At 28.9% G+C, this 266,763-nt stretch overlaps 2 protein-coding genes across 2 annotated transcripts; one reads left to right on the top strand and one right to left on the bottom strand.

Annotated features, from left to right (window-relative positions):
* Window positions 1-26,422: 26,422 nt before the first annotated feature.
* Window positions 26,423-259,493, bottom strand: LOC135957484 (uncharacterized). The gene is made up of 7 exons (XM_065508236.1): window positions 259,390-259,493; window positions 156,943-157,794; window positions 27,347-27,424; window positions 27,104-27,285; window positions 26,854-27,052; window positions 26,685-26,791; window positions 26,423-26,607 (listed from the first exon to the last, which is right to left on the bottom strand). Exons 2-7 carry the CDS (start codon window positions 157,010-157,012, stop codon window positions 26,485-26,487), a joined length of 759 nt encoding a protein of 252 aa, XP_065364308.1. The 5' UTR covers window positions 157,013-157,794; window positions 259,390-259,493; the 3' UTR covers window positions 26,423-26,484.
* hdly (hadley) lies at window positions 140,824-144,130 on the top strand. The gene is made up of 7 exons (XM_065515849.1): window positions 140,824-141,140; window positions 141,278-141,365; window positions 141,814-142,231; window positions 142,307-142,452; window positions 142,522-142,602; window positions 142,876-143,004; window positions 143,073-144,130. The coding sequence occupies exons 1-7, from the start codon at window positions 140,937-140,939 to the stop codon at window positions 143,321-143,323; spliced, it is 1,317 nt and encodes a 438-aa protein (XP_065371921.1). The 5' UTR covers window positions 140,824-140,936; the 3' UTR covers window positions 143,324-144,130.
* Window positions 259,494-266,763: the final 7,270 nt, after the last annotated feature.

The following is a 266,763-nucleotide window of genomic DNA, read 5'->3' as shown; positions in this document are numbered from 1 at the left end:
ATGAATTTGATTGGAATTGAGAACAGAAATCTTTTCATTTTCGTCTTATGTGGTTTCAGAATTTTCCGTGTGGCATCTCTAACTAGAATAGAATAACACTTCTTTAAAATTGATTTAGATTTTTTTAAGTAAATATTATTTTTTGGTCACTAAAATACTGTCTAAATTAAGATTTCGAATATTTTTTAACCCTCATCATGTACAAAGTTTTGTACCCAAAGATGGTCTATTTTGACAACGTGTATCTCACCTTGTGTTCTAACACACAAGGTGTGTTGTATTTAAATACAGTTTGAGTTTTACAGTGCTACATAATTTGTCTTAAACAATAAAATTATTGGTAGGAAAATGCACAAAAGAAGCTCCAATTGCCCCGCATCGGAATTCTAGTTTTTGCAAGACGCTGTTGTTTGGTTTTTTTTCACAACAATAGAGTGAAAAAAAAACCAAACAACAAAAGTCAGCTGTCAAAAACATATGGTAGTTTATGAAACTTAAATAGAAAGAAGTATCATTTAAAAAAGCACTGAGAAACTCATTTTCGTATTTAAATATAACTTAAATATAATTCATATTTAAATACGAAGTCAAAAACTGGCTCTTAATGTATATATCCTCCTCTACGATTCGTTCTCACATCATTTAACAATATGGCCAGTACTTTAGAAGATTCATTTGACCACACTGAGCAACGGAAATCAAAACGGCTTAAATCAAGGGATTGCTGTAATTAATAGATTTATTTTATGAGTATTCTCAAAGTAATTTTAAATTGTTTGCGCTTTATAACAGACAATAAAACTGCAAAAAGTTCAAGGCTAACAATGCAAAATAATGTTTTCAAGATATCACCTTTCAGAATTTTTAAATGTAAAAATAAAATCAAATCGGTTCAAATTTGCGAAAATTTTACTGACTATAGCAACGCTTCAGACAATATATTGATAGTTTAACTCCTCCTCTACTGATGTTTCAGGTTTCAAAGATATCCGACCAGTTTATGGTAATAAGTTTATTATCATTTAAATTGCGCTAGGTCAAGCTTAAAAACCAACCAATGCATAACAAGTAGTCCGACTCTCTATTTTTTAAATTAAGCCAAAATATCTAAATTTTTATACTTTTTTACAATTATACTTAATGGAGGTATTCAAAATGTATTTTTAATTTGTTTTTGACACTTAATTTTATTTGTGATAGAATTTAACTAATTAAGCAGAGCTTTAATTTTAGTTTGTTTGATTTTCAATCAATTTTATTTTCATATTATTTTAGTGTAGTAATTGTCACTAATGTCTGACCACTTGGCTGATTCCAATTTATATAATTTGGGTCATTTGACACGTATGTGCTTTTGTAATGCAGAGTGAAGTCAATTGGTTACTTTATATATCCCATTTAATCTAATGTGAAGACAATTGTCACTTAAGTGTCTCTAAGTAATCTATGATGTAGTCACTTTAAATATTTATTTTGTACTGCACTTTTTTGTTAGTAATTCGTACAAATTGAAGTAACATAGCGGGAAGTCAATAGTCACTTTAGTATCTCTTAGTAACCTATAGTGAAGTCACTTCAAAACGTTTATTTTGTACTGCACTTTAGAAAGTAATTATTTTAGCCACCAAAAGTAATATATTGCAAAGTTGGCGGAGGAAGATTTATTTACAAGAAATCGTTAATTGGACTGTCTACGATACATCTTTTTAACTGACAATTTGAGGCCAATTAGCACCCTTACATGTTAAAATAACTAGTTATGTAGCTGATGAAGTTACCAGTTAGGTAGCTAGCAAGGTAACTGGTGCTATGTAACCAGTACGTGATTCCAATGCGTTGACTACTTCTGACCAGCTATCAGACAGTCTTATTGTAATCATGCACGATGTAAAATAACTGGTCACTTAGCAAGTTATATAACTAGTATTCATCCTAAATGATAGGTAAAATCAATAGTTCGGGGCAGTCTCCTAAAACAGCTGGGACATACTTAGAGTTAAATGGATTGAAATTAAAAAAATCGTGCAAATATTAATAAATATATTTAAAATTGAACTAACGCCCCAAACTATTTTTGGGGATTTATTTAATATTCAGTAATTGGGGAGTACTTTCATTGTCCCCAATTTTAAAAATGAAATAAATCCCTCAAAAATGAACTAAGTCCCTAAATTTCGTTGTTGGTTTTTTCTGTATAAAATTTTGGGGCTTTAATTCATTTTCGGCTTGGGGACTTTGTTTGTAGCGCCAATGTAAGAGTGTTTTATTCGGCAGTGGTGAATCATACCATCAAATTGTGTTAATAAAATATTTTTATGATATAGTGGTATTATGGGGACATAGCCCAACCTCCCCCCGATCATATAAAAGTTGGTAGAAAGGTTTAGGTTCATATAAAAGATTCAATACGATATTAATTACACTGTGCAACATTAAAAAATAACTTGGCAAATGACCTAGTGCACGTTGTAGGTTTGGGTGAGTGTATTACAAAACCGGTTTTAAAAGTTCCAATATACCCTCAAATATCCGAGATATGGACGAAAGTATATTTTTCTGGACCCGCAAATTATGAAAATATGTTTATTTAAAACATATTTTCATTCGTGGTGAATGTGTATGAATTGACACAATCGAATAAAACATACTTGTGTGTTAAAAACGTCCTCATGCATACATATTTGTGGAAATATTTGAAAAAATAATTGACAATCACATGGAATTTAGCAAACAATTTTTGTCTTAATTACCTGGCCAGTGTACAGTGAATGTCACTTAAAATCGTACACCATCGTAGTCAAATTTTATTCATTAGTTTTAGAAAGTTGATGTTTTGGAAATATTTTAAAAAGCTATTTTTATATTGTGTGTGCTATTACCTATCAGAAAATTGGGTATAATTTTAATTGCCCTTATCCACAAATAAAAAAATTGGGTAAGACTGTCAGTGCCCAGAATATCAACGCTTCATTTAAAATCGTAAGGCACTAAAAAATAGCAAATGATACCCTACAAAGTATTAGGATTATTTAATATTAACAATTTTTTTAATTTTTAAAGTTTTAATTGTAATTTAACATAAGTGTACGAATTTAAGTGAAATATGAATTTTGTGATGTTCTTTAATTTTCATCAATATTTTTTTAACGAATTGAGGTTTTGTTAACTTTGTTGTTGAAATACATATTTTTTGTTCCAATTAATAAAATGACTTTTAATTTTTTATATAATCACCTACTATTGCCTGTATAATTTCATAATATTTAAAAAAAATATGTTGTACGATTTTGAGTGACACTCACTGTATATACTTTTTGATTCTATAGCCAATATTTCGATGTTACATTTTTTGATGGTGGGTATTAAAAATTTCAAAATATTTGTGTCCGTGGCGCCATCTAGCGTTTTGTAGTTACGTATATGTAATACATTATTAGTGGAGACATAAACCTAACAAGAAAATGAATGAGAACACATTATAAAAACTGTTACTAAGTGTAAAAAAGAAACAGTGTTTTGTTGGTATTTAATTTCGCAATTTATTTGTTTATTATTTATTTATTTCATTATATTCATTCAATTACAATTACATACATTCTTTAGACATCTAGAGATAGTGGAAAATGTTCTTTTAATATAGTTTTTATTATTGGTTTTGTTTTATCTATATGATTCTTTTATTTAAATTGTTTTTATATTTTTATATTTTAAGTAGTACATTTAATGTATGTTTTTTTTTTTTGTTTATTATTATATTTTTTGTTTGTTTCAATACTTTTGTGTATATTGGTAGTATATAAACATTTTTTAAAGTGGTTTTTGTTAAGTTTTATTTTATTTTTATTTTTTTTGTTGTTTTATATAATTCCTGAAATACTTTGTTTTTTTTTTTTTTTTGTAAATGTTTAGCAAAGTTTTTTTTCTTTTCTTTTGGTTTATTTAATGTTGTAATTAATATACATATATTTTTTATTTATAAATGTTTTTAGTTTTTGGTTTGGTTTGTTTTAGTTTCTTTAATCTTTATCGGTGTAATTATTTTTGGGTGGTTTTAGTTAAAGTTTTCTTTGTTCTTGTTTTTTTCTTGGTTTTTCTTTTCCATAAATATTAGTTTATTTGTTGTAGTTTATTGTGTTTATGTTTTTGTTGTAGTAATTAGTTGTATTTGTAGCTGGATTAGTTGTTGTAAGTGGTAGCAGTAGAAAGTGTATAATGTCGGTGGGTGTTAGGACCATTTAAGAGTTCTTTGGTTTTTGTTTTTAACAAATTTTTTTATTTTTGTATTTGTAAAGTATTTGAAGTTTAAAGCATACAAATGTTTACATTTCCTTTTATATATGTAATTCTTTATTATTATTTATAAATATTTTATTAAATTTTAAACTAACATTTTGTTTTGGTTTAAGCAACATTTTATTTTATTTATTGTTTACAATATTAAAAAAGCCATTTATTTATTTATTTGTTTTTTTTTCAGTTTATGTTTTTTATATATTTTTGATTAGGGTTTTTTCCTGTTTATTACCTAATGACATATGTATGTCCGTACATTAGGGTGGCCCTCTTTGTATGGAGGAAAAATAAGGGGTCGATGTTTCCAGCTAAAAATAAAGTTTAGTTTGTTTGTTTGAGAATATCAATTCTCAAAGTATTTGTCCTGGCTTCAGTATTTGGTGAGCAAGATCAAAGGAAAAACTCGTACAAGTCCAAAAAAATATACAAAGTTGCCAAAAATATTTAGTTTGAATTAATACGTTATAAACCTCATATAAATTCACCGAAACGATTCTTTCCGTTTCTCGAAATTCGTTCTAGTTCTAATTATATTTAAATTTTTCGAAATCTGTTTTCTTTCCGATCATATATTACCCACATATATGTTCAAGGCAATTACAATCAAAATAAGCGTAATTTCATAAGCTTTCCATTGGTATATAACACTTTACATTATGTTATAAAACAACATTTCACTTCGAAATAAAATTGTTATTTATTTGTCAGGTTTTCTTTGTGACAAAAAGTTTTAATGATTTTGTTTATTTTATGGGATAAATGAAAAAATGTGTTTATTACATAAAATAAATCGAAAAAATTTTAGAGTATTGTGGTTCCATTAGTACAAATATGGTCCAAATTTTAAATTCTATAAAGGGTTTTTTTAAAAAATGTTTAAGTAAAATTGTGAGTTAGACGTTTCTATACATAATTAATGATAACTCAAAAACGGTTAGTCCGATATTATTAAAACAAATTTAAACTTACATAACCTTAAATCCGTTTATATATTGCGTTTTAATCGGCTCAGTAGTTTCAGAGTTATAATAACAAACTGAAACAAAAAATATATTTTTTTTTTGGTTTTAAAAAAATCACGAAAAATCGAAAAAGACAGAAATGGTTTAGGTTTATTACTTTATCGCAAAGCCACATATAATGGCAACAAATGAGATATTAATCATAAAAATCTATTGATTCTTTTCGAATTTATTCACAATTAAGTGAATTCGCTCATTTTCACAAAATTTTAGTTTTTTGTTTGATATACATAAAATTGAGTTCTTCTTTCGATTGATTGAATTTTGAAAACATTTTCCCCATGCTATGCACAAATTTTCACATATATATTGCGTTTCAATTGGCTCGGTAGTTTCGGAGTTAGAATAACAAATTGAAGCAAAAATTATATTTTTTACGTGAAAATAGCATTTTTTTGTTTTAAAAAAATCATGTAAAATTGAAAAAGGCCGAAATTGTTCAGATGCATGGCTTTATCGCAAAGCCACATGTAATAGGAACAAAATGATATATCGATCATAAAAATCGATTAATTCGTTTCGAATTTATTCACAATTAAGTGAATTCGCTCATGTTCAGATCGCGTACTTTGAGTGTAAACTTTACATGTGTTTTGTTTTTGTTACAATAACTTGCAAGCAGCAGGATTCATCCAAAATCATGGAAATCGGGTACCATAAGAAACCGAGAGATCTTGAAAGACGATTTTGCATGTCTGAACGCTATAAAAGCAAATCATTTTTGTGCCAAATCATTACTTGCGATGAAAAATGGATCCATTAAGATAAGGCGAAGCGTAAGAGATCGTATGTGAAGCCCGGCCTACCAGCCGAATCGACACCAATGCCATATATCCATGGCGCTAAGGTAATTGACTGTATTTGGTGGAAGCAAATACAGAGAAATCTGACCAGACTATCACAGGGAACCTGTACCGAACGCAACTGTTTCGTTTGAAGCGAGCATTGGCCACAAACCTTGCCCGCTTTGACAAATTTGTACATTTTTTCATATAATGCGTACAAAATGTTATTAACATATCAAATGTAAATTTTGAATTCAAACACATACTGACTTAACAGAAATTTTAGTGTAACAGATTTTTGCACGCATTATATGAAAAAACGTACAAATTTGTCAAAGCGGGCAAGGTTTGTGGAACTTCTGAGGAGTAAATAAAGGCTATTTATATAAGTATTTGATACTGTTGAAAACATTATGACCTGAGGATTGATATTTTAGTAAAATTAAATAATTTTATAAAATTTTGGGACTTCATTTACCTTAAAAACTAAAAAACTTTCATATGGTGATTTTCCACGAATAAAAATATAAAATTTGATTTAATGTAAAATTTTAACGGTTAAAGATATCATAACAAAATTGGGAACTAATTTAGATCCAAATGTCCTTAAATTAATGACATTATAATTTTTGACATTTTTTATTTTCAAATACCGAAATTCCTAAAACGGGGAAAATGTGTTCCAAAAACTGAGTTTTTTTAGAAAAGTGCCTACTGTGACGCTATTTACCGTGTGATAGTAAAACAACTTTCTAAGTATTTAAACAACATATAGGGTTATACAAATACGGAACTTTTTCGAGGATCGGTGCTTTGCCTTTTTAGAATTTTTTACTGAAACCTAAATATTTTTTTTAAAATTGTCCAAGTTTGGATAGGTCTGGGGGATACTGTGTCCGCTTAAATGAGCCCAATTTTACTTTAAATGCTTTTGCATTAAGTTTTCTTTCCGGAACATATAAAAATTGTATATAGTCCCAAAGAAAATTTGTTTCTACAAAAGAAAAAATATAGGGACTTTTTTAGGAAAAATCGTAAAAAATTAGGCCCATTTTACATGTTCCAACTTTGGATGCGTGTAACTTTTTACACGGACGAGATAACTGTTACCAAGTTTTTTTTATTTTATTTAGAATTTTATTGCCAATATAGCTGATATTTTGAAAAAAATTCGACACTCCGTAGGGCCGCCATATCTAAAAAACAAAAAAAAATCGAGCAAAATTAAAAAAAATAAATAAACCTAAATATCTCTTCAACTGAAGGAGATAACCTACACATGTAAGCGTATGAATTTTTGGGGATTTTTTTAAAAACTTTTAAAACCCGAGGTGACCAACTTTGAGGGGGCACAAACTGGCCCGTATTACCCCTAGGAAGCTGAACAAATGTAATTCAACTCAAAAAGACCTCAGCTCTAACCATGTGAAATTTTGTAATAATATCTCCAATAGCTCCCGAGGTACCGAATTATTTCCAAAAAAAAAAGTTTCTAAACCACTGTGCGATGCAGATCGCTATCTCTGGGATACGCTTCTTGGCCTCAAAATATATGGCCGATACTTTGAATCAATTTATATTGAACAAATGTTTCAAAATAAAATCTAAAAATTTTAAATTTGAAACAATAACTACTTAAATAGTTCTATGTCAAAAATCCAAAAATTTTAAAAGTTGGTAATTCTGTACTTACAAGATTAGTCAGGTCTCGTTTTATGCGGAATCAAATTTATGCGATATTTAAATTATTTTTTTTTAATTTTAAAAGATTTTGAAATTTTAGAAGCGTTTTAAAGCTTTTTTACCGTTTTTAAATTAAATCAAGTTTGCATCACATAGTTTGTTCTTTACAAAACCAAATTATTAATATGGATCCAGATACGGAAAGAGCATTAAAGATTCAACGCGATCTGACTGATCTGTTTTCCGGATATCAAGAGTTGCATAAGCAACTTAAAAATTTAAAATCGCAAAGTTTAATGACAAATTATTTTGCAAGAAAAGAAATAATTGAAGCACCTAAAAATTCTTTGATCTCGTCCCCTATTCACTAGATTAATTCTAGTGATGAAAATGATATTTTACCATATGATGACAATATGATTATATCAGTTAGTGATGAAAGTGACATTGAACCAATTCCAAAACGACGCAGACAATTATTCAGTGATTCAGATTAATCATACATATTTACAGAATTTCCTTAAAAAATGTTTTATCTCATTTTTTTGGATCATTTTCACTTTTTCTGTAATTAACGAATTAATATTATATTTTTTATTGTTTTTTTTAAACTTATTTTGTTTTTATTGTTTAAGAAAATTAAATAAATATATTTTTGTTGATTTTTTATGCGATTTTGTTCTGATTAAAAAAATTAAAATCTGAATTTATGCGGTTTTTCAGAATTTTGGAAAGAATCATTAGTTTTTATATGAAGCTAGAGTATCGTTTTATGCGAATTCTATTTATGCGATTTTTTTTGGAACGCATCTATCGCATAAAACGAGACCTGAGTGTATATGACATTGTAATCGCCTTTCAAAGACTTTTCATATGATACCAATATTTCGTATGGAGAAAAATCATAAAAAACTCTAATAAAGGAACCTTTATAGAATGATGCAGCTCACCAAATATTGAACCTATAAAAACAATTTTAAGAATCTGTATCTCAGAATGAATTTAACTTTTATTTTAGTTGAGAACATCCACAACTTTGTTTTGGGGATCACTCTAATGTATATATATATGTTTTTATAATTATGTATGTATATGACTTTTTATAAGATTTAATTTTTAGTTTTCTCGTTTATAGAAAAACATTTATATCAAAACTTTTATTTTATGTAAATCTTTTTGTTTTTATTAATATAACTATAGTTTTATGTTTTTTATTTTCAAATAGGTTTTTTTGTTTGTTTGTTTAAATATATTGTTATATTGTTTTAAGCGTATTGTAATTACAAAGTCATTTAGAATTTGTTTGTTTAATCTAATAATATAGTTTAGTACAATATAATAGATATAATATGTGTTTTAAATATTTTCTTTTCAAAATTATTTATATAAATGTATGTATAGTATATTTTAAGTTTAGGCCAACTAAAAGAAAACTTTTATTTTTTTATAAAATTATAAAGTTTTAGAGTTTATTTTTGTATTAGTTTTGTGTAAGCTCATGTTGTATAAATAGATATTTAGAGTTTTTCTGTTTTGGTCAGTTTGTGTTTAATTAAGAAATTATAGTTATTATCTATTAAAGAATTATGTTTGTCTTCAAACTATTAAAAAAAATTACAGATGCTTAAGTTTTAGCAGAAGTTTTAGAACAAATAATCTAAGTTGATTATACTCCATTCTTTTTGGATTATATAACAATTTATGTAGAGATTTTTTTTAAAGAGAAAGGATGTACTACTCTTTTTCATAAACAATTTTAATGTTGAAACCATTGGTTGGTAGTTTTAGACAAACACAATCGCTTATTTGACTGTAAACAACAAGAATATCAACTGAGTTCATTAAAAACTATCCAACAAGTAACATAAATCACAATAAAATACTGGTCAGGTTACATCCAACCAAGAAAGTATTGTTATATAATCCATGTCCAATGTCCTCTTTGAACGTTAAAAAATTAAGTTTAATATTTTAATTTTGGAAGTGATCTAAATTGTATCAGATATTTTGATATTTCAAAATCGAATCGTATCATGTTTGGCTACCGATATTTCTAAAATATCCTTCAGTTAGACCACAAAATTTTGAATTTGTATAATTAATATGCTTTACTTTTTTCAAGGTCTTTCGATTATTTTTGTAAATTGGGTCAACCCAAAATTAACTTGATCCTTAAGATATAATAAAATTAAATACAAATTTGGAGAAGTCTGTCTGCATTTTGACTGTTTAATATTGTTGCGAATTTAAATTAGCGATATTTAAATTTAACGGTCTGTAACGACTGCTTGCAACAAACATGTCCATCGGTAGAGGCTTCTCAACAATGTTGATAGCACGCATTGTTTGTAAGTAAGGCAACACTAACCCCCATTTTCTCAATATCTGGTTATCGTTTTTCATAACGATAAACCTGTAATTAACATTTTTTTGTATGAGAACTGTCAGTTTATCGTCACGATAAAAAATAACCAGAGATTGAGAAAATGGGGGTAAATGTTTAAACTGCTAACATTAACATTGAAATTGCTAAAAGCTCTGAAATTCAAATTCTAAGTTTTGTCCGCTCAGATCATTCATGGAGCTACTCGAAGGGAGTTGGCGCTGTATAAATAGTGGCAGCGGTTTTAGTTTATTTAGCGCTGTTAGAGTTAACATCAACTGCATTTGTACATTATAAAGTGTATAATTCTGTGAATTATAAACGTGTATAAAAACACTGAAAGACTATTTAAACTGTTGTTGTGTAAATTTGAATAAATAAGGAGTTGTTACAATTTTAAACTACTAAACTGCAATCAAAAGAATTAGGTTTATCTAAAGGAAATAAACCAACGTTTTTAAAAGGTAAAAACGTAACACTATGTTTGTGATTTGCACCATGAAAATATGCCAAATATATCAAACTACAATGAGCTAATTAGTCCAACTCAATTCCACATTACTTAATATATTTTTTTGTTGGAGGAAATTTTACATCAAGGATAGAAAATTAACCCTTAAATGCATGATTTTTACCTTTATTTTTCAAATATTTAGTTGATTTTTATTTATTATATTTCCTTTAGCTTTAGTTTGATTTAGAATTTCATTAGCTGAAACTTTTCGTACTCCATTATATTTTTCTGAATTAGAATCTGAATTAGTATCAAGCTTGTATTCGTATAAAATTAAGTGGAACTGGAATGTAGACAATTGGCAACAATATGCATTAAAGGGTTAAATATTTGTTCGTACACACACAATTAATTGTAGAAAATTCTGTTATACAAAAAAAGTTTCTATAGAAAATCTGTAATACACATAATGTGTTCGATAAAAAATATGTTCTATATAACATAAAAAAGTATGAAAAACATTAGACCAGACTCAGCTATGATGAAAGCTACTGAATGTAAAGTGTGTCTCTAAAAATGTTGACGACCAAAAAACAATTTGACAGCTGATAGTTTAGGGTGAATAGAAATGGAGTATTGCATGACAGAAGAACGTGTTTTAATTGTTCAATAATATTTTAAAAAATTTAAGACTTGACTGAGTTCTTTCTGTCAAAATTTGATGATTTCGATAAGGATGTCATATAAGGAGTGAGATCAAAAAAACCTTAACACACGTTTTAACTTAAAACTTTTAACCCAAGTATTATTTAAATTTTATTTTTTTATCAAGTTACCTTTGAAAATTATGTCAGTTATTATGTTTAATCATCATCTACGTTCATTTGTTGTTAATCTGATTAAGATGAAAGACGAGAACAAAGTGCGTACTAAAATTATTAAATATTTTCAACAACAATAAATTTCTTATCCCCCAACAATAAATTTCAGTGAATTTATCAAATTAAAAAATTGGGAATTTAGCATAAAAACAATTTTACTAAAATACTAATTTTGTATTCCCGAATAACCTTTTAACGATAAAATCCAATTTAGTTCTACAAAAAGTTGGCCAAAGATCTATCGTCAAACTGTTTCCAATGTTATTAAACAGTATCGGGAGAACTTGTTCGTTTATAAAAAAACCTGGTTCATGTAGAAGGAATGGTTCACATGATGTTTCTAAAGCCAATAAATAGAAAGCATTTTCAAAAGAGCTCCCAACACATCCGATAAAGACAGAGCATGAAAATTGAAGTCAAATTTTATAAAAAAAAATATACCTATGGATGCTTGCGGGTCAATTTTTATGTTGCTGATGCTCGAGGGAATGTTGGTCTAGAGTGGTATAAGAACAATAATGTGGCATTTGCACCAAGAGAGGCAAATCCTCCAAACAGCTAAGGCCAGTGGAGAGATATTGGACTCTAATTAAAAGTGAATTGAAGAGCACAAAAAAGGTGGACAAAAGTGTGGTAGATTTTAAACGGTACCTGGTACTATAAAAACCTTAAAGGTCCATAAATTCATTACTACTGATTAGAACTATAAAATCAAAACTGTAGGTTTAGTGGTTTTTTTATTAACATTTATGTACGCTAAGATTTTTTCTCACTCCTTATATATCATTAAATTTTTATATCATTTGGGGGCTTCAGAAAGTGGATTTAAATAGACAGAAGGACATGTCTGTATGGACTTCGCTATCTATAACAATCCAGATTATATATAATTTGTGGAAATTACAAACTTATATACATATTTTCTAACCACTCATGGTGATGTTTATACCCTTCACTGTATTTTCTATATAATTGAAATCTTGCGTATATTTTGGGACACCTTTATAAATAATCTATAACCATCAAAGTGATATCGTTCATAAATGAAATCTATTTCGTAAATCAGCTGCCTTCGAGAGTTTTGCGGCTAACTCTCGCATTGGATAATGTTTGGCGTCGTCTAACTGTACCGCTTTACAGTTTCTCGAAGTGTGCATTGTCCACATGCAATCGCTTTTTGGTTTTCATAACCTAACTTTCTAATAAATGATTTAATGTTCCAGCTTCCTATATGAAGATATAGGTCGACTGGGAACAAAAATCAACATGGGATAACTTGGCAATTTGAGAGTTTTTTAACTCCGCCAACCAAACTTAAATTAAAAAAAAAATAAATGAAATCTCTTATTTAAACTATTATCCAAAATTTTCAAATTAATTGCAAATTAAAAAAAGTAGAAATAATTTTTTAAATTCATGTTACATATTCATTATTATAGTGTACAATTTAACAACTGAAACATAATTGAAATATGTATATAGATAAATAATATATGTATGTAGATTAATGTATTGTTTTGGTGATTGTTAATAATTTATTTATGGTTAGTTTTTTTTTGTAGATGTGTTTTTAGTTATTGTTGTTGTTGTTATTATTTTAAGGGATAACTAAATCCCTGATATTGTCTAACTACAATTTTATTTTATATGCTTATATTCAGATAATACAATAATTAAATACAATTGTTTTATTATTTCAGTGTTTTTTTTTAATATATATTACTAAAACTTAATAATAAAACACTAAATTAATATGTATTGATGTTTAAATATAATTGTATTATGAACGACTCACTTCATACTTCATAGGGAGAGGAAAAATATGATTTTGTTACCCCCCCTCAAAATGTGTCCTAAAATATTTTTGATTTAGTGATAATCGATCATTTGAAATCTATTAATTAAATTTAGTTTCAAAATAGTAAAAATTCTGGAAGAGCAAGCTTGGACATGACGAACCCTTTTAAATGATATACCATATTATATGTGTTGTTTTGGGAGAAATTACATACAGGTAAGCCTCCATTTACGCGGTACTTTATTTACGCGAATACGATATAACGCGAACTCAAATTAGCAACCATTTTTTCAAATACTCGACTTTTTTTACACGATTTTTATATAATGCGGCAATAAACAACAAAAAATGAAAAAACGAAGCGAATACCAGATTTCTTTTTTGAAAATTTCGTTAATTTTTATGAATTTTTTGTTTTGATCTCTTTTATGTATTAGAATATTTTGTTTTTTTAATTGAAATTTTTTCCTTAATTTTCGATAAGAAATAATTTTTTTAGTTTAGTTTTTTTACTTTACTTTTGTTTTAAATATGTTTTTAGAATTACAAATAAAATAAGTTTAATTAAAGTATATATCGGCGCCTTAAAAGCAAACGGACGTAACTACTTATTGTTTGGTTAAATAATTTTAAAGTTATTACAAAGTCGCCAGACCATTAACGTGTTTCAGGCCACTTGAACAAAAAATTTAGAGAAAAAAATTAATATATTTCGAGAAAAATTAAAATAAAAGCTAATTTTTATTTTAAATATATCCGTATTTACTTGTGTATGAGTTTTTGTCTTCGTAGGATACCGTTAACCTATTCGCAGGTATGACCAAAAAAAAAAAAAATTTAACGGCCGTTTCGAATCTCCATTTTCAAATTTTTTAACATTTTGTTAAACAAATTTCAGAATTTTTTGATCATCAAATTAGGATTTATTGAGATCATAATAGGGAATAAAAATATGAAAAAATTATGTCAATACCTCTTACAGTTTTTCCGTACCTGCCATTTAAATTTTGCGATTTTCAAGAAAAACTAATTTGTTGTCCATATTTTGGCGAATGAGCCCAATTTTTTAACCAAATTTTGTCATTTATATCTCATTACAACTATAATTACTTACACATTTCGATTATTTTGCATTCAGTAGCAAAAGTATTTATTTAGTTGCAAAATTTTTACAAAAACTGAAAAATTTGCATTTTTTCCGAATTTTGGCGATAATACAGTTTTTGGATCATTTTGACCCGAAGGAGATACAGGGTTAATTTCCAAATTTTTTTTTAATATAATATTCATTAATATAAATAAATCTACATATTTCTAGAAAACAATGTAGATAGTTAACGAGTTTCACCTATTTATTCCATATAAATAGTAAAATTTTGCATATATCTGAATTTTGATCTCGATGCGCGTCCAGAAATCGTTGTCCGATTTGGCTAAAATTTTCAGCATTTAACTTTTAGGCCTAGTGTCACAATATTCCACCCGGCACTCTTTGAAATCTAAAAAAAAAATCGGCAGTCACTCTAATGTACATACATATGTGTTTTCTATTTAACGCGATTTTTAGGTCCCAATTTCTTTTTTGTTATGTGACTGATGTATTGTTTTACGCGAAATAAAAAAATATTGGCCCCACAAAAGCATTTCGTTCTAAATTAGAACCTCGTTTTACGAGAATTTGATTTACACGATATTTTTTTGGGCCCAACAAACCGCGTAAATGGAGGCCTACCTGTATTTTAAAAAAAAAAAACTTAAATCATGAATATGTTGAAAATATAGAATTCTAGAACGGTTATCACTAAACTCAAAAACAATGGCTTATTTTTTTTTTTTGGTGGTGGGTGTAGTTAGGGGTTTACATGAGTCGGTATAATGTATTTTATATGTACGATTATGTATTGAAGTATTTATTGATATGTGTATATTTATGTATGAATTTATGTATAATGTGTAAGAGTATTTGATTGTAAAGAGGATTATGTTTTTGTTGATATATTTATTTACTTCTTGTTTTGTGTATGGAGTAATTACCTTTTTTAGAATCTAAATAACTAATGCTCACTTGGTGCAAGATTTTTACAACTAAAAATTTTATATTTTTGAAGTGGATACTATTAAATCAGATTTTTTTATTTCTGATCTTACTTTAAAATTTAATTTAATTCAAATTACCTTTATGAAAAATCAGATTTTACTCAAAATGGCAATTTTTGAGTTATAACGTTCTAGCACAAAGTGAGCAATATGTTTTTATATATGTAACAACACTCATTTCATTTATTTATCTAAATATTTTTTTTTATTACTGGTGTATATTTACTGAAAATATGTACTTGTTAGTATTTATGTTATTTAAATTTGAATAAAATAGTTTTATTGAAATAAATTTGTCTACACTCTCCAGCAATTGTTAGCAGTAGATTGTGAAGTTCTTTAAATGATTTATTATATAGGTAACTACAATTTGAAATAACTAGAGTCCGAACAAATATTCGGTTTCGGATTAGGGCAAAACTCGCTCTAATACTGAAGTTTTGAATACAATTAATAAAATACAAAATCTTCAATTTTATTGTAAAATATATTTGCAGCTCATTTTTAATTTTTTTGTTTTTGATTAGGCCGTATAAAGATTTTCTGGCCGAATATTATATTGGGTTTCGGCCTGAAAACCGGTTTCGGTCGTACTCTAGAAATAACAATTTTCCATTTATTAGTCTACTTTGGAGGATTTTTAGTCAATAACGATATCTCTGTTTAAACAAGTAGGAGAATTTACTACTAGAGGTTATTTAAAGTGAGTTAGGACCAATTTTTGACTTCGTATTTAAATACAGATGTTTCCCGCTTAAGTGTAGAAACACAAGCTTGCGGATTTTAATGCGGCTGATGTTTCTTAGAGAAAATGCAAATTAAATGAAGCGGTGCGGATTTTATTATCATTTGTATGTATTTCATAATGCTTTACTGTACACAGAGAAAACTGATTCGTGTTGGCAACCGAATTTGTTGCCAATCAAAATTTTAGAAGTGGTATCAAAAGTTTGGTTACTTCAACCGAAATTCTTCTTTATCAACTGACTTTCTGTTGATAGATTCGAAAAATTCTATGTGTGCAACCGAATCATTCGATTGGCAATAAATTCGGTTGCTATGACGAATCTTTTTTCTCTGTGTACACTTCAACAACATTTGGAAATATTGCAAAGATAATTCCGATATTAATGACGTGTTTTTCAAACTGTAAGTTTGGAATTCGAAATACATACTTTCAAATCACAATGTATTTAGCATACATATACAAATATTTTGGAATTGAGTTATAGGGTCATTTTACTGGATTGCTAATCGATAATACTCACGGTCTGTTTGGCCGTAAGGTACATATCGACAAGAACATGACTGCTGCATTTTTTATATTGTCATTCGTACACAGAGAAAACAGATTCGTAATGGCAACCGAATTTGTTGCCAATCAAATGATTCGGTTTCATACATAGAATTTTTCGGTTATAGCAACTGAAAATCATTTGATAAAGAAGAATTTCGGTTGAAGCAACCATGTTTTTGATACAGGTTCTAAAATTTTGTATCCACAACTGTAAAATTCGGTCACCAAGGCAGAATCATTCGATTGGCAATAAATTCGGTTGCCATTACGAATCTGTTTTCTCTGAGTAAATAAGGCAAACTCTACTGCAAGCTGTACTCATATTGTGTGGAAACACGTCTGCAATTTCTTGCAGTAAGTTCGTCGTAATAATTTCTACGAACTACTTTTGGAAGCAGACTTCCGCAAGTTTCGGTTTGAGTACTTGCAGAAGTAAGTGTCTTGCTAGTGGATACTAGACAAGCCTCTAAAATAAAACTTTTCAAAAAAATCCAATATTGGCTTTCAAACAAAACAAAATATTTGAAAATTCATTGGCACACTATTTCAAAAGCCGTTAAACTGTATAAGGAAGACTTGAACATTGAAATAAAACCTGAAGCAGGGATAAAAACGTCTAACACATATTGTTAAGGCAAAATAAGTCTAACTCTTTCGAACAGCACCGAACACTTCTATCAGAAAAGCAGCTCTGATTATTTTGTGCTGATGATGAAACTTATGTACTGGCAGACTTTTCAAGATTTTTATGTGGCTGATGGACGAGGCAATGATCAAGAACAATACCGCCAATTGCGTCAGGCACGATAAACACAGAATTATTATTAAAACAGCACAGAGTGGCCCGATTTCCATTATGAAAAAAAGGCCCTTGAGTGGAATTTAAACCATAGTGCCTATTTTGGAACACGGTATGCAAATCCACCCAACTGCCCAAAACTTCCAATTTATATATTTTGGGTCATTTAACACATATGCTCTCTGTAGTGCAGAGAGAAGTCAAGTGGTTACTTTATATATCCCAGCTAAACTGGCATGAAATCAATTATGTTTATTTGATTTTGTAAAACTAGTGAAACGTCAAACTTCATAAGATTTGTGTGTAATTAAGCGGCGGCATGCAATAACGCCCCACGAAATAATCCCCCAAAAATAAAATGAAATAACCCCCAAAAAATTAGTACAGAGAGCAACAACAACGAATTTTGGGGAGTTATTTAATTTTTTGGGGTATTATATAATTTTTATAATTGGGGGTTATTTCATATGAAATAATACCCCAAAAAATCATTATGAAATAAGTCCCCATTATAAATTTTGGGGGATAATTCAATTTTTATACCCTACACCACCATAGTGGGGAGGGTATTATGCGTTTGTGCAGATGTTTGTAACGCCCAAAAATATTAGTCTAACACCCACCTTAAAGTATACCGATCGACTTAGAATCACTTTCTGAGTCGATTAAGCGATATCCGTCCGTCCGTCCGTCTGGTTGGCTGGCTGGCTGGCTGGCTGGCTGTCCATGTAAACCTTGTGCGCAGAGTACAGGTCGCAATTTTGAAGATATTTCGATCAAATTTGGTACATATTATTTTTTCGGCTCAAGGACCAAGCCTATTGAAACTGGCTGAAATCGGTCCACTATTTCACCTAGCCCCCATACGAATGTCCTCCCGAAATTGGACTTTATCGGTCATAAATGTTTAATTTATATATGTGTCTACACAAATTTCGCTCCAAATAAGTTTTATATATACTAAATTCATGTCACCAAATTTTGTTACGATCGGTCCATAATTAGTCATAGCTCCCATATAGACCCGCTTCCGAAAATCACTTTAACGTGCATAAATCGCTTAAAAATGTCGGTATACACACAAAATTCAACATAGTTAACTTTAATATAGACATAAATCACACGACCTAATTTCATGGTGATCGGTCCATAATTGGTCATAGCCCCCATATAACCCCACTTCCGAAAATCACTCAAAAATATAAATTATTGAAATTTTAAAAGAAAAATTTTTTAAAAAATTTTAATTTTAAAAAAAGGTCTACTTTTTTATAGGAAATTTGTCTGCTTTAACTTTTTTAATAAGAGCTATAAGGTTTAATTTCAAACCAGTTTAGCTGAAATATTAATTGTAAATTACTGTAATGTTTTGTAACCAATCGCCGCAGGCGAAAAATTGTATAAAAAAAAATAGCTCGATTTTTTTATTTACAATTCAATATTTTAACAAATCTCATTAAACCCAAATATATTTCGTATTCAAATACAGCTACAAGCATTACTTTTATTCCGTGCAAACATCTCAAAATATACAGTTAATGCTATATAAAGTTAATGGCAGATGCTATTTCAAATGTCTGCCAAAATTGCAACTGTCCATGTTGTTGGATTACAGTTCAGGAAACTATACAAGTATTAACACAAATTTTTATTTTATTTTGTCAAAAGTAAATACAAACATTTGGGGGATTCAAACGGTCTGCTATTAAGTTATATTGTCATAACGTCCTAATATATTATGATAGTTTAAACAAATTGTTGTTGTACTTCAAACAAAAAAAGGGTTATTTTATGATAAAACAATAAAAATAGTTCAAAAAGTCTTTTAAGTTTAAAACTTTTTTGTTTTTAAAAACAACAAAAATTTGTTTAAACTATCGGATATTATGACAATATGACCCAATAGCAGACTGTTTGAAACCCCCAATTGTTTTTGATCACCTTCACTGTGTTTGGGGACTTATTTCATTTTAAAAATTGGGTTTCTTTTTCATATGAAATAAGACCCCAATAATGGGGTGTTATTTCATTTCTGTTTTGGGCATTATTTCATTTCGTTGGGGTCTTATTTCATTTTCAAAATTGGGGTTTTATTGCATATGAAATAAGGCCCCAAATTTTTGGGGAGTTATTTCATTTAATTTTTGGTGTGTTATTTCGTGGGGGGTAATTCATGCCACCAATTAAGCTAATTTTCGTCATGGAAGATTTGTATATCTAACCAAAATTGTGGTGGAGAGTATAAAACTACACAGAGAAAACAGATTCGTGATAGCAACCGAATTTAATGCCAATCGAATGATTCGGTTGCAAACATAGAATTTTTCGGTTCTATTAACAGAAAGTCAGTTGACAAAGAAGAATTTCGGTTAAAGCAACCAGTCTTTTGTTACCCCTTTTAAAATTTTGTAGCCACAACTGTAAAATTCGGTCACTAAGGTAGAATCATTCGATTGGCTACAAATTCGGTTGCTATCACGAATCTGTTTTGTCTGTGTACATTTATTTTATAAAATTTAAATATTAAATAAATTTAATAATTATTTTTTAAATAACTTAATGAATTGATGTCATTACTAATGTCAATTGGTAGATACTATGTAGATACTCAATTATCAATTAAATTTCAATAATTTTTACAGTTATTTCAATCAAGAGGAAAAATTAAAAATCTTTTTTATGTTTCATATTCAATTAATTTTATAACATAAGTAAGTTTATGTATGTAAATGCATTGTTAAAAATTAAAAATAATCGCTTTTATTGAACTTAATAAATTGATGTCGTTACTAATGTCAATTGATAGAAACATTATAAATGCTCAATTATCATTACAAATGGTTTTACATTTCCATCATTTTTATATAGAGAAATATATTGTGCGTTAACGTATCAAATAAATAAATTTCTAGCAATTGGCATTAGTTAAGCATTATGTATTGTATTTAAAATGGTTTTAATGTTTTGTATAAAACCTACCATGTATGTATATGTTTATAGTTTTTATGTTTCTAAATAAATATTTGTTATTAATTAATTTTTCTATAAAGTTTCCATAGAAAAAATTCTTAAGTGTAGAAATGCTTAATAGTTTCGCCACAATAAAAATAAAACTCTTCATTTTTGTATACAAAAATCCCAGATTCTATTGTTAAAGCTCATTTTGATTGAAGAAAGTCTTTTATAAAGCTCAATAAATTTAACTGAAAAAGTAATCAAATTAAGGAATTATCAAAATTAAATTTAACGTAACTGGTCCTTAAAAATGGTAATAAACAAAATATTTTATTTTAGGTTAAATTACGATAAAGGAAGTGTTTGTTGTATAATGACAGCCAGGACCAATGAAAGGGTTTATGTAAAATTTAGGAGGACGTTGATGATGTGTTCAAGACCAATGGAATTCTTATCTGGAAAAAAATAATAATAAAATTTTTATTTTAGTCTAATTGTCGTGAGTTTTTAAGGGTCTCTGTGTGATAGCAGAGACTCTGTTATTGGTCTTAAAGTATAGATTTGATAGAGAGAAGAAAGTCAAGTTACAGTCAATTTAGAATTGATTTGGAAATTAAAGAAACGAAAGTTTATGCTGAAAATAAAGGTTTTCAAATAAAATGTTATGTTTAAAAAATGTTTAGGTTCAAAAGTATTAAATATAGAATCTGAGAGTTTTGTAGAAATTAGTTTTATCTCGCTGTTTCTGTACTTTACACACGATTTTATACATTGTCAGAAATCTTGTATCTTGTAGTTATTAGTTTTACTTACTAAATTTTTGCATTATTTTTAATGAAAATTATGTATATGAATTAACCAACAATTTATGGATGTCATTGTATATGTTTGAAACGAATCGAATATAGAGAAAAAAACTTCAAACTGTGGATCAGAATTTCCTCTTAAAATCTTCCTATTATGTTAAACACTTTCTACCAAAAATTGGGATTATCAGATATAGTATGACGTTAAGACGTTAAAAAAATAAATAAACACGAACAAGTAAATTGGTGTTTTCAGTTATTGCTAAATATTTATTTTCTCATTTAGCAAAAACTAAATCGTAATCTTTACTCAGGTTGTTGCAAAATTCCCTGAAACAAAACTAATCACATAAGTGATTGTCAATATGGGCATTTACTGGGGTCACAAACGTTCCTTCGTACGCTTTTGATTCATCGAGTTTAAGTTTTCATAATGATAGTTATAAACCTGTGTTAACGAACGTACGCAAAATAGAAGTCAACTTTGGCTGACAGTAGTGAAATTTATAAATCTGCGAAATTGAACGGAATATTTAAAAGCGGTTAATTTATTTTAAAAGTGTGTTAATTTGGGTCTCTATCCGGTATTTACATAATAAAATATCTCTATTGGTTTTTGTTTAATTGGCTTAAGTACCAATCACGAATGTTTTTGTTTATTATTATCAATGCATTTTCCCATAAATGCACGCAGAGAAAAAATATTGTTGTGTATGTTTACTTTAACCATTTCAATATTGTTAAACGTTTTTTAACAATTTTATAGTCCCAGTAACTATTTACATAATTGTGGTAACTATAATAATAAATTTACGATTCACATGATTGTATCAACCATATAAATGGTTACAGTAAACAACTATATGTTTGTGACAACCATATTTATGATGAATCAGTGTATCATAATATGTTGTTCTCAGATTATGATATCCATAAGCTGAGAGCAACATAATATGGTAAGTTCTTCATCATATAAATGGTCGTAAATTAACCATATTATAGTTACCACAATTATGTAAATAGTTACTGGGACTATAAAATTAATAAAAAAATTGTAACAATAGTGAAATGTTTACAGTAAAGATGCACAACTATATTTATACCCTACACCACCATAGTGGGGAGGGTATAATGCGTTTGTGCAGATATTTGCAACGCCCAAAATATTAGTCTAACACCCACCTTAAAGTATACAGATCGACTTAGAATCACTTTCTGATTAAACGATGTCCGTCCGTCTGGCTGGCTGGTTGTCTGTCCATGTAAACCTTGTGCGCAAAGTACAGGTCGCAATTTTCAAGATATTTCGATAAAATTTGGTACATATATTTTTTTCAGCCCAGGACCAAGCCTATTGAAACTGGCTGAAAACGGTCCATTATTTCACCTAGCCCCCGTACAAATGTCCTCCCGAAATTGGACTTTATCGGTGTTTAATGTTTATTTAACTTATACATGTATCTACATAAATTTCGGTCCAAATATGTTTTATATATACGAAATTCATGTCACCAAATTTTGTTACGATCGGTCCATAATTAGTCATAGCTCCCATATAGACCCGTTTCCGAAAATCACTTTAACGTGCATAAATCTCTTAAAAATGTTGGTATACACACAAAATTCAACATAAATAATACCCATAAAGATATAAATCAAACAACCTAATTTCATGGCGATCGGTCCATAATTGATCATAGCTCCCATATAAGGCCCACTTCCTAAAATCAGTCACAAATATAAATTATTGATATTTTAAAAGTAAAATGTTTTTGCACATTTACTTATTATTATTGACTAATTAGGGACCGATCATTGTAAAATTTGGTGACATGAATTCGGTATATATAAAACTTATTTGGAGCGAAACTTGTGCAGATTAGGGTGGCCCTAATCGCCAGGCCATTAACGTGTCTCAGGCAACTAGAATAAGAAATGTAGGAACAAAATTAACATATTTTGATAAATAAAAAATAAAAACTCATCTTTACTTAAAATATATCCATATTTACTTGTGTATGAGTTTTTGTCTTCGTAGAATACCGTTAACCTATTCGCAGGTATGACCAAAAAAATAAAAATTTTTTAACGGCAGTTTCAAAAATCCATTTTAAAATTTTTTAAAATTTTGTTAAACAAATTTCAGAATTTTTTAATCATCTCATTGGGATTTATTGACAACATAATAGGGAATAAAAATGTGAAAAAAAATATGTCAATACCTTCTATAGTTTTTCCGTACTTGCGATATAAATTCTGCGATTTTCGAGAAAAACTAAATTGATGGCCATATTTTGGCGAATGCGCCCAATTTCCTTATTGTTATTATTTTTAAGTAAAATATGTTCAGAATATTATAGTCCAGATAATTCTAAATATACTCTGAAAGTTTTACTAAAATTGGAAAACCTTAAACCTTAAAACGTGAAGGTCAAAGGCAAATTTTTCAATATTTGGAATTTCTCTTGGACAGATATCGAAATGTTGTATATTTTAGGGCCGATTTTGATGAAACTTAACAAAAATATAACACAAAGCCTAGTCTTTACAAAAAAAGCAGAAAAATTAAATTTTACCTTTTATAGCACTTGAAATTACCCCAAACTTCTAAAACCATAAAAAATATGATTTTAAAAGTTTGGGGTCATTTTAATCCCAAATGCCATTAAGGGTTAATTTCCATTCTTGTGCTGTTATTATAAACCCTAGAGTTTATGTTATAATTTTCTTAAGTTTCATCAAAATCGATCCAAAAGTAAATAACATTTCTATATCTTTAAATTAGAAATTCCAAATTTTAAAAAATTTGACATTTGACCTTCACGATTTAAGGTTTAATGTTTTCCAATTTTAGTAAAACTTTCAGAGTATATTTATAATTATCTGGACTATAATATTGTGAATATGATTTACTTAAAATTCATAACAGTAAGGAAATAGAGCTCATTCGCAAAAAAATGGTCAAATAATTGGTTTTTCTCGAAAATTTCAAAATTTAAATCGCAGGTACGGAAAAACTATAAGAGATATTTTCATAATTTTTTAACATTTTTATTCCCTATTATAGTCTAAATTAATGCCAATGAGATGATCAAAAAATTCTGAAATTTGTTTAACAAAATTTTTAAAAATTTTAAAATGGAGTTTTGAAACTGCCGTTAAAATTTTTTTTATTTTTTTTGGTCATACCTGCGAATAGGTTAACGGTATCCTACGAAGACAAAAACTCATATACAAGTAAATAGTGATATATTTTAAGTAAACATGAGGTTTAATTTAATATTTATCAAAACATGTTCATTTTGTTCCGAACTTTTAATAACTTTAACATTTTTTGAAAAATTTCGGTTTTTTATGTCTCATTTGAACGACAATTACGAACACATTTCTATTCTTTTAAATTAAATTGCAAAAGTAATTTTTTAATGGCAAAATTTTTACAAAATCTGAAAAAAATTCATTTTTTCCACTTGTAAATGCATCTCAAAACTTCAGAGGGCTTGCGGCATGTCTTAACCCCAACTGATTTACCTAACATTTTTTCAGGATGATTTTTTTACTAATGTTCACCAAACTGAGGGGTGAGAATGGCCAAAATCCAACTTTCGTTTATTAAGGGCCACCCTAGTGTATATGTATCAAATTATATCGAAATATCTTCAATAAAACACGATGATTATTAACATTTTATTTCTCTATCCTCGCTGACTAGTCGTAGGAAATGCACATATATATTTTGGTTAGTTTTTCTGAATTTCAATTTATATTTTCTCAATATTAATAAGATTTTCTCAATAAAAATTTGTAATTCTTCAATTTCAACTTGAAATAATGAGTAAAAAATCTTTAGTTCTAAATTTTGGCAGATTCTTCAGTGAATCAGGAGTATATCGATTCTGGTTTGTTTTTATTATTTTGAATAACTCCAATAACATTTCAAACATCAAACTATTCTCCGATTATCCAAATTCTTGCAAAGCTGCATCAAAATTATAGAAAATTTTGTTTAGGGCTTGAGTGGATTACTTTCAGTTGCATGAAGTTTTTACTCTTGAAAGTTTTGGACCTGTCAAATATATTCAGCAAGTGCTACAAATTAAATTTGTGTAAAGCTTTTTTAAGCTTTGAATGACTTTCTGTATTATTGTTTTTATGAAACGAAATTAAATGAAATGAAAACACTATTGTAAAGCTCTTAACTGAAAAAAAAATCTTTTAAGCCTAACAAATATCTAGTTTTAGATGGAATTATGATTCCTTGGTGTATTGTTTGCTAATAAATAATTTAACTAAGTAACAATAAGCAACAAAAAAAGGCAAAGCTGGAAACAATTTAACATTTGGAAGATTAAATTGCAAATAAAGATTTGTATTGTATAATATCTATAACAGCAGATTTAATGTAAAGCATGATATGTATTAAACAAGATATTTATGTAACAAAAACTTAAATTGTATATAAAAAATTGTTTAAACTTGCAACTTATCTATAACTATAGTTAATTGTAACTATTTGTTTTTGTAACTGAACTTTTTTATTGTATTCAGTTTCAACTGAAAACTGTATACCTCAAGCATTTTTTTTTAATATTTTTTTAATTATTTTACACAACATTTTTCTTGCGCTAAAATATGGCAATATAAAGATGAGATGGCGGGGAGTTGTTGGAAATTTATATTTGTATGTAACTTTATAATAGTTTATATTGCTTTAAGTCATAATTTTCTTTTTAATATTTAACATTTTTCTTAAATATTGAAATTTTGAAATTTGTTTCCACATCCATACATAGCTGTTGCTGTGTTGCAACTGCATCATCCCACCACAATCTTATAATTTCTTCTTGCTGCTTCGTCAATATCCTGGAGGCATTAATGCCAATGTGCGTTTTTTATGTTTTTTACAATTTGTGATGATTCTCGGTTTTTATTTTTTTTTTGTTCGATTTTAATACTAAAGTGAGCGAGAAGGATGCAAATTTTGATGGTAATGATGATGCCACATATACATACATTCATTCATTGCTGCTGCTGCTGATGTTGCTGCTAATAATGTATGCAATTTCAAATTTCTTTCTAAGATTTCTGACTTATTTTAAGTGTATGTATATTCTTTTCTTATTCTTTTTTAAATATGTGTTTATATTCTATGCGGTCTCTCGTTTTTTTTTTAATTTTTTTATATTTTATCTTTAGCTAAATCTTGACTACACACTTTAGTATTTGTTATTTCAATTGTTTATTTCATGACATACTTCCATATAATCAGGATCATGCATTATGCCCTTTATCATGTCCTTGAGCATGGTGTAACGTGGAAATATGGGATATAATTTTGAACTGCCATATTCTTCCTGTAACGAACCCAAATAAATTAAATTAATTTGTAGCTACACAATGTTGATTTGTTTAGTAAATGGATTTATTTTACCTTTAGAACTCTTATGAGATGTCTTAGGCCTAAATATTTTTTTAATAATCTATATAAATCGTTAATTAGTTGAGTGTTTTCTAGTTCGATTTGTGCGGTAGTTAAATCTGTAAAAAAAATAAATATTTTTACTGAGATATTTCTAAAATTAATAAAAACCATTTCTTACGTTCCAATCTTTCCATGCGTTCTCGTTTCTCGGCTGCCTCCTCGGCCAATTTCGCTGAGGTCTTTACGCCCTCTCCAGATTTTTGAGTTTTTTCCATAATAGAACAAGCACGCATGACATAAGAGGGCACTGTTTCTTGTTTTTCCTGGCGAGGTATATCAACTAAAGCCCAATATTGTGTTTCCAGGCGTATGACATCCTAAACAAACTAAAATTAATATCTTTTTGGATTTTATGACAGAAAATTTACCTTTATCATTAACTTGAGCATGGGATAACGCTGGAAAATATTACGTTGACTTTTCGAATCTCCATATTTATTCATGAGATTGATTAAAGCCTGTTTGGCTGTGTCATAGGACTCTTCCAAACGTATGCGTAAATTTCGAAGTCTTTCATTTGTTTCAATGACTTCCTCGCGGCTCATACCACCTGCAAACATAAAGAATTTTCAATAAAAGTCGTTTGTATACCCTACTCAGTAAAGTCTTACTTGGTGCTCCCTCATCTTTGACATCTTGCACAATGCGTCGAACACTTTGGGTAAATTTTCCCACAAAATTTGTTGTAGCTGCAATTAAAAAAAAAAATAAGAAAAATTATTTAATCACTCTACTATGTATATAACTGAATGTAAAAATGAAAGTCTATAAACTACTAAACGGATGGTTTTATAAACATCGTCTTCATTTGTAACTGGAAGAAACTAATTATTTTGACACTGAAATTGGGCGTGGCAATATCTTGCGATCAATAATAGTTAGAGCTTTAAACATTTGAACGATTTTTATTTGTTTGCATTTGTACTAATAATTATTTTAGAATATCTGGAGAACTGTAACTGCGAAAGTCCTTCAAACTTCATGCGAATAAATTTCAAATCACCACACGAAGTTTATCGAAAAATGGGCGGGATCGGAACAATAGGGATAGCTCCTACCATAGAAACCAAATAGTAATTTTCGAATATCTATAGAAATATACTTTCGAAAGTCTTCAATCTTTGTCCGAATCTCTTTCTTATAATTTAATGTTGTTTGAAAGGAATACCTAAAGAACTAATAAGTATTCTATCTATCTATCTATCGAATATTTGAAGAACTGTTATTGTTAGTGTGTTCAAACTTCATGCTAATTACAACTTGTTATTATAACTCCGAAACTACTGAGCCGATTAAAATGCAATATATAAACAGATTAAAGGTTATGTAAATTTTAACTTTTATAAGTTTACTTCAATAATAATATCGGACTAAACCTTTTTGAGTTTTCGCAAATTATCCGGAAAAAAATTCTAAACAAATTCACAATTTCAGAAAAAAAAAAATTTAAAAAAAATCTATACATAGAATTCAATTTAAATTTAAAAATTATTTTATATATACTTAAAAACTACAAAAAGATCCGTTCCCTCCGTTTATAAATAAATAAATTTAATTTTGTATAAGTTCTTTTAATAGTTTTTTATTTTACTACGATATAATAATATAAAATATATGTAAATTCTTTGTTACAATTATTAAAAAAAAATATTCGGAAATTGCTTCCAAACACTATCATTTATAGAAGAAACGTAGCAACTTTGAAGCATTAACCAATTTAATCTACGATTTATTTGGAAATAGTCTGTCTATTGCTAACAACAAATTGAACGTTTATTGCGAGCAGTCAGATCATTATGCCATTGAAAATCGCATTCACGAATTAGAAACAATATTATTTTCATTTCAATTATAAATAAATCTTATGTTAAATTAAAACCCATTTCATTCATACGTAGTGACGAAGATATTTTATTTTTTTGTTGGGCACCTACTGGGAATCGAACCCAGGCCATCATAAACCAAAACATTTCTTACTAAATATAAAACACCACCGTTTAGCTTACTCAGCTAACAAACGCATCATTAGTGCTGGCTCTAAAAATAAACACTCTCGGTTGATTTTTATTGTGTGTGAGAGCGAGCGAGTGAGCGATAACGATAACGACAACGACAAGCATTGTGTTTGAGTAGTTGTAGTAGTTGTTGCTGTGCTATTTGTGGTGCTTGATTGATAAACAATGTGTTTGTTGATTGGGTGTGTTCACTGAAGTACTTCTTTAGTGGTGCTTTAAAGGGTAAAGTGTTGCCAACATTAAAATAAATAAATGAATGAATGAGTTTTAACGCGTTGAGTTTAAAACAAATAACATATTTATAACATGTATATTTACAGTTGCCCATAGAGATTTTGATGTAAAATACAAATATTTTATATAAAAAAAATAAACGAAATTGCCAAAAAATTATAAAGTTTATTTTCTATTAAATTCTTACAGAGTATTAAACATTTAAATGTTAGTGCTTGTACCCCTATTTTGATATTTAGGTTTTAGTAAAAAAATTTAAATCATTATTTTTAATGTCATATGGGCAATTCCATGTCATTGTACGTGACATTTGTACGCCTATAGAGTGGAATAGATTTTGCAAAAATCTGTAGTACCCTCTGCTCCATTCAGAGGGTACTACAGTATTGGCCATAACTAAAGCACCCCCTCAATATATTTTTTCAAAACATAATTTTTTTGATAAAAAATGCTTTTTTGAATTCTGATTTGTATATATTTTATTAACTTATATTGTTAATGTTCATATAATATTCATTTAGTAAAAGATAATTTTATGAACAATTAATTTAAAATGATAAATCATATAAAAACACAAAACAAAAGCACCCCCTTATAAGATGTTTAAAATTTTGACTACGTTACTGTATAATTGCATTGTAAATTGACGGGACTGACAACGAATGGATTTCAAAATTCCAGAAGATAAAAATAAAGGAAGGCGTAGTGTGTATTACAGTTTATTGTAATAAAAACAATGGCATAGAAAAGTACTTCAGTGAATTTAAAATTAAAGTTATTGAAGACTGGAAGACGGGTTTATCACGACATGAATTGAGTAAATAATTTTCAATTAACAGATCAGTTTTTTCAGACTCATTTCAAAGTTTTTGCAGACTGGTCGCATATCAACGGTGCATTCTGGAGGACGTTCGCAAACAAAAACACGATATTATGATTCCATGATCAAAAGAGCAATTCAAAAATATCCTATAGCATAATCTAGTCAAGTATGAAAAATTTTAAGATTATGCTTTAGCGAAAGAACAATCCGTTGAAGAGAAGTAGATGTCGGATTATTCAGTTGATGACCAGCAAAAAAACCCATTATATCAGCTAAGAACAAGAAAGCTAGACTGGAGTTTGCCAAAGCGCACATCGACTAGAGTGTCCAAAAATGGATGACAGTACTGTTTACTGATTAATCCAAATACAACTTAAAAAGTTCCGATGAAATAAGGCGTGTACGCAGACCAAAAGGAGAAAGACTGAATCCTAAGTATTGCAAAGGAACAATTAAACATGGAGGAGGCAATGTAATGGTCTGGGGTTGCTTTTCTGGTCAAGAAATTGGGCTAATTCATAAAATTGATGGGATTATGGGTCGGTTGATGTACCATGATATATTGAAATATGTAATGTTGCATTATGCCAGTGAAGAGATGCCACTTAAAGGGAGCTTCCAACAGGATAAAGATCCTAAGCACATCTCCAAAATTTGTAAGACTTGGCTACAGAGCAATAAAATTCAAGTTATTCATTGGACTCCTCAATCTCCCAATATCAATCCTATTGAGAACTTGAGGGATATTGTTAATATGAAAATAAAACGTGAAAATTGCCGAAATAACGATCGGCAATTTTCACGATTTATTTCAAGCCGTTAAGGACTATTGCAAGACAAGATAAAAAACTTAATATCTTCTATGCCTAAGTGATGTGCTTGTGTCATCCAATGCAAAGGATTTGCAACAAAATAGTAATTAAAATTAGGTGCTTTAGTTTTGTCCGTTTAATTTTCTACCTTAAAATATTTTTTGATTTTATGTTACCACTTATGGAAAGATTAACTTTAAAAGTATTTGTTTATCAATAATAAACATATTAACAAATGAAAATAATACATAATCGAAATTTAAAAATTTGTTTTTATAAAAGAAAATATAATATGAAAAAAATTCCCTGAGGGGGTGCTTTAGTTATGGCCGATACTGTATATTTTTAAAAAAAATAATAACTTATTTCATTGTAACATTATAACATTGTTGTCAAAAGTATGGAGCGAAATAAGAGTATATCGTACATGACATAAAACGCAAATTTCTTTGAGGTGTAAGTAGAAATATGCGAAAATTTGCGAATCGTGAGAGGTGCTATGTTTTCTTTTAATTTCTTACACTAAACCAAATATTTTTTTTAAACCAAAACTGCACCTATAAGTCGCCAATTCACTGCTTTTTTTTTATCATTATAAGACATACCAAATATCAACAATATTTAAAACAAAGTATTTAAAAAAGTTGCACACTAAGCTAACGATAGGAATATCCAAAAATATTTCCCAAGTTCAATATAGTCATGTTAAATTGCTCATAAGTCTAATGACTGACTTGGATACTGACTTTATACACCAAGATTCTTGAACGTATATTTTGTTACGTTTTTACCTTTTAAATACGGTGGTTTATTTCAATTAAATAAACCGGATTCTTTTAATTCCAAATAAAAGTGACCAGTAGTTCTAAAATTGTAACAACTTTTTATTTATTCAAATTTAAATAGTCACTATATTTTACTACTCGCAACTAAATGTCTTAATGTGAAACGGGTCTTGTATTACACAATTTAAAAACACACTGGTAATACGGTTGTTGTTAACTCTAACAGCGCCAACGATCCACTGACTCACACACAACTCGCTGTTACTATTTATATATACAGCATCATCTTTTAGAAGTCTCATGTATAATCTAATGGAAAAAACTAGAATGTTCTAGTTCCACAATGATCTCATATAGCTTTTAAAACTACCTTACAGTTAATGCTGTGATACTTACAAAAAATGTTAATAACAGCATGCTATCAACATTGTTTATAAGTAGAAGTTTCTACTGATGGAAATGTTATAAACATGAAACAGCCTTTATATCAGACATACATACATTGATAGTTATTGCAATTTTCGTAAGATATATGAGGCCTTCGAAAGGTTAATTTCGTTATATCAACATCTATATCTACAAATGTCCAATAACGCAGCACTTATGTTGTAACTGTTCGGTTTTCGGATTTCCCAAGAGTTAAAATGGTATTTTGTCATCTAAAAAGCAAGTGCAGAAAATCGGTTAACGTTTAGAGGTTGCACATTTTATCTGAATATTTTTAAATTTATAAATTGAAAATCTAAACTATTTGGAATGTCATCAAAATGAAATATACAGGCTGTCAAAACTACTGAAATGACTTAAATTGCATCTAATGAATTTGTTATTGGTGTCATCAAGTTTTTATATATATGCACGTGTGAAGTTTATGTGTGCCTCAAAACCTGCAGATATTCTCCAATATCTGGGCAAAAGCTTCAGATATGCTGGGACGACTCAAACAAATTGTTATACATTGCCAACTCAAACACATTTGGCCGATTCACAAGGTATCCTATCATATCATATTGTAATAATGTTCTAATATTTCACGACTCGGACGCTCAAATACAATACAAATCATCTTACAGAACATGTGTCGCACGTGACATTAAACTAGAATCAAGTGATTTTTTGTTCGATCATTTATAACACTAAAATATTTTAGTTAATCGACCTCTTATATATTATTTAATTTATTTTCTATTTCTTATTAATCTCTATTTATAAACTTTTTAGATCATTTACCATTAGAAAATTAAAAACATTTAATTACACTGTCCAACAGCATTTTTGGAACAGAATAGCGACCCTATAATTCTGAAAGGTCATGTTGAGTAGAGCATTTTTGTTGAATAAACTTATAGTCCAGCTGGTCTGAATTTTTTTTTACAGTGGGTCAAAGTTTTCATTTTTTGATCGAAGGAGCAGTATACTAAATGAAATGTTGTAAGTTAATATCTGAGAGAATTCTTATGGTCAGAGTTATATTATGGAATTTTATGGGGATAATTTTTGTGGAAGATCTTAACCCTTTAGCTCCTCTCTTTAGGGGTCAATTTGACCCTTTTTTGAGAAAATCAAATAAAGTCCTTTCAAAAAGGACATTTAAGGATTAAAATATTCTACGGAAATTTTTGCCGGAAAATTTCAGTGGGGGTCACCCACTGAAACTAATTGTAAATAAAGTTGTAAATAAAGCTCTTTACGCTTAATTCGCAAAATTACACAACACCTTGGGTCTCACATTTTTTAATGAGCTGAATGAGCTGATATTTAAAATATAAATAGTTCTAGAGAAGATCTACAAAAAATATATATGGGGGATTTCATGTCAAGTGAACCAACTTTTGAAATCGATGTCTTCCGATCGGGATGAAATTTGCACCAAGGTTAGACCTATTGGATAGTAACTCAGACACAATTTTTCAACAACATCGGTCGAGAACTCTCTGAGTTATAGGGGGTAAAATTTTGACAATTTGGTCAAACAGGGGTTTTTTCTTATCCATGCAACTTATTACCTATTGTTCTTAGCAAAATGTGTTCCAAATAGTATAGATAGCTATTTCTTCGATCTTTCGAAAAAAAATATTTAAAAAAAAAAATAAAAAATTTTTAATATTTTTTTTCCGAAATCAAAAAAGTTTTTGATTTCGGAAAAAAAATATTAAATTAAAAAATATTTTTTAAAATACGCTATTTTTTTTTATTTTTTTTTTTTCTTAAAATAAAGTTTAGATATTTTCCTTGAACACCTACTTGGTCGCTTAGTGGGATGCGAGTGGGATATCTATCAAAATAAATATTTTGTAACTCAAAACATAAAATTTTTGACTTTTTTTGCAAAATCAAAAACTTTGTTGACTTTTTTTTTTCAAAATGGACCCTTTTTTAATCTTTTTTTTTAGGTCAAACAAAAGCTTAGATATTATCCTTGAAGACCCTTTTGGTCGCTTAGTGGGATGCGAGTGGGATATCTATCAAAATAAATATTTTTTAACTCAAGACTTACAATTTTTGACTTTTTTTTTTGCAAATACGATTTTTTTTCCAAATGGGCCCTTTTTTTAAAATTTTTTTTTGTAGTCAAAAGAAAGCTTAGGTCCATTCCTTTAAGATATTTTTAGTCCCTTAGTGGGATGCGAGTGGGATATCTATCAAAATAAATATTTTGTAACGCAAGACATACAATTTTTTAATTTTTTTTTGCAAAATCAAAATTTTTCTCCAATATGGGCCCTTTTTTAATTTTTTTTTTTGCTCAAAAGAAAGCCTAGGTCCATTCCTTTAAGATATTTTTAGTCCCTTAGTGGGATGCGAGTGGGATATCTATCAAAATAAATATTTTGTAACAATTTTTTAATTTTTTTTTGCAAAATCGAAATTTTTTCCAATATGGGACTTTTTTTTTTAAATTTTTTTTTGCTCAAAAGAAAGCTTAGGTCTTTTCCTTTAAGACCTATTTTGTCACTTAGGAAGATGTGAGTAGGATATCTATTAAAATAAAAATGTTGTAACTCAAGACATTCAATTATTGACTTTTTTTTTGCAAATTCGAATTTTTTTTCAAAATGGGCCCTTTTTTAAAAATTTTTTTTTAGTCGAAAGAAAGCTTAGGTCCATTCCTTTAAGATATTTTAGGTCCCTTAGTGGGATACGAGTGGGATATCTATCAAAATAAATATTTTGTAACTCAAGATATACAATTTTTGATTTTTTGGCAAAATCAAAAACTTTTTTGACTTTTTTTTAAAATGGGCCCTTTTTGCAATTTTTTTTTTTGCTATAAAGAAAGCTTAGGCCTATTCCTTTAAGATGGTTTTGATCGCTTAGTGGGATGCGAGTGGGATATATATCAAAATAAATGTTTTGTAACTCAAGACATAAAATTTTTGTGTTAAAACATTTATTTTGATAGATATCCCACTCGCATCCCACTAAGGGACTAAAAATATCTTAAAGGAATGGACCTAGGCTTTCTTTTGAGCAAAAAAAAAAATTAAAAAAGGGCCCATATTGGAAAAAAATTTTGATTTTGCAAAAAAAAAATTAAAAAATTGTATGTCTTGCGTTACAAAATATTTATTTTGATAGATATCCCACTCGCATCCCACTAAGGGACTAAAAATATCTTAAAGGAATGGACCTAAGCTTTCTTTTGACTACAAAAAAAAATTTTAAAAAAAGGGCCCATTTGGAAAAAAAATCGTATTTGCAAAAAAAAAAGTCAAAAATTGTAAGTCTTGAGTTAAAAAATATTTATTTTGATAGATATCCCACTCGCATCCCACTAAGCGACCAAAAGGGTCTTCAAGGATAATATCTAAGCTTTTGTTTGACCTAAAAAAAAAGATTAAAAAAGGGTCCATTTTGAAAAAAAAAAGTCAACAAAGTTTTTGATTTTGCAAAAAAAGTCAAAAATTTTATGTTTTGAGTTACAAAATATTTATTTTGATAGATATCCCACTCGCATCCCACTAAGCGACCAAGTAGGTGTTCAAGGAAAATATCTAAACTTTATTTTAAGAAAAAAAAAAAAATAAAAAAAATAGCGTATTTTAAAAAAAAGTCAAAAAAGTTTTTGATTTCGGAAAAAAAATATTAAAAATTTTTTATTTTTTTTTTTAAATATTTTTTTTCGAAAGATCGAAGAAATAGCTATCTATACTATTTGGAACACATTTTGCTAAGAACAATAGGTAATAAGTTGCATGGATAAGAAAAAACCCCTGTTTGACCAAATTGTCAAAATTTTACCCCCTATAACTCAGAGAGTTCTCGACCGATGTTGTTGAAAAATTGTGTCTGAGTTACTATCCAATAGAGCTAACCTTGGTGCAAATTTCATCCCGATCGGAAGACATCGATTTCAAAAGTTGGTTCACTTGACATGAAATCCCCCATATACATATGTAAATTATCACTTTTAGGTCAAGAGTTATTTAGGTTTATTTATTTATTTTTTTTAAATTTGTTCCATCTTTTTTTAGTTTTTTAGAAAATGATTCCCATAAAATTCCACAATATAACTCTGACAATAAGAATTCTCTTAGACATTAACTTACAACATTTTTTTTCAGTTAGTATACTGCTCCCTTCGATTAAAAAATGAATTATAGGGTCGCTATTCTGTTCCAATCAAAAAGTCTCAATTTGTTGGACAGTGTTATTAAGTTTATATTTCGTTGCTGTTTCCCACACATTTTTGTTGAATTTGACATTGCCTTCATACATGTTTGAAACGCATGACATGACAATGTTTGATAAGACACTTGTCACCATGTTAAAGAAGTCACATTTTGCAGGCTTTTAAGATAAATTGAGAACATATTGTATGATTTACAGACTAACATCGAAGAATTATTTAGTCATTATATAATTGTTAGTTTAATAAGTACAACAAGTCAATAGTAAGTTTTCTTTAACTAAAAACCATTTTAATTATTGGAATTCCCTTAATAAATCATAAGTGGGTGTGTTTGTATTTTTGATTAATATTAAATTATTTCCCATTTTTTTTTAACAATTTCCTATTAAATTAGTTGTAATTTATTTATAAATCAAATGTATTTATTTATGAGTTCTCCTCTATTGGTTCATTAAGAAATTCCAAGTGTCGTTAAACTTTGCAATAAAACATCTTGGTGATGCACTGAAAGAAAATTGTATATAAATTTCATATGTGTGACAAACTCTTTATTAACTAACATTTGTATGGAATCTTCGTTAAAAATATATTCTTTCAAAGAATTTGTATGCAAAAAAATATAAAAAAAGATAGTAGTTTTAAATTTAAAGTATTTTTCTCAAAGTACTTGTTTTACACAGTCATTACTTATTTTTTCATTTCACTTTACTCATGCCCAAAGTGCAATATATCACTAGTATTTTTTTTAGGAAATTCTATAAAAAAAAATTAGAGATAATTTTTGCATACAATTTAATATTTAACTGCGGCTCTTTTCATATTCCAAAATGCCAAATGGCATGAAGCAAGAACATTTTAATCTTTTGTATTTTGTATTAAAGTGATGCTGTGGGAAACCCCACAGACATAAGAACTTTGAACAGTTCTGTATTTCGAAAATTAATTGTTTAATCGTTTACAATTGTTTTAGTTGTTCTTGTAGGATCATGAAATAAATAATGGTTTATAAATAAAATTAAGCATTTATGACAAACCACATGGGAAATGTAGGAAATCAGATGTAGTTGGGAATTTTATTGCAGTTTGTATGGGCGAATTTCAAGTACACTACAGTGAGATTCATTAAATTCGATTCTAAAACAGTAAAACTTGACAAATTTATCGTCCCCTCAATAAAACAATAGTGTATAAGCATATACACCATTATTTATTATTTCTTCTACATATATGTGGTCAAAATTTGGTGAAATTCTACTTGCACAAAGTGGGTGAAAAGATCAATTGAAATATTATTTTTGTTCCAGATGTCTACTAATACAAAAATTTTAAGCTCATTTATTTCGAAATAGCAAACAAAATTATAAACTAATGTTTTATTAAGGGGACGTTATATTTCTCGAACATTTTTTTGGTAAATAAATTTGTGTTTAAATTTTTGTGTAAAAAACTGATTTTGAATTAGATATTTTCTTCCGTTGTAACCATATTCGAATTCATTTCTTAAGGGCATACAGACGGCCAAGTCTATATCGTTATTGAATTTTATGACGACTGAAAAAGAAAAAGGTTCGTTATCATCTCCCCCCTTTAAATATTTCTACATATCAATATATTTTATTTCTTTAACAGGCTTTTAGAATTATGTATATTTTGGATCCTGTTTGTAGAAATCAACATTCCGTACACCCAATTAAAATGGCAATCATGAATTATACCTCAATATATCGGTTTATTATTATGTTGGTAACGCCCAAAAATATTAGTCTAACACCCAGCTTAAAGTATACAGATCGACTCAGAATCACTTTCTGCGCAAAGTACAGGTCGCAATTTTGAAGATATTTGGTACATATAATTTTTTAAGCTCAAGGACGAAGCTAGAGTGTCCAAAAAACCGGCAAATTTAAAAAAACCGGTTTCCGGTTTAAACGAAAAAGTGTGTTTTTGAAAAAACCGGTTTCGATTATGGTCCTTTAAAAAACCGGCTTCGGTTTTTGTCTTCAAAAAAACCGGTTAGCCGGTTTATATTAAATGTTTATTTAATGGAAATTTTGCATTTTTGAATTCTTTATGCAATTATTTTATATATTTTACGAAATATTGTCAAATGCTACAATTTTCTATAAAATAAATCAATATTTTTAAAAATGGTTCAAATGGTTAACCGTCATACCAAAACCGGTTTGTCAAAAAACACGAAACCGGTGGAGTTTACAAAGATGAAAAAACCGGTTGACCGGTTTTGGATACTCTAGACGAAGCCTATTGAATCTGGCTGAAATCGTTCGATTATTTCACCCAGCCCCCATACAAATGTCTTCCCGAAATTGGACTTTATCGGTCATAAATGTTTAATTTATATACATAAGTATCTACATAAATTTTTCTCCAAATAAGTTTTATTTATACGGAATTCATGTCACCAAATTTTATTATGATCGATCCATAATTAGTCATAGCTCCCATATAATACCCGCTTCCGAAAACCATTTCAACGTGCATAAATCTCCTAAAAATGTTGGTATACAACAATTCAACATAAATAACTTTCATATAGACATAAATCACATGACCTAATTTCATGGTGATCGGTCCATAATTGGTCATAGCTCACATATAAGGTCATCTTTCGAAAATCACTCACGAATATAAAATCGTGAAATTTTAAAAGAAAAATGTTTTTGCTCAATTACTTAGTGTAGATCACATTTGGTCAAAGTCTGGTAAAAGGTTTATTGAAAACATACCAGAGTATATAAAACTAAATATTTATTGTTGGGTATTCCCTGCATTGGAATTTTAGAACAAGTAGGACAATCCGAAATTTCGACATAAAATGGGTTAAATTTGGAAGGACATATTAAGGTCCTTGGCCCTGTTAAGACCATGTGCTATGATTGATATAAAAAGCTCTTTTGATTCAGCAATTTTCAAGCATTACAACAATTCTTAATAGTAGAGGACAATGAATTCTCTTATAAAGTTTTCCAGAAACAATAGTTTGTGCAGGTGTTTGTAACGCCCAAAAATATTAGTCTAACACACACCTTAAAGTATACCGATCGACTTAGAATCACTTTCTGAGTCGATTAAACTATGTCCGTCCGTCCGTCTGGCAGAGTATAGGTAGCAATTTTGAAGATATTTCGATCAAATTTGGTACATATTATTTTTTTCGCCTAAGGGCCAAGCCTATTGAAACTGGCTAAAATCGCTCCATTGTTTCACCTAGCTCCCATACAAATGTCCTTCCGATATTGGACTTTATCGGTCATAAATATTTAATTTATATATGTATCTTCACAAATTCCGCTCCAAATAAGTTTTATATATACGAAATTCGTGTCACCAAATTTTGTTACGATCGGCCCATAATTAGTCATAGCTCCCATATAGACCCGCTTCCGAAAATCACTTTAACATGCATAAATCGCTTAAAAATTTTGGTATACACACAAAATTCAACATAGTTAACTTTAATATAGACATAAATCACACGACCTAATTTCATGATGATGGGTCAATAATTGGTCATAGCTCCCATATAAGGCCCACTTCCAAAAATCACTCAAAAATATACATTATTGAAAATTTAAAAGAAAAATGTTTTGTTCTTTTATTTAGTGTAGGGTATTATATGGTCGGCCTTCACCGACCATACTATCTTACTTGTTTTTTTTATAAATTCTACCCTTTTTGGTATCATATCATGAAAATCAATTCAATCATTGGGATTTTATAACACTAATTTTAAAATTTTATTAAAAAAAAAAGTAAAATAGTAGTATTTTTTTAGACTTTTTCTATTTCAAAGCTACAGACAGCCTCAAAAGTGAGTAAACACCACAAATTATTTGATGTTTTTTAAGATAATGAAAATCTATCCATCGATTCAAATTTAAAAATTTCGATTTGTTGGAGATTTTTTTGTATAATTGATTTGGGCTATAATGATTTTCATGATCTTTAAAAAATCAAAAATTTTCACTAGTGTTTATTCTTTTTTGAGACTCTCTGTATACAGATATATATATCTTTGAAATGTAAAAACACGAGTTCCTTAAAAACCTTTTTCTAGGAAACAAGAAGTAATAGCATTTTTTCGGCCAAAATAATGAACATTTTCTCAATTTTCAAATCCAAAATCGATTATTTTCGGTCCCGTAAATGATAAAGCTTTGAAACTTTTTAATATATTTTGTTTGCTCAACTAACAGGGACAATTTGAATTAAATCGGTAATAAATTGTGCCACATATTGTGTAATGTTGAATCAATTGTGAAATTTTATTTCTCAAATTTGATTTTAGATGAAATTGCTCCATCTTAATATTGATATTTTTTTGCATGATTGCTTCATCTTGAAAAAGTTTGAGTTACGAAGTGTCAACCATCGATTTTAATTACAGCTAACATTTCCACAGTATAATTACTTATAAAGTGGAACAAATTATTTGACAGTTTTTTTTTGGAAAAATGCTCGCGAATATGTACAATATTGATTAAATTAACTAGTGTGTGTAAAGAAAATTTATTATCAGATGTTTCTTTTTTGCTTACTGACTGACTATTGAAAAAAGAAACGAACACCTGTTTTAATTACAATTCTATAATATTAAATTTCACACTCGTAACAAATTAAAATTTTCTAATTATTTATAGATGTGCATATCGTCACCCTAATAAAGTATTCTAGGCAATTTTTTGCGTTTAAATTTCACTAACAAAGTTGTAATTTTTTATTCCAGGGGTCTAAAAATTTGCTTGAACATGTATATACTTTGATAAAAAGAACCATAATCGATTTTGAATTTATGTGTAGTTACTTCCGTTTGCATTTAAGGTGACGATAAATATGTATAAATCATTAATATTTTTTTTTGTTTACATAAAACAGGTCTGAGATTTTCATGCATTAAAATACGTAAATATGCACATAAAAAATGCACAATAAATCGAAAAATATGCAGCAAAAATAGAAATAAATGCACTATAAAACGTAAAATATTCACAAAAATATGTATTAATAGGGAATAATCCACTGAAACTAAAAAAAATAATTTTAAAATGCCTGTTTTTTGTTATTATAATACATATACATATCGCACACCCATTTCAAAAGTGACACAACTCAAAATTAATTTGTCGGGTTATATAAACTCGAAAAATGAATTTTACGCTAAAACTGCACAATATACTTGTTTATCTATACAAAAGATATCAGTGTTTTCTGTTGTTGTTAACTGTGGCTAAAAAAAATACTAATGTCTTTCATTATGTTTCAATTGGTATATATTTATTTTCGATTTCTGAAAAATTAAAATTTTGAGTTGTATCACTTTTGAACTGGGTGTGCGATATGTAAGTAATTTAAAAAAAAAATTATTGCAAGTTTAATAAATTAAACAAAAAATATGAAAACCTTGAAATGAACATAAAGTGTATTCTTTATCAAATTATACCAAGACGCAAAAAGTTTTTTAAATTAAAAAATCGTAAAATATGCAAAAATATTCAATACAAATCTTAATATATGTGCATATACATAATATGCATTTATAACAAATATGCAACATTAATTCGATGCAATTTCACCATCTGATTCACAAAAGTAATTGGTAATTGCATTTGCATGAAAATCGCAGCCCTGTTCATAACCTATAATTTGTTACGATTAGAAGTATATAAACAATAAACGTGACTACGTCATATTATACTGCAATATGGGAATTTCAATAAACTTTGTACTCTGATAGTTAAAACAGACTCAATTTATTTTATTTCTCAAAAGTAACAATATAAACGTAAAATGACGTTATCAATGTAAATAAAAAAAGTCTTGATTCAATTCAACTGAACCAAAAATAAAATAAAAAAAACAAGAAAAAAATATTTCAAATTAATTTGCATACATGTTTAGTACTATTACAGTGGGTATGTCATTGTATTCTTTGTTAATGAATCATTGAAAAAATAATATTTATTTATCATTATAATTTACATGCTCACCTCAAGCTGTTTGTTGAACAACAATCTGGCAATATCTTTTGAAGATGATACAAGAATACGGTAAACAAAACAAAGTGAAGAGCATACAACCGATAGAGAGACAGAGAGAGATAGAGAGTAAGTACTTAGTTTACTAAGTTTACCATGATCGAGCATGAATTATGTTTTGTTTTTCATTTTTTGTTTGTGAGTAGTGTTAAAGAAGAACATAGTAGCAGAATGTAAACGGCAAGCGAAAAGCGTACAGATTAAGGGGGTGTATTACAATTTTTATTAAATAAAAATAAATGTTTAAATATATTATCTTAATAACAAGCAATTGTTATAATTGTTAGCTTTTTTATAAACATATGTATGTATGTTGTATGTAGGTATTTTTTCCCATTTAATTTAACAACAAAAAAAGAATGTGTTTGTCGCCTAACGCTTTCATTGTGTTTTATGTCAAACAGAATATTGTTGTTTTTTATGAGAAATTTTACGTTTAAACATTTGCAATTTGTTGAACATCAAGTCAGTACGATTTTATAATCTATAAAGTCAATATCTAAAGTGTCGGTGAGTGGAAATCGCGCGCGATTTTAGTCGACAACATTTTGGATATATTTTTTCCCTTTTTTTACTTTGTATCTACATATCTGCGTTTATCATTGATAGTGTGTGTGGGTAAACAAAAATACGAGATTAATTAATTGTATATTGCCATTAAAATAAAAGATATAAAAAAGTTTAAACGATACAATATTATTCAATTCAGTGAGAATGAATTATTAATTAATTATAGTTTATTTATTTACAGTTTATTGTTGTGCCAAGTGTAGTTTTACACAAAGTTTTATTCAAATGTTTATAAATATTGAATTACAAAAATTGATTTGAAAAAAAAATCCAAACAATTATAAAATAATCTGTTAATTAAATCTTTGATGGAATTTCAAATTATATATAGAACCTAATTATAAAAAATTAAATAAATTAAAAATAAAAATATTGTTTTGTTTTGTTTATCTTATTTACAGAAAATTTAAAAACGTGCTTGTTATAAATTAACAATTTTTCAATATTACTACAAAACACAACTCTACTCAAGTTTTGAAGGTAAGCCAGAAGAAGTTGTTTAACAATTATATTTAAACATTTCAAAATGCATTTGTATTTACCAGTATCTTTACTTTTGTATAGTATTGCATTGTTTGCACATGTTTCAAGTTTTAAATGTTTTGCATTGTAAATTTGATTCAGTTGAAGTTGTAAAATTAATGAGTTTTTGAAGTACCTAAGTATGTATGTTCATTGTGCTCAATTGTTTTTCTTAAGAAAAACAATACTTTAGTCACGGGGTTTGCAAATCACTTTATCTTTATTATTATCTGTGGTCTTCACGTTTTTTTTTATTTTTTCATATAAAATTTGATAATAGATTGATCTGTCTGTATATCATACAAATTTGCAATTTTAATGAACTAACATGAATTGCAAGTTACTGTCCTTCCATGTGGAGAATAGCTGTGGTACTAATAGTTTGATATATAAAGGTATGGTAAATTTCAGCTATTGACTGTAAAGGGATTGGAAACTGATTACTGATTTTTTGTCGAAATTTTCCTTAACAATTTTGCATAAATGTGACTGAATTTCATTGATGCAGCATTAAGTTTCCATCTTCAGCACACAGGGTTAAATCTAGAGTTGGGCATAATCGTTCTTTATACTGATTGGTCGTTTTTTTTCGGAACAAATAAATGTTCATTTCTATTCTGTGGTATTTAACTGAACTGAGTGAATGAACAATTGCTCTGTTAATGTTTTTTAGCAGTGAACAAAACGAACATGTCACTTATGATTGAACAACTTCACAGGTGCTACGAACTAAGTCCCCTAACCGCAAATGTATTAAGGCCCCAAAATTTTATATAGAAAAAACCAACAACGAAATTTAGGGACTTAGTTTATTTTTTGGAGATTTAATTCACAATGAAATTATTCTGTGGTGTATCAAAAATTGTCTTCGCTCAGAAAAGTTTTTTTGCGCAAAAGTTTTCTCCTCTGGGGTGTATCAAAACCGGCTTCGCTCAGAAAAGTTTTTTTGCATTGCGCATTCTGGGCGAAGTCGGTTTTTGATACACCCCAGAGGAGAAAACCTGTGCTCCCGGCCGAATTTAATTTCATAAAAACTGTTCGGTATGGTGATTGATTTAAAACCTTGAGGGTCGAAGTGTTAGTGTTTAACGATGTCTGCTCTGTCGCTTTCGTCGCTTCATTATCATCACTTAATACATATTTGGGGTATTTCCATTATGTATATTGATAGACTCCACAATATTGGTTTAATGAGTAAAATCATAAAGAAATATCCCCCAGAAACGTTCTTAAGTAAATCCCCTTCTCTATGACTTTCCATAAAACAAGAACAGATAAACATAAATTCATTCGTAAAAATTATAGCAGTGGTATTTTTTTTTATGAAATTTTATATGTTTAAACATAAAAGTTGGAAAATTTGCTTTTTGGGAACAAACTTAGGGCCTGCAATGACATGCCAAATATTGTCTAGTAGAGATGGCAAATGGGACTGGATTTTTTGAATCCAATATTCATAAAAAAAAAATTTGAATTTTGCTTCGCCAAGCTATTTTGTGCTATTTAATACGAGTATCAGGCCTGTCACAGAATTACATTCCATTCCGATCGAAAGTGGAATTAATTCCGTATTTTGGTTCTTCAGGAAAGGTAAAACGAAAATTTCTTTCGGAATGAAACCACTTTCAGTTTTCAAAGTGGAATTGATATTTATTTGTAATTATTTGTTTTTCTAAAATTTTTAATCAATTTCTGTACCAAAAGCTTCCTTTTTGATTTAATATAAAAAAATGTTGTGAAATTTAAATCAGAAATATAGAATTATTAAATATTTTTGGATTTAATAAATTACACGGAATCTGAAGAACCTAAAACGAAATCGATCGGCGTAAAAAGTACGGAATTGAAACCATTCCGAACAAAATGTGTGACAGGCCTGTATATGCGTAAAGCATTTCTGTACAACATTATTTTTATTATCGATATAAAAGCTCTTATTTATAGTAATTCTGGCACTGAAAACAAGTTTTATCAGACATAGGATCAAAGTAGAAAATTTTAATTTTTTGTCCACTTCACGATCAGTGGAATTTTTGTTTGCGACCCAACAAAGTATATAAATTGTGGATCGTTATAGATATCAGAGTCGATATAGCCATGTCCGGCTGTATGTTGAAATCACCCCACCCCAAATAACTGATATACCTGATTCATACATCAATAAATCCTCTGTATACCATGTTCGGTTGCCATTTAAAATCGAGAAAACAAGACTGAGATAGAAGTAAAAAACAGGATAACTTTGATTTTTGACCTATTTTTGATCTAATTTTTGATTACTAAGTCATTAATATAGACAATATAGATATCTAAAAATATATACTATTTCAAAGACCTTTGCATCGATGTGTATAATATATAGTAAGTCGGACCTACAATGAGTCTAAATCAGCAAAAAAATTTTAACACGAATTTTTTTTTCACAAAAATTTTTTTTGTTTAAATGTTTGTTAAAAATGTTTGTATTAAAACTTTTATCACAAAAAAATTAGAAAAAAACCCGAATATTTTTTGTCATAATATTTTTTTAATTTTTAACTTCTAAAAAAATTTTTTTTTTTTAAATTTTTAAACAATACTTTTCTAAAATTTTGTTCACTTAAACATATTTATAATTTTGATTTTAAGGTATAATTTGATGAATGGTATATAAGATTCGGCACAGCCGAATATAGGTATCTTATTTGTTTTATAAAGGTTGAGATTTTTTTGTTTATAACCCAAAAACAGCATTCAAATATACCCAAATTTAATGAACATATTATTGTACTATTACGAGTATTTTTAAATTTAATCACTCAATTGACCAATTTCTAGGAAATCCTTTAGCTTCTGCCTTTTATAAATTTTTTTCTTAAAAGAAAATTCACAGAAATCCCAATTATATTTAAAGAAATGAACAATTTGTTGACCCTTAAAGTCTTTTTGGTGCAAATGTACAAAAGAAAGTTTAATTCTTATATTTCTGACCTTTGATTTGTGATTTTTTTTAAATATTATTTCGGTAAATCAAACTCTTTCATTTTGTGTTAATTAAAACATATACAATTTATATATATCTCGCTTAATTAAAAAAAGAAACAAAATGTTGTTTGGTGTTTTAAATTAAGAACAGTTTTTATATTTTTATAATACTCTTGAGTCTTGTTAAATTTATTTGCAAAAAATTATTTTAATTGTGTTTGTCCATATGTTCTTGCCGCATACAGTGGGGTGTAGTAAGAGAAGAAGTAGCTAAAATCTATATGTATTAACTTTCACCAAAAAAAATAATGCGTCTAAAAATTTTTAAATATGATGCCGCTAAGTTATTATTCCATGACAGTTTTATGACAATATCATTTTGTTTCCATTCTATATTCCTAAATTCTTAACAATATTAAAAAAACTTTTTAATGAAGAATCACAATTGCTAATTAACTAAACAAGTAGAATTTGGAGTAATGACTCACTTTTTAAATAAGTGATATCCAAAAAATATCCCATGATTACAAATGTGCTAACAAGATGTCATGAAGCAAAAAAGTGAGACATTATTGTTTATGCGGTAATGCATTTGGTAATGTTCATTCATTACCCATTCATTTTGTTTCCATTTCCCCATTTTACACTTACATTTCCACTGTCATTATTTTGGTTTTCTTTTTATGTTTTTTCATTAATTGTTATTGCTTTCATTTTCGACAAACTGAATTTGGCACATGTCTGGCAGTGTGTGCGAAAGAGTCTGCCAACATAAAAAAAAACGAAGAAGCAGAAATAAAAAAATTTAGCCAAATTTAACAAAGTCAGCGCAAAAAGAATTCGTCATCAATTTTGGGTGTTCAGTCAAATCTATATACATACATATGTATGTATGTAAGAATGTATCTCTTATTCATTTATGTATATCTAGATACATTATATATATATGTATGTATATCTATACATAACTTCTCTTCCTATATTCGTATTATTTTGTTTTGTTTTTTTTTCACGCTTTACGTTTTTATTGTCTTCAATATCATTATTATTTAATAGTTAACAACATACATATGGGGGATTTCATGTCAAGTGAACCAACTTTTGAAATCGATGTCTTCCGATCGGGATGAAATTTGCACCAAGGTTAGCTCTATTGGATAGTAACTCAGACACAATTTTTCAACAACATCGGTCGAGAACTCTCTGAGTTATAGGGGGTAAAATTTTGACAATTTGGTCAAACAGGGGTTTTTTCTTATCCATGTAACTTATTACCTATTGTTCTTAGCAAAATGTGTTCCAAATAGTATAGATAGCTATTTCTTCGATCTTTCGAAAAAAAATATTTAAAAAAAAAAATAAAAAATTTTTAATATTTTTTTTCCGAAATCAAAAACTTTTTTGACTTTTTTTTAAAATACGCTATTTTTTTTTATTTTTTTTTTTTTCTTAAAATAAAGTTTAGATATTTTCCTTGAACACCTACTTGGTCGCTTAGTGGGATGCGAGTGGGATATCTATCAAAATAAATATTTTGTAACTCAAAACATAAAATTTTTGACTTTTTTTGCAAAATCAAAAACTTTGTTGACTTTTTTTTTCAAAATGGACCCTTTTTTAATCTTTTTTTTTAGGTCAAACAAAAGCTTAGATATTATCCTTGAAGACCCTTTTGGTCGCTTAGTGGGATGCGAGTGGGATATCTATCAAAATAAATATTTTTTAACTCAAGACTTACAATTTTTGACTTTTTTTTTTGCAAATACGATTTTTTTTCCAAATGGGCCTTTTTTTAAAATTTTTTTTGTAGTCAAAAGAAAGCTTAGGTCCATTCCTTTAAGATATTTTTAGTCCCTTAGTGGGATGCGAGTAGGATATCTATCAAAATAAATATTTTGTAACGCAAGACATACAATTTTTTAATTTTTTTTTGCAAAATCAAAATTTTTTTCCAATATGGGCCCTTTTTAATTTTTTTTTTTTGCTCAAAAGAAAGCCTAGGTCCATTCCTTTAAGATATTTTTAGTCCCTTAGTGGGATGCGAGTGGGATATCTATCAAAATAAATATTTTGTAACGCAAGACATACAATTTTTTAATTTTTTTTTGCAAAATCGAAATTTTTTTCCAATATGGGACTTTTTTTTAAAATTTTTTTTTGCTCAAAAGAAAGCTTAGGTCTTTTCCTTTAAGACCTATTTTGTCACTTAGGAAGATGTGAGTAGGATATCTATTAAAATAAAAATGTTGTAACTCAAGACATTCAATTATTGACTTTTTTTTTGCAAATTCGAATTTTTTTTCAAAATGGGCCCTTTTTTAAAAATTTTTTTTTAGTCAAAAGAAAGCTTAGGTCCATTCCTTTAAGATATTTTAGGTCCCTTAGTGGGATACGAGTGGGATATCTATCAAAATAAATATTTTGTAACTCAAGATATACAATTTTTGATTTTTTGGCAAAATCAAAAACTTTTTTGACTTTTTTTTAAAATGGGCCCTTTTTGTAATTTTTTTTTTTGCTATAAAGAAAGCTTAGGCCTATTCCTTTAAGATGGTTTTGATCGCTTAGTGGGATGCGAGTGGGATATATATCAAAATAAATGTTTTGTAACTCAAGACATACAATTTTTGTGTTAAAACATTTATTTTGATAGATATCCCACTCGCATCCCACTAAGGGACTAAAAATATCTTAAAGGAATGGACCTAGGCTTTCTTTTGAGCAAAAAAAAAATTAAAAAAGGGCCCATATTGGAAAAAAATTTTGATTTTGCAAAAAAAAATTAAAAAATTGTATGTCTTGCGTTACAAAATATTTATTTTGATAGATATCCCACTCGCATCCCACTAAGGGACTAAAAATATCTTAAAGGAATGGACCTAAGCTTTCTTTTGACTACAAAAAAAATTTTAAAAAAAGGGCCCATTTGGAAAAAAAAATCGTATTTGCAAAAAAAAAAGTCAAAAATTGTAAGTCTTGAGTTAAAAAATATTTATTTTGATAGATATCCCACTCGCATCCCACTAAGCGACCAAAAGGGTCTTCAAGGATAATATCTAAGCTTTTGTTTGACCTAAAAAAAAAGATTAAAAAAGGGTCCATTTTGAAAAAAAAAGTCAACAAAGTTTTTGATTTTGCAAAAAAAGTCAAAAATTTTATGTTTTGAGTTACAAAATATTTATTTTGATAGATATCCCACTCGCATCCCACTAAGCGACCAAGTAGGTGTTCAAGGAAAATATCTAAACTTTATTTTAAGAAAAAAAAAAAAATAAAAAAAAATAGCGTATTTTAAAAAAAAGTCAAAAAAGTTTTTGATTTCGGAAAAAAAATATTAAAAATTTTTTATTTTTTTTTTTAAATATTTTTTTTCGAAAGATCGAAGAAATAGCTATCTATACTATTTGGAACACATTTTGCTAAGAACAATAGGTAATAAGTTACATGGATAAGAAAAAACCCCTGTTTGACCAAATTGTCAAAATTTTACCCCCTATAACTCAGAGAGTTCTCGACCGATGTTGTTGAAAAATTGTGTCTGAGTTACTATCCAATAGAGCTAACCTTGGTGCAAATTTCATCCCGATCGGAAGACATCGATTTCAAAAGTTGGTTCACTTGACATGAAATCCCCCATATGTATTTTGTTAACCCTCGTGTTGCCAATGGGCGATTTTAGACTAATTTCTTTACAATAAAAATGTTTAAATAATCAGTTTTTACAGTTATAATTTTGATGCCCAAAAAATGTTTAACTCTTGATATGAAAATCAATTCAAATGAATTGGAAATGAATTGCAATTCACTTTGACAAATTCATTTGAATTAGCAACGAATTCTCAAAATTCATTTGAATTGGAAACGAATTGCAATTCATTTTTACCAAATTCATTTGAATTGACTTAAATTTCATTCAATTCATTATACCCTACACCACCATAGTGGGGAGGGTATAATACGTTTGTGCAAATGTTTGTAACGCCCAAAAATATTAATCTAACACCCACCTTAAAGTATACCGATGGACTTGTAATCACTTTCTGAGTCGATTAAACGATGTCCGTCGGTCCGTCCGTCTGTCCATGTAAACCTTGTGCGCAAAGTTCAGGTCGCAATTTTGAAGATATTTTGATAAAACTTGGTACAGTTTTTCGGCCCAAGGACCAAGCCTATTGAAAATGGCTGAAATCGGTCCATTATTTCACCTAACCCCCATAGAAATGTCCTCCCGAAATTGAAATTTATCGGTCATAAATGTTTAATTTGTATAGGTATCTACACAAGTTTCGCTCAAAATATGTTTTATATATACAAAATTCATGTCACCAAATTTTGTTATGATCGGTCCATAATTAGCTATAGCTCCCATATAGACCTGTTTCCGAAAATCACTTTAACGTGCATAAATCTCTTAAAAGTGTTGGTATACACACAAAATTCAACATAAATATTTTTCATATAGACATAAATCACACGACCTAATTTCATGGTGATCGGACCATAACTGATCATAGCTCCCATATAAGGCCCACTTGCGAAAATCAGTCACGAATATAAATTATTGATATTTTAAAAGAAAAATGTTTTTCGAAAAACATTTTCTTTGTCGGGCTTGACCGACCATACTTTCTTACTTGTTTTTTTGTGTGAATGATTCACGAATTAATACAAAAATTAATGATTCATTTACAGCTCTGTAACCAAAGCTTATGGTGAATGAGTTTCATTGGTTTTACCGTGTGCGATTTGGTTTGTGCGGTTCAGAAGGGGTGATTTTGACACGGAAGGCAAAGATCGTCCGGGGCAGCCAAACAAGATTGAAGACCAAGATTTGTAAGCATTATTCCATGAACATTGTTGTCAAAATCAACAAGGGCTTGCAAAAGCATTCGGAGCTACTCAAGCAGCAATTTCGAATAGAAGCCGGGAGACCTTGAAAGATGATTTTGTATTTCCAAAATGATGCTTGAACGCTATAAAAGAAAATAATTTTTGCGAAGAAGCTCGGCCATCCAGCTGAATCAACACAGCTAAATATCCATGGCGCTAAGTAAAGCTTTGTGTTTGGGGGAACCAAAAGGGTCCTGTGATTTGCTGAAATCTAGCCAGATCATCACAGGGAACCTGTACCGCATTGACCGAAAAACGACCAGAATATGCTGCCAGATATAAACCGTAATATTCCATCATGACAACGCTCGGTTACATGTTGCAATATCTGTTAAATAGTATTTATAATGAAGTGATTGGGGTGTTTGTCCAGACCATGCCCATCCTACTACTATTTATTTCGATCGATGCATAACGCTATCTATTGGATACGCTTCATTTGAAACAGAGTATCCGATATTAGCTTGATTCGTTCTTGGCCTCAAAATATGTGTTCTTTTGGCTCGAAATCCATGTGTTGCCAGAAAGATTGAAAAAGGTCATAGGTAACAATTTGATTAAATTCATATTGTTCAAATGTTTCAAAATAAAAGCTAAAAATTTGAAAACAATTCCGCATTTTAAAGTCATACACCTATAGTTTATAGTTAGAATATTAATTCAGATAACAGAGAAATATAAACTTTATACTAATTTGCAAGTATTTTCCTTATTCCTTCAATATATTCGTAATTGACAAATTGACTTTTTAGGGTTAATTCCAGCAAATACGGTGTTCTATATAAATATTTTATAATTGGTTTCTACTCGTATTATTGCTGTGTACAGATATTGTTATTAATACATAATATATTGTCATAATTAAACCCATTTGTGTTCTAATTAATTTTATATAAAAATTATTTCAATACTAGTTTTTATACTTATTTTGTTTTATACCCTACACCACCATTATGCGTTTGTGGTAATGTTTGTAATAATCGCCTTAGAAACACTTTCTGAGTCGATTAAACATGCACAGTGGTATGAGAAAAAATAGGGAAATAAATCTGTAACTTCTAAACCCTTAGTCCAATTTGAATGAAATTTCACGTGCGCAAAGGGGAAGTGTTCTTGAGTTTAAGTTTTGAATCTGGACTTCATGAGCCCACCAGGAGCTGGGCCAGAGGTCCCCAAAGTAGGACACCTCGGGTATGTTCAATTTTAAAAATTTATTTCAAAAAACTTACATATATAGAATCTTCTCATCGAGCACTACATAAAACCATAAAACGTCGTAGCTATCAATTATCTTTTATAGCTTAGGAGATATTCGCATTTGAAAATTAAATTTTCAAAATTTTTACCCACCCTACTCCAGTTTTTGATGACCGCGGTTCCAAAAATTTCCCGATTGTTGTTAAGTTTTCCTTATTTTTGTATTGTGTATTTTTTTTTGAACACAAAAACGAAGAAATAGGATTATTTTTAAAATTGACCATACCCGAGGTGTCCTACTTTGGGGACTTCTGGACCAGATCCTGGTGGGCTCATGAGGTCCAGATTCAAAACGAAACACTTCCCCTTTGCGGGTGTGAAATTTTATTCAAATCGGACTAAGGGTTTAGAAGTTAAAGATTTATTTCCCTCTTTTTTTTCTCATACTACTGTGCGATGTCCGTCAGTCGGTATGCCTGGCTTGCGTTCCATGTAACCTTGTGTGAAAAGTACAGTTCGCAATTCTCAAAATATTTCAATTGAATTTGGTACATACATTTTGTTCTGACCAAGGACTAAGCCTTTTGAAACTGGCTGAAATTTATCCATTATTTCACCTAGCCCCCATAGAAATGTCCTCCCGAAATAAGACTTTATCGGTCACAAATGTTTAATTTATATAGGTATCTACACAATTTTCGCTCCAAATTAGTCATAGCTCCCATATAAGGCCAACTTCCTAATAATTTTCTCATTTACTCAGTGTAGGGTATTATTTGGACCGACCAAACTTTCTTACTTGTTTAATGTTAATATTATGATTTAAAACAAGTTTGTTATTTTGATTCTTTTGTTTATTATGAGTATAAATTAATTAAATTTATAACGATTATTTCTTGTTTTTTCTTTAAACATTAATTAAATAAGATAAATGGTACTCTGGTTTTTGTGAAGTGTTGTTTTTTTTTTTCTTTGAGCTGTTTTTTTTCAACTTTCAACATTGATTATTGTTGATATTTATGAATTGTATAATTAATAATATTTATATTTATAGCTACTGTTAACACATGTTAGAGATTTGTGTAAAAAATAATAGAAACATTTATACAATAGTTGGTAAAATTTAATAATGATCAATATTTAATTTGAAATTTATATGTTAAATTTTAAAATTTGTTTCAATTTTTGAACTTAAATTTTATAATTTAACATGAAATTGAGATATTTTCAATATTAGTTTTATTTCATTCATTATCTATAACTTTCATTCTCTACAATGTTTTTTATTGGATTTTGAATATACAGATCTTAATATTTCATTTTAAAATGTGTGTGGAAAAGTAACATTAAAATAAAACCATTGAATTCTCATTCCGTTTGTAACAATACATTTTTATTGATACAAAAATAAATTTTAATGTTTGTAGGTTTCAAAAGGCTTCAAACAAACAGTTATTGTTATGAATTTTTTTTTTGATTATTTAAAATAAATAAAAAAATACTAGGAAGTTGAGTGTTTGTATACAACATGTGTTCAATAGTATGCTTTATTCTTTAAATTGGTTAACTCCACTTTTTGAATGTTTGTTTTTTTAGCTTGATTGAATCACGACATTATAAATTGACCGAAACGAAAACTTTAACGAAAAATCGAAATAGATGTTAGGCTGGTTTCGTGTTTTGGAAAAGTCATAGCAATGAAAGGGGAAAATCGATTAAAATAACCGAATTTTTGTCTCACTTTTGGCGCAACATACAAATTCAATCATCACAACTCAAACATTCGATTTGCAAGAAAAATTTTTATTTGAAACAAGAAATTTTACATTGCTAGTTTAGTTGGCCAAGTCCGACTATATAATACCCTTTTTTTGGGGAAAAAAAACTTAAAAAACACACGCATACAAAGTTGAAATATATTAAAAGAATCTTCAACTTTGGATGCGTGTAACTTTTTATAGAGACGACATAATTGTTATCAGGTTTGTTTTATTTTCTTTAGAATTTTATCGCAAATATACGTCATGTATAGAGTTCCTAATTTCCCGGACTTTTTTCGTTCCCGGGAGGAAATTAAAAAATCGTTTCATTCACGGGAATTTTTTAACACTAAATTAAACCAAAAACCAGAACATTTTTTTCGATAAATTGACTTATAATTGTACCAGGGTTTTAAAAGAAGTATAAAATAACTATATTTGGTTGTACAATGTTGGTCCAGCCTTTATAAGGGTTTCTAATTTAATAGTGGCATTTTATCGGTATTGCCACAGTCGTAGTTGTAATCAGTATAAAATAAATAAATTTTCTTTTTAATTAAAAAACTTAAGAATTTCGACTATGTTAATCTATAAAATATGCTGTGGCTTGAGTTGAGTGAAAAAATTCGGTTATTTCAACCGTAATACTTTTTTGCCAACTACCTGTTGCTAAAACCGAAAAAATCTATGGATATAATATAATGATTCCATTATTCGAAAATTACCGAAAAAATATTCCGCATAGGAACCTTAGTCATGTATGAAAACAAATTTCGACCTGCTCATCATATAAAAAATACGAAAAAAAGATCGAGCAAAATTTAAAAAAAAAAAATTAAACCTAAATATCTCTTGAACTGAAAGAGATAACCTAAGATATAAGATATAAGCATATTTTTTGTAGACCTTCTCAAGGAAGGTCCACAGCACAACATAGAAGTGTGGACTTGATCATACTATTTTAACAAAAAATCTTTGTTTTAGCGTCAAAAAATAGTAAAAATTAAAATTGTTAAGGTACAAAGTGATCTTTATTTGCTATTTAGAGTGACTAGACACGTTCAGAATGCATTAATATGTTCACAAGAGTTGTTCAGCTTTACCGTAGCTACAACTTTACTAAACATTGTTAGTGAAAACTTATGAGTCCCTGGAAGTTATTCTAAAAAAAGTAAAAAAAAAAAATTTCTTCATAAATTTTTTATAAAAAATTGCACTAAAAAGCAATTTTTTGGAAAAATTTGTTTACAAAATTTGTTTGGGTGACTCTTAAGGTAGGGTCACACATTACAAATATTTGACGAAAAAGACGTAACCACTAAATAAAATATATTTGAATTCTTTTATTTATTTCAAAATCTTATTTTACTTAGGATGATTAAAAACAAGCAATTTAGTTTTATTTTATTTGATGCTGTTTGATCTTACAAAACAATTGTAAGAGTAAACACGTCAAACAAATTTGTGCTAAAAAAAGTGGTTACGCTTTTTTGAACAAATATTTACCATGTGTGACCCTACCTTTAGCTATATTATTGCCATATAAAGTTAAGCGGTATCACCAAAACTGAATTAGCTGTTGGCCAAAAAATGATGACACCATTTTTTGAGGGCCCACTGATTTTCAGAATCTTTGGGGCCCATAAAAAAAATTGGTCACCAAAATGGACAAACTGAGTATAGGCTTTTACTATTCTTTGGTAGTAGAGTCGAACGTATACTGTCATGATCGTGTGTTTTTTGCACTGTTGCACTGTGTTATGGACCGATCGTCATGAAATTAGGTCGTGTTATTTATTGCTATATGAAACTTATTGTTGATAAATTTTGGTATCCAAAAATGTTTAAGAAATTTATGCTGTTTAAAGTGATATTCAAAAGTGGGCAGGTATGGCAACTATGACCAATTATTGAACGATCGTTATGAAATTAGTTCGCTCTATATGAAACTTATTTGTGTTGGAATTTTTGTAGATTCTCGTACCAACATTTTTTAAAGATTTATGTTCGTTAAAGTAATTTTCAGAAGTAGAAGTAGTAAAGATTGATCGAGAAAAAAATTTTAATTATGATTTCCTTTTGTATAAAACTTATTTGTGGAAAAAATGTTGGGGATATCTAGATAGTTTAGACATTTGTAACAAAAACATCCTATTTCGATAGAACCGATTTCAACCACTTCCAAAAGGCTTCGTCCTTAGGATGAAATAAATGTATGTATGTGTAACATTTTATCTAAATATCTTCAAAATTGCGACCTTTACTTTTCGCACAAAGTTTACATGGAAAGCCAGCCAGCCACGGACAGACGGATGGACATTGTAAAATCGATCGTGAGTGCTGGACTAATATTTTGTGGCACTATAGTGGTGTTGGTTATAAAGATAAAGAGATGACAAACAAAAAATAATGTGCATATGTATTTCTATTCAACACTTTACTCTACGTTTTAGAGAGTTAAACCATTTTGCCAATATTTTGTATATGTGAGAATAAAAGTTATTCGTGGTTCCCTAACCCTAAAATAATTGTATGTTTGTCGTTGTTTAATAACGAAACAAAATTGTACACAATTTTGATTATTTCCCTGTTTTTATACAATACTAAAAAACATTTCACTTTCAAAATGTTTTTTATCGCACTTTATTTCGAAGGAAATACATATATAATTGAATAATTTTCCGTTTGCATGATTTTAAAGTATAACACAGTACAACATTTTTCAGTTCATTGCTTTGGGACTCAATTCTGACAATTGCACGTGAAAGTAGCCCCAAAAATAAGAACTTCTGCATCATTAGTTTTGTCAAGTTGGCTGCCGTAATAATTTAATGGCTATTCGAATTTTTTTTGCTCAAGGTGGATTTTTATCACTCTTTCTATATTTTAACACGGTTATATCTCGGTATACCGTACGCAATATCTCTTTTGTGGCTGAAGCAATGTTGTAGATATTGAAAAGGAGAAAAAAAAGCGGAACATACCTACCCGAAAAAAGTGCATCCAGTGCCTTAAAAATCGCAAAAATGCCCATTTTTAAATTTTTTTTACCAATTTTTCACCTTTTTTGCTCAATAACTGGATTACAAATCCAATTATGGACCGATCACCATCAAATTAGGTTGTGTGATTTGTGTCTATATGAAAGTTATTTATCATGAATTTTGTATGTATACCATCATTTTTAAGAGATTTATGCACTTTAAAGTGATTTTCGGAAGCGGGTCTTATATAGGAGCTACGACTAATTATGGACCGATCATAATAAAATTTAGTACGTATAATTTGTTCAGCCCAAGGACGAAGTCTATTGAAATTGGCTGAAATCGGACCATTATTTCACCTAGCCCCCATACAAATGTCCTCCCGAAATTACACTTTATTGGTCATAAATGTTAAATTTATATATGTATCTACACAAATTTCGCTCCAAATAAGTTTTATACATACAAAATTCATGTCACCAAATTTTATTATGATCGGTCCATAATTAGTCATAGCTCCCATATAAGACCCGCTTCCGAAAATCACTTTAAAGTGCATAAATCTCTTAAAAATGATGGTATACATACAAAATTCATGATAAATAACTTTCATATAGACACAAATCACACAACCTAATTTGATGGTGATCGGTCCATAATTGGATTTGTAATCGAGTTATTGAGCAAAAAAGGTGAAAAATTGGTTAAAAAAATTTAAAAATGGGCATTTTTGCGATTTTTAAGGCACTGGATGCACTTTTTTCGGGTAGGTATGTTCCGCTTTTTTTTCTCCTTTTCAATATCTACAACATTGCTTCAGCCACAAAAGAGATATTCCGTACGGTATACCGAGATATAATCATGTTAAAATATAGAAAAAGTGATAAAAATAAACCTTGAGCAAGAAAAATTCGTATGGCCATTATTTTATTACGGCAGCCAACTTGACAAAACTAATGACGCAGAAGTTCTTATTTTTGGGGCTACTTTCACGTGCAATTGTCAGAATTGAGTCCCAAAATCATGTGTTGTACTGTGTAATAATAAGATTTTTTTGTATGGCTTTATAAACATACATTTATGTGTATTTAGGAAGCGTCATTATAAAAAACTAATTTATTTACTTAACAGGAATACATACATATGTATATTTTATACATACATTTAAATATTTTTATTTAAAAAAAATAAATATTATTTAAGTTTTCTGTGATAGATATTTAAATTTAATACAAATATTGGATTCACATACCAACACAAAATTGTATATTGTGTGTTTTTTTTTTAATTAAAAAATAATTTTTCACTGTTTTTGACAGTGTTTGTCATGGTAAATTATAAAATCTATCATTCATTTTGACACTCATCAATATAAATTATTTTTTATTACTGCCACTACACTACAGATTATTATGACTACTAGTGTGGTGATCAACTACTGTGACACTCCAACTACAAACCATATGGAATACAATGTTAAATTAATGATGTCTGTATGTACATTAGAGTGACAGCCGATTTTTTTTTTTTAGATTTCTAAGAGTGCCGGGTGGAATATTGTGACACTAGGCCTAAATGTTAAGTGCTGAAAATTTGAGCGAAATCGGGCAACGATTTCTGGACGCGCATCGAGGTCAAAGTTCAGATATATGCAAAATTTTACTGTTAATATGGAAAAAATATTTGAAACTCGTTAACTTTCTGCATTGTTTTCTAGAAATATGTAGATTTATTTATATTAATGAATATTACATAAAAAAAAAAATTTTATAAATTAACCCTGTATCTCCTTTGGTTCAAAATGACCCAAAAACTGTATTATCGCCAAAATTAGAGAAAAATGCAAATTTTTCAGTTTTTGAAAAAATTTTGCTACTAAATAAATACTTTTGCAATTGTATGTAAAAGAATCGAAATATGTACGTAATTATCGTTGTAATGAGATATAAATGACAAAATTTGATTAAAAAATTTTAAAGTTATTACAAATTCGCCAGACCATTAACGTGTTTCAGGCCACTTGAACAAAAAATTTAGGAAAAAAATTAAGATATTTCGAGAAAAATTAAAGTAAAAGCTTATTTTAACTTAAAATATGTCCATATTTACTTGTATATGAGTTTTTGTCTTCGTAGGATGCCGTTAACCTATTCGCAGGTATGGCCAAAAAAAATAATTTTTTTTAACGGCTGTTTCAAAACTACATTTTCAAATTTTTAAAAATTTTGTTAAACAAATTTCAGAGTTTTTCGATCATCACATTGGGGTTTATTGAGATCAAAATAGGGAATAAAAATATGAAAAAATTATGTCAATACCTCTTACAGTTTTTTCGTACCTGCGATTTAAATTTTGCGTTTTTCAAGAAAAACTAATTTTTTGTCCATATTTAGGCGAATGAGTCCAATTTCCATACTGTTATAAATTTTAAGTAAAACCTATTCATAATATTATAGTCCTTGTAATTCTAAATATGTTCTGAAAGTTTTACTAAAATCGGAAAACGATAACCTTTAAATCGCGAAGGTCAAAGGTCAAATTTTTCAATATTTGGAATTTCTAAAGAAAAGATAGCGAAATGTTATATATTTTTAGGCCGATTTTAATGCAACTTAAGGAAAATATAACATAAAGTCCAGAATTTAAAATAACAGCACAAAAATGGAAATTAACCCTTAGCAGCACTTGGGGTCTAAATTACCCTCAACTTTTAAAATCACGAAAAACACAACCATTTTGACCCCAAGTCCTCTTAAAGGTTAAAATCCATTTTTGTACTGTTGTTGTAAATGCTAGACACCAATATATATTTTCCTCAAGTTTCATGAAAATCGGCCCAAAAATATATAACATTTCGCTATCTTTTCATTAGAAATTCCAAATATTGAAAATTTGACCTTTGACCTTCACGATTCAAAGGTTATCGTTTTCCGATTTTAATAAAACTTTCAGAACATATTTCAAATTACAGGGACTATAATATTATGAATAGGTTTTACCTTAAATTTATAACACTAAGGAAATTGGACTCATTCGCCCAAATATGGACAAAAAATTATTTTTTCTTGAAAAACGCAAAATTTAAATCGCAGGTACGGAAAAACTGTAAGAGGTATTGACATAATTTTTTCATATTTTTATTCCCTATTTTGATCTCAATAAACCCCAATGTGATGATCGAAAAAATCTGAAATTTGTTTAACAAAATTTTTAAAAATTTGAAAATGGAGTTTTGAAACAGCCGTTAAAAAAATTATTTTTTTTTGGTCATACCTGCGAATAGGTTAACGGTATCCTACGAAGACAAAAACTCATATACAAGTAAATATGGACATATTTTAAGTAAAAATGAGCTTTTACTTTAATTTTTCTTGAAATATCTTAATTTTTTTCCTAAATTTTTTGTTCAAGTAGCCTGAAACACGTTAATGGTCTGGCGAATTTGTAATAACTTTAAAATTTTTTAATCAAATTTTGTCATTTATATCTCATTACAACGATAATTACGTACATATTTCGATTCTTTTGCATTCAATTGCAAAAGTATTTATTTAGTAGCAAAATTTTTTCAAAAACTGAAAAATTTGCATTTTTTTCTAATTTTGGCGATAATACAGTTTTTGGGTCATTTTGAACCAAAGGAGATACAGGGTTAATTTCCAAAATTTTTTTTTTAATGTAATATTCATTAATATAAATAAATCTACATATTTCTAGAAAACAATGCAGAAAGTTAACGAGTTTCACCTATTTATTCCATATTAACAGTAAAATTTTGCATATATCTGAACTTTGACCTCGATGCGCGTCCAGAAATCGTTGCCCGATTTGGCTCAAATTTTCAGCACTTAACATTTAGGCCTAGTGTCACAATATTCCACCCGGCACTCTTCAAAATGTTAACAAGAATTTTTTTCCATACAACTGATTGTCACTCTAATGTACATACAAACATCGTACAATAATAATTTAAAATTCAAAAATAAAAATAACAATTAAACAAAAATATCATGTTATTATATAGAGAAACTCATTTATCAAAATTTGTCATCGTTTGTGAACATTCCGAAAAATTAACATTTTTAAATGGAGGTGAAAATAGGCTGGAATATGTTTGTATTGTATAAATAAAATTAGGTGGGAGAAAAGTTCTACTTAAATAGTTAAAACTTTATTTTGCACACAAGTTTGTCGGATAGTTCTAAATTTTACAAAAATATTAATAAAAATAACTTACTTTATATATATTATATTAATTCAGAGAGATAACTCGATCACTGGCTCAAGTTGTTGTTAACTGAGTAATAAAACTAGTTAGTAAAAAAAGGATTTATTACAACAATATTATGAGAGATAATCAGTAAGAATTGGGGACTACTGCATTACTAAGGCATTACTTAGGGTTGCACAGTTTGGTGTTAAAAAGTAGTTATAGGAAGATACTCGGTAAAGTTCAGAAATGTGCTTTCATTGACATAACGTGTGTCATCGTTAGCACACATCAGGCAGCATTGGATATAATCCTTAACCTACTGCCAATTGAGAACTATGTGGCAAGCATGGCCGCTATGAACTTCCTTAGACTCTTTGAGTCTTCTCTGGATGACCAAAGCGGGATGGTCATCTTAGAAATGTACGAGGTTGGTCTAATTGGTCAGGCTATCGGTATTTCACACCCAATTGTCTTTCCAAGTGGGGAATCCAAGTTGGATCTGGAGAGCTGTTTGAAGGGGGAGCACTGATGGGTCATAAAACTACCAGACGAATGCAGCGTCTTCCAGGCAGAGATCTTAGCGATCTCGAAAGCCACGGATTTTATAAGGACACACGTCGCAGAAGGGTCCCGAGCGTAGTGATGGTTTGAAAAAGGCTCTGGAAGCGTTATTGGAACTATACACAATCAGATTGTGTTGGATACCAGGGCACTGTAACATTCAGGGAAATGAGATAGCAGATGAACTGGCCAGACCATGTACGATTCTAGACTATATTAATAGGGACTGGGAGGTTAAACCTCCTATATGCTGTTACTGTAGATGTATGTATCTTCGAAAGATTCCGAAACTCTACGAAAAAATCTTGGTGTAGTAGGTCAGACTAATTGAGTTGGATAGGAAAAATTTCACTGGTCTTTGGTAGGATCGGTAACCAGTCACTGCACAATTGGAGTCTTTATTGGTAAATGGAATTTGGGCGCACAGAACATCTGTAGGATGAGTGAGAATATTGCGGAACTAGAGACAGGGTTTCAGGCAAAATGGCTATGGGAGAGATGATGCACAGAGGGATATAGCTTGATATAATCTAGGTAATCTTTTAGGCTTTATCAGGGGAATATGCTGGCTATAGGTAACAGGAGTTTTGTAGGCTTTTCACTTTATATCACCTGACTTTTATCTTTTATTTCCAATTTAATTTCTTCTCTTCACGTAGAGAAAAAAATATAGTTTAGCATGTTTACTCTAACCATTTCAACTTTTTTACAAGTTTTTTAACAATACTATAGTCACTGTAAGTATACCATTCAGAAACTAAGAGTATGTTTGTGACAACCATTTTTATGATATAATAATTCAGCATATTGTATTGTTCTCGGATAATGGTTATTATGCTCTGAGAACCGCATATATTATGATACAATGATTCATCACGAACATGACTGCCATAAACATATATTTATTTACTATAATCATATATATGATTGCTACAATCATCCGAATGGTAACATAAAAATATAATGGTTACCGCACTAGATTAAAGATAAAATATAACCTGTTTCTTTAATCTAGTTCGAAGTTGACTTACATATTTTAAATTTTTGTAAATTTTATTAATAATTTAATTCAGACCGAAATTACCGTTATCATTTATATACCGTTACGAGGTAAGAGCAAAAACTGATACAGAAATAATAAAAATTAGCGTTACCTTTTTACAATTTTCAATCGGTAGCCAACCTTGCTTACAATTTCTATGTAAATTACGATCATATTTCTCCATCCACCCAATAATTACTTATCTCTTTTAGACTGATGTCAGTCAAAGTACAATACATCAAAGAAAAGGTGAGAAAAAAAGTGAAATTTCCAATTGAATGCACTAGGAGTCATACATACGACTACAAATAATATTTAAACAAAAACAGTAATAAATAACAATAAAAGAATTGTTTAAACAATTGCTGATGACTTTTTACATGACAGAAAAATATTAAATAATAAAAATATTGACTTCATGAAGGTGCGAATGAACAAACGAACATATGACTGTTATAAAATTAATGAATGGAACATAAATTAGAATTTTTGTTTCACCTTTTTTAATTTACGGAAAAGGTGACAGCTCTATTCAATTAAAAAAAATATATATTTTTAGGAAACAATTTGAATAATTCATGCAACAAAAATATGACTAAATAGCACAGATGTTAATCATAGTGTGCTAAATATTAAAATATTTGAAGGTTTTTGGTTTCATAGATATTTTGGGTGACTGAATTGTTTTTAACAATAAATGTGACATAAACTTCTATATATGTAATTATAATTGTTTAATGTTTGATACAATCTTAAACTTGTTAAATCAAAGAAAATTTCTGTACATTTTTATTTTTTTTATATAAAACATTTTGTGGTGAATATATCACTAATTTTTGTTTATAGAATCATAACGTACACATGATAGTTTTAAGTTTGGAATAGCACATCGGACGAATGACTTGAAAGGCTTCGCTGGCACATACGAACTCTTTTATCGAAATTTTTCACAACCAAACGAAAGGAGTTAAATCACACGATCTAGACGAACAATTCTCATCACCCACATGAGAACATACACGGCCAGGAAATATCTCATGCAGTAATTGAACTGTAACACGGGCTTGAAGGCTTGTGGCACCGTATTATTAAAACCAATTTTAGGCAGAAACAAGTCGCAATATCGAGCACCTGTAATGGTCACTGCTGGACCAGACTCATTTTAGAAGAAAACCCTTAAATCCTCACCAAACAAGTTGTGGATAAATCACATGCAGTAAGTTTGATGATTTACAAAGCCACCAAATTGAAAATGTGCTTCATAGCTTGGATGGTTTTCGATCCATGGACGCCAAACGAACTCTCAGCAGCCGACTGTTTATTTTTTTTTTTTTTTGATCGTCAACAGGTTAACATGTTTACATTAAAATCCTGTTGAAAACTAGATTAAATAATATTTTCCAAAGCGACGGTTTAGACAATGAAATGAGCAAAAACATTTTTCTTTTAAAATTTCAATAATTTATTTTCGGAAGAGGGTCGTGTGAAACTTATATGAAACTTGTCTATGTCTATATGAAACTTATTTCTGTTGAATTTTATGTATATACCAAGAGGTTTATGCTCGTTAAAATGATTTTCGGAAACGGGCCTTATACAGGTGCTAGCTATGACTAATTATGGACAGATCATCATATAACAAGGTGACATGTGGGATCTCATATCAAGTGAACCTACTTTTGAAATTGATGTCTACCGATCGAGATAAAATTTGCACCAAGGTTAGTTATATTGGTATAATTCAGACACAATTTTCCAACAAGATCGGTGAGTTAGAGGGGGTCAAAATCTGGCATTTTGAAAAAAAAAAATTTAAACAAGTAAGAAAGTATGGTCGGTCAAGCCCGACCATATAATACCCTACACTAAGTAAAAGAGCAAAAACATTTTTCTTTTAAAATTTCAATAATTTATATTTTTGAGTGATTTTCGGAAGTGGGGTTATATGGGGGCTATGACCAATTATGGACCGATCACCATGAAATTAGGTCGTGTGATTTATGTCTATATTAAAGTTAACTATGTTGAATTTTGTGTGTTTACCAACATTTTTAAGCGATTTATGCACGTTAAAGTGATTTTCGGAAGCGGGTCTATATGGGAGCTATGACTAATTATGGACCGATCGTAACAAAATTTGGTGACATGAATTTTGTGTATATAAAACTTATTTGGAGCGGAATTTGTGGAGATACATATATAAATTAAACATTTATGACCGATAAAGTCCAATTTCGGGGGGACATTCGTATGGGGGCTAGGTTAAATAGTGGACCGATTTCAGCCAGTTTCAATAGGCTTGGTCCTTGAGCCGAAAAAATAACATGTACCAAATTTGATCGCAATATCTTCAAAATTGCGACCTGTACTCTGCGCACAAGGTTTACATGGACAGCCAGCCAGCCAGCCAGCCAACCAGACGGACGGACGGACGGACATCGCTTAATCGATTCAGAAAGTGATTCTAAGTCGATCGGTATACTTTAAGGTGGGTGTTAGACTAATATTTTTGGGCGTTACAAACATCTGCACAAACGCATAATACCCTCCCCACTATGGTGGTGTAGGGTATAAAAAGGGCCCGTTGAAAAAATAGTCAGATTTTGCAAAAAAAAAATCCAAAAATTGTATCTCTTGAGTTACAAAATAATTATTTTGATAGATATCCCACACGCATCCCACTAAGCGACCAAAAGGGTCTTCAAGGAAAATATCTTAGCTTTCTTTTGAGAAAAAAAGTTAAGAAAAAGGATCCATTTTGAAAAAAAGTCAACAAAGTTTTTGATATTGCAAAAAAGTCAAAAACTGTATGTTTTGAGTTACAAGACATTTATATTGATAAATATAAGAGAAAAAAGGGTCCATTTTGACAAAAAAGTGATAAACGTTTTTTTGATTTTGGAAAAAAACTCATAGAGTTCTTCACCGATCTTGTTGAAAAATTGTGTCTGAATTACTATCCAATAGAACTAACCTTGTTGCAAAGACATGGATTTCAAAAGTTGGTTCACTTGACATGAAATCCCCCATATACATATAAAAATCTTCAAAAGCTATCTTGGATATTTTTTTAGTTAAAACAGAAAATTGTTTAGATTTAGGTTAAACAACTTTTATTTTAAATGAACAATACAATTTCTTATAAAACTATATAAAAAACTATAGTGCAGGACTTAGGCTTTTCAATTACTAATTGCTTTGAAATAATAAAATTTTTCATATTTAATTATTATTTGTTCTGAATTTAAATTTAAAATAAAATAAAATTGTGTATCTAGTTTACCTGAAATCTGGTTGCATAGCCCTGAGAAATTCAACACAAATTTGTCATTTACATATCTTGATTTAAAAATAAAGAACATTTATTTAAAAGCACTATGAGTATTTTTATTACCTAGATTGTGGTTGCTTAAAAAAAATACAATTATTTTCTACTCTTGGCGCCGTTTCAACTTGAAGTTTTTTTTCCTAATAGATGTAGTACTATTGTAAAAAGCAACTGTTGGAAAAAAATTTAATAGGTTTCGGTGGAGTAGGCAAATATGTATTTAAATTAGTTTTCTTGATGAATTTACTATAAAAGTATGTATGGAGTTTGGGAAAAATTTGTTTAAGAACATATTTATTTAATTAACATAATTTTTGCAAACAATTAATGTTTTTTTCAGGTTTAACTAGAAACTATGACAGCAATTTAAAATCGAAAATTAACATTAAATATAAAAAAACAGAACGGCCCTCACTTGTACAATGTGTGTGATAGATGCAGTAAAGAATATAAATAAATATAATTTGCAAAAATAATTTAAAATAATTAAATAGCTAAAACAACATGTGTTTGTTTGTATGTACACCTCTATTTTGTTTATATTAATGAAGGTCGTGTTTGTTTTTATTAACACTAAATGTGTATTTTCAAAATACACACACTCGTAATGGCAGATAAACGCAGAAATAGAAATTAATTAAATTTTGTATAAACAAAGAATATAAATTCAACTAAATATGTAGTTAAACCCAGCATGATAAATATTTGCTGCTTCTGTAGCTTTGGCTGGCTGACAGACTGCCTGTCAGTTGTATACAGTGCCTGCTACCTTGTTAACGTGCCTTTAACAAACATTTTGTTTAAATAAATTTAATTATTATTTTAATGATTATGTTTAAATATACTAAATGATACTACTTAAAAACATATTAATACATATTTGCCTTGTGTTTACAATGGAATTTTATGAAAAAAATATTGTATTTAATTGTTTAAACACAAAATTAATCTTAATTATTTATAAAAAAATTTTCAAAGATGAGTGTACCGAACATAATTTAGTTTGTTTTGTATTTTATGAGATGTTTGTGTTTAAAGAATTATTTTTTTTCGAATTTTTACTAAAACTTCAAAATTTGGCGATAACTTGATTTCGAGAAATGGACCTGTAAGGTCGTGCGATTTGACACCTCACGATTATTACCTGTGTGGCCACATAAAGTCACTGGTTTATGTTCGAAAAAAAGGGCTAAAAATTTAACGTCCAGAATGTGCTTCCTCAAGTAGAGGCCCCCGCGGCCATATGTCCAAAATCATGCCATGTATTAATCTTTCAAATAAACAAATTTGTTTGTGTTATTTTTTAAAATTTCAAGTTCTGCCGTCTATATAGCATTTTTAAAACTATAAACGCAACATTTAAAATTATTTGTTTAAAATGCAAATGAATTTTAATTACTAACTGCGTTATTGAAACCGTTTTGAATAACATCCAAAAAATATTTTTTCATAACTAGAACTAGAAATTGTCAAACTATTTTATATGTATATTCAAAAATTGAATTAGATCTAAATAAATTGAATTATAAACTGAGTCATTCTATCTAATTTTTATAAACTAAAATGCTGATATTTTTATTATAAAAAAAAAACATACAAAATCCATTTAAAATTTTAATTGCATTTTAAACAAAATTCAATTAATTACTATTTTTTTTTTGTTTGCACTTCAAGGATTTATTGAAATGCGTATTTAAACAAATGGATTTGAAATTTATGCTGCCATTGGGGTATGGAACACATCTCAGTTCAACTCATTGAAATATGAAATATAAATATTTATATATTTACACATATTTGTATAAATCTATGTATTTGTTTAACAAAAGAGAAAATTTGCGAATTTTTTTATGGGTTTTTTTTTTTTTTTTTTTGAAACAATAATACTTTTTTGTTTAAATATATTTTGTATGGCGTAAATGTACTGAAATATTTATTGTAAGTGGGATAAGCATTGGGTTTTGGCATTTAAACTTATGAGTGACACTGAAATGAGTCAAAATTCCATTAAGAGAAAGTTAAATTCCAAAAAAAAATTAATAAAATTTAAATGCTGCTGTTGAAAATAGGCACTTAATAATTGCTTAAAATAACGAGTTAAATAAATTTGAAAATAACAAAAATAATTTAGAAATTTTTATTAAAATTGTGGGACTGAATGAAGGAATTTGTGCTAAAATTATTTGTAACCACCCAGCAAAAGCAATTTTACAATTTTCAATGTATATACAATTTAACTACTTCCAGAATGCATTATTTTGCAGAAAAGTGAAATATAAATCTAAACTTGAGGTCTCGAGTTCAACCCCCGGTTGGGTATTTTTTTTTTGTTTAATTACAATTATATTTAATTGTTTAATTATATTTAATTAAATTAGAATATAATTAAAAAACCAGAAATTCTGTCGATTTTTCTTTGTGTGTAAAAACCAGTTGCTAATGCTTACGGTAGATTAGCAAACAAAATGGTTGAAGTAAGTGGATTCCAATCGTGTCCCGGACAAAAACATTTTGTTTTTTCGTTCATTAATCGCTTTATTGTAGGATACACTAAAACTGCTAACTTTTGGGATATCGGGATAAAAAATAAGTACTTTTTCCAGTAGAATAATTGGTGTCTAATCGTCAAATTTCCATTATTTTTCAGCATGTTTGTAATTAACGTTTTTGCTGGCAATTCGTTTGAATTGAATTTATTTTAAATTGATTCAAATGAATTAAAGCAATGAATTGCAATTCAAATGAATGAAATCAAAAATGATTTGGAATCAATCACATTCAAGAGCAGATCTAGGGGGAATGAAAAATAAAAATTTAAGTTTCTTTTAGCAAACTCAAATTTCATTCAATGGTTTTTTTGTGCGAATGATTCGCGAATTAATTCAAAAATTAATGATTCATTTACAGCTCTGCAAAATAATTAGAATCTTTTTTCGGGCCATATCTTGCAATGTCCGTCTGTTACAGTAAACAAGTATATGTTGGTTGTCACAAACATATACTTGTTTACTGTAACCATATATATGGTTGATACAATCATGTGAATCTTAAATTAACCATGTTGTGGTTATCACAATCATGTAAATAGTTACTGTAACTATAATATAGCTAAAAAACATGTAACAATGTTGAAATGGTTACAGTAAACATTCTCAACTATATATTTTCTCTGCGTGCATCCGTGCAAGGAGACAAAATTTGGCACAAATAGTTATAGCTAATAGCTATAATATGTGTAAAGAAAATGGATATGAACATAAAAGTTTGAAGCGGTATAACGTTTTGGATCAAACTATATGAAAAAAATTTTTTGGACTTACCACTATACATATTTTGTTCCCGATAACATTGAAATGCATGAATAATCTAGCAAGGTGAACATTACCATTGGTATCTCCTAGTAATAGAAAATATAAAATTAAGCAAATCGAGTAAACCAGATAAAACTTTTTATATAAAATGCACAAAAATCGGTAACCGTATTATATTGATGGTGGGTATATTTATATGACTCTTTAAAAAAAGCTTTTTCGAAAAGGAAAGTTGAATAAAAATTAATAAAAAAAGCCATTATTTTTAAAAAAAAAGTTTTTAATGCTAAAAGCATTGATAAAAGTTTTTTTAAGTATAAAAGCTTTTTGTGAAAAAGCTTTTTTTAAATTAACATTTATGAAAAAAGATTTTTTTTAAATTAAAATTTATGAAAAAATATTTTTTTTTGTGAAAAAAAGTTTTTTTTAAGTATAAAAGCTTCTTGTAAAAAAGCTTTTTTGAGAAAAAATGTTTGTGAAAAAGCTTTTTAAATCTAGATTGGCTAGATTCCAATTTAGATTATATCGATAATGGTATTTTGGCTTATTTCGGTAACGGTACCTTATTGTTATTGGGTATTTACAGTTATTTCGGTAACAGTAGCTTAGCGGTAGCGGTATTTTCGATCTGACTTAAATGATTAATAGTGTACATTTTAAATTCTCTATATAACAATAAAATCAATTATTAAAATCAAAAATTTTTATTTTAATTATTAAAAATTATTTACGGAATAATGGTAAACGGTAATTACTATCATATCATATCATAATTAGTAACGCTAGCTTAGCGGTAACGGTAAAATTAAGCTTTTTTTAAAAGTTTTTAGTAACAAAATAATAAAATTTGTTTTGAAAAAAAAATTAATAAAAATCGAAATTATTCTATCATTTTCAACTATTACTCACAATACAATTGAACCAAATTCTTGAAAAATAAACTAAGCTAATTCAAGTTTTAAAACAAGTTTTATTTGTTTACGCGGGTAAATACTAAATACTACTAAATTTATCTAAAAACCCAAATAATAATTATCAGCATTTAAATTGAATAAGAAATGAGGCATTAAATTAAAGAACTGGTATATTTGGCATTTTGTGTAAACAGTGATGTTGTCATATTTCCAAAAATGCTGTCAAAATAATCCAAAACCACATCAAAACTCCAAAGAATTCTAAAAGTTACTCTCTTTCTCAGCTAAGTATGGATTGACCAAGAAAAACTTAAGTTTCATTAACGCACACCTACAAGCGCAGAAAAGGTCTTTAAACTTTTCAACCAAATTAGCTAAGAAATAAACGAACCAGCAGTTTTAAACCAAAACTGCTATTTCTAGTAAAAAAAATTTAAATGTAAATCAACAAACATCCAACCACTCACGCACTCACTCAGCTTAGTAAATAAATCGCAAAATTCTATAATAAATACTGATGGAACGAATAAATACAAAAAATAGTAGTTAAAGCTAAAAGCCAAGTTAACAACAACAGCTACCGCATCCAAAACGACCTTGTCAACAACGCAAGTTTTTGTTATTAAATTGTTTGGTTCATACTCGATTTGTGGGTTTGTGTGTACGATTTTGCCATTTTGTTTTTTATTTAAATTTGGTTTTATTATTTTCGTTATTAGCAACTTTATTTCTTATTTACTTTATTTATTCTTCGTCATTTTGCTCATTATTAAGGGTAATCACAGTTTAAGACTGGTCAATGTTCTAAGTGCTAAGGTAAATATTTGCCATGAGAAGTTATGGGAATTTACAAAAGTGGGTGCTGATGTTATCATATGTACGTATGATTATTGTCACATTTTTATGAGGAAATTTATGAAGAATAATATTTTGATAATTTAGTATTTGTTTAATACTTATTTCCGGTTTTTTATTAAGGGGAATTCCTGTTACTATTTTATTGTATTAATAAAACCTTAAAAGCAACAATTTGATATAAAATTTTGACTCAATATTCTACAATATTGGATCTTTATAGTGACATTTGTTGAACTAAATATTGACAATGTCATAATGACCATTTAATTCTCCCACGAGTTTCATAATTGATAAATAAAATTTATCAAATTAATAATTTAAAATAATGAACATTATTTTAATAATTTCAGTTCAAAAAACGATTTCTATACAATGATTAATGAATGCTAGCAACAATGTTGAATATTTATTTTGTTTTTTTTTTTTTGTTAACAAAAAAGTAAATTTTTAATGATTTATGCTGAATGTACTTTTAGTTTTTGTCTGCATTATTTGTTTTGTTTAAAAAAGTTGACACATCTTTAGGCATTGTCATCAATATTTATTTGATTTAAAAAATGCGAGTGGCAGCAGATATCGTCACAATTGTCTTTCCGTTTTTAAACAATTATGTTTTAGATCATTGAAAATAAATCAGCAAATACTTTTTTAAGTAAATTATAGATATAATTGAAATCATAAGTGGTGTACGGTTTTTAGTTTAATTTTGTATTTTATCCGATATTATCAGATTTGTAAAAAACAGTTTATATAAAGAATGTTTTTATACCCTACACCAGCATAGTTGGGAGGGCAAAAGTATTGTCCCGAAACCTACCTTAAAGTATACTAATCAGCTCAGGATCACTCTCTGAGTCGCAATTTCGAAGTTAATTCGACAAAATTTTGCAGAAACTTTTCTCCCAGCCCCCATACAACTGCCCTATCTGAAAATAGTTAAGCTCTCATAAATATCTTAATTATAAACATATCCAAACCAAATTCAGCACTAATAAGCTTTGTATAAGCTGAACTAGCACTACCAAATTTAGTAACGATCGGTCTAGAATTTATCATAGATACCTTATAAGGACCACTCTCGAAATTTTAATTAATGAGCATAACTCTCTGAAATATGTTAGTATTTCAATAAAATTCAACAGAAATAAATTTCATATATATGCAAATCATTTTGTGACGATCGGTCCATTATTAGTCATAGCTCTCGGCTACTACCGAAAATCACTTTAAAGAGCATAAATATCTTAAAAATGTTGTCATTCAAATGAAATTCAATACAAATAAGTTATATATTGATGGCTTAATATAAAAAGGCTCTAACTCGTGTTTTTTTTGTAAATCCAGATTTTCGTTTATTTCGATAAATGGTGCGATCATATATCATAATTAGCCAAAAAAATCTTGACGAGTTAGGGCCTTTTTGTATTAAGCCATTGATATATACAAAAGTCATGCCACCAAATTTTATAATGATCCGTCCGTAATTAATCATAGCTCCCATATACATTTTTTCAAGTGTTTATAATTATGTAATCGTTGTAGAGTATCATATGGTCAGGATTGACCGAATATAATTTCTTACTTGTTTATATGATGATGAAGCCCATTTTTAATAAAAAAAATATTTTTATAGACGCTTTTTTAATTGCTTCAATTATAAATATGTTGATTTTAGAAGATTTTTGTGAAAAAATCTTTTTCAGAGTTATTTTTGTAGGTAAACTTTTTTATACGATTTAATGAAGAAGCTTTTTATTAGAAGCATTTTTTTATGAAAAACTTCTTTATGGAATTTTTTTTTATGAAAATATTCTTTATAAATAAGCTTTTAATGATAAACATTTTTATATAAACTTTTTATTGGAAATACTTTGTTTATGGAAAGCTCTTTATAGAAGAAGACATATTTAAACCTAATTTATGCAAATTTTTTATGAAAAAATTATTTGATTGGGTTAACCCCTTGCGGGCCAAGGCTTTAAATCGTTGAAATGTTTTACTTCTTTTATGAAATATTGCAAATAAGGACTTCAGAAAGTTATTTACAAAATTTTAACTTTGTGGAGGACCTGCAAGGTACCGAAAGGGACCTGCAAGGATCCGAAAGGGTCCTGCTACCGTTGCACAGTGGGGGATCTGAAAAAAAAAGTGGAAATAAATCTGTAACTTCTAAACGAATAGCCCGATTTTAATAAAATTTCATGGCTATAGAGGAGGTGTCGATAAGTTTAAGTTTTGAATTTGGGCTTAAACAACCAAGGGGGGTCCGAGCCACAATGCCCCAAAGTGGGGCACCTCGGGTATATCAAAAATTAAAAATGATGCCAAATTTTTGGCATTTTTGTTTTTTGTAGATGAGATCTACAAAAAACATATATTATCTCTTATAGTTTACGAGTTATTCGCATTTGAAAAGTAAAATTTTATTTTTTTTGCCTACCTTGGTCTACCATTTTGCTAATAACGGATCCAATTCTTTCCCGATGTTCTTAAAGTATCTTTTTTTGAATTAAAAACAAATTTATTAATAATCTTAAGAAAGAATTGTTAAAAAATATCGTTTTTTCGCCATTTTTTTTTTTCGAAAAAAGTACCTACATTAATTTTAAATTATACAGAAAATGAGAAAAAATAAATAATGTGTTTATATTTTTCTGAAAGATAACATTTCGGGAAATATTATAAAAGCAAAATAATATCAAAATTCGTCTTATTGCGTGGTCCAGAGCCTTCCGAAGTAGACCTATTTTTTATGTAAATTTCAACTTTAGACAACATATTCTAAAATCGCATAGCTGCTTTCAAAAAATTAAGACCAGTTTTGTATGTCCCAATCTGTTCTTCAATATCATGCAAAGGGATTTCATAGCCCCGAGCTTGGTACCTTCAATAGATCCAAAAATCAAAAAAATCCCAATTTGGGATTTTTGGAAAGTTTTTTTGGAATTTTATTGCATTTTAAAATTTTAAATTTTCCAAAAAAATCAGCTATAATTTTTTATTCGCATATTTTTGAAAAAAGTCTTCAATAATTTTTTTAATTCTTAAAAATTTTTGGAAAGAGGACATAATTTCCTACACGCTGATATATAATATGTATATCTTTTCTTTTCCGCTAGTCAAATTTATGGATTTATGGATTATTAAAATCGGGCTATTCGTTTAGAAGTTACAGATTTATTTCCACTTTTATTTTCAGATCCCCCACTGTGCGTTGTGTCAGCATCAGCCAAAATATGATAAAACTCATAGATTTTTGTTTACATTTTATTAGTATATTGATTAGTTTTGTAACTTTTATAAAATTTTCTATTACAAGTCTATTTTATGGTATTTTACGAAACAGTATTTTTTACCATTACAACATAAATAAACATCACAATGTTTATTTATTGGCGAGTTTGCCAATAGGCAAAAAAGATATATTATTCCAAAGATGATAGTGTATTTCAAAGTACTTTTGGGCAAAAAGGGTCAAAATATATTTTGTTTTCATTTTGTAAGCTTATTATTATGGTACTTATAAGTACCGTCGGTCGACAAAGGGTTAAAATTGCGGGATTTTTTTTTTTTCAAATTTTTAGCTTTCATATTGAAACATTTGTACAATATGAATTTATTCAAAGTATTGGTCATTGTTAGCTATGACCTTTTAGCATTTCTCTGGCAACATATGGAATACGAGCTAAAAGAACTGCTCATCTTTAGAGGCCAAGTCAGACGTGGCACGGTTTGGAGTATGAAGCGGGTCATTCTAAATACTTTTTAACAGGTATTGCAACATGTGGTCGAGCGTTGTCATGATGGAATATTACGGTTTCATGTATGGCCGCATATTCTGGGCGTTTCGCGGCCATTGCTTGATTCAGACGAATCAGTTGCGTTCGGTACAGGTTGCCTGTGATGGCTTCATAAAAGATGTTTTTATAAAAGCTATTTTTGAAAATAATATTTCAGTAAAAAATCAGAGCTTTTTACGAAATGTTTTTTATTAAGAAACTTTTTATATACATACATTTTATAAAAAACTTTTATATGAAAAGTATGTTATTGAAAATGCTTTTTATAATAAGCTATTTTATAATGCATTTACATAAAATGAAAAACTATTAACTAAAACCAATAAGTTTGCATAGCAATGTTCGGGGTTTTCTTCACATATACATACTGGGGTATTCAATTAATCGGGTTTTTGTTTTAATCGGTTAATCGAGCAAATAATTAATCGGGGTTTAGACGTAATCAGTTAATTTTAAATTATTCGATTAACCGAATAATATCGAAACACGAATTTTGTGTACTTTGTATGAGCATTTTGTTAATATAAAGAACAAATAAAACATAACAATTCGTACTATACTTAAAAACACTATTGCTAGAAGGGAATTTTCACGAGATAAGAACTAAAATTTGTGTGTTTAAAACTTTATTTCTATATAAAATACAAAAAGTTAAATTTCGGTTAATCGATACAAATTAATCGGTTTATTTGTTATTTGAAAATCGTAAATATTAAATTATTCGAACTGTTAACCGCGCAAAATTAATCGGTTAACCGATTAACAATTAATCGATTGAATACCCTAAGACATACCCATTTATTCACATAATTAAATTTTGTTTTTAACAGTTTCAACTTTTTTATGTTTGACGTGATGTTAAAGCATTTGTATAAAATTTTTATTTATCACAACTTTTATTTGTATAAATTTGAAAACAATTTTTTTCTTTAACATTTTCTCTTGTTTTCATATGAACACATCTTATAAAAGCTTAATATTGTTAAAAGCACAAAGTATACAGAGGCGTCAAATTTGACAGTTCAAAAACACTAAAATCAGCTTTTTTTGAAATTGTTTGGATAGAAAGAGAAAACAAATTTGCGGTTTAATACAGACAGTGCGTTAAAACAAACAACTATATAAATAAGCACAAAACCAAACCAGTTGAAATTGTTTCGAACGAAAGAGACAAATATATTTTTTTTGCCGTGTCGCCTCTGTATACTTTGTGGTTAAAAGGCTGTTTTGCATTTGCTGTTTTAAGTAGTTTCTATTTGGTTATGAACGTTTTTGTTGAAATTTAGTTTCAATTGAAAGTAGTTCATGATTTGTATGGAAAAACTAAAGGAAATTTAGTAGTTTTTCAATCAAAAACCGATTTAATTCCTGTAATGGTATTTTGAAGTTGTAACTTTAAGAATGGGGTTATTTCGATAAAACGAAGTGATCAAGAAAAACTAAATATAAGTATTTCCGAACTTGATGGACTCCAACAACACAGACTTACTATTGTATAGGAGACTCCCTGCATTTTTTTGGTGTAGCGTAATGTTTGTAAATTTTGTTAGTAATTAATCTCACATTGAAATTATCTTAACAAAGACTTTTTTAATAAAAAAAAACTGAATTGCATATAAGAACTGAAATCAAAAAAATCTTAACATTCTTATATGTTAATAAAAATTAAACCACTAAACTTACAGTTTCGATTTTTATTTATTTGATTTCAATTATTGCTACATTAACAAAAAAAAATATTTTTATAGTTCTAATCAATAGTGATGAAATTTTGAACCTTTTCCGGAAACCCTTCCATTAAGGTTTTTATAGATATACCACACTTTTGGACACCTTTTTTGTGCTCTTCAATTCTCTTTTAACAAGAGTCCAATATCTCTCCACTGGCCTTAGCTCCAGGCAGTTTGGAGGATTTGCCTCTCTTGGTACAAATATCCATTATTGTCCTTATACCTCTCAAGACCTTGCTTACCATAGTGACAGGATGCCAAATAAGGCCAAAAATAAGTGGATGCATTAAGAAGTCTTATGAATGGAAACATCCTCTTTTGTAAACATTCCTTGATATAAATTTCGGTATTTATTAGGGTATTCAATCGATTAACCGTTAATCGGTTAACTGTTAATCTGCGAAAAAAAATTTTCCAGAACATACGTTTCGTCATCCATTATGCAGCAGGTATATTTTTTTATAAAAATTGACTTTAATTTCCGTGCTCTGTTTTTGGCCTCTCTTGTATGTTTTTAAACCTACATGCAGCTGCATTGTCTTTAACTATTCGTACCAAATAGTCCGAGTACTGAGCTAACCGGACTGCTACCTACCGGATGTGTTTTGAGCTATTTTGAAAATGCTTTCTATTTATTGGCTTTAGTTTGAAGGCAGACCTACTGTTGGTATTGTTTCATGGAGATTTTTTTAATATAAAATTGAAAATAAATTTATTCAAATAATCGATTAATCGATAATTTTTGATCGAATGAAAAATGTTATTCATTCGAATAAAAAATATTATTTTTCCCTCGATTATTCGAATATCAACCCTAATATGTAATTAATCTAGATTTTGTATAGCAAAAATGTGTCATTCATTAAACAAATAACAAAGTGACATATTCACGTTTTTCATAAGACTTTAATTTAAAATTCATATTTACACAAAACATGATAAATTTATCACTAACAAATTGTTTATGTTCGAAGTAGAATTAAATTCTCTAAAACAATTTTAAATTATTCCAAATACTTGTAAACGTAATAAATAAATATTGTGAGGAATTACCCATTTGGCGCTTACTTATATTTGTCATTCATTATTGCGGTTTCCTTACAACGACATCAATTGTTGTAGCTCTCATCAGCACTTGTGGAATTTTTTCTAGTTTTTTTATTTGTTCTCGCAATGTGACAACTTTTAACCATTGACAGAATGTCAGCAGAATTTGACAACTCGAACGCTAATTGAATTTTTAAATATTTTCTTTGTTTCAATAAATTCACACCCAGCCAAGCTAAAAAACCAGCAGACATTATGACGTTAGAAATCACCTAGAAACTACCTACATTTTTTTTAGCCAAGTGTTGCTGTATGAAGAATAAATATATTTCCTTAGAATTTTTGTTTACTGGGATGCTAATACCCAACATACATACATATATGTATATGTATCATACATACATATATGTATGTGTTGTACTCTACTATAATATTTGAAAAAGATTCTCTACTTGCCGTTACTTTTTTCTAACATTGACTTTATTCGAAACAACTTTTTGTAGAAAATAAAAAGCGGAAAGCGTTCATACACATGCTAGTGTACTATACATCTCATTATCTAACGTACTTTTTCATTCATATCACACTTATTATCATGTAAAACACATACCGACAAATTACATTATAAACAGAAAGAATAGAAATGTAAGGAATGAAAACGAATAAGAATATGAATAGAAAGAAAAAGCCAATGTCTACAACAACTGTAACCAAATTGAGTCTCTTTGGAAAATGGAAAAACCCAACAATATATAAGGCACCCAGACATCCAAAGGATGTAACTGGGGAAATATCTATAACACATTTCATTGTTGTATGTACTCGTATCTAAGAGTTCATATTAACATATACACATCTAAATACAGGCGCGGATCCATGGAGGGGGAAATAAGGCTTGCCAGCAAAATATTGAAGATACAAAATTAACATTCTACTTTAAATGTATTACAATTTATGGTTAAATTCACTTCTAAAATTCTAAAAAGATACAATTTCATATTGATTATGAAAATTAAAAAATCTCCACAACTCAATGATATTTCATAGGTTGATCGATCCAGCGCAACATATGTAAAATTTGCAGGTGTAATTATTTCTCTGCACCAACATGCTGTTTATGATATATTTATTAAAAACAAGTAAGAAAGTATGGTCGGTCAAGCCCCACAATATAATACCCTACACCAAGTAAATGAGCAAAAAGATTTTTCTTTTAAAATATTAATAATTTAAATTCGTGAGTGATTTTCGAAATGGGCCTATATGGGAGCTATGACCAAATATGGACCGATCACCATGAAATTAGTTCGTGTGATTTATGTCTGTATGAAAGTTATTTACGTTAAATTTGGTGTATATACCGAAATTTTTAAGACATTTATGCACGTGAAAGTAATTTTCGTAAGCGGGTCTATATGGGAGCTATGACTAATTATGGACCGATCGTAACAAAATTTGGTGAGATGAATTTTGCATATATAAAACTTATTTGGAGCGAAATTTGTGTAGACACATATATAAATTAAACATTTATGACCGATAAAGTCCAATTTCGAGAGGACATTTGTATGGGAGCTAGGTGAAATAATGGATCGATTTCAATAGGCATGGTCCTTGGGCCGAAAAAGTTATATGTACCAAATTTTGTCGAAATATCTTCAAAATTGCGACCTGTAATCTGCGCACAAGGTTTAAATGGACAGCCAACCAACCAACCAACCAGCCAGCCAGACCGACGGACGGACATCGTTTAATCGATTCAGAAAGTGATTCTAAGTCGATCGGTGTACTTTAAGGCGGGTGTTAGACCAATATTTTTGGGCGTTACAAACGTCTGCACAAACGCATTATACCCTCCCCACTATGGTGGTGCAGGGTATAAAAAGTGGTTATCCGTGGCGCATCCGATATGTCCAATTTTCATGACTCTGGTGCATAAATCAGTCTGAATAAGACCACTGGCATGGTTTATGTTGGTTTTCACGGCCGCAGTAGTTTCCGGCTGATTCGCATATACCTGCGACTTAAAACAACCCCACAGGGAAAGGTGTTCCCTGCATGTGAGATGAACATGCTCTCAAATCGCTCGTGCAGAATGTCTTGTTAAAACCACATGTCGAAGTTGGTAATCATCGACCTATAGCGCTCGTTCACGGCTAGGCCTTGCCAACGTGACTTTTTGGGATGCATTGGTCGGTCTCATATAGATTGGTATCGTCCCAAATTCGACAATTTAGTTTGTTTCATCCAGAATTGGGCCTCATCGCTGAAGATTATTTTTTGATGAAAAATTAACATCCATTTTGATAAAACAATTTTATCATTTGCACGTGTTATGGAATGCTATATCCGTTCATAGTGATTTGGCAAAACAAACTGAATAAATGACTGTTAATTAGACAGATGATGCTTCAACAATATGGCCGCTATCAACTATAAAAGTTTAGAAGTCCCTATTTGTTAAATATCTCAATTATTTTTACCATTGCTAAATTATTTACCAAATATTCACTAACCCAAAAATTTCAAAAAAACTTTCTGTCACCCAACAAGACACTGTCGTTCATCAATGATTTCCAATATGATGGTTCGATAAATGTATGACGAATCTTCTTATATCGGATATGAGAAAAAAACGTTATTTTACACTGGTGTTATATGAACCTTTAATGAACTATTTGGTACGAGAAATTAAAGCCAATGCAGGTTTAATAACATACAAGACTCAAAAAGTTCCTGACAGGAACTCTGCTAAAAATTTAGAGGCCAAAGACAGAGCACGGAAATTGAAGTCAAATTTCCTGCTGCGTAATGTATGACAACGAATGTTCTGGACAATTTTTCTCAACTTCCGGGTCAATATTTTTATGTTGCCGATGCTCGAGGGAATGTTTTAGAATAGTTTAGGACCCAAAATCAGAAAATTTTCACAAAACATACAAAGGTTTGGCTTCAACTGCATATTGCTTGCCATACCAAGAATTTTTTGGGAAAATTTTCTGATTTTGGCTCTATAAATACCGAAATTGACATCAAGAAATGTTTACAAAAGAGGATACTTGAGTGGTACAGGAACAATAATGTGGTATTTGTACCAAGAGAGGCAAATCCTAAAAAATGCCTGAAGCTAAGGCCAGTGGAGAGATATTGGGCTCTTGCTTAAAGAGAATTGTAGAGCACAAAAAGGTGTCCAAAAGTGTGGTAGATTTTAAACGGATATGGACTACCTGTTCGAACAAAGTGACAGAAAGCACTATAAAAACATTAATGGAATTGTTTCCGGAAAAGGTTCAACATTTCATCACTAGAGATTAGAACTATAATTTTTTTTTTTAATTTTGATAATAATTTCTATCAAATAAAATAAATCAAAACTGTAAGTTAAGTGGTTCCCTTTTTATTAACATATATGAATGTTAAGGTTTTTTCGATCTCAGTCCTTAATATTATTTGTTGCTGATAATTACCATTCATTAGCTTTAATAAAAAAGCATGTTCAAATTTAACAAATATGAGCCTATTATAATCCATACTTAAAGCTATGATAATTGCTAATTTTGGAAAAAATAAAAATTAAGCCCCCCCCCCAAAAAAAAATTAAGATGGAACCGCGCCTGTTCCAGTCGCATGTACATCAACAGTTTCTGAAGATGATGTTGCAACAACAACAATATCAGCAATGTCGGCGGCATCAGCAAATGCTCTTAATGTCTCCAAATAAATTATAAAATTGACTTTAAGATATGTAAATCAAACAGATTGAATGAATGTATATATGAGTGACAATGAAGAGTGAATGGCAGGAGAGCTAAGAAAGTAATAATAATGAAATAAAGCAAATAAATAAATAAAATTAGGGCTGCTGGAGTGAAAAGACCGGAGAAAAACTGAAGAGGTTTCATTGGAAGTGTTGCTTGAAAATGAATTTCAAAATATGCTAAAATGTGAACAACAAAATAATACTTAAAATGTTCTACAGAAGAAAAATTAACTGCTTTTAGTAAAGAGGCGGGAAATTCCAAAAGTCACCGAATTATTGACTGTCCCTAGTACTAAGCTATAAATGAGGCATGGTCATCTATTCCAATTATAACAATAGAGAATCTGTCTATAAGAAGTGCGGTTATTAATATTAGAATACTGGCATTAATAAATAATGAGAACGTACCTTGGATCCATCCAAAACCTAGAGAATTTAGTAGATGGTTCAATCTACATTTTGTAGATGTCCCATATTTCCCATTAACTTTTTTCAATCCCAACAACAAGTTAACATTAATACAATTATCGATAACTTTTACTGCTTGCAGGTACCCCAACAAAACTCCATAATAATTTGTAATAAATTTAAATGTTCTTTTAACGTGTATTGTCAAACTTGTTCTTGGTAGAATTTTCTTACAGCTCCTGACAAACTTTATCACACAAAAAACATCAAGTATTATTTTAATGAATCCAAATTCAATAAAATTTAAATAATCGATATGAGTTTTAAATTGAAACGTATTTGAAAGTAGGTACAAATAATTCCAATGTAATTTCTACAGATTTTATTCTAATTTTATTCCATTTTATTTATATTTTTTTTGCTAGTGTTTATAAACAACTTACTTTCATATATTTATTTATTTTACACTTTTATGTGATGCCACACCCCTCTTTACGTAATCTTACTTTTGACATTCATCTTAAAGTGTACAGCTTCTATTAGAGATTTTTTTTTATAAAATATAAAAACAGCAAGCAACAGCTTTAACTAGTTTATTATGCTAAATAAGTTGACATTATGGTACACTCGAAAAAGTAATGTTGGTAAAATTTTGCTACAGAATATCTGAATACTCAATATTGAATAATTTTTCGTATACTTATTGAATACCTAAAAATTAATATATAACTCTAGTTTACCATATGATGACAATATGGTTATATCATCTACTGATGAAAGTGACGTTGAACCAATTCTACAACGTTCAGTGATTCAGATTAATCATCATTAATCAGAATTTTCTTAAAAAAAATTTTAGCTTATTTTTTGGATTATGTATTTTCTGTTTTTCTGTAATTATTGAATTAATATTATATTTTTGTTTATTTTTTTTAACAGTGTTTTGTTTTTATTGTTGGAAAGAATCATTAGTTTTTATATGAAGCTAGAGTATCGTTTTATGCGAATTCAATTTATGCGATATTTTTTGGAGCGCATCTATCGCATAAAACGAGATCTGAGTGTATATTCTAAGGGTTGCATTTTTCAAACAACAAGGGGACACTTAGAGCGTATATCAAGAGAAAAGTACAATTGAGTTTATGAAGGAAATCTTAATTTAAAAAAGTATAAATATAAATTGTGGCACAGACATACTTAAACCTTCAGATATAAAAACAAGTTAGAACGGTATATTCGGCTTTGCCGGATCTTAAATATCCTCCACCTGCATATGTACATATTTTTTAGGTTGATATACATATATGGGAGCTATAAACAATTATAGGCCGATCATCACAGAATTAGGTATAGCGATTTTGGTATATATGGGGATTATTTATGACGAATTTAAACTTAATAGCGATATTTATAAGATATTTATGCTAATTTGTGTGATTTTCGGAAGTGAACTTTATATGTTGTATATGTTCGTGTTGTGATTTCTTTTAGCACGAAACTTATATTTGCTGAATTTTGTATGGATACTGCAATTCTGAAGGCATTTATAGACCATTGAACCATATTTCGGGAAGAAATTTGTATGGGGGCTAGGAGAAATCATGAACCGATTCTTATAATTTTCACCAGAGTTAGTCCTTTTATTATAAAAATAACGTGTGTAAAGTTTTATGGTATTATTTGCAATATATTTACACAAATAACCAAAATTATCAATTTTTTTTAGGTTGTCTCACATTTTTTCATAGCTCTGGTTCTACTGATCCGATTTTGCTGATATTCAATACAAAACTGCTTAGGACAACAATAAACATATTTTTTTCAAGTCTACCAATTTTGTTTGTGTATTTTGGACGTGAGCGTATTTTACACAGACAGTATAATAAAAAAGTTACATTCAAATGTTTGCATTATTTATTTTTTATTTTGATAATTTTTGAAATTACAAAGAAAATATCCAAGAAAATATATTGAGTACTTTATAGAGTAACTAAAAATACATTACATAACAAAACATCTCTACTCTCTAACTTTATTCTTTAAATATATGAAAATATCCTAAATATTACTAATACCTTTAGTGAGCTTAATCTATTGTTATAATAATTTATATTTATAGATTTTTAACAAAATAAACTGATTTAAAAACATCTCATGTTTTTGCTCTCCAAACAAGATCTTTTCTGTTTTCGAATTTTTAACCATAAGAGCAATCAAATTTGTTGTCGAAATAGAAACTTGTTTTGGGTTTTTCTTAATTAAGAGCCATTATATTTTTTGCCGCGTTTATTTTTAGCACCTATATTTTATTTAATAATTGAGATGATTGCTATACCAATTTTTAAGCCTGTTTGTCTAGATGTAATAGAATTAATTCAACAATTGTTTTCTTGCCATAATATTAAAAACCCACCATGGTTCCATAGGAATTGCACATTCCTATAGACACGGAATTATTTGTTGTATGATATAAGCATGACAGTTCATGCCTTATCATTCGTTTTATACATTTCGAAATATTAAAACCCATTTGAATGGTGTGACAATTACAATCTTGTTGTGTGTATAACAGTAGTATCTATAGAAAATTGTTTGTAGAAGAATATTTTCTAAAGAAAATTTTTTGTATAACAGTATTTTCTATAGAAAATTGTGTGTATTTTTTATAAAATATTTGCACCACAGAAATACGCAAATAATTTAAAAAAATAAATTTTGGTGAAATCAGATTAGGGTGACGAATCTGAAAAAAATTAACTTTGAACCTATATAAACCAAATTAATTTTTGGAGCACTTTAAATTTTGTATGGCCATAGAAAACATGTATACCAAATATTTTTGAATTCAAAATAGTGAAGGTTCAAAAATTAATTTTTTTTTTATCGATATTATTCTTTTATTATATTATACCAATGTGATATTTATTTCTGAAAATTTTGCACGTTTTTCATGGTATGCACATATTTTTTAAAGTTTCATGATATTTCTTTCTTGTCTTTTTTTGTTAAATTTGTAGTTACGATGTCAGCAAGCATACATTAATTTGCTTATGTATGTAAGTATAAACGAATGATATTTTGTTAATTTTTAATAACTTAATGCATTTGTTAACAACCAGACAGGCAGAATGCAAATAAAAATATTTAAAAAATGTACATTTTTCACATATTTTTGCATACAGTGAGTTGCATAAAATGACTTTTGAAATAAAGTATTATGTCATCAAATAAATTTGTTTAATTGTGTGAAACCAAAATAAATATTAGGCAATTATAATACCATTCCACTATAGGTTAAACGGCTACCAAAACTGTGCTTAAGACCAATTTTTCAAATGCATATATTGCACTTTTTTTAATTTCATTTTGTAACCAATACTCCAAATTAACTAAGTCAGCTTTTTGTTTTTGATTAAATTCCATTTGACAACACGCAGTCAAAGACATTGCATCGTAATTACTTAACAAATTTTGTTGAAAAGCCTTTATTGCTTTCAAATTTTCAATTGCATGTTTAAATAATTTCGCGAGTTATAAAAAGAAAGTGTTTTTTAAAATGTGATAAAATTGTTTAACTTGCTTGAAATAAATCCACTTTTTTAACATAACCTTAAAAGTGCTGCGATTGTTTTCAAAATCTAACTTCGTGGAAGCTTTTAAAATTTCGGCAAAGTTCAGTAGATTAAATGCAATCATAAATGAATATATTGAAATGTTATAAACCAATTTTCATTTACATATAATAGCCATTTTTAGCCGTTTTCGAATAACACTATCTTTTTTAGGTTATTGTTTGAAATTTGGCTTAACGAAAATTCAAAAAAAGAAAAATTTTATGCGGTTTTCAAACATGTAGTGGACAAAATTGAAGTAAACATATTTTCAGATAAAGTGGAATAATACTTTATTTCAAGTGGAAAAGCATATGACAAAAACAATAAATTTGTTATACCCTACACCACCATAGTGGGGAGGGTATAATGCGTTTGTGCAGATGTTTGTAATGTCCAAGAATATTAGTCTAACACCCACCTTAATATGGTACATATAATTTTTTCGGCCCAAGGACGAAGCCTATTTAAATTGGGTGATATCAGTCCATTATACCACCTGGCCCCCATACAAATTTCCTCCCGTAATTGGACTTTATCGATCATAAATGTTTAATTTATTTATATATATTTAAACTCTCATAAAGAAAATAATCACACGACCTAATTTCATGACGATCGGTCCATAATTGGTCATAGCTCCCATATAACCCACTTCCGAAAATCACTCACGAATATAAATTATTGAAATTTTAAAAGCAAATGAGATTCTTGCCAAAGTTTCTTTGCAATCTATTTTACTTCATATTGCTGGAAAATTTTGGAGATGCAAAAAGACGCTGTAATGGAAGAGGAGAAGACATAATTTTTAAGCTCCGAATTAATATTAATACTAAGCTGTACCTCAGATCCATTAATTTCCACATAATTTTTAGATAGGCGCTTACAAAACCGGAAACGTTCCACACTTCTACCAGAAGTAATTCAACTGTTATGTTGCAAGACAATGAAATTAATGAAAGCGAAGAGGACCTTTTTGATTTAAATTTACAAAATGAATTAGATTTAAGCAATTACTAAAAGTTTTAGTATAATTAAAATAAATTAAAGTATTAAGTTTGCATTAATGATTGTAAATGGGTTAATTTTTGGTCGTTAGTGGGTTAAATTCCATTTTTTTAATAGAATTATTCTTACTTTCGAAATTCTTTAAGGTTTTGGTTTGAATACCATGATTTTGTAGTCGTTATTAATTTAGCACAGAAAAAGTTGACATTTAACCTATAGTGCATTCTGACAATACAAATACAAATGGAAATTTCTAAAAAAAAACCATTGTAAAATTCTGAAATACAATTAGAAATTTCTGAAATATAAATCGTAAGTTCTGAAATATAATTGGAATATTCTGAAATTCAATTGAAAATTTCTGAATCATAATTAGAAATTTCTGAAATTTAATTGGAATTTTCTGATATATAATCAGAAATTTCTGATTATATAACAGGAGACAGTGCTCTTCCTGTTTTCGAAATTTGAACCTATAAAGTATATATATTCTGGATCCTTATAGATAGCGGAGTCGATTAAGCCATGTCCGTCTGTCTGTATGTCTGTCCGTCTGTTGAAATCAATTTTCTGAAGACCCCAAATATCATCGGGATCCAAATCTTCAATAATTCTGTCAGACATGCTTTCGAGAATTTTGCTATTTAAAATCAGCAAAATCGGTCCACAAATGGCAGAGATATGAGGAAAAAACCAAGACAACCTCGATTTTTGACCTATTTCTGACCTATATCTGGATTACTAAGACATTAATATATACAATTTGGATATCTAATGATAGATATTTCAAAGACATTTGCAACGACGTATATAAGACCATAGTAAGTTGGACCTACAATGGGTCAAATCGGAAAAAAAAATTTAACCCGAATTTTTTTTTTCAAAAAATTTTTAAAATTTAAAAAAAAAAAATTTTAAATAACAATCGAAAAAATTTTTTTTACAAAAAATTAAAAGAACAACTGGAAAAAAAATTAAATTTTGTTTACCTAACAAAATTTAAAATTTTGAAGTATAATTTGGTGAAGGGTATATAAGATTCGGCACAGCCGAATATAGCACTCTTACTTGTTTTTTTATGGAACCATAAAGTACACAAAATAGGGTTTTCCATAATTATGGAATTTCGTTGTAGCATCGTTGAATTTAATTTTTCTGGTTGTGGTATAGATCTTTGACTTTTAATAACCCAATAAAAATAAATCCAATGAAGTCAAATCACACGATTTAGGGCAGTAATTCTACAGAATCAGCGTAAATGGTTGAAAAATCAAATATTGTGTGAATTGTGAGGCACTCTTAACAAACTTATGATTTTTTGAAGTTGTAACTTTAAGAATATCGTTATTACACTATATTTGCTAATAAAAAAAGTACAAAACGAAGTGATCAACAAAAACTATAAGTATTTCCGAAATATAAAACAGAATTGCTATATGAGAACCTCTGCATATGTGTGGAATACCACACACTAAATCCCAGTATGACTTCTAGATGTTTGAAAAGTTAAACATTATACAAATCTGTGGAATAATATGTTTATTTGTTGAACCACAAAAAAAATCTAATTCAGTTTTTAACCTAATACAATATACTATAGATTTATTAATTTATTACACATAATTACTTCCTTGTGATATGTGAGCAAATATTGTACATTTTTGACCTTAGAGCAAAGCAAATTCAGAATGTGCATAATTTTCTCACCTAAATGAAATTATTTTATATGAGAGAATTTATTTATTATATTAATTTTAGTCAGTATGGTGTTTATTAATAATTTGAATTGCTTTTAGTGAAATATAATATGTACAAACATTTCTTTTTGCACGTACAGTACTTATGTTACAGCGTGTTGAGAAAGCACCCTACTATACAGTTAAAGATACATGTGGTTTAAAATTGTGTTAGTTATTTTGTAATAGTTTTTTAAACAATTTTGGAACATTTTTATTTCCTTGTACAGCTATCAGTACAATTATCTAATAAAAATGATTTATTTTTCGCTTTTAGAAAATTAGTTTGTATAATAGATTTTTGTATCTTAGTTCTTTTTTCATTAAAACTAGTTGAATTTATATTTGTCTTATCGTACTGCTTCTCAAATTCGTTTCAGCTTTAAAAAACTTCTTAATTTATTTTTTCAATTCTGCTTTAAAAGGCTCATTCAACCGCAAACATTGTAGACACTTAATTACTGAAACTGCCTGCCAACCCACCAGCCCAGTCAGCTGTCACTGTTGAAACAAACAAATACGATTACAAATATTACAACAACAACTTACAGAACTGAAATTATATTGAATATTAAAACATATTAAATGTTTGATCAGACGGAAAATTACAATGTCGAACAAATATGTGAATATTTGTGTATGTGACGAGTATGTTGTGGGTCATGAGTGTGAGGTTTTTTATGTATGAGGATTTTTATTTGAAATGTACATACGAATGCATTAAATAAAAATACAAGCATATAACAACAGCAACAACAAATAATTTTTTAATTCTGAAAAATACAAAAATTTACGAATACACATAAATACATGGTGCTTTTTAGCTAAGTTTGGAAATTATTATTTTTTTCAAAGAAATGCGTTAAATTTTAAAACATATACCCCCATTTTCTCAATATCTGGTTATTTTTTATCGTGACGATAAACTGACAGTTCTCATTAAAAAAAAAATGTTAATTGGAGGTTTATCGTTACGAAAAACGATAACCAGATATTGAGAAAATGGGGGATAGTCAGATAATTTATCTGAAAGACGATATTGGTTAAACAATAAACACACAAATTTCCAAAACTTTGGTGAAATTTTCTTAAAATAATATGTTAAGGCCAGAGATTTCTATCCTATTATTCTTAGCTTTAAAAAATCACCCTTTATGTCAGAAATTAAATAAAAAAAAAAGAAAAATAAAAACAAAAAAAAGATAATTTAATCAAATATACTAGCAATAAATTATGGTTAAATGTGAATCAAATGTAAAAAAAATAGCATAAATAACATGAACAATTTTGTTACGGTGCTAAAACAAATAAAGATGATTTTAACTGGCATATTCGACCTTAAAATAGCCTCAACTCATCCCACTGATATAAGCTAAAACTCGTTTGACGAGATCCCATTTTTGCAAAAATAAGGAAAAAAATGTAGCCAGTTTTTTTAAATATAATTTTTTAAAATACTATACAATTCTTATTTAGAATATCTTTCAAATCGGTTCGAGAACAATAATTTGGCATTTTTTCTAATTTTTCATTTACCCAAGGTACACCATTTTAGGGCCTTGAGGCTCCAAACTCCCCCAGATAAAATTCAACTCAAATAAAACAAGTAAGAAAGTATGGTCGGCCAAGCCCGACCATATAATACCCTACACTAAATAAAAGAGCAACACCATTTTTCCTTTAAAATTTCAATAATTTATATTTTTGAGTGATTTTAGGAAGTGGGCCTTATATGGGGGCTATGACCAATTATGGACCGATCACCATGAAATTAGGTCGTATGATTTATGTCTCTATAAAAGTTTACTATGTTGAATTTTGTGAGTATACCAAAATTTTTAAGCGATTTATTCACGTTAAAGTGATTTTCGGAAGCGGGTCTATATGAGAGCTATGACTAATTATGGACCGATCGTAGCAAAATTTGGTGACATGAATTTTGTGTATATAAAACTTATTTGGAGCGCAATTTGTGGAGATACATTTATAAATTAAACATTTATGACCGATAAAGTCCAATTTCGGAAGGACATTTGTATGGGGGCTAGGTGAAATAATGGACCGATTTCAGCCATTTTCAATAGGCTTGGTCCTTGGGCCGAAAAAATAATATGTACCAAATTTGATCGAAATATCTTCAAAATTGCGACCTGTACTCTGCGCACAAGGTTTACATGGACAGCTAGCCAACCAGACGGACGGACGGACATCGTTTAATCGACTCAGAAAATGATTCCAAGTCGATCCGGTATACTTTAAGGTGGTTGTTAGACTAATATTTTTGGGCGTTACAAACATCTGCACAAACGCATAATACCCTCCCCATTATGGTGGTGTAGTGTATAAAAATGGTCTTAGCGACCTTAAAATATTTTAAACTAATTTATTATTAAATATGAGTAACTGGTGTAGGATATCTTTTGGTCGGACTTATCAGACTATTTTCTTTTACTTGATATAACTGCTATTTTTTATTTGCATAATATATTTGCTACTGCAAGGCGAACTTTTCAATTTGTTTTTCTTCCTGATCAATCTAAATTATAGTTTCTTGTAACCGAAACAGCAGTTTTTTTTGGCTCAAAATCGAAAACCGACAATTATTCTTCGGTTATTGTTTTATTCTTTTTGAACTATTTTTAGCAGATAAATTCAAAATCACTAGTTATTATATTATAAGTAAGTTTCCACATATTTGGATGTAATCGTACGTACTCTAGTATTTAATTAACTGTGAAAATAAAATTTGTTGACGACATATTTTCATATTTTGAAAATTCGGTAAATAGTAACTGAGAAAAAATTCCTTAAAATTTTTTATTTCATAATATTATATGTACATACAGGTAGGCCACAATTTACGCGGTTTGTTGGGCCCAAAAAATAGCGTGTAACTCAAATTCGCGTAAAACGAGGATCTAATTTAGAACGAAATGCTTTTGTGGGGGTAATAATTTTTTATTTCGCGTAAAACAATACATCAGTCACATAACAAAAAAGAAATTGGGACCTAAAAATCGCGTTAAATAGAAAACACAAATGTACATACATACATATCGTCACCTTAAATGAAAGCGGAAAAATATAAAATCGAGTTTTTGATTGATTGAACAATTGCCAAGAATACTCTATTATTATTGATTTTATAACGCATCCTGTAAAAACAATAAAAATGTAGTTACGTTCGTTTGCATTTAAGGCGACGATATATACTTTAAGTAAACTTGTTTTATTTGTACTTCTAAAAACTTACTTAAAACAAAAGTAAAGTAAAAAAACTCAACTAAAAAAATTATTTCTTATCGAAAATTAAGGAAAAAATTTCAATTAAAAAAAACAAAATATTCTAATACATAAAAGAGATCAAAACATAACATAAAATTCATAAAAATTAACGAAGTTTTAAAAAAGAAATCTGTTATTCGCTTGTGTTTTTTTCATTTCCTGTAGTTTGTTGCCGCATTATATAAAAATCGTGTAAAAAAAGTCGCGTATTTGAAAAAATGGTTGCTAATTTGAGTTCGCGTTATATCGAATTCGCGTAAATAAAGTACCGCGTAAATGGAGGCTTACCTGTATTTATTTTACAATAATTGCTGGTGATGTAGTAATATGCTGCGTTTTGTATGCAACATACATACATACATACACGCAGAGAAAAAATATAGTTGGGCATGGTTACTGTAACCATTTCAATATTGTTACAAGTTTTTTAACTATATTATAGTCACAGTAACCATTTACATGATTGTGGTAACCATAATATGGTTAACTTACGATTCACATGATTGTCTCAACCATATATATGGTTACAGTAAACATATATATGTTTGTGATAACCATTTATATGATGAAGGACTTATCATATTATGGTGCTCTCGGCTTAAGGCTTATCATAATCTGAGAACAACATATATGATAAAATTATTCATCATAAATATGGTTGCCACAAACATATATATGTTTACTGTAACCATATATATGGTTGAGACAATCATGTGAATCGTAAGTTAACCATATTATGGTTACCACAATCATGTAAATGGTTACTGTGACTATAATATAGTTAAAAAACTTGTAACACTATATAAATGGTTACAGTAACCATGCCCAACTATATTTTTTCTCTGCGTGTAGATAGATATTTGGAAACCTTCCAATAAATAATGTAATCAATTCATTTAAAAAATGCCATTATATATCCTTGTCGTGACAAGTAAGCCAAAATGAATTGAAAATAACAATCTAATATCATTAGTCAAATAATTCTGAAATGGTCATCACCGAGCATAATTTTATATTATCAAATGATTCTTGTATCTATAATATGATAATATTTAAGAAACAAGTGTAAAAAGTTGATTTAGGTTCGTGCCCCGGATAAAATAGTATTAAACGAATGCTGTAAATAAAGTAAACCCCCGAAAGAATTCACATATAAAATATATTTTTGATTTTCTGTTTTTAAACGGAAACAATTGAAGCACTCTCTAACTCATATTATTGAGTATGCAAAGAAAAACTGAATTATAACACAAAACAACTCGCTATTTTCCATACATTTCTGTGGTTTAATAATGAAATCAAATTTTTAATAACGATACCAGGACATTCCGTGCTAATGAGGTTGTGAATGATGTTGTTGCTAATGATGATTATCGGCGGTGTCCAAAAATACAACATCATGCAGAACATGAATCAAAATCATTCGTTTATTCACAATTCTCTATTATTTACCGCAAATCTGAGTTTTAGGAAATTTCCCTACCAACTGAATAAAATCTATTGTTCAGGTACTTATGTAGTATATACATATATAAAACCATTTTTTGAGGAATTTAAAAAAAAATCATTACGAGATTATTAATTAAAATGTGTGTAGTAGCTGTAAATGATTTAAAATACATATGGCCGATTCACAAGGTATCCATTAGGGTATTAATTCGAACAATAATGAATAATTCGAACAATTTTTTGTAGAATAATCGAATAAAACGAATAAATGTTCATATATATTTAAATTTATTAAATTGCTTAAAATTTTTCATAATTCCAAATTTAAATAAGTAATAATGACTCACAAAAATTGTATTGTTTCTGAAATTTGACAAATAACTAAAGACAAAGCGACTTTCGATCACTGTAGATGAGTGTTCCGATAGCTTCTTCCATATATATATAAATATTACTGCAAGAAGTTACAATTCTAAAAATCTTTCAAAATTTTTAACTTAGGACTTGAACCAATGAAAATAAAAGTTACGGAATAAAATATTTGTTATTTAGCTGGCGAAATATTAGAATAATCGCAATTAATAATCAAAATATTAACTTAGATTAAAGTGTAGTTGAATGTAATGGAGAATGTGATTTTGAAACGGTCGTCGAAAGTGATATTGAGGATGACATTTATAATGATTGCAGTGGAATAGATGAAGGCAATGATCTTAAAATATATGTATATAAGTGATGTTATTAACCGGGTACGTAAGTGTTGTAAAATTTTTAATTAGTCGAATGATAAACACAAGTATTGCAAATTAACGTTTTGTTGCAAGAAAAGCATGGAGTTCGTCTTATACATGATTTGAACATCGTTGAACATCTTTATCTAACATGGTAATAAACTTTTTGCGTATTTGTAAATGCGTCAATCATGCACTGCCTGACTTCTAATTAGCCACGTTCACTGACAATGATATCAAACATTGGACAGATTCCCTTTATTCTGTAATTCCCCAAGACCATTTTATTAAGTAAAGATTCGGCAACGTTGATAGAGCTTGATGTATAATACAATTTGTTATAAATAATTTAGAAATAGTGAATAATTAATTTAATAAAGAATTAGTTAATCAGTTTAAAACCCGAATTAATGAACGACATAATAAAGTTCTTAATACGTTTATATTGTTTTTGAATTCAGGAACATGTCCAACAAGCTCATAGCTCCAAAATGGAAACTAATGGATTTGCTAGTCAATTGTTGTGTAGATTGTTCGGGAGTTAATCTGATCAGAATATTTCTGTTGAAAATTTAATGATGAACTTTGTTTTCGAATGTTTTTTAACATTATCAATACTTGAATTGTTAACTTTAACATTGTTTTTTGTTTTTCTTTAACAATAAAATATTGAAAAACCTTCAAAACTTCAATGCTTACTTTTTTTAAAAAAAAAATTTAATTATTCGAATAATTCGATTAATTTTAAACGTGTTATCAAATTATTCGAACAAGTTAAAATCTCTTATTCGAATTATTCGTTTTATTCTAACAAGAGAAAAATCGAATAGCTCGAATACCTTAGTATCCATCCTATCATGTTGTATTGTCATAATGTTCTAATATTTCACTACTCGGTGGCTCGGTTTAATCGACTCATACACGTAGAAAAAAATATTGTTGTGCATGTTTACTGTAACCATTTCAATATTGTTACAAGTTTTTTTAACGATATTATAGTCACAGTAACTATTAATATAATTGTGGTAACTATAATATTGTTAATTTACGATTCACATGATTGTATCAACAATATATATGGTTACAGTAAACAAGTATATATTTTTGATTCTCGCTCTCGGCTTATGGATATCATAATCTGAGAACAACATATTACGATAAAATTATTAATCATAAAAATGGTTGTCACAAACATATACTTGTTAACTGTAACCATATATGTGGTTGATACAATCATGTGAATCGTAAATTAACAATATTATAGTTACCACAATCATATAAATAGTTACTGTGACTATAATATTGTTAAAAAGCTTGTAAAAATGTTGAAATGGTTACAGTAAACATGCATATTTTTTTTCTGCGTGACGGCGTTCGGCGCAGGTCTCTGCTGGTTGGTTACGATAACACTATAAACATAGTATACAGAATAGTATTATTTTAGGATATTTGAATGCAATAACAACATTTTCAAACCATTGCGAAATATTACAACATTATGACAATATGACTGATAGGAGACGTTGTGAATTGACCAATAGATTCTTATGTTTAGCAATGAAATTGAAAATATTTATGAAAACTAGTTGAGAAAAGTCATTGAAATTTTCATAGTACTTGATATTCTAATAACAATTACGTTTGATTAAAAGCTTTTTTATATTTTTTATTCACATGAACTCAATTCATAGTATTTGTAAGTACTTTATTTCAGATTTCAGCTGAGTTGCTTCAAATTTTTGTTAATTTTTTATTGATTATCTATAACAATTTTTTGTTGCTGTTATCATTGTATGATGTAGTAAAAAATTCTAATACTTTGTTGTTGGTATTTTCCAGCGATTATGTTTCTTTTTTACCATATGAGGAATAAAATAATGAAACATAAAGATAAACAAATAAAATTTCGGGTTTTACTTTTTATGATGTGGGTGGGTTGGGGTTTTTAAAAAAATTTATAAGAAATGCATTAGAATTTTACTTGATTTTACAATTGGCTGACTCTGAACCGTTATTGTTAATAATACATTATATATATTTTTGTTAGAGATTTTATTACATTGTTATAACTTTATGTTAGATACTAGTGTATACGATTGTTGCTAAAATGTAGCAGCAGAAATTGTATGGATGAAAATGTAATGAAATGAATATTTCAAAATTGAAATTATAATACCACGAGTAGGTACAAATACATTAAATATTATCGATTTTTCACTCAACTGTATAATAAAATCAATCTCTTGACGAGCATAAAAATGTATCTTTTAAAAATGATTATGAAAGCGGGGTAAGGAGAAAAGCAATTGTAGTAAAATGTTTTGTTCAGCATTTTTATGGTCTTCTAAAAGGAAGATAAGCAGTAATATGAACAAAATAAATATCTTTTTGTTTGATTCAACATGATTTGATATAATTTGAAATGGGTTCTGGTAATGCTAAGCTAAAAAGTTGAAACAAAAATGTAATTAGATTCTGAATAATGGGGGATTTTTTTCAAATGTTTAGCATTTATTATGAAACATTTGTACAATATAAATATATTCAAAGTATTGGCCATTGTTAGTTATGACCTTTTCCCATATTTACGGCAGCATATGTATTTCGAGCCAAAAAGAATCAAGCCAATATGGGATACTCTGTACCAAAGTAAAGCTTATCCCAGAGAGAGCATTCTGCTTCGATCGAAACAAATAGTAGCCGGATAGGGCAAGGTCTGGACAATAATGAGGGTGAGGAGAAACTTTCCAACCACTTCATTCTTAATACTTTTTAACAGGTATTGCATCATGTGGCCGAGCATTGTTATGTTGGAATATATTTCATATCTGGTCGCATATTCTGGACGATTTTCAGCCAATGCTCACTTCAAACGAATCAGTTGCTTTCAGTAAAGATTCCCTGTGATGGTCTGGTCAGATTTAAGCAGCTATAATAGATAGGACCCTTTTGGTCCCACCAAATACAGAGTATTACCTTATCGCCATGGATATTTGGCTTTGGTATCGATTCGGCTGGTTCAGCAGTTCATAATAGATAGGGCTCTTTTGCTCCCACCAAATACAGAGAATTACCTTAGCGCCATGGATATTTGACTTTGCATCGCTTCGGCTGCTTAGCTGGGCTTCACATATGATATCTTACGCTTCGAGTTATCGTTATGGATCTATTTTTCATTGCAAGTAAGGAAGCTGTGTAAATATTATTTTCTTTTATAGTGTTCAAGCAGAATTTCGGACAAGCAAAATCGTCTTTCAAGGTCTCTCGGCTTTAATTTGTATGGTACCCAATTTTGAGAATATAGTGTAGATATGTCTTCTATTAACACCTTTTAGAAACCAAATGAGCTAGTTATAAAACGGACACGGATTGTTGTATACCACTTATTGAACATTAACCTATCTTTGTTGTAGACAAGACGAGCAACACTATTTTGTATGTTATCTATTTTAAACTCAGTCATTGTTGTCGTATGACAGTGTCAACAATATGACAATATGAATGACATTGTCGCTCTTTTATGGTGTTTTCTTTTCGGATACAAAATATTGCCAACATGTTGAGTGTATATCACGCAGAGAGAGTCAGTAGACATTTGCTTTTTATTTTGAATAGCTCACGATTTCATTCACCAAACACAAACCCGGGATACATTCAGATTTAAATTTTAAAAACAATATTTTAAATAATAAATAATACGATTACTTATTTTCGCTCAAGGTATTTTTATAAAAATCTCTTTTTTTCAATATTTCGCTTCTTCGTTGTGTAGGTCTTTGTTATAACATTTTTATTCCGAAGTAGCGATACATTGACATACAAACTATAAAATTTTTTTAAAAAGACCTTAAGGTTAAATAAGTATTATTTAAACATTTTAAAACCAAAACAGTATCATTTAAAGTATTGAATTTCTCTATTTGGTTGGCTCTGTTGAATGGATGGCAAATGGAATTTAATAATTGTTCGACTTTTCATCCAATTTTAATGTAAAAAAATATATGGTTGCTACATTTTTTGATGAGAAAAACGAATTTTATAAAATTTTAACAAAAAATCAAAATAAAAAAATCGACTGTTTTCTGATGTTTCAAATTTTTTCAATTAAAATTCGATTGTTTCAACAATCGGTAATACGGTTACTGTTAACTCTAACGATACACTGACTGCTCTGCAACTCGTCGTTACTATTTATATACACAGTGCCATCTTCTAGTAGTTTCATGACTTATCTAACGGAAAAACTAGAATGTTCTATTTCCACAATGATAACCTAGAGCTTTTAAAGCTGTTTTGCAGTTTATGTTGTCATACTTGTAAACAACCTTAATAACGTAAATAAGTAGATATTTATACTAATGTTAAAAAAAACCGTTAAATTCAAATCGATAATGCTATTACGTAATAATATATTGTTTGTTACGCAATTGTTTGTTATTGCAATTTATCAGAAATGTGCGTTAAGTTAAAAATTATGATAAAATTTTAACAAATTAATCATTGGTGTACCATTGTACTTTAAAGGATTAAATTGTGCCAAAAAAGTGCACTATTGTAGCAACGTTGCCATCCCTGCTGTGCTGCAAATCAATATCCGCAACAGGAGACGAATTGTAATTGGCTTTTTACACAAACATACAACATTTAAAAATAAACTCGCATTTTATTCCTTAGCACTTTAGTTTTAGACATCAATACATTATCATTCAAAGCATTTTTTTTTGTCTGACTCTGCTTTGAAAAATTTTATATAACGGAAAATAGTTGTTCGTAAGAAAGGTGTAAAACAAAAAGTACATGTCAACTGTAGGTGGAACTGGAAATCCTAACTTTTCTAGCTCTGGCCTACTTTAAATACTTTTAATTTACATTACAATTACCATAATCATCTCCTCACAACAAAAACTAATTGATTAACAGCAATAATTAAATATTTTTCTATTTAATTATGCGTAAAAAAATCCAAAGCAAAGCTAAACTTTACGTTGTCCTGGCCTTTAATTTTGCACACAAAATAAATAAGCAAAAAACAAGTATGTGGCTTTGTCGAATTTTGTATACCCACCATCAATATGTGACAATAAAATATTTTTCTGATATAGGGATTATATGGCGGGTAGGGTTCAATTATGGACCGATTAATTATTATTATACGACAATTATGAAGTACTAGGAACAAATGTTGCTCGATTTTCGCCATAATTTACAGTATAATTTCAGAGTACTTAGAACTAATTTGATCAGGATTGCCGTATAATCAACATATTTATGACTGTATTCCGGAGGGACATTGGACCGATATTGCTCATTTCCAATACCAAACAAACCTTTTGTGGAAAATTTCAACCATCTAGCTCCTTTCGTTTGGGCTCTATCATGTTTTCAATAGACAGACTGACGCACGGGCATACATTGGTTGAAGTTCATAGAACGAGCGGCTAAAAATAGAAGAAGTTGTCGACGAACAATGAAACTTGGCACATAGGCATTTTTTGTTTGAATCAAGAAAAAATGGAAAAATCAAAAAGATCCGCCCACTTTTACGCCCACCTCCCATACAAAGTGAAAATTAAATTTTGACCTACGGAATTGTTTTTTGGCACATAGCATTCTTAAACATTCAAAAACATTTGTGTAAAATTTCAAAAATATCCGCCTACTTTTACGTCCACTTCCGATACAACTTGTATTGAAAAAGTGGCATTACTCCCTTGATTTTTAATGCATCAACTCAATTTTCACAAAAAATTAATATTATAATTGTAGAATGGGCTCCTGAAAATATATACCTAATCCGCCCACTTTTACGCCCATCTCCCATAGAAAATCATAAAATCATCCAAATCGGCGAACATGAAAAAATTAATTTCGGCCACTCTTCAACCAATGTGGGGCATAGCTATATTGTCTTAGAATTTCATAAGGACCCAGAATATATATACTTTTGTGAGTCTGCCATGAATATATCGATGTGTTACAAACGAAATGGTAAAATCATTATACCCTTATATTTTTTGATGGTGGGTATAAAAAAACTTAATAATTTGTTAGTCTAAAGGGCTGCTACATCTATAACAGTGTTCGGCAATCACAGCAACCTGGAGCCGAACATGATGGGTTATTTACATGTAAACCACACGAATGTCAAAATGTTTTATGAAAACTTTCAAATAAGAAACAAAACTCACAACTAATAGTTGGTCCATATTCAATGTTCTCTTTAAGCCGGCCAATGATCAATAATGCAATTTTAATGTTAATGAGCAAGTAAAAAGAAGAAGAAACAAACACAACTTGACATTAATTGACAATTGTTGTTATTGTACTTATACTATAAACATGTTGTTTTTATTATAGGTATTTGTTGTAAGTATGCTGTATGAATATATTTTGTTGAAAGCTAACAACAAGTTTTTGAAAGCATTCCAATTATTGTTATTATAGACATAATAAACTCATTAATTTCTTTGTGTCGTTATTTTTTGCACCATTTTCTTTTCGTTTTTGTTTGCTATCCTTAAATTAAAAGAAAATTACAAAGACATTTTCCATTTGGAAGAGTTGTATTATTTGTTGTTTTATATTTAACATTTTCCTTTTACCAATTAGTAGTGTATGTTTTTAATTTTTCTAATTTTGTGAATGTATTCGTTTGTATGTCTTTGCAGGTTATCGTTCGTTATAAGGCGAGAAATACACATACAGTTTTGGAATTTAAAATTTTTATTCAAATAAAAGGGTAAGTAAAGTACTTTTCATTAGTATTTATTTAGTTTGAGCAATATAAATATGTATGTATGTATGTAGTGATGAAGATGGTAATGGCTAGAGTAGAGTTTTAATAATATTAAAGTGTCATTACGGAAACGTATCAATGCCCCAGTTGCTTAAGATAGAAATGGGAATTCTGGTTCTAACAAATTGTTTTTGTTTACTTATTTTAATTAGTTGATATAAATTTTGTGTTTGTAATTACAGATAATTAAATATGTATTTATACAAAATCTATTATTTGTTAAGGTACTTACTTACTAATGTTGCCACTCTAATAATTATATCACTAATTCAATATAACAAAAAAATATAAAAAACGTGCCCAAATTAAGACATCTCGGGTATGTTACATTTTTAAAACTATGCTATTTCTTCATTTGTATTCCCATTTCGTCGAGCACTTAAAAAACTTATCTCTACCTAGCTATCAATTTTCACTTAGGAAATTTTCAACATTTTTTGAAAATTAAATTTTCAACAATTGCAGGTTTTTGATAACAGTGGATCCAAGTAGTTCCTGATTTTCTCCATTTTTCTTTTATTGGAGTACCAACAAATGCATTAGAGTTTAAAAAAATTAAAAAAGTAGAATAATATGCTAAAAGAAAACTAGTTTTAAAATGTTTGATACCGAGGGCACTACACGCAGAGAAAAAATATAATTGGGCATGGTTACTGCAACCATTTAAATAGTGTTACAAGATTTTTAACTATGTTATAGTCACAGTAACCATTTACATGATTGTGGTAACCATAATATGGTTAATTTACGATTCACATGATTGTATCAACCATATATATAGTTAAAGTAAACAAATATATGTTTGTGGCAACCATATTTATGATGAATAATTTTATCATAATATGTTGTTCTCAGATTATGATAAGCTTTAAGCCGAGAGCAATATAATATGATAAGTCCTTCACCATATGAATGGTTGTCACAAATATATTTGTTTACTGTAACCATATATATGATTGATACAATCATGTGAATCGTAAATTAACCATATTATGATTACCACAATCATGTAAATGGTTACTGTGACTATAATATAGTTAAAAAACTTGTAACAATATTGAAATGGTTACAGTAACCATGCCCAACTATATTTTTTCTCTGCGTGTAGGACCATCCAAAAAATTATTATTTTTTATGTAAATTTCAAATTTAGGGCAAAATCGCATAGTCGATATCATAACATAGTAACGGCCAAATATGTTCTTAATTATTTTGTAAATAATTCCATTTTTGGGATTTTTCACATTTTTTTGGGAATTGCGGTATTTCTGAGTACAAGAGTTCTGAGTACAAAAGGTAGATATGCTAGGTAGTTATATATCAATGGATAGGGGGTTTTGTCTATTATTCAAAAATATATATAAAACTTTGTTACAATTATTTTACAAAAAAATGAAAATGGAAAAATAAAAACAAATTTTAAAATTTATAATCAAGAATCCCGCAATTCAAAAAAAAATCTGTTGAAAAATCCCAAATATGGAATTTTTTAGGGTTATCGAAACGCTTTACAAAATAATTAAGAACATATTTGGCCATCTAAAATGGGTTACTATATTTTGATATCGTCCTTGCGATTTTAGAATTTTTGCCCTAACGTTGAATTTTACATAAGAAATAGGTGTTTGTTGGATGGACCTGGTCCCCCCGGTATCATCAATTTTTAAATTCAAATAAAATATTAAACATAAAGTTAAATTTTCAAAAAGGAAAAACTCCTAATACATCTTCTTATAAATTGTTTAGATAACTTAAAAAGAAAAAAAGTATTTTTTCCCAAAAAACTAGCGAAAAATCTAATTTTTTTAAATTCAAATGCATATAACTTTGGAGTAAGTCACGATTTGTAAACAATTCTTTTTTTGTTTAATATACACATTTGTTGTTAGTCCAATAAAAGAAAAACGATATTGTTGTCGTGTATTTTTAATGGCATTTGTTTTTACTAAATATGTGGTATACTTAAAGTACAGAACACAGATATGTGTTTTTTTTCAGTATGTGGGTACAAATGTGTTAAAGTAATTGAACAAAAGTACACTGAAAAAATAACAAGATTATGGTGAAAGTAACATTAAACAAGTAAGGCTGTGTCGAATCTTATATACCATTCACCAAATTATACTTCAAAACACAAATTTTTTTCTTTCCATTGTTTTTTTAATTTTTTGGAAATTTTTTTTTTCGAATTGTTATTTAACATTTTTTTTTCAAATTTTTTTTTTGGTGAAAAAAAAATTCGGTGGCCGGTTTTGCTGATTTTAAATAGAAAACTTCTCGAAAGCATGTCTGACAGAATTATTGAAGATTTGGATCCCGAAGATAAATGGGGTCTTCAAAATTGATTTCAACAGACAGACAGACGGACATTGCTTAATCGACGCCGCTATCTATAAGGATCCAGAATATATATACTTTATAGGGTCGGAAAATTATATTGTGGAAATTACAAACGGAATGACAAACTTATATATACTCTTCTCATGAAGGTGAAGGGTATAAAAAAGCGATCTTCTCACTTATTTACATTGCAGTACAACGGTTGACTTATACATGCAAACAGTGGTGGCCAGCTAATTAGGGACAAAATTGTTAACTATATTCTATGTGATTCTCAATTATTTTTTTAAATATTTCGGCAAATATATATGCCTTAGGATTATATTAACACACAAGTATATTTTATTCAGTTGTGTCAATTCATACATATTCACCACAAATACATACGGTTTTTCTACAACTTGACCATTTTTTTTTTTTTTTTTAAAAAAAACATATTTCCTAACTTTTATGTAATTATGTTTTTAATTATTAGAAAATATTCAGCCAACTTTCGTATTTTAAGTTCCAATTATTTCGGCCATATCATGTTATTAACAGCGGATGTTCGCTGAGGCGGGTCAACGTATTTCTACATATCTTAGTCCATATATCTGTGGACATTTGACAAACGGCTTCTTTCTAAAACGTCAACTTTTCAGGAGAGCGAAATAACTGTAAAAACTACTAACAAAAGTTCTTGTGTAGAAAATCAAAGAAATGTTATATATAAACATTATAGACAAATATCCAATAAACAAGTAGCGCTTTTTCTTTTGTTTGAAAGAGCAATAGTTTTCTTTAAAACAGCAACAACAAATTTTAAGTTTTTTTGTCAAATGTATTTTTAGCAAACAAATTAGCTTGTATCATATAAGTCGTTTTGTCAAAATTGTTTTAATTAAATTAGAGTCGGCTTATGTAAAAACAAGTTGTTTTGTGAAATTGAAATATAAAAAAAAGTCGAAAGAAGTTGATTTGACAAACATATTTCGGTATTATTAAAAAAAAATTATTCAACTTTTTCGTTACAATAGCCAAATAATTAATCAAATATAAAAATGTTTCTTTAAAAATAGTAAATATTTGATTAGGTTGAATTTTAATATAAAAATTAACTTTTAAATAAAATAATACTATTATCTTATTATAAGAAGAAAACAGTAAAAAATCATATTTTGCGATTTACTTTGTGAAACTTTATTGAGTTTCTTCTTCGTCAAGATCCAGATAGATTTTAAATGATCTTTATGCTTTAAAAAATGTGTAGATGGGTATTTATCAGTGGCAGCATATCCATCAAATCGCGTTTTTTGTTATGTGATACGACGAATGGAGACATGTAACTTCGACCAATTGTGGAATCAGCATCTCTAGACGACGAGAGTTGATGTCTAGCAGCTTAAAAGCCTATTCTGGGTCTAGTGATGATTTGTACTGCAAAACTCCAGGTTTACTTTACTCGTACTGCATCCATCGAACCTATTTTCACTCAAATTTTTTACCTAAAAAAGATATATGTATGTAAGTAGTAAAAAGTTAATATATAATGTAGCCTATAAATAAAATTATTTTTATAAATACCAGAAATGTTGCATTTCCTCCATGTGTATCTATCTTTCATCAGACCAATAAAATCTAAAAAATAGTTTTGGTTTAATTCATGAACGATTTGTAGCCGTTATTAAATTTACCCAGTCGTGTGTATGGTATATTGAAAAGGATGAATTTTTCTTAATTTTTTTCAATTTGCTCATGCACTGTATCAAACTCAAGATGCAACACAACTAGAAATGTATGGTCAATCCATTCACATCATCGAAATTTTTGGCAGTCAAAGTATTTTCATCACTTGAACCATATATTTAGCCAAAGATTTTTCTAGTTTATGGTCTTTGGTCGAAAACAAAGACATATTTACGTGTTCTTTTTTCACATTATTGGCCATAGCCTCAAGTTTTTTAATTCATTCATTTATACGAATTTTAATTTATTTTTATTTATTCTAGTATTAAGTAGCAAAACAGCTTCTTTTGTTCTGTTTTCCATTTTTAAAAGCACTTATGTTAAGATAAGACTTAACTTTTTTAAATTTTCGTTTTTGTAAAAGAACCTCTGTCGATACAAGACGTTTTGTCAAAACGAAAACTCGCGATCAACTGATTTAAAAATCTACTTGTCTCAGACAAGTGGTAGGTTTTTCAATCTTTGCTTTCGACAAAACGACTTCTTTCGAAAGAAGCTGTTTTATCAAAAAATAATTGTTAATAATGTGCTAAAACTAAATAGAGATAGGCTGTTTTGTCAAAAGGCAGTTACTAGTTTTTTTAAAATGATTTGAATTCTATGAGAGAAGTTGTTTTGTCAAATTGAAATTGGGGAAAAACCTGAAAGAGGTCGTTTTTTCGATTGCGTATCTTATGTTCTAAAAGTCATAGAAATACGGCGATAAGACCAAAAGAAGCGCATTCAAATTTTATATTTACTACAAAAATCCTGTAAAATTGTCTTATCTCGAGAGAAGTCGTTTTGTCAAATGTCCACAGATATGTATGTTGTACCAATTTTTCCATAAATTTTTGAGCAACTAAAAATTGCAATAGTAAATTTCATACCCCTACGTCCTTTTGTTTTTGCACTATCGCACTTCAGTCGATAAAAAAAAATTCAAATATTTGTTTCTAAATAGCTGGCCGCCACTGTATATGAATAAATTTAGAGTATAGTTAATTGGCATTAAATTGATGCATATATTTTTGCTTTCTCCTTTAAAGTAAAGGCACTCTGCAAATGATTTTCCATCTTCAAAATGTCTTCACTTCTTGGCTCAGTGTACATAAGTGTATGTATGTATAAGTTTGTAATATTTATTGTTGACGATTAAATCGTTATTGTAGTTGCCGTTGATGACAATAATGATGATGTTGCTGTTAATGCTGATGACGCCGAAGTTGTTGATAGCAATTGTTGTCAAAATAAGCGGAAAATAGTTTCACGTTTGGTTAAAATGTGTTCGTTCTTCTTTATTGTTCTCTCATTTTCTTTATTTTTTCGAAATAATTACAAAAGATTTAAAAACGTTTTGGTTTTTAATGGAACATTTGGATAATTTTCTTGTAAAATAAAATAGTGTCAGTTTTAAATTCAACGTTTTATCGAAATGTATTGTAGAAAAATTCTGTCAGTTTTAAATACAACATACATACAGTGACTCACAGCTTATTTGATGCAGGTCAAATTATTTTAGAAAATTGAAAATTATTCACCGTTCATTCAATTTATCAATCAAATTTTATATAAAATGTAATGATATATACATATATATGTCCTGTTATAATGCTGAGGAAGAAAAAATAACAAAAACCAATCTAATCGAAGAAATATTAATGAAACAAATAATTTTCTCGTTAAAATAAACTCACAGCTTAAATGATGCAGTATATTTTATACATTCTCTGATAATGAAATAACGGTGCAAAGCATTTTTTTCTATTTATACGCTAAGCTAAGGTAATTTTTAAAGAATTTTTATAAAAACAAGTTGAAAAGATATTAAATTTTAAAATGGGAAAACAAACTTCAGTTGAGAAAAGAAAAGATGCTATTCGTCATTTTAAACAGTGCAAAATCCAACGATAAATTTTTGAAATTGTTGCAATTAGTTCCTCACCCGTCCAGCACATTATAGAAATGTTTCGCCACTAAAATAGAATAGACGATAAGGGTAGATCTGCGACAAATAAACTATTTAATAATGCAGATAAGATATGGATTGTCCGTAAAGTTAAAGAAAAACCCAATTTAAGTGCTCCAAAGTGGAAAAATGAAGTTGAAAAATATTTATGTTTGACGGGTTCTGCGCGAGGTAAATTTTGATGGAAGGACTGCCCGAAATAAGCCGTTTATAAATACTGTTAATATAAGACGAAGAATCGAGTTTTGTCGACAACATATGAACAAAGACATTTCATTCAGGAAGACCGTTATTTATGGATTTCTCCAAACACAAGACTTCCTATCAGACTTGAAAAGGTTATATTTGCTTTCATCCGCAAAAATAACGGACTTCCTGAATGAAATGTCTTTGTTCAAATGTATGTTGAACTTACAATAATTAAAAAAAATATGAAATAATAAATAAATTTGTCATATCTGCCATTTGTATACAATTTTATTTACTTAATTTTGAATAAATTTGTTTTAATCCGCTTGAAATTAAGTTTGTATAAGTTAAAGAACTTTTAAAGGTCAACATAGCTAAATACAAGTCTCAATTTATAGAGGAGAGTATCAATTGATTCCCTCTGTATCTGCACTAATAGGCTTAAGAGAAGAGAGACCAAACAAAAATGCCAATATTGTATCGTATTGTACAAACATAAGAATAACATACAGAGAATATTTCAAAATTGTTTTAAATTTTTTTAATTTTCTGGCAGCACAGAAGAAGATAGAATTAAATTTCAAAAGCTTTTTTTCCAAACTTTCAATAAATTCGCAATTCTAACACATTATTTCATAAACACATACTATTTTTGAATTTTTTACATTTAACTCATTAAAATAACCGAAACATGCATATTTTGAACAAAGGACAAATTATTTATTTTTATTTTTCTGATATTAAATTTTTGGTGATTGAAATTAAAATTAAAAAAAACTCAGTTGTAAAATTTTAGTATTGAAAATTATTAAAAAAAATTAAATAAATTAAATTTTTAGCAGAATTTATGGAATACAAAGCACAAAAATATCTTTACACCTCAAATATACATTTGGTCAATTCACAAGGTCTCTTATCATGTCATATTGTCATAATGTCCTTTGGTTTTTATTGTTTTTCAAGCAAAAAATGTCTTAAAATAATACTACTCTGTATGCTATGTTTATTGTGTTATCGTAACCTACCAGCAGAGACCTGCGCCGAATACCTAAGAGTCGGCTAAACCGAGCTGTCGAGTCGAGATATATTAGGACATTATGACAATATGACTGATATTGAATTGACCAATTATATAATTTGAGAATTGTTTAAATTGAAAAATTTAAATAGAAACAAATTTTGTTACAAATTTTTAGGTCGCTTTTTACAACAATGTGAGTTTTACAAGTGTGGTGAATGTGATTTGAACACAAATACATATACAATAAAATTATACTAATACAATTTAATGTTTGGTTTTGACAGTAGAGTTTGGTTTTTTGACAGCATTACACTTCACTTTTTTTCTTTGGTAAATACCCAAGCGACACACGTAACTTTTTTAATATCATATATTCTGTAACTTTATCTTGAATTCAAATTTTATTTTTAGTTTAAAAGGCAATACTATTTGTCGTATATTTTTCGATTTTTAATTATGTATAATTTACTTAATTTTCCTTTGAGAATAATATTCGGCATGAAATAAAAATCATATAATTTTTAAAGCATTTGATTAAAAATATTAGATGAATATCAGCACAGTCCAACCAGCCACTACCATTAATTTCATGATGAATATCAGCACATTCCAACCAGTGACTACTACCAATAATTTCACATGTCCCCTCATGTCCACCATTGAGAAATTGGAGTTAATTGATTATTCATATAAGAAGCATTGCAATTAGTTTCGTACATAAACAATGGTAGATCTAGTTCTAAAGACTGCAGGCTATTCAGATTTATATTTACAAACAAAATCTGTATCCTAAGTATCGAAATGTAAATAAATTCTTTTAAGATATCAGTGTCATTGATAAAAAGATACAAATATATATAAACATTTTATAAAGCTACATAGTTATTCTTCCTTACATTCGAAATAAATAATTATAAAATATTGAGAATCCCAGGTAATTGTTATTCGCGGTTTTAAGAATTCTTATGAATTCTTAATTAACCACAGAGCTAGAATTGCTTTAAAGACCCAATTGGCTCTTAAATAAATGACAATTTTCAACAAACCTGGCACTTTTGTCCAACCTCATTCATACATAAATATTTCTCATTTCTGATATTTTTATCGTACTATTTTCCATTTGGTTGCCTTACCATCATGTCTCAATGGTAGCAGCCTTTTAGTTTATTTGGCGTAAATTTCTTTCAATATTATTTTCAGATACACATCTGGTTGGATGTACTATTCGTACATTCACACAGACAATGAATATACAAATGGATATTTATGAAACAAGTTAAAGCTGCATATATATGAGTTTTCTGTTTTCTTCTATTCAATCTTATCATTTTATTAGAATGGCCCCAATTTTGGGTGAGCAAGAAGAAAATTGTCAATATTTTCAATTAACATTGAATAATATGTTTATGATATTATTTCTTCAAATATGCATTGCTGATTGATTAACCGAACTAAATAATAATATGGTTTTATACTTTGTATAAATAAGTTTGTCATTCAGTGAGTAGAAATTAAAATGTAGCATCTTAGACAAAGTATATATATTCATGATTCTCTCATATACTAACTCGATTTACGACCATACACTAAAATACAAAATACTAGTCTAAGCAGTTATAGAATAAACAAACACTACCACGATTTGTATGAACTTAGAAATTTCTTACATTTAAAAAGAGTTTGTTTTTCAAAATGAAAACCTTTGAAATAATTAGAAATTAAGAACATTATTAGAAAATGTTGGTACAACAATTTTCAGAAATAGCTTCTTAAATATAGCATTAATTTCAAGTTTGTAGTTGGGGCTTCATCCTATTGTAGGTGCATATAACTATGTTTGTATATAAAATGTATAGTTACGAGTATCTGCTATTAAATTGTTCTGTCTTCTCTTGCCATTCCCAAAAACAAGCAACAATTTGTGTCTTATTTTACTTAAATTGTATCTTGTGGAGATAAATTTCAACATAAAGACAATCCAGTGATGAGAGGGTGTTTAAAATAACTATTATTCTTTGAATTTTACGCGGTGGATTTTTGTGGCTTTAAATATATACAAGCTTTTGTTTTGTATCAGCAGCATATTTAAATGCTTTTAATAACAAAGACAGAGTTTTGTCGTAATTTTAGTTTAATGTTTGCGTAATGTGAGATTAAAAGACAATAATTGTATGGTTTTTCATTTAAAACGATAATTTATACACCTTCGTATTTCAAATGAAAATATACAGCCTAACTATAAAAGAAATTTTAAAGTTAATTTTTTTCGTACCATAAGTAATATTTTAAAAGAGCTTTCTAAACTTTTTCCAACACATACATTCAAATAAAAGAAAATATTTGTCAATGAATGTAAATAAAAAAAAATATACATACATAAAAGTTCAAAACAAAAGGCTTATTTTAAAATAATAAAACATTTTAAATTAAATTTGAAATTTGTTTTATGGTAAGAAATTTAAAATAATATTCAACTTAATGGACTTAAAATCGACTTTTAGGCTTTTGTGGTTAGGCTGATAGTGTTGTGAGTGAAGCGACTGGAGGTTTCAATTGTAACAGTTTTCTACATGTTTAATCATCACTATGGAGATAAATTGTCAACTATTTTTCATACTCAACTATTTGCAATCACCATCTATATTCACTAAGAAGGGTATTAGAGTGTAGGTTGTAAAATGGATAAAAAAGGGGCAAAACTTGTACCTTGATGTAGATACATAACTAACTGTTTAACTAAAGCAGAAATTTCATTGGTACTTTTCAAAATTCAACAATTGTATAATGATATTTTACCTTATACCGCTTTGATTACTTTGTATCTTCTAAACAAATAAACATTGAAAGCTAAACATAATAGCACGTCTGTTATATAAGATATCAACAAGAAAATTTCTTCATTAAGACCTTCCTTTCTACAAATTTAAATATAACGAAGTCTGTGTGAGATATCATCAACATTTTTTATTTGTTTGAAAGACCTATTGATGCAAATGTCGAAATAAATCACGCAGAATATGACCAATGGCATGGGTTAAGTATGTTGGCTTCGAGGGCGGCTGTGATTTTGCATATACCTGCGACTTAAGAAACTCCTCAAAGATAGACGATTTCTAATTTCAAAACGCACGATCTCGTGACCAGTTCACATAACCTCCAAATCCTAGTGTGGAATATCCAATTTGGCATGAGCTGTGTGAAACGTAGCCCCGTCCTGTTAGATCATATGTATGCATACCAACGACAGTGCATATAATCCAATTCAGGCTAAAAGAAGTTGTTAATCCTCGAATTATAGCATTCGTCGTTGACGGTGATGGCCTTGTCAACGTCGTTCGCAAAGAAATATGGACCATTCACAAAGAAATATGGGATGCATTGGACAATATTGGATCTTATGTGTATTGGTAACGTCCCGAATTCATTAAAAAATGGGCATCATCGCTTAAAATAGCCTTAGCGCGCAGAACGTTGCTCGAAGAGAACATCAATTTTGATCAAAATTTTATCATTTGCATGTGTTGTTGAACGCAATATCCGTCCATGGTGATTTGGCAAAACAAACTAAATAAATTACAGTCAAGTCGACAGATGTACCTTCAGCAATATGACCTCTATCAACTGTCAAAGTTTGGAAGTCCCCAAAACAGAAACTAATTATTTCACTTTCTTTGTTTAACGAGCTAAAAATGACTTATTTACTTCAAGGTTACACAATTTTCGTTTGAAACATGGAGTTAATTTCCTCTTTAACACCCATATGTTTCAACATAAGTTCTCATGGTTGTGTTAACAATTTTCTGAGCATGTTCCCTACAATCTGACAGCCGTGTGTACGTAGCTTTAATGCTCTGCACTAGTCAACATGCTTTATAAAAAGCAAATAATGCTATAATTAATATTTCCCTCCTTTTTTTGGTATAAGAAAATGAACACCATTGACATATGTATGATGATAGTACTAGTAATGCTGTTTCTTTTATTACCTTAACTGTCTGTTAAGCAGAGCTGTAAATGAATGATTCTTTTTTGATTTTAATTCGTTACGATCAAAAAAGAATTGAATGAAATTTGAATCAATTCAAACGAATTAGGCAGAAAAGAATTTCAATTCATTTCCAGTTGAAGTGAATTTGTAAAAATTAGTTGCAATTCGTTTTCAATTCAAAGGAATTTGTTAAAGTGAATTGCAATTGATTTCCAATTTCTTTGAATTGAATTGATTTTGAATTCATTAAATGAATTAGAACAATGAATTGCAATTCAAATGAATGAAATCAAAAATGAGTTGCAATTAATCAAATTCAAGAGCAGATCTAGGGGGAATGAAAAATAAAAATTTAAGTTTCTTTTAGCAACTAACCAAAATTGTCGCCGATACCTAATAATTCAATTCTGCCGCTACCTAACAAATTCAGTATATCATGGGTATTTCAAATCTGGGGTATTTCAAATTTCATTTGAACGAATTGCAATTCATTCTACAAATTCATTGGAATTGGAAACGAATTGGAAAAAAAAACGAATTTTTACAAAATTCATTTGAATTGACTAAAATTTTTTGTGTGAAAAGAATTAATTCAAAATTTGCTAATTCAGTGCATGAATAATTCGCGAATTAATTCAAAAAATAATGATTCATTTACAGCTCTGCTGTTAAGTAAGTAACCCATATTGATGAGGTACAACATTGCGTATGAGTGTTATCTACCACATTCGTTATGTCCTACTATATCACTCATACGCATAATTAGAAATAGTAAATATTACTCATACGTTAAGAGCACAAACATATGTTTGATCTCTTTGTGTTTTGTTATTCCGTCTTCATTCGTTTTCTGAACTATTACGAACATTTTAGACCAGTTTTTTTGTTCATAAGATAAATATCTAACTGCCAACACATTTATTAGATTTTTTTCTTGTGTTATTGTTGTTTCAAAATGTGTATTCATGTTTTACTAACAGATGAAAAACTTGAAGTATACACATGTCAATATCGCTTGTAATACTAAATTGTACTTTGGGAGGGGAAAGCAACAAATGAATAGACACGAAACAATAACAGGAATCTATGTTTTGTGTGACATTTCGACACATTTGTACATGTTGCATAAAGCCAATTAAGAAAAAACAATAGCGTTGTTTGTTTCTGTGGATATGTATATGTTTTCATATGTTTTGTTGTTTTTTATTGTTTTAAAAAACAAAATAAAAAAACGGAAGTAGTAACTGAAACCATAGAGCGGGAACTAGGAAAAAAATCGCAAACTAAAAAATTACTCAAAATAATCACACATAAGAGTGTTGTCATATAGTTTTTTTTTACTTATATATTCTCACCACTAGGCTTTTGGCAACTGAGTTAGGTCTTTGACAGGACAGTTTCCAATCAATGTGTATTTACATATGTATACTAGATGTCCCGGCAAACGTTGTTCTGCCATAGCTCACACAAAGTTTGAGGACTCCCACTATAATAGTACTCCAGATATGCATTAATAAATTTTTACTTTGTATGGGAGGTGCCATGCCCATTGTTCCTATATAGGTCAATTGTGAATCTAAACCATACAGGTACCCACTCAAATACACACAACAAATTTCACCGAAATCGGCCCAGCCGTTAAGTAGGAGTTCAGTTACTAACACACGTACAGAAGAATTATATATATGTATAAAGATATAACTAAAACTTGCACTGTGGTGGAATTCCAAATTTTCCAACTTATTTCGGTTTCCTGATTTTTTTTTAATATTTAACCAGAAGAAAATAAATACATTTTATCTATCAAAATATGGGAAATTATGACTTATTTTCCAAAATGTATACAAATTCAAGATTTAAAAAAATCATAGAATAGTTTTTGCAAAAATAAGGAAACCAAAATGTTATGTCCGAGTTACAAGGTTATGGAACAACTGTCTTCCCAATGAAGAGCGAAATTTTAACAAATCTATTAGAGAGTTTAAGAATATCTCAAAGAAATACATTTAAGTCCTATATTTGCTGTTACTAACAAAACAAAAATCTAAGCGTTTATCATCAATATTCTAATTTTTTTTTTTACTTCGATATTTTGTGCAAAATTGGGGTGGGTTTTTTATATTTTTTTTTATATTTAAAATTTAATTAAAATTAGATTTATCTTATTGATAAGGATTATAAAATTATATTAAAATTTGTTATTATGAATTTGTTTAATATGTAGTTATATTTATCTCCTAGATGTATTGGCTTTAAAGCCTTGTAATCTATTGAATTCTTAAATAAATAAAAAAAAAAATGTTTAGCTGATTTTTGTTTAAATTAAATTTTTGAAAATAAATAAAATTTAAAAAAAAATGCTAAGTACAATATAAATTTATTAAAAGTACTGGCCATTATTAGCTATGACCTTTTCCCATCTTTCTGTTAACATATGGATTAGGTGGCAAGAACGAATCTAGCCATTTTGGATACTCTGTCCTGAAGTGAATCCTACGACGGGGCAAGTTCTGGACTATAAGGTGGGTGAAGCAAAACTTCCCAACCACTTCTTTCTAAATACTATTTAACAGGTATTGCAACATGTGGCCGAACGCTGTCATGATGGAATGCTACGTTTTCATGTCTCGCCGCATATTCTGGGAATTTTTCGGCCAATGCTGGCTTTAAATGAATATATTGCGTTCCCTGTGATAGTCTGGCCAGATTTGAGCAGCTCATAATAGATAAGAGCCTTTTTGTCTTTCAAGGTCTCTCGGTTGCAATTTGTATGGTACCCACTTTCCCTGCTTTTGAATAAGTTAAGTTTACAACAATCTTCATGGAGTACTGCCTCCATTTCTTGGTCTTCCAACATGTTTGTCTTCCGTATCAAAATCACCACTTCTGAACCGCACAAACCATCTCTCGCACGTTTAAACCGATGTCATACATTCATCGTTATCGGTGTGATTTAAGGAAACTTTTTCCCAAATTAAAGAAGTAAAGCAAAACTTCCCGCATATGACGATTCGTTTACACTATAATGTTCAATAACTAAGTGAGACTAAATATCAGATATGTACCCTTCAAAATGACATATAAGTTATTAATACATTGACTGACAAGGCACTTTCAGAAAATAAGATGCTGGGGGCCACAGAATTTCCTTTGCGTAATCTCTTCGAAAACGTCAATATTGGAATTTTGGCTACTGTCAGTATTATTTACTGCTTAGAAACTGATTTTTTTTATAAATAAGAGGGTCTTGCGAAATGGTACAGTACAAGTTCAGAAAGTGATGAAGAATGTGAAGATTACAGTTTTGATGAGGAACTTCCAGAAAACATCGAAAAAAATCTTAAAATCCAGCACTATTGTGTGACATGGCTAGAGAGAATAAAAGTCGTGTCGAACATATGTGTCCGACGTGGCGTAAAAAGATACGCCAGTTTTGAAAGGGATTTATGGGGAAAAAGTTAAGGACAGGCACCTGAAAGGATTTATTATAAAAATGTGCTGATAGTACTAAATTCACAATAAGACCATTAAATTTATTCTTCGTGAGCGTAAGACTATTTGGATTGTCTTAATCTCGTTTTCGTTGCCTGTCGAATACTAAAAAACTTCTTTTGTTTCCGCGAATTTGAAAAGCCAGATAAACGTGCAGCCCCATTGTGAGACTTTGGATCATCTCCCTCGAACTAATATTTTAATATAAAAATACAAATAAAATTTTAATAAATTTCATTATTTTTAACATCCATAAAATACTTTTTAGAAGAACTACATTAAGGAAACTATAAAGACATTTAATTTATTTTCGCATACGACAGAAAAAAGATAAAAATTCTTTCCTCTTTTGACAAATTTTAAATTAAACCTCCGGTTATTCTCCGGCAAACACAGTTTGCTGTTCAATTTTATGAAAAGGAAAATACTGACAATATTTTTTACCTTTTTGCATGTTTTTGCAGTTGTCGTTTTTAAAAAAATATATATTTTTTTTGTAGTTTTACTTCGTTTGAACACTATTTGTGGTTTTTAGTTATTTGGTAGTTTGTTTTTTTTTTATTTTTATTAAATATTTATACTCATATTGTAGATTACATTTTTGTTACACATTTTTCCATATTGTTGATGTTTAATTAAAAAATACTATGCAATTTGTTTTGTAGTTTTATTATTTATCATGGACATTTTTTTTTGATGTTGCATTTAAAACAATTAAAATTTATTAACATTTTTCTTTATTTTTTTTTTTACAAAATAAAATTTGTTTAAATATTATTACAGACATGAACACTTTATTTAATAAATAGGAACAACAGCAATATGCAATTATCCAACAGCCATCTGTAGCCAGTATACTTTAATAATAAACCAGGACAGTAATAATGAAGATGATGATGTTGATGTTGTTGGTTGGTTACTTTGGTTGCTACTGTTGACACTTTAGAACTTCTGTGTGTTCATTGATGAAAGGACAGTTGGATAAAACAACAACAACAGCTGCTACAACAAGTGTTATGAAAACCAAACAAAAATTGATAACAGGGTGTTGCTGGAAAAGGGTTCCTAACAGGAGCTGGGCAACAGATTTTAGGTGAAATGAGAATTTATAATTTCTTCGAATTCATATTAATATCCATGCTATTAATTATGTATTATTGCAAATTGTTTAGTTGTTCTCTCTCTAATTCTTATAACTTCCGACGCTCCTGCCCTGTAATCACATTAAAAACAGCTCCCGCAAAACTTCAACAGATTTTCATCACTTTAACAAATTTTGCCATGAATCTATGGAATCCTTAAAGTTTTCCTTCAACATGAACATCATCAGAATTTTGTTTCTGTTGTACATCGTTAAAACAAACAGTGATCAGTCTAGTCAACCATAAATCAGACAAAATATAAATTCAATATTAACACTTCAATGAGGAATGATGCAGAAAAGGGCAGGTATAAACAATATAATTGAAACAAAAATTCAACATGAACTTTTCAATTGCAAAAAAATGCTAGGTTGAATAATGCATTATTTCTACATCCACCTGTAAAATCACTTTAAAGAGTTTTCGATATTAATGTCTGTTACTTGCTAACTTATGAGCCAAATTATCCACAATAGTTGTTAACAAAATTTAATGTACACTTTATTTTGTTGTTAATTCTGTAAAAATTTCAAAAAGTATTTGAAAATGTCTTAAATACCAAGTGCCTTCCTTATGAAATTATATGTGGTGGACACCTTTCATGGATTCTGCTTCTGCTTAAACTCGCTAATTACAAGTGCTTGGGATTGCTAAATGTTAATGTCAGATAAAAAAATTTTCACATTTGAATTAAGTAGAATTGAAAACATACTTCAATTCTTTAGTATGTACAGAGAAATACACACAACAAAGTTATGTATTGAACAGCACATGGGGAAAATGTCCTCCACGGTTTTGCTGGCACATACACACTATTTTGTTAAAATTTTCTATAACCATTGTGCATACATTTGGCTGAATTTTGTTGATGTACTGTTGAATTTACTTCTTCAAGGCACGAGTGATTGTGGGCTTGTTGGCATGGGCCCTTGACTTCAAATAAAGTCAATGCTGTATGGAGACCAATTCTTATTACCGAAGCGATAGAGTACATTATCAGGAAATTTCGCATGTAGTAACTGAATTGTTTCATGGTCTGTGTGGCATTTGTCACTGTCTTTTGGAAACCACATTCTATCACATTATTTAGTGGTAATATTTCCCACCGGTATTACATTTGTTATCCTTTGGTGTCACTCTCCCATTACCATCAGTATAGTGGCAGCAAAAGCTGCTTCATATTTTACATTTATTTTGTGTACTTCGAGTCTATCTCTCTTCTGCAGAAAGACCATACTCTATGTGTGTTTTCTCTGCAGAGGTCCTTCCAGTATAGTTTTCAGTCAAGTACTCTTCCTAGATATTTGACTTTCATCATTACTTACTATATATTGTTTTCTTTTGTTTTGAATGATCATACAAATTTCTGCATTATCTGGGTTAACATTTAATATTCTCTCTCTGGCCCAGTTAAAGGATATGTTGAGGCCTTCCTTTGCCATTTCATGTAAAATGTTTGGATATTTTTCTATGACCAATATCGCGACATCGTCTGCATAATAGATGTGTTTGAAACCTTCATCGGATAGAGTACTTAGTTGACCCATATTAAGGGAGATAAAAGAAAAATTACTGTGGTTCCTCTGCATAATCTCCAAATAATCTGTCTCGATCAACCGATCTATAATATAGGCATGTTGTTTAAATTTCATTGCGTTGTCTGTTATTTATATTTCTACCATTGTGTTGTCAATTAGATCCAAGGTTTGCAATAAGAATGACCAAGGTTTGCAATAGGTATATATGCTTTAGGTTTAGCTTAGCTCTCCTTTGCTGGTTTTGATATGAAGACAATATATGCGTGGACGACTTTTTTAAGCGAGAGTAGATATTTTTGCCAATTTGCTTCCTATTAGGTTGATAATTACACTAGTTTACAAATCAAACATTTTTGTTTGCTCATTGAATGAAACTTATATTTTTGAAAAGAGCTAGGGACGCTAGTTAATTGACCATTTTTTGTTACCCACCTATACGTCAAAATTTTGAGATATATGGGTTTTTATTTTTCACCTGCCCTGAGTACTACTAATGCATACTGTAGTGTACCGAATTGTAGTAATTAGGTATTTACATAGTTTTTGGGTACTCAACACTCTGGCGAAGCTACTACATACTTTCAGAGTTGTCTTTTTTTTAACAAATTCCAAAAAAATTAACGGGAAAACAATAAATACTGTTTAAAAGTACATATTTTTTGTAGATAAACGTTAATAAATCACTATTAAATACAAAACTCTAAACTAAAAACTATTTTAAAATGTCTTCTAGAAAGTGTAAAATAAACCCAGACCATTTTTGTTTTATTTGCGGAAAAATTATTCAGTCAAATCGAGGTTTTCCTATAACACAAACACTGCAAAATGCTTATTTACATTTAATAATTTCGTAAAAGCTTTAGATAAGACAAAACCAGCATTTCAATATTTTTGCAGCGTGTTCCCGAGTCTTTCTGAGGCTAAACTAAAAGAAGGGATATTTGTGGGTCCTCAAATAAGAACAATTTTGGTTGATACCAAATTTGAGTGTCTATTAACCGATGTTGAAAATGCAGCATGGAATTCTTTTAAACTTGTTGTTCAAGAATTTTTGTGGAATAAGAAAAGTCAAAATTACAGAGATATTGTTGCGAATTAATTACATAATTTTGAACTGGTGGGTGTAAATATATCCCTCAAAATTCACTTTTTACAATCTCATGTGGATTTTTTCCCGGAAAACCTCGGACACATGAGTGACGAACATGGAGAGCGTTTCCATCAAAATTTGAAGTTTTTCGAGAGGAATTATCAAGGTTTTTGGGATCAGAATATGCTAGGAGAATACTGTTGGAGTGTCGTGAGGGAGACAAATGAAAATAATTATAAAAAGAGGACTAAACAATTCATTTATAATTTTTTTGTCCTAATTTAATGTACATTTTTATATGTTTCGTTTTTAATAAATATCTCAAAAGTTTGACGTCCAGGATTTTTTTTAATATTTTTTCCGAAGTTAGAAGACCTAAGTAAACAAATCCCCATATGTCTCAATTCATGAGCAAAAACCTTGTAAACTAGTGTTATCTGACGGAAAACCTAAAATGTACTATCCGGTCCTGCTGCTTTGTATGGCAAGAAACTATTGATAAATTTATTTACCAATAGAGTAGCTATGATTATATTGATTGTGTCATTTCTTTCAAGGGAGTTGGGTTGTTCATCATTTTCGCTTGAAATTTTTTGTTCAGAAATTGAATAATACTTTACCGTACAAGTTGCGGAAAATTCAAATATTACGTGAATTTTGGGACATTCTTTATTATCCAGTACTGATTTTGAAAATTCAACTTAAAATTCAATTGAATCTGTGCACAATACTTAGCTATTGGATCCGTCATTTTGAATTTCTCAAATTCACCTTTATCAGTGATATGATAAAGCTAACGATCTCAAAACGATAAATTTATAAATAAGTTTCGAACTATTTCTAGAATCATGAAACAATTTAGGGAAAAAAAACGTATAAACGTATCAAAAGTAATTATAATTAATAATAACATTATAAACAATGGATAAAACTAAAATAATAATCGGGATTTTCATAGAATCCAATCGATTTTTAAAACGACAAAAAAGGTACATTTTTCTTATGAAATCCAATTAAATTTTTTGTTTAATCGATAAAGAATTTCATTCTAGATCGAATATAAAACCGATAACTATCGATTTCACAAGACCAATGTACTTTTTTTTTGTCGCTTTCAAAACCGATTCCGACAATGATTGGATTCTATGACAATCTCGAATGTTGTATTTATCATATAATTTTAAATCGTTTCTTTTTCGAAATCGATTTTCATAACCTAAATGTCTATGTTAAAAGCCCTATTAAAATACGGATAATTGATATGAACTTTTCACAGCAAATTTGCAATAGTAACCAGTAAATAATTAGATTGTTTTACAGGAATCTAGTGTGTTCTGAATTATGTGATCAACTGTATAATAGACACGAATACGCCAGCAGTTAACAACCCAGCAGTTTTAGGAAGTACTCCCGAACTAGTGATTGTAACCATCCATTTCTGATTACAATGAGACTGTCTGATAGCTGGTTTCACATACTGGTTATAAACCTTCCTCCGACAACTCTCCAATAGATTGCATCTGGTGGGTAAAATAACTACTTTCTAAAGTGCAGTACAAAATAAACGTTTAAAATGACTTCACTATAGGTTACTAAAGTGACAATTGACTTAGCGATATGTTACATGGGATATCAGAATACTTAAGCAAAAATAAACTGTATGAGAATTATATCAACACATTTTGTATAAAACCAGTTTGTACGAATTACTCACAAAACGTTTTAAGTGACTACACTCTAGATTACTTGGAGTACTTATTTTACCCACCATAAGTAATCTTTTGGTGAGTTGTCGGAGCAGATTTGTTTACAACGGTTATTGGATTGTCATTTTAACTGACTATTAGATCACGTATAATTACTCCTTAAAATTTTTAGCTGATCAAGAATCAACCGGTATGTGAATCCAATGCGTTGACAACTTTGGACCTGCTATCAGACCATCTTATTGTATTCTTTGGACATGCACGTATTAAAATAACAAGTCACATAGCTAATTATGTATAGACTTGCCACCTTTTGAAATTTCCAAAACGGGACACCACTAAATAATCCTATTTTATTTATTAGAACAAAACATTAATTTAAATTGTGTAAAATCTAGACTCATAGGAATAGTTAATATTAATAGGAACATAAACTCTACATATATATGGGGGATTTCATGTCAATTGATCCAACTTTTGAAAGCTTAGTCCTATTGGATAGTAATTCAGACACAATTTTTCACCAAAATCGGTCAAGAACTGTCTGAGTTAGAGGCGGTAAAAATATATATGATATTTTGGCCAAAAAGGTGTTTTCTTCTCATCCATGTAACTTATTAATATTGCTCTTAGCAAAAGCCGTCCCAAAGGGTTTAGTTAGCTATTTCTTCAATCGACAAAAATAAATTAAAATAAAAAATTTTTGACATTTTTTTTGTTCCAAAATCAAAAACTTTTTTGACTTTTTTTCAAAATGGGCCTATTTTCTCAAAAGAAAGCTTAGGTATTTTCCTGGAAGTTCTTTTTGGTCGCTTAGTGGGATGCGCGTGGGGTATACACACAGCCTCAAAAGTGAGTAAACAACAGCGAATTTTTTTGATTTTTTTAAGATCATGAAAATCGTTATAGTCCGACTTATTATTTAAACCAATCTCCAACAAACCGAAACTTTAAAATTTTAATCGATGGATAAATTTTAGGATTTTCATTATCTTAAAAAAAATCAAATAATTTTCGTAATACGTGTTTTATAACTCAAGATATACAATTTTCGACTTTTTTTTCAAAACCAAAAGCTTTGTAGACTTTTTTTCAAAATGGGCCATATTTTTAATTTTTTTTTTGGTCAAAAGAAAGCTTAGGTTTATTCCTCTTTTGTCGCTGATGTTTTGTAACTGCTTTTATTTTCAATCAATTTTTAATATTTTTTGTGGAAATTAATGTAAGATATGATTTTTTTTCAAAACGGAGCAAATGGCGTCCCGTTCAGAGTATAGCCGAGACATTCGGCTCTAAAACTGGCCTGTCCCGTCGAAAACTGGACGGTTGGCAAGTCTAGTTATGTAGCTAGTTGTCACCTTAAATGATAGGTAAAATTACTAGTTTGGGCCAGTCTCCTAGAACTACTGGTTATATATGTACTTACTTACAAATACTCGTATATCTTTCTGTAATCAGGACAACATCAATATGTCTTCAACAACACATGAGCTGGTGTTGTTGCATATTGCATTACTCTGACCAATACTTCGCAACATACTCGTACATACATATGTATGTATGTAGGTAAATTAGGGTAGGTCTACATTTTTTCCTACAAAAAAGCATTTTTTTTACAGAACCTTTACAGTCCCTCAAAATCCATTTTAAAGTTATGGTTTCTTGAAAAGAAAAACAAATCGCTTTACCCTAATGTATATCCCTACATACCCCCATTATATTGCTACATACATTTACTGTTTAGTAAATTTCACAAGATTGATTGCTTGTTTGTTTAGGATGAGTTTGACATCTTGGAACATTCTCTAATATGAACTTGTCTGCATGCATGACCGATAAACCTACACACAAACACAGAGCCAGCAGCAGCAACAGCAAACACTAATACAATGACTTCCTTTGGCTGCACAATATCGAAAGCATCTAAAAGGTCTGTGTCCTTGTGTCCAAGTTCTTCAATTGTGTGACATTTTTACTGGTACATACTTCATTGTGTCTGTCTGTCTGTCTTTCTATTTTCCACTGAATGATGACCATCATACTGTCAATTGTTTTGTTGCCTCCTAGATGGTTCAGGAACAACAATATTCCTTTTTTTGTTCATTTTTATTTGTTTAATTTTTTTTCCCACAATTATTCTATTTTCATTTTAAAGATTTTTGCAGACAAAAATGGAAGCAACGTTAACAATGTAAGATGAGAACTTTTACAGATGTTACAAATGGAAAGTTTTCATGACATTTAATATTAAAAGTGTTTGAAGTAACTGTATATTTTGTTGTATATAGTTTTATATATTTTTTTCGGTATTTTTGCTCTACATCACAACAAAATTGTTAAAAAAAAACAAAAAATTAAGAAACTTATAGCAGACTTTTCCAAAGTGTGTTGTTACCACTATAGATTTTTTTAATACATAAACATTTACAGGATTTTTTATCAGATGAAGTTTATTGCATAAAATCCCATATGAAGTTTAATGTTCTCTTACACCCTCACAATATAATTTCTGGAAAGAAACACAAGTTAAAATTTTAAAATACAAGAGTTCTACTTGGTTTCATAAAGTTAAAACTTTTTGCTACAGACTTGTGTTTTTTACATCAGTTGAAACTTTAGAAATAATGTTTTCAACATCTTTTTCATAAACCCTGTGTGCACAAGGAGTTCATTGTTTTTTTTAAAATAAAAAAAATTGTCAGTTGGGAATAGTCTACTTTATTTTTATATTTTTTGGTCGAAACTTGTTGCAAATGCAATTGAAAGCTTGTAGACGTTGATTTTTGAAATGATGTTGACAAATATAATATAGTCTGCTGTGTATTTGCAATATAAATAAATAAATTTAATTTAATTTTTTACCCCATCACTACACCTCATTGAATGAAAATGTTCGAAAGTGTGGCTGATTGCTTTTAAATATAAAACTTTAGAAGATTTAAATTTTAAATGAAAATTTTTAGACAAACTTTCTATTTAACAAATTAGCTATTAAAAACATTTCTGAGTTTTTTTTAACATTTCAATGAGTTTCCTATAAAAAAAAAAATTCTTACTATAGAATTTTCTAAAATGTTTCTTACAGAGACATTCTGAAGAAAAAAATATTTCTATAGAAAACTTGGTGACCAAAACACTTAAATCACTGAGTTTTCTATAGAAAACGTTGTGACCTAGAATTAAACCATTCAGTTTTCTATAGAAAACTTTGTGAAACATCCAGAAAACTTTATAAAACAACCAGTTTTCTCCAGAAAACTTTGTAAAACATACAGTTTTCTCAAGAAAACTTGTGAACATACTTCAACATGTATTCTATAGAAAACTTTGTAAACAAAATTCCATACAAAATTGTGTAAACCAACACTTTTCTCTAGAAAACTTGTGAACATACTTCAACATGCTTTCTATAGAAAAATTTGTAAACAAAATTCCATACAAAATTGCGTGAACCAACCAACCATATTTCTATAAAAAAGTTTGTTGTCGACCAGTTTTCTTTCTTGTTAAAAACATGTTTCAGCAAGTTTTTTATCAAAAAATTATTGACCAGTTTTCTGTAAAAACATATTCGAAAAAGTAATAAATATTTCCATATATAAATAAATTTTATTATATCATTAAGTCCACCGTACATCCCCTAAACATTTACATTGGGTCCTTGTGGAGCCACTTTTGCATTTCCATTTTTAATTTTAGCATTTGATTTTTTAAATGTGACAAAATTCGACAAAGTCTTTAAGTTAATGTAATCATAGCTTGTGAAGCTGTAATCGGATTATGATGATTCAGAAACATACAATTGAAAAATGGTTGTTGTAGAAAACTCAAAAAATTTTCTCATAAAAATATATAATTTATTTTAATTATTATTTTTTTTTGTATGTATTACAGTTGCAATTGACGTTTTTCATTTATGAGTTTTATAAATGTTCTATCGATAATTCATCCATAATAGTGGATGCCAATTTCTTTAACCTCAAGGAAAGGAATTTAAAACTTATGAACTAATAATAACACTTTGCTACAAAATGACACTTTTTGTCTGAACTTGAAAAACAACCTAATGGGGGTTAAAAGCCTAGGTGAGGACATACTAAAACCGTTTTCAAAAATTTTGAAACACCCTAAAAATTTTGAGTTATTTTGAAAAAACTGTTTTAGGGAAGGTCATAGTACTTAAGTACCTCTAACTCACACATTTTTAGACCGATTTCAAAATTTTAAACAATTATGGATATACAAAGAATTAAGCTTTCATAAAATTTATAATCTAAGAAATTGTTTAAGTTTTTATAAGAAGTTTAAAATTTATTTTTATTTTCTTCGTAATTTTTCAAATTCAACAATAGTTATTTTAAATTTTGTCTATGAAAACCAAATTTTTTTGCACAGTGTTTTAAAGACAATTTTATATAGACAAAAACGTGGTATTACTTTTTCAAATCGGTTTATATTTGCAAAAGTTATTAAACTTTTTCGAAAAAAGTTCAAAAAAATTTACCTTGTAAATTAAAAATTTTACAAATAATTTTTTAAATAGTTTTATGTTTTTTTTATTCATATGCGCTGGGGGAGAAAATAGTAAAAAGGTATTAATGAAAAGTTGAATAACTTTTACAGTTTTCATCCGATTTGAAAAATTAAAACCATATCTTGTTAAAAACTAATTTTTTTATACATTGATATACATTTTTATACGCTTTCATATCAAGATACTGAAAAGCGACTAAAATCAAAAAAGTTGATAAATTTTATTTTGTTTTTAGATATTTTTAACAAAAACAATATTTACAACTTACAAATGTATCAATAAATGCATGTCATTTTAAAGCCTAATCAGTTTTCTTTCCAAACACGTTAAAAAAATTAAAATCGGTTAAAAATTTACTAAGTTACTGGTCGATAAGTTGACGAACATCACTGAAAACGGTTTTATTAGAATAACTTCTGCATTGGAGGGTGTTTCTGAAATTTGTAATGTACTCAGCAAGACCTATAACCCACGCTAGGTCGTTTTCCAAGTTTTTTTCCATCGTAGCACCGTGTAATTTTTGTTATTTTATAGAATTCCAAAATGTAACAAACAGCAAAGTTCTTAGAAGCATTTTGTATTCTAGTTCTAAATAACTGTTAATGCAAGAATCATCATTAATCCACATTATCATCGTCATGCATTTCTAAACATAAAGCATTTATTAATTCTCGTTTATATTTTTATTTGATTTTATCTTTGTAATTTATTTAAAAAAAAATTTATTTCTTAATTAAGTTCATTTATTATTATATAAAATAAAAAGTGCAAATAAAAATTAGCAAAAAATTATAAATTTTTATTGTAAAAACTAAATTAATTCTTATTAAGACTATTATAAAAAATATATAAATAATTAAATAAAGTACATATTTTATAATGTTAGCATCATAATTTAATTAATTTTCAATAATAAAATTATATAAAAAAAGTAATTTTTTTAATCTCATTCATTAACTTGCATTGCTTAGATTTATTTACACTTACAATATAACAACAACTCAAATCAACAAACATCGTTTTATTTAAGTACACACACACGCATGCACGCCCTCACACAACGTCATCAACAAATTGGAAATAAATTTTGTCCAACTTCGATAATTGAAACCTTAATACCAGGCGCACAGAATTTCCAGAGAGCAGCAGTCACAATTTTTAAAAAAATTATAAATACTTGACACACCCTGTGTAAATTTAGTGTTTTCACGAAAATCACAGCATACCTTAAGGCGTTACTATAATCGTATTTAAACTTATGCCTTAAAGTATGTTACACTTTTCCCACTTATTTAATATGCATGTTTGTGTTTGTAGTGGACATTAAAAAATCGAAAAAGCTAAACTATCTGTTATTTATGCTCTCCTGGTATTAAGATTTTGGTTTTTGATGAAATCAAAGTTGGCAAAAATTTTATTCATTTTATTTGTTGGTGGGGTTGTTGTTGCATGTGTTTGTTTGTAATATAGATTGGATTAAACAAAATCATACAAATTAAAGGAAATTAATTATAAAAAAGAACACTCACCGTTGTTTTAAATAAATAATAGCATTTTTCATTAAATTTAATTTAGTGTTTTTTTTATTAAATTGAAAATAAATAAATTCCAATTGTAGCACAAATAAAAGTAAAGTTACTCAGCAAAAAATATTAAGTTATAGCAGTCTTTTCGAATAAACATTATTAAAGTAAACAGTCTTAAATTAATTTCTTAATTTATATGAAAATAAGTAAATATTTATCATAAATTATAAATATTTTAACTAAATATATGATAGATAGTAAATCATAATTAGTAAACTTTAAAATATTAACAATGTGAGAATTTATTAAAAAGCAATAATGCGAAAAAATATTTGACAAATTTAAATAATTTTATTTTGAAAATCTTAAGGACACTAATTTATTAAGTAAATTATAATTGAATATACCAATTTTAATTTCGAATACAAGGAATCTTTTAATTGAAATTTAATAATAAATGCACCATATTGCATTTTTTTGATGTAAACTTATCTCAGCTATTATTTTTTGATTCTGTAAAAATGTGTACATAACTGCCCAGGAGTTTTAAAACTAAAGAAACAAATGAAAAGAATAAAAAATGAAAATGTAAAATTAAATAAATATAAAGGAAACGTTTTAATTAAAGAAATAAATATAAAAAAAGGAAATTTTAATAATAATTTGAAGGAATGGATTTCAATGGCTGAAATTTTTTAATTGCGATTTAAGATTTTTATGAATTGCATTTAAACTAAAACTATATAACGATTATAATTCGAAATAATATTAGGCCATTTTAAAAGAATTCAATGCAAAATATACCAAGTTGTATTTTAATATGTAGCTCGTTTAAAGTGAATAAAATGACATTTAGAAAAATATCTGTGTGGTATTAATGACCAATCTCCATATACAATTTAAATACCCGCGTGTATGTTTTTTTTTGTACATCTTAACCGCAGGCATTTAATATTTATTTATTAACCCAAATATTTTGAAATGAAAAAACCCAAACTAACATTTGTTTATATTGAAAATCCAAAGATCGCACGCTTATTTCGAAAATACTACTAAATACTACAGATTCTTCTTTTAATGACTTTAGCACATAAACAAACTATTAAAAATAAATACATTTGTAGTATATTCAAATGAGTATTTCCTTAAAAAAAATTACAGATAACAATTAAATTCCACTTAATTTAAAATCTTATAACTAAACGAAATAGTTGCAGTGATGAAAATATTGAAAAACCCAAAGTACGAGTAAGAGTTTGAGAAAAAAAAAATGCCAAGTCACAAAATTAAGTAGACATTTACGAGACTCTAAAAATAATTCTTAATATCAATCATTTATTAATTCATTCACAAAAGTTTTTAGTAGTAAAAATATCAATTCTATTGATTCTTGTAAATGACGTCACGAAAATAAGGGAAACGAAGAATTCCTTATCACATATTGAGTGTTCCAAACAGGTATTATACACTAAAAGAGTTATTTTATTGTTATTGTGTGTTTGAAAACGTCAACTAAATAATAAAACATACATGATTCACTTGGTGTAAGAACCAAACAATCACTTAAGTTCAACGTATTTTTCATGACGTGGGAATTCCAAAATAATATACATACAAATATATATATGTAGTTGGTATTAAATATCTTAAAAAAAACATTGTGACAATATTGTCAAAAAAAATTTCAATTATTACTAACGATAACAATTGCTGACTTATTTATTTACTTTGGCATGATGGCAACTGATAACAGACCTAAGTAGCACAGTGGTGCCGATATGGCAAAAAAATCAGCAGAACAATTTTTGGAAATTTTATGTTGAAATCTAAAATCGTGTTTTCTGAATAAAGCGAAATATATTTTCTATAATAGCTCTCGTAAAGGTGCAAAACTGTTTTTTTTAATTCTAGAGAGAAGCGTTTGAAGTTGAAAAAAATGTTGGCTGATATTTTTGTTTAAAAATTTCTGTCAAATGTAATGTGTTTTAGCACTTAAAAGTCCAAGCTTCAAAGTTTATATTGAAATTTAACATATGATTTATTTTTTGGACTCACCATTAGTCCTGTTTTAGTCCTTTAAAGTTGGGTCTCAAATATAAAATATTTAATTATGACTATGCTTGTCTCTAAAAAATGTCATCCCACCTAGTCCATCTTTATACCCTACACCACCATAGTGGGGAGGATATTATGCGTTTGTGCTGATGTTTGTAATGACCAAAAATATTAGTCTAACAGAATCACATTCACAACCAGCCGTCTGTCTGTCCGCCTGACTGGCTGTCCATGTAAACCTTGTGCGCAAAGCACAGGTCGTAATTTTGAAGATATTTCTGTCAAATTTGGCACATCCATTTTTTCGAGCCAAGGAAGAAGGCTATTGAAACTGGCTGAAATCGGTCCATTATTTCACATAGTCACCATATAATTGTTCTCACCAATTAGGACTTAATCCGTTATCAATATTTAACTGATATAGGTATGTACACAATTTATGCTCCGCATAAGATTTATATATATGGAAGTCATGTTAGCTAATTTTATGATGATCGGTCCATAATTAGTCATAGCTCCCATATAACGCACTCTTCAGGAAATCACTTTAACAAGCATAAATCTCTTACAAATGTCGACCTAAAATCACACGACCTAATTTCATGGCGATAATTGTTCATAGCTCCCATATCTTTCTAAAATCACTTTAATGAACATAAATCTCTTAAAAATATTGGAAACCAAATATAATTTAACAAGAAAAATTCTCATATAGAAATAAATTTCACGTCCTATCTAATGGCGATCGGTCAATAATTGCTCATAGCTCCCGCTTCTGAAAATTACTCACGAATAAAATTAAAATTATTGAAATATTAAATGAAAAGTGTTTGCTGACTTACTAAGTGTAGGGTATTGTATGGTCGGGCTTGTTTTATTTTATTATCAATTTTAACGAGAAAGATTTTGTAGAAACTGTTCGACCAATTTTCAACTTAAATGAATTTCACTATAGATAACAATATTTTTCAAACTAGGTTTTGAAAAACCTTTAATATTAATCAAGTAAAAAACTATATTTTTAGCTTAAAAATTGTTTGTACGTATTTAAATTAAATTTTTGGATTCAGAGACCCCAAATATGTACATATAATAATTTTTGTCCAGCTGGATTTGAATTTGGAACCATCGTTCTAAATTAATATAAATGTTCTCAATACAGAAGTACTGAACTAATGAGCAAAATTTAGTTCTGAACTATCTGAATGCCAAATGTTAAAGAAGTTTTTCTAATTCAGCTGTCTAAACTCTCAATTGCTGAACAGAGATTACTAGCTTTAGACCTGTAAAGTTAGCTTAAGAACTTACTAAGTTTGTGAAGAAATAATATTGATATTTGGAATAATTCACTATATTTGGTATTCACTTAATCACAGTGAATTTGGTACAACTTATAGGACGATTATGGATGGCAATCGAACTTCAGTGGTGTTGTCAGAGGGCAACCATAAATTTCTGCTTGCTAATTTGGCAATAGAAGATGATAGCTGCCAGTTAAAATCTGTAATACCTTTTTGGAAAGTGACGATGCTACCTTATTTCGTTTGCCATCCATAATCGACTCATTATATGTCCAACATTTAAAGCTATAAGACTAGAAATTTCTATGAGATCTGCAAAATATTGATATAACTATTAAAGGAGCTAAAAGATATAATTTTAAATTAATAAATAACATTAAACGCCCCTATCGCGAATCAATATTTCACATGAAATATGTTCCCATTTCTTATTTTTCGTTCATCAACTTTGTTCACTTGAAAAAATTCCCTAACATGGGAAAGTTTTACATGGAATTTTGTTCCTTAAATTCTTTGTAAATATCTACATATTATTATAATTGATGTTGTTATATCATGAAAATAATAAATAAATAAAAAATAATGGAATTTTGTTAACAATAAACAACTATAGTGAGTGAAAAGTTCATGGGAATATCACGATTGCAATTTTCCTTTCGAGGAAAATGGTTATTTCATGGGATAGGGGTGAACATTTTTTACAACTTCAATGTTCAATATTAAATGACAGGAAATTTCTAAAATATTGACATAACTATCAATTAATCAATACATAAATTTTAAATTTTCTATGAGATCTTAAAAATATTAATATAACTAGTAATGGAGTTTAAAATTAACTTTTTAAATCAATAAATAACTTTAACATTTTTTACAAATTCTTCGAATAGTATTTAAATGTAAAGGAAATTTCCATTAGATCTACAAATATTGATACTACACCCAGAGACAAAATATAGTTGTACATGTTTACCATAACCATTTCAATATTTTTAATAGTTTTTTAACAGTATTATGTTCTCTGTAAATATTTATATGATTGTGATAACCATAATATGTTGAAGTTACCATTCATTTCATTGTAGCAATCATATATATGATTGCGGTAAATAAATATATGTTTATGACAATCATGTTTATGATGAATCATTATATCATAATACATATGCCATCGTACGTGACATTTGTACAATTTAGAATTTATTTTCACCTTTTATACCACAGTGCAATTATATTATTTATCTTAAGAACAAGATAAAAAGTACTTAATAAATATTAGAATTTATGTGCACAAGTGTTAAATTAATTTGAAAAATGAATATTTATTGCTTCTTGCGATTTTTCAAACATTTTTCCCCATTTCATAATAATTTTTATGAAATTTAAGTGTGTGTTTTTTTCCTTGACGGATAAAATGAACATCGCAGTACTCTTTCTTACTTGTTCAATATAAACAGATAAAAAGTGATGTGTCTTTTTTTTGTACAATTAATACTAATTTTGTGTTTGCATTATCTTATTTTTTTACCAATATAAATGAAACATAAATAAATAAAGAACATTATTGTTCTTGTATTTGTTCAATATTTTAATCAATTTTTTTTTGTATTTATGAAAATGCGTCAGTTTCCTTAGAACATTCTAATGGCTGTATGCACATTTTTTTTTTATTATTTATTTGCTGATTTGCTCCTACAACTAGAAAATGCTATTGCAAATAAATAAATAAGAAACAAATTAAGTGGAAGTAGCAAACAAAAAGTAATGTTTTAAACAATTGAAAAATTTTGCTTAAATAGCATTAAAATAAACTTTAAGACATCAATTGTAAATTGAAATTCAAACAGTTAGCAGTGAAGTTAATACAGTGAATATTTTTAAGATAAAAAAAAAAAATATTAAAAGTAAATAAACGTTTATTTTAAATTTAAATGTATTTATAATTACTAACCTTTAATTGAAATTTTTTTTTTAAATAATAATCAGTAAAAGTGATTTTTTTTAAACATCTCAAACAAACAAATTGTGATTTATTAGTTCTAATGAATATTGCTGTGCTAAATCTAAACATTTTGTTTGACTAAATAATTACTTAGACAACCCTTGAAAAATGTCAATTTAATTATAATTTTACGAGTCTACGTTAACGGTGACTTAAAGTTACTTCAATTATTATAACTTCAATTAAAGTGTGACATTTGTTATTAAGTTTTAATTGCTGTTATCCAAAGTTGGTATGAGTCTTAAAATTCTATCAAAATTGAAAGGGAATCAGTTAAAAATTTCTCTTCAATCCTCCTTACAAATAGTTTAAAATGAAAATGAATACCTAAATAGAGGAAATTTAATTTAATGTTAATCGAATATTACAGTTATCATCATCATATTTGTGTGTTTGTTTGTTCAATCTTAACTGTTTATACAGATTCCAATAATAAAAAAACCTGTGAATGTCACAGAGAACAAAACAGTATTGATAATTTTACTATTTCCAAAGTGTAAAACTTTTACAGCTTAGATGACAAATAACATTTCGTAAATAAGACAATGGAACATAGAAAAATTAATACAAAGATTTGTTTGAATTTTAAATTCTTTCAATTTAAATTTTAAATTTAAATTTTTTTTCCAAATTTTTTACTCAAAAATAAAGAAATGTTTTTTAAAATTTTTTGGCGATTAAAAGCACTTGTTTCTTAAATTATAATTTTTTGTTTAATATTGTAATAATACAAGATAATTTTTTGACTGTTTCGCAAGAAAAAACAGCAAATTAAAATTGTATTTCAATATGAATTCTACTTTCAAAATTTCACAATGGGCAGCAATTCCAAAGTATTGGTTAAAAATATAATATTTTAGGTTTTTAAAGTCGCTGATTATGTATTATATATTTGAATTTAAATATTTAAGATGGCAATAACATGTTAAATTTATGTTCCCATGAAATAATCCATTTTCCTCGAAGGAAAAATTGCTATCGTGACATTCCCATGAACTTTGCATTCACACTAGTTGATTTTGTTCTAACAGCTGTTTATTGCTTACAAAATTCCATCTAAAAATTTCACAACCTGGGAAATTTTTTCATGTAAACAAAGTTAATTTACGAAAAATGGGAAAAGAGAACATATTTCATGTGAAAAATTGATTCGCAATAGGGGTGCATATAATTTAAAATTTTCGTTTTTTACTTTGATCAAATCCGAATTTTGAAATGAGTTTTAGTTATTTACTAAATATTGACAAAAAATTTATCCTAATTGTTTTAAATATTTCTCAAAGATTTACTAATAAGAAATTTTCAAATCGATATAGACATGCACCCTACTTTAGGCAATAGTCGAAAATTGTAAATTTTTTAACAATATTCTAACTAAAAAAGAATGCATTTTATTCAGTTGCATAGAAATTATTCCAATATTTATGATTTCAAAATTATTATTACTTTTATTCATTAAAAACAATCTATTTAAATTTCTAAAACTATTACAATATCTTAAACACGATTTTTGTATAAGCTTTCAAATCATATAATACCCTACACTAAGTAAAAGAGCAAAAACATTTTTCTTTTAAAATTTCAATAATTTATACTTTTGAGTGATTTTCGGAAGTGGACCAATTATGGACCGATCACCATGAAATTAGGCCATGTGATTTATGTCTATATGAAAGTTATTTATGTTGAATTTTGTGTGTTTACCAACATTTTTAAGAGATTTATGCACGCTAAAGTGATTTTCGGAAGCGGGTCTATATGGGAGCTATGACGAATTTGGGCCCATCGTAACAAAACTTGGTGACATGAATTTTGTATATATAAAACTTATTTGGAGCGAAATATGTGTAGATACCTATATAAATTAAACATTTATGAACGATAAAGTTCAATTTCGGGAGGACATTTGTATGGGGGCTAGGTGAAATAATGGCCTGATTTCAGCCAGTTTCAATAGGCTTCGTCCTTAGGCCGAAATAATTGTATGTGCCAGATTTTATCGAAATATCTCCAAAATTGCGACCTGTACTTTGCGCACAAGGTTTACATGGACAGACGGATCGACATCGTACTCAGAAAGTGATTACAATTCGATCCGATTTTTTCGATCGGTATACTTTAAGGTGGGTGTTAAGGTAGGATCACACGATTGCCGCAATGCACCAATTATTGGTCTATTTTATACGTCAATCGTGTGATTTCACAACTTATTGGCTCATATGTCAAACCACAACAATATTGTGCTTATTTGGCCCAATCAAATGCAACCCTGGTACGGCAATCATGTGAATGCTTGATAGGCAACATGCACCAATAAAAAAGTTAAAAATACACCAATATTTATTGTGTTCTAGTGCGGCAATCAAAGAAGACAATTAGCGCCAATATTAACTTTTGTAAATGAAATATTGTTTTTGTCAGCCACTCTCTGACCCACATACATCTTTTAACATTTCTTTATTAATTTTTTTATATGATAATTAAGGCCGACGCAATTTTCTTTTTTTATTTAACAAATATTTTTTTCAAAAATAGATTGTTTTTACATTTATGTAAACAAAACAAAATTTAAAATCTAGCACAACAGCTGTTTCTCTGAGTTGCCGTAAACTAGAACAATCGTGTGACTGAAATGCGACAATTATTGCCACTAAATCGCATTGCGCCAATTTACGACAATCAAATTTATATAAAATGAAGCAATCATGTGACTGCAGAGAATTTGATTGGGACAATTTCTTTATTGGGCCCCAATTCAGCACAATAAAAATTGTATTAAATTGGTTCATTGCGGCAATCGTGTGATCCTACCTTTAGATTAATATTTTTGGGCGTTACAAACATCTGCACAAACGCATTATATCCTGCTCAGGAACACTTTCTGAGTCGATTAAGCGACCTCCGTCCGTCCGTACTTGAAACATATCGTAATTTCAAATCTAATTCGACAAAATTTAGGAAAAACTTTTCTATTGGCCCAAGTCGGTCAATAATTTCTTCGGTGCACAGGCACCTCTTTCCATGAACACATACACTAAGAAGGGATTTGTTGAAATTCGATCGCTAAAAGGATAAAAACAACAAAAATATATTTCTCCAAAATTAAGACAGCTTTAATCAAAAATCATAAAGCAAATTAATGCTGTCAAAAAATAATTGTACTTTTAAAGGGTAAAACGGTTATAAATGTAATTTTTGTACTATGTTTAACTTTATTTTCCAAAGTATGTATTAAAGATAGGAATAAAATTGAAATCATAAAACTTTCTTGAATGTGAAATTCGGACTAATAATGGAAACAAATTTAACAGATTTTTTGTAGTTTTTCTAAATAAAATAAAATAAAAATTATGCACAAATTAGTTCTAAGCAATCCGAAATTATACTGTAAAGTATGATGAAAATCGGACAACATTTGTGTCTAGTCGCCATATAAGGTCCTCCTCAGAAAATTCATAATTGTCTTATAATAATAATAATTAATATTAAAGTTAAAAGCTCGAATAAAACAAACAAGTTTAGAAATCATAATACAAATTGGAAACTGTGTTTGCTTTCATAAAATTAAATGGAAAATGCTACATTTATATTCCATTTAATTTATTTCACTAATTTAATAACTTTATTAACAATAGGTATTTAAATTGAATTATATGAGTTATGCAACTAAAATATTTTAATTGTCTAGTACATCAGCACGTATGAGTTATAAATGAAATGTAAATACTTATTGCTCATACATACGTTTATCATTATTTTAAACATATTTTAATTAAATTCATGTTATTTTTTTGTTGTTGCATAATTTAATTAATTTATGAAAGATAATATTCTGCACGCAAATATGTATTTAAATGTATAATCGCATATATAATTGTACATATCGTTGAGTGAAAAACTTATCAGAAAACTTTTACAGGGGAAAAAAGCAAACTATTTAAAATCATTAAACACAAATCTCTCTGGTTTAATGAAAAATGCGTATAACAAATTTGTTTTTATGCTAAACTTATTAAATGTTTGCTACTGCATTTAGTATTTTAGGTGACTATATCTTTCTTAGGGTGTAATTCTATATAACTTTATTTATTATAACTACGTTTATGTATATTATGAAAGTTCATCATTAAATATAATTTTAAATAATGTGAGCAAGCAATATTTACACCAGTTTACAAAAAAAAAATATATATGCATCTTTTTGTTCATTGAATGGAGCATACATATATATATTTTAATTTTGAAAAAATAAATTTTAGTTTCATTTTTATGCAATTGAATTAAATGCTACTGAAAATTTGTCCACGTTTTTTAACGTTCCTCTAAACATTAAATGGTAGATCATCTGTTCCAATTAGGGTTTTTAATTTCCCGACCTTTTTTGATTCCCGGGAATCGGGAAATTTTTTTTCTACATTCCCGGGTACCCGGCTATTCCCGAAATATAGAATGATACTGTAAATTAGGACTATTATAGCCAAATTTCTTATAAAAACTTCGTGTTATAATTATTAAATATCAAAGCTTTGAATTAATTAATAAAATTTGAGATTAATTCACTAAAATCTTAATCCGTAATTAAAGAATGTCAGCCTTTCATTCCATAAATCCATTCCTAATATTTAATTTTTTAGATTCATTCTAAAGCTTTTTTTTAAATTAATTCAAACTTTGAATGATTAAATTTTTGTTAAATCAAATCATTTACAAAATTAATTGATAAAAATGAATATTTTCCACTCAAAATTTGTTTAACGTTTGTCGTTTCGTTTTTTAAAATGAGGCCCTTAAGCCTTTTTGTACTAGATTTGAATTGAAGAAAAATGTAATCAATTTATAAATTTATGAAGCTATTTTGTTATGGATTTGTACAAGAAATTTAAAGAAATTAGCATGATTCAATAAGAAATAAATTCTATAAATAATGAATTCACTTTTTAAAAACCCCAAATAAATAATAATAAGCGGTCTATTATTGCCGAGATATAAGCAAGAAAACTGTAAAAAACTTTTCACTGTTTTTTTATGAAAAAAAAATAGAGTTCTAACTTGTTTTCTATGTATTTTCGTCAGTTTTTAATTCCCGGGATTCCCGACTAAAAATCCCGGGAATCGGGTAGTGAAAAATTGGCAAAATTCCCGGGAAATTTGTACCGGGAATTCCCGGGATAAAAACCCTAGTTCCAATAAATATGTTTATTATAATTTATAAAGAAATTTGAAAAAAAAATGTATTTGATTTTGGAAAACAAGTTTATAAGTATTAGTTTGGGGTTTATTGGATATAAGATAAAATCATTTTGCACAACTATTACGTAAAATATTTGCTAAACACAAAATAAAGTCAAGGCAAAAATCTTGAATTTTAATATTAAAACATAAATATATTTTAAAGTAAAATAAATAACTTGGTGAAATAAACATGATTGTTTTATTATCCTATTTTCTTTATAACGAAAATCCACTTAATATCTGTCCGTACTTGTTCAATAGACCGTTTTAATTTTTTACACTTTTATAGAAATTCCTTTAGGCACATAGATTTTCCTAATCTGCTCTAAAAACCAAGAATTTTGGTGTTTAATATTTAAATATTGATGAATTTTTTTTTTTGTTTTTTAGGCAAAATGCCTTTTTTCCAAAAAATTAAAATATCTTGCTTTCGTAATTAGCCTCTAACGGATTTGATAATAATTACATGCATTAGATAGCTTATTAAATTTCCTAAAAGTTTCTTAAAACAATATTGCGATTTTATTCTGTAAATTTTTTTTTTTTTTTAAAAATGGAAGTAACACTCAGGCAATTAATATGCCTATATATATTTGTGTTACTTTCTTTGGAAAGGGGATAGAGTGTAGAAGAAAAGGTGGCGAAAGGAGGAGAAAAGCTTTTAATTGACAACTCTGCAATTGCGCGTTATGTTTGTTATTAGTGCAGTTTGCAGCGCCTCTGGTGGTGAGATGGCGCATTAGTCAAGCCAACAACCTTTATTTCATTATTTTATTTCGGTGGCGTTTTGGTGTTATACACCAAATGCAGTATAGTGGGAAAGTAAGAAGAGATTGATATTGTTTTTTTTTTTTGTTTTTTCAAATGTGCAAAAATTGTACTTTTGTTGGACGAACTTGCATTCGCTTTAAAAGTGCAATATTTTTGAAGGACGGAGTTTTAAAGTGGAATATTTCTGAATCTGATTTTAATTTTTTTTTGTTATACCAAAAATTAACTTAACAAAAAAATTAACAAAACTCAATGAAATTTTCAACTACGAAAAAAAAGTTAGGAGCTCTACAAAACTTTGCAAACTAATGGTGGTCAATTTAGGCATCCTGAGTCTTACCTTATTTTCTAATAGAATGCTCAGAAATTTAATTTCTGAAAGCTTATGTCCTCCTGTACGATTTGTTTGTACATCATTTTTCAAGCGGACCAGTAGTTTAGAAGATACAGATTTATTTTCTTCCGATTGATCCCAGTGGGCTGCAAGTGAACGGAATTATCATGGTTTTTGGACCAGCATATGCTTGGAGACTATGGAATTAACCAGTGTTTAAAAAACTAGACTACAAGTAGCAGTAGCAACGAAAAAACACAAGTAGTCTAGTTAAAAAATTAATAAAAACTCGGAGTCAATAATTACTACTACTACTGCTACCTTCACATTTTGGTAGCAGTAGTTGTAGTAGTACTAATAAAAGAAAAATTTAAAAGTAGCAGAGTAATTTATTTTCTATTGCTACCTTAAAAAAGAAAAAGTTTTGATGTAGCAGTCATTAGTTTTTTATTAATTCTGCTACTTTTAAAATTTAGTAGTAATAGAAGTAGCAGTTGAGGTAGTAGAAGAAGTAGCAGTTAAGTAGCAGTTGAAGTAGTCTTTCAAACTCTCTCAAAACAAAAACAACACACAGTGTTTAATTCTGTCAATTTTGGTGTTATGACTGAAGATTTTCTTTTTTGACTACTTTTATTGCTACCTTAACTGCTGCATCAACTGCTACTTTACTGCTACCTTAAAAATTAAAACTCGATATAGAGCAGTAGCAATGATTTGTATTTTTATGCTACTACTCCATTTACAATTCTTGTTTTATTACTACTGCTCTGTTAAGAGTTTTATATTTTGAAGGTAGCAGTAGTTTTAAAAAAACAAGAAAACGAAAAAAGACAAATGCTACTGCTACCGCTACATACACTTTTTTGAAGCAGTAGTTGTAGCAACAGTTAAAAATTTGTTAGTTATCGTAGCTTTTTAAACACTGGAATTAACACTGTTCGATTTAAATTTTTTGTTCAAATTTTAGTGTTCTTTTTAATAAGTATCTAATTTTCCAATATTTTTCCCCAAGTTAGCCATCATGAACAAAAACCTTGTAAACTAGTGTTATTATTTAATTAATTTTATCTCAATGGTAGTGTTATAATAAAGATATTTCAATATTAATTTTGCGCAATGAAATGTAAACGTTAAAAGGGTTAAACTCTTGAATACTTTACATTTATTTTTCAACACAACTTAGTAATGTTCTCTTACAGTTTGCAGGATTAAAATTCAATTGTCCTAGACATTTCAACAGCGCTGTCACTTAATTGCTTTTTAGCAATTGATTAATTAGTTTAAACAAATTTTGTGTAACAAAACCAATTAACCTCAAATATTTAGTTACTTTACAGTCATTAATCACAATAAGGGTGATTGAAAATAACTTTTCTCCACTTTTGTTTTTGCTATTTAGTTGGCAAACACAAACTTTTTAAGGAACATTTTCTTAAAACAATTTGTAAACAAATTAACTTAAAATAAATAAATTTTCCTTTGCGAAAAGTTAATAAATATTTACGTTTCAAAGATCCCCTTGATTAAGTAAACGAGTATGTACATTAATTTTGTGGCATAAATAAAGAAATGAAAATAAATAAAAGCTAAATAAAATATTTGTATTTTCCACAGTGCCCAAGTAGCAGTTAATTTAAATAAAAACAGAAACAACAAAAAGAAATCAATAAATGAATCTTAATGAAAGTCAAAATAAACAATATCTTAAAAGGTTGTACTTTAAATCAATTAAGAAACAGAAGTTAAAGAAGAAAGTGAGAAAACGTTTGGAAAGATGTAAATAAGTGAATAATTTTATTTACTGTTTCTTATTAGGGTGGCAGATTTTTTCCCTGGGTAAAAAGAATTTGCATTTATAAATAAATTTAAAATTAGTTTTACAGGAAATTAAAGTTTGAACTATTTATTGTATAAAAATATTGCTTAATTTAATACTACAGTACATGATAGGTTATAATACAATTCCCTAAAGACTTACCAAAAGGCTTAAGTTTTTTTTTTTTTTTTAATTTAATTCCCCTTTTCTATACCAACACACTTTAATTTATTATTATTTGTTCAACCATTTATTTAATTTTTTTGTAAAATTTTCTCTTTTCAATTTCAGGTTTTTTAGTTACTCGCCAGTCTAAACAGTTTTTAAAACGTGTTGTTGAAAAGTTTTGATAAAAAAAGGCAAAATAACATTTTGGAAAGTTCTTGAAGTTGTTAAGAAAACAAAGGGGCAACAATAACAAAAACCTACAGCAACGAATAAAAAAAAACAAACGCAAAAATAGAAGCAAAGTTTAACCCACAATTTGCTAAAAGTTAATACGTTTGAAGCAAACATTTAAGACCAAATTTCTTAAAGCAGCAAAAAGTTTAAAAAAATACTTCTTATACAACCAACAATAATAACATCTATTTCCACACACACAAACATACATTAATCATGTACATTCAACAAAATTGGAGCTCAGTTGTTGGTTATTTCCGGCCAAGCAGGAAATGCTTTTCATTTAACGGAAGTTTACTATTTCTACTCATAGTGTTAGTGGGCATAGCCCAACAGACAGCTGCTCGACCCAGTCAAGATGAAGATTTACCACGCGGTTTTAATGTTGGCGAAGAATTTAGAGATGTCGATAATTTAGAGGTAAGATAATTATCAACCGAAGAGTTAAAAGAGCAAAAGAACTTGTATTTTCACAGGAAATTATAACAGAAATTAAGTGAGAAAAGGAAACATGACAATTTCTTAAAATTTTATCTTTATTTTTTATGCACTTACAGATACATCGCGTCAAGGTGGTGGATGGAGTGGCACAAGAAGATCATCCGATTATAATTTATAAAGAAGATTTTGTCAATGAAGATTATGGTAAGTGAAATGAAGCTGACGTAAAGTAGTTTTGTTGCTAACAATAACATTATCAATATAATGTTTAGCATTTTAATATTTTCCATTCGAAAATTTAATTTTTATGAAAAAATCTTAAAGTTTTATGATACGATTGGATGCAACTTTCAAGCCTATTTCATATGTTGCCAAATTGCATATTGGCCCCTTGAAACAAATATGAGAGAGAGCGAAATTTTTTGAAAACGTATAATTTTGTCCTTTGGTTAGAGCTGGGGAAATGGTTTTTTTCTTATATCTCAGCCATTTGTGGGCCGATTTTCTCGAGCTGGGTCTATAGCGAATATTTTGATTTAATTTTTCCTCTACAAAAAAATGCAGACACCAAGACTTTTAAAAACTTTAAATTCATTTAAATAATTTCTAAGATAAACTAATTTCCTAAATGTTTATCTTAATTTCTACACAGTTCCTCCCAAAAATGAATCAAAAACGGAAAAACACAAACGTCGTTATAAAGATATTGGCCATCGAAGACGTCATAGTAGACAAAATCTCACCGGTGTTGTGATTGAGGATAAACCTGAGAAAATCTTATTCGATATTATACCCGAGAAGCCAATTATAGTTCCCGAAGATATGCACAAACATAGAAAATCGCATATGAAACTGGTACCTCTCATCGATGACTTAAACGAAGTCAAGGTATCAGAAACGGAAGAAAACGCTGCCAAAGAAGAACTAAACAAGAGACCCAAGAAATTCCATCGTCGCGTCAGACGTAGTGCCAATGGAGAGCATATTGTACGCAAACGTAATCCTTATTTTAGACATTTACCCAAGATATCGGGAGAAGTGCCCAGTCAGGTGCAATATATTTATGTAAAGTAAGTTGAACGATAAAGGGGTTCAATTTAATAGAAATTAATTTAATTTGTTTAAAAAATAATTATTTGTTTTAGACACTCTGTGCCTGGTAAAAAGCATAATGGTTTAGATATTCCCGTTCCTGGTCCAAAACCATCTAACAGTGGCAACGTACCCATTTCGTTTGATAATCGTGTGGCAGCTGATGAAAATGATCGTGTTATCTTTTCTAGTGGAAGAAGTAGGTTTTATTGAAAATGTCTAATGAATTTTAAATACTAAATAACAGGTTTCTTTAATTAAATTACAGCTACACCTCGTACCACTAGAAGGCCTGCTGAGTCTATATTCCGTGATCCTAGACCAGAGAATTTCGATTTCAGTTTTATGAGTAAGTAAATTTATCAGTCATGGCATACATACTTTTACATGTTAAATAACTTATCTTATACGTAATGCACGGTATTTAAAAAGTACAGAATTTAGGGTTTGCGGGGAAATCATTCATTGTGAATATTTTCTTAGATATTTTTTTCATAAACCCGATTAACATAGCAATTAAAGCTATAAAAAAGTTTCAACCAATAGTGGAAATTGAACTTTCTTGCTAATTTTAAACATTATCTATTTATTATTATAAACAAAATTTATATTTTCTTGATAGATCCTCAACGCCCTGCCTCCACCACTACAGCACCAATTTTCAACCGCCGCCCAGTTGCCACAAGCAGACCACAACCAGAATCAATATTTCGTGATCCCAGACCTGAAAATTTTGATTTCAGTTTCATGAGTAAGTTAATATTTGTTTTTAATCTATTTAAAAGTAATTAATTCATTCCATTTTTTTAAACATCTTAGATCAAGGTCAACAAACACAACAGCAAAGTAACGTTCTTAGAGCGACCACCGACAGACCACAAGCTGCTACGGAAACCGGCATCTCACAGTGTGTATGGGCCATAGTGAATTGTTGCTCAAATCGTGACTCGGAAATTCGTTATTCCTGCTTTGAACAAAACGGCTGCTATGGTGCCTTCTGGGGTCTAAACCCATGTGCTGATAATGTACGAGATAATTTTATTAACTATGTGGCCGATTATTATAATTAAGAGAAAATAAAGTTAGAGTTTAAACCAAATAAATACTTAGCAACCTAAGGTTGGAGAAGAAAAGTAGAAAAGTTAAAATTACACATTGATTTAAATCAGATGCAAATGTGTGTTCACTACTAATATTTATAATTAAAGTTTTCTATTTAGTTTCTGTTTGTTTAAGTAAAAGAGTTTTTTCGTTAATATTTGTTTTTTAAGTGTACTTAAATGCACAGAAATTAAGAAACATATAGAGTCTATAGTCTGTCTATACTATAGACAGAAGTTTCGCATTAAGTACTTTTTGCAAATGTAAGAAGCCCAGCAGAATTTGTAGCTTTAGAAAAAAAACTTACCATTGTCTTAAAATTAACAAATTTAACTACATACATATGTATGTATAATATTAAGTATAATTTGTAGTTTCATTTGAAACTAACTAAATTTTTTATCAAAATTTTTTTATGTATCTCCTTGTCGCAAACAAATTTAGCTGGCTTTACGCTTGATTTTAATTAAATTAAATTATTTTATTTTTCATTTTGTTTTCTCTTGTCTTCCCCATTCTATTATATTTACTCATTTTTAATTATTTATTATTTGTTAAATTGAAAAAATCCACTTCTCGAAACTTTATGTTTTTTTTTTGTAATAATTTAGTTGTTGTGATTTTTAAATGCATTTAAAAATTTTCCTTGTTTTTAAGCAATACAGAAAATGTTAATTTAATTAAGTCACAAATTTGTACTCGCATACATGTACGAATGAAAAATTCAAATAAATTATTTTTAAGAACAATTTTTGTTCGATAACTCAAAAAGAAAATTCGTAATTTATTAAAAGTGTTTTTTCGTAAAAAGGGTATGATTTAATGAATCGCAATTATATGATTTAAGCAAAGATTTGAATTTTTTTTTAAATTTTAATATGTATGGTGAGTTTCAAAAATATAAGGTCACTTAGTTTTTGTTCTGTTTATCCAAAAAAGCTAATCAATCAATAATACAATTGGATAAAATACTTGTTGCTCAAATGTTCAGATAAGAATTCTTTGCTCTCATTTGATTAGTGTTAGTTCTATTTATAAACCAAAATATCAAAAATGGGTATTTGGGAGTGCGTCAAAATTATAAGGTCGGTATATATTGGGTGTATTTGAAAATGCGGGATTTTTTTTTTTTAATTTTTTGCTTTTATTTTGGAAGATTTGTACAATAGTATAAATTTATTCGAAGTATTGGCCATTGTTAGCTATGACCTTTTCCCATCTTTCTGGCGGCATATGGATTCCGAACCAAAAGAACTGCTCATCTTTTAACGCCAAGAACGAATCAAGATACTCTGTACCAAAGTAAAGCTTATCCCATAGAGAGCGTTCTGCATCGATCGAAACAAATAGTAGAATAATACGGTTTCATCCGGCCATTTTTCGGCCAATGCTCGCTTCAAACGAATCGGTTGCATTCGGTATAGGTTTCCTGTGATGGTCTGGTCAGATTTCTGCAGCTTATAATTTATATGACCCAACAAATACAGAGAATTACTTTATCGCCATGGATATTTGGCTTTGGTGTCGATTCGGCTGATTCACATTCGATCTCTTACACTTCGGGTAATCGTAGTGGATCCAGTTGTCATCGCAAATTATGATTCGGTGCAAAAATTATTTTCTTTTATAGCTTTCACACATCATTTTGCACATGCAAAATCGTCTTTCAATGTCTCAATTCGTATGGTACACAATTTCCCTGCTTTTGGCTGCTTTATTTATTTTGAATCTTACCAGCCGTCTCTAGGACAATCTGGATCGACATAATTGAATATTCAGCCCAATTATGAATAAAAACTTTCGCGGGAGTTTGTTCCCCGGTAGTTTTTTCCCATTGAATTTGAATAGGAAAAATGAGAAAGGGGGAAAAACTCCCGGGGAATTTCTATTCATAATTGGGCTGATTGTTTCGTCTGAAAAATCAATTTTCAAAACAAATATTACGTTTTTTTAATGAAAAAATAATGAAATTGGTACCTGATCCCAGTTAGTTGTCATATCGTTAGCTTAGTGTGCACAGTGGGGCAGAATCAACATTTTTTGGAAATAAATCTGGCATTTCTAAACGGCTGATCAGATCGGCATAAAGTTTCACGTAGTATTCGAGTCTAAGTTATTAATATGGGCCCTACAAATGATCCACAGTGTTGCAGAATCAAAATTTTTTGGAAATAAATCTGTCTTTTCTAAATTGCTGGACCGATGGGGATAACATTTGACGTAAGCGTAGCCAAGGAGTATTCGAGCCTAAGTTATTAAAATGGGCCCTACAAATTATCCAGGGGCGGAGCTATGGGGGCTCAATGTAAATTTCCAAGTTATTGGCATTTTAAAATTGAAATTTTTAAATTTTGCAATACCTTGATCCGCTTTTTTAAAAATATAGGTCGTACTTTTGTACCGAATGGACTCGAATTTATTTGTTAGATTATGAATTATGAATAACATAGAAAAGATTTCAGAGCAATATCAATTATGGATAGAAAAATACACGATTTTCAATCTATATATTCAAACAATATTAGATTTTTGCTGTTTTTTGGGCGAAAAGGTGACTTAAAACTTTTTTTTATTAAAAATAAACTTTCTTTCAGAACATATAACAATTTTATTTTTTTCTGTAAGGTATCTTTACGGAGAATGTTTTGGTATAAAAAACATGTCCTATTTGGTAAAAGTACCCTACTTTGAGCCCCATAGCGCCGCCCCTGGATCATTTGTAGGCCCATTTTAATAACTTAAGCTCGAATACTCCTTGGCTACGCTTACGTCAAATGTTATCCCCATCGGTCCAGCCGTTTAGAAAAGTTAGATTTATTTCCAAAAAATGTTGATCCTGCCCCACTGTGGTGTGCAAAAGTGCTAATTTCATTTTCACAAATTTAACAGGAGACACAAAGAACAATATTTTTGAAATCTGTTAATGCTTACTTCTTTGGTATGATTTATAATGATTAAATATTACAGTTTAGAAGAAACGAAATAATTATAAACTTTGTTTACACAAACAGAGTATTATTATTTATTCTTGCATTTTGTAGTAAAATCTCAATTTTCATAAAAAGTGGACTGAGCTCTAAGCTAACGATGTATACTTTGTGTGTGATGTGCTACAATCGGAATAATTTATGAAATTATTTGGTTTAATTTTAAAGATGAAGCATAATAATATTTTTGGAGCCCATTGTAGTATATACTTAAATGAAAACCATTTCATTTACTTATTAATTTTGCTAGAATGTTTTCTTATACCCCTATTTATCATGAAAAAATTTAAGATAGAAATGCTGTACGCTGAGAGTATAAAAACCTGTGATATAAAATGATATAAATAGTATGTACAACATGAGCATAGCATATCAAACGATGCTGAGCTTTAATTGCTACATACATCGTTATAAAGCAGCTTATAACTCTTAGTTGTGGCAACATTTTTTCCTAAGAAGCTTTAGATTTTGTTGTCCCAATAATGGGTTTAATTTATAACAAGTGTGTCGCAACTTTTCATAATAATTTGCTTACTTGTGTTGATTTTTGTACAAAAAGAATATTTAGTCGTAAGTAAATCTGTTAATGCAAACACATCAATTCTTATGTTTTATCTCTAGGAAATTTACATCATGTAAATTATTAAATTCCAGCTACTGCAAATATACATATGAGAAAACAAGTAAGAAAGTATGATCGGTCAAGCCCGTCATATAATACCCTACACTAAGTAAAAGAGCAAAAACATTTTTCTTTTAAAATTTCAATAATTTACATTTTTGAGTGATTTTCGGAAGTGGGCCTTATATGGGGGCTATGACCAATTATGGACCGATCACCATGAAATTAGGTCGTGTGATTTATGTCTATATGAAAGTTAAATATGCACGTTAAAGTGATTTTCTATATGGGAGCTATGACTAATTATGGACTGATCGTAACAAAATTTGGTGACATGAATTTTGTGTATATAAAACTTATTTGGAGCGGAATTTGTGGAGATACATATATAAATTAAACATTTATGACCGATTAAGTCCAATTTAGTGAGGGCATTTGTATGGAGGCTAGGTGAACAAATGGACCGATTTCAGCCAGTTTCAATAGGCTTGGTCCTTGAGCCGAAAAAATAATATGTACCTAATTTCATCGATCTTCAAAATTGCGACCTGTACTCTGCGCACAAGGTTTACATGGACAGCCAGCCAGCCAGCCGACCAGATGGACGGACGGACATCGTTTAATCGACTCAGAAAATGATTCTAAGTATCAATCAGTATATTTTAAGGTGGGTGTTAGACTAATATTTTTGGGCGTTACAAACATCTGCACAAACGAATTATACCCTTCCCACTATGGTTGTAATGAATGTTTTTAAATGGCCACAACCATGTTGTGTCGCACGAGAGTTGTCTAAACAGTTTTAGAAAATTTCACAAAGAAGGTTTATTTAAAATTTATAGCTAAAATTCTGCTATTGAAATCCGATGTCGTTTAATAAATAGTATTTTTAGTATAAATCATGATACAATAATTGTAGAAGGTAGAATCACTAGGGAGTGTTTTCAATATTTAGTCCTATAACGTCCAAATTTGATTTTGATTTTTTTCATATTTTCTTTTGTTTGACGTTACATGAATTGTATAATTGAGAATTTATTTTCTACTGAGTGTACCTTATATTGTTTGTCATGGTATAAATATCGATTTACAAAGTTTAATCTAGGTATATTTATTTGTCCTGTGACGGAGAGTATAGGGTGGTATTTGTTTATATCGAACAAATTGGAGACATGTTGGAAAATTAGTTAGTAATATGGGTTCATTTCAACATGAAACTGTGTGCTTAGAGCAGCTGTGACTTTAGTGATTCCAGAAATATATTAGTTCACAAAAGAGAGTTGACATAATTGCTAATAATTTAAAAACTAAACAGATCTAGAGGCTTCATAATTCGGCTTTCATAACGATTTAACGATTTTTTGTGGCAACATCTTATGAATTTTGGAGAAGTTAAGCTCAAAAATATTATTAAGAATTTCTATGCCTGGACTGGATTTTTTCAGAAAAATTATTCCAGAAGTCAAAAACACTATTTTTAAAATTAATATTTATCTACGACATAAACATCCAAACTAATTATTGAAACTATTTTATTCAATAATAAATTAAATACATTAAAGTTTTTATTTATTTCAAAAACTTATTTTACTTAGGATGATTCAAAACAAAATTATTAGTTTTATTTTATGTTGTTTGATCTTACAAAACACTTGTAAGTTGCATAAAAATACTTCGATGTGTTACAAACGGCTGGAGGATATAAAAATATATTATTTTTATATTTAAAATAGTTTGGATGCAAAAATGGATATTTGCAAACCATCTTTCATCTATTTGATAATTTAAATATATTTTAGTGTCTGACTTTGGACAAATTATACACCCAGATATAAAAAGGTTTAAAATGTTCTAGAAACAATCCATAGAAGCAATCTGTAATTAAATACTCGAAAAAAGGCCAAGAAATGTTTTTTTTAAGAAATAATTTTAAAAAATTTAAGACCAAAAACTAAATTTCATCGAAATTCGTCAATTTCAAATCGGTCCCCATTTTTGCTCCTCATTTAGTATGTTGAAATCAACTTACCGTATTCATCAAATAACTTACATACATGATCCATACATCAATATCTAATGATAGATTTTTCAAACACTTTTGCGAATATAAGGCCATAGAAAGTCGGACCTAAATCAAAAAAAAATAAATATTTTTAAACCCGATTTATTTTTCACCAAAAAATGTTTTGACAATATTTTTTTCACTAATAAATTAATTTTTTTTGTTTAATTCATAAAGAAATTTTATAATTTTTATTTTGTCGTACAATTTTTTTTTCATAATAAATTAAAACACGAAAAAATATATATACGGACACCACCGTGTCTCCCAGTCATGCACTTTTTTTATGGACCCCCAAAGATTTGGGGCCTCGGTGTCATTTTTGCAAAAAAGTGATAATTTTCTAAGGCTCATATCTTGCAAACTGTTCGGAATTTTGATTTACTCTCTGAGGCAAAGTTGTAGCCCTTGTCATAAAGAACAAAAAAAATGATATTTTTTAAAGCTAGTTTTGGAAAATATTATTATCTTGACCTTGAAATAAAATGTGTAAACTCTAAACGTTATCATATTTTGCTAATATTTTCAGCATTTGATTTCTATATTAAGAGGAATTTTAGACCTTTAGAGTATTAGAGAATCGGAAAATTTCAAAATAAAGGCCACCCTAATACAAGTTAATTGTTGTTAAATCCAACTGAGGTCTTTACAGGAAGGAGCGTTTAGAAATGGAAGTTTAAATGTTTAATACATATATTTGTATATTGTAGATGTTTGCCATATTTGAGAGTTTGGTTTCAACAAGCTGTGCCCTAAAATATTTGCTTTCTCTTAAACAAACACTCACAAATAAACATTTGTGGCATGTTTAAATGTATTTCTTATAAAGTCTCCCATATTTATTGTTGATACATACCATGTCATACAAGTTGTGGCAAAGTTTGATGGTGGTTGGTTGGCTATTTTGCCACTACAGGTGGTAGGCCAGAAGAAAAACAGAATCATTTATTTTTCTTGACATCAACTCAAAATGTCTGTGTCTGTTGGTATGTGCAACAGCAGCATTATAGTAGCATTAGTCCTATTAAGTAGATGGACTATTTACACGTGTAGTTGGAAATGAGTGTGTATTTATTCGAACTGTTTGGCCATGGTTTCTCAATATTCATGTAAGTATGGGTATTTAGTAAATGTCTTTGAGGGGGAAATAATAATGTTTCACTTGTCAGCATCATGAGGTTATGGCTGAGTGTGTATGTTATTTTGGTCCAATAAAATCGTATTTACTTAACCTTAAATATTCGTAGATTAATTGAGTTTCAACATTTTTCCTTTTAATTAAACATTATTGTTTTCATGTAAAAATATTTATTTGAAGGCAGTAATTGCTTCAGAGATGAGCATAAACATAATTTACTTGGATATTAGAGTTTATTGAAATTTACTTAAATTAATTACTACATATTATAGTACTTTTTTCACATTTCACATGGCTAAAATTATGGGAAAAATTATATTTCTGCTTCTAAGCTTGTTCTCTACATATATTCAGTGTATATTTATTAGCTTATGATGCCTATGAGTGAAAGTAGCAAAATTATCATGAAAATTTAAACAAATTAAATCCATATAAAAACAATTTTTGTGTTTCATTTACCCATTTACCCAAATATAAATATATAAAAATGAATGTATCGAAGCTCTTGAAATTTCCACTGTATGTTACTATATATCTAGAAGGCAGCTTTTTATTTTGAAATTGCAATTGGGCGTGGCACTTCCAATATAAATAAAATTGTTATTATGGAATATCTGGTGATCTATAACTGTGAAAGACGCAAAAACTTTGCAGAATTTACTTCAGTACCACTGTGCGCATCTTGGCTGAAATAATTATTTTCGAATATCCGCATAACAGTAACTGTGACAGTCAGTCAACATTATACGAGTAAATTTTTTAAATAATGGGATGGATCCATTCAAAGTGAATAGTTATTTCTAAATATCTTGAGAACTGTATATAATAACACATACTTTGGCTAAAAATAGTAGGGATTGGATTAGTGGGCGTAGTACCTTCCATACAAAGTAAATAGTTAATTTCGAATATCTGGAGCACTACAAATGTAAAAGCATTTAAATCGAATCAATTTCTAAATACTGTACGTAGTTTAGCTGAAAATATGCGGAATTTGATTATTATAATAAACACTAAATTAGGAATAAAAATATAAATTTTAACAATTTTCAAGTTATAATGGGCCATCGAAAATGCTTATGTTTTATATATGTATGTATTAACATCTGTGGATAAATGAAATAAATACATTCAAAAATGTATGACACATATATTGTTTATGTTTGAAATTTTGCAAATCCCCATTTTGGTTATTATAAACCTTAATATCATTGTCAGATTAAACGATAGTTCATTTAGAGTTACTAAAATCATTAAAAGATTATTATTTATATATTAAATAACTCATCCGCCTAATAATATTCCCCATAAAGCAAAGCTACATTATAATAATTCCTTTAAACATCCTAAAAGCAAGCAAGTTAAATACAATTTGCACCTTTAAGCGAAAACGAATCAAATCAATCACAATAACAAATACCCCTGACCACTGGACTGTTTATAGAGATGTATGTGTGTGTGTATGTCCTTAAAGGACGTGACACACATTGATAATACCATCCTTTTATGTCACATAATGGAAAACTCATTAAGTGCTTTCAAAATAACACAATTTCTTATTCATCTTTGAGCATGTATGTCGGTTGGTTGGTTGGTTGGTATTTATATATGTAGTCTCTCCATTAGTTTGAATTTACATGAGCAATTTTGTGGATGCCAAAATATACGAACGGATACCAACAACAGTAAAATTATAATAAAAACAGCAACAAACAACAATGACATACAAATAAAAACTTAATTACATATCGAGCCCTTAGCGCCAAATTATCGTAAGCGACATTTTCTAATTTTTTTTTTATTGCAAAAATAAAAATTTTATGGACCGACTGATGTTTTAGCGTTCTCAGAATATCAAAATTGTTAATAACTTAAAAATTTTAGCGGGTAAGATTTTATCGTAAGTCAATGTTTATATTTTATAGAAAACAAATTTTATCGTAAGCGACACATTTCGATTTTCTCCAATTTTCGTTTGTTGCAGTAACAACGCATTTATGTGTCAAATAGAAAAATAATTGTTTAAAAATAATGATTAAGTCTAAAGTTATAAGCATTCGAATTTAAAAAAAATTAAAAAGACGATTTTTCGCAAATTTTCTTGGAAAAAGGTACTTTTTTCTTTCTAAAAAGGATGTATAAGGAATATATACTTTCTGAAAGCTAAGGTTTCGTAAAATATTTTAAATTAAAAAAAAAAATAAAAATATAAAAATATATAAAATTATATTTTAGGGAAACAATTCTAAAATCGCATATTCGATATCAAAATATAGTAACCAATTTTAGGTGGCCTAATATGTTTCTAATTATTTTGTAAAGGGTTCCGATAACCCCGACCTGGTATGGATATTACAGCCAAAAAACTAAAAATTCCCATTTTTGGATTTTTTTCAACACTTTTTGGGAATTGCGGGATTCTTGATAATAAATTTCAAAATTCGTTTTTATTTTTCCATTTTAAATAGAAAAATCTACATATCTGTGAAATTTCACTAAAAACTATTCATAAATAAAAATTTAATTTCAATTCGAAAAATTTGTATCTATGCAAAAATTCAATAAAAAGCATTTTTTGTCATATTTTTCAATAAAGTATTCCATGAATTTTTAATTGTCAAAAGTTATAAATATTTTTGAGAAATAAGCAAATATATTATATCGCATCATAACATTTTTAATTCTATGCATAATATAACTATCACAAGGTAGAATCAGTAGAAAAGTAAGTTCTCAATTTGTAATGCCTTGAAATAAAAAATAAAAATAAAACATCAAAAATTAAAAAAGTTTATTAAGTATTTTTTGGGAAGAAAACAAATTAACTATTAAAGAAATATTCGTGTGAAATGTGCTGTGTGTAAATGTTCATTTGAACAAAAGGATAAAAGGTTTTTAAAATGTAAACAATTTTTAAATATTCTTTATTTTTATTCATATATTTTTTTCTCATTTTCTCATATTTGACATAACAAGGCATACAATTTTTAACTCTCCCTACTGATTCTACCTGGTTATTGTTGTATCATGATTCTATGTATAAATTTCAAAATAATCAAAAAAACCTTTTCCTGTAAAATTTGTGTTTTGTCGCTTACGATAATTTGGCGCTAAGGGCTCGATAAATGCATTAATACTATCAATAAATGATTGGCTGAGGGTACAACGGATAGATAAGCTAAAGAAAGCAAAAAAAAGCACTGGCACTAACATTTTATAATGGCTGTTAACGAAATAACAAGACATTCATCTAACACCAGCGAATTAAGTCGAAGGTGGGCAAATGGATGATAAATGTGTGTGTCCTTATATGTAGTGAGTATAATTAACCCTTTTGGGCATTAGGGTATCGGTCGCAAGAGTAGAATTTTAAAATCTAGCACTTTTTTTAATATGTACTGAAATCCTACTTAGAGGAAAAAACAAACTCCATTAATTATACGTACCATCAAAAAAAATAGGGGGTATATTGATTTTGTCATTACGTTTGTAACACATCGAAATATTTATCACCTAGCTCTAATACAAATGGCCTCCCGGATTACTGTTTGCAAAGTCATAAATATTATGCGGCAATCCTGATGAAATTATGCACAAATTAGTACTAAGTACTCTGTAATTATATACTTTTTGATTTCGAAAATGGAATTAAGAATTAATTCGTTCAAACTTTGGTCGATAAGAAACATTGGAGGGAAAAAACCATATGCTTTAAATATGCCAGCCATGTGAAAATCTATATATTGTAACTTTAAAAAACTTATTAGAAATTCCCGAAATTTACAGAAAAAGATTCCTCGAGACTTTCTAATAAAGGTTTCCGTCAAAATTCTCCAGGGTAGGAGCACTAGTAGGGTCGTTGGTTTATGCCAAAAAGTAAAAGATTACTTTTTACAGTTGCTAAAATTTTTTTTGGAGTTTTAGCTCAATCAATTTAAAATAAATTCCTCGACCATGAGTCCCTAGGCTGACGAATACAGAGACAAAATTTTCAATATAGAAAATGCTGTGCAGAGAATATTTCTCCAACTAATGTATGTATGTAACTTCAGTAAGTACATATCTAGCAGTATTTGGTTATTTTTACACCTAGATATATATTTGTTGAAATTATGGACACAAAACATTTAAAAAACTGGGTAGAATTACGTTATTCTTGATCGCAAAATTTATATATTTTTATATTTTATAAAACATATTTATTTATGAAGAATTGGTAAATGTAACTTTTTATTTAAAGTGTAACTTTTAACTTTTTCCAAGAATTACCAAGCAGCGAGAAACAGGTCTCATAAAAATAGCATTCGAATTTGTATTAAACCCTTTTGAGTGATTGTTCTTGGGGAAAATATTTACACTCAAAACTAGCTGACCCGACAGACGATGTTCTTAAAATCGATTTTTGAATTTGTGAGAAACGGTTTGAAATGGGTAAAAATAGTTAAAAAGAAATAAAAAAACGTATTGTTGAATGATAATTTTTATTCATTTAGGCCATGAAATAAAATATACATAGAAGCCCTACTGAGACACAAAGAACCTAAGTTTGTTGTCAAAAACCTAAGTCTTGCAACAACAGAATACATGTAAATCAATGTACATATCTTGAGTTTTTATATAAGTAATCGAATTTTGGTCTAAAAAATTAGTGATCACAGATCGAGCTCCTTTTCTTGATTAATCGCTTATTGGCCAAGTTATTAGCGAATATTTGATATTTTGAGTTTTTATATACAAAATCGATTTTTGTTCAAAAATATGAGTGATCACAGATCCAGCTCCTTTTCTAGATTAAACGCTTATTGGCCAAGTCGTTAGCGCATTTAGATTTTTTTTATAAATTTTTTATATAAAAAATCAATTTTTGTTCAGAAATATGAGTGATCACAGATCGAGCTACTTTTCTTGATTAAACGATTGTTGGCCAAGTTATTACCGAATTTAGATATTTTGTGTTTTTATATAAAAAATCGATTTTTGGTCAGAAATGTGAGTGATCATAGATCGTGCTCCTTTTCTTGATTAAACATTTATTGGCCAAGTTATTAGCAAATTTATATATTTTGAGTTTTTATATAAAAAATCAATTTTTGTTTAGAAATATGAGTGATCACAGATCGAGCTCCATTCCTTGATTAAACGATTATTGGCCAAGTTATTATCTAATTTAGATATTTTGAGTTTTTATATAAAAAAACAATTTTTGTTCAGAAATATGAGTGATCACAGATCTAGCTCCTTTTCTTGATTGAACGCTTATTGGCCAAGTTATTAGCGAATTTAGATATTTTGAGTTTTTATATAAAATATCAATTTTGGTCAAAAATATAAGTGATCATAGATCGAGCTCTTTTTCTTGTTTAAATGTTTATTGGCCAAGTTATTAGCGAATTTAGATATTTTGAATTTTTATATAAAAAATTAATTTCTGGTCAGAAATATAAGTGATCACAGATCCAGCTCCTTTTCTTGATTAAAGGCTTATTGCCGAAGTTATTAGCGAATTTAGATATTTTGAGTTTTTATATGAAAAATCCATTTTTGGTTAGAATTATGAGCGAATTTAGGTATTTTGAGTTTTTATATAAAAAATCCATTTTTGTTCAGAAATATGAGTGATCACAGATCGAGCTCCTTTTCATGATTAAACGCTTGTTGGCCAAGTTATTACCGAATTTAGATATTTTGAGTTTTTATATAAAAAATCGATTTTTGGTCAGCAATATAAATGATCACAGATACAGCTCTTTTTCTTGAGTAAACGCTTATTGACCAAGTAATTAGCGAATTTAGATATTTTGAATTTTTATATAAAAAATCAATTTTTGTTCAGAAATATGTGTGATCACAGATCGAGCTCCTTTTCTTGATTAAACGCTTATTGGCCAATTAGCGAATTTAGATATTTTGAATTTTTATATAAAAAATCGAATTTTTTTCAGAAATATGAGTGATCACAGATCGAGCTGCTTTTCTTGAATAAACGCTTATTGGCCAAGTTATTAGCGTATTTAGATATTTTGATTTAAACAATTTTGCAATTTTAATTTAAACAAAAAATTAGCAAAATCGGTGCAGCCGTTTTTCGTTTTCCGATTTTAGATAAATCGAAAAAAGTCTAAATCGGTTCGGCCTTTCTCTACTGATGCAATTACCAACGAACGACAATTGATTTTTATTTACATAGATAATAAAGAAAATATACATAGAGCGGAAACTATAAAAATACTCAAACAAAAAAATTACTCACAAAACTTATACAGAAGAGTGTTGTTTTTGTTTTCACATAGTTTCTTTTACTAATACATTCTCACCACTTAGCTTTTTGACAACTGAGTTAGGTCTTTGACAGGAGAGTTTCGGCTATATGTATATTTTCTCTATGGTCAACATTTTGAAACGTAATTAAGCATTTGTTTTTGGGCAGGTCGCATCGTTACACAATATTCTTAAATATATTATTCAAACAACAGTGTATTTTCCCAATTCACCACTTAATTAGTCAAGTACTTTCTGTACTGATATAGCCAACCTCACTTTTAGATAGGTATCTTAGAATAAAGCAAATAGGTAAAATATGGTTTTACTTATACACTTATCCATACATACGATTTAAAGTCACAATAAAAGCAACTACAAACATGAAAGCCGAGTACAAACAAATATTTTTGTACACTCAGATAACCATATAATGGGAAACTATCAATCACAATGTTAGAGCGCTGCACATCTATAGAAACATATATAATTTTATATATAGAAGAGAATCAGGTACTTACCACTGCCGCTATCGTAGGATTTGGTGGTTGAGCCACTAGTGTTTGAACGTTTAATCTCTCTACGGCCCATGGCAATTGTATGAGATGTTGGCTGTGATGAGGGTGTGGCTGGTGCTGACGGTAGTTGGAGTTGCAGTGGAGATGGCGGCGATTGTAACGGTGGTGATATATAATGCAATTGATGTTGCAGCTCTTGTTGCTGTAGCTGACGATGTTGATGATGATAATGTTGTTGTTGTCGTTGTTGATGTGGATGTTGCTGTTGCAAATGTGTATGTTGTGTGTGTGAGTGGTGTTGATAATGATAAATACTTTTAGGTGAATTATTAGCAGACACACAGCCTGTTGCACCAGCGGCAAATGATGTGTTAGCACAGGGACCGGTACTTGTGTTTGAAGCTGAAGCAGCTGCTAGGGCAACGGCTGTTGTTGTGGCCAGCGATGGTGCGGATAATGACGATAGGGGGGATTGGACTAGCAATGATGCTTTCGGGGGAAATTCAAAGTAATTTATTTGGTGTTGATTAATGTGGGAATTCGTTAATGATAGACCTGATGTCGATGATACTGGATTCGAAAAGTCTGTTGTTGTAGCACCGGCTGTTAATGCTGCTGCTGCTCCTGTGCCGGCTGCTAGTGCTAATGGTGTTGTTGCTGTAGCGATGTTAGTGTTGCAAACACAGTGTGGTGTGGGTGGTGGTGCTGGACAAGAGTTGATGTTACTGCTATTGCTTATGTTCGAAAATGACGGCTTACGTAGTGATGTATGTCTCAACCCTTTGACAGGGTGTAATGGGTACTATCGGCCGGCAATACGAACCCAATCACGATTTTCACTATTATACCAAATACCTGCAAAGGCAAACAATATATACATATATATATAAATATATAGATAAATAAATACCTGCTAACTACAAATGAAAATTAATTGGTTTTTAGCTAATAATGTTTTATCAACATCACAAAATCTCGCACATGAAAAAAACCTAGATATTTTACAATATAGTTGAAAAAAGGCTTTAGTTTTTTGTGTCAGTCTGTTTATATTGCAGTCAATTACATGAATTATTTTTTGGTTGTTATTAGTTACACAAGTTTAACTGAGTGCACTAGATTTGTATACACTTGTTATATATTAGAGTGGGCCCCGTTTGTATGGAAGAAAAATAAGATTTGCTCATTTGATCATTTCTAAATATCTTTGTTCTGGCGTCAATATTTGAGGAGCTGGATTAGAGGATAAAAATTTAATTTTTAAGGATATTATAATCTTTTTTTTATACATGAAAGGTTTTTGAAATTCTTTTTCAATGCTGATCAGAAATTTTCTTGTAAGTTCAAAAATATTAGAAATTTTGTAATTTGTAATTTTTTTTTTTTAATTTTGTTATGAATTATTTAATGTCCTTAGTTTAAATTAAGGTCTATAAACCTCATATAAATTCATCAAAACAGTTTTATCCATTTTTCGAAATTAAATCTATTGTGAATTTTTTTTTGACATTTTTCGAAACCAATTTCAAAAACTCATGTAACAGTTGCACTTAAATTGTTTCAAAAAGCTTTCAAAGTTTTTGAAATGAAATATCAGTTATATTTGCATTTGAGTACCTTGAGGCATGCTTAAGCATTAGAGGGTTAAGTTTAACTAAAATACTTGCAACATTTCATGCACCTATTAGTTTGTCATGTTTGCTTTGTAATTAAGAATTTCAATGTTTGTATTTATTTTATTATTTTATTTTTTATAATTACATTATAATTGCATTATTTCAAAAATTGTTGCATAATAGCCATATATTGTCCAATATTTTAAGACGAATCAATAATATCTGAATCTTAAAAATATCGTTAAACATATGTAATAAAACATCCATAAATATATGCAGATAACCCTCTTAAAGAAATTTAATCAATTTCGTGCATATTTTCTCATTTTGTATGTACATACATATGTATCATAGACAATAACTAGATACCTAAGTCTGTTGTCAAAAACCTAATTCATGAGAATGTATTGCATGTATTTTGTTATTGTATCACCTGTATGTGTGAAATGAGAGTAATTTTTCAATATATATTACTCTCTCCTTCCGTTCTATGTGTTCATTCTATGGTATGTTGTTCCAAGGAAAATTTCAAACATTTTTCAAAAACATAAAAATATATGTAAATGAAATTGAAATTAATTAAATTTTTCAAGCCTTCTAGATTTGATTTGAAAACATAAAATATGAAAAAAATCATACTATTTAAGAAATTATTTTCAAATCATAATATTTATGTTGAGACTTTTTTCAGTATATAAAATTTTAAAAACTTAAAATTTTTGCAAAAAATTACAAAAGTTCGAATATATTTGTTTGGCGCCAGCCTAATTATGATAGAAGGAGTTGAAAAAATAATCGATTTAGTTAGTTTAGTTACAAACATATTGTGAAAAAGCCCTTTCAATGCATATAGGAAGGAGTATGTAAAAACTAACAACAATTTTAATTTCAAATGTTGGCAATTACACCCTAAAACTATTTTAAAGTTTATTTATTCGATAGTCCCTCTGGATGTTTGTTGTTAAATTTAGTTAAAAACAAGTACGAAAATATGGTCAAGCCCGACCATATAATACCCTACACTAAGCATGTAAATGTGAAAAAATATTGTTCCTTTTAAAATTTCAGTAATTTATTTTCGTGAATGATTTTCGGTAGAGGATGGATGGACGGACGGCCATCGTTTAATCAGAAAGTGATTCTGAGTCGAAAGGTTTACTTTAAGGTGAGTGTTAGACAAATATTTTTGGACCCAATATACCCTCCTCACTATGGTGTTGGGTATATTTCGCTCTTAACCAATATAAATCAATGAACAAAAAGTACCGATTAAAACAAATACAGCAATATCCACTGTAGATTGTTAACTTTGCTAACAATATTACCATATTTTCCAAAAATTTTATAATTTTTGCTTTCAAAATTTAACTTTGAATGGTACATTCAAAATGGTAATATCCATAGGGATCTCAATGGGAGAAGATTAAATACTTCAGTTTCGTCTGCATATAAGGTAGAATCACTCAAGTGGTTTGTTCATGTCAGAAAAACATGACTGACATGAACAAAACACTTGGGGCCTGTTTCACGATGTCGAAAGAAAAATGAGTCGAACAAATGAAAACTATTCGAAAGAATTTTAAAAACAGAGAATTTTTTCGATTTATTTTTCTTTCGAATTCGTTAATCGATATTCAATTAAGAGTCTGTCTCTCATAGAGGATGTCATGTAGCAATATTGGTTTTGTAATTAAATACCTTGTACTAGTATAATGCTGAACATATACCAATAAGCTAATGCTAATATCAGTTGCTATTAGAGGTAAGTGGCTAGTATAGGTCGATTTTCAAGGCTACATTACATGCCAGTATTCTGGAACTAACTAAGAATATTAGGAGATAATAAATTCAAGTATTCAAAAATGTTACCTATGACAACGGCAATTTCGATAAAATAAGGCTGAACAAAGTGAATCTGGGTCTTGATATTTTGAAATCTGATTTATTAACACTAGAGTTTCGTGTTCGGTTTTAACCGAAACCTAAGGCCTAAAACCGAAACCGAAACCGACAATTATTCTTCGGTTTTCACTTTTAATTTATTTTCAGTAAAAAAAAAATCAAAATTTAGAAATGAAAAACAAATTTTTTCATTCAATGATTCATCTAATTTCTCTAAAAGCAAATCAGTTAAATATCTTAAGATTACTTTTTAAATTTTTAAATTGTATTAAAATAATTGCTGCAGATGATGTTGCAGGCTACCTTTCGCAGGCTAGACAAGGAAACCTGTTAATAAAGAATGACACAAACTCATTTGAAAAAATTTATCATACGAGTATTTCCTGGCAATTAAACTTAAAATGATATTTATTTAGTTAATTTGAAAACAATAATGCAAAATTTGTGTAACAAAGACTTTGTTATTTTCAAATATTCGTCTCCCTTTGTGAATTAATACTAATTCAGGAAAACATGTCTCTAGTTCCATGTTAATTGATTCTTTGTAAAGTGGATACTATCTCATTTGAAACGTATTATTAGAATAAAAAAAGTACCATAAATACCCACATTTTGTATTCCCACTCAGCATCATGATTCTGGGTCCACTATTATAGATAATGCTAAAGAAAGGTACCACTAACGTCATATTTGGTAAATTTTAACTCATTCAGAATCATGTGTGCTTAACAATTTTACTTGAACCCCTATCAAGTTTGAAATCACAGTAATTTACTGATTCTAGGTTCAATATTATAGAACATTCAAAAAGTATCATTTTAAGAACGAAAAAGTACTCTTTAGTTTGGTTTAGTTCTTCTGTTTTGAAATCATAATAACGTTGAGCCCCCAATTCTTGATTATTTCATTACTGAGAAGCATATTAGCCATCGTTAGTGTATATAAGCTAACTAATTTAAAATCTTATATATAAATAGGCCACACGTTTTTTTGTGGTACACTATTAAGTATGTTATTGTCCACCAATATTGATGAAACCTATATGATTTAAAAGATTATTTTCTCTAGATGTGCACAATATAAATTTGTTTTAAAAATTCTTTCTATGAAAGTGTTAAAAAGCGTTTTAAATTTGCTTGAAAAACAACAACAAAATGAAAAAATATTTTTGCGTATACTCAAAGTAACTGCATAATTTTGTTATTAGTGGTCGAATTTTGACCACCAGGCGATCCTAGTACATATTAAAAAAGTACCATTAAAAGAAAGAGTACCAATTTTCCTTTATCCTCTTGAATTTTAAATTTGTATTTCATTTCCTATATTATTAACTGATTTTATTTCTAAAACATTAATATTTAACAAATTTTCACAAAACCGAGATAAAACCGAAAACGATCGCATTCCAATTTTTTAAAACCGAAACCGCGGTTTTGAAATTCTTCGGTTTTTTGGAAACTCTAATTAACACACAGTAAGAGTTATTGAAAAGGTTGAAAGGTTTGTAACTAACCAGTGGGAAAAAGATTGTGGAAACAATTCAAACCCTAACAAATTAATGTACACACAAAATAATTTGTAACTAACCAGCGGGAAAAAGATTCAGTAAAGAGGCCTTCCTAAATGAGTTATATTACAGACAAAAATCGCCATGTAAATCGTTTACAATTTACATGGCGTGTCATAGGGCGTGTCTGAAAATTAAAGCCTAAGTTCTGCTGAAGCAAGTCTTTCAAGAGGGTTATCAGGAATGGATTTTAAAGTATCACGTGTGTAGTTTCATATAAAAAAAACTATTTCAAGGAAACTTCTCAAGATCAAATGTTATAAAAAATATTTTTTTTCTAATAAAGAGAACAAAATAAATTTACTTACAGAGACACTACATACAGGAATAATTATAAAACCAATCATGTTTGAATTTTAAATAAATGTTTGTTAGAACATATTTTGTGATGCATTTTTGCATGTGTATGAAGTATTTTAGAAGGTGAAGCAAAGCCCTTCTTGAACATATTCTATGAGAGGGTAGAATATAATGAATTATAATGTGTTAATATGTCTATTAGAAGGCCTACAAAGTGAAGCCCTAGCATTTTTTTCTCACATAAATACATGCTCTTAAAATCACAGCAAAAACTATTGGTCTTACTTATTTATCATACATATGTACACAACATCCTATTAATATTTGACATAAACCACTCAGCAAAAAAGCCAAAAAAAAAAATTAACAACACATGCCAATTTGGCAAATAGCCTACGTCATCGATTATTTCTACAAAATTTTGCAAGAAATTCCACAAGTCATGAAAATAAAATTTCTATTTAACATTAACCTGAAATGAAATTAAATTTAATACGTAGCTGGAAACGCTAATAAGCTTTTAATGTGTCACACAATTTCTTGTTATTTGCAGACACACTCTCCCACCCAGGCATTTACAGCTTAATACGATTCATCTGTCACCTTATACAAGAGAATTAAATGGAATCGAATAAAACAAAATCACAACAATATCGATTTTTCTTAGCTGGGAAACAGGAAATTAATTAAATTGTGTGAAAGAATGAGCAAATACAAGTAAACTAAAAAGAAATTGAAAACGTTATACTACTCGGCTTAACACAAACACATACATACATAAGTATATATTGGGGAAACTGATTACGATTCTTTTAGAATATCAACAAGAAACAGCATCATCATCATCTGTTTTATTATGACCGGGATACGAGAAAAACAATCAATATTATAAGCATTCATGTTTGTTCTTGCTTATTCCCTAATTCATGTTCCTATGTGCAGCAACATCATTATCCTGAAAATGTTTTTAAATCATATTTTTGTGCCAGTAGAAATCCAATGAAGCCGTATATGGAAAATGAGAAGTGAAATCTGTAAATAGACGTTATTGTAGTCGCTATTATATTCGAGTGTTATTGCCCCTTGTTTAAAGAGCTAGAGCTCCAAATACACAGACGAACAAATAAAAACCCTTATCTTATGACTCACAGGTAGGGTTCCTACGAGGGAAAAATTTGCCGGGAATTCCCGGGAATATTTTTTTGTTAATTATCGGGAAATGTTTGTCGGGAATTTTCTGGAATTTCTTCATAAGTTTTCTTGTTGCTAATTAAATTATTCTATCATAGATTTTGTCGGTTCTAGCAACAGATAGTCAGTTGGCAACGAAGTATTGCTGTTGAAATAACCGAATTGTTTTCACTCAACTCAAGCCACAGCAGAAATATTTGGTTATTAAGAATGAATCAAAGTTAAAGTTTATACTTTTAAACGAATTATTAAGATACCTAACATTACAACTATTAGGAAAATTCAATGATTATTATTTATATTTAGAGAAAATAATAACAATAATAGTGGCTCAAATTTGTTTATCTACAATCAAATTTGAAAAATTTCTTTAGCTACGCATGTTTTATAGATTTAAAATGGTCGCAATTCTTAAGTTATATATTTAAACAAAGAATTTATTGATTTCATTTTGATTAAAACTACGACTGTGACAATACCGATCAAATGCCAGTATATAGTTGGTTTATACTGGTAAAATTATAAGTCAAATTATTCGAAAAAAACTCCGGTTTTTGGTTTAATATAGTGTTACAAATTTCCCGGGAATGAAACAATTTTTTAATTTCCTCCCGGGAAAGAAAAAAGTCCGGGAAATTAGGAACCCTACTCACTGGCTACTCTTTATTCATACTTTAACTATGATGTGACCGTTGTCTGTCAGAACATGCACATAAACACATAGAAATAGAAACAATGTAGCTAAATATAGGAACAATTATATTTTCATAGATATTTTTGTAAAAAAAATGTTGGTATTTTTAATATTTGCGCGATTTGGGATTTTATGGAATGATTTAATTAAAAGCAAATTTAAATGCCAAAATCATTTAGTTCATGTCGTTCAATCGAAAAATATTTTTGAAGTGTGTTTATTACCCTAGTCGGCGGCTGAAAAGGGCATCTCGTGCGAAAATTAGTTTTTGTATAATTTCGATACGTTGGCCAGTTAGTTTTCGCGATACTTTCACTTTTAGGTTTTTACTATAAACCGAGTTTTTTATGGGTTTATCTCAGGAACGTGAAATTAAATTTGAAAAGTTAAAAACTTTTCAGATGTTAAGATCCAACTTTTCCAGATTTTAACTCAAATTTCACATTCATGACCTATTTTTAAGGTTGATTGTAGATTATGCAATTATGATCTTTTGAGGCCAAGAACGAATCAAGCCAATATCGGATACTCCGTTCCAAAGTGAAGCGTATCTCAGAGAAAGTGTTCTACCACTTTATTCTACATACTTTTTAACAGGTATTTATATATATTTTGGTTCTCAAAATAAAACTCCGTCCCTAAAGGGTTTAATATAAATAAAACCAATAAATATTGAACCAATTGAAAACCAATTGGACCATAAACATTTTTAACAAATTCAGTTAAATTCCATGTTCCTGATGTTAAGCTGCTAGTTTTAGTGAAAACTTGAAATTTATAATATGAATATTAGGGTGGCCCTTAATTAACGAAGGTTGGATTTTGGCCATTCTCACCCCCCAGTTTGGTGAACATTAGTAAAAAAATCATCCTGAAAAAAATTTAAGTAAATCGGTTGGGGTTAAGACGTGCCGTGCCGCAAGCCCTCTGAAGTTTTGAGATGCATTTACAAGAGGAAAAAATGCCTTTTGTCAGTTTTTGTAAAAATTTTGCCATTAAAAAATTACTTTTGCAATTTAATTTAAAAGAATAGAAATGTGTACGTAATTGTCGTTCTAATGAGACATAAAAAACAGAAATTGGTCAAAAACTGTTAAAGTCATTAAAAGTTCGCCAGGCCATTACCGTGTCTCAGGCCACTAGAAGAAGAAATTTAGGAACAAAATTAAAATATTTAGATAAATATTAAAATAAAATCGCATTTTTACTTAAAATATATCCATATTTTCTTGTATATGAGTTTTTGTCTTCGTGGGATACAGTTAACATATTCGCAGATATGACCAAAAAAATAAATTTTTTTAACGGTTCAAAACTCCATTTTCAAATTTTTGTTAAACAAATTCCAGATTTTTTTTATCATCTTATTGGGATTTATTGAGAATATAATAGGGAATAAAAATATGAAAAAATTATGAAAATAATTCCTATAGTTTTTCGTACCTGCGATTTAAATTTTGAAATTTTCAAGAAAAACCAATAATTTGGCCATTTTTTGGCGAATGAGCTCTATTTCCTTACTGTTATGAATTTTAAGTAAAACCTATTCAGAATATTAAAGTCCAAATAATTCTAAATATAATCTAAAAGTTTTACTAAAATTGGAAAACGTTAAACCTTAAGTCGTGAAGGTGAAAGGTGAAAGGTCAAATTTCAATTTTTTTTCAATTTTCAATTTTTTTTCCCCTTGTAAATGCATCTCAAAACTTCAGAGGGCTTGCCGATTTACTTAAGATTTTTTCAGGATGATTTTTTTTTACAAATGTTCATCAAATTTGGGGGTGAGAATGGCCAAAATCGAACTTTTGTTTATTAAGGGCCACCCTAATGTATATGGAAAACGAATCATACGATTTTGAGATCAGCGTGGGAAAAAGTATTTAAGAAATATGTTTTGCACGAGGATCCCTATTTGGCTGTAGAATAGTATTATGGATATCATATGATTGTTAATTCTGAAAATTTTCATGAGGCATTTCATATGAAATTTAGCTATTAATGCCATTTTATTTTCAATGAAAACCATTTTTTCTGGAAATGGTGCGTATGATTAATAAAATATTACTCATACCACCGGTATGACATTGTAGTGTCAGTGTAACATTTTTGACAAAATTAGAGTATTCTTTGTAAAATAGACCGGATTTGGTATTCTTTAACTTTTCGGGTTTTCGACGATTAACCGGTTATTTTAACATATAACTTAAAAATATTTTGGTAAAATCTTTAAAAATATTCGTGTATTTTTTAAAAAATATTAGCATTTAACCATATTTCGTAAAAGATATTAAAAAAATTGCTTAAAGTTAATGCCTTAATTATTCAACAATGTCAAATTTGGAAGGTCTTAGTACAGTCATTAACATAAATCGTATTAGTGTCCACAAAACTGAAATATGATGGCAAAACATTAATGATTAAATTTTAAGTAAGTAAATTAGAATGACTAATTTGATTAAATTTTAATTAAGTAAATTAGAATGACAAAACCGAAATTGATTTTTAGAATGACAAAAGCGAAACCAGTTTTTTTAAAAAACACACTTTTCGGTTTTTGAATTTGCCGGTTTTTTGGACACTGCATGTTATTGTAGTACAAAAAACCCTAAACAATTTTTGAAATAAGTCTACAAGATGGTTTTCAATATAAATGCTGTTGTGTTTGTATTGAAAGGTACATTTTAGAAGGAAATTTTTACAGAATAAGTATAAAGTATGAATACTGTCAATGTTTAAACACCATTTACTTAAAACTAAAACCACTTGTACTTTTTTCTGTTTTCAATCATATTCAAATTTGTTTATGTGTTCTACTATTTCCTTTATACCATATTAGTTTTGTCTTCTTTTTTTGTTTGGTTTGTAGTTTTTTTCTATTTATATTCGTTAGCATAATGTCATGACACATTAGGGCAGTCAAATATAAAATTGGAAATGTGACCTTCCAATATTGTTGATAGAATGGAGCATAAACTCTGCTTTTAGTTTGTTCTCGAACAACTATTTAAGGTTACTTTGAATGCATCATCGAATTTCAGCATCCCATAAGTATGTCTTTCTTTATATAGTCACCTAAAACGCAAAAGTATCGTAACATCACTTTTCATAAGTTTGCAAAAGAATAGAAAGGTTTTTTCAAACGACAATTTTGAGTATTAATATTTGTTGAAAAAAAATATGGATCATAATACAATTTCATCGTCTCAACATTAGTTAAATTTTCAAATAATATAAATGATTTTTCGGTATTTATAATTTTTATACCCACCATAAAAAATTGATTTTGTCTTTCCGTTAGTAACATATCGAAATATTGGTCGTAGAACCAAAAACTATATATATATATCACGATCTAGCTATATCCGTCTGTTTAAAATACGGGGCCAGACGAAAGGAGCTAGCCGCCTAACATTTTCCACAAATACTCTCTGTTGATAAGGTTTGTTTGGTATTGAAAGTAGGCATTATCGGTATATATGTATATTCGGATGTAGTGAATCGTAATCAATAATAAAAACAAAATTAGATTTTTTTAACATACGTTGTTTTGCATTTTAGTTTACGATATGTATGGTAACTTGTTTAACTATTGTACATATCATTTATTTTTGTTTTCGTTTTTCTACCAAAAGAAAAACACCTTTTATGTTGAGGATACAAAGCAAATATTTAAATAGATTGTCAATATACATATGTATTGTATATACGATATTGGAAGGATAAGAGAAGGAATTATGTATGGAATTTAAGAATAAAGTGGTAGAAAAAAACTGAGATAGAAGACAAGTTTTATTTGAATATGAAGAAATAAAATATGATTTGTGAAGGTAAATGTTGTTTATTTTTCTAATATCCTATATATATTTACGTTTATTATTAATAGCTCGATAATTATTATAATTCAGGACAAATTCCATATATCGTTGGCTTAGTGAGCAAGTCCCCTTGTTATGAAATTGAGATTTTAATAGAAAATCTTAGAATATGTAAAAATATACTGTTTGCTTAAAAAACGTTTACAATTATTTAAGTTGTTGTCGTTAATGCAACCGTCTTTTTTTGTCAAAATTGCAAAATTATTGTCTCAGTCAAATGGATAGCCCCAAAGTTGTTATAATTATTAGTTTATTCATTTAATTTTAATCAAAATGATGATGAAATTTACTATTATGTCGATTGATCCATTCATTGCTTTTTGAGAGCAGCTTAAGTGAAATAAAAAAATATTCTAAGTCTACTAAAAAATACAAAATCTGTTGCACAAAAAGAACTTACAAGTCGACAATGAACTTTTTCTAAACTTTGATAAAAAATAGCTTAAAGTCAATGCCTTAAATATTCAACAATGTTAAATTTGGAAGGACTTAGTAAATAGCCCTTAACATACATCGTATTAGTGTCCACAAAACTGAAATATGATGGCAAAACATTACCGATTAAATTTTAATTAAGTAAATTAGAAAGACAAAACCGAAATTGATTTTTAGAATGACAAAAGCGAAACCAGCTTTTTAAAAAAACACTTTTCGGTTTTTTGAATTTGCCGGTTTTTTGGACGACTTGTAAAAAGAACTTACAAGTCGACAATTTACATATCTGAATGCAAAACCTTCAATATTTTTTTGAATAATTTCTACTTTGCAAAAAATATAGTTTCTTTCTAATTGAATAAAAACTATTACTGTTATGAATTTTAAGTAAAACCTATTCAGAATATTAAAGTCCAAATAATTCTAAATATAATCTAAAAGTTTTACTAAAATTGGAAAACGTTAAACCTTAAGTCGTGAAGGTGAAAGGTGAAAGGTCAAATTTCAATTTTTTTTCAATTTTCAATTTTTTTTCCCCTTGTAAATGCATCTCAAAACTTCAGAGGGCTTGCCGATTTACTTAAGATTTTTTCAGGATGATTTTTTTTTACAAATGTTCATCAAATTTGGGGGTGAGAATGGCCAAAATCGAACTTTTGTTTATTAAGGGCCACCCTAATGTATATGGAAAACGAATCATACGATTTTGAGATCAGCGTGGGAAAAAGTATTTAAGAAATATGTTTTGCACGAGGATCCCTATTTGGCTGTAGAATAGTATTATGGATATCATATGATTGTTAATTCTGAAAATTTTCATGAGGCATTTCATATGAAATTTAGCTATTAATGCCATTTTATTTTCAATGAAAACCATTTTTTCTGGAAATGGTGCGTATGATTAATAAAATATTACTCATACCACCGGTATGACATTGTAGTGTCAGTGTAACATTTTTGACAAAATTAGAGTATTCTTTGTAAAATAGACCGGATTTGGTATTCTTTAACTTTTCGGGTTTTCGACGATTAACCGGTTATTTTAACATATAACTTAAAAATATTTTGGTAAAATCTTTAAAAATATTCGTGTATTTTTTAAAAAATATTAGCATTTAACCATATTTCGTAAAAGATATTAAAAAAATTGCTTAAAGTTAATGCCTTAATTATTCAACAATGTCAAATTTGGAAGGTCTTAGTACAGTCATTAACATAAATCGTATTAGTGTCCACAAAACTGAAATATGATGGCAAAACATTAATGATTAAATTTTAAGTAAGTAAATTAGAATGACTAATTTGATTAAATTTTAATTAAGTAAATTAGAATGACAAAACCGAAATTGATTTTTAGAATGACAAAAGCGAAACCAGTTTTTTTAAAAAACACACTTTTCGGTTTTTGAATTTGCCGGTTTTTTGGACACTGCATGTTATTGTAGTACAAAAAACCCTAAACAATTTTTGAAATAAGTCTACAAGATGGTTTTCAATATAAATGCTGTTGTGTTTGTATTGAAAGGTACATTTTAGAAGGAAATTTTTACAGAATAAGTATAAAGTATGAATACTGTCAATGTTTAAACACCATTTACTTAAAACTAAAACCACTTGTACTTTTTTCTGTTTTCAATCATATTCAAATTTGTTTATGTGTTCTACTATTTCCTTTATACCATATTAGTTTTGTCTTCTTTTTTTGTTTGGTTTGTAGTTTTTTTCTATTTATATTCGTTAGCATAATGTCATGACACATTAGGGCAGTCAAATATAAAATTGGAAATGTGACCTTCCAATATTGTTGATAGAATGGAGCATAAACTCTGCTTTTAGTTTGTTCTCGAACAACTATTTAAGGTTACTTTGAATGCATCATCGAATTTCAGCATCCCATAAGTATGTCTTTCTTTATATAGTCACCTAAAACGCAAAAGTATCGTAACATCACTTTTCATAAGTTTGCAAAAGAATAGAAAGGTTTTTTCAAACGACAATTTTGAGTATTAATATTTGTTGAAAAAAAATATGGATCATAATACAATTTCATCGTCTCAACATTAGTTAAATTTTCAAATAATATAAATGATTTTTCGGTATTTATAATTTTTATACCCACCATAAAAAATTGATTTTGTCTTTCCGTTAGTAACATATCGAAATATTGGTCGTAGAACCAAAAACTATATATATATATCACGATCTAGCTATATCCGTCTGTTTAAAATACGGGGCCAGACGAAAGGAGCTAGCCGCCTAACATTTTCCACAAATACTCTCTGTTGATAAGGTTTGTTTGGTATTGAAAGTAGGCATTATCGGTATATATGTATATTCGGATGTAGTGAATCGTAATCAATAATAAAAACAAAATTAGATTTTTTTAACATACGTTGTTTTGCATTTTAGTTTACGATATGTATGGTAACTTGTTTAACTATTGTACATATCATTTATTTTTGTTTTCGTTTTTCTACCAAAAGAAAAACACCTTTTATGTTGAGGATACAAAGCAAATATTTAAATAGATTGTCAATATACATATGTATTGTATATACGATATTGGAAGGATAAGAGAAGGAATTATGTATGGAATTTAAGAATAAAGTGGTAGAAAAAAACTGAGATAGAAGACAAGTTTTATTTGAATATGAAGAAATAAAATATGATTTGTGAAGGTAAATGTTGTTTATTTTTCTAATATCCTATATATATTTACGTTTATTATTAATAGCTCGATAATTATTATAATTCAGGACAAATTCCATATATCGTTGGCTTAGTGAGCAAGTCCCCTTGTTATGAAATTGAGATTTTAATAGAAAATCTTAGAATATGTAAAAATATACTGTTTGCTTAAAAAACGTTTACAATTATTTAAGTTGTTGTCGTTAATGCAACCGTCTTTTTTTGTCAAAATTGCAAAATTATTGTCTCAGTCAAATGGATAGCCCCAAAGTTGTTATAATTATTAGTTTATTCATTTAATTTTAATCAAAATGATGATGAAATTTACTATTATGTCGATTGATCCATTCATTGCTTTTTGAGAGCAGCTTAAGTGAAATAAAAAAATATTCTAAGTCTACTAAAAAATACAAAATCTGTTGCACAAAAAGAACTTACAAGTCGACAATGAACTTTTTCTAAACTTTGATAAAAAATAGCTTAAAGTCAATGCCTTAAATATTCAACAATGTTAAATTTGGAAGGACTTAGTAAATAGCCCTTAACATACATCGTATTAGTGTCCACAAAACTGAAATATGATGGCAAAACATTACCGATTAAATTTTAATTAAGTAAATTAGAAAGACAAAACCGAAATTGATTTTTAGAATGACAAAAGCGAAACCAGCTTTTTAAAAAAACACTTTTCGGTTTTTTGAATTTGCCGGTTTTTTGGACGACTTGTAAAAAGAACTTACAAGTCGACAATTTACATATCTGAATGCAAAACCTTCAATATTTTTTTGAATAATTTCTACTTTGCAAAAAATATAGTTTCTTTCTAATTGAATAAAAACTATTATATGTATCGCTCATATTATCTTCATATAATTTTTAGCTTTTATTTTGAAACATTTGTACAATATAAATGTATTCAAAGTAGCTACGATATTTTCCCATTTTTCTGGTAATAAACGAATCAAGCCAATATCGGATACTTTATACCAAAGTGAAGCGTAACCCGGAGAGAGCGTTCTGTATCGATCGAAACAACTAGTAGTTGAACGGGGTAAGGTCTGGACTATATGGCGGTTGAGTCAAAAATTTCCCAATCACTTCTTTCTAAATATGTTTTAAAAGGTATTGCAACATGTAGCCTAGCGTTGTCATGATAGAATATTACGGTTTCATATCTGGCCGCATATTTGGCCAAACGATCGCACCAGCTCATTTGGTCCCACCAAATACAGAGCATTAACTTAGCGCCATGGATGGTCTTTGGTGTTGTTTCGGCTGGTTGGTCTTACGCTTCGTGTTATCGTAATTGATCCAATTTTCATCGCAAGTAATGATTCGGTGCGAATCTGATTTTCTTTTAAAGGTCTCTGATCTTCAATTTCCCTACTTTTGGATGAATCCTTCAATGTTTTGAATTTTTTTTACTCTCCTGAAAACTTGAGTTTTCTAAGATATAGAAATTTTGAATATAGTCCCTTGATATGTCAATATTCCACACAATAAACATATAACATGTCTTTAACTAAAAGTTATTAAGTAAATTGTTTTTACTTCATCATTTTCGAACACTTTTTAAATGTTAAGTTCAAGAAAATAAAAAAAAATATCATAAGGCATTAAAGAAAATTAAATTATCGTCTCTCACCTCTTACATATGGTCATATTAAAAAAGTTGACATTAAAGCATACCGACGCAATGTGGCATGTCATTCGTTCATGCAACCTTAAAGTATGCAACCATACAAAACTAATCATATTACGATGATGTTGTTTGTTCTGTATAGGTTTGACTGGATGGTTGCTGGAGTCGAAGGCAGACCAGTTGGCCGGCTGGTCAGTTGGATGGTTAGTTTATTGGTCGTACATACATTCTGCGTGTAGTCGATCTTTATATGACATGACATGAGAGTGATACATTGTTCACAGCGTTAAATGTCAGTAACATGTGTGTCTATTAGGTTGGCTCCAAAAAAAATACAATTACAAATTATTATAAATCATTGGAAATCTTATAAAATTAAGATTATCTTGATGTCTATATTGTGAATATATTCAACATGTAGCCAATGTTAAATCGGTGAGAAAAAGGTTCCGAAAAATTCATATAAAATTCGAACTAGATTGAATTTTGAAAAACGAAAAAAGCTGTTTCCTTTAATTTATATGAGGTTTATAGGATTTTATTTTAAACTAATTACTTTAAATAATTCTACGTTAAAATTTAAAAAAAATAAAAAAAAATTACAAAACTTCGAATCCTTATAGGTTTGGACGAGCATTTAGATACGGCATATAAATTACCTTTCAAAGACAGATATGGGAAATTCCACGAGAATGACAACCACGACAAAAAAAAATCTTGAAACTTTTTTTCAAGATGATTTGAATAGGAGAAAATACGAAAATGTTACTATGTGAAAGTATTAAGAGCTTATTATTACCGACTATATTTAATTTTTTAATTTAATTAGTATGCTTTAGGCTAAGATTGCGGCGAAAACTAAGCTCACAATTACACAGAAAAAAGAAATTCATAATTCGAATGAATTTTTTAATAAATATTATTAATCGAACTTGACTTTTTTCCAAAACTTTTTTCATTCCGATTTAGAACATGTTCATAAATATTATAAAATTGTACATGATGGAAATTTTATAATAAATTTCATTACAATTGCATTAAGTAATGATTTAGTTAACATAAGTATGTATTATTGTACAATGGCCCCATATTGACAAATCATTCAAGATTAATCAACAAAATCTTATTGATTAATGTTAATAATGAATTAGCATTAAAACATTTCTTCTGCTTCAAAAAAAGCAGTCAATTTCGCGCATATTTTCTCATTTTTTAGCTGAAAATCATTAAAAATAAAAAAATTTTCAAATAAAATTCGAAACATTTTTAAACAACATAAAAATTAAAATTTAAAAAAAAAATCTATAATCCTAAATATCTCTTCAACTAATATAGATAACCTACACTATATAAGCTTATTTTTAGTAGATCTTCTCAAGTACTATTTATATTTTTAATTTCAGCTCATTTGGATCATAAATTGATTTTTGGCGATTTTTTTAAAAAATTGAGACCCGAGGTGACCAAATTTGAGGGGCCACTCTCTGGCTCCCATTACCCCTAGGACACTGAACAACTACGAATCACATCGAAAACACCTCATCTCCAACCATGTGAAATTTTGTAATAATATTTCCAATAGTTCTCGAGATAACAAATTATATTTAAAAAAAAGCTCTTATTGCATGCGCAATAACATGCTTGTGAAGCAAATTTTTCCTAACTTTTTTTTAGTTTTTCGTACCGCAATTACTTATGGGGTAAAAATGGTCAGCTGAATTTTTAATAAGTCGTTAGCTGAGACTTCATGCTTTAATTTTATATAAGTATCGGGCTAGAAGTCGTTGGAGATCAATAGATACAAACCATAGAAATTGGAGAAAAATATTATTTTTGGACAATTTATAATAGTAAATTTTTTTTTTTAATTTAAAATTTTTATACCCTACACCACTATAGTGGGGAGGGTATAATGCGTTTGTGCAGATGTTTGTAACGCCCAAAAATATTAGTCTAACACCCACCTTAAAGTATACCGATCGCAATTTTGAAGATATTTCTGTGAAATTTGGTGTATGTTATTTTTTCGGCCCAAGGACCAAGCCTATTGAAACTGGCTGAAATCGGTCCATTATTTCACCTAGCCCCCATACAAATGTCCTCCCGAAATTGGACTTTATCGGTCATAAATATTTAATTTATATATGTATCTCCACAAATTCCGCTTCAAATAAGTTTTATATACACAAAATCCATGCCACCAAATTTTGTTACGATCGGTCCATAATTAGTCATAGCCCCCATATAGACCCGCTTCCGAAAATCACTTTAACGTGCATAAATCGCTTAAAAATGTTGGTATACACACAAACTTCAACATAGTTAACTTTAATATAGACATAAATCACACGACCTAATTTCATGGTGATCGGTCAATAATTGGTCATAGCCCGCATATAAGGCCCACTTCCGAAAATTACTCAAAAATATAAATTATTGAAATTTTAAAAGAAAAATGTTTTTGCTCTTTTACTTACTTGTTTTTTTCCTTACTTGTTTTTTTATATGCATATATGTATATCATTTATAACATCCAATTGTATAAAAAAATATTATAATGTCATTAAAAGAGTATTTAAAAAGCATGAAGCGATAAAAGTTAGCATATATAATACGGTCTTTTCAAACGCATTCACTTAGGTCAACTTTGAATGTCACTGGACAAAAAAGTAATAAAGACATAAGCCTAATACTTTTGGTACATGATAATTAGGTGTTTATTACAAACTGTGTAAAAATCAGGTAGATCAGAAGACACAAAAAAATTAATTAATGCCGCACTTGAACTACTGTGCGTTACACCATTATTTCGCTTGATATTTTGGACAACAATGTTTCGATAGAACTTATTATATTTTTAAAATATAGTACCATCTGAATGGAACATAAAGACCAAATTATTATTCAGATACTCTTTTATTTGCAAAATCTATTCCACTGTATAGGCATATAAATGTCACTCAATCCCTAAAAAATTACCTGTTTGTCCTTTGCTCCAGCTTACCAAATACTGAAGCCAGGACAACAAATTCGAGAAATGGTCTTATCAAACAAACTAAACTTTCATTTACGTTGGAAACATCGACGCCTTATTTTGCCACTATATAACAAGGGGCCACACTATTGTCTATGCTTGAGTTTGCGATATAGCTAAAAAATGTGCGCGTCAACATTGTTTTATTTATTTTTTTTGAACACAGAAAATTATTGAAAAACGAACGAAATAAAAGCAAGAAAAATGTAACAGGAAATATGTTCAAGCTATAAATTTGTCATATTTGTTATATTTATTAGGATCCTCATACACATCTAAACATCTAACCTGTATAAACACAACATGGAAATGATGAGGATAGAGCAAAACATAAATTTGTCATTGTGTTTGTTACTTAGTCTTTGAAAAAAAAAAATTAAATAAAAGTAAATAAAATAAGGATATAAGGATATAACGATGTAAAAAGGTATAAAATATATATATTTTACAGCATTATATAACCTATTCCAGTAAACATACAAGCAAACTTTATGTGTAACTTCCACTTAAAAGAGTATGTATTTGTGGTGTTGTTGCAGATAACACCAGTTAACCGTAGACTTATAATACTGATAAATGATAAAGTTTTTGAGCCCACACTCTAATGCTCTCATATGTTTATATTTATTTACAAATAAATTTCATTTTAATCTATTATAAAGATTGTTTTTCTAGTGCGAGTATTTACTTGTAACTCTATATTCTCCAGAAATACTAAATTCTAGTGTATTGTGAAATGATTTTAAGTACATTTTATACTTAAGTACTTTTTCTTTCTTAAACTTCCATACATACTTAACTCCGTATCGTCATAGATCTTAAATTCATAGAAATTAAATAATATTTGATGTACGTCATAGAACAATTTTTAATTTTTTAAATGAGTTTTCGAAATAACTATTGTAATTAAAAAAGATTACTTATTAATTGCAATACTTTTTAAAAAAAATAATTCTATTTTTTCAGGCACAGAGAAAACTCTTTAGCATACCACATTTGTTGGCTTTATCGCCAGTTAGAGATGAGCGATCCTGTAATTTTTGAGGACCGTCGTTTTCACATTTTGTCTATATTAAACACAATAACATACAATATGTATTATTCTCATTTTTGAATCTACTTTTAGGGCACTGCTACACATTCTATATGTATTGTGATATTTTGATCGCGATCCATTTTAATGAATTGCCAGATCGTACGCGTATGCTACATGCTCAATATTTATCGCGTCGGTATTTACATTATTTTTTTTAGAAAACCAACGTATCGCGAGTTGGTATGCTAAATGTTCAATATTTATCGCGTGATCTATGATCTAAATTTCAGTAAAACATTTAACATTTAGTAAAATGTTTTACTTTCTTATTTGTTTATTTTTGTTTTATTTTATTAATTTTTCCACTTCTAATGTATTGCGAATTGATATCACGAAGTGATACACGTTCAATATTTTTCGCATGGATTTTAGAATATTGGGCTATTCTGCGATATGGATCGCGATCCATCAATACTACATGCCACACGTTCAATAAATATTGCGATACTGAACGTCTAACAGTGCCCCTATGGTAACCAAAAACTAATATGTATTTGATGATTTAAAAACGGCTGTTTTTGAAAAAAACTAAATTAAGCAAAGACATAAACATTTTAAGAGAACTGATATGATCGTTCCATAATTAGTCATAGCTCCCATATAAAGTCCACTTCCGAAAATCACTTTAACTAGCATAAATTTCTTTCAAATTTAATAAAAATAAGTTATATGTATATGTACACAAGTCATTTCCCAAAATTTTATAACGATCGGCTCATAATTAGTCATAGCTCCCATATGAGGCCCACTTCTGAAAATCATAACGAGATTTCTTAAAAATGTTGGTATTCAAATCCAGCTCCCATATACATTTTAAAAGAGAACTATTTATAATCATCTTCTAGGTGTAGGGTATCATTTGGTCAGGCTTGACTATACTTTCTTACTTGTTGTTATTCTTTTGGCATAATTAAATTTTAAAGTTCAGTTCAGTAGTTTAAAATTTGAAATTTTAAAATTTGAAACAATTTAGTAGTTTAAAATTTGAAACACAATTTATATAAATTTATACAACAATTTAAATAGTCACTATTTTAATACACACACTTTAAAAACACACTTTATAATGTACAGCACATTTTAAGGCTGACTAGTTAATGTTCTCAAGGACAATTTATATACGCTGCATTATCATCTAGATGCTTCTTGAAAGCTCTATTTCTACAATGATATTAACGCACAAAACTAGTATCTTCGAATTCTAGAGCTTTCAATGTTAATGTTAACAGCTTAAACATTTAGTGTTGCCATAATAACTACATGCTATCAACATTGTTGATAAGTAGAATCTTCTATTGATGGACATGTTCATAAATATGATGGATGTTGCTGCAATCGTTATATACCGTTAAATTCAAATCGCTAATGCAAATTTGTAACAATATAAAGTCGAATCTAAATAGCAGTAGTCTTTCGAGGCAAAATAAATACATCATACATTAAGCACTTCGAAGCTCAAGGATGGCTTTACAGCTCAAATCCAATAAACCGCCTAAAGCTAACTAAAAGCAACAGTTTGGAAACCATTTTTTTATTTTCGCGTTCCAACTTAAATAAAATTATTGTATAAAATCAAAAGTTTTGAGACACCTCAGTCGGAGTGGATGAATTAATTACTTATAGTCAAATACAGCTGACTGGGTATTCTCATAAATATTTCATAGGAAATGTGATCCTTTTTTCTTAGTGTATCCTTTTGTTATGATTGCTTTTTAAGATTGTTTACCAAGAACTATGAAAAAAGAAATAAATATTGAAGCAACTTATGCCAACGGTGTTTTTGAAATGTAAATGTTTTTAAGAGGTTGAAGATTTTTTTTTCTCTTAGCAAATGCCATGTCAAAAAAATTTAGTTTTCTGCTTGAATTTCACCTAAAAGTTTTCAAAAAAATGTTTAAGTTGTTTGTTTTTTTTAAGCGAAACTGAGAAGAATTTTCTTTACTGAAGGCATAAAATTACTTAAAATGTGATGTATTTTGTTAAAGCTGTTCAAAGGAATTAACAAGAAGAGGAATTTAAAACTTTTTTTTGTAAAACGTCTATTTTTTTTATTTTTACGGATCTAAATTCCTGTTTAATTAATTTTAAACTTTTTCGTGATATTCGAATATAAGTTTCTGTATTAAATGAGTTATAGGTTAAGTTGAATAAAGGGGAGCTTAAATAGCCATTGCTTCTCCATTTCCAATAGCCTACTGAAATAGTAGTCAGCTACCTCGATATAGTTTCTCAGTGATTTCCAATTTATGTTCCTTAGGGTGACCTTAATAATCGAAAGTTGGATTTTGGCCATTCTCATCCCCCAGTTTGGTGAAAATTAGTAAAAAAAATCATCCTGAAAAAATTGTAGGTAAATCGGTTGGGGTTAAAACGTGCCGCAAGCCCTCTGCAGTTTTGTGATGCATTTACAAGGGGAAAAAATGCATTTTTTTAGTTTTTGTAAAAATTTTGCCATTAAAAAAATACTTTTACAATTTAATTTAAAAGAATAGAAATGTGTACGTAATTTTCGTTCTAATGAGACATAAAAAACAGAAATTGGTCAAAAAGTGTTAAAGTCATTAAAAATTCGCCAGGCCATTAACGTGTCTCAGGCAACTAGAATGTAGGAACAAAATTAACGTAAATATTAAAATAAAAGCTAATTTTTACTTAAAATATATCAATATTTACTTGTTTATGAGTTTTTGTCTTCGTAAAATACCGTTAACCTATTCGCATGTATGACTAAAAAAATAAAATTTTTTTAACGGCAGTTTCAAAACTCCATTTTTAAATTTTTAAAAATTTTGTTAAACAAATTTCAGAATTTTTTGATCATCTCATTGAGATTTATTAAGAATATAATAGGGAATAAAAATGTGAAAAAATTATGAAAATATCTATTATAGTTTTTCCGTACCTGCGATTTAAATTTTTGAAATTTTCGAGAAAAACCAATTATTTGGCCATTTTTTGGCGAATGAGCTCTATTTCCTTACTGTTATGAATTAAGGGCCACCCTAATGTTCCTAAGTTACTCCAAGTTTGGGACTTTTCGTCTCTAATTCGAGTAAATACAGGTCATTGGCACAGATAATGTCCCAGTGTATCATCCTCATCATCATACGCTTTACATATCGTATCGTTTGATATGCCGTTGTTTCAGCTCTTTATGTTCAGTTAATACATTAACTAGTCTGCTGAGTGTTGAACTATTTAGGTTCAGAATCTCTTTTCTATTATTTTGGTTTGGGTTTCCCAACATAATGTCGATCGTTCTGCCCACTTAAAACTGGCAGAATTTCTGACATGCTCACTTATTGCCTATTCTTTTTTAAAATTTTATTTAAAATTTCGAAAATTTTGGTTTTTTAAAACAGTATAAAATATTGGAAAATATAGCCGGGTATTATCTATTTTATAACATAAAAAAGGATAACAAGACAAATAAAAATCGATTATCAGAAAAATAGATTACTGATAAAAGTAAGAGAAAAAACAACAGCTTTAACAATATTTCCATTTATATACTAACGTTGCTTTAAAAAATACAATTTTCCTACACTACCTTTTACTTTTCATGATTTTTTCCCAGATACCAAACAAAATAAAAATAAAGGTGTTAATTCTCAAGAAAAGACCTTTAGGCTACAAAATTCATTTATTATTGAAAATAAAAGCCTACATAAATAAAAAAAAAACTTAATACGATTAAGTATTTTTGTTTGTAATACGAACATGTTTTTAATTTCTTATCCATAAAATTAAATTTATTGTTTAATTGCAAAATAACATTTTTACGACACTTTCAATTTAATAAAATTTTAATTGAATTTAAAGTAAAGTTAAAAAACAAAACTAACAATTTTATTATCCTTAATACATTCTACTAAACAAATTTTTTTTTAAATTCTTATAGCACATGGCCTTAATGCTTTAAATTGTTTGAATATTTTCTTTACATTTTTTTCGGGGTATTTGTGTGTTATCTAACTAAGGGATACGGATTTTGTATGTATTAAAAAATAAACCAAAGAAGAAAAAAATAAAAGTAAATAGCCCGAAATACTTAAGTTTTATGTATTGACAACAGAGAAAAACATAAAGATTGCCACAGCATTACAACAAGTTACAAAATACTATTACTATTGTTCATTCTCTCATTTATTCATTCATTCTGTCATTCTGCCTGTCAGTACATATGAACATGAGTTCGAGTACACAAGGTTTTCATCAAAGACTTTTAAGCGAACGTGTTTGTGGCCACAAACGTGACGGTAGATGTTTATCTCTTAAATAAAGGGAATTAATGTTTATGAATCTTAACATGCATGTCCTGGTTTATGTGTGTATTTGTAGGGTTTTACGCATACATTAGGGTGCTACTAGGGATGTCAACGAGGCGGGATTTTTCAATCCCGGGATTTGAGATTTTAAAAATTTAAATACCAGGATTCCGGAATTTATCGGGAATTTATTAAAAACATAAAATTTTACAATGAAATCAATTTATTTAAATAAAAATATAACAATTAGCTTTTGTTAATTCATTAAATCAAAATAAATTGGAAATAAATGATAACTGATATTTAATTAAAATAAATTTGATAACATTAATACTGTTACGAAGTTGCAGTCCGTAACGACTGCTTGCAACATTCATCATGTTTATAAACATGTCCATCATTAGAAGCAATCAAAAGTATCCGGTTTTTTTAAAGGAAATAAACCACCGTTTTTAAAAGGTAAAAACGTAACAATACCATCAAACAAGATGGGGGGTGGTTATATTGAATTTGTCAATCCCTTTTATAACATATCGAAATATTATCGCAGAACCCAAATTAATATATATATCTGGGGTGCTCGTAAGATTCTAAGACGATCTTACTATGTCTGTCTGTGGAAACTTGATAGGGATTTAACAAAAGGAGCTAGCTGGCTAAAGATTTCCACAATTACTCTCTTATGATTTTTGATAAGATTTATTTGGTATTGGAAATAGGCAATATCGGTCCATGATTTCACCTAGCCCCCATATAAATTTCCCCTCGGAATACAATTTAAGCAGTCATAAATATGTTGATAATGCGGCAATCCTGATAAAATTTTGCACAAATTAGTTCTAAGTACTCCGAATATATACCGTAAAGTATGGTGAAAATTGAGCAAAATTTGTGCCTAGTCCCCACCCATTTCCCTCTCAGAAAATGACTTGAATATTCATAATTGTCTTATACTAATTAATATCGCTATGAAATTGGACATAAATAAGTTTTGTATGCACCTAAATCATTTAAAAAAAATTGTTTATTGTCCATAAATAATTTATATATAATGATATCAATTTCGTCATATGTCATGTAAAGTTTTAAGAAATGAGTCACTTTTTAAAATTCTTTATAGTTCGAAGGCCAAAAACTATATATATATATACTGATGGTGGATATACAATATTCGGCACAGTCGAATATAACTCTCTTCCTTGTTTGAATTTGTTTTGACCTTCAATTAAATGTAAAGACAAATTAAATAATTTCATGAAAAGAAACAACAAAAATAATTATTTTAAAAATGCATTTATAATGTTAAAAAAATATCTCAATATTTTTATTGGACTTATTTAAATAGAAGAAAGTTTGTAGATTATTTTTAATGAGAAAAATGAGACCACCAAACTCAAAGCTTCTGTAGATAAAATCCTTCAAAACTGTTTATATTAGATCAATAAAAAGTATTATTTTCCAAAGATTTTATATAAAATTTTTATTAAAGTTATAAACAATTATAGCGTTTTCAGCCCAGCAAAAACTTTTCTTACAAATAAGCCGAAAAATAAGGGGAATTTGACGATTCAACTACTTACTTTTCTACTGTAAGAAGTCATTATTTTTGTTCGCGATGTCCCAAAAGTAATCCTTTATATTTTGGCCAGAAATAAGTTGTTTTGTTAGTAGAGTTATTTATAGCATTTTTATTTACACAAAAAAATAAAAATAAAAAAAAATAAGTCGCAGACCCGATTCGAACCTGCAACCTTCTGTTTGGTAGTCTGCCGTTGTGCTCACTACACCACTGCTTAGTTATTTCATTGTGCATCAAATAATGGTTTTCACACAGTAATGCAATATTCTTTTCTGTTTTTCTAAAAATAAACATGCAATAAAAAAAATGGGCAAATTGAAAAAAAACTAACAGTTTTTTTGTTTTGTTTGTTTATTTTGTTTTTTTAGACTTTACTACTTAAAAAGTAAGTTATTAAAAAAGACATTATTAAAAAGACATTGTAGCATTTGTAAGTGAAGTTTTTGCTGGGAGTTTTGTTCCAACTCTATTTCGCATACGTTATTCATATTATTTAATACTAGCGGATACCCAGCGTGTGCTATACTATGCTAAAAAAAATTTATTAATAGAGGGATAAATTTAAAAAGACAAAGTCCATTAGAATTTTTTTTAGAAAGACTACAATTCCATTTAAATTAAAACTTGGGTTTCGCCCGTTTTATACCCTTAAAATTACAAAAATCAAAAAGTATCACACACCTGTCCACTTATTTTTTGAATACATTTTGATTAAGTTCGACTTTTAGTGCTAGCTTTATTAGTTCCGGAGATATAGAGATTTTACCCCGTTTTACCCATTTTTATCCCCTTCGAATTTCCAAAAATCCCTTCATAGTGGATCTACACATCGTTTTCAAAAGTTCAAATTTGGGAAAAAATTCAAGTGTGGGAAAAATCGAAAATCGGCTATAAGAATGAACGGATGAAACGGATTTGGAGCTAATCGGTTGGATGGTTTCAGAGTCTATAACGGACATAGTTAGAAACATTTTTTGTGTTTTATATACATATATATAAAAGAAATATAGAAGATATGGAGCTGATAAAAAACATATCTCATAGTAAGCGCGAAATTATTATTAAACAGTCCTTCTGCTACCTGATTGAAATTAAAAATTCTGTCTCCGTTGGAATTTAGAATGCGATTAGTGTTGTATGTATGTCTAATTTTGATTTCAGAAAATTTCCAAAATATCAAAAAAATTCGGAATTACTTGGAATTACCCGGTATTTAAAAAAATCTAGATTTGTTAATCCTGAAAAATCCCGAGATATTCGAGATCGGGATTTCGGAATTGGCATGCCTAGGTGGGTGGTATGGTTAATGATAAAAGTTCAATTCAATTCAATTATGTTTTTTTACATTTCTCTGAACTCACACATTGAGAGAGAATACTTTAAAATAATTGAAAATTGTTCTACTTGTTATACTTTGATTAATGTGAACAAATTAGTATTTTGAATTAAAATGAGGCAACGAGGATATGTCGAATTGGATTAAGGTTTAGTTCAAGATAATCAAAATTGTGTAAGTTATTTTGGTACCGAACTCAGTTGTGATAAATTAGGATTTATATAAGCGATTGAGTTTAAGCTTTGATATGAGGAGTCGCATATGAGTTTCGCTTTTTTTGGAGTTTTTATAATATATGGATTGAAATCTTTTAGAAACAATCAAGTTAGCAAAATTTTTTTAATTGTTTTACTAAGTAAATGGGTTCTAAAAAAATTGACTTATGGCAGTTAGATGTATCTATTGTTAAGTAAGAAACTTGTTACCATTTTCAGCTTCATGCTGTTTTTTAATGGGGCGAAATAAATAAAGCCCTAAAAATTTTGATTAACAAAAAATTACCTTTTGTTCTGCGGCTGCTCATATATTTATATAACTACATATTATATCTATAAGAAAAAAGTTATACCCTAATAATTATCCTTCTGTAAAGTCACTCATTACACATTTAATTATAAAAATTGTACATGAACTCTCATAATATATATTTTAGTAAAACTTTACTTTTTTCACTTTAGTTTACATTTTAAAAAGCTTTTTACCTATATTTTGTTGCCATTTAAAGCTTACTTTTATGCAAAAGGTAAGTAAAATAAATTTAAAAAAAAGAACAATAACGATTTCACACCCTTTTAAACTGTATCCTTTTATGTACAGTGGAAGTATGTTAATGTTAATTTTCATAAACATATATAAATACATATGTACACTAGATCTGCTCTTAAAAAATGGAATTGTTTTGGATGGGTCTAATTTGGTTCTTAGTGGATATAAATAATTGAAACAAATCGTATCTTCTTGTCAATAAAATATAAACATAAAAATCATAGAAGAAATATACAAGTTATTATCATTTTCCCACGAAATACATTCACAAACACCGCATTTTATGCTGACAAATATGGATAAACTAATAAGTAGTTATTGCTGAATATGGGGTTATTTTTAAATTTTATACCTTGATAGAATGATAATTTCCTTTAGAAGATAAGATTTGTTTTAAAAATTAAGAATGTTTAATTTATATAGCAAAATGTTTATAGAAATCAAAATATGTACCATTGTTTACCTGATTTCACAGCTGTTACTCGATTGGCCTCTTACTTTGCATCACTTAGTTTTAGCTGCTTAAAAACAAAGTAAGCCTCATTCAAAACAAATTCTTTTAAATATTAAGGGCAGGTCTAATGATTGTACATATATTTACATACTTGTATGTGTTTGTATTTGCATAATTTAAATTGTCCAGATTTATGCATGCATACATTCACAGCGGCGAACTTTTTGAGGCATTCAGCTATAAGGCCTTGCTAGACCTTTCTCTAGATCCAGTGCTCATGCTAGCTTGCCTACTAGTACTACTTAGTACAAATCCAGCTAAAGAAGGCCTGTTACCAGGCCTGTCGAAGAAGGCCTGCTATATAACCTCGGCTGGCTAAGACATAGTGTGTAAAAAATGTATAAGTATGGAATGGGGCAATAAGGCATTGTGTCTGATAAATAAGGGCTGAAAGAAGGCCTGATTACTACTTCTTTTCGCTGCTGGGTTATTGTATACTATACATGTATAGAAGTACATGAGTTCTATGCAAGTGCACGTATGTAAAGTTTACAAAGTATTCGTTTGTATTTAAAATTAAATTTCATATCTTTTCTCTCTATGTGTTTTTTGTGGTGCTGTTTTTTTTGAAACCATTTTGCGAACAAAGTAAAGTGTTTTATTTTGTATTTTTGTAGTTTTTTTGTTTGCATTTAAACACATAAAGAAGTGAAGAAGACAAACGCAGAAAAGAAAATGTTGCCAGAAGAATTTAATTTAGCCATCACAGTAAAGCAAAATAATTTTTATCATCAATGATTTTACAATGAGATAGAAACCAAATCCATATCGTATATGTTTCATATTTTGTAAACCTCTCCTCGGATATTTTTGTGAAAAATTATCAAAATGTACAGTATTGAATAGATTTTGAGTGCATCATTAGATTTTCACAAGCGGTGTGTCTTTTGAATGGATTCTCCTTAGCAAAAGGACCTCCAAATTTGGAAAATGTCCAAATTGTATAATGTTTTAATTTACTTACAGATCCCAAGATATTTTGATTAAATTTGGCATACAGACAAATCGGTACATTATTTCACCTAGCCCCATACAAATGTCCTCTCGTAATATGAATTTATCGGTCATAAATGTTTAATTTATATAGGAATAAATACAATATATAATTTTATGATGATCGGTTCATAACACTATGCAACAAATGAAGACTTTTGGAAAAACACACTATCATGACAGCATAGGTTCGGCTCTACTACCACAGGGTAGTAAAAACCTTTACTCAGTTTGTCCATTTTGGAGACCAATTTTTTTTATGGGCCCCCAAAGATTCTGAAAATTATTGGGCCCTCAAAAAATTGTGTAATCAGTTTTTGGCCAACAGCTAATTCAGATTTGGTGATACCGCTTGAATTTATATGGCAATAATATAGCAAATAGTCCACCAATTAAATTTTGTTAAAAAAATTTCCCAAAAAAAATAGCTTTTTCGTGCACTTTTTTGAAAAATTTTAAGAAGAAAAATTTGTTTTTCACTATTTTTATAATAACTTCCAGGGACTCCTAATTTTTCACTAACAATATTTAGCAAACTTGTAGCTACAGTAAAGCTGTACAACTCTTGTGAATATAGCAATGCATTCAGATCGTGTCTAGGCACTCTAAATAGCTCACAAAAATCAGTTTGTACCTAAAAAATTTTCGTTTTTTACTATTTTTGACCCTAAAACAAAGATTTTTTGTTAAAAGATTATGTTCTACTGTATACTTCTCTTTTATTCTGCAATAACGAAGAATGGGCAAATCATTATCGGTATGGTCCGGTCCCATGACTTTACCCAATCTTGATCACGCAAGACCTGCTTGATGCAAGATATGAAAAAACGTTAAAATGTTTGAAAGTCGGCAAGGTTTGTTCAGCTTCTGAAGAGTAAATATAAGCTTTTTATGTATGTTTTTAATATTGGTGGTTCGAATGCATTGATATATTCACAAGAGTTGTTCAGCTTTACTGTAGCTACAACTTTGCTAAATATTGTTAGTGAAAAATTAGGAGTCACTGGAAGTTATTCTACAAAAAGTAAAAAAAAAAAATTTTTCTTCCTAAATTTTTGTCAAAAAAAGTGCACGAAAAAGCTATTTTTTGGGAAAACTTTTTAACAAAATTTGTTTGGCGGACTCTCACCTATATTATTGCCACATAAAGTTAAGCCGTATCACCAAGTCTGTCTGAATTAGCTGTTGGCCAAAAACTGATTACACAATTTTTTGAGGGCCCAATAATTTTCAGAATCTTTGGGGACCTATAAAAAAAAATTAGTCACCAAAATGGACAAACTGAGTATAGGGTTTTGCTACCCTTTGGTAGTAGAGTAGAATCTATACTGTCATGATCGTGTGTTTTTTGCACTGTGTAATTAATAAAAGCTCTATTCCGGAAATAACTTTAACTAGCATAAATCTCTTGAAAATGTTTATATGCAAATAAAATTTAACAAAAATAAGTTTCATATAGAAATAAATCACACGGCTACTTTCATGACAATCAGTCCATATTTGCTCAGAGCACATAAAAACCCCAATTCCGAAAATCATTCTATAAGTACCGGTCCACACTGTGAAACATTTGCTGCAAAACATATTTGTTTTTCCTTTCTGGTATAAATTCAAAAGTTATTGACAGATTTTAATCATTTGTAGCTTTGTGTTTTCTATGCGTGTAGAAAAAATTAATAGCGTAGGTGCATTTTTAAATTTTTGATGCCGTTTAGAATTTCGAAATATTGCTAAAAAAAAATACTTTTTTTGACAAAAAACTAAACTGTTTTTGAGTTACGAGAATATATATCTCGAAAACAGGAGCTAAAAACTTGGCAGAAAAAAATTGTCAATTTCTTGCACATTGTAATTAATATCATGAATCTAAATATTTCTACCAACTTTTGTGAGGATCGGTCCATAACTTCGATGCCCATATAAATTCGATGTCAGAAAAATATTTTATTGTCAATAAATTATTTATATATAATTATATTAACAAAACTTTCGTCATAAGCCATTTAAAGTTTTAAAAAATTAATCACTCTATCAAATTCTGTACAGTTCGAAACATAACTGATTCAAGACCTCTGTAGGTATACAAGATTCAGCTCAGCCAAATATAACACTCTTACTTGTTCCATCTTCTTAGTACCCCATTTCATTTCTTTCCATTTAAATCACTCATATTTCCAAGCATTTCCTTGGCAAACTTTGTCATTTCCTTTTTTTTCTCATTTTAAATTCCAACAAATTCCTTCCTGATTTCTTGTCAGGTTACGCGTTTCCGTTTTCCACAACATATAATCTGGTAGCTTTGTGTGATGAATATAACATACTCAAGTTAATAATGTTAACATAGTTTAATGTATGTAAATGTATATCGTTGTAAATTTTATAGTAAACAAACACACAAATGAAATAAAGAAAATAAAATAAAAAAATACAGAAAAAAGGACGTTGCAACATACCACTACTTGAGCACAATATTAAACATTAAACAAATATCTTTTCATTCGTTTTGCTCAACTTTACACACATGTAGGTATATAAAAGTTGACATATTCATTACCCTGCAGTTCTTTGAACTCATTGCGAATAGATAACTATTGCTCATCTATAGTTACATATTCGCAATGAGTTTAACTCTCGTATTTGGCAAGATTGTAATAAACAAGTACATTAGTACATCAGTTCATCACTATTGCCCTAGACATTAAAGTTTGATTCTGAGATGACGGAGAACAATTTTAGACTTTGGGAGCATTGAGACAAGCCTAAGATACACCTGCTGCAACTCATGATATGTCTTTTAACCTTCGTTTTACCAAAGATTTTTTTATGTACATGGTTCACCAATACAAATCCGGGTGGTACTGCACTTCTAAGCATATATGCGTCGAACAAAATTTTAAAAAATCGAAAAAACCTTATAAAAAGTTAAAAATGTTTTTATTAAATTCTATAGAACTCTAAAATTTGTTCAGTGAGTCTAAATTTCATTTAAATCGAAACAAAATTTAAAAAACTATTAAGCTAACAAAAACATAAAGGTCACCCGGGTGGGTAGTGGTAAAGCGAAGGTTAAACTGACAATTTGAGGTCAATGTAATATGTAACCGGTATGTGAATCCAATACGTTGAATGCTTTGGACCAGCTATTAGGCAGTCTCATTGTAATTAAAAACGGGTCAATGGGGGTCATGTTTAGGGCATGCACGTGTTAGTTATATAAATAGTTGTCACCCTAAATGTTACGTGAAATGACTAGTTCGGGACAGTCTCCTAGAACAGCTGGGATAGTATAAAACACATACACATGTATCTATAGATGTATGCATGTTCATGTTTGTGTATGTTTTTTACTTTTCTGCTAAGGTTGGCATTTTATATAATTAGTGAACAGTACATGACAGGCAAAGATAAATTTTAATATTCAAGAAATGATCCATGAATGAATTTTTTGTTTTTTGCACAACGCTGAGTTTTTCAGCAATCCTTAACTAAATTCTCTCCAAAATCTCTTTAAAATTTTGAAGGGTCAACTTAATAAATACTTAATTTGTAAGGAAAAAATATAACCACAGTCCCAAATTGCAAATTGTGGTTCGTCCCATTTCAATAATTTTTAAAAATGTTTGAAGCCAATTTTTTTTTTCAAAATTTTTGGACGATTTCATAAACAAAAAAAGTTAAATGAAATTTCAGATTAATGTCTTTTATAATCGATCAACATCCAAGATCATTCTTACAATAGTATGCTTTTGACAAACTTAATCCTAAAACCGAGGGGGGCCTCATCATAGTATACTATAAAATAAAGACTAAAAACTATTTCAGGAGAAAAAAATCGCAATCGCGATTTGCTGCTTATATCTCAGTCATTAAAAAAATAAATGAACAGAATTGTGTTCATTTTAAATATATAATTATATTAATAAAGTCACAATTTAAAATCTTTTTCTAAATGTCCAGAACTTTTTAAATATCGGAGACTATTTACTGCAACTTCCTCAAAACCCAAGATGAATATTACAAATTCACATTATATTTATTTATTCTAACATACTAAATGTATAAAGTTTTTAATAAGGGTCTTTCACAGTCTAAGTTCGGTTAAGAATCCCCCATAGAAATACCGTTTTATATAGTATATATGGTATGTTTTAAGTAGCTTTTATTAATATGCGACAACATTTGTTTAAAATTCATATTTTTTAGATTTTTTTTCTTTTGCAAAAACTTGTTCTTCAAAATGTTTAAATTTTTATCAAATATCTATTTCAAATTGTTTTTCTAAATAAGTTTTAGTTTTTAAAATATGTAATTGCAATTAAACACTTAATTGAATTTGAAAATTAGTTACATTTGAATTGTTAATACGGATCACCAATACGTATGATTAATATATAATAGTTATAACAAGTATAATTCTTTTATTATCTAGTCGTTATATGGCCGGGATCGGCAACTCCTATGCACTGTGCATTGTGGGCGTTACTAAATTTACACAGACTACTCACACGCATAGAAAACACAATTCAGTCTCATATAAGTTGTCACAGAAGAAGGTTGTGTTGTCGCTCGTTTCTTGCTTTTGTTTATGAATAAATGTTAATGCAGAGGTGGATAATTCATATTATTGTTGTACTTTTTTTAGCATCTACACTACATATTAAGTAGTTTTTAGAATTATAAACTATTTTAAATGTTTTTTCTCTCACCTTTAGATGCTTAATTGGGTTTTTAGAAGTTTCTTGTAAATTATTATTTTTTAATATACAATAATTGCTAGACAAATAGGTTAGTTAACATGTTCAGTTTTCCATGCCTGTTTTGTAGTGAAGATGAGAGTAAAACTATTTCTCATTTCTTGTTTTTTCGCTCTTACACTTATACAAGTGCAAAATGTAGTAGTATATGTCTGCCGATCGCGGTTATATGGGAACTAGTGCAGTGGTAGGCGTTCATATTGTTCAGATTTCGAAGATTTTACAGTTACATGCACAACTATATTTGTTCTCTGAGTGTACGACACTAACAATATTTCCCAAGCAATGTAAATTAATACCGATATGTAAAGTATTTTCAAATTCGGCATCTACCACAAAACAAAAAAAGTAAAAATTAGTTTATCAACTTATTTCACTAACTTTTCATCCATTCATTCTTAAACACTGTACCACTTGCTTTCTGCATCAACACTTGAGTTTCCTGTTTTGCAATTTCCGCTTCTATTTATTGTACATAATTAACTCATGTCTAAATGTTTAAAGAAAAAAGAAAAAAAAATACAGAATGGTATGTATTTACAAGTATGAGTATTTAAACAAAACAACAACAGAAAATGTGTGTTAACTAATGCATTTTATATTCATGTTGTTCAGATTTTATTTTTAAACATGTTTCTTTTTACTTAATTGTATACAATTTTTACTTATTTATGTACGTAATTAATTGTATGTGTACGAGGATAATAGAAAAAGTACTTTAAGACCAGAAAGAAATTGTGTTTAATAGTGTAAATGCGTTCAAAGAAACATTAACATTTAAAAACCAAAACAGGGAATAATGCATGAAAGAAAGCGACTTGAGTGAAGCTCAAAAACTATTAAAACCAAGACCACTTATATAAGTTAGAATAATATATTTGGCAATACGGAATCTTTTATATGCTCAACTTCCCAGCAGTTAAGTAAGTATAGATCCTAATTTCCCGGACTTTTTCAGGAGGAAATTAAAAAATCTTTTCATTGCCGGGAATTTTTTAATACTAAATTAAACTAAAAATATGTAAATTTTTTGTTCGAATAAATTTAACAGCGTTTTAAAAGAGGTATTAAATAACTATATCTGGTTGTACAATCTTGGTCCAGCCTTTTTAAGAGGTTTCTAATCTAATAGTGGCATTTTATTGATATTGTCACACTCGTAGTTTTAATCGATATAAAATCAATAAATTCTATTGTTTAATTAAAAAACTTAAAAATTTCGACCATGTTAAATCTATAAAACGTACGAAGTTAGTATCGAAAGAGAACATTTTCAAATCAGATTGTAGATAAACAAATTTAAGCCACTAGTATTGTTATTATTTTCTCTAAATATGAATATCTTTAGAAGTTGTAATGACAGGCACCTTAATAATTCTTTTAAGATCATAAAATTTAAATTTGATTCAATCTTAATAACCGATTTTTTGTACTGTGGGTTAGAAACTCTAATAGACACTTATAGACAGTAATTGTCACTAATATCCTATCACTTGGCTAACTCCCTCTAATTTATATATTTTGGGTCATTTGGCACGTATGCGCTATTTGTTATGCAAAGAGAAGACAGTTGGTTACTTTACATACCCCAGGTAATCTAGGACAAACACACTTAACGTATTCTGAATTGTTATAGATAGTGAAGTCGACATAGCCATGTCCGTTTGTCCGTCTGTATGTTGAAATCAACTTTCCGTAGCCCCCAAATAACTTTCAAACATGATTGATACATCAATATATCGGGAATTCTTCCGGCTCGGTTTCTATTTAAAATCAAGAAACTCGGCCCACAAATGGTTGAGATCGATTTTTGGCCTATTCTTGATCTATATCTGGATTACTAAGTCATTAATATAGACAATATGGATATCTAATGATAGATATTTCAAAGTCCATTGCAACGATTTAAATAAGGTTATAGTAATTTTGAACTAGAATGGGTCACAATCGGGAAAAAAAATTTGTTTCCCAAAAAAAGTTTTTTGTCATACATTTTTTTTCAATAATAAAATTAAAAAGAAAATTTTTTCTTAAATTTTGTATTTTAAAGTATTAATTTTTCTGTATTTTAAGAAACTATGAAGTTACCTTGTTTTTTCATAAAATACATGGAGTTAGCTAGTTTTTACATGAAAATTACTTGATAGTAAATGAAACGCACTTTCTATTTTTGCTTTTATTTCATTTTTCACAAAAAGTGGAGTTAACTAGTTTTTCCATACGACCACATTCAATAAAATAGACTTGCTATATGAGAACCCCTGCATATTTTTGGTGTAAAACATACAATTTGTTGAGGTTCTCTCATATTAGTATATATTTTAGTTGCTATTGATTTTTAATACCAAACTCTCTAGAAAATAACAAACATTCTGAAAAAAAAACTCATTTATTTTGATTTAAATTAACTAAGAATTCAAATTACTTATTATATATTAAGTATCAGATGGATTTCTAGGTATTATACATGGAACGGTGGCATATCACAGTGTCCATTGACATAATGTCCATGGACATTATGACACCCCATAAAGTGACATTAAGTCCATTGACATTATGTCATTTCGGTAGTGTCATAATGTCCATGGACACTATGTCTCTTTGCTTATGGATATTATGACACTTTTGAAAGTGTCATAATGTTTGATCCTAGTAATATATATTAGAAAACTTGTAGCGAAGCCACCTTTTTTTTTTTGTCAAATTTATTCCTAAATTCATATTTATATTTTACATTACCCATTTTAATACTTTTACTTTTTAAACTTTAAATTTGTGACGTCTGAACTCCACTAAATTCAGATAACAGATAACTAAAAATCGCAGCTATCGTCTTATTACTTCTTTGAATTTACAATGGTAAATCCGATAGAAGTTAAATTAAAACATAAATACTTAAATTATTTTTTAAATATCATGGATATTATGTCACTCCAAAAGTGTCATTATGTCCATGGATTTTACGACACTTTACACATGGACATTATGACACTATCATCTTTTGGAGTGACATAATGTCCATGGACATTATGTCAATGGACACTGTGAGAAGCCACCACATGGAACCATGAATGATGTGGAATGTAGTCAAATTTTGAAAAAACTATGTTTTCCAATTTTCTAAAAGATCTTATTAGTTTGCCCTCTCATAAGTTACCACACAGATTGTACATTTATGTATATTGGTGTCTGTTTTTCACATTTTATTTTCAATATTTTTTGTTTATTATTTAGTTTTCATGTGGAAAAATGCAACTTTTCTATGAATATGTTGCATGTATTTGTGTGTATTTTTTATGCTGGTATTTTTACAGTTTAACTTAAAGTGTTTATGAAGTGTTTTGTGTATCTGTGTGAATATTGTTGCATGTATGCATATTGAAGTGAGTATCATTGTACATATATGTATGTATGTATTTGTTTTCTACATAGATGAAGGTGTGTATGCGATTGTAATTGTTGGTAGCATGAGAATGTTTTCAAAAGTTAAGTGTCATTTGAGTGACATTAAGTGCTTTTGAAATATAAGTGCATATAGTGAGTTTCTTATTCCACAAAGCTGGGTACTTTTGCATATCAAATCAAAATGAAAGATTTAATTTATTAATAATTTAACTGGCCATTTTAAATGTAAACATGAGAGAGACAGGTAAAAATAAACACGAAGAGCTAAAAGCGGAACAATGGTTAACATTAGGGTGGTTAAAGCCCAAATTTAAAAAATGGGGCTTAAGTAAAGGTTTCATTTATATAAATTTTAATACATATTACTAGAAAATAGTTTTTTTAAACTTCTATTCGAAGAAGATTAAAAAAAATCATAAAAATCCCAGCATAAATTTTGTTACATTGCTGTGTAGTGAGTAGACATTACTGTGTAATGAGTAGAGTATGTACTTACTTTTGTACAGGTGGGTAATTAACTATAGCAATTAGCACAGCTTCCTAGTATGTCTGACCAACCGAAACCATTAATTTTTATTCAAAATTTCTTTTAACTACATTCTTCACAGAATTATTGAAGTGTACTTGTAAGCGAATCGCATTCAATAATTACACTGCGTTACAAATGAATGTGCCAAATTATATCAAAAATTAAAAGGCCAAAAATTAAAAACCCTTTTATAACTGTTTTCAGTGATAACCAGGCATCAAGTTCCTTTTCAGTAAGCTTTTTATCAAAATTTGGGTCTTTCAGCAATGTGCGTATTTGTGGTCCCACAAAAATTCCTTCTTTGCTTTTGTCATAACTTAACTTAGAAAATACTGCATTTAAATAATAACAAGTAAGAAAGTATGGTCGGTCAAGCCCGACCATATAATACCCTACACTAAATAAATTTTCAAAAACATTTTCTTTTAAAATTATAACAAAACACTTGTAATTATGAACTTGTAGCTTAGTGAAATAGGCCCCTGTACTTTGTACTGTATATGGCCAGCCAGCGAGCCAGACGGACATATGGACATCGTTTAATCGATTCAGAAATTGATTCTGAGCCAATCGGTATTATGCGTTACAAACATCTGCACAAATCCAATATACCCTCCCTCCCCACTATGGTGGTGTAGGGTATAATTAAGTATATGGGGGATTTCATGTCAAGTGAACCAACTTTTCAAATCGATTTCCTCCGATCGGAATGAAATTTGCAGCAAGGTCCCAAATATTTTTATTAAAAATAAAAATAAATTAATATTTTTTTCCGAAATCAAAGACTTTTTTGACTTTTTTTCAAAATGGGCCCTTTTTATTTTTTATACTTTTCTCTTAAAATAAAGCTAAAATATTTTCCTTGAAGACCTATTTGGTTGCTTGGTGCGATGCGAGTGGGACATATATCAAAATAAATGTTTTGTAACTCAAGATATAAAATTTTTGAATTAATAGTTAGTAATTTAATGATTAAAGAAGTGGCCACTTAAAATCCGTAAGCACTGTAGTAATCATAACAGCGCCCCCTGTTATCAAAATGGAAAAAAGATTTATATACGTTTTTAACAACAAATTTACCGTTATTCTGCACTGAATTGCAAGTCATTATGTGTTGTATTAAAAAGTGTAGACACTGTGGAAAAATAAGCTAGAGAAAAAATTGTGCAAAATATATATATTATTATAAGATAGCCAATATCTGATTTTCGGCAGATATCAGATCAAAAATTGTACGTCTCTGCAGCTCGAGCTTGTGTGGTCTTTATATATGAATACGTAAAATTGAACAAAAATATTAATTTTGCAGGCAATCCGCAGAATTTTCAGAATTATATATAAAAAGAGTGTTTGGAAAAGCGATTGCTGTCATTTATAAGACATCACACATCTGATACAAAGCTTTAGACAAGTTGTCATTAATCAATGACAAGTTTTCATTACTCAAATACAACTAATAAGAATAATATTGATATTATACCAAAACACATCAATTAAACAAATTGCCCAAATCTTCGACCAATCGAGATATATTGGACAATTGTTAAACGTAAATTGAAAAGAGTTCTGTAAATAACCAGATTTTGATGAGAACAAAGTGGAATAAATCACCCCTATCGCGAATCAACATTTCACATGAAATATTTTCCCTTTTCCTTTTTTCGTTCATCAACTTTGTTCACGTGAAAAAAATTCCACTTGTTGTGAAATTTTTAGATGGAATTTTGTAAACAATAAACAGCTATTACGAACAAAATCAACTATTGTGAATGTAAAGTTCATCATAATATTCCCGATAGCAATTTTCCCTTCGAGGGAAATAAATATTTCATGGGAACAAAATTTCACATGTTATTGCCGATAGGGGTGATTATGCTGGAATAACGGTAGAAGTGGGAAGAAATGTTGTGCAGCTATTAATAGGAGGCACAAGAAGAAAAGTGAGAAAATGTATTCGCAATAAAGACTTATAAACCTACAGTTATATTTTTTAAAGCTTAATAAATGACCTTTAATTTCATGTATAAAATGTTAACATACGTTGTCTCATTTAAAAGTTATGTTCGCTTTAATTCTTACGGATTTTAAGTGGCTACTTCTTTAGTAATCACTACTTAACAGCTATAGTTTAAAAGTTAGAATCGTAGAAATCTTACAATTTATGACAGAATTTAAGACATTTTTGGGTAAAATGTTATTTTTAAGCATGTGGCAGTATTGAGTGCTTTCAAATTCCAAATAAAATATGAATTTGGGATTGGGATTTAAAGATATTTTTTGAGGTTATAAAACTATATTTCTGTTGATAAAACTGTAAAGTCCTTAATATATTGTAATGTCACAGGATTGAAAATGTAACATCCATATAAAAGCATCGAGCATTTCATTTTCTTCCGCCCTGTGTTAATGCTAATGTACCGTACCTAACGTTAAAGTGCCGTACCTAAACTTGTATGAAGCTTACTGAAATAATGCAAAAGCAATGCTGAGCTATTTTCGAAAATATATGCATTATCCGATTTGTCTCACCTTTTGGTTTTTACATGACGATCGGGTAGCATCGAAAATCGAAAAAGTGTAAAATAAAAGCCACCCTAGTAGGCATACAGCAAGTAACGCCATGTTTATTTAAAAATACAGTACTTTATATAATTATAAAAGTAAGTAGGCAATATTTATTTAGTCAAATATTCCACATCTCAAAACAAATAAAAAATAATATCCTACACTACGTAACTGAGCAGAAACAATTATCTTTTAAAATTTCAATAATTTATGTTCGTGAATGATTTTCGGAAGAGGGCTTTGTGTGGGAGCTAAGACTATTTATGGACCGATCGCCTTGAAATTAGATCGTGTGATTTACGTCTGTTGAATTTTATGTGTATACCAACATTTTTAAGAGATTTATGTTCGATGAAGTGAAGCGGTCCTTATATGGGAGCTATTACTAATTATGGAACAACGATCACCATAAAATTTGTGGGTGACATGAATTTGTGTAGATACCTATATAAATGAAACACTTATTTGTATGGACGCTAGGTGAAATAATGGACCCATTACAGCCGACTCAGAAAGTGATTCTGAGTCGATCGGTATACTTTAAGGTGGGTGTTATTTTTGGATGTTACAAAAATCAGCACAAACGCATTATATCCTCCCCACTATGTTGGTGTTGGGTATAAATACTGATGATTTGAAAAAAAATTACACATACCATTGTAAAAGTACGAACAAAAAATAATCCAAACTTTATTGTAAATTCTACCAAATTCTCAGTAATTATTAAAATCTATTTATCTTCATCGCCAGTAATGAGTAAACTTATTCTTTCCTCCTTCTCTTTTTGTACAAAATACTTATGTAGAGGTTTTTTCGAAACAAAATACTCTCACAATGCTTGTTAAGTACAAAAATATACTAAAGTCAGTAGCAGCATTTACTTAACCGTAATTATTTCAATATTTAATGATAATAAAGAAATTGTCAAACACTCATGACAGTCACATAAGAGTGTGTTTTTATAATGGACCCTTTACAATGACAAAGACAATATTCTGTGAGGGTATGTATGTTTGTATGAATGTATGTGTGTGTTAAAGTTGTGGTAGTAACAATTTAAAATTTTCCTTAGGCTAAACAAGCTAAAGTAAATGAACGAACGAACGTATTCCCTAGTCTAAGCAATTAAATAGAACCAAAGTTATAAAGTACACAAATATAACACATATACAGAGAGCCTCAAAAGTGAGTAAACACCACAAATTATTTGATTTTTTTTAAGATAATGAAAATCCTAAAATCTATCCTTTGATTACAATTTAAAAGTCTCGGTTTGTTGGGGATTGCGGTGAATAATAGATTCGGTTCTGAAAAAAAAATTTAAGCCGGAATATAATGATTTTTATGAAAAAAATAAAAAAATTCACTGGAGTTTTCTCACTTTTGAGGCTCTCTGTACAATAATAATACCGCAATACACACACTTGTATAGAGTACATTAGACCAGCCCATAAAAAACATAGCTTTGCTTTGGATAGATCCAACTGATGTTTACTGACAATACAAGTGTCAACAAATTTTATTTACTCTCTTCCAAGTACTGCTATAAAAATTGTTGAAGTAGAATAACTATAAAAATTTAAAATTTTTTTTTATTGAACCTGTGCTGATCGGCAATCTAACTATCATTCGGGAGTACTTAGTTATTATGTCTGATATACATCAAAATATCTATAAAATGCCTCGTGGAAAAAATTATAGCATTATCGAAAAGCTTAATAGAAGCAAAGAAGTGGTTTAAATTTTTTGAAAACCCAGGAAATTTAAAAATCGTTTCAAAAAATTACAAAAAAATATTTGTGGTATTCAAACGGTATTATTATAGTTTGAACTAATTATTGTTGTGTTTAATACCAATAATTTTAAGAAATCAAAAAAAAATTTCATTGTTTACTCAATGCTGCATACAACATTCCAACGACTTCAAGCATGGGTTCTCATTATCTAATTAGACTAAAATTTAGCATCAGAACAATATAAGATCCATTCAAAGAAAAGAGCAGGTCTAATGTACATAATTACAAACATATATGTAAACGTATAACTGTATACATTGATTGAAATAATATTAAAAAGAAATGTATATTTTTAAATGGAACAATACTGAATAAAATTCATTTAACAATCAACAATGTTTGTATGTCCAATGCACAGTTTAACGAATCTAAATTGTGATGCAGTTTTTGTTTCCAGCTGGGGTATGCTTAGTATGTCCAGGTTCTTCAAAGGTCTGCTTCCTTTGAAATCTTTACCACAGAGCTGTCTTGGATCTTTGGGATATGTTGGTTAATGGGCGAAGTTTCTAGTAGTGAATTCGACGAGATAAATGCTTCGGCTCTCGGTCGGCTAACGACTACTATTTGTAAATACTGTCTATGGATGCAATCCGAGGAGATAAATTCTTCAATTCTCGTCGGTTAACTACAACTTATGGGCTATGACTAGCTAATAGGTACAATCTGACGAGATAAATGCTTCGGCTCTCGGTCGGCTAACGACTAATTCTTCGTAAATACGGCTTATGGATGCAATTCGAGGAGATAAATTCTTCAGCTCTCGACGGCTGACTACTAGTTATTGGCTATGAATAGCTAATGACTACAATCCGACGAGATTAATGCTTCGGCTCTCGGTCGGCTAACTACAGATTTTAACTACAGTATTAATACGAAGTAAGAATTTACGCCTTGTCTAATTATGCTTTGTTACCCGGGCGCAAAGTATAAGTAGATCGGGACTTCGATTCTAGCTCCCCTGTTCATGGTTTTCTTTGATGTCTTATATCAGAATTCACATAAACTGTTTGGGAATTATAGACAACCAATTAGAATTCAGATTAACTGTTTGAGAATTATTGACAACAATAAGCTAATATATATTGTATTAGTATTAATTATGTTATGTTGATGTATTGACTGTTGTAACTGCACGTTACAAAATAAAAATTATATTTTTTACTTGAGTGGAATATAAACGAAATTTTTATTTAATGAATTTCGAATTATTTTAATTTCAAATATTTATTTCTATTATTTTGCTTTAAAGTATCGTTAAATGGAAAAGTAACGACATGAAACTAATCAAGTTATAGAATGGTATTAAAAGTACTTCTCTGAGTTCTTTTAAACTCATTTTAATTTGGATTTGTTTTTCCACTTTTAGGGAATCGACTGATAAACTTGTGTTTGATATCGTTCGAAAGGTAATTAAATGTATATTACTCTATCACTGCATTATATTACGTAATTCGATTGGTAGAAAACAGCATTTTCTAAACAAAAGTATTAATTTTAGATAAAGTTGGACTAACAGAAAAGATCATAAATATATGTATAATCTGCAATAGTGAACATTTAAGACAGTTGGAAATCAGTTAACGTGTCATTGGAACTTAGGTGTACCTAGGATTTGCATTGAACCGCAAAACCACATTGATGACTGCTATTTTTGTGTTGTTAAATTACAAGATATGATTAAAAGAAAAATAACATATCCTGATTTACCATCAGCTAAAAGGCCTCTAATGTACTCAGACATCGTACCATCGTAACCCAAAATATCATTCTAAATTGATTTTTTTCAATTGTTTCGGATGTACAGACCTCAACTGGGCGTCCACAATATTCGGTATCTTCCGTGCTTGTATGGAAATTCAGTAAATCACTTTTTTACCATTGGCCATGCTTAGCCTTGGTATGAGTGATGGTTTTTTTCCGCAAAAACTAAAGATTAATGAGCACACGAAATTCCCTTTTTTTAATTTTCTCAAGTCACGCAGTAGTCTGGTATCAATGGTTATCAATCACAAACTAATTGAAGCAGCATGTTAAAATTTAAAGTGTTGCCCTTTCAGTTAAAAGGCGGAAAATTAAAAAATTTCACGGAGTGTTAGCAATTGATTTCATTAAATTTATTTCATATAAAATATATTGACATTCTTCAACATTTAACTTCATATCTCAGAAACTAGATGGCGGCCCACTCTGAAATTTCTAAGGTGCTTTAAAATCAATTATAACATTTTTAAAAACAAAATAATATTGAAAATGTTTGAACAAAATTTTGTAAAAATATTTAAAAAATTTAACATCTTCTTACTACAAAGTTACGGCCATTTTGAATGAAGTTCTTATATTTGATTCTAATTTTCAAAGTAATAAGGTTGTCATAGTTTTGAAAATTACTGGGAATAAAATTTATTTTTATCAGTTTTCGAGCTCTCCTCCACCTTTTCGCCAAATTTTACACAACTCGCTGATCATGATTTTACATATTTGTAAATGTAAAATGGAAATAATCACCCTTATCGTGGTTGGCGTAAACGTCATACGCCTACGACTGTTTCGTACTAGATTAAAGATAAAATGCAAACTGTTTCTTTAATCTAGTACGAAACTGTCGTAGGCGTATGACGTTTACGCCAACCACGATAAGGGTGAATATAATGTCAATGCACCTTAAATCTGCCGTCTGCAAATAACTTTAACATTATATCAACCTAATTAATTTCGAAAAGTTTTTGAAACTTATTTCTCTTACATGACATGTAACAATATCTTTAACTAATCCTGCAAACATAAATATTTGCCTACACGCTTAGCACTGTGCCGATGCCTTCAAAACAAAAAGTAAAAAATAACAAAACAAAATTTTAAAAGGAAATTCCATAAAACGTTACGAATACCAGTCGAAATGCCCTTAAAATGTTTCATCGTTATGTTGTCTATGCCGCTATGTAAACCCAATGAAAAAAAAAATTGGGAAAAAATCAACAAATGGGATATATAGAATTACACATATACACTAGGGAATGAACACATTGTATGGATGTAAGTATTTTGTTGGGTCTAAAATGTCACGTATCCCAAAAAACACAAAAAACAACAATGAAATTGAAGAGCAACAGTAATTTTTTTAGCTGAAATATGTATAAATTTCTAACTTACTTTTTGTGTTTTGTTAGTAATTCTGTTGATGATAGATTTAGGAAATGAAGAAAGCCACGAATTATTTACTATCACATGTGTAGAGTTTATTATTTGTCAAAACGCAATAAAACATTTTTAAATTTAAATGTGTATAAGAGTTTTGTAACATGTAGATAAAGCGTATTTCATTAAGCACATTCTATCTTTAAATTTAAAAAACAACGTTTGTGTGAGATATCGTCGACATTTTTTAGTCGTTTCAAAGGCCTATCTATGCCATAAAGTAAGAAATATAACATTGTGCAAATGTCGCCGGGCGGCATCCGAAATGAAAACCCTACAAGAAAAAGTGTAACGGGATTCACATCACTCGATCTCTGTAGCCAGTTCACATCACATCCATGTGTGAGGAACATGCTGTCAAATCGTTCGTGAAGATATGCCATGAGCTGTGCGTCACATAGCGCCGTTGTAACCCGTGTCCAGAAGTTAGTAATTATTGACCTATAGTACTCACCGTTGACGGTTATAGCTTGGCCAAAGTCGTTCTGCAATAAATATGGACGGTGGAGCAATATGGGGCACATTAAGAGCTAAAGGCGTACCATCCAAATTAATAAACCTCATCAAGGCTATGTGTTCATCACAATTGGATGATAAGTGAATCCTTCAGCATAAACGCAATGGTGAAGCAGGCTTACCCTCTATCTCTATTGATTTTTGTCGTGGTACTTGATGAGATAAAATTTAAAACTATGCTCGAAGAAAAGGGGTACTGTTTGTGCCATCGCAAACATCTTGAAGACGATGATATCTGCCTCATTTCGCACAAATTCTATGACATGCTAAGAACAGTTGACGATTTAGTCAAGCTAGCAAGTGCTGTTGGTTTAGAAATAAACACTGAAAAAATACATGCAATGCAAGTTAATAACGTCAACGATAACCAATTCAGAATACAGACCCAGTTGATTAAATTTGTAAAACACTTTTGTTATATGGAATGCATAATGTCAATTACCCCCTGTCTATACTTGACAATTATTTATCATAACAATTAATGACGTTTGTTGTCAAGAAAAATTTGTCTGAGCAAAAGCACTAACAATTTTGTCATAACGAAGCAATAATAATTTTTTATCTTGACAACCATTTTGAAGTTTATCGTGATAAAAATTTATCAGGTATAGACAGTGTGGATAAAGTTGTGTCTAGTAGACTAAAAAATACCAGATCAGCATTTGGTCGCCTAAATAAAACGTGGAGGCCCCACAAATATCACAAAACACGAAGATCTAAATATTGAATGCTTGCGTCAAATCTACACAACTTTATGGAAACGAAACTTGGCTGATGACAAACACTGTAGCACAGTAACTACTAGTATTTATGTTTGTGTACGAATAATATGACGAATATTTTGGGCTAAGAAAGGAAGAACCAATAGTTCATCAAATAAAAAGAAGAAAATGTAGAAGGATAGGACATACTGTTACGAGAGACGCCTTAGCATGAAATCCCCAAGGAAGTGGGTGCTCCGGTCGTCCAAAAAATACATGACGTAGAACAATTTTAATTAAACTTATGAAAGTAAATAAATATTTTGATGAAATTAGCCAAGCCAAAATCGCGGTTTTGAATTTTTTCGTTTTTTTTTTTTTGGAAACTCTATTTTAAATAAAACATTTTTGTAGCTGCTGAAAAGTACCATTGTTTACACAATATCACTATCATTCAATCGATTACCGGCTCGGATTGGCGTTAACCAATTATCCATAAAGGCAGCATCAGTTAGATTCGATTTTTTTTCTATGGCAAATCTAATGCAAACTTTTCAAGAAGTCATATTTTAAAACGGAAATAGTCTGCAGAGTTTTGCTTTGATAGTTACTTGGAATATACAATAACATCAAAAATGGAAATCTCAAATCCAACTGCTTGTCGCTTTCTTCCACATAGAAAAATTCTATAATAAAGTTTAAAACGCATGTTCCACCGTGTGCCATTTGTTTATGGCGTATGAATGATTTTATATTTTTGTTAAAAGGTTCATAATCTGGCACATATACACACAGGTCCTTATATATAAATTCATAAATACAAAGTAAACTAAATGTGAAAAACCTTAACAGATTTCTGTTTCTCATTTTTTTAATACCACTTGAACCAAAGTAAAACATTTTTTTTTCTTTTCATACACATTGTTGTAGAGGGAGCGGAAAAAAACTGTCAGTATGTTGTCAGTTACATATTTCAGATTTATTTTTCATACGCTTTTGGTTTTTTACTCTCTGGGGGCATGAGTATGAATGAACTTCATTGTGCCTTTGAATGAAACAATAAATGAGTGCGGTGCGTTTGAAACCCAAACAAAGTACGTAGCAAGTTTATTACAAACTAGCTGACCCGGTGCGCTTCGCCACCCCAATTAGAAGAAAGAAATAGTACTATCAAGTCTCACTTTGTGAATCTAATTGTAAATGTCTAATTTCATATTTCTGGGTCCATTATTATAGAAAATGCAAAATGTGTTCCTAATTTTAAATTTTTAGGTTTATTATTATAAAATATTCAAAAAGTACCATTGCAATAAGGAAATAGTACCATTGATTATCAAGTTTGAATTTTAGATTTGTATATCATTTCCTATATTATCAACTAATTTTGTTTCTATAATACTTAAGATTTAATAAATTATCACAAAACCGAAACCGATCGGTTTTTAATTTTTTAAAACCGAAACCGCGGCTTTGGAAACTCTAGGTCCATTATTATAGGAAATCCAAAAAAGTACCCTTAGAATATATAAAAAGTACCAAAAATCCCCCACTCACTCGGGTCCATATAAGCTTAATTTCATGGCTTTAGGTTCATTGGTGTAGAAATTACAAAAAGTACCATTCGAATAAAGAAAAAGTACCAAAAAGTCTCCCCTAGAATTCTAACTCACTTAGGACCATGTATGTTTAATTTCATGTTTTTAAGTCCATTGCTATAGAAAATTAAAAAAAAAGTACCATTAGAACAAATAAGAGGTACCATGAGGTATCCGCTTGAATTTTCAGTCACTTAGGACCATATACGCTTAATTTCATATTTCTAGGTCCATTATGTTATAGAAAATTCAAAAAGTACCATTAGAATATAGAAAAAGTACCAAAAAGCACCCACTTGTAGTTGCTCACCCACTCGGGTCCGTATAACCTTTATTTAATGTTTCTAGGTTCATTGGTGAAGAAATTACAAAAAGTACCATTTGAATAAAGAATAAGTACCAAAAAGTCTCCCCCTAGACTTCTTACTCACTTAGGACCATATATGTTTAATTTCGTATTTCTAAGTTCATTGTTATAGAAAATTCAAAAAATTCAAAAATTCAAAGTACTAAAAAGTATATACTTGTGGTTTTCCAGTCACTCGGGTTCATATAAGCTTTATTTCATGATTCTAGGTTCATTGGTGAAGAAATTACAAAAAGTACCATTCGAATAAAGAAAAAGTACCAAAAAGTCTCCCCTTAGAATTCTCACTCACTTAGGACCATATATGTTTAATTTCATGTTTATAAGTCCATTGCTATAGAAAATTAAAAAAAAGTACCATTAGAATAAACAAAAGGTACCATGAGGTATCCGCTTGAATTTTCAATCACTTAGGACCATATACGCTTAATTTCATATTTCTAGGTCCATTATATTATAGAAAATTCAAAAAGTACCATTAGAATATAGAAAAAGTACCAAAAAGCACCCACTTGTAGTTTCCCACTCACTCGGTTCCATATAAGCTTTATTTCATGTTTCTAGGTTAATTGGTGAAGAAATTACAAAAAGTACCAATCGAATAAAGAAAAAGTACCACAAAGTCTCCCCATAGAATTCTCACTTACTTAGGACCATATATGCTTAATTTCATGTTTCTTAGTCCATAGTTATAGAAAATTCAAAAAAGTACTATTAGAATAAACAAAAAGTACCAAAAAGTCTCCCCCTAGAATTCTCACTCACTTAGGACCATATATGCTTAACTTCATATTTCTATGTTCATTATTACAGAAAATTCAAAAAGTACCATTCGAATATAGAAAAAGTACCAAAAAGCAGTCACTTGTAGATTCCCACTCACTCCGGTCTTAATTTCATGTTTTTAGGTTCATTGGTGAAGAAATTACAAAAAGTACCATTCGAATAAAGAAAAAGTAAAAAAAGTCTCCCCCTAGAATTCTTACTCACTTAGGACCATATATGCTTAATTTCATGTCTCTAAGTCCATTGTTAAAGAAAATTCAAAAAAGTACCATTAGAATATAGAAAAAGGACCAAAAAGCCCACACTTGTGGTTTCCCACTCACTCGGTTCCATATAAGCTTTATTTCATGTTTCTAGGTTCATTGGTGAAGAAATTACAAAAAGTACCAATCGAATAAAGAAAAAGTACCAAAAAGTCTCCCCCTAGAATTATCACTTACCTAGGACCATATATGCTTAATTTCATGTTTCTAAGTCCATAGTTATAGAAAATTCAAAAAGTACCATTAGAATAAAGAAAAAGTACCAAAAAGTCTCCCCCTAGAATTCTCACTCACTTATGACCATATATGCTTAATTTCATGTTTCTAAGTCCATAGTTATAGAAAATTCAAAAAAGTACCATTAGAATATAGAAAAAGTACCAAAAAACCCACACTTGTGGTTTCCCACTCACTCGGTTTATATATAAGCTTTATTTCATGTTTCTAGGTTCATTGGTGAAGAAATTACAAAAAGTACCATTCCAATAAAGAAAAAGTACCAAAAAGTCTCCCCCTAGAATTCTCACTCACTTAGGACCATATATGTTTAATTTCATGTTTCTAAGTCCATTATTATAGAAATTTCAAAAAAGTACCATTAGATGAACAAAAAAGTACCTATAGTTCAGTTGACACATTTTGGTACCTAAATATTATCCCCTATTCCTAACACTAACTTCACTCAAATACATATCAGCTAACTTTAATGTCGATAACTGAAATAATTTAAAATTTTAAAAAAGTACCATTAGGAGAAAAGTACCAATTTCCCTTTTCTTACTTGAACACCCCTCAAGTTTGAAATTTAAAAATATTCCATTTTGCCAAAATTGTTTATGCTACAGGCATGTATCAAAATATTAAAATCTGTGTTAATGTGCCCAAGAATAAATATGTTTTAAAAAAAGTACCAAACTGTTTACCCGGATTTGGCCCAATATACACCTTGGTACTCGAGTTCCAAATAACACCCTGTTAGTTAATTTTTGTATGAATCCAGGAACCAACGTTAAAAAAATTATCAAAATTGGCTTAATAATTTCAAATATAATGTATTTTCCCGATTTTATCCCCTTTTTGGTACCTTTTTTATCGCCATTGAGGTGGTACAATTTCATTCAAATAAATAAATTTCTGTAACGTGGTGGGAGCTCATAATAAAATATTTGTATGTCTATGTCAAATTATAGAAAAACATATTTTATGAAAAAGTACCAAAAATTATCACAATTTTTATCCCTTAAAGGTTCGAATTTCCAAAAAGTACCAAACTTATATTTTTTATTTTTTGTTAATTAAAGAATACGATTTAAAATTTGTTTCTATGTTTATTGGTTTAAAAGATACATAGGGTGCAAAAAAAGTACCAAAATACAGTTTTTACCCGTTTTCTCCCCTAAAAGTTTCGAATTTCCAAAAAGTACGAAACACCTGTCAGCTTATTTTTTAAATGGAGTAACATGCTATTTTAAGTTTTTTTGTATCTTTATTAGTTTTGAAGATATAAGGTTACCGAATTTACCCGTTTTTACCCTTTTTTACCCCCTAAACGTTCGAATTTCCAAAAATCCCTTCTTATCGGATCGTTTTGGGGAGGGAGGAACCCACAGTTAAAATTTCGTGATTTTAGCTTCAGCCGTTTGGGCTGTGCGATGATGAATCAGTCAGTCAGTCATTCAGTCAGTCAGTCAGTCAGTCAGTCAGTCAGTAACGTTACTCTTTTATATATATAGATTATTATTCTATTCCATATGTGGAATTTTTTTTTTCGTAATTAGTTGTATGTATTTTATTTGTTTGTGTTACGTAAACATTTAAAGTCTAACAAAGATTTCATGTTGAATTTAATTTGTGTAATAAATTTAAATTAAAGCTTAAATTTGTAGAGGGAAGAAAACAAAAATTGTCGACAAGGTATCTGACCTTACTCGTTCTAAATTTATTAAAACTTGGTATACAGCATAGTATCGCAAACAGAAGCATTAAATTTATGTGCATGTAAAGGTAAACAATAAAATATCCGCAACAACATGAAGCAACTGATTGAAATATTTATATTTTTACTCTCTATTGTTTACATTCGGGTTGTGTACGTGTAAATTGATGAAAATCTTCGTATTCTGGACAATACTAGCGAGGAACTATGGTATACAGGTTCTCTATAGACATTAGAGTGTCCAAAAAACCGGAAAATTTGAAAAACCGGTTTCCGGTTTAACCGAAAAAGTGTATTTTTGAAAAAACCGATTTTGATTATTGTCTTTTAAAAAAACCGGTTAAACGGTTTCGGTTTTTGTCTTCAAACAAACCGGTAAACCGGTTTATATTAAATTTTTATTTAATATGCAAAAGGTCTCCTTAAATTAATTTCTAATTGTGGACGCAAATAGGAAATGTGTACTAAATCTTCGTAAATTTAGCATTTTTGAATTCTTAAGGTTCTATCTTAATGCAATTATTGTATATCTTTTACGAAATACGAAATATTTTTATAAATATGTTTGAATGAGCTTTAGAAAATATATTTTATTGAAACCTGTTAACCGTCTTACAAAAACCGGTTTGACAAAAAACCGAAACCGGTGGAGTTTACAGAGATGAAAAAACCGGTTGACCGGATTTCGGTTTTGGATACTCAAATAAAATTTGAAGTCGCTCAAAAATTTTAAATTCGCTTTGATTTGTTTTTTTTTCTCCAGATTCAAAGTTCATATTTTATATATAAAATGTGTAAAATCGATAAATTTCAATTGTATATAATTTTTAACGTCTTCTCTTCTTGTTAAAATTTTGGGTATGAGAAAGCTTTCCGCATGATGGGTGTCACGTTTGCTCACAATATGGTGTACAAAAGTGTACACTAGAGTGCTCCAAAAAAATTTAATTGCCAATTTTGACCGCCCCCCCATCTAGAATTGTTCTATGTATTGTAGAAACATGTAGAAACAAACGACGCTGAAGTTTTGAGGTGCATTTACAAGGGTAAAAACAGCAATTTTTTGTAAAAGTTTTTGTAAAAAATTTGCCATTAAATAATGACTTTTAGAATTTAATTTAAAAGAATCGAAATGTGTACGTAATTGTCGTTATAATAAGATATAAAAGACAAAAATTGGTTAAAAAATTTTAAAGTTATTAAAAAATCGCCAGGCCATTAACGTGTCTCAGACCACTAGAACAAGAAATGTACTCACAAAATTAACATATTTTGAGAAATATTAAAATAAAAGCTAATTTTTACTTCAAATATATCCATATTCACTTGTATATGACATTTTGTCTTAGTAGGAAATCGTTAACCTATTCGCAGGTATGACCAAAAAAAATTATTTTTTTAACGGCAGTTTCAAAACTCCATTTTCAAATTTTTATAAATTTTTTATCATCACATGGGGATTTATTGACAACATAATAGGGAATAAAAATGTGAAAAAAGTATGTCAATACCTCCTATACTTTTTCCGTACTTGCGATATAAATTTTACGATTTTCGAGAAAAACTAATTTTTTGGCCATATTTTGGCGAATGAGCCCAATTTCCTTACTGTTATTAATTTTAAATATAATCTATTCAGAATATAATAGTCCAGGTAATTTTAAATATAGTCTGAAAGTTTTCCAAAAATCGGAAAACGTTAACCCTTAAATCGTGAAGGTCAAAGGTAAAATTTTTCAATATTCGGATATCTCTTGGAAAGATAGCGAAGTGTGATATATATATTTGGGCCGATTTTAATGAAACTTAAGAAAAATATAACATGAAGTCTAGTATTTATTATAACAGCACAATATTTTTGAGGATCATTTTAACCCCTTGAATCCCTGTTTTAATGGTGGTTTTTGCACTTTTTAAAAGAAGGACAAAAAAGACCCATGCCTTCAGGATTTAGAGGGTTAACATATTCTACAATAATATTTAATATTTGCTGAACACATTTTATACCTAAAATATAAGGATCAAATGGTTTCTTATGAAGATTAACAATAAAAATGTGCCAGAGTTGGGAAACTTTAACCCCCCTCAAATGAAATTCAGATGTAAACTTTTAAAACGCCGATACACGTGTCTTTTTTTTTTGTCTCCTCTATCAAAATTTATTGGTCGGACCTCATAATTTTGGAAAAAATTTGATTTTGTTGTATAGTGTTGTGAAGCAATATAATTTTTATTAAATAAAACGTTGTTTTCCCAAGTATACTTTTAATAACATAAATGAATATGGATTCTATTACTGGAGGTGTGTGTTTTTAACTGTTGTAAAGATATTTTGTAAATGTTTGTATTTAGAACTTATTTTGACGCTTTTACTGTGTTATCTTTTTTTATGAAATTGTGAATAGTGTTATTGTCTTTTGTGGAGTAGAACTCCTGTAGATAACAACCTCTAAAGGAGTTTCCTACATGTAGTTGTGCGTGGAAAACTAAGGATTAATACCATGTATTTTCAAACTCTCGATTTAATGCTGCTTTTCAAAGAGGTAAGTTCATAAGAGGTAAGCCCTAAAAATAATAATTTTTTTCGAATATTCCGCTTATGGGCCCACTACAAAAAAGGGGGCGTGGACCGCCCATTTTGACTCAAATCGAATATTTTAACAGTAGAAGACCGCATACCATTTGGTGAGGCTAACTTGTCGGGAAATAAATTTTACCGCTACTTGGGGTTTTTCGGCCATAGTGCAACGATCGACCTCGACAAATCTTATTTTTTAGAAGGGATAAACAAATTAGAGAAACATTCTACAAAGAGCTTAAAGGCGATCATGCTGAAAAATATTGTGTGTAAGACTTAAAAATGCCGAATTTTTTAAAATTTTTAACTTTTATTTTGAAACATTTGTAAATATAAAATTATTCAAAGTGACCTTTATGGCAACATATGGATTCGGAGCCAAAAGAACTGGTCATATTTTGAGGCCAAGAACGAATCAAGCTAATATCGAATATTCTGTAACAAAGTGAAGCGTATCCCAGAGAGAGCGTTCTGCATCGATCCCAACTTCCCAACCACTTTTTTCTAAATAGTTTTTAACAAGTATTGCAACATGTGGCCGAGCGTTGTCGTAATGGATTATTAGGCTTTCATGTCAGGCCGTATATTCTGGGCGTGTTTCGGCTAATGCTGACTTCAAAGAAACAGTAGCGTTCGGCACATGTTCCCTGTGATGTTCTGGTCAGATTACAGCAGCTCATAATAGATCAAATATAGAAAATTGCCTTAGAGCCATGGATATTTAAATATAAATTGATCACAAGGCTGAAATTGCTGCTTGAGTAGCTCCCAATGATTTTGCTAACGCTTGTTGAGTTTTACAACAATCTTCGTGGACTAATGCCTCTAATTCTTGGTTTACAAACTTTTTTCGCTGGCCTGGCCGATCTTTGTCTTCCATGTCAAAATCACCACTTTTGAACCGCATAAACCATCTATCGTACGTTGAAACCGGTGGAGTGGATTCACCATAAGCATTGGTGAGAATTAAAACAAAAACTTAGTTGTTTACTCTATAGTGTTCAATAACTGAGTATAAATGACAGATATGTTCCCTTCAAAATGACATATAAGTTATTAAAAATAAAAAAAACGCATTCAACAGATACCAATTATCAATTAACTCGAGAATCTTCCATGGCCACATTCTGAAACTTATATGTATATGTAATCGTGCAATGAATCATATTTAAGAACAGTGTTTGAAAAATAGAAGATCTTCGTGTTAAAGGACGTATTTTGATGAAAACCGGAGTTCATGAAAAAACTTTGAAATTTTTGGTTTCTTCCCTTAGAGTTTAGCTTGGACATGTTTCTGTGGCGTATGATCGACATGTTATTAATCATAGCACATGTGGTCTGGTGTTTTAAAGACAAGTTAAAGGGAAAAAGTGTTTATGCCGATAGGAAATTAAATATTATTTCCTTTATTAAAACTTTTATGGAATTTATAGTTAAATTTGATTCCTTTATACAGCCAAAGTGTTGAGATGAAATTAAAGCTAAACCATTTTTTAAATTCAATCTTAACTTTATTTTAAACAAAGTATAAATATGTATTCGAACAATTCATCATTTTAAACTCTTCACCTTGTGATCAATTCATATTTAAGTTTGCTATTTCTTTTGCAATTTTCCTCTGAATTTGACATTTTCAATTTCTGTCATATTTACACAGCTGTTATGAATAGCAAATCAAAAACAATTTGACTACAGATCCTTTATGGTACAAAAGTATGACTACATGAAAGATGTAACAAATATGTAAATAAATAACTTTTAAAAATTATACAACTTCAATTTTTATTTCGTTTTGAAGACATAAAAATTGCTTTAAACAGGGCATCAGTACATATTAGGGTATTCAATCGATTAACCGTTAATCGGTTAACCGATTAATTTTGGTCGGTTAACTGTTCGAATAATTCAAAATTGCCGATTTTCAAATAACAAATAAACCGATTAATTTGTGTCGATTAACCGAAATTCCTTTTTTTGCACTTTAACTTATTTTTTTGTATTTATTTTTTACAAATGTCAAAGTAAAATTACATATTTTTTCGAACATCCAATAACAACTGACATATTTAATTTACGTGTATGTACATATTTGTTGGATGAAAACATTATAATTGACGAAACTGGAGACTTTACTGAAACGAGTCTTTTATCAGAACTTGTAGAAATTATAGAAAGTATTCAAAATCTAAAAAATTCAAAAAGGACTTCAATGGTATAAAGGACGATTTTATATGTTTAGAAAAAAATAAAAAAAAATACTGAGATGTTTTATATTCTTTATCATGCCTTATTTTCGATTTCTCCAACATCTACAATCAGCGAGAGAGTTTTTTCCAAGTCGAGTTTTATTAAAACTCAGGAAAATTATTTATTTTTTGGCTGAATTGTTATGTTATGTTTTGTTTATTTTTATGTTTTTGTTATTTTTATTAATAAAATACTTAAATAAATACACAAAATTCGGGGTTTTATTTTCAGTTTGTAACTTAAATATAAATTATTCGGTTAATCGAATAATTTAAAATTAACCGATTATTAACCGATTAAATCTAAACCCCGATTAATTATTTGCTTGATTAACCGATTAAACCAGTAACCCGATTAATTGAATACCCTAGTACATATCAAGTACCCATACCACCCATGCACATTGGGGCAGAATCAAAATGTTTTTGAAATAAAACAGGCATTTATAAACGGCTGGTCCGATCGGGATTTGACCTGAGAGTAGCCAAGGAGTATTCGAGATTAAGTTATTAAAATGGGCTCTATAAATTCTCCAGGGGCGGCGCTATGGGAGCTCAAATTAGGTTACCTTCGACATGTACAATTTGTTAACACGTACCATTTTTTTTGTTTCCAATCCGATTTTGAAAGATTTTTATATTTTTGGAAAGCGCTCGGTTAGATCTTGAATTATCTCTTCTAATTTCCGAGATAAAGGCCTTTCAAAATTTAAATTTTAAAATTTCTCCATACCTTGGTCCACTTTTTTTAAAATATAGGGCGTACTTTTGGACCGAATAAACTATAATTTTTTTTCTTAGTTAGACAACTAAATTAGTAATAATATGCAAAAGATTTCAGAGCAATATCAATTATGGATCCAAAAGTAAACGATTTTTAATTAAAAAAAATCAAAAAATAGTAGATTTTTTCTGTTTTTTGTACGAAAAGTTGACTTAACTCTTTTTTTAATTTAAAAAAAATTATTTTTTTCTCTTCTGTTAGGTATTTTTACGGATATAATTTTGGTGTAAAAAACATATCCTAGTTTTCGAAAATGTTGCCCCTATGTCCTTCGGAAATTGACCTATTTTTTATAAAAATTAAAATCCAAAAAGCCGGTATCAGAAAACGGAAAGCAGCTTTGGAAACCTTGAGTAGTTCTCTATTTATTATCTAAGGAAATGTGGACCCTATGGACAAACTTGTAAAAAATACAATTTTTGCGATACAATTTTTATGAATTGCGGGATTCCCTATCACTATTTTATTAAAAATGACAAATTTAAAAAACTTTGAACGTTGAAAAAGTAGCATACTTTTGAATCTAATTGATATATTGACTTGACATTTTTTTTGTAAGTCCAATAGTTAACTTATCTAAACAAACATAATTAGTTCGGAATAAATGTGGATCAAATTGTTCCTAATATTTGAAATCCTATTAAATTTTTGATACAAATTTTAGTTTAAGTTTATCACACGCGCTTTCCAAAAATATAAAAATTTTAAATCGGATTGGAAACAAACAAATGGCACGTGTTTAAATAGCGCCGCCCCTGGAGAATATATAGGGCCCATTTTAATAACTTAAACTCGAATACTCCTTGGCTACGCTCACGTCCAAACAATTTTAATTCTGCCCCATGGCGAAAGTTATAACAAAAATTCATTAAATATTTATCCTGAAATACCTTCAATTCAATCCCTTAACAAGTAAGAGAGCTATATTCGGCTGTGTCGAATCTTATATACCCTTCACCAAATTACACTTTAAAATAAAAATTTTAAATATTTTTAGGTAAACAAAATTTTAATTTTTTTTTCACTTCCAGTTTTATAATTTTTTTTAAATTTTTTTTTTAGTTTTTAAATTTTTTTTTTATTATTTAGTGAAAAAAAATTTTGGTAACAAAAAAAATTCGGGTTAAAAAATATTTTTTCCGATTTTGACCCATTGTAGGTCCAAGTTACTATGGTCTTATATACGTCGTTGCACAGGTCTTTGAAATATCTATCATTAGATATCCATATTGTCTATATTAATGATTTAGTAATCCAGATATGGGTCAAAAATAGGTCAAAAATCGAGGTTGTCCTGGTTTTGTCCTTATATCTCAGCCATTTGTGGACCGATTTTCTCGATTTTAAATAGCAACCGAGCCGGAAGAATTTCGGAGATATTGATGTATCATTCGTGTATGTAAGTTATTTGGGGGCTTTTCAGAAAGTTGATTTCAACACACAGACGGACAGACGGACAGACGGACATGGCTATATCGACTCCGCTATATATAACGATCCAGAATATATATACTTTATGGGGTCGCAAATGAAATATGTAGAAATTACAAACGGAATGACAAACATATATATACCCTTGCCACTCATGGTGAAGGGTATAAAAATGAAATATTTATATATTTATCATTGCAATTTTCAAATTATATTTAAGATTCACTTTTGTCTTTCACTAAAGCTTAATCCAGTGAATTGAATTGGAAAATGATTTTCACAAAATGTAAACATACTAAATAAATAAGTAATACAAATACAATACATTTATCCATAAGATTTTTGCAAATAAGCACAAAAAGACCTTTTTATCGAAAAGCAATTACTTGCCATTCTCTGCTTGTGTCAAATGTGACAGATGTGAAAAACTCCGGGTTGTGAGTATAAAATTTAACGTTTAATGTTGAACAATAATAAATAATATGTATGTAATATAATTTAAAATGTTCATCATTATTTTCAACATTTATTTTACTGCTGTTGTTATAAACCAAGACTGAGACGATGATATTCGATTTATTTTAACACGTTTGGTCTACATCATTATTACTTTAAATAAAATAAAAGATGTTTAAATGCAAGAATTTGTGTAACATAAGTAATAAAATATTAATTATATTCAATTGTCAAGGAAATCCTCAAACACAGACACACACATTTTTATGTATATATGTATTTATGTATGCAAACGTATAGGGAAATGTAAGTATGTACATTAGGGTGCAACGTTTGTATGAATGAAAAATAAGGTGTCGATGTTCCCAACTAAAATGAGTTTGTTAAAGGAGACCATTTCTCAAAATGTTTGTCCTTTGGTGAGCTGGATCAAAGGGTAAAATGGGTAATTTCTTAAAATTTTCATAATTTTTTTCATACTCTCTCAAAGGAAACATATTAATTATTGGCGTCATATAAAAGCTCTTTGAAAGGCGCTTTCAATGCTGTATCAGAAATTTTGGGTAAGTTCAAAAATATTCTAACTATTGTACTTTATGGCCACCCTAATGTAGATAATTTAAAATACTGAAATACTTGTATTCCCTTAAGCCCCAATTCCTTTTTGTGTGAGAATAAAATCAATTTTTCAAGACTTGTTCTTTAAATTTCATCATATACATATGTATATATGTATGCGTGTATCTACAGCAGTTTGATGTTTGCCTGTGTTGGTGAAAGTCAAGATTTTCTTTATCTTTAAAGAAAATTCATTCAAGACACTACCACTGGGTGTATGCGTAAATTCTGATGTTATTGTCGGTATATGTGTGCTCCAGCTTGTACGTGTTTATGCATATCCTTTTTCCCTTTTTTTTTTGTTTTTTTTTTTTTTGTTTTTGTTTATGTGCACGAAAGTGTATAGAGTGTATGTCTTTTTATTTTCTTTACTTTACTCGTAATACCGTCTTATATAAATATCCTTCTGCTAGTATGTACAGTGAGGAATAAATAAAAATGTAAAAGGAAAATTAATGCCATGTAATTATTTACCCTAACCATGAAAGAAATTTTAAAGTTAATTTTTGTTAAAGTCAACTTTTCAATGAATGTAAATAAACAAAAGAAATTTCAAAAAAATAAAAAAACAAAATGTACATAAAAGTTCAAAACAAAAAGCTTTTTTTTTAAATAATAAAACAACATTTTAAATTATGTATATTTGAAATTTGTTTTATGGTACAAAATTTAAAATAATAGTCAAATTTATGGACTAAAAATCGACTTTAATGCTTTTGTAGTTAGGCTGATTGTTTTTTCATTAAAATAGCCTACCGAAAGGGCACTTTTTAAGCGGGAATATTTCGTATTCTGAATTTCCGGGATTAATTAGAAATAGAATGGCTTATTTTACCATATCATAATGAATATGCCGATAAATAGTCATTACTGTTACCAATGTTTGTGTAATTATCAAAAAATGCAGTTAAAAATCGAGCACCATTGTCACTTGCCAGCTTCCACAGCACTGACCCTCAACCATACAGAAGATATGACTTTTGTATGTAGAATTGTATGTAGAAAAATTTTTAACTGAATTTTTAACCAGTTGTTGTAGCCCTAATAGGCTGGAAATTGGCATTTGTGCATACAACTAATGACAATGCAATATAATATTCGAACAATTTTGAAGGAAGTTAAAATAATCTTTAACTGATGTTGCACAGTGGTTTAGAAACGTTTTTTTGGGAAATAATTGGTATCTCGGGAACTATTGGAGATATTTTTACAAAATGTGAACATGATTCTAGCCAAGGTGTTTCCACGTTTGTTCAGCTTCCTACCACTAGTGGGAGCCAGTGTGTAGCATCTCCGGTCTCAAATTTTTTTTAAAAAAATCGCCAAATATTCATTTATTATCCCAATAAGCTGAAATTTTAAATATAAATACTCCTTGAGAAGATCTACAAAAACTACGGTTACATGTGTAGGTTATCGCTATTATTTGAAGAGATATTCAGGTTTATTAATTTATTTTATTTAATTTGCTCGATTTCTGACCAAAAATCAATCTAAATTCGCTAATAACTTGGCCAATAAGCATTTAATCAAGAAAAGGACCTCCATCTGTGACCACTCATATTTCAGACCAAAAATCAATTTTTTTTATATAAAACCTCAAAATATCTAAATTCGCTTACAACTTGCCCAATAAGCGTTTAATCAAGAAAAGGAGTTCGATCTGTGATCACTCAAATTTCTGACCAAAAATCAATTTTTTTTATATAAAAACTCAAAATATCTAAATTCGCTTACAACTTGCCCAATAAGCGTTTAATCAAGAAAAGGAGTTCGATCTGTGATCACTCAAATATCTGACCAAAAATCAATTTTTTATATAAAAACTCAAAATATCTAAATTCGCTAATAACTTGGCCAATAAGCATTTAATCAAAAAAAGGACCTCCATCTGTGATCACTCATATTTCAGACCAAAAATCGATTTTTTAACATAAAAACTCAAAATATCAAAATTCGCTAATAACTTGGCCAATAAGCGTTTAATCAAGAAAAGGACCTCGATCTGTGATCACTCAAATTTCTGACCAAAAATCAATTTTTTTATATAAAAACTCAAAATATCTAAATTCGCTAATAACTTGGCCAATAAGCATTTAATCAAAAAAAGGACCTCCATCTGTGATCACTCATATTTCAGACCAAAAATCGATTTTTTAACATAAAAACTCAAAATATCAAAATTCGCTAATAACTTGGCCAATAAGCGTTTAATCAAGAAAAGGACCTCGATCTGTGATCACTCAAATTTCTGACCAAAAATCAATTTTTTTACATAAAAACTCAAAATATCTAAATTCGCTAATAACTTGACCAATAAGCGTTTAATCAAGAAAAGGACCTCGATCTGTGATCACTCAAATTTCTGACCAAAAATCAATTTTTTTATATAAAAACTCAAAATATCTAAATTCGCTAATAACTTGACCAATAAGCGTTTAATCAAGAAAAGGACCTCGATCTGTGATCACTCAAATTTCTGACCAAAAATCAATTTTTTTATATAAAAACTCAAAATATCTAAATTCGCTAATAACTTGACCAATAAGCGTTTAATCAAGAAAAGGACCTCGATCTGTGATCACTCAAATTTCTGACCAAAAATCAATTTTTTTATATAAAAACTCAAAATATCTAAATTCGCTAATAACTTGGCCAATAAGCGTTTAATCAAGAAAAGGACCTCGATCTGTGATCACTCAAATTTCTGACCAAAAATCAATTTTTTTACATAAAAACTCAAAATATCTAAATTCGCTAATAACTTGACCAATAAGCGTTTAATCAAGAAAAGGACCTCGATCTGTGATAACTCAAATTTCTGACCAAAAATCAATTTTTTTATATAAAAACTCAAAATATCTAAATTCGCTAATAACTTGACCAATAAGCGTTTAATCAAGAAAAGGACCTCGATCTGTGATCACTCAAATTTCTGACCAAAAATCAATTTTTTTATATAAAAACTCAAAATATCTAAATTCGCTAATAACTTGACCAATAAGCGTTTAATCAAGAAAAGGACCTCGATCTGTGATCACTCAAATTTCTGACCAAAAATCAATTTTTTTACATAAAAACTCAAAATATCTAAATTCGCTAATAACTTGACCAATAAGCGTTTAATCAAGAAAAGGACCTCGATCTGTGATCACTCAAATTTCTGACCAAAAATCAATTTTTTTATATAAAAACTCAAAATATCTAAATTCGCTAATAACTTGACCAATAAGCGTTTAATCAAGAAAAGGACCTCGATCTGCGATCACTCAAATTTCTGACCAAAAATCAATTTTTTTATATAAAAACTCAAAATATCTAAATTCGCTAATAACTTGGCCAATAAGCGTTTAATCAAGAAAAGGACCTCGATCTGTGGTCACTCAAATTTATCTAAAAATATCTAAATTCGCTAATAACTTGACCAATAAGCGTTTAATCAAGAAAAGGACCTCCATCTGTGATCACTCATATTTCTGACCAAAAATCGATATTTTATATAAAAACTCAAAATATCTAAATTCGCAAATAACTTGGTCAATAAGCGTTTAATCAAGAAAAGGACCTCCATCTCAATTTTTTATATCAAAACTCAAAATATCTAAATTCGCTAATAACTTGGCCAATAAGCTTTTAATCAAGAAAAGGACCTCGATCTGTGATCACTCAAATTTCTGACCAAAAATCAATTTTTTTATATAAAAACTCAAAATATCTAAATTCGTTAATAACTTGGCCAATAAGCGTTAAGAAAAGGACCTCCATCTGTGATCAATCATATTTCTGACCAAAAATCGATTTTTTTACATAAAAACTCAAAATATCTAAATTCGCTAATAACTTGGCCAATAAGCGTTTAATCAAGAAAAGGACCTCGATCTGTGATCACTCAAATATCTGACCAAAAATCAATTTTTTATATCAAAACTCAAAATATCTAAATTCGCTAATAACTTGTCCAATAAGCGTTTAATCAAGAAAAGGAGCTCGTTCTGTGATCACTCATATTTCAGACCAAAAATCGATTTTTTTACATAAAAACTCAAAATATCTAAGTTCGCTAATAACTTGCACAATAAGCGTTTAATCAAGAAAAGGAGTTCGATCTGTCATCACTCATATTTCAGACCAAAAATCGATTTTTTATATAAAAACTCAAAATATCTAAATTCGTTAATAACTTGGCCAATAAGCGTTTAATCAAGAAAAGGACCTCCATCTGTGATCACTCATATTTCTGACCAAAAATCGATTTTTTACATTAAAACTCAAAATATCTAAATTCGCTAATAACTTGGCCAATAAGCGTAAAATTTATTTTTTACGATTTTTTATAAAAAAAACTCTAAATATCTAAATTCGCTAATAACTTGGCGTTTAATCAAGAAAAAGATCTCCATCTGTGATCACTCATATTTCTGACCAAAAATAGATTTTTTATATAAAAAATGAAGATATCTAATTCGCTAATAACTTGGCCAATAAGCGTTTAATCAAGAAAAGGAGCTCGATCTGTGATCACTCATATTTCTGACCAAAAATCGATTTTTTATACAAAAACTCAAAATATCTAAATTCGTTAATAACTTGGCCAATAAGCGTTTAATCAAGAAAAGGACCACCATCTGTGATCACTCATATTTCTGACCAAAAATCGATTTTTTTTATATAAAAACTCGAAATATCTAAATTCGCTAATAACTTGGCCAATAAGCGTTTAATCAAGAAAGGGACCTCCACCTTTTCTCATATTTCACTCATATTTCTGACCAAAAATCGACTTTTTATACAAAAACTCAAAATATCTAAATTCGCTAATAACTTGACCAATAAGCGTTTAATCAAGAAAAGGACCTCCATCTGTGATCACTCATATTTCTGACCAAAAATAGATTTTTTATACAAAAACTCAAAATATCTAAATTCGTTAATAACTTGGCCAATAAGCGTTTAATCAATAAAAAGAGCTCGATCTGTGATAACTCATATTTCTGACCAAAAATCGATTTTTTATATAAAAACTCAAAATATGTAAATTCGCTAATAACTTGGCCAATAAGCGTTTAATCAATAAAAGGACCTCCATCTGTGATCACTCATATTTCTGACCAAAAGTCGATTTTTTATATAAAAACTCAAAATATCTGAATTCGTTAATAACTTGGCCAATAAGCGTTTAATCAAGAAAAGGAGCTCGATCTGTGATCACTCATATTTCTGACCAAAAGTCGATTTTTTATATAAAAACTCAATATATCTAAATTCGCTAATAACCTGGCCAATAAGCGTTTAATCAAGAAAAGGACCTCCATCTGTGATCACTCATATTTCTGACCAAAAATCGATTTTTTATATAAAAACTCAAAATATCTAAATTCGTTAATAACTTGGCCAATAAGCGTTTAATCAAGAAAAGCAGCTCCATCTGTGATCACTCATATTTCTGACCAAAAATCGATTTTTTATATAAAAAATGAAGATATCTAAATTCGCTAATAACTTGGCCAATAGGCGTGTCTAATCAAGAAAAGGACCTCCATCTGTGATCACTCGTATTTCTGACCAAAAATCGATTTTTTATATAAAAACTCAAAATATGTACATTGATTTACATGTATTCTGTTGTTGCAAGGCTTAGGTTAATACATCAAATTGTGTAATTTGTTCGATTTTGTTGCGCCTTGTTATCAATAAAAAGTGCAATTAGAAAATAATAATAAATTACCAAAAAAAGGATATCAATTTACACCCTTGAAAATTCGAATTTCTAAGAAGTACCAAAAAGATTTCTACTCATTATTGTTCTGGGTTTAAAAATTTTAAGTTTGTATTAACTAATTTAGAAGATATAAAGGTTATCAGAAGGTTGTATCTAATATCGAATATAAAAAATGTACCAAACAGCTGTCGGCTTTTTGTTTTTGATTGAATTTGAATAAAATTTAAAATTTTATTTCTAAGTTTATTTATTTTGAAAATATAGACAGGTACAGGTTTTACCCATTTTAGCCCATGTATTTCAGACTTCAGCTTTTGGGCTGGGCGTTGATGATTGAGTGAGTCAGTCCTTGTTTTTTAAGGTTTTATTAAAACTCCCTTACAAATGACAGCCACTGTTAAATTAACATATATGTAGGTATTTGAACGTGTATGTGGAGTATGTGTGCCTGATTATTTCATATACAACATTTCCTCCTAAGTTCACATTTGCACCTCCTTTCATTCTTACAGTTCGTTTAGTCATTTAATTTTTTTTTCGGTTTTTTTGCCTTTTTCCGGTGAAAAACAAAATAAAATTTCAACATCAGCACGCTAAACAAATAGACAATTCACCAAAATTGTTGTCATTTGTATTATTTTTGCATGGTAACGCAGTTTCGTTACACCGAAACTCTGCTCATACTCCACTGATATTTTTCTTACAGATGAAACTCAGTGTAGCTGCGTGTGATTGAATTTTTATTCCTTACAGTTCCTTTTTATGTTTATTGCATACTCTCACACACATACATGTTATACTTGCTTAGATGTTTGTCGACGGCACGTTCATAAGATTGGTCCTTTTGCTAGTTGGATTCTGTTTTAGAAACAACAACTTGGAAAGTACAATTTTTCTTTCATTCCTTCATGATAATTTTATACTACTACACATTTTTTTTTATAAACGGAAATGCGATTTTTTCTTTTATTTTTTTTTTTCTTATGTATTCTCTTGCTGTGTACTAGTTTAAAATGGTTGTGAAGTTTTTTTTGCGATTTTATTCTTCTGCATGCTGTTGATTCGTATGCCTAAGAATTCAATAATGTTGACGATGACAATATTAAAGCAGTGCAAATAAAACTAGTATATCTAAACTCATTCTCAGCAGCAAACATATATGTGTTTGCCTTAGCCGGTATTGCATAGACATAATTTAAAATTTTACCAAGGTTTTAAAAACTGCTCTATTTTGGTTATGTACCAACATTTTACTAAAATAGTACTTTCTAAATTTATGTTGCTTTGAAATACTTACAAAGTTAAGTTTTGCTTAAATCAGCAGAAATCGGAGGTATTACACTTAATGCTGGATATTAGCATTAAACTGATTGTTTGGTATGCGAAACTCATATTACTAATAGACATAACTTTTATAATTCAGGATCTTAAATCTATTACATAGTTCGAAAGAACTAATTCGTAATTCCATTTTCGAAACCAAAATAAATTTTATATCTTCACCATTCTGTTAATGAATTCACTGTGAAGTAATTGAATGGCTTAATCGATTTGTACTTTAAATATATTAAATTCATTCCTTTGAGATTTAATTTTTCCTTGAATTTAAATCCATTACGAAGTAGCTTTAAAAATGTATTGAATTATTAAATTGCTCTTCAATTCAAATCTATTACAAAAAGGCTTAGAAAATCTTTTTCAATTAATTTTGCAAACAAAACTGTATGAAAAAAATGAATTTAATTCAATTTGTTTAAGATTTGAACTTACAAGAATTTAATTTTAATTTAATTGTAGCATAGAATTTAATAATCTTCCACAAGATCTAAGAAATTTAGAACGAATTTCAGTTTTTAAAAGAAAATTAAAACATTTGCTACTTGAAAATATTGAAATGCTTCTTTTGTAAATATGAATATAAAAATGTAATTATGAAATAATCACTTCATATTGTAAAATTATTGCTTCTTTTATTTTTATATTATAAAATTGTATATTAATTCAAAGATGAATGAATTTTGTTTAAATAAAAGCCTTTGAATGATATTTTCAATTCCGAGCTTTTAGTGAATTGAATTAATTAATTGGAAGGTTGCATTTGGTACAGGTTCCGTGTGATTGTCTGGTTAGATTTCAACATCTCATAATAGATAGGACACTTTTGATCCCACCAAATACAGGGAATTACCGATGTGGCACATTCACCATAACCTTTGGTTAGCAATCGGTGTGCTTCAGGGGCACTTTTGTTCAGATAAAATAAATAAAGCAAAACTTCCCGCATATGACGCTGTTTTGGTACAAAATGCGACATTTTCGAAGCAAGTAAACTCTGTTGTTTACACTATAAGGTTCAATAACTAAGTGATAATAATTGACAGATATGTACCCTTCAAAATGACATATAAGTTATTAACAACAAAAACCGCGTTCTAAAGATACGCCATCTATTGAAAATTTCGAATTACCGAGCACATTACCTGATTGAAGCAGCACAAAATCTGCAAAAAAAAAACTCAAAGTCGCATTTGTGAAAATTTCTTTCATCGCTTAGGATGACTTTACTCGCAGACTACAGTAATCCATTAAACGAATTTTATTGGACTTGCATGGCTATAAGAGTTTTATTATTCCATAAATTGAACTTTTAAGGATGGAGATGCCAATCTTTCGTGAGAATACCTTTTAGACAGCTTCTTGAAGTTTGCAATTCTAGTACTAAAGTTTCACGAATACTCTCAAGAACAGCTTCGATATTCATATTTGAACGTCATGTTTTGAACGACCGTTCTTCATGATTTTTTCAATTACTTTCTTCACAGTTGACGAAGTTAAATCAATTCCGATTCATATACTGAATGACTTCTTTCGGAAAAGAAACAATTCAAGAGAGTGTGTCAAAGAAAAATTATCACTTGTTGCAAAACAGAGGCATTACGCTACTATAAAAAACTAAGCAGAACTCTTTACATAGAAAAGGATCGATCCTTTACATACAAAAGGATAGACATTGTCGACATCTGTGATCTTTGGTGTGAATAAAACGGCGATACGAGCCACATAGACCAATAACCGAACAAAAGCCTGTGAAGATAAATTCGCACTTAACTAGACGAGACATAAACCATATTTATTTTGCAGTTAACAGTGTTTGGCATTTAACATAGATCCATAAGTGGTACTATATAGTCCATGGGGTAAATAATTATGGAATCACAAAATATCAGGGACCGTAAATAACGGTTATTCAAAAAATTTTAAATCAAAAACTCTCTATGTTAGATTTAACTGAGACCTTTACTGCTATATACTATATACCTATTGACGTGCTCTTTCAGCATCCATAGTGATATTAAATAAATGATCTCAACTCCATAGTTAACAGTTATTTTTCAACTCAAAAATAAAAGTTCGCATGAAACTCTTAAAAAAACAGTTTTAATTAGCCGTCTTAAAAAAAAACTCATTTGAGGAGTTTTATTTTTCTTGTGGGAAAAAAGTTCATTTGAGGAGTTTTATTTTTCTTGTGTGAAAAAAACTCATTTGAGGAGTTTTATTTTTCCCATCAGATAATAAAACTCTTTTTGTTTATTTTCTACTTTTTTTAATATCTTTATTTATTGAGTCTATCTGATATAATGTTTGTGATAAAAACGAATTGGTTTAAGAAAAAAAAAACAACAACAATTTTATTTTAATGAAAATTTATTCAATTGCAATGCAAGGTGCTTTACAAATTGTAATGATCTGACCAGCGGCAAGCTTTAGGTGTCAATTTACATAACATGAGTTTTATTTTCTGAGTTTTTTTATGACGGAAAAAATAAAACTCCTCAATTGAATTTTTTTTCTGAGGGGAAAAATAAAACTTCTTAAATGAGTTTTTTTTATGACGGTTATTAAAAACTCTTTTCATGCGAACTTTTATTTCTACATTGAATAATAATTGTTTTAGATGGATTTTTATTTTTAATGTAACAAAATAACTGTTATAAAATAATTTTTTAGATAAAATGTTTGATCGAATTTTCAAATTTGGATGTCTGTTTCCAAAACAGTCTCTACTAGTTAAATACGCATTTATCTTCACACACATAGCATAATATGAAACAGTTCTTGGGTGTTTTATATTGAAATTATAAGTATTTATTAAATAGCAAAAAAAGTGCAGTTGTATTAATATAACCTGTCTATCTTTGACTATTGTTCAATTAACCAAAGGTTCTAAAGAGCTTTAACAGCAATTATAGTACGTAGTTAGAATAGTACCCCATAAAAAGGACAATTGTACCAACTTTTACATCCCTGATCTCAATGTTTAAACAATTTGAAGGCAGTGAGAGGCTGCCTGTGTATGTACTTGTATAAGTATTTATACTAGAATGCCTTTGACACGTAAAGAAATCAACAAATGTCTTTAATAAACATATTGGTAGCATAGCAAAAAGTTCCTTGTATATGTGTATGAATAAGTATATTCAGTTCATATGCAACAATGTTTCTTCCTTCTATATGGCATTTGTAAATTGCAATTTAATATAAAAAAAATAGATAAAAACGAACAGAAGCAGCAACCTATTTGCAACAGAAGTTGCACAAACATTGTCAGCAGCAAATTTTATTAAATTATCAATGCTTCTGCTTCTATTGTTTTTGTGTGTTAAATGGAAATGAGCAACAACAAGAAGGAGTATTGTGCAAATTAAATGTGATTTAAACATTGCAATTAAGTCTTAAAATTGAATGCATATTCATGCAGAAAACAAAGAGATGGAAAAGTAATGTTACTAATCGATTTTAAGTTTATTACTAAATAATTACTAAGTAAATAGAAGTACTTGTGAAATTAATAATGTCTGGGAGCTATATTAAGGAAATTTGGTAGTAAAGTTTCTGATTAGATCAGTGTTAGGCTCATGGAGAAAAACCTCTTGAACATATTTTTTTAAAAAAATTGTGATAGAACCCTTCTTTGAAAGCTAACAAAAAAAGCCTACTTGTCTCTCAAGTAGTTATATTCAATGAGTTTCTGTTCCGATCCACTTCGTAATCTGGACAACATGAATGTCTAAAACTGGTTAACTCTTTGACGACCACGGGGACACCGGTGTCCCGCCATAAAAACATTCAATAACCAAATAACGTGAAAAAGAATGGGATCCATTTTAATTTTGATTAGTTCGTAAACTTGTCTCTTATTAATATGTTTAGATTAAAACAAGTGCGGTTACAGCATTTATTTTTTATTGTCTTTGAAAATTTACAGCTTTATTGGTACTGTATACAAGAATGGATAAAAAATTTGTCTTATGGTCATGAAAGTGTTAAGATTTAACATATCTGTACACTACTTTATTTATCATAGAAAGCAATTTTTTTCTCTTCTTAAACTTACTTTAAACTGTAATTCCTTTTCCATTTAATGTTTTATTTTCTACATAATTTTGTACAATAGAATTCATATTTTTTTTTTTCAAAAATTTTAATTCAAAAATTATAATTCTAATGAAAAATTAATGAATTTGACATGTCATTTAATCTGGGAAATACATACAAATATAACAACTGAATACAGATCTACAAATAATTGGAAAATGTGTAAAAAAAATACATTAGGTTAGCCCAAAAAAGTCGATATTCCCAACTAATTTAAAATTTGAATTTGTTATAAGCCACAATTTTTCAAAATATCTATCCTTGGTGAGCTGGAAAATGGAAAAAAAGTTTTTTTTTTTTTTAGTTTTTATTTTTCGCGAAGAAATAATACGAATTTTTTCTCCCCTCTTTAATGTTACCTAAATTTTTAAAACACACAATTTCTTCATGGAATTTCTATATTTCAATAATCACAGATTTTAATTAATAGCATAAAATTCAAAATATTAATCACAAAGAAAGCATAGAAATTAACCTTTCACCAATAAAACAGTATGGTGATGTAGGGTATAAAAATAAATCAAAACAGAAAAAAACTACCCCATTTCCAGGTTTTTTAACCACCATGGCGGTTGGCATTAAAAATAACTATTACAAACATTTTTGTTATAAAATTTTTTGGAAATCGAATATTTTCGACTAAATTTTCTAACCAAACAACCGAAATATCAAAGTAACACTGGATTCGATGAACAATAAACACTCTGTTCTTTTTATACCCTACACCACCATAGTGGGGAGGGTATTATGCGTTTGTGCAGATGTGTGTAACGCCCAAAAATACTGGTCTAACACCCACCTTAAAGTATACCGATCGACTTAGAATCACCTTCTGAGTCGATTAAACGATGTCCGTCCGTCTGGCTGTCCATGTAAACTTTGTGCGCAGAGTACAGGTCGCAATTTTGAAGATATTTCGATCAAATTTGGTACATATTATTTTTTCGGTCCTAGGACGAAGCCTATTGAAAGTGGCTGAAATCGGTCCATTATTTCACCTAGCCCCCATACAAATGTCCTCTCGAAATTGGACTTTATCGGTCATAAATGTTTAATTTATATATGTATCTACACAAATTTCGCTCCAAAAAAGTTTAATATATGGGGAATTTCATGTCAAGTGAACCAACTTTTGAAATCGATGTCTTCCGATCGGGATGAAATTTGCACCAAGGTTAGCTCTATTGGATAGTAACTCAGACACAATTTTTCAACAACATCGGTCGAGAACTCTCTGAGTTATAGGGGGTAAAATTTTGACAATTTGGTCAAACAGGGGTTTTTTCTTATCCATGTAACTTATTACCTATTGTTCTTAGCAAAATGTGTCCCAAATAGTATAGATAGCTATTTCTTCGATCTTTCGAAAAAAAATATTTAAAAAAAAAAATAAAAAATTTTTAATATTTTTTTTCCGAAATCAAAAACTTTTTTGACTTTTTTTTAAAATTTTTTCTCTTTTTTTTTTTTTTTTTTTTTTTTTTTTCTTAAAATAAAGTTTAGATATTTTCCTTGAACACCTACTTGGTCGCTTAGTGGGATGCGAGTGGAATATCTATCAAAATAAATATTTTGTAACTCAAAACATAAAATTTTTGACTTTTTTTGCAAAATCAAAAACTTTGTCGCTTAGTGGGATGCGAGTGGGATATCTATCAAAATAAATATTTTTTAACTCAAGACTTACAATTTTTGACTTTTTTTTTTGCAAATACGATTTTTTTTCCAAATGGGCCCTTTTTTTAAAATTTTTTTGTAGTCAAAAGAAAGCTTAGGTCCATTCCTTTAAGATATTTTTAGTCCCTTAGTGGGATGCGAGTGGGATATCTATCAAAATAAATATTTTGTGGGATGCGAGTGGGATATCTATCAAAATAAATGTTTTAACACAAAAATTGTATGTCTTGAGTTACAAAACATTTATTTTGATATATATCCCACTCGCATCCCACTAAGCGATCAAAACCATCTTAAAGGAATAGGCCTAAGCTTTCTTTATAGCAAAAAAAAAAAATTACAAAAAGGGCCCATATTGGAAAAAAATTTTGATTTTGCAAAAAAAAATTAAAAAATTGTATGTCTTGCGTTACAAAATATTTATTTTGATAGATATCCCACTCGCATCCCACTAAGGGACTAAAAATATCTTAAAGGAATGGACCTAAGCTTTCTTTTGACTACAAAAAAATTTTAAAAAAAGGGCCCATTTGGAAAAAAAATCGTATTTGCAAAAAAAAAAGTCAAAAATTGTAAGTCTTGAGTTAAAAAATATTTATTTTGATAGATATCCCACTCGTATCCCACTAAGCGACCAAAAGGGTCTTCAAGGATAATATCTAAGCTTTTGTTTGACCTAAAAAAAAAGATTAAAAAAGGGTCCATTTTGAAAAAAAAAGTCAACAAAGTTTTTGATTTTGCAAAAAAAGTCAAAAATTTTATGTTTTGAGTTACAAAATATTTATTTTGATAGATATCCCACTCGCATCCCACTAAGCGACCAAGTAGGTGTTCAAGGAAAATATCTAAACTTTATTTTAAGAAAAAAAAAAAAAAAAAAAAAAAAAGAAAAAATTTAAAAAAAAAGTCAAAAAAGTTTTTGATTTCGGAAAAAAAATATTAAAAATTTTTTATTTTTTTTTTTAAATATTTTTTTTCGAAAGATCGAAGAAATAGCTATCTATACTATTTGGGACACATTTTGCTAAGAACAATAGGTAATAAGTTACATGGATAAGAAAAAACCCCTGTTTGACCAAATTGTCAAAATTTTACCCCCTATAACTCAGAGAGTTCTCGACCGATGTTGTTGAAAAATTGTGTCTGAGTTACTATCCAATAGAGCTAACCTTGGTGCAAATTTCATCCCGATCGGGAGACATCGATTTCAAAAGTTGGTTCACTTGACATGAAATGCCCCATATACAAAATTCATGTCACCAAATTTTGTTACGAACGGTGCATAATTAGTCATAGCTCCCATATAGACCCGCTTCATATGGAATCACTTTAACGTGCTTAAATCACTTAAAAATGTTGGTATATACACAAAATTCAACATAAATAACTATCATATAGACATAAATCACACGACCTAATTGTGATAATGGTCCATAATTGGTGATCGGTTCATAATTGATCATAGCTCCCATATAAGGCCCACTTCCGAAAATCACTCAAAAATATTAATTATTGATATTTTAAAAGAAAAATATTTTTACTCATTTACTTCGTGTAGGGTATTACATATTTTCTTACTTGTTTTATTGAATGCGTGAAATTCTCTTTAAAAAACTGATTTTTAGAATATTTTCAAATTAATATATTCATCTAACCAGAGCATCCTGACGGGAAAGTTTTGCAAGCAAACATAAACGATGACTTCAAAAAATATAATTGTTTAGCAAAATGGCAATAGATGCCAATAAAGTATGTTTTAAAGACTATAGAAAATTTGGTTAGTAAACTGACCAACCAACCATAAAGAGTTAAACCATACAATATACAACATAAATCAATATAAATCACATTTCTTTTAAAATTCTTTTATTTCAGAATTCAATTCATGAGTTACAAAATCTCGGTCCAAAGAAAACCAATTTTTTTTTTAAACTACAAAATTGCAAACAAACTAAACTATATCTTTAGTTGGCAACATCGACTCCTTATTATTTCTTCATACAAACGGGGCCACCCTAATATACAAACATCTACAATTATGTTTGTAAAACTGTTATTAAGGTTAGAATTTTCATTATTCGTTATATACTATATTATATAACAACAAATACGTTCTGGAATACACAATATTGAGTATAAATGTTTTAACAATTTTTGTTTCACAGCTTGTCCTTGTTTTGTACATTCATCCATTCAGTCATTCAATTTAACCGCTATCCATATGTGGCCATTTTTATGGTATTGGTGTTTTCATGTTGCCGTTGTTGTTGTTGTTCACATACACATAAATACACACAAACACACTCTCAAATTCACATCATATTCACACATCCATACAAACATACATACATCTGCATACATTAAGTATCCTGTAATTTCTGCTTAGTTGGCCGTGTTTAAATATTTACCAAACAAAAATTCAACATTAGTGGTGAGTAAACGCGATTGTGTGTCAGCACCATTTAAAATAAATGCAAAATGAAATTAAAGTCTTTCTCTATTTTGTTTAATGATAATTAAAATACTTTATTTTAATGGACATTACACAAAAATGTCAATGTTTTGTGTATTTTTTTTTTTAAACAAAAACAAAATCAACATGAAAATTAAATGAAAAACACAAACCATCATGATCTTTTAATCAGAAAATTTTGCTCTGTTTAATTTGTAATTAAATTTTATTATCAAAAGTTATTTATGTTATTCAATATTCAAATCATCGCAGTTGGCTGATAGACAAAGAACTTATTTTTTGGGTATCTGTAAGGTACAGGAATTTGAATGAAGCACAAACAAACAAACATGATTTTAAATGATTAAATTTATAATATACTAGCTGTCCCGGCAAACGCTGTTCTGCCATAGCTCACACAAAGTTTGAATAGTACTCCAGATATGCAATAATAAAATGTTACTTTGTATGGGAGCCATGCCCATTATTCCTATATAGGTCAATTGTGAATCTAAACCATCCAGGGACCCATTCAAACACACACAACTAATTTCATTTCGGCCCAGCCGTTAAGGAGGAGTTCAGTTACTAACACACGTACAGAAGAATTATATATATAAAGAAGATTAATATGTAATTTATTTCAGGTTTAAAGATGTAAACCAAATCGATTTAAGTCGCATATTTAGTCTGAGCTTTTAAAAAGCTTATTACACAAATATGAGATCTTACCGAATGTGTGGCAGTGAAGGAACATGTTTGACGACGGTTGCAAGAAGTTTGGGGGTTTTTTACAGCGTTCGTTAGGGCTGAAATTTGTTGACGTAACTCATCAATTTCATTAGTAACTTGAATGGCAGCAATATTGTTTTATGATAAACAATATTTTCGGATATTACACAGGCCAACAAAATCAAAAAAATTCAAAAAGAATCCATCGATTTTTATGATCGATAACTCATTTTGTTCCTATTACATTTGGCTTTGCGATAAAGTAATAAATCTGAACAATTTCTGCCATTTTCGATTTTTCATTAGTTTTTTAAAACAGAAAAATTTGCTATTTTCACGTAAAAAATATATTTTTTCTTTCAATTTGTTATTATAACTCCGAAACTACTGAACCGTTTCAAACGCAATATATGAACGGATTAAAGGTTATTTTAACTTTTCCAAGTTTACTTCAATAATATCTAGGGTTTTTAATTTTCCGACCTTTTTTGATTCCCAGGAATCGGGAAATTTTGTTCTACATTTCCGGGTACCCGGCTATTCCCGAAATATATAATGATACTGTAAATTTGGAATATTATAGCCAAATTTCATATAAAAACTTAGTTTTATAATTATTAAATATCAGAGCTTCGAATTAATTAATAAAATTTGTGCTTACTTCACTATAATCTTAATCCGTAATTAAAGAATGTCAGTCTTTCATTCCATAAATTCATTCCTAATATTTAATTTTTTAGAATCATTCCAAATCCATTGTTTAAACTGAATTAATTTTAATTATACCCTACACCACCATAGTGGGGAGGGTATTATGCGTTTGTGCAGATGTTTGTAACGCCCAAATGAATAATAAGCAGTATATTCTTATCGAGATATAAGCAAAAAACTGTAATGAACTTTTCAGTGTTTTTTGGTGAAAAAAATAGAGTTCTAACTTGTTTTCTATGTATTTTTAATTTTTAATTTTTAATTCCCGGGATTCCCGACTAAAAATCCCGGCAATCGGGTAGTGAAAAATTGGCAAAATTCCTGGGAAATTTTTACCGGGAATTCACGGGATAAAAACTCTAATAATATCGGACTAACCCTTTTTGAGTAATCATAAATTATGTGGAGAAACATCTAAAAAAATTCATATTTTTAGAAAAAAAATTTAAAAAAAAATCTATCCATACAATTAAAAATTTTTACCATTTTTGTACTTAGGTAACCTTGATGCATCAAATCTATATAGTGGTTAGTGAAGCCTTTTTTTGCTGTTGACCTGTGTTATCACTAAATTGTCCAGCGATTCTGAGGATGTGGCTAAAATTGCTTGAGTTTAATTAGGTAAACGTCGATGCCACATAGGGCGCAGGAACTTGCCTTTGACTTAACCGTTAGCTAGACTACGCATATTGAGTAGTAGAATAATTGGTTTCACCAATTGGTAATTCATTTATAAGGGTTTTTGTGCGTTTCTCTTCTCTTATTTATTTTGGTGTAGGCATCGTTTGTGCGTTCTATAATTATGTCTCTAACTTAAGAGAGAACCTATGCATGTAATTTCGGCCAAATGGCAAAATACTTGGAGTTTTTATTGACTATGTTATGGATATCAAATTGTGTCTCCAACTGAACAAAAAAAAATTTGCTGGGTTTTCTTGCCAAAATCGTGGAATACGGAGTGCTTCCACCTACCTCAAAAGTAGAAGTCGGGATGGGGTCACCAATTTAAAAATAAATTTTTTTTATTTTGTTTTAATTTCCAAGACATGAAAATACTTTTTTATTTTTTCATATTTTCTACAAAAAGTTATTAATAAATTCTATTCAATTCAATTAATATTTTATATATTTAAACAAGTACTTTATGGTAGAGTAGTAGTTGCTACAAGCTTTTGAGCAGTTTAATTGTTTTTGATTTTCTTTAGCAACAAATCAACTGCTTTAAATGGGAATATCCATCAATGTCTACGTATTTTTTTAAGATTAAACGTTTTTGGTTTCAATACATTTTTTTTGCAGCGTAATTTTTTTTTAGCATAATCAATCAAAACAGAACCTTAAAGATGTCTGTTAAACAAACAGCTATTGTTTTTTGTATTTTCAAACTGTTATTTTTCGTAAAATTAATGATTTAAAACATAATGTTAACCAGTTTAAATGTTGGCAAATTTATTAGTACAAATATTGAAAATCGAAATATTTAAAAATGTACTTAATAAAGATATGATCACGATTTCGATTTACTTTTGAAATAACAGAGATTTTCTTGAAAATTCACATAATTTTTGAAATATCAAAATAACAGGGACCGTAACGGTTGTAAGTGATATCAAAAAAAGTTATTTTATAGCAGTTACTTTGTGACTTTAAAAGTAGAAATCCATCTAAAACTGTTATTATTCAACGTAAAAATAAAAGTTTGCATGAAAATCTTAAAATAGATAGCCGTAATAAAAAAAAAAAACTCATTTGAGGAGTTTTAGTTTTTTGTCGAAAAAAAACCTCATTTGAGGACTTTTATTTTTTCCGTCATAAAATAAAAGTAATTTTATGTAAATTGACACCTAAAGCTTGCCGCTGGTCAGATAATTACAATTTTTAAAGCCCTTTGCATAGCAATTGAATAAATTGTCATTAAAATAAAATCAAGTGGGATTTTAATTTGTTATTGTGTGATTCCTATTATCAAATTGTTGTTAATAATCGAAAATAAACGAAAAGAGTTTTATTTTCTGACGGAAAAAATAAAACTCCTCAAATGAGTTTTTCTTTGTGACGGGAAAAATAAAACTCCTCAAATGAGTTTTTTTACGAAATTTTTATATTTAGGTTGAAAAATAACTGTTAACTGTGGAGTTGAGATCATTTATTTAATATCACCATAGATTCTGAAAGATCATGTCAATACGAATCTATTGGTATATAACAGTATAGGTCTCCGTTGACTCGTTTTCTCATTAGGTGATTATCTTTTTTCCCAACGAAAAACTGCAGATTAAAGAAATTTGGTTTTCTCAATGTCTCATTTGCTTCTATTCTGTCGCAAAGCTAACCCGACCTCATCTGCCAATTATTTATTTATCGTACAGATAAATTCAATCAGCTGACTGCTGTTCATAGTTTGTATGTGTTTGTGTTTTTGTAAACGAAATTAAATAGATTTTATAAAAAAAAAGTTTAATAGAGGAATTAATATTAATTTGATGGAGGATGAACACGAAGAACATGAGTTCCAAGTGAATGCTGAAACATTTTATCATGTCAGGCCTAACTACCTGGCAGACATGGAGGATAATGAATATTTCAAAAGATTCCGGCTGTCGATGACCACGTTGAGCAGCTGATTGATGTAAACATGTTGTCAATTGAAGGCAGGGTTCCCAACTTTCACATCTATTTTGAGAGGTATTGCCAACTGAAAATAATCTTTTTTGTCAGTATATTGAGAAAAACAAAATTGTTAACGGACAGTTTATCGGTCTAATAAATTTATGTCGACATTTAGTAACAGGCAGTTTGTCGATACATTGAGAAAACGGGCCTAAGAGTTTTTGATTTAAAATTTTCTGGATAAACGTTATTTATGGTTTTTGGAAAAAAAAATGGTTACATGTTTGTTGCCGTGCACTATTATTGTACAATGTACATATTTGATTTGAAAATTTTGTTATTGTCTTTGTAGCAAAAAATGTACTACAATCATACTACTCTTTGTATGCTATGTTTATTAGGTTTATTAGCAGATTTCTGCTGGTTGGTTACGAAACCCGAACGCCAAAGAGTCGGTTAAGACAATATTATGACAATATGACATGCTATGATACCTTGTGAGTCGACTAACTGTTGTAAGCGGATTGCAAATTGAAAATAAGCTAAAAAGTATTCAATACACAGGTCAACAGCAAAAAAAGGATTCACTAACCACTATATAGATTTGATGCATCATGGTTACCTAAGTACAAAAATGGTAAAATTTTTTAATTCTATGGATAGATTTTTTTAAAATTTTTTTTCTAAAATTGTGAATTTTTTTAGAAGTTTCTCCACATAATTTATGATAACTCAAAAAGGGTTAGTCCAATAACTAAGAAAAGTTTAGATTTACATTACCTTTAAGCCGTTTATATATTGTTTTAATCGGCTCCGTAGTTTCGGAGTTCTAATGACAAATTGAAGCAAAAAATATATTTTTTACGTAAAAATAGAAAATTTTTGTGTTTTAAAAATTTCATGAAAAATCGAAAACGGCAGAAATTGTTCAGCCGCATATAATAGCAACAAAATGAGATATCGATCATAAAAATCGATGGATTCTTTTCAAATTTGTTCAGAATTCGAAATTTTCACAAAATTTTACTTTTTTGTTTGATATAGTACATAAAATTGAGTAGTTAACGTTCTTCTTTCGATTGATTGAATTTTGAAAACATTTTTCCCATGCTATGAACAAATTTACACATGTATATTGTGTTTCTATCGTGAATAAATTGCAAAGAAACAATCGATTTTTATGATCAATATCTCATTTTGTTGCTATTACATGTGACTTTGCGATAATGCAATAAACCTGAAGAATTTTTGCCATTTTAGATTTTTCATGAGTTTTTTAAAACACAAAAATTAGCTATTTTCACGTAAAATATATATATTTTTTGCTTCAATTTGTAATTATAACTCCGAAACTACTAAGCCAATTAAAACGCAATATATAAACGGATTAAAGGTTATGTAAATTTAAACTTTTATAAGTTTATTTTAATAATATCGGACTAAGCCTTTTTGAGTTATCATAAATTTTTTGGCGAAACGTACACAAAATTTAAAAATTTAAAAAAAAAAAAAATTTTAAATAAAACTTCTCCATAGAATTTTAAATTTGTACCATATTTGTACTACTGGAGCCACAATACATCAAAATTGTGTAGTGGTTTAAAAAGCCTCTAAATTTTTTTCGATTTTGTTGCCCTGTATTATTATCGTATTGACAAATCAATGAATACTTTTTGTGACTCAGTCTTTTGATGTATAACGTCTCCTTAGAAATATTTTGCCATTCCATTATAATCGTATCTGATAAAGATTTTAGTCCCTTTTTTGCGATCTACAAATTTAATTGAAATTTAACCACTCGCTTACAATACTGGTGGTGGGGTTATTGCCGTGCTGGATTCTCCCAACTAGGGGAATATTTTCCTCAGCATATATATTCGATTCCAGTCATATGATATAAATTGAACCCATACCTTGCCCTGAAAATCATCTCCATGCCATAATATTTCCACCACCAAATTTGGCTGTCTTATTTGAGTATTTGGAGCAGGCACGGATCCAGAGGGGGTGAACTTTAAGGTTTCATGCAAATATATACTGTATTTTAAATAATATATTTAATCTTTTTTTACAATAGACCCTACTGTTGACGCCTGCTATTATTTATTATTTATGACTGAAATCAAACACTTAATGTTTATTGCATTATTTTTTGTTTAAACACATTATGTGTTTTTAATGATTTTTAATCTTTGGTCATTAAAGAGTTTTATGTTGTTGGTCTATAATTATTAATGTTATGTGTTGTTGGTTGATAATGCGTTTCACGCAACACATTTTTATAGGGACCATCAATGGTAAAGGGTAAATTCCATATGGGCAATTCCACGAAAATCGCTACCACGACTGAAAAAACAAAAACCCTTGCAACTTTTTTTCAGGATGATTTGAATAGAAGAAAATAATAAAATGTTACTATGTGAAAGTATTTAGATCATATTACAACATTTCAAAGACAAAAATAATAGTTTAAACTGATTATATTTAAGTTTTTAATGTTTTAGGTATGTTTTAGGCTAAAATTGCGGCGAAAACTAGGCTCCCAATTAGTTTGTAGTATGAAATGAATTTGACTCTGATTGTTTTTTTGGTATTGTCAAATTGTTTATTGAAACCGAATGTATATTTTCTATTAATTTTCTAGTTTTTGTATACCTATATTTACAGAATATATGTATATTGTTTTACTATAAGAGAAAAATCTGTCACGTACGGTATGTCACGTACGATATTAAATTTTAATTATTATAAAATCATCCAAAGATTGTTTTTATTTAAATATGACGTTTAGTTTAGTTATAAAAATATTTCGTTTAGTGTAAGAAATTTAAAGAAAATATAACGCCACTCACGATTCGAATATTTTCGCATATTTCTACATGTTCCTCAAAATGACTTCCGTTTTATATCACGTACGATATACCCTTATTTCGCTCAATATTTTGGACAACAATGTTTCGAAAGAACTTTTTATTATTTTAAAATATAGTACCATCTGAATGGAACATAAAGACCAAATTATTTTTCAAATACTCTTATTTTTGCAAAATCTATTCCACTCTATAGGCATACAAATGTCACGTACGATGATATCGAATTGCCCATATGGCAATAATTTTGCCAGATATTAAAACAATAATAAATATTATATTTATAATGTTTACTTACATATAACTGAGCTACATAGGGCTAAACAAAAACACCCTTAGCCAACTGGAAAGTTTTTATTGAATTTTGACCGGTATGAACAAATATGTTTTATTTATGGAAAGGAAAAAGTACCTAAGAGAAGGATTTAGGATTATAGGATTCCTATTTCTTATGTACTATTGTTAGCATAATTCTCATTTAGTCTGGAAACTATCTCCCCTTAAAAGTGCTTATGCGTTTTTAATGATTTCTACGCTTTTATGTATATTGATGTTGTAAGAATCTTTTATAATATTGTAAAAAAAATATATTGTCTAACAAAACGAGCAAAATTATAGAGCATATTAATTTGACCTAGTTTAGATTTAATGACAACATTTGCAACAAAAGGCACCATGTTTTCATAATAATTCTTGTTCAAGTAACAAACAGAATGGTAGAAATGGATTACAGTTCAACACTTTACACTCTGCATCCCTAAACTTACTACTGGTTAATTAATTAGAAGAATGTAGAGAAAAGCTAATGGTGATTAAAGAAAAAAAATGAGAAATTTTTTAAATAAATTAAAGATTAAAAAGAAATGTAAAAATTTCTTTTTTACTGTTGTTTGAAATTCTTAATTCCAGTATTTCAAAGTAACTCAGTGAAAATTAATGAAAAGTCATAGCTTAAAGAAGTGGCCACTTAAAATCCGTACGCACTGTAGTAATCATAACAAAGCTCCCAGTTATCAATATGGAAAACGATTTAAATACCTTTTTAACAACAAATCTACCGTTATTATACAATGAATTGCAAGTCATTGTGATTAGTTTTAAAAAGTGTAGACACAATGGAAAAAGAAGCTAGAAAAAAAATGTTCCACAAATATCTAGAAAATCCGACTTTGCCAGGTTATAAGATAGCCAAAATCTGATTTTCGGCAGATATCAGATCAAAATTTTTATGTCTCGGCAGCTCGAGGTTGTGTGGTCTTTAAATATGAATACATAAAATTGAACAAAAATATTAATTTTGCAGGCAGTCCTCAGCTGCGGTTTAAAGAGTCAAGTTTTTCTGACATGTTTTTGAAGAATTTTCAGAATTATATATAAAAAGAGAGTTTAGAAAAGCGATTGCTGTCATTTATAAGACATCACATATCTGATAGAAAGTTTTAGCCATGTTGTCATTACTCAATTACAAGTAGTCATTACTCAAATACAACTATGATGTGGTATAATGAGAATAATATTGATGTTATAGCAAAACACATCAATTAAACAAATTGCCCAAATCTTCGTCCAATCGAGATATATTGGGCAATTGTTAAAAGTAAATTTAAGTGGGATGAAAAGTTGTGCATTAATTAATGGGAGGCATAAGAAGAAAAGCTAGAAAATTTATTCGCAATAAAAATACATAAACCTACAGTTATATTTCTTTTAAAGCCTAATAAATTACCTTTAATTTCCTGTATAAAATGTTAACATACGTTGTTTCATTTTAAAGTTATGCTCGCTTTAATCCGTACCGATTTTAAGTGGCCATTTCTTTACATAAGATAAGTATGTATGTATTAGGGTATTCATTCGACTAATGATCGTTCGATTAATAGAATAATTTCTTATGAATAATTATTCGAACAATTTAAAAACTGCCATTTTCGAATAACGAATAAATCGAACAATTTTATGTAGAATAATTTATTAAATTGCTTAAAATTTTTCGAAATTTCAAATTTAAATAAGTAATAATGACTCACAAAAATTGTATTGGTTCTGAAATTCGACAAATAACTAAAGACAAAGGGACTTTCGATCACTGTGGATGAGTGTTCCGATAGCTTCTTCTATAAATATATAAATATTACTGCAAGAAGTTACAATTCTAAAAACACAATTTTTAGAATTGTAATAGGTCCGGAATAAAATATTTGTTATTGACATAAAAAAGTTCTTAATACGTTTATATTGTATATGAATTCAGGATCATGTCCAACTAGCTAACATTTTTTAAATCATAGCTCCAAAACGGAAACTAAAGGTTTTGCTAGTCAATTGTTTTGTAGATTGTTCGGGAATTAATCTGATCAGAATATTTCTGTTGAAAATGTAATAATGGAGTTTGTTTTCGAATGTTTTTTAACATTATCAATACTTGAATTGTTAACTTTAACGTTATTTTTTGTTTTTCTTTAACAATCAAATATTAAAAAACCGAAATCAAAACTTCATTCTTTACTTTTTTAAAAAAAATTTAATTATTCGAATAATTCGATTAATTTTAAACGTGTGATAGAATTATTCGAACAATTTAAAATCTCTTAATCGAATTATTCGTTTTATTCGAACAAGAGAAAAATCGAATAATTCGAATACCCTAGTATGTATATAAATAAGATAATTCAAATTAAGGGTTTTGGTGCAATATTAGGGTAAGTATTTTAGGTTAATTTTAAGGTAAATATTTATCTTCATTATTATTTTTATTATTTATATTTTAACAAACTTTTTTTTATTTATTATTATTTAAACTATTAATAAAAACAAAAATTTAAAACAATTTTTAGTTAAATTCTCCAAAAATTTAGATTTTTCTCTTATAAAATTTACAATAAGTTCTGTTTTAAATTCCTACAATAATATTTTATCATATAGATTGAAAACAGTTTAAAACATTTAAGTAAATAACATATTTGTATGTATACAAATATTCAAACGGAAATACTTACACACATACACACTCTTCCCTTTTTTTCCAGAACTGTCACACGGATGGGACATTCAAAAACAAACAAACAAATTTAAAAATAAATAAAGCCTTTGTTTGATGCCTCAAAAAAAAGAACATAACTACTGACACAATTCTACGAGACCAATCGTAAAAACTTTAAAACTACACAAGTGAAAATGTAGTTGTACCGAATTTTATATGTGACTAGCATGAAACTAAAGTGGAACTAGGTCTATGATACAAAATACACATTTTGAGATAACAAACAAAACGCGTTTGAAGTGAAGAAAATAATAACTTCTAAAGTGATAAGTTAACGATAACCATATTTTGGTGATAACATGTAATAACACATAGTTCAGTTTCGCCTGAATTGATTTATCGTCCGAAAAAGTCCATAGCCAAACATTTTTGTCGCTCAACCCACGCACAGTGGAAAATACGAAAAGTATGTTCAGAATGTCATACAGAGAAAATATAAAAATGTTATAAAGACTCATCAGCTAAAAACACTGCTTACAAAAAACAATTAACAAAATATAACTGCAAACCTTGAAATGCTCCCGATTGTTTTGAGTTTAAATTTAAATTCTAGTTTTTTAAAAAGTAACTCGTTTTGCAAGCAATTTGTAAGCCTAACTGTTCGTCCTGCCCTCATACATATAAAATATACGGCTCTGAAATATATTGGTCAGCAGCTGGTCACAACTGTTGCCATAACATTGATAAAATATTTTTTTACGTTTGTAAGGTACACTAACACATAAATATTCACACGCTTCCACATACTTAACCCCACTCACCCATTCGTACACATTAGGATGGCACCTGGTTTGCATTTTTTTGGATTTTCGATTCTCTCAATATTATAACTCAGAAACTACTAACCCGATTGAAACGAAATATATAGGTGAAAATTTGTACATAGCTTGTGGAAAATTTTTTCGAAATTCAATCAATCGAAAGAAGAACATTAACTACTCAATTTTATGTATATCAAACAAAAACGTAAAATTTTGTGAAAATAATCGAATTCTCGTAATTGTGAATAAATTCGAAAAGATTTAATCGATTTTTATGTTCGATTTAATGCAGCTTTGCAATGTAATAAGCCTGAAAAATTTCTGCCGTTTTCGATTTTTCATGAGTTTTTTAAAACACAAAAATTTGCTATTTTCACGTAAAAAATATATTTTTTGCTTCAATTTGTGATTATAACTCCGAATTTACTAAGCCGATTAAAATGCAATATATAAACGGATTAAAGGCTATGTAAATTAAGTTTTCTAAGTTTACTTCAATAATATCGAACTAACGCTTTTTGAGTAATCATAAATTATGTGGAGAAAAGTCACAGTTATACAAAAAAATTGTTGGAAAAAATCTTCTCTATAAAAATTTAAATTTGAACCATATTTGTACTACTAGAACCACAGTACATTAAAATTGTGTAGTGGTTTGAAAAGCCTTTATGGTTAAGCGTGGGATCACACATTTGTTAAAATTATTTCATAAATAAATCATTTCAGACCCAAAATATTTTCTAAAAATAAAAATGTTGTGAAAACTAAATTGGTGTTAAATTTTTTTTACCGATTTTGATCCATTGTAGGTCTGATTTATTATTATTTTAAATATCTCTCATTTTCGAATTATTCAATTTTTCTCCTGTTCGAATAATTCGATCACACGTTTAAAATTAATCGAATTATTCGAATAATTTAATTTTTTTATTTAAAAAGTAAAGAATGAAGTTTTGATGTCGGTTTTTTAATATTTTATTGTTAAAGAAAAACAAAAAATAACGTTAAAGTTAACAATTCAAGTATTGATAATGTTAAAAAACATTAAAAATCAATGTCCATTATTAAATTTTCATCAGATTCCCTCCCGAAAAATCTAGAAAACAATTGACAAGCAAACATTTTAGTTTCCGTTTTGTAGCTATGCTTTAAAAAATGCAAGCTAGTTGGAAATGATCCTGAATTCAAATACAATATAAACGTCTTAAGAACTTTTTTATGTCGTTCATTAATTCGGGTTTTAAATTGAGTAACTAATTCTTTAGTAAATTAATTATTCACTATTTCTAAATTATTCATAACAAGTTGTACTATACATCAAGCTCTATCAACGTTGCCGAATCTTTGCTTAATAAAGTAGAATTACACAATAAAGGGAATCTGTCCACTTTAATCTAAGTTAAAATTTTGATTATTAATTGCGATTCTTCTAATATTTCGCCGGCTAAATAGCAAATATTTTATTTTATATTTTATTATATATAACAAATATTTTATTCCGGACCTTTTATTTTCATTGGTTCAAGTCCTAAGTTCAAAATTTTGAAAGATGTGTTTTTTGAATTGTAACTTCTTGCAGTAATATTTATATATTTATAGAACGAGCTATCGGAACACTCATCTACAGTGATCGAAAGACTACCTTTTCCTTAGTTATTTGTCGAATTTCAGAAACAATACAATTTTTGTGGGTCATTATTACAATAATAAGTAAAAGTATACTTATTTAAATTTGAAATTATGAAAAATTTTAAGCAATTTAATAAATTTAAATATATGGGGCATTTCATGTCAAGTGAACCAACTTTTGAAATCGATGTCTTCCGATCGGGATGAAATTTGCACCATGGTTAGCCCTATTGGATAGTAACTCAGACACAATTTTTCAACAACATCGGTCGAGAACTCTCTGAGTTATATGGGGTAAAATTTTGACAATTTGGTCAAACAGGGGTTTTTTCTTATCCATGTAACTTATTACCTATTGTTCTTAGCAAAATGTGTCCCAAATAGTATAGATAGCTATTTCTTCGATCTTTCGAAAAAAAATATATAAAATAAAAATAAAAAATTTTTAATATTTTTTTTCCGAAATCAAAAACTTTTTTGACTTTTTTTTAAAATGGGTCCTTTTTTTTTTTTTTTTTTTTTTTTTTTTCTTAAAATAAAGTTTAGATATTTTCCTTGAACACCTACTTGGTCGCTTAGTGGGATGCGAGTGGGATATCTATCAAAATAAATATTTTGTAACTCAAAACATAAAATTTTTGACTTTTTTTGCAAAATCAAAAACTTTGTTGACTTTTTTTTTTCAAAATGGACCCTTTTTTTAACTCTTTTTTTTTAGGTCAAACAAAAGCTTAGATATTATCCTTGAAGACCCTTTTGGTCGCTTAGTGGGATGCGAGTGGGATATCTATCAAAATAAATATTTTTTAACTCAAGACTTACAATTTTTGACTTTTTTTTTGCAAATACGATTTTTTTTCCAAATGGGCCCTTTTTTTAAAATTTTTTTTGTAGTCAAAAGAAAGCTTAGGTCCATTCCTTTAAGATATTTTTAGTCCCTTAGTGGGATGCGAGTGGGATATCTATCAAAATAAATATTTTGTAACGCAAGACATACAATTTTTTAATTTTTTTTTGCAAAATCAAAATTTTTTTCCAATATGGGCCCTTTTTTAATTTTTTTTTTTGCTCAAAAGAAAGCCTAGGTCCATTCCTTTAAGATATTTTTAGTCCCTTAGTGGGATGCGAGTGGGATATCTATCAAAATAAATGTTTTAACACAAAAATTGTATGTCTTGAGTTACAAAACATTTATTTTGATATATATCCCACTCGCATCCCACTAAGCGATCAAAACCATCTTAAAGGAATAGGCCTAAGCTTTCTTTATAGCAAAAAAAAAAAATTACAAAAAGGGCCCATTTTAAAAAAAAGTCAAAAAAGTTTTTGATTTTGCCAAAAAATCAAAAATTGTATATCTTGAGTTACAAAATATTTATTTTGATAGATATCCCACTCGTATCCCACTAAGGGACCTAAAATATCTTAAAGGAATGGACCTAAGCTTTCTTTTGACTAAAAAAAAATTTTTAAAAAAGGGCCCATTTTGAAAAAAAATTCGAATTTGCAAAAAAAAAGTCAATAATTGAATGTCTTGAGTTACAACATTTTTATTTTAATAGATATCCTACTCACATCTTCCTAAGTGACAAAATAGGTCTTAAAGGAAAAGACCTAAGCTTTCTTTTGAGCAAAAAAAAATTTTTAAAAAAAAGTCCCATATTGGAAAAAAATTTCGATTTTGCAAAAAAAAAATAAAAAATTGTTACAAAATATTTATTTTGATAGATATCCCACTCGCATCCCACTAAGAGACTAAAAATATCTTAAAGGAATGGACCTAGGCTTTCTTTTGAGCAAAAAAAAAAATTAAAAAAGGGCCCATATTGGAAAAAAATTTTGATTTTGCAAAAAAAAATTAAAAAATTGTATGTCTTGCGTTACAAAATATTTATTTTGATAGATATCCCACTCGCATCCCACTAAGGGACTAAAAATATCTTAAAGGAATGGACCTAAGCTTTCTTTTGACTATAAAAAAAATTTTAAAAAAAGGGCCCATTTGGAAAAAAAATCGTATTTGCTTGAGTTAAAAAATATTTATTTTGATAGATATCCCACTCGCATCCCACTAAGCGACCAAAAGGGTCTTCAAGGATAATATCTAAGCTTTTGTTTGACCTAAAAAAAAAGAGTTAAAAAAAGGGTCCATTTTGAAAAAAAAAAGTCAACAAAGTTTTTGATTTTGCAAAAAAAGTCAAAAATTTTATGTTTTGAGTTACAAAATATTTATTTTGATAGATATCCCACTCGCATCCCACTAAGCGACCAAGTAGGTGTTCAAGGAAAATATCTAAACTTTATTTTAAGAAAAAAAAAAAAAAAAAAAAAAAAAAAAGGACCCATTTTAAAAAAAAGTCAAAAAAGTTTTTGATTTCGGAAAAAAAATATTAAAAATTTTTTATTTTTTTTTTATATATTTTTTTTCGAAAGATCGAAGAAATAGCTATCTATACTATTTGGGACACATTTTGCTAAGAACAATAGGTAATAAGTTACATGGATAAGAAAAAACCCCTGTTTGACCAAATTGTCAAAATTTTACCCCCTATAACTCAGAGAGTTCTCGACCGATGTTGTTGAAAAATTGTGTCTGAGTTACTATCCAATAGAGCTAACCTTGGTGCAAATTTCGGAAGACATCGATTTCAAAAGTTGGTTCACTTGACATGAAATGCCCCATATGTATATGCACATTTATTCGTTTTATTCGATTATTCTACATAAAATTGTTCGAATTATGCGTTATTCGAAAATGGCAATTTTTAAATTGTACGAATAATTATTCGTAAGAAATTATTCGATTAATCGAACGATCATTAGTCCAGATATAGATCATAAATATGGCAAAAATCTAAGTTGTCCTGGGTTTTTTCTTATAACTCAGACATTTGTGGGCCGATTAATAGCAATCGAACCGGGTCTATAGCGAATATATTGATGTATGAATCACTTACATTATTTGGGGGCTACGAAAAGTTGATTTCAACATACAGACGGACATGGCTATATCGACTCCGCTATCTATAACGATCCAGAATATATACATATACTTTGTGCAGTCGGAAATGAATAATGTATACATTATAAACGAAATGACAAACTTATATATACCCTTGCCACTCATGGTGAACGGTGTAATAATGTAAGATTTGAATTCAATTACATTTTAATAGAAGCCTTCTGTGAAAGATTTTTTTGGGTATTCTTTGTCACTCATATGGAAAACATGGAAATTTAAGGCAATGAATCACTCTATCAGACACTATAATCCATTTTTTTGAATTGTATTTGTGAGATTTTCAAAAAAATTTCGAAAATTTAACTTTGAACAAGTCCATATTTGTCCATCATATGTACAGAATAGAAAATTAAGGCAATGATTCACTCCATCAGAAGCTATAATTCATTTCTCTGTATGGTATTTTTGAGATTTTTAAAAGATATTTGACAATTTAACTTTGATAAATTCATCGATTCTCTGAGAAATTTTGTATTCATACATATTTGGACAAATGCATCTTTGTCATTCATACAGACCATATGGATAATGAAGCCAATGACCCACTCCATCAGACGCTCTAATGCATTGTATTTGTGAGTTTTTTTTTTAAAAAAAATTTAAAAAATTAACTTTGAGTAATTCATCGATTCTTTGAAGGATTTTGAGCATATTTGAAATTTTGAAAATGGGTGATACATTGTGATGGGTGAAAAGTTCTATTTTAAAATAAAGTCGACTTTAACAAAAATTAACTTTAAAAATTCTTTCATAGTTAGGGCGTTTGTTTTTATTTGAAAAAAGCATCAGAACTTTTTTCAACATATAGATACATTCAAATGAATGCAAATAAAAAAAAGAAATTTCAAAAAATTTAAAAAACAAAATGTACATAAAAGTTCAAAACAAAATGCTTTTTTTTGAAATAATAAAGCAACATTTTTAATTATATTTGAATTTTTTTTTTACGGTACGAAATTTAAAATTATAGTCGACTTTATAAAATCGGCTTTAAGGCTTTTGTAGTTAGGCTGTATAATTATTTGGAATTTGAGATTTGCATTAAATTTTATGATTTGTTTGGTATCAAGTTGAAAACAACTATGGGCAAATGCAACACAAAAACTTTTTTAATAGAATTTTTAATTTTTTTTAAACCAAAATTCAAAACTTCTAATGAAATATGCAACCTCTAACCGTTATTCGATTTTGCTAATGTTTTAAGCATCCAAAATAAGGACCATATTACTATAAAAGATATTTGCATACATTTATTTATTTTTACTTGTAATATTTTTTATATTTTTTTTTTTGTTATCCTTATACATATTTACATAGAGTGTTTGTGTATTGAACTTGGTTCTGTGTGTATGCCTTTGTAACTAAATTAACCCTAAAATAATGGCAATTTTTTTTTTGTTCTTTACTTTGCTGTTGTAACTGCTTTAAAGGATGCAAATTATAATGGAAATTTGTCATTTTTCAAAATGTCATGAATTGAAATGAGACGAACCGAGTAGAGCAGAGCAGAGATGTGTCAAAGCAAAAGGCAGATAGACACACCGAAAAATAAATTAAGTTAAACCCCATAAATTACTGGCATCAACTTTTGATGTCATTTATGTTTAAATGTAAATTTGACAATTTGATTCTGCTGTATCTTATTTTTTGTTTGGTTTGTTACTTAAAATATTAAGTGGCTCATTTTTTTAAACATAAAAGCCAGCATAATTTATTATGGGGTTTTTGGGGGATAAAGATATATTAATTTTCATATTTAGACTGTACAAACATTAGACCAACTAACGGTACAAATTTTAATCCAGTTACCGCCTGCAAATTAAGTTTAGTTTATTACAAGTTAATATTTGGAAAAAATAAAATTAACAAATAATACTTGATTGCCAAGTCTGGTGCAGTTTACAATCTTTAATAGTGGTTCAGTAGATGTCTAGGATGTATGCGCCTACCTTATCTAAACTAATTTTGAAATAAAACCTTCCCTCAAACATTAATGTTTGATATCAAATTGAGAATGAATTGAAATCATACTCTATATCAAATGGCTAACAATTAAAAATGATTGGAAGTTAGATTTGAGAAACTAAAATCAACCTCAAACTGAATTCAAATGTAAAATTCAAACCCATATTTAGGCTTGACAAACTTATGACAATTATGTTACAAAAGCTTGATATTGGGTTTGAATCAAAGTTAATTTGGAGGTGGTGTGTGAAAATATGATTAAGGGCCTTATTTCATAAAATGACACGATAAACGTTTGAAAAAATATTTATGGAAAATATTAAAATTTCAAAACTTTTCCCTTAATGTTATACGGAGTTCGTGTATGGCTGTGTATTTATGTAATATAATGTTTTATAATGATGCTTTTAATTAACATTTTATGTTCGTTTAAATAAATTATAAATTAATCGCTTCCTTATATGAACATTTTACGGTAATGAGAATTAGGGTGGTTTAATAACAGCTTCATCGATTTAAAATTTTTAAATTTGTTCTACTTAATGAAATGCAAAAAAACATGGGGCCTCATTTTATCAAACGAAATATTTTGAATTTAAAAGGAATTTTTAATAAGGAATACTGGAGATTCATTTCCAATAATTAAAACAATAAGGGTCATTATTACAACTTGCCTTTATATTCGTAATAGTAAAAGTTAACTTTAACCTTCGCTATACCAAAGGTTTTTTATGTACGTGGTTTACACTCATACGGAGCGGTGTCAATAGTAGGGTAAGTACGGATCTTCTTAAATCGAGTACAAAACACTTGATTCAAGTACGGATTTATCAAGCCCAAAAATCTTAATTTTAGCTCTCCCTAAGTACGACCGAGATAGAATTAATCTTAAAATGAGCTTGTTTCAAGAATTCTAAACTTGATTTAAGCACGAATTCATACTTGATATAATCGAAAAATCGGATTGATTTAAGAATGTCCCAGAATGAGCTTGTTTCAAGAATTCTGAACTATATTTAAGCACGAAATCGTACTTGATATAATCCAAAAATAGGATTGATTTACGCTCGAATTCGTACTTGATGTAAGCCAAACTAAGATTGATTTAAGAAAAACACATTGTTTTTTATTTTTAATAAATTTTATTTTGTTTTGTTTTAAAAATTAAAAATTTTACTTGCATATGAGATCAAAAAAAGAAATATGCCATTTAACTATAGTATTACCTTACTTAAAATTCTTTGCCATGGAAGTCATCTTCTTCAATTAGCCAGTTGTGAACTTTGGATTGGACAGAAATTGTGTCGTCAACGATACCAAACTATAGAATAAGATTAAGATTTGTTAAATTATATTTGCAAAAATCAGTATTATTAAATGCTAACCTGAATTTTTTCCACCTTAAAGCTTCTTCCTAAATTCGATTCGAAGAACAAGAGGAGGTATTGCTTCCTTAATGTTTTCGCCTTTCATATATTGCAAGCTGTTGCATGTTACCTGAGAAGCAGGAACCACTTCTGTCTCACTCATATTTTTTTCACACAACACAAAAAAATACAAAAGACCGAAAACAATACAGAACAACACGAAACACGGAACGCACAAAACAGTCTGATGCAAATTGCTTGTTTATTCATGTAACTAACCGACAGCGCAAGTAGAAAACAAGTAAGAAAGTATGATCGGTCAAGCCCGACCATATAATACCCTACACTAAGTAAAAGAGCAAAAAAAATGTTTTTTTTTAAATTTCAATAATTTATATTTTTGAGTAATTCTTGGAAGTGGGCCTTATATGGGGGCTATGACCAATTATGGACCGATCACCATGAAATTAGGTCGTGTGATTTATGTCTATATTAAAGTTAACTATGTTGAATTTTGTGTGTTTACCAACATTTTTAAGCGATTTATGCACGTTAAAGTGATTTTCGGAAGCGGGTCTATATGGGAGCTATGACTAATTATGGACCGATCGTAACAAAATTTGGTGACATGAATTTTGTGTATATAAAACTTATTTGGAGCGAAATTTGTGGAGATACATATATAAATTAAATATTTATGGCCGATAAAGTCCAATTTCGGGAGGACATTTGTATGGGAGCTAGGTGAAATAATAGACCGATTTCAGCCAGTTTCAATAGGCTTGGTCCTTGAGCTGAAAAAATAATATGTATCAAATTTCATCGAAATATCTTCAAAATTGCGACCTGTACTCTGCGCACAAGGTTTACATGGACAGCCAGCCAGCCAGCCAGCCAGCCGACCAGACGGACGGACGAACATCGCTTAATCGACTCAGAAAGTGATTCTAAGTCGATCGGTATACTTTAAGGTGGGTGTTAGACTAATATTTTTGGGCGTTACAAACATCTGCACAAACGCATAATACCCTCCCCACTATGGTGGTGTAGGGTATAATTACAGCTCAGAGAGTAAATTTTAAACCGCTCTTTTTCTATTATGGATTAAGATAAGAATTTTTTTCTTATTTCAAGTTATCTTACTCTTAATTTAAAGTTTAAGAATTAACTACTTGTTTTAACTTCTCACTTGTACTTAAATCAAGATTTTCTTTCTTAATACTGATGCAAATTGCTTGTTTATTCATGTAACTAACCGAAAGCGCAAGTAGAAAATTACAGCTCAGAGAGTAAATTTTATACCGCTCTTTTTCTATTATGGATTAAGATTAGAATTTTTTTTCTTATTTCAAGTTATCTTACTCTTAATTTGAAGTTTAAGAATTAACTACTTGTTTTAACTTCTCACTTGTACTTAAAACAAGATTTTCTTACTTAATAAAATTTTTCAAAAAAATGTTTATATGTATGTGAAAAAGGTGGAATTTCTGAAAAATGTTAGTGTGAATGTTAAGTCTCATATTTTAGCTAATAAAAACCTATATCCCGACGTGACCATCCCCCTCCCCCTCGTTGCTAGGGGCAAATTAGCCCCTAGTTACATTAAATTAAAAAAAGGGTCTAAAAATAGAAATTTTAAAAATAGTAAAAAAAAATAAAATTAAAATAATAAACATGAGGAATTATTGCCAATATATGTTACTGTTTCAAAATCCTATTAAAACCATGATTTACAAGCAAATTCGGTACATCACATATGTTTAAACTTAACAGTTCGAAATTTTTAACTGGATTTTCTGAGAAAACGAAAAATCGGAAAATTTGTTTGACCAGATATTTGATCAGATAAATAAAAATTTTATCTCGGAGCGAAATGGGTAAATTCACGAATTTCGTTCTTGTTTTAAGAAAATTTCCACTTGATTTTTTTAATCAATCCCGTTTATACTTGTTCTAAGTACAAATGAGTATGAATCGTACTTAAATTTTTAAGTACAATTCTGGCTAAATTTGTGTAAAATAAACTTAAATTTAGAAGTGCTTTTTTCTTTCTGTGTGCCAATACCCACCCGGTACTGCACTTCTATAAATATATGCGATGAACGAAATTTTAAAAAAATCGAAAAAACCTTATAAGTAGTTTAAATTCTAGAACTCTAAAATTTGTTCATTTAAATCGAAACAAAATTTAAAAAAATATTAAACCAATAAAAACGAGGTGGTCACCCGGGTGGGTAATGGTAAAGCGAAGGTTAAGGGTACCTTTTTCTATTACTTAAAGTTACCTTTTACTATTACGCACATAAAGGCAAGTTGTAATAATGGCCCTAAGCCTTTGTTCTCTAGCTCTTTTAAATTGATTAAATTGTCTATTTATTCAAAATTTATATGGCAGCTACATTTGAAAGCTGATCTAAATATGTTGCACACAATTTGATGTTGCATGAATATTGAATAACATTATGTCATTAAATAACATTCAACTCAGCTGAAGTGTTAATCGAGTAAAAGTATTTTATTATCAAGCAAAAACAATAAATTAAACAAAAATTGAAACAAGACAACCAAAACAAATGTAAAAGAGAGTGATTGAGAGAGCAGAGCAGAGTGAGAGATATGCGCAATGGATGATGAAGAACTGCACCATTGTCCACTATAAAAAATAAAAATCATTGTCTTTTTGGTTACCATATCAATTGGGCAGACATAAGCTCCATGATTTTCTTTTTTGAAAACATTGCATAAAAACAAAAACCTCATATCAGAGTAGGAAACAAAAAAAAAACACAGCATTATATAAGATACTTTCTAATAATAAAAATAAAAAGACAAAACAAAAGTTTATTAACTGAAAAAAAAAAGTCGTAAACATTTAATTTTTCTATAAAAGTTGACCATATGGTCTCGTCAACAAAATAAGCTTAAATGAGATTATATTTGTTTTTTGCAACGTTTAAGTACAAACGAATTTAATCGCCCGGATGTACAATTCGAAAAAAAAATATTGTAATTTTATATGTAAATAAAAAACACAATATTGTAAGTTTTAATATGGATCAATATTTTAATAATATCCTGGGAGAATATGCAGGCTGCTTATGAGGATTTTATGATATCATATTATGAAATGATTAATTTCATCTGGTATCAGAAAGTTTTTTAATGAAACAGTTTTTCTGGTGCCGTTTTTTATGTTAATTGGACCTTTTATTATAAGAAAAGAAACTTCGGATGTTAGCCATAGGACTCTAAACTTATTTCTCCTTTAGAACTGTCATCAAATAAAATAGTAATGATTTGGTGCGTTCACATTTTTAAAATATTTGAGGAAAAATATCAATATTTCACTTATCATCATTAATTGAAAAATATCAAGGTAGAAGGTAGATGATATGATAACATCTGCTCCTTCAAAAGTCATGTACTTAAGCTGCACTTAGTTTGTAAACTATTTTAACAATGTGAACGAACTCTAAATAAATTAGTGCACCTTCCACTGCAGATATACGCATGAGAACCCTCTACACAGCATCCCGGCATTATATAGTTTTCATTAAATAAATATGTACTACATACAAATATACTCGTACTTCCGTTCTGAATTTAAACAAAATAAAAAACAATAAGTTTCCGTTACAGAAAACTTTTGTGCACTTTTATAGATTTATTTAGAGAAGTTGTAGAAACAAAAAAAAAACAATCTTTTGTTTAAAATTAAGTATCATAAACTATTATTTGCATTGAGAAAATGTTTATGTGAGAATATGTGGAACAACAATACTGTTCGTTTATTTTTCATTATTTTCTACTCATATTCAAGTATATTGTCTGAATATCAAAAGTTTTCAACTTTAATATTTTTATAAACTTTTCAACAGCAAAATATAGAACCATATCACTAAATGTTTATTAATACAGTAGTGGTTAACATTTTAAAGGCGTGAATTTAAAGAGCTGTCTTTACACCATTATACAGTAAGTGATTGACAATGCAATAGAAACTTTTCCAAATATTTGAAATGAATTTTTTATTTTCTTAGGATTTAATTAATAAATCCTTTTTTTAATTATATTATTGTAACTATTGACAAAACAATGGAAACTTAGGTTGAAGCATGTGGGGATTTTATTGTGGTTTGTATTTCATAGAGTAATTTTCTAGTCTTCTTTTTTGGCAGTCGTTTGTGACTGCCAAAAAAGAAGACTAGATTTTCTAACTTTCTAAATTCTAACATACGGTTTTTGTTAGCTGAGCTAAATAAGACATGGAAGTAGCCACTCACTATAATACTTAATTATAATAATAAATAATTACTTTTTAGGGAAGGGACCTCTCCAACTATTCCGATTCCCTAGAGTTTGAAGACTCGCTCAATTACAGTTCTATAGATATTCAATAATAACTACATATTATCATTGTATGGAAAGTGCCACGCCCACTGTCCACTGATATCATTAAATTTAACAACTGCAGTGGTAAAAAATAATGAGTCATTTACAGTTTTAAGTCTCTCGCTATTATTTTTCACCAGATAATCGATAATAACTGTATGCTATCTATGAGATGAGCCACGCCCAATAATTTGTTTTAGATAGACAGTGTTGTGTTCATTCTTCTCAAAGGCAGTTTGAAAGTCGATCTGCTGCCTTAATATAATTTTCGAAAAAGGTGTACCAAACTTATTGGACTATATTATTTTGGGTAGTCAAGTGATTTACCAGATTTGAGAATCACTTTAATCTGAGATACATTTCTGTGGAGTTTGGACAAAACATCTTAAGTCGAGATTAGAAAATATCTTAGTTTTTTTATAATAAAACTAAACGCTCCATTTACACTAATCTGCTTCTTCTAACGAATATTAGTTTCTGAGATATCATAAAAAAACAAATCGACTTATATGGAGTTGTTGTTGATTTGTTTGTGACAAAACAACTTAATTTGCAAAATCTGTTGAATTTATCGATAATTTTTATTATTTTATTTATTTTATTATTTATCCTTTGTATAATTCTTTGAGACAAATAGTAAAGTTCTTCAAGGACAAATAATAAAATATTGAACGATAATTTCAACAGTTTTTGTGCTCTCCTGAAAAATTTGAAAATTCCACTTAAGTTGTTTTGTCAAAAGTTCACAGATTTTATTGTGGAAGAACAAATTTTCTGATTATAATTGCATTATAAAGCAATATTATAAATTGTCGACATTCGAAACGCAATTAATTACATTATTTCTATTCCAACTTAAGATTTTTATACCCTCCACTAACACAAGTGGTGAATGAGGGTATATATGTATAAGTTTGTCATTCCGTGTGTAACATTGAGAAATTTTTATCTGAGACCCAACAAAGTATATATTTTCTTGATCCTTATGAAATTCTATGCCGATTCAGCCATGTCCGTCTATCTGTCCGTCTGTGTGTCTGTGTAAAACACGCTCACGTCCAAAATACGCAAACAAAATCGGTAGACTTACAAAAAATATGTTTATTGTTGTCCTAAGCAGTTTGGTATTGAAAATAAGCAAAATCGCTTCAATAGAACCAGAGCTATGAACCAAAATGTGAGACAAGCTAAAAAAAGATATACAATTTTCACATATTTTTGGTTATTTGTGTAAATATATTGCAGATAATAACATAAAACTTTACCCACGTTATTTTTATAATAAAAAGACTAACTCTTGTAAAAATTATAAGAATCGGTTCATGATTTCTCCTAGCCCCCATACAAATTTCTTCCCGAAATATAGTTCTATGGTCTATAAATGCCTTCAGAATTGCAGTATCCATACAAACTTCAGCAAAAATAAGTTTCGTGCTAAAGGAAATCACAACACTAAATGTTTTTGTGGTCCATATTTGACCATAGCCCCCATATAAAGTTCACTTCCGAAAATCACTTAAATTAGCATAAATATCTTGTAAATATCGCTATTAAGTTGAAATTCGTCATAAATAATCCCCATATATACCATATATGGGAGCTATAACCATAATTGGTTATAGCTCCCATATATATCAACCTAAAAAATATGTATGCAGGTGGAGGGTATTTAAGATTCGGCAAAGCCGAATATACCGTTCTAACTCGTTTTAAATTTATTTTGTGGCCCTGTTTAATGCAGATTTATCGACCATAAGTTGCGATTTTCAGCCAGTTTTTCCAGTTTAAAAAAGTTAATTTAATAATTTGTTGCTATCAACTTTGAATCATATTAATTTGTTATATGGAAAAACTGGCTGAAAATCGCAAGGTATGGCCGATAAAACTGCATTCAGTTCAAATGAAGCGAATAATTTTATTAATTACACTGTCCAACAAACATAAACTTGGAACAGAATAGCGAAGTTATAATTCTGAAAGGGCATGTTGAGTAGATAATTATTGTAGAATAAACTTATCCAGCTGGTCTGAATTTTTTTTTTAATTTTTTGATCGAACAAAATTTTGTAACTTAATGTCTGAGAGAATTCTTATTGTCAGAGTTATGTTTTGGAATTTTATGGGGATAATTTTTATGGAAGATCTTAACTCTCTATCTCCTCTTTTTCAGTGCGGGTTACCAAAAATACAAAAGTTGTAAATAAAGCTTTTTACGGTTAATAACAAAACTACACGCCACAATTTAAAAAAAAAAATCGATCCTCCGTAGGCCAGAAATATTTAAAAAACTAAAAAAAAATCGTGCAAATTTAAAAAAATAAATAAACCTAAATAACTCTTGACCTAAAAATGATAACCTACATATGGGCAATTACATGTACGTGACATCTGTAAGACTATAGAATGGAATAGATTTAGCAAAAATAAGAGTTTCTGAAAAATAATTTGGACTTTATGTTCCATTCAGAGGGTATGTATATTACCCTCTGAATTTTACAAAAATAATAAGTTCTTACGAAATATTGTTGTCCACAATATTGAGCAAAATAAGGGTATATCGTACGTGACATAAAACGGAAGTAATTTTAAGGTACATGTAGAAATATGCGAAAATTTGCGAATCGTGAGAGGCGTTATATTTTCTTTCAATTTCTTACACTAAACCAAATATTTTTCCTTTACAATCCGTCATATTTAAATAAAAACAATCTTTGGATGATTTTATAATAATTAAAATTTAATATCGTACGTGACATACCGTACGTGACAGATTTTTCTCTTATAGCAAAATAATATATATTCTGTAAAAATATGTATACAAAAACTAAAAAAATAAATAGATAATATACATTCGGAAATTTTTTTTAAATCTAAAAAATTTAAAATAACAATTTTTTTTTCCAAAAAATGAAAAAAACAACTTTGGAAAAAAAAATTATTTTGTTTACCTAAAAATATTTAAAATTTGTATTTTGAAGTATAATTTGGTGAAGGGTATATAAGATTCTGTACAGCCGAATATAGCTCTCTTGCTTGTTTTTTGTAGATCTTCTTAAGGACTATTTATATTTCAAATATAAGCACAAATATCATAAAAATGTTTGGCAATTTTTTTAAAAAATTTGAGGCCCAAGGTGGCGTGTTATACGGTTAATTAACCATAAAGAGTTTTGGTATCTGAAATTTTTCGGCAAAATATTTCGTAGAATATTTTAATCCCTAAATATCCTTTTTTTATTTTCTCGAAAAAAGCGTAAAATTTAGCCCCAAAGAGAGGAGCTAGCTGTAAAAAAAAATTCAGACCAGCTGGACTATAAGTTTATATAAGTTTAAAACAATTATTGTACGCAGAGAAAAAAATATAGTTGTGTATGTCTACTGTAACCATTTCAATATTTGTACAAGTTTTTTAACAATATTATAGTCACAGTAACTATTTACATGATTGTATCAACCATATATATGGTTACAGTAAACATATGATGAATGACTTACCATATTATGTTACTCTCTGCTTATGGATATCATAATCTGAGAACAACATATTATGATAAAATTATTCATCATATAAATGGTTTTCACAAACATATACATGGTGGTGTATGGTACAGAAACTCATATAAGCACTTAAATGCACGTACGACCTGCCTTAATTATGTTAAACATATTTAAAGCCGTCAGCCTAAAAGTAACCTAAGTATATCTGTTTTTACGAAGAGATAAGCATCTAATAATAAATAAATTTAGCAAAATGTGTATAGTTCATAGTAAACTATAATTTTTCATATCTCTTAATAACTTTAAGAAGGTGTAATTGTAATAAAAATGTAAAAGAGAGATGTATGCTCGTCGATTCCATTATATATTCCTAACACTGTCCATGCAATAAATGCAATCATACCTCTAATCGAATATACCACACTGTGTTAGTAGCATTATAAATTAATAAACACATGTAAGTATGTAGTATTTTGCGTGCTTAAGTAAATTAAATTTAATATTTAAGCTTGCAATCTACTTCAATAAATTTTTAATTAAGAGCAACACTTACTTATCATCTTATGCCGCCTCAAGTAAAGTTAATCCTTTTTTATTGCCCAAAAAAGGATTCAAATTTTTAAAACAAAGATTTTTTTTTATTTTATTTTTTTTTTGTTGTTTGCTACACTTTTGCTTTAAAGAATTTGCCTGTTGTAAAACACTCGAATTTTCTTTTTTTCTTTGAAGTTTTAGGAGTAGGGTTGGATGGTTTTTTATTAAACTTTTTTCTTTTTCCTTGTTAGCTTGCTTTTGAAAATGGATTTAAACTTTAAAAACACTAATTAGCACATGAGGGTGAAATTTTCAAAACTTTTTTTTTTGGTATTTTTTATTTTTTTGGTTTTATAGCGAAATTCACTTTATATATATTTTCTTTTTCGTTTTGCCTTCCCTTTTTCGTTTTATGCGGATAATTTGATGCCCGAAACTTTATATTTATCCTTTATTTTATTTTTCTCTTCCGTTTTTCAAATCCGTCTGGGTTTATTTTTTAATTTGAAAAAGAAGAAACTTTGTTGTTTAAGACGTTTTAATTCTTTAAACTTTGTTATTTTGTTTACGAGTCTGTCTGTTTGTTTGTTTCTATTTCTATTTGTTTTCTTCTTTAAAATTTAGTACTGTTTGTGCAAGAATAATCTTGTTTGTTTTTTCGTTTGGTGACTTTCACAATGTTGTTGTAGTAGACAACAAAAAAAAACACTGGGTATTCTACTATATGTATGTACCAACAACAATAAAAATACAATTTATATAAGACATTAACTTGTCTGCTGCTGGCTGTTGTAGCTTTTTCTTTACTACACTTCACTTTTCAGTTAGCACTTTTGTTGCAAAATTTAGTTGGGTTTTTTGTGCGATTCGCTTTGATTATTCCGCGTTGCCGTTGTAAACAAGTCGTAGTCCTTACACAAACTGTGGTGCGTATTTTGCGAAATGTTCTTATTTGATTGTTGCTGCTTTTTTTATTTTTTGGTCGCATCAACTGTTATACTGTAAATGCTCACGCAGTTTTCGTGTGGGAGAGGAATTCTGAGTTGTAAAACGGTACATGCAAGTAAAGAGAGTGAAAAATCGAACATTTTGTTAAAAGAGCGAGCATCCATCCCTAGCAAACAAATATAACAAAATTATTGTTAAAGACAAAAGTTTTTACTTTTTAAGCAACAGTGTTTTATGAGGGTAATAAAATATTTTTGTTTTTTTCGTATTTTTTTCTAAACCGTGGAATAAAAGGTTATTTTTCTTTGGTTTATTAAAAAAAACTAAATGTTATAAATCAAAATTTTAATTTATTAGCAATAAAATGAAGTAAATTCGTGAAATATTATATTAACGGACATTAATATTTGGGTGTTTTTTAAAGTTTTTTTAAATTTAAACTTGGTATATTAAAATTAAGCAAAACTCATATCACAAAAATCTATAAAAGTTTGAAATATTTTTTTTATAATTTTAAGAATAGTATATTTTTTAATGGTTTTTATAAAATCGAATTCATCCGTCTTAACCATAGAGACGAGACATTCCGATTTGTCAAACAAAAATACAAAAAATCATATGTCTCATACAACAACAAAATACATTGAATAGCATGTATTTTGTTGTTGCAAGAGTTAGGTTTTGGACAATTACTTCTCGTCTCTATATTACCCAATGGTCTGTACTATAAGGCAGGTGAGTAAAAATTTCCCTACCACTTCTTTTTAAATAGTTTTTTTAACAGGTATTGCAACATGTGGCCTACCGTTGTCATGATGGTAAATTTCGGCAAATTTCGGCAAATACTCGCTTAAAATTTTTTTTAACTCAGAATAGATTTTAGTAACTCAGAATAGATAGAACCCTTTTGCTGCCATCAAATATAGAGCCTTACCTTAGCGCCATGGATATTCGGCTTTAGTGTCGATTCGTCTGATTGGCCTCCTGCTCATACGATCTCTTAAGCTTCGGGTTATCGTAATGGATCCATTTTTCATCGCAAGTAATGATACAGTGCATTTTAGGGTTCACGCTTTTATTCCCATAAAATTCCCGAAATATTTTAAAATATCCCCCAAATCCCCAGGACTGGCAAGACTGCTTGAAGGAAATAAACCAACGATTTAGAAAGCTTAAATATTTCAATATATTCAGAGGCGCCCACGTATTTTTGGACGAAATTAGTCTTCTATGAGCTACCATTCAAATGAAGAGAAAGAGTACCAAAATTATTAACACAATTTCGAATAAATTTTAAACGTTTAAAATAAACTTATCAACTTTAAATACATATATGTAACTGGCATGCTTTCGATTGATGTAGGAATCAAGAATAGAGTTCTTAAAGTACCATGAAAGAGACCTTTTGCTACTTTCTCAATATTTTATAATAAAATTTTGTAACATGAAATTAGACACATTTATTATTTCTTTTCTTTATTTTTTTTCTATTACAAAGAACCTGAACATATTAGAAGCATGTAATCCTGAATGATACTTTTTAATTATTCTAGTGGTACTTTTTGAATTTTCTTCATTCATATATGTATGTAGATATCAAACAACATTTGTATGCCATTGAAGTGAAAAAAATTTTAAAACTGATTTTGTTTCATAAATATGTTTTAGTAAGTTTAGTTAATTAACTTTTTAAATTGACTTTTTTTAATAAAATATAATAATGTAGCTTTCATTATGCAGATTTCTTTTATTTTTTCCCAAAGTATGTCATTATTTACCCATCTATATTAGATACACAAATATTACGATAGCAAACGCGACAAATTTTTATAATTAAAATTAAATGTTTATTGTGATAATTATGATTATGCAATAGTTTTTGTTTTTCATTAGAATTCATATATTCAGGCATTTGCTTAAAACTGGGTACTGATAATAAACGAATATGAATATGAAAAAAGCGCCTCCAATTAGCAATTTTCAAAACTGATAAATCTTTCAGCACTGATTTAAATGTAAAACACACTTGTTCTAATTTGTAATTTACTTTTTGATGTATAAACAAATAAATTCACAAAGTTTTTAAGCAAAAGTTGTTGATGATTATTATCTAAAATTGAAAATAATTTTTTTTATGTTGTAAATAAATAAATAAAAACAAATCTTATTGCAATTACTTTCACAATTAAAGAACTTCAACATTATGAATGTTAATTGAAAATTTCCCTTGAAATATGAGTTTATTACTTTGAGAAATGTTTTTTCAATGAATTTATGCTATCCGTTCGACATTTCATGTCCATTTGAATTAATTTGCTTTAATTACCATTTTGATTCTTTGTGTAGTTGATTTCTTTTGTGTGTTTTTTTTTTCTTCTTTCTTTTACCCACAGTCATTTAATTTTAGTATTTGTTTCCTAATAAAGTGCTTCAAATTTGTCTTGAAGTACGAGGATGAACTGAAGAATTTCTTAAAGTCTATGTGATTTTCATCTTCATCACAGTGATTATCTTAAAAAATTATAACCAACATCTAAAAGCGTTAGTATAACAAGCTGCCGCTTTAATGATAACATATTTTATGATTTTCCATCAAAAAACTTCTAGTTATTTCTGGAAAATGTATATTATTTTGTAATAACAGTTGTGGCTAACCTCGTAAACTTTGTTCAAAAGTCTTTCTTCTGTTTTTAATTCAATTTTGTAAATTAGTTGTTCGAAGGCGTATACTTAACAAATGTTTGGAAATTATCATCGTTCATACGCCCCAATGAATCTTGATTAACAAACATTCTGTGTGGTAATAAAAAGAAAAATTATTATAAAACAGTCACACACACACACAGATTTACATACATAAGCAACAACATTCAGAACATTTTCGTATTTTATTTCCAAAAACAACAACACAAATAAAACTGTACAAAGAAAATAAGTGTGTTACGTTCTTTTGGAAAAAAAAAAAGCAGAACCAAACAGCCAAAATATTCCAAAATAACGATCGAAATAATGCCAAGCAAACAACAAAAAAAAAAACAAACAAGTAGCGAAAAACGAAAAACTTTTATGACAAGGAATTATGCTAAATTCTAAATGAAAGAAACGATGCGAAATAAAAGAAAAGCAAAATAACATCAACAACAGCAACAACTCCTCTTAAGATTAGTCTTAAAAACTTAAATACTTTACTTAAATCTTCTTCTTCTATGTACATATAAACGCAAATACTACAAAAAAATTACCACTCATATTCGAAAGTTGAAGCAGACTTCGGGCAAATAATACAACAAACACATTGCAATGGCAACAGCAACAAATTGTTGCTTCTCTCGCAACAGTTTGTGTTATACACGAACGAGTTCTCGTATAACAAAATAAGTGTATAAATGTTAACTGTACTACGATAAGTAAACAAATTCTCATAAACATATATGAATACTTATACATGTACTTCATATGTATTAATGTATATGCGTATATTTACCCTGCAGTTTTTGGAGACTATCCCGATCTAGTGAATTTACCTATTATTTAGGATGACAACTAGTTTCATAATTAGCTATGTGACTAGTTATTTTAACATGGGGTCAATTGAACCTTTTTGATTACAATGAGCAAAATAAACAAATACATTTGTTATTGTTAAAAGGATTTCACCAAACATATAAGTTTTTTGCAAATTATACTAAATATTATAAATATTGTTGTTAAATAATGTGGCATTTTAAGTTGTCATAAAAACAGAGCACAGGAAAATAGTGCTCTGTTTTTATGATTTTATTATGTATTCCTAGAAAACAGATAAGAAATGTCTGTATTCTAACTATACTACTTATACCTACAATTGCAACATCTATTAGACATTTTGTCCACCCCCAATTTTTAGTTACAGATTTCTATTGATTTTTAAATAGTTTTCTTCCAAAAATGTTGGAACTAAGAAATGGACTCATTTAAAGTAATATGTATATTGAGATTAAAGTAATGTTTAAAAATATTAAAACCATTTCTATTTTCAGTTTAGAAGGATGCTCATTTGATCGACATAATCCATGTGAAGCCGGATAGACACAACAAATCCATTTATAGATAAACAATTTTTTATTCTGAATAAGATTTATTTATTTATTTATTTAGATAAACAATTGCTGAATTTTAAGTGCGTAGAGCCAAAATAAAAGGACATAAGGATATGAAAATTATTATTAATATTTGTAGTTTCTCAAAAATGTTTGGAAAAATCGGTACAACATATATAGGCAAAGATATGTATGTGGAAATACGTTGAACATTCGCTGTTAATAACATGATATGACCGAAACTAAAAATACGAAATTTGGTCCGTATATTTTATAATAATAAAAATATAATGATATAAAGTTTAGAAAATATGTTTTTTTAAACAAAAAAATTTGGTCAATTTGTAGAAAAATCGTATGTTTTTGTGAATATGTATGAATTGACACAGTTGAATAAAACACACTTGTATGCTTGAAAAAATAATTGAGAATCACACGGAATTTAGCAAACAATTTCTATCTTAATTACCTGGCCACCACTGTAGGTCAAAAATCGAGGTTGTCCTGGTTTTTTCCTCATATCTAAGTCATTCGTAGACCGATTTTGCTGATTTTAAATAGGAATCTTCTCGAAAGCATGTCTGACAGAATGAAGATTTGGATCCCGAAGAGTCTTCAGAAAATTGATTTCAACAGATAGACGGACAGACATGTCTGTCAGACGGACATGGCTTAATCGACTCCGCTATCTATAAGGATCCAGAATATATATAATTTATAGGGTCGGAAAATTATATTGTGGTAATTACAAACGGAATGACAAACTTATATATTCCCATCTCACGAAGGTGAAGGGTATAAAAAAGGAGTTAGATTTAGCAAAACAAAAAAGTCAGAAATTGTATGTTTTGAGTTACAAAACATTTATTTTGATAGATATCCAACTCGCATCCGACTAAGTGACCAAATAGGCCTTCAAGGAAAATATCCAATATCTTTAGAGAAAAAAGTTCATTTTGAAAAAATTGTCAAAAAAGTTTTTGATTTCGGAAAAAGTAACTGTTAATTTTTTTGTTTGATTATTTTAATTTTTTAGACTTTACTAGTTGAAAGTAAGTTATTAAAAAAGACATATCTTGCAGCTTTGTAAGCGAAGTTTTTGCTGGGTTGATCAACATAATTTTTATAAAACCAGTTTGTATGAATTACTCATAAACAAATGCAGTACACAATTAAGGTTTAAAGTGACTACATTCTAGGTTACTTAGAGACACTAAAGTGACAATTGACTATACGCTAGATTACATGGGATGTACAAAGTAAAAAATTAACTTCACACTGCACTATTTAGAGCACATACATATGTACGTGTCAAATGACCCAAAATATATAAATTGGAGCCAGCCAAGTGATCAGACATTAGTGACAAGGGAAACATTGACTACTCGCTTAACTGCTTGGAATACTCTCTCATATGAACCGTTATAAAAATACGTGTATTTTCTGCGAAAACGAAAAACAGCAAATACCGTGCACTATGGTCTATGCCAATGCAGTCCAAATTCAATACTTAAACTCGACAACACTTCTTCTTCATTGAAATCGGTCTAAGGGTTTAGAAGTTATAGATTTATTTCCCTCTTTTCTTTTTTCTATACCACTGTGTGACGCCAGCAAGTCTATACAGTGTTTTTAGTAAAACATTATGTCAGATTGATTAATGTTTAGTCTATTGCGACAATAAACACCGAAGCCTCTTACCATTCTTCAAAAATATGCCCACCGTGCGGGGCAATAAAGCATTATAAAAAGCATTTTAAAGTTATTCGTTGTATATTCACAGGCACATTAACTCGCACAAACATACACATCACCACGCCATATTTACTGACAAATAAACATGTTCCAAAAACTGGCAAAAGGACTTTTCCTGCTTAATGTCAGCTCCATAAACAGAGATATCAATGATGCTACCGTTTGTACTCCTGCTCGTATTATACATCTACTTCATATTATTTTCGGTAAATTTCAGCAACAACAAAAACAACAACAGCAACTTAAACTACAACAACTTTAAGATTATTTCTTTAAAAAATGTGAAAGTACCACAAAAGAATGAGATGATGGCAAAAACAACAGAGCAGAGCTAAAGCTTTAGCATCAGCTGCTCCTATATAAATAAAGGAGTGTATGAGTCTGTTTGGTATGTTGTGTATTTTTGTAAATTGTAGCATGACAGGGAGGCAGGGCAGGAGGGGAGTTAACATTGTAAGTAGTCTTCTCATTTTCAATTCTTACATTTTAATAATACACAACCATAAACCGCAGCAACAGTTTGGCGTTTTTGTGTGTAAGAATTTACTTTTTTGTTTGGGTGGGAGGGATATGTGTAAGTGAAAATTACCATCACCAGAAAAGGAATGAAT

The sequence above is a fragment of the Calliphora vicina genome, chromosome 1, assembly GCF_958450345.1.
Source record: "Calliphora vicina chromosome 1, idCalVici1.1, whole genome shotgun sequence".
NCBI lineage: Eukaryota > Metazoa > Arthropoda > Insecta > Diptera > Calliphoridae > Calliphora > Calliphora vicina.
This window is presented reverse-complemented; position numbering and strand designations above follow the sequence as displayed.

Bases quoted from the DNA above. Each gene is read 5' to 3' on its own strand.
- LOC135957484 (XM_065508236.1), bottom strand. From the start codon at position 157,012: ATGGGCCGTAGAGAGATTAAACGTTCAAACACTAGTGGCTCAACCACC. The intron at 27,425-156,942 runs GTAAGTACCTGA...TTTTAATTGCAG, and splicing joins ATCCTACGATAGCGGCAGTG to CTACAACAAATTTTGTGGGA. The intron at 26,608-26,684 runs GTAAAATAAATC...GGTTCGTTACAG, and splicing joins ATCTCATAAGAGTTCTAAAG to GAAGAATATGGCAGTTCAAA.
- hdly (XM_065515849.1), top strand. From the start codon at position 140,937: ATGTACATTCAACAAAATTGGAGCTCAGTTGTTGGTTATTTCCGGCCA. The intron at 142,232-142,306 runs GTAAGTTGAACG...TATTTGTTTTAG, and splicing joins GTGCAATATATTTATGTAAA to ACACTCTGTGCCTGGTAAAA. The intron at 142,453-142,521 runs GTAGGTTTTATT...ATTAAATTACAG, and splicing joins TATCTTTTCTAGTGGAAGAA to CTACACCTCGTACCACTAGA.